The sequence below is a fragment of the Rhinopithecus roxellana genome, chromosome 13, assembly GCF_007565055.1.
Source record: "Rhinopithecus roxellana isolate Shanxi Qingling chromosome 13, ASM756505v1, whole genome shotgun sequence".
In the NCBI taxonomy this organism is placed as follows: domain Eukaryota; kingdom Metazoa; phylum Chordata; class Mammalia; order Primates; family Cercopithecidae; genus Rhinopithecus; species Rhinopithecus roxellana.
The window spans coordinates 45794029-46075848 of NC_044561.1; the positions used below are offsets into that span (position 1 = coordinate 45794029).

Here is a 281820-nt window from a genome sequence, read left to right on the forward strand (position 1 = left end):
ATTGATAATTCTTGAGAGCATATCACCAATAAGGAAAATGAATAGTGGTGGCCAGGCATGGTGGCTCATGCCTGTAATCCCAGCACTTTGGGGGACCAAGGTGAGAGAGTCACTTAAGCCCAGGAGTTCAAGTCCAGACTGGGCAAAGTAATGAGACCCCATCTGTGATGGTTAATACTGAGTGTCCCAAAGTACTGATCCCGGGTGTGTCTGTGAGCGTGTTGCCAAAGGAGATTAGCACTGGAGTCAGTGGACTGGGGAAGGCGGACCCACCCTCAATCTGGGTGGGCACCATCTAATCAGCTGCCAGCATGGCTGGAATAGAAAGCAGGCAGAAAAATGTAAAAAGATGAGACTGGCCTAGCCTCCCAGCCTACATCTTTCTCCCGTGTGGATGCTTCCTGCCCTCGGACATCGGACTCTTTACGTTCTTCAGTTTTGGACTCAGACTGGCTCTCCTTGCTCCTCAGTTTGCAAACAGCCTACTGTGGGACCTTGTGATCGTGTGAGTTAATACTTAATAAACTCCCCTTTATATATCTCTCTCTACAAAAATAAAAAATTAGCCAGCTGAAGTGATGTACACCTGTGGTCCCAGCTATTCAGAAGGCTGGGGTGGGAGGATCACTTGAGCCCTGGAGGTCGAGGCTGCAGTGAGCTGTGATTGCAACACTGCACTCCAGCCTGGGAGATAGAATGAGACCTTGTCTCTTAAAAAAATAAAATAAAATAAAATAAACAGTAGTGAGACATTTCAGGCCATTTAAAAATTTGAAATTATGGTCTTTAATATTCATTAAAAACTAGGTCATGCTTTCTTGTTTCCACCTCTACCCCAACGGAAAAAGAGAAAATACAGTGAAAAAGAGGTTTAAACTTAGTTTTTCTTCAGGTTGAGCTGTAGTGTGACTTTCAGTCAGAAATGGGTTATACTGTGGCCAGGCGTGGTGGCTCATGCCTGTAATCTCAGCACTGTGGGAGGCTGAGGTGGGCTGATCACTTGAGGTCAGGAGTTCAAGACCAGCCCTGGCAACATGACAAAACCCTGTCTCTACTGAAAATGCAAAATTAGCCAGGTGTGGTGGTGGGCGCCTGTAGTCGCAGCTACTCGGGAGGCTGAGGCAGGAGACACTTGAACTTGGGAGGTGGAGGTTGCAGTGAGCTGAGATCACGCTACTGCACTTCAGCCTGGGTGACAGAGCAAGACTGTGTCTCAAAAAAAAAGTAGGGGGGAGGTGCTTACATCGGAGAGTGTTTTTGTTTCTGCCTTCAAAGGTCATGCCAGGAGAAGATATATATATATATATATTTTTGAGACAGAGTCTCGCTCTGTTGCCCAGGCTGCAGTGCAGTGGCACGATCTCAGCTCACTGCAAGCTCCGCCTCCTGGGTTCACGCCATTCTCCTGCCTCAGCCTCCCGAGTAGCTCGGACTACAAGCATCCGGCACCAAGCCTGGCTAATTTTTTGTGTATTTTATTTTATTTATTTTATTTTATTTTATTTTATTTTATTTTTGAGACGGAGTCTCGCTCTGTCGCCCAGGCTGGAGTGCAGTGGCACAATCTCAGCTCACCACAAGCTCTGCGTCCTGGGTTCATGCCATTTTCCTGCCTCAGCCTCCTGAGTAGCTGGGACCACAGGCGCCCGCCACCACAACCACCTATTTTTTTGTATTTTTAGTATAGACGGGGTTTCACTGTGTTAGCCAGGATGGTCTCGATCTCTTGACCTTGTGATCTGCCCACCTCGGCCTCCCAAAGTGCTGGGATTACAGGCATGAGCCACCGCGCCCGGCCTTTTTTTTTTTCTTCTTCTTCTTTTGAGACGGAGTCTCGCTCTGTCACCCAGGCTGGAGTGCAGTGATGCGATCTCAGCTCACTGCAAGCTCTGCCTCCCGGGTTCACACCATTCTCCTGCCTCAGCCTCCCAAGTAGCTGGTATTATAGGCATAAGCCACCACGCCCAGCCCCAGAAGAGATTTTTTTTTTTTTTTTTTTGAGACAGAGTCTCGCTCTGTTGCCCGGGCTGGAGTGCAGTGGCCGGATCTCAGCTCACTGCAAGCTCCGCCTCCCGGGTTTATGCCATTCTCCTGCCTCAGCCTCCCGAGTAGCTCGGACTCCAAGCATCCACCACCACGCCTGGCTAATTTTTTGTGTATTTTATTTTATTTTATTTATTTATTTTATTTTATTTTATTTTATTTTTGAGATGGAGTCTCGCTCTGTCGCCCAGGCTGGAGTGCAGTGGCACAATCTCAGCTCACTGCAAGCTCCACGTCCTGGGTTCATGCCATTCTCCTGCCTCAGCCTCCTGAGTAGCTGGGACCACAGGCGCCCGCCACCACAACCACCTATTTTTTTGTATTTTTAGTATAGACGGGGTTTCACTGTGTTAGCCAGGATGGTCTCGATCTCCTGACCTTGTGATCTGCCCGCCTCGGCCTCCCAAAGTGCTAGGATTACAGGCATGAGCCACCACGCCCGGCTATTTTTTTTTTTCTTCTTCTTTTGAGACGGAGTCTCGCTCTGTCACCCAGGCTGGAGTGCAGTGATGCGATCTCAGCTCACTGCAAGCTCTGCCTCCCGGGTTCACACCATTCTCCTGCCTCAGCCTCCCAAGTAGCTGGTATTATAGGCATAAGCCACCACGCCCAGCCCGAGAAGAGATTTTTTTTTTTTTTTTTTTTTTTGAGACGGAGTCTCGCTCTGTCGCCCGGGCTGGAGTGCAGTGGCCGGATCTCAGCTCACTGCAAGCTCCGCCTCCCGGGTTTATGCCATTCTCCTGCCTCAGCCTCCCGAGTAGCTGGGACTACAGGCGCCGCCACCTCGCCCGGCTGGTTTTTTGTATTTTTTAGTAGAGACAGGGTTTCACCGTGTTGGCCAGGATGGTCTCGATCTCCTGACCTCGTGATCCGCCCGTCTCGGCCTCCCAAAGTGCTGGGATTACAGGCTTGAGCCACCGCGCCCGGCCGAGAAGAGATTTTTTTAAGTCACTTTACTGTATTTCCAAATCTTAGTCTTCCATTTTTAGAGGCCACCTGCCATGTCCTTTCCGTCTGAAGCCTGGCATCTCGAGCCTGGTGTGAAGGTGCGATCTCTAATGAACTTCACCCTCCTAGTGCAGCTTAGTCCCTCTGACCCTGTTCTCCGCAGCGGGGTGTGACATGCCCGCTGTGCCCCTGACATACCCACTGTGCGCGTGACATACCCACTGTGTGTGTGCGACATACCCACTGTGCGTGTGACATACCCACTGTGCGCAAGACATATCCACTGTGCGCGAGACATACCCACTGTGCACCTGACACCCACTGTGCGCGCGACATACCCACTGTGTGCACGTGACATACCCACTGTGTGCATGCGACATACCTACTGTGTGCGAGTCATACCCACTGTGTGTGCGACACACCCACTGTGTGCGCGTGACGTACCCACTGTGTGCGTGACATACCCACTGTGCATGTGACATACCCACTGTGCGCAAGACATACCCACTGTGCACCTGACACCCACTGTGTGCGCGACATATTCACTGTGCGCGCAACATACCCACTGTGCGTGCAACATACCCACTGTGCGCGAGTCATACCCACTGTGTGCGTGCAACATACCCACTGTGTGCGTGCGACATACCCACTGTGCATGCGACATACCCACTGTGTGCGAGATATACACGCTGTGCGCGACATGCCCGCTGTGCACCACATACCTGCTGTGCGCGTGACATATCCACTGTGCGTGTGACATATCCACTGTGCGCACGACATACCCACTGTGTGAGACATACCCACTGTGTGTACGACATACCCACTGTGCGTGACATACCTGCTGTGTGCGAGATATACCCGCTGTGTGCTGTGTGTGCGACATACCCACTGTGCGCGAGATAGACCCACTGTGCGCATGAGATACCCACTGTGCGTGACATACCCGCTGTGTGCGAGACATACTCACTGCGTGAGTGCAGGGCCTCTTCTGTTTCATGCTTGTCCCCCAGAAAGTCATGTCCGCTGGAACCTCAGAATGTGGCCTTAATTTGGAAAATGGGTCTTTTCAGACATGGTTAGTTAACATGAGGTCATGCTAGATTAAGGCAGACCTAAGTCTGCTGACTGGCATCCTCATAGTAAGAGGAGAGGCTGACCGGGCGTGGTTGCTTATGCCTGTAATCCCATCATTTTGGGGAGACTGAGGCAGGCAGATCACATGAGTTCAGGAGTTCGAGATCAGCCTGGCCAACATGGTGAAGTCCCATCTCTACTAAAAACACAAAAATCAGCCAGAAATTGCTTGAATCCTGAAGGTGGAGGTTGCAGTGAGCCGAGATCATGCCACTGCACTCCAGCCTGGGCAACAGAGTGAAACTCTGTCTCAACAACAGCAACAAAAACAACAACAAAGGAAAAAAAAGGAGAGGCCACAGAGACGGGAAGAACTCTTGTGAAGACAGACACAGGGAGGGGCCACGAGAAGATGGAGACAGAGTCTGGGGAGATGAGGCCGGGAGCACTGGGACCCGCCAGAAGCTGGAGGCGGCAGGAAGGACCCTCCCCTGGAGCCTTCAGAGGGAACGTGTTTCTGCGGACGCCTTGGTCTCGGCCTTCTGGCCTCCAGAGCTGTGAGAGAGTCAACTTCTGTCATTTAAAGCCACAGGAAATGGACATGTCTTCCTTGTATGTCGCACAGTATATATTTTCTTTTTTCAGGTGGGGAGACAGGGTCTTGCCCTGTTGCTTAGGCTGGAGTGCAATGGCATGATCTCAGCTCACTGCAGCCTGGAGCTCCCGGCCTAAAGCAATTCTCCCACCTCAGTCCCCATCCCCTCCCACCCAGTGGTTGAGACTACAGGCACACACCCACCAAACTCGGCTACTTTTTGTATTTTTTTTGGAGAGACAGGGTTTTGCCATGTTGTCCAGGCCAATATATATTTTCCAGCACAGACACAAAATTCTGTGCTGGAAAAGACCTGTATTCCTGCCTGTAGACTCCACGATTGTTAACAGTTTGCCTTAGTTGCTTATCTGCATACACATGTGCGTGTAGTGATTTACTTTTTTGCAGAATGAACTGCAGACATCATGACACGTCACCTTTACCAAAGAATTCAACAGTTATTTCTAAAATTAAAGAACAGTTTTCTGCTTCAGGGGATGGCAAACTATGGTCCTAGGCCAAATCCAGCCACCCCCTGGGTTTAAAAATAAAGTTTCAAGCCCAGAGTGGTGGCGCCCGTGGTCCCAGCTCCTCCGGAGGCTGAGGCTGGAGGATCCCTGGAGACCGCGAGGCTGAGGCTGTCGTGAGCCGAGATCGCGCAACTGCCCTCCAGCCTGGGCGACAGAGCGAGACCCTGTATCAGGATAAAAATACAAGTGGGCTTATGAATAAAATAAGATTAAAACACAACAGATCTCTGCCTCACAACCCCGGCCAACCGCAGCCCCAGCGAGGCGCAGGCGCAGGCGCGCGCTCGACGGTTCCGCGCGTGCGCACAGGAAGGGAGCGCGCCCCCTCGGCAGCCTCCGGGGGTTGCAGTTGCGCGGCTCGGCCACTGTGCGGCGGTGACGTGCGCCTGGGAGGTGTCGCGGGCTGTGACGTCACGCCGCGCGCCGGGACCAGGAGGAGGCGGGCGCGGGCGGCGCGTGCTCTGTGTGCTGGGTACCAGGAGACCGCGAGACAGGGGGTCTCGGCCGCCGCCGTCATGGTTTCGCGGTTGCAGCTCCCGCCTGAGATCCAGCTGGCTCAGCGCCTGGCGGGGAATGAGCAGGTGACCCGGGACCGGGCGGTGAGGAAGCTCCGGAAATACATCGTCGCCAGGACTCAGCGGGCCGCAGGTTGGTGGGGGTGTGGGCGGCTGGCGTCTCGGGGTCCGGCTGGGCTGGGGCGGGTGTGGGCGGTGGCGGCCGGGGCTGGGGGCCCTCAGAGTCCTATGGAACCTCCACGTGGCCGGGCAGGCGGGGCCCATGGGCTTGTTCCTGCTGCTACGGGTCCGCGGTCCCCGCGGCCGCTTTGCCTCGTGGTGCGGTGACTTCTGGTCCCTCTGCGAGGACGCTCCTCCCCAGCCCCCTGACACCTTTCGTAGCCAGACGTCCCCTCCCTCAAGTAGACCATGTACTCCTGCTGCCCTGCTGTTCAGGCACCCAGTATTTTTCCCTCGTGGCAGCATTTCCCGCTGTTAGCAGTTTTCTGTTTGCGTAATTATTGGGTTGTTTTCCGAGTTCCACTCAGGGTATCTCTCTGAGGGCCGAGAATCTACTTCTTGTTCGTGGTACCTGGTGGTTCTCCGAGCGTGGTCTCCCATCAGCAGTAGCATCCCCTGGACATTTGTTAGAAATGCAGATTCTGGCCGGGCGCGGTGGCTCAAGCCTGTAATCCCAGCACTTTGGGAGCCCAAGACGGGCGGATCACGAGGTCAGGAGATCGAGACCCTCCTGGCTAACACAGTGAAACCCCGTCTCTACTAAAAAATACAAAAAACTAGCCGGGCGTGGAGGCGGGCGCCTGTAGTCCCAGCTACTCGGGAGGCTGAGGCAGGAGAATGGCATAAACCCGGGAGGCGGAGCTTGCAGTGAGCTGAGATCCGGCCACTACACTCCAGCCTGGGCGACAGAGCGAGACTCCGTCTCAAAAAAAAAAAAAAAAGAAATGCAGATTCTATGCCCGGTGCAGTGGCCCAAGCTGGTAATCCCAGCCACTCGGGATGCCGAGGTGGGAGGGTCGCAAGAGCCCAGGAATCCAGCCTGGGCAACATAGCAAGACTCCATTTCCATTACAAAAGAAAAGAAAGAAATGCAAGTTGTAGGGTCCTAGCCCGGCCAAATCAGGACTAGCATCTGCTTTATGAAGCTGTTCGAGTGATACCGCTCCCCACACTCAGCTTGAGAACCACTGCTGCAGGAACAGCTTGCCAGACATAGGACTTAAGTGAATGTCAACTGAGTAATGTTTTAAATTAAACTTTTTTTTTTATTTTTCTGAGTGAGACAGACCTCACTGTCATCCAGGGTGGAGGAGTGCTTTGGCACCATTATGGCTCACGGCAGCCTCTACCTCCCAGGCTCAAGTGAGCCTCCCATCTCAGCCTCCCCAGTAACTGGGACTACGGGAGCGCTGTGCCACCAGGCCAGCTAAGTTTAGTATTTTTTGTACAAATTGGGGTATTCCTATGTTGCCCAGGCTGGTCTTGAACTCCTGGCTTCAAGTGATCCCTCCTCAGCACTCAATTCCAAAGTGCTGGGAGTACAAGCATGAGCCACTGCACCTGGCCTGAGTAATTTCTGTTTCTCTCCCTAGCTAGTCTGAATGCCTGAGTTCACTTTCTTCTTTTTAATATTTGAGATATATTACAGAAAAGTGCAGAAACGCTCAGTGTAATGCTGGATGAATTATCGCCAACAGATTATCCTGTGTGGCCAGTGATCAGTTTGGGAAACAGTGGAGGTTTGCAATTTTGAATTTCCAAAATGGAGTACGGTGCCTGATACCTTGTAGATTCTCAGTCAGTTTTACTGAGTGCGTGAAGTGGCAGTTACCTGGAGGAGCCGTACAGCCATAGGCACAGCAGGTTCTGGGTTAGGATTGTTTGAAGGGGAGGGCCAGATTTTGCCCCCCAGTTGCCTTTACAGTAAGTGGGACTTTGGTCTCGTTCAGGCAGTCACGTTTCTGTGGCTTCCTTCCTGGCACTGGAAGGTGCGGGGTTCATTTGGTCCAAATGTTGCTGTTTTGCTGCAGGTGGTTTTACTCACGACGAGCTGCTGAAGGTGTGGAAAGGACTGTTCTATTGCATGTGGATGCAGGACAAGCCGCTCCTCCAGGTGAGTGGAGTGAGCAGCAGAGAAGGTGCAGAAGCAGCAGGGGAGGATGGATGGGCATCTGGTCGACCCAGTTTTTTTCTTTCTTTTTTTTTTTTTAAGACGGAGTTTCACTCTTGTTGCCCAGACTGGAGTGCAGTGGCGCAATCTCAGCTCACTGCAACCTCCGCCTTCCGGTTTCAAGCAATTCTCCTGCCTCAGCCTCCCGAGTAGCTGGGATTATAGGTGCCCGCCACCATGCCCCGCTAATTTTTTGTATTTTTAGTAGAGACGGAGTTTCATCATGTTGGCCAGGCTGGTCTTGAACTCCTGACCTCGTGATCCGTCCGCCTTGGCCTCCCAAAGTGCTGGGATTACAGGTGTGAGCCACCGTGCCCAGCCTAGTCCACCCAGTTTTAATATGGCCAGAGACCGTGGGAAGGTTGTATAGCCTTGATGCTTGGTTCTGCATGGCTGGTGGGTGTGGGCCTTTGGTTCGGCGAGTCTTACACTTGCTGAGGTCGTTGATGTGATTGACTGAGTCATGCACCATAGCCGCACTGGCATATGGGTGAAAACTGGGTTTTGTGTTTGTCCTGGGTTGCAAACAACTGCTGAAATAGTGGAAACCAAGGGGCAGAATTCAAGTCTCCTGAGACAAGGACTTCTCCTGCTAGTCTTTTTCAAACATTGTTTCTCAGATTGTGACTTTTGTGCTCTCCTTCAGAATCTCGTGGGTGGTGAGGATACTTAGTTAAATTCAAGGGGAGGCTATGAAATGTCTCTTTTTTTTTTTTTTTTTTTTTTTTTTCTCTGAGGCAGAGTCTTGCTCTGTCACCCAGCCTGGAGTGCAGTGGCCAGATCTCAGCTCACTGCAAGCTCCGCCTCCCGGGTTCACGCCATTCTTCTGCCTCAGCCTCCCGAGTAGCTGGGACTACAGGCGCCCGCCACTTCGCCCGGCTAGTTTTTTGTATTTTTTAGTAGAGACGGGGTTTCACCGTGTTAGCCAGGATGGTCTTGATCTCCTGACCTCGTGATCCGCCCGTCTCGGCCTCCCAAAGTGCTGGGATTACAGGCTTGAGCCACCGCGCCCGGCCTGAAATGTCTCTTAGCAAGTGCCCTGGGCCATGCGTGGTGCAGTGATGTAGGTAGATAGCGAATGATCTATGGGGTCTCGGAGCCCTCCTCCTCCTGATGGTTAGGGGGCTGTGAGTCCCAAGGCTCCCTCCTGCTCTCCCACGTCCCTCTTTAACCATGACTCTGTGGCTTTAGCACAGCCCGTCAGGAGGGCAGTGCCTGCCGTGGTTGTGTGAGAGGCTGTTGACCCTGGATGTAGAGGGGTCTTTTGCAGCAGGGGTGAAACCTCCAGTCCACTGAGCTGAGACCCCCTGGAAGCCGACTCTGTGATGAGTGAGTGAGTGGGTGGTTGTGTGTGTCATTGTGAGAGCCTGGTGCTTTAGTGGCTGAGGGCGTTTTTGTTGTTTCCTGCACAGGAAGAATTAGGAAGGACCATTTCCCAGCTCGTTCATGCTTTTCAGACCACGGAGGCGCGTGAGTATGCTCTGCCATAGTTGGGTACATTTGTAGACGTCAGAACCTCTGAGCATCAGAGCCACCAGACACGGGAGGGTTCGTGTTCTCAAATCCAGAGTAAGGAATGCCTAAGAGCGAGAGAGCGCCAGCTGGTGTCTGTGGGTGCTTAGCATGTGTGAAATGCTGGTGTAAGTGTCCAACATGGATTAGCTCATTTACCCAAAACGCTCATTTTGAGTCTAATGGGCTAATATCTTACATTTTAAAAATAAAATGAAAAGCCAGGGTAATATCACCACGAGATTTGACTGGATTCCGCCTGATGATCGTGAGGCTCCTGCAGTTGATTTTCTAACTCCTCTGTTCTCTGGTGACCAGAGTTGAGAAGTTCTTACCCTACCTGTCTGTGGGACTCACTTGAAGAGCCTCTAAAAATTCTGATGTCCAGATCCTGGTCCAGCAAAACCCAGTTCTAGGGGTAGGGCCTGGGCATCAGCGTTTTATTTATTATTTATAATATGTAAAGAAAGGTTCCTCCGTGTTCTCACCTCACTTCCCAGAGTGGCTTCGTGCTCCTCAGTCGTTCTCTTCTGGCTTATTCCTCCTCCAGAGCACCTGTTCCTTCAGGCCTTCTGGCAGACCATGAATCGTGAGTGGACGGGCATCGACAGGCTGCGCCTGGATAAGTTCTACATGGTGAGGCAGCCGCCAGGGCGCCGGCAGGCGGGGGCAGCGTGGGTCTCAGTGCCCGGCCCAGCAGAGACAGGCAGCACCTGGGCAGGGAGGCGACCTGAGGCAGTGCGACCCTGAAGCCGGGGTGGGAGGTGGAGCCGAGGCTCTGGGCGGTCCCTGCCCAGGGCTCTGCAGCATTGTCGGTCTCTGAGGGTCATTGAATGGCGAGGAATCCGACCCCTAAAACACCACACAAACTTTTGGTTCAGAGAAGGAAAGTGACGATTGCCCTCCTGGGGAGAGTCGGCGGTGACACTGTTGTTACTTTGCCAAGGAGTCCATGAGTTTGGAGGCGCAGACTCCAGAGCTGTGGTCGGGCCCTCGTGGGAGCCCTGGAGTGCCTGCAAGGCTGGGATGGCTGGGTCACAGTGCGGGACTTCCTTTCCCTCCTCCCGCATTGCACCCCCATTCAGGGTGCTGATTTGCCCTGAGAATGCTGGGGAACACTGGGGTTTAGAAGTGCAGCGTGTTGCTGCCCGGACCTGCTTCTCTCCTTCCCTGCTTCCCTCTTGTTGAACCGTGAGGTCTCGTTACTGAGGTGGTGGTCATTGTAACCTTAGAGCAGATCTGAGATATAGGGACATTGTCACTTGTAGGAGTCAGTCACCCAATGGGAACGCTGAAAGGGGCCATGTCTGGGCCTCACTGAGGATAGATGTTGATCCGCCATTCTGGCTTCAGTGTCCCGCTCCGATTCGGGCCAGGGCTGTACGGACAGTGTACGTACCAGTGATTCTAGAATTGGAGACCAGGGTGGGAAGAACCTGGAGCTCAAGGAGGAAGGAGGCTCCAGGGCAGGCCAGGAGCCTGGCCACGCGCTTGACAGAGTGCAGACTCTTAGGGACAGCAGGGCTCTGCAGGGAGGCCACCCCACGGGTTTGCTGAGATGCAGCTGCTGGGTGCTTGGATGGATGCGTTCTGCTTTCCATGGCTCGTTTCCGGGCCCCTTGTGTGACTGAGTCTGGCAGCACAGCCTTGTGTCAGGGCCGGCCTCAGTGGCACTGCAGGGTGGCGTGGGGGATAGGCCTCCCGTGTCTGCAAGAACAGTGTCCTGGCTGCTGGGCTGTGCTCTTGTCATCGGGGCTCCTGGGGGTCTGCGTGTCCTCTGCTGCTATTGACTGCGGCTCAGACCTCACTGTGGGCGTGTAGGCGTGCTGGGTCAGTAGCCTAAAGTGGGGACAACTATAGAAGGGTGTTGAGTCCCATGGAGGGAAATAGCATTGGGGGGCAGATCTGGAGCTTCATTCACGGGTGAGGCTTGGCGGGAGCGCCCTCACTGCGTAGCGGACCGCAGAGGAGGTGAGCTGTGTTCTCCCACTGGGGAGAGCCTGGTGAGGAACAGCCGTGTTTCAGACCCGGTTTTGCGGAGGGCTCCACTGCCCGTGGGGGTAGCTGTGCCTCTTTTCTGGTTCTCCCTTATGAATCAAGGACTGTCTGTTTCAACCCCGGTTTATGGACTGGAGTCATAGGACTGTCCCCTGTTCCCTCCCACCCCCTGTGTGCCTGCTTCCAGCCAGCTGGGGCCTTGGAGCTGGGGAGAGGCGCGTTCTCAGCCCGGGGTTCTGAAGGCTTGGTGTTGTATCCTCCAGCGTCTGTCTGTCGGCAGCTCTGGGGGCCAGCTGTGTGCCTGGGGCCAGCAGAGGTGACCGCGGGTGTGGCTTTATCCTGCCGCGGCTCATGGTGCATGGGGAAGGGTGGTCTGGTGAAGCAGGGCCGGGCTTCTGCTAACACGAACCTCCTTCTGTGTCTAAGCTCATGAGGATGGTCCTGAACGAGTCCTTGAAGGTTCTGAAGATGCGAGGCTGGGAAGAAAGGTGGGTGCGCGGCGGGCCTGCTGTGGGGGGATGCTGCTCTCAGGGACCACAGTCATGTGTTTGTCGTTGGATTCTTTGTCATAAGGAGATATCAGCCTTTACATTAAAGCGTGCCCCTAGTTGTGCTTAGAGATAAGATATTTTTTAAAGTAAAAATTAGTTTGTGTATTTGTGGAAATGATGCCATTTATCCTCAGGCTTGGAGGCCAGTTCTCACTGGGAGTCAGGAGGGAGTTTTTTAATGAAAGGGTGTCCAGCTGAGGAGCTTCTTAGAAAAACACGGCATGTTCCGCTCCGTTAGCAATGCTTTTTGTTTTTTTGAAATAGGTCTCACTGTTGCCTAGGCTGGAGTGCAGTGGCGTGATCTTGGCTCAACTACAGCCTTGACCTGGGCTCAAGTGATCCTCCTGCCTCAGCCGCCCAGCTGGCTGGGACTGCAGATGTGCATCGCAGGCCCACGTAATTTTTATATTTTCGGTAGAGATTAGTTCTGTCCTGTTGCCCAGGCTGGTCTCAAACTCTTGGGCTCAAGCAGTCTGCCTGCCTAGGCCTCCCAAAGTTGTAAGCAATTTTAATTGCTCCTAATTCTAAAATTATGTAAATTGGCCCGGCGCGGTGGCTCACGCCTGTAATCCCAGCATTTTGGGAGGCCGAGGCAGGCAGATCACTAGGTCAAGAGATCAAAACTATCCTGGCCACCACAGTGAAACCCTGTCTCTACTAAAAATACAAAAATTAGATAAATACATAAAAAAGAACCAGCAGGCTGGTTATGGTGGGGCGAGGGGATCGCTTGAGCCCAGGAGTTTGAGGCTGCAGTGCTCCATGACTGAGCCACTGCACTGTAGCCTAGAGTGAGATTCTGGGTTTTGTCTTGTTTTGTTTTTTTAAAAAAAGAGGCTGGGCGCGGTGGCTCAAGCCTGTAATCCCAGCACTTTGGGAGGCCGAGACGGGCGGATCACAAGGTCAGGAGATCGAGACCATCCTGGCTAACACGGTGAAACCCCGTCTCTACTAAAAAATACAAAAAACTAGCCGGGCGAAGTGGCGGGCGCCTGTAGTCCCAGCTACTCGGGAGGCTGAGGCGGGAGAATGGCGCAAACCCGGGAGGCGGAGCTTGCAGTGAGCTGAGATCCGGCCACTGCACTCCAGTCCGGGCGACAGAGCGAGACTTCGCCTCAAAAAAAAAATAAAAATAAAAATAAATAAATAAATAAATAAATAAATGGTAAAGGGATGATTTTTGTTAACTATTTTTGGCTTATTACTCCAAGAGTATTTTTCCTCCCTGTAACTGAGAGTTCAGTACCGGAATCATTTGGAAGACCGTGGTGGCTTCTCTCAGTGCCCGGGGTCCCAGTGCTGACAGTGGGGTCCACTTTTCCTGCCCTCTTGGATCTGCTGCAGGCATAGCCGGGCTGTCATTAATATCCGTGGCATTGTCCCTGGCCTGGAAGTCGGTCCCTTGCACCTGTGTGTCTTCCTCTTGGTCTCAGCACCTGTTCTTGCCTCTGTCTCCTTTTTCCTGAGCCTTAGAGAGCATCACTTCTCCTTTCCATCACCAGTGATTCTCCAGCCTTGCTGGGGAGCTTCCTAAATCACACAGGTCACAAATCCGAGTTAGGCAGTGCGTTACTGAGCACCCCAGGAGGTCCAGATGCGTCTAGATGCTACAGGTTATTCTCTGGGGCTGTCTAGTCTTCAGATCTGGGCCTGTGAGGCCATCATACCTGCCTGCCAGGGAGAGCTCTGGTGCACATCACAGATGGCATGTGCCGTGCAGCAGGGCCTGGGAAGCCAGAAGGTGGCTCATGGTCCTGGGCCTCTTTCTGGGCCTCCACTTTCCTTTCTGTGTCTGTGCTGTCCTGACGTGTCTTTCCCCAGCGGTACCCAGTGGAGACAGTGGAGAGGAACACCAGGCAAGATGTCTGGTCTCAGCCAAGACTTTCTCTCTGGTAGCAGTTTTGAGGACAGAGGGAAGGCCTATCTGAATGTTTACATGTGTTGCGTTTTGCAGCTGACATGCAAACTCAGGCCATATGTTCTGGTGCTGGTGATGGTCACTTAACTCTCTGATTGCAAGACTGCTTTGTGCTGGAATAGCCCCAGGATTGTTGGTCTTCACCTGAATGGAGTTTGGGCCGGCCTGTTTGCAGACAGTGGTGCCTGCCCGCACTTAGGTTTCCATCCGAGCGTGTAACCGCCGGAGAGTGGGGGCACGGCTGTCTTGGGGCTTGCCGAGGCTGCCTGTCATATTTGCTTTTCCTTTCCTCAGACAGATCGAGGAGCTGCTAGAGCTGCTGACGAGCGAGATCCTGCACCCCAGCAGCCAGGCCCCCCACGGGGTGAAGAGCCACTTCATTGAGATCTTCCTGGAGGAGCTGACCAAAGTGGGCGCTGAGGAGGTGAGGCTGGGCTCCGACGGGGCGGTGGAGCTGGGCATTTGTGGACGAGGGACTGAGCTCCGCTGGCTTTCCCCATAGCTTACGGCAGACCAGAACCTGAAGTTCATCGACCCCTTCTGCAGAATCGCCGCCCGGACCAAGGAGTAAGTGGTGGGCGACCTGGTTGGACCCGACTCCTTCACTGAGTTCTTCCGTGGGGCTGCCGTTTTGGGGGGCTGCTCCCTCCAGGGAAGAATCTGTCGCAGAGTGGCCGCTGGCCATGCGGGTGGGTGGGGGGTGGAGGGGAGGCCGCAGGGCAGTCAGCAGCTTCTGCTTGGGAATCCAGCATAACGGGCCTGCTCGCTGGCCTCTGCCCTGCCCCTCAGTTCCCTGGTTTTGAACAACATCACTCGAGGCATCTTTGAGACGATCGTGGAGCAGGCCCCACTTGCCATTGAAGACCTCCTGAATGAACTGGACGCACAGGATGGGGAGGTGGTGTCAGACAGTGAGGAGTCCTCCGAGGGCAGTGAGCGTGGAGATGCGCTGTCCCAGAAGAGGTCTGAAAAGCCGCCTGCAGGTGGGGGTGACGGCACGCCCGGCTCCTCCTTGGGGCCTGTCCTGGGCCGAGCCAGTGTGGTCTCCTGCTGGGTTGCTCCCACCAGCTTCCGCCTGGTCCCCTTGTCTCTGCCGCTCCCCACAGTCCATCCTCAGCATAGAAGCCAGAGTGACCTCTGTGGGCACCAAGCACACGTGTCGTTTCCCCTCAAGCCCCCCAGCCTCTGGTGTGCCCCACGCCCTCTCCAGACCCCTGGGCTCCGCAGTCTAACCCAGCACGCCTCTGGCTCAGTTGGCCCCCTGGACTCGTTCCTGCCTTGGTGCTGAATCTTCCTGTCCCTCCCACCATCTGTCCACCGTCACTCTCTGGGGCTGGACTCTTTCAGCCTCCTGGCCTCTCCCAGACCTGCAGGCAGTCCTCCCCATGGCGTCACTCTGTGGCACGGGATGTGAACCACTTGCTCCTCATGTTCCTCGTTCCTGGCCCGTCTTGCCAGAGGACAGCAAGCTCTGTCCATACTGACCGTGGCAGGGTTCAGGCCTGAGACCTCAGGGCACCTGGCTGCTGGGGAGTAGACCCACTCCTCACTGCCTGCCAGAGGCCTCTGGGGGCAGCCGCGGGGTCCAGCCTGGCCCGTTTCTGGTTCGATGCTGCCCTCGTTGTCCGAGCCTGCTGGGTGGTCTGAGCTGTGAGTGTGGCATCCTGGTGGTGTGGAGGGTGTGTCTTCGACCATGCCCAGGACCCCCGTGTGCCCTGACTCAGTGCTGTGGCTGCTGTGCCCCTTGGCTTACTCATCAGAAGACCCCCTCCCCACCGCCCCCAGCACTTGGCCCGGCCACCCTATGCGTGTCTCCCTGGTTCCTGCCTTGCCCTTCTCTCTCAGTAGCCGAGGCTCCTGGCAGGTCCTCCAGTGCCTGCTGCTGGCCCCTGGCTGCCACCTGCAGAGCAGACCCTTGTCACATGCTGCCCCACAGCTGCCTGTTGCCCAGAAACCTCTCTTCTGCAGACAGTGCCGTCAAAGCCCCAGATGCCCAGCCTAGCTTGAGCGCCTGACTGAAACGTCAACTCCCACAGCTTCTGTTCCAGGCCACCTTGAGGCTGGACTGAGCTACCCTCCTCACTTCCGGAACTTTTGACATGGACTTTGTTGCCCGAGATACCAGCTTGTAGTCAGCCACTCAGGGCTGTGTAGGCACCTGTGCCCTGGGATGTCTTTTTTCCTTTCCAGGCCTGGGGTGGCACCTCTTGTCCTGTCCATACGAGATTGGAGGTCACGTGGCACCTAGTATCTGCCTTGAGCTGCGGGCCTATGCCCACGCTCTGACCAGGGTGCACGGAGCGGGCTCTCCGTTCCTGGGTGTTTGGGGCTGGCACACGTTGGGAACAGGTCTTTGAGTTCACGGGGTCCCTTTTGTTCCAGGCTCTGTCTGCAGGGCTGAACCTGAGGCTGGTGAGCAGACAGGTGACGACAGGGACAGTGGTGGCCCTGTCCTCCAGGTGGGTGCCCTGGGCTCGTGGCTGCACCCTCAGCCTTTGCCCTGCTTTGCTGCCACTGGCCCTGGAAGAGGGAGGAGGGGGGCGTTAGGAGGGAGGATGGCAGCCGTTGGCATGAAGAGTCACCCAGACGGGTTAGCTTTGAAGGCGGGATGGGTGCTCCGACCCTGCCCCCTGCAGGCGAGTGGGGTCATTAAGAGTGGGGCTGGGGCCTGGGATGGTGGGCTCAGAGGCAGACCTGCATTGTCCAGGGCTGGCCTCACCTCACACTGGCCTCTTGCCTCACGCATGGGCAGCCCCCCAGATTTCCTGCAGCCCCTTCGTTGGGGTGCTGGGCTGGAATGAAATGGCGTGTGCCAAGCGGCTGGCCTGTGGGTCCCAGCAAGGAGTCCACTCAGCCAGTGGGGTCTGACTTCAGGCAAATTGGAAACTGAAATGTTTTAAGTTTTAAATATGATTATGTGCAGACTTAATAAAATATGGCCTTCTTGGGTTAAAATCAATCAAATTAACTTACTTTATTCGTGCTTGTCTGTGTGTGGCTCCTAGAGTTGTAAAGCTGCAGGCAGGCTCCTGGCAGGTGTGTGCCCTGCAGTGTGCATCTCGCAGAGTGTGCCCGGCAGTGTGTGCCCCACAGTGCGCCGCAGCATGTGTGGTGCCCGCTGTGCTGTAGAGTGGCGGGGCTGCAGGACCCTCTGAGGGTGGGCTGTGTTCTTGTGAGCCGAGTGAAGAACCTGCAAGTGAAGACCAAGTGCCCTCTGGGTCTCAGGGGTTCCACGTTCTCGGAGCATGCAGAGAGGGTGACTGACCTTGGCTCTGTGACGTCTGTCTTTTGACACAGTTTGACTACGAGGCAGTTGCTAACAGACTGTTTGAAATGGCCAGCCGCCAGAGCACCCCGTCTCAGAACAGGAAGCGTCTCTACAAAGTGGTCCGGAAGTGGGTGTCTGAGGGTCTGCGTCTGCCCTGCTGCCCTTGGAGCCGCCCTTTCCTCCTCAGATCGGGGTGCCTTCGCTTTGCCCTGGTCCTTCCGCAGCCCCTGGGGTGGTCCCCGCTAGGACCCTGAGACCCCTGCACAGCCCCTGGGGTTCCCCGGCTAGGACCCTGAGACCCCTGCACAGCCCCTGGGGTTCCCCGCTAGGACCCTGAGACCCCTGCACAGCCCCTGGGGTTCCCCGCTAGGACCCTGAGACCCCTGCACAGCCCCTGGGGTGGTACCCGCTAGGACCCTGAGACCCCTGCACAGCCCCTGGGGTTCCCCGGCTGGGACCCTGCAGCCCCTCTAGCTGGAGCTTCCTCCTGCGGAAGTCGCAGCCGTGGTAAGTGGCCATCTGTCTTGCTCTTTCAGGCTGCAGGACCTGGCAGGAGGTGAGGACCGGCCGGGCACTGACAGTGGCACCGCCTTGGAGGTGGAGCTCCATCCTCCTGGGAGTGGATTGCTTCCAGGGGCCTCATAGCACGTGGAGTCTCTCTGCAGAGAGGCCTGGTGGTGTTTCTGGGGGACAGGGAGGCAGGGCTCAGGGTTCCACAGCTCTCGTTTTTATGGGTTTTGCTGAGTGATTCTCAGACTTGAGTGTCCATTGGAGTCCCCCAGAGCCTGAGAGACGGTGCCGGCCACAGGGGCTCCCAAGCACTGACAGCGGTGCTGCTGCTGGTCTGTTGTGCAGCACACGTCTGTTTCTGGCAGCGTGTGGTGGATGGAACTGGCATAGGTTATCGGAAGGAGCGTTTCCTAGGGGGGTTGATGGTAAGAGATGTAAGCGTTTCCCCCGGTGCTTAAGAAAAGTTTCAGAGCTGCAGCTCAGTTGGAAGGATTTCATAGGGGATGCCTGCGTGTCCCTCCGGCTCCAGAATCAGCACTTCTTGTCTTGTGTTAAGCTCCTCTCTCCGAGCACCACACCCCCTGCATCCACCAGCCGGCGTGTCATGAGTTCTAGTCCAGGGTTTGTTTTCTTTTTTTAGTTTTTGAGACAGTGTCTCGCTCTGTTGCCCAGGATGGAGAGCAGTGGTGTGATTACAGCTCACTGCAGCCTGGATCTGGGCACAAGCGATCCTCCCACCTCAGCCTCCCAGTCGCTTGGACCACAGGCGCGTGCCACACGCCGGCTAATTGTTTTAGTTTTTGTAGAGACAGGGTTTCGCTGTGTTGCCAGGCTGGTAGTGTGGGGTTTTTAGGACAGCGTGCACCAGTGAGGTGCATGAGGTTCGTGTGTGTCTGGCAGGTTTTGATGCCCAAAGTTCCCTTGTGCCGCCAGCATAGGCATTTTTAGGCTGTAGACTTTGGTGTATAGGTTGAGTGTTTCTAATCTGAAACCCCAAATCCAAAATGCTGCCAAGTCCAAAACTGAGTGCTGACGGGAAGCTCCAGGGAAATGCTCATCGGAACGTTTTGGATTTGGGATTTTCAGATTAGGGATGTTGAACTAGTGAATATGACAGCAGACATTCCAAAACAGTCTGACATCCAAAGCACTGCTGGTCCCAAGCATGTCGGTTCATGGATACCCTACCTGTGTCCTAGATGCTCCAGGAACTGGCTTTTCCAAATGGACTTGGGTCTGAGCTGGTTCATTTCAGCTGTGTTGGTGGCACTGAACACATTGCCCCTGGGTATTACAGCAGGGCACTTTCTCACACACATTGTCGGGAGGTGGTGCTGGCTGGGGCCTGCTGGAAGCAGCGAGCCTCAAACCAAAAGCCCCCATACCCCCAGAGCCCCCTGACTTCTGCCCTGGTTCTCAGGCATCTTCCCTGAGGACGAGATCCCGGAGAAGGCCTGCAGGCGTCTGCTTGAAGGGAGGCGGCAGAAGAAGACGAAGAAGCAGAAGCGTCTGCTCAGGTTGCAGCGCGAGAGAGGTAGGACTAGCTGGTGTGTTAGTCATGGAGCTGGCGTCCTCACCTGCTTGCTTGTCCCTGGGATGGGGGTCACCTACAGTGTCTACCCCTGAAGCATGAGTGCCGAGTCCTCCATCCTGGGTACCTGCTATCCACATGTCCCAGAAATGCCCTGTCCTCGGCATCCCTCCTGTAGATCTCTCCTCGCCACCCCTATCTGCCATCCTTGTCTGCAGCTCCCCCGAGCTGTGTGCGCTGCCCTCCCTCCCGATGTGGAGACGATCCTCCTGGCTGGGCTGCCTCCTCCCATGCCTCTGTCTTAGATCCAAGCCCTGTCCCCTCCTCTCCCGCACCCTCAGAGATTCCTGAACCTCTCCACTTCTGTCCTTGATTTCAGGGCCTGTCTTCTCTCTTGGGCCTCTGGCCACACGAGTGTGGTTGGCATGTGTCACCCTCATCAGGGGCAACCCAGGGCCTGGAGCTGCCTACCTGCAGTGGAGGGGGTTGAGCACAGTGCCGGGCAGGGCACGGGGCCCATGGCAGGAATAGGGTGCATAGGAGGGAGACAGTGGCTTTGCCCCACACTGGGAAGCCTTCCCTGTTACTCTCTCCATGCTAAACCGGCCCTAGGGCCTAGGGATTCACCCCTTCCCTTGCCCAGAGCCCCGTGCCACTGAGGCCCATCTGTCTCATTTCCCATGGGGCAGTGGCCTCTCTGCCGCCGGCCCTTGGCCTGGTTCCTGCACCCGTACCAGATACCGTCTGTGTGGCTCTCTGTGTGCAGCAAGTTTTGTGAACACTGTCGGCCCTGGCGTTCAGGGCCTGGCACTGCCCAGCATCCTTCTTCCGCCTCCCCTTCTACCTTGAGCCCAGTCCTGCCTACTCTGTGCCTTTGCTCCCGGGTCTCGCATCCCTGTCCTACGCCGGTCCTCCCGAGGTCAGCCCTCGCTGGGGTCCCGGGCCGTGTGGGTAGAGCTTGGCCCCCACACTGGACACGGGATGCGTCTGGCTGGCTGGCGTGGCTGTGTTGTCCTCCCAGGTCCATGGTGCCGGCGTCCTCAGCCCGAGCTGAGTGAGTGGAAGGAGCCCATGCTGGCATTCTCTGGCTCATGGGGTCTTGCTGTTTTGTCAGGGAAAGGTGAGAAGGAACCCCCGAGCCTGGGCATGGAGAGGAAGAGGAGCAAGAGGAGGGGTGTGGGGGCCGACCCCAAGGCGCGGGCAGAGGCTAGTGAGCAGCCAGGCACAGCTGAGCGGGCCCTGCTCCGAGATCAGCCCAGGGGCCGTGGCCAGAGAGGAGCTCGCCAGAGAAGGAGGACACCCAGGCAGCCGGCCGGTGCCCGAGCAAAGGCAGCCAATGTCCAGGAGCCGGAGAAGAAGAAGAAACGCGGGGAGTGACGTGGCCGGGCCCAGGACAGGCTGACTGGGCTGTTCTTGGACTCAGGACCGCAGCTCCAGAACTCCCGTGCCAGGCAGGAGGGAAGGGCGGCACTGGAGAGGTGGGCCCGTCGTTAGGGGCCAGCGTCCCAGGAGCTGGACTTTTCCCAGAGCCTCCGCCTGTGGCTGTGATGACCTTGGGTCAAAAGGTCAAAGTCTGAAGACCGAAACTCCACCTGCAGCAGGACTGGCCGCCCCCGCTGTGGGGGTTCAGAAAATAAAATGCCGCGCGGCCCTTGCCGGGGAAGCGTCGCTTCTGGTGTGTCCTGCGGACGTGTGGGAGGTGGCAGCCGCCAGCCTCTGAGCAGTGTGGTGGTTTATATTCATGTTTGTGGAGAAATCTTGTAAGACATTTCTCCTTTCACAGAGCCACCCAGCTGTTAACAGGGCTGTCTGGACGGGGCTTTTTGCTTCCCCCTAGTCTGGGGTCGAGTTGTACAGTGAATTCAGCTCCAGTAAGGCCCGGATTGTCCAGGGTGAGCGTGTGTGATGGGAAGGCCTAACTCCTGCAAGGGGCTCGTCCCTGGAGGCAGGAGCGCACCTGCCATCCTGGGTACCCGTGGGTCCGCAGGCTGTGCGCCCCATCCCCTCCGCCAGGTCACACTCCTCATCCTCCCTGTCCCTCTCCCCTGCACGCCTGCAGGAGCCTGTGAGGGAGGTGGCAAGTCCCCACTGTGGCGATGGAGACCTGTCAGTAGCCCAGGGCTAGCCACCTGCTCGGAACAAGGGTGCATCTGCCGCCAGCGCTGTGGCCACAGCCTGCATAGGTGACAAGGGGCTACTGTGTTGGGTGTTAGGTTTTGCCCGCTTCTTCTGTTCCATGGGTGCCCAGCCAGCCAGGCCGTGTGGGGTCCAGCTAGAGGCCTGGGCTTGGAGTGGACCTGGGACCAGGAAGGACCTCCAGGCTGTGGCTGGCATTGTGCAGACCCTGAACTGCACCTGGTTCTGTAAAACCCTGCTGTATTCGAGTGTCCCCCGACCCCGGGGAGGTGGCACCTGGTGACACCTTCAGTCCCACTCAGCTGGGCGGCTGGGGCAGGCTAAGGATGCAGCTGGGGCTAAGGAGAAGGCAGGCTAGGGACGCTATTTTAGGGAATTAGAGTTTTTTCCCCGAAGTAACATAAAAAGACAAGCGTGGCCCGGCACAGTGGCTCACGCCTGTAACCCTAGCACTTTGGGAGGCCAAGGTGGCCGGATCACCTGAGGTCGGGAGTTTGAGACCAGCCCGACCAACATAGAGAAACCCCATCTCTACTAAAAATACAAAATTAACCGGGCGTGGTGGCACATGCCTGTAATCCCAACTACTTGGGAGGCTGAGGCAGGAGAATCGCTTGAGCCTGGGAGGCAGAGGTTGTGGTGAGCCAAGATCGTGTCACTGCACTGCAGCCTGGACAACGAGAGTGAAACTCTGTCTCAAAAAAAAAAGACAAGCCTTTTGTCTAACATAAATGGCTGGTGGCAAGCGCCAGGCCTGGGCAGTGTCCCCTGGGCCCAGGCAGTGTTCCTTGGGCCTGGTCTCTTCACCCCCAGCAGGGCCTGTCGGGAGGTCTGTGGAAGGGAACGGGGTACATAATAATGCTTTGTTGTTTTTGTTGAAGTTTCTTTGGTCAAAAGCTAAGGAAACACCCATGCTAACAGAAGTTTCTGGAAAAAAGCAAATGAGTCATGTCGAATTGCAGTTGTGAAACCAGAAGCCACAGTGACTTTGGATCTTTCACGAGTGTGTTCACAGGGAGAGGCTTTTCACGGCTGCGCTGGCACCGCCGTGCTCTGGCTGTTTCCAGGCCATGCTGGGTACACATTCCCCATCTTCAGAATGGTTTTAAATAACCGCATTGTGTTTATGACATGAATTACTGAATTCCTCTCCTATTGGTGGTCTCTTATTTTTAAATTTTTTATTTTTTATTTATTTATTTATTTTTTTGAGACGGAGTCTCGCTCTGTCGCCCAGGCTGGAGTGCTGTGGCCGGATCTCAGCTCACTGCAAGCTCTGCCTCCCGGGTTTACGCCATTCTCCTGCCTCAGCCTCCCGAGTAGCTGGGACTACAGGTGCCCGCCACCTCGCCCGGCTAGTTTTTTGTATTTTTTTAGTAGAGACGGGATTTCACCGTGTTAGTCAGGATCATCTCGATCTCCTGACCTCGTGATCCGCCCGCCTCGGCCTCCCAAAGTGCTAGGATTACAGGCTTGAGCCACTGCACCCGGCCTATTTTTTTATTTTTGAGACAGTTTCGAGTCGAGTTTTTTTTTTTTTTTCTTTGAGACCAAGTTGGTGTTATATTTCCCCACATAAATGGTAGTTCCAGCTACTCAGGGGGCCAAGGTGGGAGAAGCGCCTGCACCCAGGAGAGAATCACTGAGAGGTATTTCACATAGAATACAGTTTGCCCAATTGAAGTGTATAATTTGAGTTTTCAGCATATTCAGAATTGTACAGCCATCACCACAGTCAACTTTAGACCATTTTCAGCCCAAAAGAAACTGGGTATGCCTCAGCCATCACCTGTCCGTCTCCCCACCACCCGCACGGATCCGCCCAGCCTCAGGTTCGGAACCATGTCTGTTCCGGCTATGTTGTGTTGTGGGATCACACAGCACGTGGCCTTTTGCATCTGGCTGTTTCCACACAGCAGTGTGGTTCCAGGGCTCATCCACACCGTGGCTTCCTTCCTTGTGGCTGAGTGGCATCCCATGGTACAGACGGAGTGCATTGCGTCTGCCCGTTTGTCTACTGATGGACATTTGGGGTGTTTCCGCCTTTGGCCGTCTTGAGTCACACTGCGGCATAAGGATGAGTTTTCAGGGAACGGATGCTTTCATTCATCTGGGGCAGATGCCTAGGAGTGTTACGGCTGGGTCTTGTGCTACCCGTCTCTAGTCACTTGAAGAACTACTTTCCAGATTTTTCTACAGTGGCTGCATGTGTTGAGTTGAGCCTCGGGGATGGGATCCTGTCTGGGTGTTCTGCTACGGTGAGGCTGATGGCACCCCAAGAGGTGACTTCTCAGGACACTTGGCCCAGCCATTCTTGAGTTTGTGACCAGGACAGGAAACGCCTATGGTTCCACTCACCGGTGTGGAGTGGGAATAACAGCACAGGGCTGGGATGAGGATGATGTTGCTTTTTCCTGGAAAAACAATCTCTCAACCTTACAGAAACGTTGCAGATACAGAGAGCATTTCTCCCCCGAGCCTTTTGAGAGCATATCCTGACTTAGCGCCCCAGCACCCTGGATACTTTGGGGCACATTTCCTCCTACAGAGACAGTCCCTTAACCACAGCACAGCCGTCACGTAGCGAACTAGAGCTGGGTGTGGTGGCACGTGCCTGCAGTCCCAGCTGCCCTGGAGGCCAAGGTGGGAGGATCGCTTGGGTCCATGAATTTTTGAGTCCAGCCTGGGCAACATCAAGACCCTGTCTCAAACCACAAAAAATCAGGGAATTAGCATGGATCCCTCACTGCGTCCAGCCCTCGAACCCTCAGTCCTTAGTTGTCTCAGTGAAGTCCTTTACAGCCCCAGGGCCCTGTTCAGATTCTCTCATTTCTCTGAAGAGCTCTGGCTCCTGTGAGGGGAGGGTGGTGTTTAGAAGCCGATCCGGCTGGGCCCTTACTAGTCAGATCTCCTTGTTCATAGACACGCTCAGCTGGCAGAGCTGGGGCAGTGTGTGCACAGCGCGTGCCTGTTCTCTACCTGTCCCTCCAGCCCACCCACCAGCCACTCTCCATCTGTCTAGACTCAGGTCTCCAGAAAAAAACAGAACAGCGAATGGGGTGTGTGTCTGTCCGCTCCAGCTGCCGGAACAAAATAGTAGGGACTGTGCAGCTTAGGCCTGGGAAGGTGAATTTCCATTCTGGAGGATTCTGAGGGTGTGTCGGCAGGGGTGCTTTTTCCTGGGCCCCCTCCTTGGCTTATCTTAATCAATGGCCACCTTCTCACGGTGTCCTGACCTCTCTCTTTTTTTTTTTTTTTTTTTGGAGAAAAAGTCTTGCTGTGTTGCCCAGGCTGGAGTGCAGTGCCATGATCTCAGCTCACTGCAACCTCTACCTCCTAGGTTCAAGCGATTCTCCTGCCTCAGCCCCTGAGTACCTGGGATTACAGGCGTGTGCCACCATGCCTGGCTAATTTTTGTATTTTTAGTAGAGATGGGGTTTCACTGTGTTGGTCAGGCTGGTCTCGAATTCTTGACGTCATGATTCGCCTACCTCGGCCTCCCAAAGTGCTGGGATTACAGATGTGAGCCGCTGCGCCCGGCGATCCTGATCTCTCTTCTTAAAAGGACGTCATTTAACCCTAATGACCTCCCGAGAGGCCACATCTCCAGTCACACTGGGCGTTAGGGCTTCAACGTGTGCGTGTGGAGGGGACAGTCCTGTCCGTAGCAGGCGCACGTGTGTGGTGGCGGTGGGGGGAGTGCCCTGTTTATTGTGAGGAGTCGTCGGCTCATACGACTGGGGCTGGCAGTTGGGAATTCTGCAGGGCAGGCGGCCAGCTGGAGACCCCGGGAGGTCCTCACGGGAGGGGACCCCGGTTGCTTAAGGCCTTGGCCACGCGGACTGGATGAGGCCCTCTCTGCAGAGGCCCCCCTGCTTTCCTCAGTCTGCCGATTCAAATCAGCCTCATCCTGGAAACACCCTCAGGAACATCGAGGAGCTCTGCCCGAAGCTGGGGACCGGGACCGGCCGCAGCGCTGGCCGCTCACTGTCTTACCTGCTGCCCGTGCCTGCCCCACTCGTGTTAGGAGTTGAGCTCTGGGAGGGGCGGTGCCTCCAGCTGTGAGACACCGGGGTGTATTCTAGGGTTTCCCTTCTGTGTTTGAACCTCCTTCGCGAAGGAACTCGGCTTCCATTACCCCCAATACTCATTTCACGCAGAACCGAGGCCAGGCGTGGGTGCTGCGCCCCTTCCCACGTGGGTGCCCTCCTCACCTTTGGCTCTGCCGGCCTCGCAGGAACCCTCTTGCCTGGTCACCTGCTTTCACACCCTGGTTCCTGTGCGGCTCTGACACCAGGACACCCACTCCTCACCCAGCCTGGGCCGCCGTGGCCCCCCTCCCCCACGGCACAGCTCTACCCTTGGCCCCATCTGAGGCTCCCGAGGGAGCTTGAGGGAGCTCACAGGTGCCTGGTGAGCAGGGGTCTCCTGGATGCTCCTCTTCCAAGCTCAGAGGCAGGACCTGGCAAGAGGCAGCACCCCACCTCCCCATTCGAAGCCCACAAAGAGGAAGAAAAGAAACTTCGTGACTCACCCATCACGGAGACCCGAAGCCATCCCGAGAGGTGTGGCCACGTGAGCCACAACCCTCACGCTGGGTGCGGGCGAGGGTCTTCCAGGGAACCTAAGCCTTTTTAAGGAACAACTTCAAGATGTAATTCATGCTGCGTTCAGTTTCCTGTTGTGGGTGCACAATCGGGCGGCTGTGCACCGCAGCACAGTTCATCTTAGCGCCTCTCAGCGCCCCACAGAGTGAGTCCCCACGCAGGGCCCCCTTTACCTGGAGGTGACTCCGGGGAGGGGCCCGTGGACTTGCAGGGTGGTGAGGCGAGTGTGTGCATGTACGGCTTCCTCCAGCAGCGAAACGGTCTAGAACAAACATGCTGTGTCCTTGCTGACTTCAGAGCTTCAGTAGCAACCCACGCCACAGCTTCACAGTTGACAGTTGTCACAGGCTCTGCTCGGAGGTGACATTCTGGGGACTGAGCTGCAGCTCTGGAGTTACTTAGAGGGGCCGTCTCCGGGCGGCCCCCTGCTTTTCTTCCTTGCCTTGGTACCAGTAGATGGAGACCCCAGCTGCAGTCCTGCCAGCCCACAGTGGCTTACATGCCAAAGGCTCTTCCCAGCAGGCTCTCGGCCAGCCTGGGTCGCCAGAGGTGCCCATTTTCCTGCCTGGCATGGCTGAGCAGAGCCAAGAAACAGCCTTGAACCACAAGACCTCTCCCTCAGCCAGAATGTTCTCTGCATGAGCTGCTCATGCTCAAATATGATCGTGACCTGTAACTTCTCCCGGTAGGCCCTGCGGGAAGCAGAGGCATTGCACGGGCGAGGGAGGTAAGCAGGGAGCAGCCCCCGTGAGGGTGGGCCCTGCAGCTGCGGCAGGGGAGGGGCTGAGGGGTGGATGGGAAGTCAGGCAGCGCCCTGGGTGCTGTGGGGCTGTTCACGCAGGAGTGTGACCTGGCCAGGCAATTTTGGACCCACTGTCTGGCCGTGGGATCGAGGGTGGGTTTGGGTACAGTTCTGCCAGCAGCCCTGGGATTGGAACATCGACCCATGTCTCCCAGAACTTCCACAGTTGCATATACTATCTTACAAAGATAGACGGGTAATGGGGACTGTCCCCCTCATTAGCCCAGAAGTTCCCCTGAAGGGCATGGGACCCCATGCGGTGACTGTTGAGGCCTGGACGGTGGTGGTGGATGAAGAGGCCTGGTTTGCAGTGTGTGTGGTGCTGTGGTCTACCAGAAGAGGGCCCAGGAGTGGACATCATGTGCCCAGCCCCCAGCCCGCGTGGTAAGGAGCCAGCCCCACAGCCACAGCCTGGAGTCTGAAAGGGAACATCTGCATCTCTGATGGGAACCTTTTCCCCAAATGGACTCTTCTACTGTGAAGAGAACAGCCAGCACCGAGGTGAGCTGCTCAGAGATTATCCCTCCAGGCATCACTTAGCTGTGCACATGCCTGGTTTTGTTTCCTGAACCAGATTCAGCCGGAAGGAGCTGCCGCAGACTGCCTCGGAGACTTCCTGTGGGGGCCGTCTCCCCAACGCGCGGCCTCTCCCCCATGTGGCATCTCCCCTATGTGACCTCTCCCCCTCGTGGCCTCTCCCCCGTGTGGCATCACCTGTGGGTTCTCACTGCCTGGAGCCCTGACCCCCTACTGTGGGGAGGATTGGCCGTTGGGTTCTGGGTTCCACAGTCCACAGAGGGCAGCCTGGCCCTCTCTGTGCCTCCCCCAGGGATGTTGCCTCTCCTTTGTCCCCTTGTGTCACCTCCCCTGTCACCTGCCCTCTAGGACCTGCATGGCTGCAGTCCCACTGGCTGCCTCTGGGGGGTGCCCATGGCCCTGGAATGGGCTTGGGGGAGACTACGCTGCCCAGGGCCTCTCCAACCCTTCCTCCAGGCCTCTTGCTTGACCCCTTCTTGCTGCCCTGTGTGACCCAGGATCCCTTTGGGCGAGGGCCTTGTTCTCTCCCTGAGTGGAGCCTCTGCAGGTGCTTCGCGAAGGCTGGCACCCACCTCTACCTGTGTGCCACGGCCTGGGATGGACCCTGCAGCCGTGGCCCTCCTGGCACTGTCCCTACCCTGTGCCCTGGCCGGTGTGCAGTAGGGACAGGCACCCTGGGGTCCTTGGAGGCTCAGCCTCCTCAGCCCTCACCCCCGAGACCCCACTGTGGCCCCTGTGTCCACGCAGGGCTCATCTCAAGCCTGACCAGAGGTGGGAGGGGGCAGAGGGGGCCACATAGGAGCCTCTACCAGCCTCTTCCTCACCATGGAGTGGGGGCACTTCCGTCCCACGGGGTCTCAGGCTTGCGGGCTCCGCCCAGCTGCCCAGGCCCCAGAGGGCACTTCTGACCCTTCTCTTTGGGGTCTGCCTGGGGGGCTCCAGGCCACTCGCTCCACCCTGTCCTTCTCCTGGAGCCTCCAAGCGCCTCAATTCTGACTGTGGGGAAAACAGAACTCTGGGAAGAAACCTCACGGCTGTGGGCAGGGGAGGGCAGCCGGGAGCCCCAGCTATCCCACAGGGCCATTGGGTGAAGGCAGAGCCTGGGGGGAAAGTCAGACCCGCGCATGGGCCCCGTCCTGTTGGTGCCGGCGTCCCTGAGTGAGCCGCCGCCTGCCGCCCCCTGGAAAAAGAGGCAGCTTGGAGAAGCAGCTTCAAGCTTTGGAGTCCCGCCCAGCTGCTAGCAGCCCCTGGGTCGTGGTGCGAAGGGGAAGTGTGGGGGCTTGAGGAGGAGAGAGAGAGGAGTGTGCCCAGGGCCCCCGAGGGCCCGTCTGGAGGCGTGTGGGGTGAGGCAGTGCTGGCTGTGCCCCTGTCTGAGATGGGCAGAGGGAAGGCACCTGGAGCTGAGCTGGGGTCCGCAGGCCAGTCCCTCACTGTTCTGGGGTTTGGTTTCCTCACCTGCACAAAGGGCGGGTCCTGCGCTCTCCGGAGGCCACACGGGCCTCCCTGGGGCACTGAGTCTGTCTTATTTCTGGAAACTGAGGCACAGGAGGACGTTGATAACCGGCCTCCCGCTGTCTTCTTTCCCAGGGGTGCAGCTCGTCCGTCCCCAGGGTTTCAGATTTGCCCAGCACGTTGCAACGACTGCCTGGCACTCAGCTTGCCCGGTGCCGCCTGGCCCCGCAGCCTTTCCCAGGCCTCACAAGGGTGGCACCGATGGGGAAACTCCATCTGCAGGGGCGTCACCCCCGAGAGATGTGTCTGCCCCATGCCACGCTCCCTCGACAGTCACATGGGTCCCGGGAGGGCACATGTGACTCTTCCCAGGGTTGCAGCATTGGGGTGTGCCAGCCTGGCCCCGTGGGTGCGGAGTGCTGTGGACCCCTCGGTCCTCCCGACCTCGTTTCCCTTTGACATAGAAGTCTGCATGGCATGAATTCCAGTGACAACAGGCCGGGCCAGGCTCCCTGCGCCCCTGGTACCGCTGCCCAGGGCCGGTCTCTGCAGTCACCCTCCTTCCTTCCTGGTGGCTCCTCCCTCTCTCCCTCCTTTGTTCTTCCTTCTTTTCCTGCCTAAATGTTTATCCAGTTCCTCCTGTGTTAAACATGCGTGCTGTGCAACAAATTACCTTGAGCTTGGTGACTTCACCACCGCTGCATGTCGGCACCCAGCCGTACATGAGGGTTCAGGAGGTATGGCTGGGCCCGCCCAGGGTTCCCAGGCTGAAGCGGGTGCTGGGGCTGCCAGGCACTGGAGGCTGGGCCTCTCCCACACTCCCTGGCTGTTGGGAGGGTGCATTCTTTTTTCTTCCATGTCTTCTAGAGGGTGCACTCTTGGCTGTAGGCCTCCCGTTTCTCTCATGGGCTATTCTTGGGGTTCCCTCAGATCCTGGAGGTACCCACAGCCCCCTTCCCTAAGGCTTCCCCACCCCCACACTTTGCTGCTTCAGTGCCAGCAGGAGAAATTCTCCCTCATCAGCTTCCTCGGAGAAGGGCTCACCTGGTCAGGTCAGGCCCCACGCTCGGGTGGGCACAGTAGGGCGCACTCCGTGATGCACCCAGAACCCGCCCCCACAGCCCCCGAGTCCTGGCCGCTGGCCGCAGCCCTGCACCCCTCTCAGAGCTTGAACCAGGGGCAGCGCAGTGGCAGCCCCTTGCCTCTTCTGTCCTTGGAAAACTCTGCTCTGGGCAGTTTGGCGGAGAGTGAGAGGATTTGAAAATGTTGGTATGTGGCGGGAGCTGGCACAGACTCCCTGGACGCCCAGACCATCCACCCTGGTGCCACAGTACCTGATCCCCATGGCCAAGGCATTGGCGAGCAAGGCAGGGGCAGGGGAGGGGCGTTCCGGGTCCTCCCTCCTTGCCTTGACCTTCATCCCAGGTGACCCAGCAAGGCCCTGACCCCTGCCCCTGCTCTGCCTCACAGTCAGGCTTCCATGTTCATCCTCATCCTCAGCTGAAGCCATGTCTCACACGGTCCCCCCTGGGCCCCCCTGTCGCCCTCAGGGCGCTTGAGGGCAGGGCCAGGCCGGACCAAGTGTGGGGCCTGGCCAGGGGCAGGTGGGTAACGGAATGAGTATATAGGGCTGATGGTGCCGTGGCCTGTCTGCTGCCTGGTCTGTCCTAGGGCCGGTGGCCCTGTCCCTAGGGTGTGGGACACAGGTCCCGTTCCCCGGGGAAGTGAAGGGCTCAGGCAGTCCCGTCCCCTCCCCTAGGGTGTGCCTGGGTAGCTCCTGGGCTGGCTGACTTGGAGCCAGCCTGAGTGCAGGTTTTGAGTCTGAGCACCAGGTCTTCACCCTGCCCCTGGAAGCCCTTGGGCACCTCCTGCTTTGTGCCACTTGCCCTGGGGTCTGTCCCTTCCTTGGACAGATAACAGTGTCCTACTTTTTTTTTTTTTTTTTTGAGACAGAGTCTCTCTCTGTCACCCAGGCTGGAGTGTTTTTTTTTTTTTTTTTGCGATGATGGACTCTCACCCAGTCTGTCACCCAGGCTGGAGTGCAATCGTCCGATCTCGGCTCACTGCAACCTCTGCCTCCCAGGTTCAAGCGATTCTCCTGCCTCAGCCTCCTGCGTAGCTGGGATTACAGGCATGCACCACCATGCCCGGCTAATTTTTGTAGTTTTAGTAGAGACAGGGTTTCACCACGTTGGCCAGGCTGGTTTTGAACTCCTGACCTCATGATCCGCCCGCCTTGGCCTCCCAAAGTGCTGGGATTACAGGTGTGAGCCACTGCGCCTGGCCCATAATGTCCTGCTCTTGCCCAAAGGCTCTGAGCCATTCGGGTCCCCTGGACATGGAGAAGCCACAGCCCGGTGCCACCTGTCCTTTCTCTCTGCTACTCACAGAGGCCGAGGTCTGCACACCCATGGCTGTCCCAGGCTGCCCACCCGGAGCTGCCTTGTCACCGGCCAGGCTGTTTCTCAGCCCTGCGGTTCCCAAGGAAACGGCTTCCAGGCTGGCCCGGACGAAGTTCACTTTTCTCCCAACTGAAATGAGGCTTAATTGAATCCAGCCTCCGCTCCCCGCACCTCCACATCCTGAGTTTCTGCTCCGGCTCTCTCAGCCTGGGTCAGGTTGGGTGGATGATGACACTGTGTTCTGGCCTTCGGGTTTAGGTCGGAGTTGCTGGGGCCTGTGTGAGGTGATCACGGCGCTCTGTGGAGAGGGAGGGAGCCGCAGGTGAGCCCTGGAGCACGAACTGCCTGGAGTTGGGCTGGCTGGGGCAGGAGGGCTGTCTTTTGGGCACCCTTCCAACCCATCAGTCAGCCGTGGGCTGCCCTTCCATTGAGATGCAGGGCAAACCTTGATGAGGTTGTTCATGGTGTGTGTGTGTGAGGTGTGAGCCACTGCACCTGGCCCATAGTGTCCTACTCTTGCCTCTCACCTCAGGCAAGGGTCCCCAGCACCCAGGCTCAGCCTGTTTTAGAGGAGGGAAGGAAGCAGGAAGACTACACAAAGCCCCCAGTGAGTGCAGTGGAGAAAACAGAGCAAGGTGAAGGATCGGCCCTGTGGAGGGCGAGTGTGTGGTCAGGGAGGGCTCCTTTGGGCAAATATTTCACAGAGGCAAAGCCGGGAGCCAAGTGGATATTTGGGGCAGAGTGGGGTCGGCGACCGGAGTAGCCAGTGCCAAGGCCCTGCAGGGGTGCACCTGTGTGTAGACCAATGAGGGGGCTGTGGCTGCAGGGGAAAGGTGGGCGGGGCAGGGGGACGGCGCCGGAGAGAACAAGTGGCCCCATTCTTCAGACCCTTGTGTGAGTTTGCTCTGATGGCTGTGACAAAGGACCTTAGGCTGGGTCTTCAGCAACCCACACAGATTCTCCCGCAGTCCCGGAGGCTGGGGCCTGCGGCCAGGGTGCGGTAGGGCTGGTTCCTGAGGCCTCTCTCCTGGGCGGCCGCCCGCCACCTCCTCCCTGTGTCCTCACAGGCTGTCCTCCCGTGTGTCTGTGCCCTTGTTGCTTCTTACAAAAACACAGGCAGGTTGGGTGCGGTCCACGCAAATAGCCTTATTTTAACTTAAAAAAATTGTTTTTATGTTCTGGCTTCTCAATAATTTTTTTTTTTAATTAAGGTATTTGTGACACAAAGATCATATATTTAAGATACAATTTGCTGATTTATGACCTATTTTTAACCTAATCGCCTCTTTTTTTTTTTTGAGACGAAGTCTTGCTCTGTCGCCCAGGCTGGAGTGCAGTGGCGTGATCTCAGCTCACTGCAAGCTCCACCTCCCGAGTTCATGCCATTCTCCTGCCTCAGCCTCCCAAGCAGCTGGGACTACCTGTGCCCACCACCATGCCTGGCTTTTTGTATTTTTTAGTAGAGATGGGGTTTCACCATGTTAGCCAGGATGGTCTCGATCTCCTGACTTCGTGATTTGCCCGCCTCAGCCTCCCAAAGTGCTGGGATTACAGGCGTGAGCCACTGCGCCCAACCGCCTGGCCTCTCTTGTTGAAAAGAAGTGACCAACACATTTTATGAGATAATGTAATCTCAACACCAGACAAATGAGGACATTACCAGAAAGGATAAGTACTGGTCAATCTTAATTATTAGAAAAATATTTTTGAAAACAGCAAAGAAAATAACAGCAAAATTCATCAAGCAATGGATTTTGTCCCAGGAACTCAGGTTTAGTAAAACATTACAAAAGGTACCCAGATAATCATAGCTGATACTCAGTAAAATTCAACAAAGCAATGACCTCAACAGGAGAAAAATTTTCTTTCAAAAATCTACAGAAAACGCTTGATGGCAAAAAATAATAATAATTTTTTTTTTTCAAGAGATGGGGTCTTGCGCCAGGCATGGTGGCTCACGCCTGTAATCCCAGCACTTTGGGAGACCGACGTGGGTGGATCACAAGGTCAGGAGATCGAGACCATCCTGGCTAACATGGTGAAACCCCGTCTTCACTAAACATAAAAAAAATTAGCCAGGCGTGGTGGCGGGCGCTTGTAGTCCCAGCTACTCAGGAGGCTGAGGCAGGAGAATGGAGTGAACCTGGGAGGCAGAGGTTGCAGTGAGCCGAGATCGTGCCACTGCATTCCAGCCTGGGAGACAGAGAAAGACTCCATCTCAAAAAAAAAAAAAAAAAAAAAAAAAAAAAGATGGGGTCTTGCTGTGTTGCCAAGTGATCCTCCTGCCTCAGCTTCCGAGTAGCTGGGATCACAGGCGTGAGCCCCTGTGCCCAGCTCAGAGGGGCTTCTTGTAAGTTAGGAGGAAGCCCAGGCCTTCCCTCCAGATGTGGTTGAGCTGGAGCTCGCTGGAGCTGGGGGAGAGAAAAAGGAAAGAAAGGAGAAGGGCACCCCAGAGAAGGCGCCTCTGTCCCACCCGTAGCGGACGTGTGAGCCACCACGCCTGGCCCCTCAATTTCTAAGAACACCACTCATTTGTAAAACAGACTTTGTTTTTTATTTTTGCTTTAATGATGCATTCGTCTGCTGTTCTCTGAACAGTGACTGCCTGCTGGGCTCCTCGCTGGGTGCTGGGGATGCCCCTGGAGCCCCCAGCAACAGGAGAAGGGAGGGGAGGGGCTGCGGGGCCGCCAGAGGAGGTAGTGGCGCTGGAAGTAGGAGAGTGGCCACACATGTTGTCTGGGGACTGCAGGAGGGTAGGGGGCTGACGCATGGGTGCAACCTGGGTAGACATGACCGGGACAGAGGAAGGATGCAGCGGCTACGTAACTGACACCGGGGCCAGGGCAGCCTGGGCGCTGAGAGCAGAGGAGCCCACGATGCCCTGGCCGGGCTTGGACACTGCCAGTGGGGAACAGAGGTGGTCCCACCCGGGCCAGCAGGAGACGTAGGAGTGTCCCAGTTTTCCCGGCACAGGCTCCTGGTGACCAGCAGGGACCCTGTCCCCACCTGGCACTGAGTTACCACAGCCCCAAGCTCTGGTTGTTGGATAAACCCTTGTTCATGGTGAGCTGTCTTCAGCGGCGAGCTCTGGGGCGAGAGAAGGCTGCAGTCAGGGACACGGGAAAATGTCATTTCAGAGAGGCAGCTCAGAGGCTGAGAAATGGGCTTCTAGAACCTCACACTAACGTGCCTAAAGGAGGAGCAGGCATGGATCCCAAAGGTGCGTGTGTCCAGGCCTCCCTTGGCGGTCCCAGGCCTGCTGACCTCGGTGTCCAGGTTGGCAGGGGCTGGCAGGTTGTGGTTCCCGCCGACACGGTGATGCTGCCTGCCCCAAGGCAAAGGGTGTCCTGGCGGGGGCCTGAGAGCATCTTCCGGAGGAGTTCCTGCCCAGCACCACTTCCTCTCGGCTGGTCTCTCTGTTTTTAGGCTGCTTTGAGCAGAATAAGCTCTTTTGTTACAAGAACAGGAGCGTGGAAAGCAGGTACGGACCAATGACTCATCCTAACCGCAGGAGTTTACACAGTAAGGACCCAAGCAGAAGCCCAGGACCCTGGCCCTCAGACCCACCGCCCCGCGGGACCCCGGGCTCAGACCCACCGCCCCGTGGGACCCCAGGCCTCAGACCCACCGCCCCGCGGGACCCCGGGCTCAGGCCCAGGTGGCTTTGGCTGCTCATCTTCAAGGCCCCAAAGCTCCTATTTCTACTCCTTTTTATTTTTATTTATTTTTGAGACAGGATCTCACTCTGTGGCCCAGGCTGGGCCCAGTCCCAGGTGTGATTATAGCTCACTGCAGCCTCGACCTCCCCGGCTCAGGTGATCTTCCCTCCTCGGCCTACCGAGCAGCTGGAACCCCAGGCGCAGCCACGGTATACCGGCCTCTGTTCTCTTCCATACACGACGGAAGCAGCCGGGAGTGACACCTGCCCAAGTCCTCGTAGGTCTCCTCAGGTCCTGTCAGGTCATCAGGGCCGAGATCGGCTGAGGGTCGGGTGTTCACAGGCTGATTTCAGGCTGGGCCTGCTGACCACAGGGCCTGGGAGTAAACCCCATGTCCCTGAGACCTCTTCCCTGGTCTCCATCCTGTCCCCAGGTAACTTGGCCTCTGCTTCATCTTGGATAAACTGTGACCCCAGAGGTCATAAAAAAAACCCTGCCCCTGGGAGGTTCTCGTCCCATTTCAACTCCTTTTCTAATTCGGTGATGAGTCAGCAAACCTGAGCCTGGGGTGGCCGTGCAGACAGGTCCCCGGCCAAAGGCCCTGGGTCTTCCAGCAGCTCTTGTTGTCACCGGGACCCAGCTTGCTCCCAAGGTTCCCGAGAGCGGTGGGGCTGTCCCCCATACCCAGGTCCCATCGGCGAGGCCGGGGGCTCCTCTCCCCTCACTGGCGGACGGGGAAGCCAGGCTCGCCTTCCCTCTGGGTCCTCGATTCTCGCTGGATCAACAGTGTCGCAAGTCAGACTCCTTAAAACTGCTTTCCAAGGGAACCCAAAATATCTGTTTCTAGAAGTGTTGGCAGTCAAGAGCTGGAGATGACTCACAGCCCAGCCAGCGTCTCCTCTTCCGCACCCACGCTGCTGGGTCTATTTCTAGACAGCTTGGTTGTGTGCAGAGTTCAGAGAACCTGGATCTTCCAGCGTCTTGTCTTCACTGGAATGTTCCATCAGTGGTTCTGTCCAGAGTATCTGGCACGCTGTTTGCAGCCACTCCCCTGAAGCTCAGAGGCAATGATGAGCTCTCCCAGTGACCAAAGACAAAGTCACTTATGTTCCACAGCATTGCCCCTTGCATTGATAGATGCTTAATTGCATCGTGGAGGTTTTCTGAGGCAGGCAGTTGGAGTATGGAAGTGGTCATCGTGGAAGCCACACTCGCGTTTGTGCTGTTTTCAGGAGGCCTTCATCCCAAGCCCTGCACCCCACCCTGGCCACAGTGCCTAGCATCGCCCCCATCCCTGGGACAGGAAGCCAAGGGCCAGAGTAGCCCCTGCCTGTGAGCAGTGAGGGGCTGTGCAGTGCTTTCATTCAATCCATCCCCGTTTTCTTATCAAGAAAGTGAGGATGAGAATGCCTCAAAATCACAATGCTTACCTTTTGAGGAGTAAGAGATGACACACGAGCAGGTTGTACCCAGCAGGCACTCCATGTGTGCAGGGATCAGTGTGCACACAGCAGGCACTCCATGTGTGCAGAGATCAGTGTGCACCCAGCAGGCACTACATGTGTGCAGGGATCAGTGTGCACACAGCAGGCACTCCATGTGTGCAGGGATCAGTGTGCACACAGCAGGCACTCCATGTGTACAGGTCCCTCCTCCTTCTGGACGTTTATTGAGCGCCTCCCTGACAGTGCCCTGCGTTCGCTGCAGGCGTTGTGCCCACTGAGAAGAGGCCCCTGGATCGAGTCCGGGTGGGCGCGGCTCCACCTCTCCCAGCTGCGGACCAGGAAGAGCCTCTCAGGCTGCTCTTCAGGGCCATGTGGAGCTGAGGTTGGTGCCACTGTCTGATGGCCCGATGGCTGCAGACTGCCGGCTATGTCTAAATCCATGAAAGTCCTAAATGAGCTAACAAACTCTTCGTGAGATCTTTTCTGTCCTCATCCTGGACACGCGTATTTCCACGAAGACCCGGAAGGCCTGCTAGAACTTGGAAACGGGCCGCCCCGAGTTGGGTTTTGGAAGGTGGTGTCGGGAGCTCTTGCCTCAACCCCAGCCTGCAGCCTCCTCTTCCCAGCCGGGACCCTCCCGACACCACCACAGCCCTCAGCAAATAGCTGTCCTTGGCTGCCTCTCGGGCTCGGGCCTGGGGTGGTGCCCTTGGAAGAAGGACCCAGGAGAGGCTCATGCAGACCCCGGAGGCCGGCTGGGGGTCTTTGGGCAGAGAAATCTCCATCCAGGGCCCTGGAATGTGGTCTAGAAGGTGAGGGTGGGGCACTCTGGGCAGACGTTCCCTGGGCCCTGCGACCGCCCTGCCCTCTGGGTTGGAGGAGGCTGGGTGCCTCCCACAGCCTGGGTCTCCCGGCCCCACCACGGGGAGATCAGCTCAGCAAAGGCACACACAGTGCTGAGCCTCCTGGTCCCCAGAGCTTCACCCGGAGGTTAGGGCAGAACTTCATCAGGAACTAGGGGTTCAGCCTTCTCCATCCCTCTCCCATCCTGCCCTGGGAGAGGCTGTCCCCAGGCCCAGGGGTTTCTTTGGCTTCTTGGCACGGTTCTCAGGGGCACCAGCAGTGAGCTGCCCACGGTGCTCAGTGGTGCCCAGCGGGAAGGTGGCCCCTGCCCCCCACTGGCTCACCTGGCCACAGTGAGATGACCCCATGCAGGATCCCGCACCAGCTCAGCTTGCTGAGAACCCGGCCACGGCAGGTGTCAAATATGGTAACCCGAGAATACAGGAATTTCAACAGCCCTGGACACAGGGACAGCATGATCCAGCGCCCAGCGCCAGGTCTGCTGTGATGGCACGGCCAGGATGGCGGGTCCCACACATTCCCACTCGTGTGGAAGGGCTGCACTACTTAGAAGAGGAGGGTTTTATCACAGTAGCTAGCGCTGAGGGACTGCAGTGTGACCGCCATCCCTTATCTTGTTTGCTCACTGCATGCACCTGCACAGACCCTCCCGCCCCGCCGTGGACACACCGAGGAAGGGGCGTGGGGAGGCTGGAGGAGACAGGAGCCCTCCCAGCACACCCCTCCCCTGGCACAGGGCTGCATTTGCCCTCAGCCCCCAACTTATGGCTGCACAGAGCGGCAGAACTGGGGGTGCTGAGGTCCAGGGTTGGGAGGGGCTTAAAGCCTGAGAGGAGAAGAGAAGGAGAAGCAGCAAATTAGCACAAGGTGGCCCAGGATGGGGACCAGGAAGTGACCATGTGAGGTGGCTGTGTCCATCCATTGCGAGGGTCAGACCGGTGGGCCGGATCCTGAGCTGCCCTCTGGAGAAGGCAGCCCTCCAGGCCTAGGCATCCCTGAGCTTCCCTGGGGGAGCAGTAGCAGCTGGGAAGCCTGTCCCATGGGAGGGACATCACGGGGCCCTTGAGCCGAGAGAGATGCATCTGGGTGTGGGGGGTATGGGGTGGGGTCTTGGTTGAGCAGCAGTTCAGGGAGGGCTGCAGCAAGCTCAGCTGGTACCAGCTACTCGGGAGGCTGAGACAGAAGAATGGCTTGAGCTCGGGAGGCAGAGGTTGCAGTGAGCCAAGATTGCATCATCGCACTCCAGCCTGGGTGACAGAGCAGGACTCCGTCTCAAAAAAAAAAAAAAAAAAAAATTACAGTGATTGGCTAAGTGTGGTGACTCATGGCTGTAATTCTACACTTTGGGAGGCAAGGCGGACAGATCGCTTGATCCCAGGAGTTCGAGACCAGCCTGGGCATCATAGCGAAACCCCATTTCTACCAAAAAAAAAAAACAAAATTAGGCATGTGTGGTGGCATTCATCTGTGGTCCCAGCTACTCTGGAGGCTTAGGTGTAAGGATGGCTTGAGCCTGGGAGGCAGAGGTTGCAGTGAGCTGAGATAGTACCACTGCATTCCAGCCTGGGCATGACAGAGCCAGACCGTGTCTCAATTTAAAACATTATAAAAAACAAAACAAAAAAATGCAGTGATGACTGGGCGTGGTGGCTTATGCCTGTATTCCCAGCACTTTGGGAGGCTGAGGTGGGCGGATCATTTGAGGTCAGGAGTTTGAGACCAGCCTGGCCAACATGGTGAAATCCCGTCACTACTAAAAATACAAAAATTAGCTGGGTATGGTGGTGCATGCCTGTAATCCCAGCTACTTGGGAGACTGAGGCAGGCAGATCATTTGAGCCCAGGAGTTCAAGACCAGCCTGGGCAAATGGCAAGACCTCAACTCTACAAAAAATATAAAAATTAGGTCAGGTGCCATGGCTGGCTGGCCACGGTGGCTTACGCCTGTAATCCCAGCCCTTTGGGAGGCCGAGGTGGGCGGATCACCTGAAGTCTGGCATTCGAGACCAGCCTGGCCAACATGGTGAAACCCTGTCTCTACTAAAAATACAAAAATTAGCCGGGCATGGTGGCTCACGCCTATAATCCTAGCTACTTGGGAGGCGGAGGCAAGAGGCTCACTTGAACCTGGGAGGCGGAGCTTGCAGTGAGCCGAGATCACACCACTGCACTCCAGTCTGGGCCACAGAGTGAGACTCTGTCTCAAAAAAAAAAAAAGAGGAGAAAGAAAGGACATAGCAAGAACCATAAAAGAAAATTGGATCCCAGCACTTTGGGAGGCCGAGACGGGCGGATCACGAGGTCAGGAGATCGAGACCATCCTGGCTAACACGGTGAAACCCCGTCTCTACTAAAAAATACAAAAAACTAGCCGGGCGAGGTGGCGGGCGCCTGTAGTCCCAGCTACTCGGGAGGCTGAGGCAGGAGAATGGCGTAAACCCGGGAGGCGGAGCTTGCAGTGAGCTGAGATCCGGCCACTGCACTCCAGTCCGGGCGACAGAGCGAGACTCCGCCTCAAAAAAAAAAAAAAAAAAAAAAAAAAGAAAATTGGATATATTGGACTTCATCAAAATTGAAAAGTTCTGCTTATTAAAAGACATCATTACGAAATAAATAGGTGAGTCATAGACTGAGAGAAAAATATTTATAAAATGCACATTTGTCAATAAAAAGAAAAGGCAACGAAAAATGGGCAAACAACCTGAACAGGCACGTCACAAAAGATGACACACAGATGGCCAATAAGCACACGAAAAAGTACTTGACGTCATCAGACATTGAGGAAATACAAGTTAAAACCACGTGAGATACGTCGTCAGAAAGGCTGAAGCTAGAGCGATGGGGTGTTTAGCTGTGGTGTGGGCCCCGGAGCCCCTCCTGCACACTGCGGGTGGGTGTGTAAATGGTACAATCCCTTTGGTACGAGATCTGGTAGTTTCTTGTAAAACTAAATATACAACTACCCTATAACCTGGAAACTGCTCTATCGAATTTTTATGGAGAGGCCAGGCGTGGTGGCGTGTGCCTGGAATCCCAGGCTTGAGGCAGGAGAATCGCCTGAACCCAGGAGGTGGAGGTTGCAGTGAGCCGAGATCACACCACTGCACACCAGCCTGGGCGGAAGAGCAAGACCTTGTCTCTTAAAAAACAAAAAATCTGCCCGGGCGCGGTGGCTCACGCCTGTAATCCCAGCACTTTGGGAGGCCGAGGCGGGCAGATCACGAGGTCAGGAGATCGAGACCATCCTGGTTAACACGGTGAAACCCCATCTCTACTGGAAATACAAAAAATTAGCTGGGCGTAATGGCGGGCGCCTGTGGTCCCAGCTATTTGGGAGGCTGAGGCAGGAGAATGGCTTGAACCCGGGAGGTGGAGCCTGCAGTGAGCTGAGATGGTGCCACTGCACTCCAGCCTGGGCGAAAGAGTGAGACTCCGTCTCAGAAAAAAAAAAATCTCGAGGAACATCTTAGTCTTGCCATGAAAATAGTTCTGACCTCCCAGACCCCCAGGGCATCAAATGAGTCCACACAGGAGAACCCCGCACCCCGTGGCCTCTACACGGACAGGCTCAATCAAGCGAAGTTATCACCCCACTTCTACTCAAACAGGAACATTCTCCCACAAAGCCACAGTGCTGGCACCGCACTAAGGAAATTCACAGCGGTGTCTTTCTGTTGGAGCCCGAGATCCAGTTCACACTCAGGCTCCCAGCTGTGCCAGCGTGTCACATGCAGTGTTTTTCCAAACCAGCGCTGAGACTCATGCTGTCCTTGGCCACGGGTTTCTTGTCCCTGTTGTGGCAGAAGCCCCCAGCCCTCCCCACTTTTCCCTCTCCGTGGCGGTTTGAGGACACTGACTCAGGAGAGAAGGCACACCCCGGGCACATCACTGAACAGCCCTCCCCAGTGTTCCTGAAACAGGCAGTGCTGTCTACAGCAGCTGTCTACAGCAGGAGAGGAGAAGCCACCTGGCTGCCGGCTTCCATCTCGGATTTCGTGCTGCTTTGGGTGATGGACATGGACAGGGAACCACCCCAGTGTGGGCGGTGCGCATGACCCTCAGGCAACATGAGACACAGCTGCTTCCACATGCCAGGAAGGCTGTTAGAAAGTCCTGCATGTCACCCACCCTTGCCGCCAGGAGTCACTTGGTGGTCATTGGGCTGTGACCCCGTGGTGGGATCGGCTTCCCATGGGTGGCCGCCTGCACCAGACTGGTTGGTCACCGCAAACCCACACTGCCTTCCCACGCCAGCTGGTCAGCTCAGGAGCCGGCCTTGCTTCTTGGTGTCCTCATCCACAGCCCTTGTTCATCAGACATGAAGGGAGCTCACCAAGGACCACCCGATGGTGCAGAGTTCTTATCCAGCCACACAACGGCCTGCACGCAGCTGCCCTTCCGGAAATAAAATTTAACTCTAACCTGCCTATGTGTGCACGTACTGTCTTGTTATTAAATGCACCAACATATTGCTTTAATATTTCGATAACTTTTTCATTTTAATTGATTTTCTTTGCAAACAGATGTGTTTTATCTTACGATTTGTCAACATCATTTGGGAAGAAGTCCATAGGGCTCAGCAGATAACCAGGTGGGCCATGGCATAAAAATGTTAAGAACGTGCTTGCTTCAACAATACATGTGCTAAAATTGGAACAATACAGAGAAGATTAGCAAATTAAAAAAAAAAAGGAATTCAGTATCTTCAGGTACGGTGCCTCACGCCTGTAATCCCAGTACTTTGGAAGGCCGAGGTAGAAGGACTGCTTGAGGCCAAGAGGTTGAGACCAGCCTGAACGACATAGGAGACCCGTCTACTGAAAATAAAAAATTAGCTGGGTGTGGTGGTACACGCCTGCAGTTCGAGCTACTTAGGAGGCTGAGGCGGGAGGATCGCTTGAGCCCAGGAATTTGAGGTTGCAGTGAGCTGTGACTGCACCATTGCACTCCAGCCTGGGCAACAGAGCGAGACCTTGTCTCAAAAAACAAAACAAAACAAACCCCAACAACCTTGGTCTGGAGGATTTTGGATCCATCCTGGTCAAAATGTGTGCAGGGTCTTGTGGATGATCTGTGAGTTCACGCTGCCCTCATGTGAGGCCACGGTGTGGGTCATCCCATGGACGGAGACACCAAATGAGCCACGTGGTTGGGGTGGTGACCTTGAGAGCTCTCCTTCATGAGGGTCCTTGGCAGTGAGCAAGTCGCCGGCTCAGCAGCACCGTGGACACGGCTTTCCCACACACCCCCGGGGTTTCGGCAGCCAGTCCTCACCCCCGCCTGAATCAGCCGTTCCCCGAGGGGGCTGGTGTCTGGAGACATTCTCAGTCGGCTGTTCCTGCCATACTTCTTAGCTGGCATTTTCTGTAAGGAGAAGCTGTTCCTTGTTAACTACAAAAGGCTGGGTGACTGGTGATCCCTTTCCTTTCAAAGCCAGTCTTCAGAGGGAGGGATTCGCAGGATGTCACCTCCGGGTGACAAATGACATTTGCTTCTCCTTCCCTCTCTCTTTGGTGTCACTGTGGACTTACAGATTTTTTCTTTTCTTTTCTTTTTTTTTTTTTTTGAGTTGGAGTCTTACTCTGTCACCCAGGCTGGAGTGCGGTGGCACAATCTTGGCTCACGGCAACCTTTGCCTCCCAGGTTCAAGCATTCTCCTGCCTCAGCCTCCCGAGTAGCTGAGATTACAGGCACCCGCCACCTCTCCCGGCTAATGTTTGTATTTTTATTAGAGACGGGGTTTCACCATGTTGGCCGGGCTGGTCTTGAACTCCTAACCTCAGATGATCCACCCGCCTCGGCCTCCCAAAGTGCTGAGATTATAGGCTCAAGCCAGATTTTCATTTAGTAATAGTTTACAATCAAAATAATCCATTGCTCTTTTTAATGTTCCAAATGACCCACACTTGGCCAGTGGGAGCCCCTGGCGGCCCAGCCCTCTACCCTGCCAGGCGTGGGCAAGTGTCCTCACCTCTGGTATGACCAGGTGCCAGGCACACCAGGACCTCCCCTGCCCCACCCTGGAGTCAGCCCCTTCTCCAAAGAGAGCGCCCCACAGCCCTGAGCAGCTGGGCGTGAAATCACAGCCCTCCTGCGGGCACAGAACGCAGCCTCTCTCTGCCTCAAGCTGTCCTGTGTGACTGTTTCTCTCTCTCTCTCATTGACCCTTCCAGGCCCAGGATTTTCGGGGTGCCTAGAGCATACGTGCTTTCCATTTTAAGGCTTATTTTCCCATATGCTGCATGATGTGGCCTCCTCAGGCATCCGAGGCCCTGCCAAGGGTTTCCAACACGTGTCCATAACAAAACACCAGGCCCTTCTCCTCCCTTCACCCTATGCCCCCACAAGTCCATTAGTAAGTCATGCTGGCTCCACCTGGACGATGTTTCCAGCATCTGACCTGCCCTCCAGGCTGCCCTCACCCAGGCCTGCACGCTCCCTGTGCCCACATCCCCAGTGCACATGGCTCCCTGTAGCCCTGCAACTTTGCAGAGAAAGCAACGTTTCTGAGTCCCTCGTCACCAATGAGGCAGCTGGCCTCCTGGGCAGGTGACATGTGAGGCTGGCAGCAGCTCCCAGGGAGTGCCACAGCAGGGACTCCTGAGGTTCCTGAGATTGCTTGAGAGCTGTCACCTTGCTCCTGGCCTTCCTTAGGGTCCCATCCAGCAGCTGCAAGAGCCTTTGAGCACCTGCATCGGAACCTTTCTCCTCGGAACACCCGGAGTGGCTTCCACTCTCTGGGCCAGATCTGAATGATAGCCCCAGACAGCCCTTCCCCACACAGGGTCGGGGGCGGTGGAGATGACCCTTTCCCAGGGCCTCCCTGTGACTGGCAGGAAATGTCAGCAACCACTGCCCACCTTCCCACTCGACTCAGACCTTAGTTTTCCATGATGACTGTTTCAATGATGGTTTATAAATATCAGATGCCAGGTTGTTTTTTTAAAAAGGCGTGTGACAGTTCCTCAAAAGCTTAAACATATGAAACAGAGAGTTGTCATGTGACATAGCAATTCTGCTCCTAGGACAGACCCAGAATACTGAAATCAGGGAGTCAAAGAGATGTTTGCCCCGGGAGGCTCCGAGCGGTGCTCACGATGCCAAAAGGTGGAATCAATCTGGGGTTCCCTGACGAATGGGCAAACTCAGAGTGGCACCTGGTCTACTGAACATATTTTGGCTCCTGTGCGGGCTGCACATTTTGTCAATGGGTGTCTAGCACTGCACTCCAGCCTGGGCAATACAGCAAGGCTCTGTCTCAAAACAAACAAACAAAAAAGCAGTGCCCAGAACAGGGAGGTGCGATGGAATTGCTGTGGCAGGCCCTTAGACACACATGAAGTGCAGTGATGTTGTTTCAGGGTGGAATATGCTAAGTTGAAGGTGTGCATTGTATCACTCGGTAGACAGGGAGTTCCCAGGGGGACAGGGAGAGGAGAGAAAGTCATTCGAGGTCAGCAAGCTTGCCCCCACCGTGGACACTGGCTGGGCTAAAGGAGAGGAGCCTGCAGAGGGCCCAGCGGGTCTGGGGGTGAGGAGGTGTCTCTACTGGGTGCACCCCCATCTCACTTCCTCCCTTCTGCAAGGCTGGGGGTCCACACACTGTTTCTATGGTTTTCATGGCCGCCCTCCACATTCCATCTGGCGATGGGCTGAGGAGTCTTAAGTGGGCCAGCGCCTCCCCGCCCTGCAGAGGAGCCTGCGCACACCCAGGAGTGCCCGTCGCCTCCCCGCCCTGCAGAGGAGCCTGCGCACACCCAGGAGCGCCCGTCGCCTCCCCGCCCTGCAGAGGAGCCTGCCCTCCCCGCCCTGCGGAGGAGCCTGCACACACCCAGGAGCGCCTGTCACCTCCTAGCCTGCCTGGGTGCTATCTGGTGCCATCGTCTACCGTGGCATTGGGTTCTCGGGGCGCAGCAGGAGGGTCTCAGAGCTCAGAGCTTGTGCCTGCCAGGGCCGTGTCTCTCAAGGCGCCCATGGCAGTCAGCCCTTCCTGTTGTGGCTTCCATGTGGCCAGGCTGAGTCCCCAAGTCTCATCCAGAGCGGGGACTGGCGCAGCCGCCCCGCTCACGATCTTTCCCCTCAATGAGCAGCTTTGGTGAATCATCTCTGAAAAGACAGCTGAATTATTTAAAGCAAGCGCATCCATGAGAGGGAACTGCTTGCTGGGGCTGCAGGCCTTGCTGTGAGCTGTTCACCAGGAGGGAGCTGGCTGTGCAGGGGCTATGAAGGCTGCAGGTGTGAAGGTGGAGTGGTTACTGGGCAGGGGCACAGTGTGACCCGCCTGGGCAGAGGGCCCTGGCCTGTCTCAGAGGTGAGCTCACAGGTCTGGAAATGGTCTGAATAGAAAGGATCAGTCTCCGGAGGAAAGCGTCCTCTTCCTATTACCAGAACCCTGTGCGCTTTTTATTGATATTTCACTGGATTACAAATGTTGAAAATGTTGCAAAATGAACATCCTGGTGACTCTAGTGTTTCCTGACCCTCACAAACCTCTGCGGATGCTGTCGGATTGGACCCCAAACCACAGCGGGGCTGCGGTAGAGGAACTGCGGGAAAAGCAGGTTTCCTATAAGGAAAGACAAGAGGAAGCTCACTCTCCACACCGAGACCACTGGGCGTGGTGGTCGGGGAGCCCTTGGGGGAGCCGTAATGGGGCGTGGAGACCTGCTCCATTGTGACCCTGACCAGGGCTGGGCCTGGCTCTGACTACAGGGCGGGCAGTGATGCCATCTGTCTACTGCAGATGAGAACACTGGGACCCCCTGGAGCTTGTTTCAAGAACGACTCCCTAGCCGGATGTTTGCAGTGGGAGGAGAGGAAGGGAGTGCCCGGCTGTGTCTTCTTCATCTCCCTGAACGCAGGAGGGGGCAGCCTGGCTGCAGGCCTGACCCCTGTGGGGAAAGAACACCCGGTGAAAAACTGTTCTCTGACTGATGTGACAATAAAAATGAATGGCAGGTCCTTCTCACACTGCATGTGAAAAGAAGGCCCTGGACGTGCCACTGCTTGGCTCCAGCGCCCTGGCTTGTTCGGAGCAAGCTGTGGGCCACAGGGAGCCCCTCGAGGATCTGCTGGCTTCATGCTCTGAGCGCCAAGGTGGGGACGGGGTCTTCCTCAGCATCTTCAGGAAGGAAACAAGCACTGCCTTTCCTTGTGGACCAAGTTCCAGGCCCTGCCCCTCCCTGAAGGGCAAGGGGCATTGGGGGACAAGAGATGGACCTCCTGGGGACACATCCTTTCCCAGGCCAGCCTGAGAGCCAGAGTTTGATTTTATTAAGGGAGTCAGAAGGGCATCCGTACAGACAGACCTTCATGGGACCACTATGGCCCAGACACCATGGCTACAGGCCACCCCCAAGAAGAGGGCAGGGTCAGGAGGCACAGGGACTCCAGCCCTCCAGACACAGCAGTCCCGGCCATCTCCTCACCCTGGTCCCTCACCCCAGCCCCACAGGATGACCATCACTGGCCACACAGAACTGAGGAGCTAGGACCCCACCAGGGCCAAACCCTGACAGGGAGGGTCACCAGACATCAAAATGAGAGGGAGATGGGGAGAGAGAGAAAGAGGCAGTGGGGAGGAGAGAGAGATGTCTTGGAATTTCATACTATTCAATGTTCAAAAATCAAGCATCAGGGAGAGCCGATTTCGGAATGTCAGACTAAGGCCCCCTCCAAATCTGTTTCTCCATAAAAGCAGTGAGAATACTGGCAAAAATTGTAACAGTGAACTTTTTCAGAGCTTTGGAAATTCACCAAAGGGTTGCAACCCTCTGAGGAGCATCTCTACTAAAAAATACCACAAATTAGCCAGGCGTGGTAGCAGTCACCTGTAGTCCCAGCTGCTCGGGAGGCTGAGGCAGGAGAATGGCGTGAACCTGGGAGCCAGAGCTTGAGCCAAGATTGTGCCACCGCACTCCAGCCTGGGCAGCAGAGCGAGACTCCGTCTCAAAAAACAAACAAAAAACAAAACAAAACAAAAAAACAGCTGAATCTCATTGGAACAATGAGTGTTGGGGCATTTTAGCTGTCACTGTTTCTATTCCCCCCACCCACCCCTGTAGCGGCCTTGAAAACCAGACTCCTGGCACCCACTGGCAGACTTAGGGTGGGTTTAGAGCTCCCAGAAGCCCCGTCCCCTGATAAGTCACTATTTGACCCATCTGGCTGCTTCCTAGAAACACCCCGCCCCCAACACCACCACCCCTTGAAGGGCTTGTCTTTATTGACCTGACTCAGACCTTATTTATTCGGAACAGCTTTTTCCCTGGGATGATTGTTGAGAACCGTCCGTGGAAACTGCTTAGCATCACAGCTGCCTAGCTGGTGTTACCAGGAGGGTCAAACAAGAAGACCAAAACCTTAAAAGGAAAAGCTGGGGAATGGGATGTCCACAGGGGTTTGAAAGGCCGACCTGTTCCTGGGAATCTAGAAATTAGAAATCACTAATAGAAGAAAATTTGGGAAATCCACAAATATGTGGCAGTTAAGTAAACATACTCCTAAATCACTGATGAATCACAGAGGAAATCACAAAATAAATTAGAAAATACTTTGAGATGAATGAAAATAAAACCAGAACATACCAAGATTTATGGAATGCAGAAATGAAGTGGTTGGAGGAAAATTTATGGCTGCAAACACCTGCATTAATAAAGAAGAAGGAAAAACAATGAGATACCACTACATGTCCATTAGAACGGTGAAAATCCAAAGCACTGACAACACCAAATGCTGGTGAGGACGTGGAGCCACAGGAACGCCCACTCATTGCTGGTGGGAATGCAAAATGGTGCAGCCATTTTGGCTGGAAGACAGTTTGGCAGCATCTTACAAAAGTCAACATGCCCCTTCCACAGGACCCGGCATCCACACTCTTCAGTATTTACCCAAATGAGCTGAAAACTTACATCCACATGAAAACCTGCACACAGGACTGGATGTAGTGGCTCACACCTGTAATCTCAGCACATTGGGAGGCCAAGGTGGGAGGATCGCTTGAGCCCAGGAGTTGAAGACTAGCCTGTGCAATAAAACAAGATCCCATTTCTACAAAAATTTTTAAAAGTTACCCAAGTGTGGTGACACACACCTGTGGTCCCAGCTACTCAGGAGGTTGAGGTGGGAGGAGGATGGCTCGAGGCCAGGAGTTCAACGCTACAGTGAACTATGATCACACCACTGCATGCCAGCCTGGGCGACAGAGAAAGACCCTGTCTACCAAACAAAAACCTACACCTGGATATTTATAGCAGCTTTATTCATAACTTCCAAAACTTGGAAGCAACCAAGATGTCCTTCAGTATGTGAATGGATAAATAAACGGCGATGCATCCAGACAGCGTCCAGACTATTATTCAGCACTGAGAAGAAATGAGCTGTGAACTGTGAAAAGATGTGGAGGAACTTTAGATGTGTATTGCCAGGTGACAGAAGCAGTCTGAAAATCCTGCCTATTAGGTGATTCTGTACGGGAGGAAAAGCCGTACCTTTATCCTCTTGGGGTCTTCGGCTGGTCTGGGAATCCAACTGACCTAAGTCAGATTAACAGGAGAAAAGCAGGGCTGGGCGCGGTGGCTCACACCTGTAATCCCAGCACTTTGGGAGGCCGAGGTGGGCGGATCACTTGAAGTCAGGAGTTCAAGACCAGCCTGGCCAATATGGTGAAACTCCGTCTCTACTAAAAATACAAAAATTAGCCAGGTATGGTGGCAGGCGCCTGTAGTCCCAGCTACTTGGGAGGCTGAGGCAGGAGAATCACTTGAACCTGGGAGGCAGAGGTTGCAGTGAGCCGAGATTGTGCCACTGCACTCCAGCCTGGCAACAGAATGAGACTCCATCTCAAAAACAAACAAACAAACAACACAGGAGAAAAGCAGATTTTGTTTTACAGGTACATGGAAGTCCGCACAAGAAGATGAAGACCCAAAGCCACACCTAAATGTCTATAGATTAGGTTGAGCAAAGAGAGGAACTTGTGGAAAAGTCACTAAAGGAAGACAAGAATTATTTTAACAAGATCTGTTTGTACAGATTTCTCTCTGCCTCGAATCCCCATCTCTGGTGATAAAACTGTTTCTTTCCTCCTGGTGTAGGGAACTGGGCTCTTACATGGGAATTTAATCTACTTTCAGGAAGAAAAGCGGGGGGTCTAAGAGTACTTCTTGCAGCTACTTTTATTTTTAGTGCCTTCAGCTAAAATAATTCTGATGCCATAGTGGCAGGTTTTGGCTGGTATGTTCCCTTCAATTCCGACTATATGATGTCTGGAAAAGACAAAACCGTGAGGACAGGAAAAAGATCAGCGTTCGCTCGGGCAGGAGGAGGGAGGCATGAATAAGGAGAGCACAGAGGACTTTTAGGGCCATAGAATACTCTGCATGGTACTGTACTGATGGATCCATGCCACATGCATGTGTGAAAACCCACAGAATGTACAACACAGGTAGGCTGGGCGCAGTGGCTCACGCCAGTAATCCCAGCGTTGTGGGAGGCCGGGTGGATGACCTGAGGTCAGGAGTTTGAGACCAGCCTGGCCAACAGGATGAAACCCCATCTCTATTAAAAATACGAAAATTAGTTAGGTGTGGTGGTGGGCGTCTGTAATCCCAGCTACTCGGGAGGCTGAGGCCGGAGAATCACTTGAACACGGGAGGCGGAGGTTGCAGTGAGCTGAGATCACACCACTGCACTCCAGCCTGGGTGACAGAGTGAGACTCCATCTCTAATTAATAATAATAATAATAATAATGCTAAGGACAGTCGTGTATGAGTTTCTGTGGGAACACGTTTTCATTTCTTTGGGGGCTTTACCTAGCAGTGGAACTGTGGGTCACACAGTAACTCTATGTTGAACTTTTGGAGAGACTGCTGCCCTGCTTCCGGAAGTGTTTGCACCATGCTGCATTCCTATGAGCGTCCCCTTCAGTGCTCTCTGTGGCCTGCCTGTTTTACTATAAGCATCTGAGTGGGTGTGAAGTAATGATTCATCGTAGTTTTGATTTGCGTTGCCTTAAGCTGACTGGTGTTGACCGTTTCTTCATGTGGTGCTGGTGGGAGTGTCTTTTATTGTAATACATTAGTGTCTAATGTATTATAATTAGTGTATAATGAGCAGTGAGGAAGGGCGGAGGCCACTTTGGTTGCCATCTTGGTCTCGGTGGGTTTTGGTGGGTGTCTTTATTTCTTTATCAGGAGGGTCTTTGTGACCTGTGTCCTGTGGTACCAGTCCTGCTGACCTCCTACCTCATCCTGCGGCTCAGAATGCCTGGCCTCCAGGGAATGCAGCAGCCCAGCAGGTCTCAGCCTCGTTTTACCCAGCCCCAATTCAAGAAGGAGTTGCTCTGGTTCAAATGCCTCTGACAGTAGCAGGAGCTGAAGATTATTGGGGCTATTAGGGCAACTGACCACAGCTAGGAAATGGCAGGGCCTGAGGGCCGTGGAGCTGACACCTGAGTGCGGGGAGGGGGCAGTTATCTGGAAGGCCGCTTTTGAGGAAAGGTGCTATGAGTGCCCCCACTAGCACATCTGATGGGGGACAGGGCCACAGGAGGATGGCAGGAACGTGGCTGCCGGAGCTTCAGCCAGAGAGGAAACAGGAACTCCGGGAGGGGCTGGACCTGTGGGCTCTGTCCAGCATCCTGGAACAGACGTAGCAAGGAAGGAAGGGTGTGGCAGGGGTTGAGGTGCCGCCCAGAGCAGCAGTGTTTGGGAGGGCACGCCCACCTGTTCGGGAGCAGACACTTTAGAGGCACTTAATAAACGCTAGCCCCTGTTTTATTTATGATGATAGTCAATGTGAAAGGAAAATAAACCTTGGGACCCCAAAATTACTAAGTTATTTATACTGAAAGGAAAAGTCAAGCAGGGAACTGCTTAGGGCCAACCTGCCTCCCATTCTATTCAAAGTCATCCCTCTGCTCACTGAGATAAGTGCATATCTGATTGCTTCCTTTGAAAAGGCTAATCAGAAACTCAAAAGAATGCAACCATTGGCAGGGCGTGGTGGCTCACGCCTATAATCCCAGCACTTTGGGAGGCCGAGGCAGGCAGATCACTTGAGGTCAGGAGTTCAAGACTAGCCTGGCCAACATGGTGAAACCCCGTCTCTACTAAAAATACAAAAATTAGCCGGGCATGAAGGTGGGCAACAAGCACCCGTAATCCCAGCTACTTGGGAGCCTGAGGCAGGAGAATCACTTGAACCCAGGAGGCAGAGGTTGCAGTGAGCTGAGACCACACCACTGCACTCCAGCCTGGGTAACAGAGGGAGACCGTCTCAAAACAAAACAAAACAGAACAACAACAAAAAACCAGAATACAACCATTTGTCTCTTACCTACCTGTGACTTGGAAGGCCTCTCCCCACTTCAAGTTGTCCTCTTTCCAGACCAAACCAATGTCCTTTGCATCAGTCCATTTTCAGATTGCTATAAAGACAACATGCCCAAGACTGGGTCATTTAGAAATAAAAGAGGTTTCATTGACTCATGGTTCTGTAGGGCTGGGGAGACCTCAGGAAACTTACAAATCGTGGTGGAAGGGGAAGCGGCATGTCTTACATAGTGGCAGGCAAGAGACTGGTGAGCAAAGGGGGAAGAGCCTTTGATAAAACTATCAGATCTCATGAGAACCTCCTCACTATCACAAGGACAGCAGGGTGGAACCCCGGGACCCAATCACCTCCCACCAGGTCTTGACTTAAACGTGTGGGGATATGGGAATCGCCATTCAAGATGAGATTTGGGTGGGGACACAAAGCCAAACCATTCAAGATGAGATTTGGGTGGGGACACAAAGCCTAACCATATCAATGTCTTACATATATTGATCAATGTCTCGTGCCTCCCTAAAATGTATGAAACTAAGCTGTGTGCTGACCACCTTGGGCACAGGTCTCCAGGTCCTCCTGAGGCTGTGTCACAGATGTGCACCCTTAACTTTGGAAAAAATAAACTTCCTAAATTGACTGAGACTTGTCTCAGATATTCGGGGTTCACATCAAAGACCAGGGCAAATGCCTAGTCATGAGCATGGGTACATGGAAAGAGATGGGGACAGGCCACACATGAGCAAAGCCAGCTGGGGCCCCATAAGCATCGGAAGAGGGTGAGGCCCCACCTCATGAGCAGACTCTGTACTCACTGGTCCAGGGGGCTGTTGGAGGTGCAGGCAGTTGGCATTGGCAGCCAGGCCACAGGGGAATCGTGCACATCTGAACTGAACCCTCCTCAGGACAGACGTTTTCAAATTTCACTTAAACCACGACCTCTTCATTATACAGGTTATAAAATACACTGTTGCCAGGTTGGCTGTGAAATGGCTTGCCTCTCAGCAGGCTGCTTGCTGTGTGTATTAATCAGAGTTCAATTACAGACCGTCTGGCGTTTGTGCGTGTCCCAGCTGGGCTGGTGTGTGCTGTGACAATGGTCCACGCCTGGGGGTCTGTCTACTGGATCTCCAAGGAGAAAGCTTCCTTCATGGACGGCACAACCATTTCCACGCACACAACCCTGGCGGGGGGAGCTGGAGTTTGCCCAAGTCCCTCAGCAATCACAGTGATAGGTGCTTCACATTTGTTTCTCATTTTAGCCTCACGACAACTCTGCTGTCAATTCTGTTTCCAAGTCTCTTCAGAGGTCAAACAAGGCTGGGAAGCTGAGTGACCTGGCAGGGACCTGACCATTGCAGGGAGGGGGCTGTGGACGGAGCCAGAGGCTTCCAAAGAGATGGGAAAGCATCCAGTTTGCAGACCAGGAATCAGCACATCTGGAACCATGAGGTAGGGAGGAGCTTTGAGATCATCCAGGGGGGCCTCCTACCTGCGGGGGACTTCCACTCCTGTTGCCTCCCAAGCAGCTCTCTGCTCAAAGTCTCTGTGTGAGCAAGGGTCCCTGACAGCTTAACTGGGGTGGGGGGAAGGATGAGCTGCCCTTCCTATTTAATTTTAATTTTTTTTTTTTTTTGAGACAGAGTTTTGCTCTTGTTGCCCAGGCTGGATTGCAGTGGTGCAATCTCGTCTCACTGCAACCTCCGACTCCCGGGTTCAAGCAATTCTCCTGCCTCAGCCTCCCAAGTAGATGGGATTACAGGCATTTGTCACCATGCCCAGCTACTCTTGTATTTTTAGTAGAGACGGGGATTTCTCAATGTTGGCCGTCCCGACCTCTGGTGATCTGCCCCCCTCAGCCTCGCAAAGTACTGGGATTACAAGCATAAGCCACCGCACCTGGCCTATTTTAATTTTATTTTTTTGTGAGACAGGATCTCACTCTGTCACCCAGGTTGGAGTGTGGTGGCACCATCGGGGTTGCAGCCTCAGCCTCCCCAGGCTCAAGTGGTTCTCCCACCTCAGCTTCCCGGGTAGCTGGGACTATAGGTTCACGCTACCATGCCTGGCTAATGTTTCTATTTTTTGTAGAAACAGGATCTCGCCATGTTACCCAGGGTAGTCTCGAATTCCTGGACTCACGCAATCCTGCCACTCTGCCTCCCACAGTGCTGAGATTACAGGTGTGAGCCACCATATCTGGCCTGCCCCTCCTATTTTGTTCCAATTATTTATGAGGGGTTGTGCAAAGACGCTCTCCAGCTGAAGAGACTGAGCCTGTACTCCCTGCAGCTGTGTAACCTCAGGCAAGTTTGTCTCGAAGGTGCTTCCGCTGCACAGGTATAGCATGCAGTGAACGGAGGCTATCGTCATGATGACGACGATGGTGCTGATGGTGCTTTGCCCTGATTCTGATTGGCTGGGTCGGTGAAGGGCTGGGGCGCTTCCTCCTGAACATGATTCAATAAACCGCCTCAGAGAAACACTCCTGCACCTCACAATGTTCCCCCTCGTGCTCTTGTCTTCTCTTTCCTACCAGATTCCAAATTCCCTTCCCAAGAGGTGGCATGAACCTGTGAGTCCCAGCTGCCACCAACAGAGAAGTGAGCGAGCTGTGTCCTTCATCGATCCGGCCAGTCAGCACCTCCGTCTCTCCACGCAGGCCAGGCGGCTCCCGATGCAGCACTTCCTCCTGGCAGCCTGGCAGCTTTGCATCTGTAAGGCGTATATTACTGTAGAGTGACTTTCAGCATTACATAAGTCAGTCGTGTGTATTGCAGAAAGAGAGAGAGGAAAACAGAACGCTGAGCGTTCGGGTGGGTTTGCCTACCCCGGATTTACGTGTCGAAGCCCCAACCCCCAGCACTGCGAAGGGGACTGTGTTGGAGATGAAGTCCAAACAGAGGTGATTACAGTAAAATGAGGTCACTAGGGTGGGCCCTGATTGGACTTACAAGTGTCCTTGTAAGAAGAGCAGATGAGGACACACAGACACGCACAGAGGGACGGCCCTGTGGGGATACAGAGAGGAGATGGCGTCTACATGCCAAGGAGAGGCCTCAGAGGAACCAGCCCTGCCGATGCCTTGATCTTGGGCGTCCAGCCCCCAGGATGTGAGAGGATCCGTGTCTGTGGCTGAGATCCTGCACCCTGTGTTCTGTGCACAGCAGCCCAGGAGGCAAATCCAGCACATCAGCAAGGCTGAGAACACGCTTGTCTTTGTGGCTCCTATTGCCAGAAGCCACCACACAAGCAAGGGACTGCAGTCTCCCTGCTGTCAGGAGTTTGCTCCATGTCTGTCCTTGCAGACAGCACCTCCATTGTGGAGCCTTCCAGGAGACGGGCGCTGCTTAGGCTGGGCGCACAGCAGGGCCAAGGCAGGGCAGGGCTCCTGTATCAGGGCCCGGGTGGGGTTGCCAGGTACAGCCCTGTCAGGGAAAGGCCTCCAAGGAGGTGGATTTGTAGAGGAGAGACTCAGGGACAGAATTTCAGAGAAACCTGTCGGTGGCTTTCCCCAGATTCACCTGATCCACGCAGAGACCTGGGAGGCCAGCTGGGCAGCACCCACCACCACTTTTGACCATGCAGGAAGCAGAGACTCTGAACAAGACAATCTGCCCTCAGCAGAACCCCCAGAGGGTCCGGACAAGACAATCTGCCCCCAGCAGAACCCTGACAGTGACGGCACGCACACAGACTCCTCCAGCATGGCCACCCCCTCCCAGCAAGGCCATGTCCAAAGGCAGGGGGTGCCTGTGGTGGCAGAGAACCCATGCCTCCTGCCCCTCACTGCACCACGCTCAGGAGGCACCAGGGACTGAGCCCTTCCAGCCCTGGCGAAAAAGAGGAACAAAACCACACTAATTTTACAAGACCGGGTTCAGTCTGTGGCCTGTCCTGACACTGAAGGATGGGCTTATTTTTTAGTGTAATGACAGGACCAGGGACGTTAGGAAATTAGCCAGATAAGAACTGAAACTGAGGGAAAGGCCCTGAAGTTCCTCCTCTAGTGTTTCCAAGAAGAGAAGCTCGGCTTGTGTTTAGCAGCCTCTGTGGTGCCTTCCTCCGCGGTGGCCCCAGGCAGGAGGGGTGTGGTCTGAGTGCCCTTATCTAACGCTCTCTTTTCTCCCAGAAATAACTCTTCTGTTACTCCCAGTTCTAAATTTTTTTTTTTAAGATAGTGTCTCTTTCTGTCACCCAGGCTGGAGGGCAGTGGCGCGATCTCATCTCATCTCGTTGCAACTTCCACCTCCTGGGTTCAAGCGATTCTCCCACTTCAGCCTCCTGAGTAGCTGGGATTTCAAGCACCCGCCACCAAGCCCGGCGAAGTTTTGTATTTTCGTAGAGATGGGATTTCATCATGTTAGCCAGGCTGGTCTGGAACTCCTGACCTCAAATGATCTGCCCACCTCAGCTAGGATTACAGGCGTGAGTCACTGTGCCCAGCCTTGAAATTTGTTTGGGTGGGGGGTGCACAGAGAGGAAGTTTCTTTGGTGAATGCTGATGGCAAACATCATCCAAGAGAGACGAGATGGGAAAGGTGCTACCACCAGAGGCCTGAGGGAGCCTCAGGCTAGACACGTAATGTCACCCAGGGAAAGGCCCGGGCTCTGGGAGGCTGGGAAGACCCTCAGCCATTCAGCACCCTGCAGACGAGCACTTCAGAGTCGAGGCGACCATTGCTGTCCTCATGCCCTGCCACCAGCATCTCTCCTCTTCCTCTGTCATCTTCTCACCCAGTGAGACAAGAACGTGCCGGATTTCTGCACCCGTGATGGTGCATTTCCTTCCTCGTCAAATACCTGAAGTCTTTCCACACAATCCTCATAGGTGCCCCGGTCCGCGTTCCTGGCCACCGTCCGCAGCATGGGCAGGAAGTGCTCAAAGTCCAGCACCTCCACGTTCACCTCATACTCTCGGGGTTCCCCAGGACCTCGAGCGCCTCGGCGTTGGTGGGGTTCTGGCTCAGGGCCCTCATCACGTCCCCACAGGGGCTGGAAGGACCTTGCCATCACCTGTTCAGTCAAACAGCCGGAAGGCAGCCTTGAACTCTGCACTGGTCCTCGGTGAAGTCGCACGTCTTGACTGCTCAGCTTTGTGGGATCTCTCCCTGCAGTAATAGCTCAGTGAAATATTTTATAATCGCGATCTATGTCTACGCTTAAATCGCGCTGCCTAAAGCACTGAATACCCTTCTGAGAAAACTTCGCTTCATGCTAACTCGCTGGGCTTTTTTCTGGAAGACTTCCTTGGCCCCACCAGCATCAGTACTTGAGCTGCTCCTTTCCCTGTTTCCCAGGCATTAGGTGGTAAATCGGATCTGTGAGCTGTTGGGTTCTCCTGCACGCCTTTAAAATACCAAATCGCGGGGCGCGGTGGCTCACGCCTGTCATCCCAGCACTGTGGGAGGCTGAGGCGGGTGGATCACCTGAGGTCAGGAGTTCGGGACCAGCCTGGCCAACGTGGTGAGACCCCATCTTTATTAAAACTACAAAAATTAGCCAGGCGTGATGGTGGGCACCTGTAATCCCAGCTACTTAGGAGGCTGAGGCAGGAGAATCGTTTGAACCCGGGAGGTGGAGATTGCAGTGAGCCGAGATCCTGCCACTGCACTGCAGCGTGGGTGACAAGAGCAAAACTCTGTCTCAAGAAGAAAGGAAGAAAGGAAGAAAGAGAGAAAGAAGGAAGGAAGGAAGGAAGGAAGGAAGGAAGGAAGGAAGGAAGGAAGGAAGGAAGGAAAAAGAGGAGGAAGGAAGGAAGGAAAGAAGGAAGGAAGGAAGGAAGGAAGGAAGGAAGGAAGGAAGGAAAAAGAGGAGGAAGGAAGGAAGGAAGGAAGGAAACAAATTTGTCAGGCTTGGTGGCCCATGCCTGTAATCCCAGCACTTTGGGAGGTCGAGGTGGGCAGATCACCTGAGGTCAGGAGTTCGAGACCAGCCTGGCCAACTTGGTGAAACCTCATCTCTACTAAAAACACAATATTAGCTGGGGGTGAGGACACACTCCTGTAATCCTAGCTACTCAGGAGGCTGAGGCAGGAGAATCGCTTGAATCTGGGAGGCAGAGGTTGTAGCGAGCTGACATTGCGCCATTGCACTCCAGCCTGGGCAACAAGAGCAAAACTCTGTTTTAAACAACAACAAAAACAACAAAATAACAAAAACAAAAAACAACAACAAAAACCCCCAAATCTGTTGGGAAGCTAAAGTGGGAGGATCACTTGAGCCCAGGAGTTCAAAAACAGCCTAGCAACATAGTGAGACCCTGTCTCTACCGAAAAAAAGACAATTTAGCTGAGCATGGTAGCTCACAACTGTAGTCTTAGCTACTGGGGAGGCTGAGGCAGGAGGATCACTTGAGCCCAGGAGGTCGAGGCTGCAGTGAGCAGCACTGCAGAGTGCAGTGATCACACCAATGCACTCTAGGGTGAGTGATAGAGTAAGATCCTGTCTCAAAACAAATAAACTCAAAATTTGAACAGGTGATTTTTTTTTTTTTTTTTGATTCGCAGTCTCGCTCTGTCGCCCAGGCTGGAGTGCAGTGGCACGATCTTGGCTCACTGCAAGCTCCGCCTCCCGGTTCGCGCCATGCTCCTGCCTCAGCCTCCTGAGTAGCTGGGACTCCAGGCACCTGCCACCATGCCTGGCCAATTTTTTGTATTTTTAGTAGAGATGGGGTTTCGCCATGTTAGTCAGGATGGTCTCTATCTCCCGACCTCGTGATCTGCCCGTCTCAGCCTCCCAAAGTGCTGGGATTACAGGCGTGAGCCACTGCGCCTGGCTGTGAATTTTTAGAAATTGTATGCATGTTTTGTTTTGTTTTGTTTTTTCCCAGAGTGCAATTTGAAAAAATATTTGTGTAAAAGAGAGACACTAAAGTTTTTGCTTGCTCGTGTGTGCATGGCGCGTGTCCTGGTGTGCAGGCGTCTGGGAGGAAAGGAGGCCTTCCTTTGAGAGATGACATTACCCCGTGGTTTCTAAGGGGGAAACGCATCACTGGGGAGTTGAAGCGGGTCTGTCCCCTTCCCTGTGTCCGGGGCCTGCTCAGGGCAGTGGTTCCTGCCTTCATGAGAAGGCTTTCGTGAATTTAAGGGGCCGGTGGTCCTCAGTTTGGAAACAGGCCTGCAGAGTAGGGTGTGGGTCCCAGGAGGTGCTCTGGTCAAAGCCGCATTTCTAAGCAAGGGGGAGGCTGAGGTCTCCTTTGCAGTCCCCTGTGTCACGTAGGCCTCCGGGCGGTGGACACTCAGTGGGGTTTGGGTGCACGGGGCATGCGGGGCATCGTAACTCCTGTGAAAGACACCAGAGGGGAGTGGGACTGGCAGGCGAGCCTCAGACCCAGGCCCCAAGCAAAGGCTGGTGGCCAGGAGCATGGGGCGCCATAGCCCGCCTGCTCGGACTGGCTGGGGTGCCTGAAGAGGGCAGCCTCGGCCTGCATCCCAACAGCCTCCACTTGGTCTCTCTCTGTCTCTGCTCCTTCCTCAGCCGGGACCTTGGAGCTCCTCAGACTCTGACACTTGCTGAGAGGGTGCGAAGTGTGGACCACAGCTCGCAGCTCTCACCTGCCGGGGCCCCGCACTGGGCTTTGCAGGTCCGCAATCTCCACCACGCAGCTGCTGCGCAGTGCAGTTACTGTTGCCCCACTTTGCAGGAGGAGATAAGGTCTGGACTCACAGGCAGGGCTGCTACTCTGTGCAGACACTTCCCCACCTGCTGGCGCTGGCCTGCTCTTGTGACCTTGACCTCCAGGCTGATGAGGCCAGGGTCCTCTCGGAGTCGCTCTCTACTCTCTGCTGACCCCTGGGATGGGGGATGGATGTGTTACAGGAAACGGGTCCGGATCCAGACGCCAAGAGGGGGTTCTTGGAGCTTGCACAAGAAATAATTCAGGGCAAGTCCGTAAAGTGAAAGCAAGTTTATTAGGAAAATAAAGGAATTAAGAATGGCTACTCCATAGACAGAGCGGCCCCAGGGCTGCTGGTCGCTCATTTTTATGGTTATTTCTTGATGATATGCTAAACAAGGGGTGGATTATTCATGCCTCCCTTTTTTAGACCAATAGGGTAACTTCCTGATGTTGCCCTGGCGTTTGTAAACTGTCATGGCGCTGGCGGGAGTGTAGCAATGAGGACGGTCAGAGGTCACTCTCGTCTCCATCTTGGTTTTGGTGGGTTTTATCCAGCTTCTTCCCTGCAACCTGTTTTATCAGCAAGTTCTTTATGACATGTATTTGTGCCGACCTCCTATCTCGTCCTGTGACTTACAATGCCTTACCTGTCTGGGAATGCAGCCCAGTAGGTCTCAGCCTTTTTACTCAGCCCCTGTTCAAGATGGAGTTGCTCTGGTTCAAACGCCGCTGACAGACGGCAACCATCTCATCTGACTCAGCGCCTCCAGACTGAACTGTTTCTCAAGAATCATTTCCAGGGGCGAGGTCTTAGGGCACCCAGGGTTTCCAATCTCTTTGCTGTGAAAGATCTTGTTTATGATTTTTGCCTCTGTAGAAGTCTATGTTTAAAAAATAATGTGTCTCCTAGGAAAAAAAATGCTTTTGTTTGCAGTGTTTTCCTATTACATATAACCAAAAATAGTTAACGTCCATTCAGCAGAGATTAGCGTCCACACGCTGGTGTTCGTGTATTTACACAAAGTTATTATCTCTCGTTTTGGTAAACTTTTACATCTGAGACAAACATAGAGTTGTCTTTGGGCTTTTAAGAATTCCTGAGTTACCCCGAGGGCCCCTGGCTCTCCTGGCATCCTCTTGGAGATCAGGGAAGTCTGGGTGGGAACCTCCTCATTTTACAAAAAAAGAAACTAAGACCAAATGGGTAACGTCCTCCTTTAAGGTCACAGGCTGGCGCCGAGCCTTGGCTCTCAGCTCCCCTGGCAGTCGCGTGACTCAGCACCCAACCCCAGCTGCTCCAGGGCCCTCCTTGCTGCCAGCCACTGCCTGTCCTCTCCCCTGACCTGCCTTGAGCCGGACTGGGCCCCCTGGGCCTTGGGCGGGGCTGGATGGGAAAGTTTTCCAGTGAGGCCCCCTCAGAACTGGAAAGCCTCCTTCTGGGTGTGGAGGTGGGCGTCAATCTGCCATTTGGCCCTGGGATCACCTCTGTGGCTCAGTTTGCTTATCTGTGAGGCCAGATGTCGGCAAGTTCAGGCTGAGAATTAAAGCCAATAATGAAGAGGGAACCCCTTTCCCAGGGCCTGGCTCATACGCACCGTGGACAATAAATGCCAAAAAGGCTGGGCACGGTGGCTTACACCTGTAATCTCAGCACTCGGGGAGGTGGAAGTGGGTGGATTACTTGAGGTCAGGAGTTCGAGACCAGCCTGGCCAACATGGTGAAACCCCATCACTACTGAAAATACAAAGATTAGCCAGGGGTGGTGGCGGGCGCCTGTAATCCCAGCTACTCGGGAGGCTGAATGAGGCAGGAGAATCACTGGAACCCAGGATGTGCAGTGAGCCAAGATCGTGCCACTGCACTCCAACCTGGGCAACAGAGCAAGTCTCTGTCTCAAACAAACAAATAAAAAAACTACTTTTCCTCTTTTCATTCTTTGCAAAAATCCCCTCTCTGGACAAATACTTCTCAAGGTCAGAATCTCCCTTTGCCCCGTTTTTCATTGAGGAGGCTGAGGATCTGAGTCTCTTTTTTGTTTTTTGAGATCAGTTTCACTCTGTTGCCCACGCAGGAGTACAATGGCATGATCTTGGCTCACCACGAGTCTCTCTTTCTTTTTTTTGAGACGGAGTCTCGCTCTGTCGCCCGGGCTGGAGTGCAGTGGCCGGATCTCAGCGCACTGCAAGCTCCGCCTCCCGGGTTCACGCCATTCTCCTGCCTCAGCCTCCCGAGTAGCTGGGACTACAGGCACCCGCCACCTCGCCCGGCTAGTTTTTGTATTTTTAGTAGAGACGGGGTTTCACCGTGTTAGTCAGGATGGTCTTGATCTCCTGACCTCGTGATCCGCCCGTCTCGGCCTCCCAAAGTGCTGGGATTGATTACAGGCTTGAGCCACCGCGCCCGGCCACGAGTCTCTTTCTTAACAACTAACCCCATGACCGGGTCAGGAGAAGATGCTGTGCTGTGACTGCATCAGGGCCTAGAGCTGGGCTGCCTGCCTCTGCTGCCCCGTGTGCTGGCGGATAAGGTAGAGAGGTTTGTTATGCCTCGGTTTCCTTAAAGGTAAAATGGGGTGTCAATCATCTCTACCTTGTGGCCTGGTTTTGGTTAGTGAACTAATCTACGCACATAACAAGGGCTCAATAAAGGTTAGTGATGACGTTTCCTGCCAATCCGAGCACCTGTGTGCTGGAACCCTGTAAACAGTTAAGGGTGGGTGGCCGACTTCCAGCTCCCTTTAAATGTTTCTCTGAGTGTCTGCACACCTGCGGTTCTCCAGGGGCTCGGCTTGGATCTCAGTGATCACAGATTCTAATGAAGAAAGGGTCTGTCTCTGTCATCCAGGCTGGAGTGCAGGGGGCACGTGCATGGCTCACTGCAGCCTCGACTCCCACCTAGGCCTCCTGAGTAGCTGAGACTACAGGTGTGCTCTACCACACCCAGCTTATTTTAATTTTAATTTTGTTGCCCAGGCTGGTCTGTCGGTGAAGTTTTACACCACTGAGACAAACATAATATTTGGGGCTGATCTAAAAGCTCAAAGTGAGGCTGAAGGAACCATCCAAGATTTCAATGAAGAGGTACATCATAATTCGTTTTTAATAAGTATGCAGAGCTGGGCGACTCATGCCTGTAATCCCGGCATTTCGGGAGGCCAAGGTGGGAGGATCGTTGAAGCCAGGAGTCTGAGAACAGCCTGGGTAACAGAGTGAGACGCCATCTCTACTAAACAAAAAATAAATAACTAGCTGGGCGTGGCGGTGCATGCTTATAGCCCTAGCTATTTGAGAGGCTGAGGTGGGAGGATCCCTTGAGGGGTCCTGCAGTGGGCTATGATCATACCACTGCACTCCTAGCCTGGCTAACAGGGGGACACCCTTTTTCTAATAATAATAATAATAATAATAAATTATAAAATTTATGAATTATAAAATGTATGCTCATGATAAATCCAAACATTACTATCTAACATACATAGAAATTTTATTGTAATAAAATTTATTTACCCCTGCCCATTCAGTATCATATCTTCAAAGAGCTTTCTGGACTTGTATCTGACTATATTGTTTTCTGTTTTTTTTGTTTGTTTTTTTTGAGCAGAGTCTCGCTTTATTGCCCAGGCCAGAGTGCAATGGCTAGATCTCAGCTCACTGCAACCTCTGCCTCCCAGGTTCAAACAATTCTTCTGTCTCAGCCTCCTGAGTAACTAGGATTACAAGAGAGCACCACCACGCCCTGCTAATTTTTGTATCTTGTTTTAGCAGAGGTGGAGTTTCACCGTGTTGGTCAGGCTGGTCTGGAACCCCTGACCTCAAGTGATCAGCCCACCTTGGCTTCCCAAAGTGCTGGGATTACAGGTGTGAGCCACATTATCCGGCCTTTTTTTTTTTTTTTTTTTTTTTGAGATGGAGTCTCACTTTGTCACCCAGGTTGGAGTGCAGTGGCACAATCTTGGCTCACTGCAACCTCTGCCTCCTGGGTTCAAGCAATTCTCTGCCTTCGCCTCCCGAGTAGTTGGGATTACAGGTGCCTGTCATCACGCCAAGCTAATTTTTTTTGTATTTTTAGTAGATACGGGGTTTCACCATCTTGGCCAGTCTGGTCTTGAACTCCTGACCTCATGATCCACCCGCCTCGGCCACCCAAAGTGCTGGGATTACAGACAGGTGTGAGCCACTGCGCCCGGCCATTTTTTTCTTTGTTTTAAATAAAGCACATCATTGTATATTCATTGCTCTGCACTATTTTTATTTTTTAATTTAACAGATCTTGGAGACTATATCCTATCAGCGTATGCAGAATTATCACATTAAAACTTTAGAAAAATGTTTTAAATTAAAAATGCCAAATGAATGTTCTAGAGTTTATTTAACCAAGTGTCTGGTTGTTTTCAGGCTTCCTGTGATTATAGGTGGAGCTGTAAGTCATCAAGTCCCTGTATCCACACATCCCGCAGGTGCCTGTGGGGATTTATCTGCGGCACAGATTACCCAAAGTGACAAGAGGGGTGAGAGGTTTTACAAACGGTGAATTCCACGAGCTTTGCAAAGCTTAACTCCTTTTTCTAGAACAAGGGAACTGTGAGTAGGACAGGTGCACGGTACTTTCATTTTATTTTAGTCTAAGTATTTTCCGAAATAATTTGAGGAGGCTTAAAGGGAGGTGCAGGCTGCGTGCGGGGGCTCATGCTTGTAACCTCAGCGCTTTGGGAGGAGGAGGTGGGAGAATCACTTGAGCTCAGGAGTTCGAGATCAGCCTGGGCAACACCGTGAGACCCCCATTTCTACAAAAAAAAATTTTGTTTAAATTAGTCAGACATGGTGGTGTGTGCCTGTGGTCCCAGCTACTTGGGAGGCTGAGGTGGGAGGATCGCCTGAGCCCTGGAGCTCAAGGCTTCAGTGAGCTATGATTGTACCACTGCACTCCAGGCTGGGCGACACAGCAAGACCCTGTCTCAATAATAAAAATAAAAGGAAAAAAAGGGGCACAGTAGACACTACCAGTACTTGGTATTTAAAATGGTTTTCAAATGAAGCCCACCCAAGCTCAGCAAGTCCAGCCTGGGCCTGAGGACCTGAGCAGGCGCCAGGTCACACGAGGTACCGGGTGCAGGAGGCGGGTCCCGCAGCGGCCCCTGCCCTGACAGCTGCACCTGCGCGGCCTCCCCGGGCGGGTCCTGGGATCTGCCGCTGGCCAGGTGCAGGGGACGGGGCGCAGGAACCGCTGTCCTGGGGCTGAGCGGCCCCGCGGTCCGGAGGGGACGGCGTCAGCACCCGCGTGGGTTCTCCAGGCAGCTCCGGGGCGACCCCCACCCCCGCCAGGGTCAAGTGTCGATACGATGTTGCCAGCCGGGTGCCAACTATGAATAAGTCCAAGGGCGCAGCGCGTGGCCGAAACGCGATCCTTCCGCGGAGCCGCTGCTCGCGGGGCCGTCCTCACCGAGCCCGCCGCGCGGCGACCCCTGACGGCCACCCTAAGGCCCGGCCGACGGGGGGCGGAGCTCGCGCCCGAAACTTCCCGGCGCCCGCAGGAGACCCTGGCCGGGGAGATGCCGGGGCCCAGGCAGAGCTCGGAGGCCCCTCCCGGCCCCACCCCGCGCCCCGACCCCCTCTGCCCCCGACGCCGTCCGTGGGAGCCCTCGCGGGACCCCAGCCCGGTCCTTCGCCACCTCCCCCCGTTCAGTCCCGACCTCTCTGATCCCCGCGCCCCCGGCCCCGGCCCGCCGCACCCCTCCCCCCCGTCCCCAGCCCCGTCCGTTACCGGATCCCACCCGGGCTCCGCACCGGCCCCGCCGGCGCCCCCGGCCCACACCGCTCTCCGCGCGCGCGTCCCCCCGTGACCCCCGCTTCCTCCCCCGTGTCCCCCCGCGCGTCCCCCCCGCGTGTCCCTCGGCCGCCCCGCGCGCGCCGGCGGAACTGTGGGATCGCCGCGCACAGGAAGTGGCGGCGGCGGCGCGGCCGAGGGCGGAGGGCGGCGGGATGGGGGCCGGGGGCGGCGGGCGCCGCACTCGCTGAGGCCCCGACGCAGGGCCGGGCCGGGCCCAGGGCCGAGGAGCGCAGCGGCCGGAGCGGGGCCGCGGAGGCGACGCGGGGGACGCCCGCGCCACGAGCAGGTGGCGGCGGCTGCAGGTGAGTGTCGAGGCCCCCGCCCGAGGTCGGGCCGCCCCCCACATCCCCCACCCCCCGCCGCCGCCCGAGGTCGCCCTCCCGCCGCCGGAGGTCGCCCCTGTCCCCGTCGCCCGACCTCGGGCCGCCCGGGGCCCCGCGCCGCAATGGGCCGGCCGCGCTCCGCAGGGCGCGGGGCCTGGGAAGCCGCGGGGCCGGGAGGGGTCTGGGCCCGGGTCCTGTGCGTCCCCCGCAACCCGGGCCTCCCCGGCGGTCTGGTCCGGCGCGAGGCCCCGGCCACTTCCCGCAGCAGCCTCGGTGGCGCTGGGCCCGGCGGGAGGCCCGGGGGTTCGGGGCGCCCGGGAGGGGCCCGGGCTGGGGCTGAGGGAGGGCGAGTGGGTTCCCGCGGGGACGTCCCCTCCCTTCGTCCTGGACTCTGCTCCGGGACCCGCCCGGCTCCCCCGTGGACAGGACACGCCCGCCGCCTGGTTTCGGGGCGCGGCGGACCCGGGACCCCCCAGGGGCCTCCTCCTTGCGCGCCCAGACCGTGGGGGCAGTTTCACTTTTTGCCGCTCCGCGCGGGGAGGCCTACGGGGTCCTGGGTTGACTGTGCGTCCGGCCCGGAGACTGGCGGCGCGTTTGCACCGGGCGGGTCACGGGATGGGGTCAGTCCGGGAACCAGAGCTCTGGGGGCGAAAACCCACCCCGGCCACCCCAGGACTCTTGGAACAGTGGGCCCCAAGTACTTAGCAAAGGAGGGTTATTAGTATTTGAAGCTAGTTGAAAATGGTGCAGGTTTTTTTTTTTTTTTTTTTTTTTTTTAACTTTGAGAGAAGTTTAGTGACATGGGGAAAATGCTTTTATAAATGGCTTCCCAGACCTTTTTTTTTTAAAGCACAATTTTAAAAACCTTGTCTAAGAGAATACTTGAGCAGTTGGGTTCTTTTTCTTGGGAAACATGATCTTAGAAGGAAAGATGTGGGCTGTTGGCCTCCAGACAGAGGGTGATGAGCGTGCGGCTCCCATTAAAAATGAAAGCCAACGCCGAGAACAGAGTGCACGGCTCCTGCTGGGGGCTGGGAGGTGGGGCGGGCCCGGGCTGCTGGAGGGACCCAGGATCCTGCAGCTTTTAAATTACAGGCGCGGCTTCTCCGACTCGCTTAGGAATTGCTGATCTTCGTCTTAGTGTAAAAGCTTCAGAAGGGTCTCCAGGGGATGCTGGGCACTCTCTTAATTTGGTTGCTTCTTTGCTGCTCCCCCTGCTGCTCCCCCTTTCCAACTAGTCCCCCTCCTCCGCAGAGTTCGGCGTTAGCCTGTCCCTGTTACAACGCTCTTCTTGTATCCATTTCTGGTTACTCTTCGGTATCTTCTTGAGGACATTGTCTAAAAAGCAGCTACATGCCATTGACATTCAGACCGAACAGGGCCCCTTGGCCTTGGAAGGTTAGGGGCCTTAAATGTTCTGAAGCTGACTTCATGGAGTGGCCGCCCTCTGTGGTCACCCTACCTGTGTGTGGCCCTGTCCTGGCATATCTGCCAGGGGAACGCGCTGCAGCAGCCTGAAGACTGCTGGGTTAAAGGCAGTGTGGCCGGGTGGGAAGGTCCCCAGGGGTGTGGATTCTACAAAAGGCCTTCCTGGAGGGCGGGTGCTGCCCCGCCCCAGTGCAGACTACGCGCCGGGGAGCTACGCCCTGCGCCTGCACGCGCGTCTGTGTGCCAGGGCTGGGAAAGCAAACTGAACGTAATGGTTTTATTTTGGAAATTAGAAAAAGAACATTCACCAAAGTAATCTGTTCCGGGCCGTAGACACGTGACTGATGCACAACCCTCCCATCCCCTCCGCACTTTGACCTCCTAAACAAATGGTCTGACAAAACAGGGCTTGAGTTACTTGCCCGAGGTTATGTCACGAAACGGAAACGGACTTGAGGCTTACATCCTTGGAACTCCCACCTCCACTGACCAGTCCGGGTGCTGAAATTCCGCGGATGCTATCCCTGGTCAAATCAGAGGTAGGTGGGAAATGTTGAAATTCTCCTAAACAGGGAAGGGGAAGATCAGAATGTGTGTTTGAGAAGAGCCTGATTTCCTGGATTCCTTTGGCGGAGGGGTGTCCTTAACTCGCCCAGTCACATTTACCCTCTTCATCGACCTTTCACCCCGCTTAGGCTCTCACAGTGCAGACCCCAGGCCGAAGCCCCTAGTGCTTGGCACTGAAGAGCCAGTGCAGGCCCCTTGTCACCATCAAAACCCACCTCTGGTAAATGGCTTCTGCTTCCACATTTTCCCTCCCTCTTTGGCCTTGTCAAAAACTCTGGTGATTTCCCTGTTACAAGCTCTCGCTGGTGGACTGGTAGTTCTAGAGCACAGCATGGGATGTGATTGGCTACATTTGACTGTTTCCTTTTTAATGACTTGTTTAATGTGAGATCTTTAGCTACTCCATCTCATTGCAAGATTTTTGTTACAGTAAAGTTGGACTGAGTTTTCTAAAGACAGTTGCTCAGAAATTCCATGGGAATTTACTTTTGGTTAACCGAAGAGTGTTTGGGGTTTTAAAAAGGTCGTTTCAAGTGGTAAAGTAACATGACAATGAGTCGTCTGTCCTTCCTAAAACCACTTCATGATGATTTCAAGATGAATTCTAAGCTACCAGTTTCCAAGTGCTGCATTTTAGGCAAATGCATTAGTGGTTCACCTTCTGACAGGCTTTCATGTAGTCATTTCGAAGTGGTCGTGTTTTGATTTTCTTTGTCAAAGTGCAGGAGATGTCACTCTAATAACCTTGGGACAGTGTCTGCGTTTAGTTTTGGAGGCGGGAAGGCCGAGTCGATGGTGAAAGTTGGCGTTAGTTCTTTCTGCAGGGCCAAAGTCTACCTGGCCATTAGGCTACATGGATGCTGGGGTTAAATTGGCCACGTCTTTTCCCAAGCCTAGGTAGGATTGCAGATAGGATATGTTTTAAATGTTACTGGTGGTGAATTGAAAGCAACACAAGTATCCTTCAGTGCGTGACAGGCAGAAATCTCCCTCCTGGCTGGCGTGCCCTGTGTCACTTAGGACTCAAAGTGGAGCTGGGTGCCCTTGGTGGGACAGTGTGCCTGCAGCCCAGAGGCCTGTCCCCAGTGACTGGGAAGGCCATGCATCATTGATGGAGATGGTCTCGATTCCTTTCCGAAAGCGGGTAAGGAATGAAATGCATAGTAAATAACAATAATGATAAATTGTAAAATGAGCAGTAGTAACAAGCTGTATAAGGAAATACCTGTCCTGAGATCGATTACTCACCCCTGACTGTCTGCCCTCCTGGTTCTCAGCCAGGTGCCGGGAGCTGAGTACCAGTGCTGCAAGTACCAAGCAGCCTTGGTGACTCTTGTTCTCTTCTTCATGTCCTACTTGCTGACCTGACATTGAGTCTGTCACCTGCTTACCTTATTATTTTATAAGCTCCTCTATACCCCTGTAAAGAGAGTGGTTTTACCCCATCACACAGAAACTGACAGAGACACTGACATGGGAAACTGAATGGGGAAGCCTGGCCAGCATCTCAGCTTGGGCAAATCTAGAATTAAACAAAGGTCTGATAGAATCCACAGCTGTTATTCTTTCCACCAAACCACCTTGACGCTCGTAAGATCCAATAGATGAAAATCTACATTTCTGAAACAGAGACTAAGTCATTGGCTTCACGTATACGTAGCATACATTTAAACGCTTTTCACTTGTAGAAGGGCCATACTTGCTGGACTGGGGGCTCTGAAATCTCCATCTGAATTGATAGACACAGATACAGGCTGGATATGGTATGGAATCAAGAAGAAAATTAATTCAATTGACGTAAATTCATCTACGCTGAGCTTTTTATGGTACACTTGGTGGGAGTAGAATGAAGAGCTGTTTATTGACTCCTCGTGTGAAGAATGTGCTGATGATTGGGTTAAGCTTTTCTTTGATTGATTTCTGATTTAGGCCCTTGTCCTAGTCTAATTGGAGTGATTGATTGAGTGAACAAATGTGCATTTTATTAGGTAGCTACACATAATCTTTGCATTGAGAAATTAATCAGTTGTTATACTTTGTAAAATATGGTGTAATAGCATTGATTTTTGCTCAAATAGACAGAAGTCAGATTGTTAGAGGAAGACCGCGTCAATTTGGGTTGCGCGGTTATCAGTTTGGGGAGGAGGTGCCAAGATGAGATGCGGAGTGCAGGGAGAAACCCTGCAGAGGATGGTTGGGGAGCACCCAGACCTCCAGGCAGCTCTGACCCCCGTGAGAGGAGGCGGGAAGGAGCAGGGCTGGAGAGGAGGAGCCTCAGACTCAGCCCTGAGTTAGGTACAGCCAGCCCAGTGCCAAGTGGACCCCCAGGGTGGCCCTGCATGAGTACCCCCTTTGGTCGTTACCCCTGAAGGAGTCCCAAAGGTGTCTCAGCAAGGAGGCTGTGGCTCACCTGCCTCCTCACCTGTCACCTTGAAGCTACTCTCTCTGGCAGAGCTCCATGGCAGCCTCAGAGACAAAGTTTAGGGACTTAAAATTTTATGCATTTATTTTAGAGATGGGGCCTTACTGTGTTGCCCAGGGTGAACTCAAACTCCTGGGCTCAAGCGATCCTCCCACCTTGGCCTCCCAAGTGTCTGGGACTATAGGTGCTGCCACCACGCCTGACTAAGTTCAGTGACTTTTGATAATCCACAAAAACAAAAGGAACAGTAAAGACAGTCCCAACTGTGACTCACTATGTGGCATGGGCGGGCGGGATTTTGGATTAGTTTTAGAAAGCGAACCACAGCCATCCTCCGTGGACTCCCTGCCGTGGCTGGCAGTGAGCTGGTTCAGGGAGGCGAAGTGCTGGTGGGCTGGGAATTTTCAAATGCACTCCAGCGATCAGAACACACGTGTTTCAGTGCACACAGGTTGTTTTCAGTTTTCTAAATCAGGAGCTTATTACTACGACTAAAGTTCTAGCACATTGCTTAGAAAATATGTTTGTCATGCAGTTCAGTTCCAGCTCCAGGCTGGCGTTGCATTTTCCTGGAGCCCCAAAGCCTTTATAACTTTTATTTCTTTTCTTTAAATGTTAGTGAATTATTGGGGCCCTGTGCGGTGGTTCACACCTATAATGCCAGCACTTTGGGAGGCCGAGGCGGGTGGATCACTTGAGGTCAGGGGTTCAAGACCAGCCTGGCCAACGTGATGAAACCCCATCTCTACTAAAAAAAAAAAAAAAAAAAAATATTAGCCAGGTGTGGTGGCGCATGCATAGGTCCCAGCTACTCAGGACGCTGAGGAAGGAGAATCCCTTGAACCTGGGAGGTGGACTTTGCAGTGAGCTGAGAGCGTGCCACTGCACTCCAGCCTGGGCGACAGAGCCAGACTTCATCTCAGTAAATGAATAAATATATAAATAAAGCTATACAGGAAAATCGTAAACACAGATTCTGGCAGGGTCCAGCCAGAAAGGTAAGTGAGAATGCAGACATGAGGCCTAGGAAGGGGTGGCGGTGGTGAATATGAGTGAGAAACTGAGGCCTCTTCCATGGGGTCTGGCTCACCTGACCACCCGCCACTGACCCCCAGCTGAGCAGGGCTAGGTGGGTGTAGGACTGGAGTGACTCCATCATTAGTCTTCCGAGAGAAGCCAGATATCTGGAGTTTTATATGCAATGTATTTATTTTTAACAAACTGCACATGCCAAATTACAAATGTTGCCACCTGAATTCAGCTGGGGCTACTATTTTTACAGCCTCTGGGCTACAGTATTTGTTTATTTCTTGAAACAAAGTAACTGAACTAATTAAATGAGGACAAAATGGGCACTTCCAAAACGCAGGAAGAGAGGGGAAAAATCCCAAGAATTTATGTGCAGATGAAACCAAAAGAATCATTGCCTGTGTCTCAGGGATGCCTGCTGGAAACAGCATTCTCTGATGATGCTTAGAGGAAAGGAGAAGATGGTACTAAGAGAATAACATCAATTGGAAAACAAAGTAACTCCACAGTGTCTTAAAGTAACTCCACCTGTCTTTAAGTGCCTACAGGAGACCCTCCCATAAGATCTATGCAAAGATAAAGCCTGCAAAAAAATAATGTTTTCAGAATGCATCCATACAGTTACCAGAAGCACTTCTAATCTTGACCTGTTTCTATGGAATGTTCTGTGTCCGTGTTTCTGGGCACACGTGGGTAGCCCTCTAATGTCCTGCATGCTTACCTCTGAGTGGGCTGTGTCCCAGAATGACATCAAGTCGCACAGCCACCAGCAATGTGTGAGGTTGATCCACATACTCGTTAGCACTCGGCATTGCTGTTGATTTTTGCAAAGATAGTCGATGCAAACTGTTGTGCAATTGTGGTCTTTCTTTACGCCTTCCTGCTGGATGAAATTGAGCATCTTGTGTATTTATGAGTCATGGGTGTCCTTCTCTGTGAAATGCCTGTTCATGTGCTTCATCCATTTTTCTTCTGGGTTATGTTTTTTTCTCACCTATTCCTTGTATATAGTTTCCATATTATATATTTCCTTATAGATTCGGGATGTTCATCTTTGGTTGTAATGTGTGCATTATATACTTTTCCCAGTTGAGTTTTATCTTTGTACTGTTTTTGTTTTGGTGAAAAGATAGTTTAATGTAATGTGTAATTTTATCCATCCTTCTTTTCTAGGTAGTGCCTTTTGCATGTTACTTTTAAGTTCTTCCCAATTCTTGGGTCACAGATTTATTCTGTATTATTATTATTTTGAGATGGAGTCTTGCTCTGTTGCCCAGGCTGGAATGCAGTGGCACGATCTCGGCTCACTGCAAGCTTCGCCTCCCGGGTTCACACCATTCTCCTGCCTCAGCCTCCCGAGTAGCTGGGACTACAGGCACCCGCCACTATGCCCGGCTAATTTTTTGTATTTTTTAGTAGAGATGGGGTTTCACCATGTTAGCCAGGATGGTCTCGATCTCCTGACCTCGTGATCCGCCCACCTCGGCCTCCCAAAGTGCTGGGATTACAGGCGTGAGCCACCGTGCCTGGCCTGTATTCTGTATTTTTTTGTAAAAGTTGTAAAGTTTGCTTTCTCTGATTAAGCACTTTATCCCTCTGGAGTTGGCTGTGCAGGTCTTCCTAGGTGTCTTGATAAAACGCTGTGGTATTCCACATTCCGCCTGACACTCTGTGCTCACATTTATTCCCAGGTGCTCTTATTATTGTTCTTGCTTTTGTAAATGGTGTTTTTTTGTTTGTTTGTTTTTGAGACAGAATCTTGCTCTGTTGCTCAGGCTGGAGTGCAGGGGCAGAATCTCAATTCACTGCAACTCTGCCTCCTGGGTTCAAGTGATTTTCCTGCTTCAGCCTCCCGACTAGCTGGGATTACAGGTATGTGCCACCATGCCCGGCTAATTTTTGTATTTTTAGTAGAGACAGGTTTTCACCATGTTGGCTAGGCTGGTCTCCAACTCCTGACCTCAAGTGATCTGCCCACCTTGGCCTCCCAAAGTGTTGGAATTACAGGCATGAGCCACCATGCCCGGCCGTAAGTGATGTTTTTTATTTTTATTGATTTCTGATTCTTTGCTGGTGTTCTGTAGAAAAGCAGTTGGCTTTTGGGTATTGATTTCATAGCTGATCACCTTGCCATTGCTTAAAATTTGTAGATTTTGGGGATTTTCTCAGTAGACATTCATGTCATGTGGGAATGGTGAAGACTCTGTTTCTTCCTTGTATCTTTCATATTTTTCCTTCCTGTTTTGCTGCCTGGACCAGGCCCTGGGCAGGGCTGGATGGAAGCGTGACAGGCCCTCCTTGTCCTGTTCCTGATTTTAGGGAAATGCTTCTGCCGTGTTGCCTTCTGGTGTGGGTACAAACAGTGGCCACTTAGTTCCGAATCGTCCCACTCTGCCTCCTCGAAGCAGAGGAGGCCTGGTGTGAGAAATACAAATGAAGTGACCCAAAAGCCAGGAGCTGGAGAGATGGAAGGGTCCACTGTCACGGGTCACCAGGGAGACACAGAAACAAAACCACAGAGAGCCGTGGCCTCCCCCCTGCTGGGATGGCGAAACTTAGAAGACCGTGGGGACAAGTGCTGGAGAAGATGTGGGGGCAGATGGAGCACTGGTGCCAGCATGGCTGCTCTAGAGAATGGCAGGAGCTGCAAGGAGATGGCATTGAGTGTGGGGTGCACCTGCCATCTGCTTCCCAGGGGACATGCTAAGGTGTTCATAGCGGCATATGTGTTAGAGTCAGACTCTGGGAGCTCTCTCAGTGCCTGTCTCCAAATAAAATGAAAAATAACCTCGTGCTACATTCACCATGGAAAGGGGAAGGAAGTAGATCCTCCAGGCAGCAACATGTGTGCGCCTCTGGAGGATAATGCTGGGAGGAAGGAGTGAGCCACAGAAGCGTGCACGGCGCCAGACTCCATCAAGATAAAGCACGTGCACCAGCAAAACCCACGTGCCGTGAGGACTCAGGCTCTAGTGCCTGGAAGGAGAACACAGGGGGCTTCTGCATCTTCCGCCTCCCGCGTTCAAGCGATTCTCCTTCAGCCTCCCGAGTAGCTGGGATTACAGGCGCGCACCACCACACCTGGCTAATTTTTGCATTTTCTTTTTTTTTTTTTTTTTTTTGAGACGGAGTCTCGCTCTGTCACCCAAGCTGGAGTGCAGTGGCCAGATCTCAGCTCACTGCAAGCTCCGCCTCCCGGGTTCACGCCATTCTCCTGCCTCAGCCTCCTGAGTAGCTGGGACTACAGGCGCCGCCACCTCGCCCAGCTAGTTTTTTTTTTTTTTTTTGTAGTTTTTAGTAGAGACGGGGTTTCACCGTGTTAGCCAGGATGATCTGGATCTCCTGACCTTGTGATCCGCCCGTCTTGGCCTTCCCAAGTGCTGGGATTACAGGCTTGAGCCACTGCGCTCGCCCAATTTTTGCATTTTCAATAGAGACAGGGTTTCACCATGTTGGCCAGGCTGGTCTCAAACTCCTGACCTCAGGTGATCCTCCCACCTCGGCCTCCTAAAATGCTGGGATTACAGGCATGAGCCTCTGTGCCCCGCCCAAGTTATCAGTTTCTTAATACAAAGGACAGAATATTTTCTTAATTTTTAGATCTCTACTATATCTGACAGTAAATCACCCTTTTCATTCCTAAAATGGTTTTACCTTTCTTTTCTAGACTCATCTCACAGAGGCTCATCTATTTTACTCGTGTTCACAAAGAACCAGCTGTTAGTCTTGCTGATTTTCTCCACTGTGTCTTTGTTTCAGTATCATTAATTTCTGCTTTCATTGTCAGGATTTCCTTCTACACTCTTTGGGTTTATTCTGGCATTCTCTTTCTAGGTTGCTGAATTGAAACATTTTCTTTTTTTATTTTCTTTAAGGTTAGGTTCTTAATTTTCAACTTTCTGTCATAAGTATTTTGCTATTTTTTTTTGAGACAGAGTCTCCCTCTGTCACCCAGGCTGGAGTGCAGTGGCGTGATCTCCGCTCACTGCAACCTCCGCCTGTCAGATTCAGGTGGTTCTCCTGCCTCAGCCTCCTGAGTAGGTGGGATTACAAGCATGTGCCACCATGCCTGGCTAACTTTTGTATTTTTAGTAGAGACAGGGTTTCACCATGTTGGCCAGGCTGGTCTTGAATTCCTGACCTCAGACAGGGTTTGGGTTTCACCATGTTGGCCAGGCTGGTCTTGAACTCCGCCTTGGCCTCCCAAAGTGCTGGGATTACAGGCATGAACCACCGCGCCCGGCCCTGTCATAAGCATTTAAGGCTTTGTAGCTTTCCTACTTAGTTCTGCTGTACTGTCGTTTTGTTTGTTTTGATATGTAGTATTTTCATTGTTCAGCATTTTACAATTTTATTATTCTTCCATGACCCATGAATGCTTTTATGTCCAAAGGCATTGAGGATTTTAGGTTGTGTTTTTATTATGATATCAGCTGAAAGGCTCATGGGCAGAGGATGTAGTCTGTATAGCACTGAGTCTCTGGCATTTCTTTAAGGATTGAATTCTCTTGTGTATCTTCTGACTTATAAAGTTGCTGTTAGGAAGTCAGCTGTCATTTCGAGTGTCCTTCCTGTGTCAGTAGTAGGCTTTTTGTCTGGCTGCTTTTATAGTCTCTTTATTTCTGGTGTTTTTCAACTTCACTGTGGTCTTTCTAGCATGGGTTTCTTTTTATTTATCCTATTTTGGATTCATTGTACTTCCTGAAGATAAAGTATCATGTCTTTCAGCAATTCTGGAAAAATTTCAGCCATTATTTTGTTGAATATAGTTATTCTGCAGTGTCCAATAGGGATTGGTTCCAGAACCCAACACGGTTACCAAAATCAGTGGATGCTTAATTTCCTGATATAAAACGTTGTTGTATTTGTATATAACCTGTGCACATCCTCTCATATATATATATATATATTTTTTTTGATATGGAGCCTCGCTCAGTCGTCCAAGCTGGAGTGCAGTGGCACAATCTTAGCTCACTGTAACCTCCGCCTCCCAGGTTCAAGCAATTCTCAAGCCTCAGCCTCCCAAGTAGCTGGAATTATAGGCACCGACCACCACGCCCGGCTAATTTTTGTGTTTTTAGTAGAGACGGGGTTTCACTATGTTGGCCAGGCTGGTCTTGAGCTCTGACTTCGTGATCTGCCCACCTCGGCCTCCCTCCCATGTATTTTTAAATCATCTTTAAATTATTTATAATATCTAATACAATGCCTATATATAACTTCATTAATGTGGATTTAACATAGTAGAGAGTAGAAAATTTGAGTTTTGCTTTTTGGAATTTTCCCCCCCAAATATCTTTGATCCATGGTCAAATCCGCAAATGTGGAACCCTAGATATGAAGGGTTAACCATAGAGCATCTGCCTTATGCTTGGCTTTCTCGTACCATCCTCCCAGCCACTTAAATTCTCGTTCATGTTTTTACCTTTCAGTCTTTTCATGCTTCATTCCAGGTTATTTCTTCAGCTCTGTTTTCCAGTTTAGCAACTCTATCTTCATCTCCATCCACCGTGCCATATGTATATATATATATATGTGTATATATATATATATTTTATATATTATAATTATATATATATATAATTATTATTTTTGAGATGGAGTCTTGCTCTGTCACCCAGGCTGGAGTGCAGTGGTGCGATCTCGGCTCACTGTAACCTCTGCCTCCTGGGTTCAAGTGATTCTCCTGCCTCAGCTTCATGAATAGCTGGGATTACAGGTGCCCACCACCATGCCTGGCTAATTTTTGTATTTTTTATTTATTTATTTATTTATTTATTTATTTATTTATTTATTTATTTATTTTTATTATACTTTAAGTTCTAGGGTACATGTGCATAACGTGCAGGATTGTTACATATGTATATTTGTGCCATGTTGGTGTGCTGCACCCATCAACTCGTCAGCACCCATCAATTCATCATTTATATCATGTATAACTCCCCAATGCAATCCCTCCCCCCTCCCCCCTCCCCATGATAGGCCCCAGTGTGTGATGTTCCCCTTCCCGAGTCCAAGTGATCTCATTGTTCAGTTCCCACCTATGAGTGAGAACATGCGGTGTTTGGTTTTCTGTTCTTGTGATAGTTTGCTAAGAATGATGGTTTCCAGCTGCATCCATGTCCCTACAAAGGACGCAAACTCATCCTTTTTTATGGCTGCATAGTATTCCATGGTGTATATGTGCCACATTTTCTTAATCCAGTCTGTCACAGATGGACATTTGGGTTGATTCCAAGTCTTTGCTATTGTGAATAGTGCCGCAATAAACATACGTGTGCATGTGTCTTTTTTTTTTTTTTTTTTTTTTTGAGACGGAGTCTCGCTCTGTCGCCCAGGCTGGAGTGCAGTGGCCGGATCTCAGCTCACTGCAAGCTCCGCCTCCCGAGTTCACGCCATTCTCCTGCCTCAGCCTCCCGAGTAGCTGGGACTACAGGCGCGCGCCACCACGCCCGGCTAGTTTTTTGTATTTTTAGCAGAGACGGGGTTTCACCGTGTTAACCAGGATGGTCTCGATCTCCTGACCTCGTGATCCGCCCGTCTCGGCCTCCCAAAGTGCTGGGATTACAGGCTTGAGCCACCGCGCCCGGCCTGTGCATGTGTCTTTGTAGTAGAATAATTTATAATCCTTTGGGTATATACCCAGTAGTGGGATTGCTGGGTCATATGGTACATCTAGTTCTAGATCCTTGAGGAATTGCCGTACTGTTTTCCATAATGGTTGAACTAGTTTACAATCCCACCAACAGTGTAAAAGTGTTCCTATTTCTCCACATCCTCTCCAACAACTGTTGTTTCCTGATTTTTTAATGATTGCCATTCTAACTGGTGTGAGATGGTATCTCATTGTGGTTTTGATTTGCATTTCTCTGATGGCCAGTGATGATGAGCATTTTTTCATGTGTCTGTTAATTTTTGTATTTTTAGTAGAGATGGGTTTCACCCATTTGGCCAGGCTGGTCTCAAACTCCTGACCTCAGGTGATCCACCCAGCTTGGCCTCGCAAAGTGCTGGGATTACAGGCGTGAGCCACCGTGCCTGGCTGAAATAGTGCTATTCTTGAGATCTGGCCTCTGTGCTATTAATATTTAACCCATATTGTTCTTCTTCTTTTTCTTTTCTTTTTTTTGGTAGAGATGGGGTCTTGCTATGTTGCTAGGGCTGGTCTTGAACTCCTAGGGTCAAGTGATCCTCTCACCTCAGCCTCCCAAGTGCTGGGATTACAGGCACCACGCCCAGCCTAACCTGTTCTTTTAATTTACATTTTTTAAATGATTATATTTTTCATTCCTGAAAGTTCTCTTTGTTTCTTTCCAAGTTTGCCTCTCCTCTTGTTTGGTATTCTTTTCCTTACATTTATTTTTATTTTCTCTTTATGTCTAAACATACTTATTTTCTCTACTGTAACTGATAATACCAAAGGATAACAGTATTAACAAATACTAAAATTTGAATTTTTTGAGGGTTGGACTCTGCTGCTTGTTCTGCTGCCTCTTGCTCACCGAGGTTTGCCTGCCACACACTTTGTGATTTTGGATTGTGGGCTCATTTCACGTGGGCTTTGTCTGTAGATTCCTGCAAGACTTGAAGGGAGCAAAGCCTCCCTGGAGAAGCCCTGCTCCTGCCAGGAGTCCAGGAATGGGACTGATCTCGAATTACTTTAGGCTCATTTCCTGGGCTCACAAAAGGGATGTCTAAAGATGTAATTGACTTAGATGGAAAGTGATCATATAGCAGAAATCTGAGATTGAAGAACTTGCTGATGGTGTAGGTGGAACTACATCAATCCTGATGAATGAAACCATAATGACAGTAGAAGGAGTGTCACAGATTAGATATACCAAAATGACCCGACTCTCTGAGGGGAAATTTTATCTAACTCTAAAACTGCCTGGTGGAGGACAACGTGTAATTTCCAGGGTGTTTAAAGTTGGGAAGCCTCCCCGCTGAGTACATCATTATCAAATGCTTTTCACCAGTTTTGTTGTTGGTGTTGTTGTTTTTTGAGGCAAAGTCTCATTCTGTAGCCCAAGCTGGAGTGCAGTGGCAGGATCTCGGCTCACTGCAACCTCCGCCTCCAGGGCTCAAGTGATTCTTGTGCCTCAGTCTCCTGAGTAGCTGGGACTACAGTGCGTGCCACCACACCCAGCTAATTTTTTGTATTTTAGTAGAGACAGGGTTTGACCATGTTACCCAGGGTGGTCTCGAACTCCTGAGCTCAGGCGATCCACCCCCCTTGGTCTCCCAGAGTGCTGGGATTACAGGTGTGAGCCACCATGCCCAGCCCACCAGTTTTAACAATTGCAAAATGTGACTCAGATTTTGTCCTTATAAACTTAACTTTTTGTTAACTTCCCTGTCACCCATCCCACCTGAGATGCTTTCTGCTACTTTACTAGGTTGCCATTTCTTTTTTTTTTTTTTCTGAGACAGAGTCTGGCTCTGTTGACCAGGCTGGAGTGCAGTGGCGTGATCTCGGCTAACTGCAAGCTCTGCCTCCCGGGTTAATGTCATTCTCCTGCCTCAGCCTCCTGAGTAACTGGGACTACAGGCGCCTGCCATCACTCCTGGCTAATTTTTTTTGTATTTTTAGTAGAGACGGGGTTTCACTGTGTTAGCCAGGATGGTCTCAATCTCCTTACCTCGTGATCCGCCCACGTCGGCCTCCCAACGTGCTGGGATTACAGGTGTGAACCACCGCGCCTGGCCTAGGTTGCCCTTTCAACTGGCTTTCTTCAGATGACTTTTATTTGGTAACTGAAGAACCGCTGTACATATACATGGCATATGCCAGTAATAGTTAAAGGGCATGTCAGGTTTCAAAAGTAGAAAATAAATGTGAAGAAAAAGACTAGGAAGCACCTGAAATGGTGCTATTCTTTTTTTTTTTTTTTTTTTTGAGATTCGCTCTTGTTGCCCAGTCTGGAGTGCAATGGCACCATGTCAGCTCACCACAACCTCTGCCTCCCAGGTTCAAGCGATTCTCCTGCTTCGGCCTCCTGAGTAGCCGAGATTACAGGCATGTGCCACCATGCCCTGCTAATTTTTTGTATTTTTAATAGAGACGGGATTTCTCCATGTTGGTCAGGCTGGCCTTGAACTCCCGACCTCAGGTGATCCGCCCGCCTTGGCCTCCCAAAGTGCTGAGATTACAGGCGTGAGCCACTGCGCCTGGCTGAAAGGGTGCTATTCTTGAGATCTGGCTGAGGATATCTTCCCAGCAGGCCCACTCCCATCCGTTCTTCTGGTACCACCATCTTGTCTGCTCTGTCTTCTGTCTCCACTGGTGTCCAGGACAGAAACCCGGGCCCTATATATGACCCCCTTCCTCCATCTCCTTCACCCCCTTCTCCTTGACCCTCATGATTCCTCCTGCCCACCCCCCGCCCCACCGCCAGCCTCATCTTCGACCGGGTCTGCCCGTGACCTTGCGTGAGGGTCGCTCCAGTTCAGCTCCCATCACACTTGTTCCCCGCAGCACGAGAGGCAGTGTTTCGGTAGCCCCGCACTTTCCCCGCCACTGCCTGCTCAGCCCCCCGTGACGACGCCTGCTGATGCACCCCCACCCCGTCTTCAAGCTGCCCCACTGGTCACACTCTGCCTGGGACCTTAGCCTGCCTGGAACACTCTTTCTCCTTTTGCCGGTGACTTGGACCTGGATGTCACTTTGCTGAGGTGGCCTGCTCCTATCCCGAGTGTGAGTTAGATAAACACACTCTTAACACACAACAGACTCACGCTGTGGCTCTGTCTCTGTGGCCTGCCCGCTTCAGTTCACGTTGCACTGCTCGCCTTCCCAGTTGTCTCCTTGTCTGTGCTGCCTCAGCAGTTTGTGAGGCAGCACATGTGAAAATGCGTTGTCGATGGCACAGTGGCACGTGGAACTGCTGTGCCATGTGCGTGTCGGGGCAGCCATGTTGTGTGTGGCTGCGTGCATTCTGAGTCCTGGCTGGGCCACCCGGGGAGGATGGCACTTAGGGGAGAGTGACTGCAATCAATGAGCGCCCCCGTTGAAAAGCAGAGCAATCTAGAAGCAACAGCCTGAGCTCTGCACCTTTGTCCTGAGCTGGCCTGACGACCTCCCGGCACCTGGTACTCTTGGTTCCCGTGAGCTCCCATGTCCCCGCATCCTGGTGTGTGGGCCTCTCCCTACGCTCCTGGGGTGGAGCTGAGAAGACGTGGGTTCTGCCCATTTCTGTTACTGTTTATTCTTGAAGAACAGGGTAGCATGACCCCAGGGCGGAGGACGCAGCCCTGCATCTCTTGTGTCCCCGGGCATCTCGGGAGTGCTGTGGAAACTCAGGGTGTGGACTTAAGCTTTGACATCAGTTGGCACCGGCCCTCTGCACCCGTGAGACTGGTGTGTGTCTGTGGCCTCCCAGGCTGGCGCTGCGTTCCTGGACCAGCATCCGATTCCCCTGCTGCTGAATCACTTCATGGCTCAGCATAGCTGAGGGCAGCATCTGTTATCCCCTAGAGCCCGAGATCTGGGAGTGGCAGGGGCGGCCGCCGTTCCTGTGGAACACACCGGAGAGGCATCTGCAGGGGCTGGGTGGGGCTCCTGGTTAGCCTGTTCTTGTCTTGTTCTGGTGCCACTTTCTCAGGTATGCAAGGGCTGCCTTTGTGAGTCACTGGCGGGAAGATGGGAAAGGGCCTCTGCAGGTCTCTACAGACAGGAGCTCAGCTTTGATCTTGAGTGCCGGGGACCGTCCAGCTTCACTGGCAGGGATTCTGACGACTCAGAGATGGTAGCTGCCCATTTCCCCGTGGTATTGCCACTGAGTGTGGGGATGGGTCACAGCTATGTCTGTGGCCTTTTGCAAATCAACTTCAGAATTTGCAATCACATTTATGGTAGGATAGATTCATTTCACAATGATTTTGCCAATTACCCTTGTTATTTCCACTAACATATATCTCCCTAAAGTGGAAACAAGGACACGTCTAGAGACAGGTGCTGGACGTCTCCTGCTTACTGGCATTAAGTGGGCAGGCGGCTTATTTCTGAGTGTTGGTCCCTGGACGTTTCCAATCAACTGTGTTTGACATGGTGGTGAATTGAACACATGACAGGTGGCAGTATGTTAACTGTTTGTAGCAAGGTAGATTTGGTTTGAGGCTGGTGGTTTGATTACAAGTTGGTCTTTCTTAATGCCGGGGAGGGGGAAGAGAGAGAGAATGAGAGAGAGAGAGAATGAATGAGAATAAATGTAAGAGCTTTTTTTGGAAGAAAAGAAAATTGAGAAGGAAGTGATAGTAATTACTAATAGTTTTTACTTTGTCACTTATGTATTTATTTCCAGCAAGGGATCAGTTTTTTCTCCTTCCAAATTTTGTGCAAGAAAAAGAAAACTGGAAGTATTTAATAACTTTGTCATAATTTTTATTTTGTGTCTTGTGATTACATTGTATTTTGGGGAGTGGGTCAACTTTTTCTTAAATTAAGAAATACTTTATATGAAAACACATACATAAAGTATTGAACCCCTGCACCTGCCTCAAGTGGAGAAATTAATCACTATAAATACTTTAGAAGGCAAAGGGTTGGTGAAGCTAAAAACTTCTAAAATTCTTAACATGCAAACAGAAAAGGGATGTGGGAAGGATGTCGCCCTCAGAGAACCTGTCATATCTCAGCCTGTGCTGTCTGGGGCAGACAGCATGAGCCACAAAGCCGACAGAGGCATGCTGGAAACATGGCTGGTGGGAACTGAGATATGCTCTTGGCGTGAAATGCACGCCAATCTCAGAGGCTTAATATGAAAGAGAATGTAAGTGATCTCATTCATATTCTTCTATATTGGTTACATGTAGAAATGATAATATTTTGGATATACTGACTTAAATAAAATGTATTATTAATTTTTTTTTTAGACGGAGTTTTGCTGTGTCACCCAGGCTGGAGTGCAATGGCACGATCTTGGCCCACTGCAACCTCTGCCTCCCAGGTTCAAGTGATTCTCCTGTCTCAGCCTCCTGAGTACCTGGGATTACAGGCACCTGCCACCACGCCCAGCTAATTTTTGTATTTTTAATAGAGACAGGGTTTCATCATAATGGTCAGGCTGGTCTCGAACTCCTGACCTCAGGTGATCTACCTGCCTTGGCCTCCCAAAGTGCTGGGATTACAGGTATGAGCCACCATGCCGGGCCTATTAAAAATATTTTTTTGCCAATTTCTGTTTACTTTTGAATGTGGCCTCTAGCCATGTGAAGTTGCACACAGCCTGGCATTTGCAGCTCACGTGTGTTTGCCATGCTGGCATGGTCCAGCGTCTAAGCCGCTGCAGGGGCAGAGCCTTGTACCTTGGGTGAGTCCCTCACGTGGGGGCCCTGTGCCCAGGGCTGAGGGAGTGGTCAGTCTCAGCCTGTCATTCTCTGCCCTGCTGGGCCCCACATCTCCTTTGCGTAATGGAGGTAATGCAGGAAAATGCTTAGAGCAGGGTCTGGCGAATGTGTTATTAATGCTTCATGTTATTAATAAAGCATTGTGATGTCTCTTTTGCAGTATGGAAATAGATTTCATAGATTGCACCCAGGATTTCAGATTGACACGTATTTCCATCTGGAAACTCTTGCAGGCGTCTGCACTGGGAGATAAAGTGGTCCCTGTTGGCTCAAGCTGCAGTGAGAGGGTGGTGGGGGTAGACTCAGTCCCTTGCTGGGGTTGGCCAAGGCAGGCTTTCTCTTCCTCCCTGAGGTGTGTGTTATGGGAGGTTTCATTCCTGGAAAATCCAGTGTCTGTGAAACCAAGGTACATGGCATTTGCATCAGAGTTGGAGTCAGCTCTCAGCCTGGAGGGCAGGTGTCTGGTAAGACCCGTGAAGGGTGCAATTTTAGCCCCCTCTCTAAGAACCAGCAGTGCCTTCCATCACTGCCACAGCAAACACCCCTCCACGAGTCTCACCGGATGTGTCAGAGGGTCCTTGGTTCTCCTCCAGCTACGGGTGCCCTGGTCTTGGGGGGTGGTGCTGGCCTCTTGAGGTGGTACCCCTGGGTGGGCTTAAGGAGGTAGCTGCCCAGCTCTGCCTGTTGCCTCCATCCTCAAGGGCCTGGGGGCAACTGCTGGCCACCGAGCAGTGTCCAGTGTCATCGCCCCTCGCTTGTCCTGTGGGGCCACCCATGAGATGCAGGATTCTTGGTTAGCCCCAACACCAGGTCCACACCTCCACACAGGCCTGGAAGGCAGGAGAGAGCAACCGTTCTCCTCCTTTATTTGTGAGTTATCAGCACCTAGAAACTTAAGAGGGCAAATACTGAATTGCCGGAGACTGTGAAGCTGTGGTACACACGGAGTTGCACTTCCCTTCCTGGCTGGGACGCTGGCCTGCGGCGCCTCCTGCCGGGATCACTCTACTGCGCGTGCTCCGCGGCCACCGTGAGGCTGACCTGCCTCAGACACCCTCCTCCTTGAGCCTCAAGGGCCTCATGGCCTGGACCTCCATGATCAGCTGGAGGAGCCCGGAATCCATGGTGAGGTAGCCTCCTGCCCACTCTGGGACCCCAGGGAGAGGGCCTGTCCTCGCTGAGCCTCCGAGGCCGGTTCTGAGCGTCTTGGACAACATTTTCTCTCCTGTTTATAAGCAGGGACTCCTTGCATAAATGAGATGAGAAAAACCCCTGCAGATGACATAGCTTGGGCCCTGGGCCCCTGGGAGCCGTTTCTGTTCCTTGTCACTCAGCCCAACCAGTCCTTGAGTTTTTCCCCAGAGTGTCCTCAATAAGGAACAGTGAGCCCGAGTATTTTCTTCTGGTCAGTATTCTGGCGGGTTGGTTGTTGTTTTTGTTGTTGTTGTTGTTGTTGTTTGTTTGTTTGTTTGTTTTGAGACAGAGTCTCGCTCTGTCGCCCGGGCTGGAGTGCAGTGGCTGGATCTCAGCTCACTGCAAGCTCCGCCTCCCGGGTTTACGCCATTCTCCTGCCTCAGCCTCCCGAGTAGCTGGGACTACAGGCGCCCGCCACCTCGCCCGGCTAGTTTTTTGTATTTTTTAGTAGAGACGGGGTTTCACCATGTTAGCCAGGAGGGTCTCGATCTCCTGACCTCGTGATCCGCCCGTCTCGGCCTCCCAAAGTGCTGGGATGACAGGCTTGAGCCACCGCGCCAGGCCTTGTTTTTGTTTTTGTTTTTTTTTCTTTTTGAGACGCAGTTTCACTCTGTTGCCCAGGCTGGAGTGCAGTGGCACGATCTCGGCTCACTGCAGCCTCTGCCTCCTGGGTTCAAGCGATTCTCCTGCCTCAGCCTCCCGAGTAGCTGGGTTTGCAGGTACACACTGCCACACCTGCCTAATTTTTGTATTTTTAGTAGAGACAGGGTTTCGCCATGTTGGCCAGGCTGGTCTCGAACTTCTGACCTCAAAGAGTCTACCTGCCTCGGCCTCCCAAAGTGCTGGGGCTGGGATTACAGGTGTGAGCCACTGTGCCCGGCTAATTTTGTGTTTTTAGTAGAGAGACGGGGTTTCTCCATGTTGGTCAGGCTGGTCTCGAACTCCTGAGCTCAGGTAATCCGCTTGCCTCGGCCTCCCAAAGTGCTAGGATTACAGGCGTGAGCCACCGTGCCCAGCCAGTGTTCTGGTCTGTTTGCGATGGGTGTAAGAATCTCTCTCTTTAAAGAGGTACATCTGGCCAGGTGGTTACCTCTGTCACCAGAGATGAGTCACCCTGTCTCAGCGCGCAGAGCTTCCTGGACTTCCCCAGATAGTCCTCAGGGCTGGGGGCCTGTCACAGGTGTAGCCCCGCCACTCCCTTTGACGTCATTCTCCTCTCCCCTTCCCCCTCCTTCCCCCTCCTCCTTCCCCCTCCTCCCTCCCCCTCCTTCCCCCTCCTTCCTTCTTCTCCTTCTCCCTCCTCCTTCCCCCTCCTCCTTCCCCCTTCTTCCCCCTCCTTCCTCCTCCTCATTCCCCCTCCTCCTTCCCCCTCCTCCTTCCCCCTCCTTCCCCCTCCTTCCTCCTCCTCCTTCCCCCTCCTCCTTCCCCCTCCTCCTTCCCCCTCCTCCTTCCCCCTCCTCCTTCCCCCTCCTCCTTCCCCTCCTCCTTCCCCCTCCTCCTTCCCCCTCCTCCTTCCCCCTCCTCCCCCCTCCTCCTTCCCCCTCCTTCCCCCTCCTCCTTCCCCTTCCTTCCCCCTCCTCCTTCCGCCTCCTCCTCCCCCCTCCTCCTTCCCTCATGCTGAGGGCATTTGGCCTCATAGATAAGTGGTTTCTAATGAGCTTACTGGTTTCCAGTGGTGGGTGGGGAGTGACTCTGGGCTTTCCGTGCTGCCTCTTCAGCCTTGTCCCTGTTTTCTGCTGTGTGGAGCTCGGCCCTTTCCTAATCCGAAGGAGCCACACAGTCCCTTCCTGTGCTGCCTCTGGTTTCGCCCAGCTGGCTGTGCTGTTGCGGGATGTGGGGCCCAGCCTCCTGCTCCTTCAGAGGCCCGGGGCAGGTGGAGCTGGGGTGTCCTGGTGCTGGGTGCTAGGTGGCCTGGTGCTGGGTGCTGGGTAGCCTGGTGCTGGGTGCCCTAGTGCTGGATGCTGTGTGCCCAGGCACTGGATGCTGGGGTGGCCTAGTGCTGGGTGCTGGGTGGCCTGGTGCTGGGTGCTGGGGTGGCCTGGTGCTGGGTGCTGGATGGCCTGATGCTGGATGCTGGGTGGCCTGGTGCTGGGTGCCCAGGCGCTGGGTGCTGGGTGGCCTGGTGCTGGGTGCTGGGTGCAGAGGCAGGGCTATCTGTGGGTCTACCCTTGGGTGTGGGGCGAGCCGGGTCAGCTTTGCAAAGCACACATTGGGCTGCTGCTTGTGTAATTGTCTCCTTGTCTCTGCTGTCTCCCTTCTCCCCTCACCTGGGATAGCTCGGAGTTAACAGTGATGCCTTTGTTTTTTGTCAAAAGCATCATACTCATGCCCCGTGGCATTCTCTTTAAGGGAAGTGCTGGTTTTACTAAAGATGTGCTTCAGTACAGTGACATGCGGTGCTGAGCAAGGCAGGGAACTGGCGCCTGACCTGTCTACACTGGCCGGCTGTCCTCCCGTGACCCTGCGGCTAGACCTCAAATGGCGTCCGCAACTCCCTCAGCCAACTGTGGCCCCTCTGGTAGTGTGGAACTCGCAGAGGCTGGGTGCAGGAGGCCTGGGCCTGGGCCGGATGGGTTCCCTGCACAGCTGCTTTTGTGTCATTGATGCAGACGCAGAGACTCACTTCTCTGCTTCCTGTGTTCCTAGTTGGTCTCCAGTTCTTGAACAAATAACTTTCAATTGCAATTTTTTTCTCTACTTATGATTGCCAGTTTTTGTTTGTTTGTTTTTTGTTTTTTGAGACAGAGTTGCATTGTGTCGCCCATGCTAGAGTGCAGTGGTGCAGTCTCAGCTCATTGCAACATCCACCTCCTGGGTTCAAGCAGTTCTCCTGTCTCAGCCTCCCAAGTAGCTGGGATGCGCCACCACGCCCAGCTAATTTTTTATATTTTTAGTAGAGATGGGGTTTCACCATGTTGGTCAGGCTGGTCTGAAACTCCTGACCTCAAGTGATCCACCTGCCTTGGCCTCCTAAAGCGCAGAGATTACAGGCGTGAGCCACCCGCGCCCAGCGCCAGTTTCTTATATAAGCTCATTTGGAGGAAGAAAAGGGCCTGTTGTTTGATGACTCTGTGGCCCCAGGCCCAGCCTGGAGTGTACAGCCGGAGTTCGTTGCACAGGCGAGGGGAGCTACAGGTGAAGGTGTGCAGGTGCACAGGGCTCCTGTGGGCGAGGGCACCATGGCTCAGGGACGTGTGAGCAGTATTTTCAGGAGCACTGAGGAGCGGGCCAGTGCTGGCAAGGGGGTTCCTTGGCAGCAGCTGACAGGAGGGAAGGTTGCCAGGTCAGGGGCTCCAAATACAGGTAGGGGTTTTTGCAAAGCTGGCACAGTGACATGGCAACCGTGATGCCACAGGAAGCCAAAGCCTGCAAAGGGCACAGCTGGGTGGATGCAGCACCTGTGGCCAGAGACTGGTGGCTAAGCATGGAGGTGCCTGGTGAGGAGACTGGCAGGGCTTGGAGCTGATGGTTAGGGGAGGGAGGAGCCAATATCACCTCTGCTCCTCCTGGCAGTCCCCCTGCTGTATTGTCAAATATTAGGTCTTTATACTAGGTCTTTTTTTATTTAAAAAAAATTTTTTAAGATGGAGTCTTGCTTTGTCGCCCAGACTGAAGTGCAGTGGCACGATCTCGGCTCACTGCAACCTCTGCCTCCCGGGTTCAAGTGATTCTCATGCATCAGTCTCCCGAATAGCTGGGATTCCAGCTGTATGCTATCACGCCTGGCAATGTTTTTGTATTATTAGTAGAGATGGAGTTTCACCATGTTGGCCAGGCTGGTCTCAAACTCCTGACCTCAAGTGATCCACCTGCCTCGGCCTCCAAAACTACTAGGATTACAGGCATGAGCCATTACACCTGGCCAAATACTAGGTCTTATTCATTCTTTCTAACTAATTTTTGTACCCATTAACCTCCCTCTACCCCCATATCCTTCCCAGCCTTCTCTTCTCTATCTTCATGAGTTCAGTTGTTTTGATTTTTAGATCCCACAAATAAGTGGGAACATGTTATACTTATCATTCTGTGCCTGGCTTATTTCACTTAATATAATGAGCTGCAGTTCCATCCATGTTGTTGCAAATGACAGAATCTCATTCTTGTTTATGGCTTAACAGTATTCCATTGTGTGTGAGAACCACGTTTTCTTTTTTTTTGAGACGGAGTCTTGCTCTGTTGCCCAGGCTGGAGTGCAGTGACGCGATCTCGGCTCACTGCCAGCTCCGCCTCCTGGTTCACGTCATTCTCCTGCCTCAGCCTCCTGAGTAGCTGGGACTACAGGTGCCCGCCACCATGCCCAGCTAATTTTTTTTGTATGTTAGTAGAGATGGGATTTCACCGTGTTAGCCAGGATGATCTCAGTCTCCTGACCTCGTAATCCACCCGTCTCAGCCTCCCAAAGTGCTGGGATTACAGGCGTGAGCCACGGCGCCCGGCCAAGAGAACCACATTTTCTTTATCAGTCCGCCTCTTGGTGGACATGTGGGTTGCCTTCAAATCTTGGCTCTTGTGAACAGTGCTAAACAAACATGGAAGTGCAGGTATCTCTGATATACTGATTTCCTTTCTTTTGGGTGTATACCTAAGAGTTAGATAGCTGGGTCACATGGTGGCTCTATTTTCAGTTTTCTGAGGAACTTCCATACTGCTTTCAGTAGTGGTTGTACTAACTCACATTCCCACCCACAGTGGTTTTCTGGAGATTTCAGAGTGCAGAAACTGGTTAAACGTGGGTACTCCAGAGCAAGCCTGCTAACCAGGTCAGGGCTTAGCTCCTGCTCTGGTTTTGCAGGTGAAGTCGTACTGGCTGTCACTCCATTGCCTGCTTGGTGCCTGTGGCCGCTGTTGAGCTGTAACGGCCCCAAGCCTGAAATATTCACCATCTTCCCACCCAGAAGCAGTCGCCGGCCTCTGTTCTGGATGAAAAGACCCCAAAGAAACAACCAAATGTATCCCAGGAACCTGGTTTAGAGTCCAGGTTGAAACACCAACTCTCTAAGTGTTTCTGGGACAGCTGGGAAAATGTGAATGTAGGTTGACTAATAGATGATATTAGGGACTAAAGGTTAATTTTCTTAGTGTGTTAATTTTATTGTGGTGATGAAGAAGGATGCCTTACTCTTAGCAGAGACACACTGAAATATTTAGGTATGAAGTGCTATGATGTCTGGAAGTAATGCTCAGATGGTTGAGGAATAAAAGCACACACAAACACACATACACACACACAGCTGCACTCTCCTCAAATGTTAATTCTAATATAGGTAGTTGTATACAGAGTTTGTTTTATTTTTTATTTAGAGACAGAATTTTGTTCTGTCACCCAGGCTGGATTGTAGTGGCATGATCTTAGCTCACCACAACCTCCGCCTCTCAGACTCAAGTGATTCTCCTGCCTCAGCCTCCCATCTAGCTGGGACTATGGGCACCCGCCACCACACCTGCTGACTTTTGCATTTTTAGTAGAGACTGGGTTTCGCCATGTTGGCCAGGCTGGTCTCGAGCTCCTGAGCTCAAGTGAACTCCTGCCTCAGCCTCCCAAAGTGCTGGGATAACAGGCGTGAGCCACCGCGCCCGGCCAAACTTTTCATTTAAAAAGTTGGAGAAAGCATCATGGTTTTAGTTTTTTGTTTGTTTATTTTTGAGACAGGATCTCACTCTTGCAAGCATATTGGAGTGCAGTGGCACAATCACAGCTCCCTGCAGCCTCAACCTCCTAGGCTCAAACGATCCTTTCACCTCAGCCTCCCGGTAGCTGGCACTACAGGTGCACACCACCACGCCCAGCTAATTTTTAAATTTTTTGTAGAGATGGGGTCTCAATATATTGCCCAGGCTGGTCTCAAAATCCTGGGCTCAAGCAATCCTCCTGTCTCAGCTTTCCAAAATGTTGGAGTGACAGGCTTGCATCACTGCACCCAGATTGGTTTTACTTTTTAACATTTGTAAGGCTTTACTCTACCTGGAATTGGTTTTTGTGTGGGATATATATATATATATATATATATGAAAGCAAATGTATGCTGGGCTTAACACCTAGGTGATGGGATGATCTGTGCAGCAAACCACCATGCCACACGGTTACCTATGGAACAAACCTGCACGTCCTGCACACGTGCCCCAGAACTTAAAATAAAAGTTGAAGAAAAAAAGAAAGAAACCTTAGCAAGGTAGCTAGATAAATGGTAAGATCATATATATTCTTATATATCAGCAACTAACAGGTAGAAAATGAATTATTTAAATACCAGTTACAGTAGCATCCAAAATACAAAGTACCAGGAACACATTAAACAGAACATGGACCGGGCGTGGCAGCTCACGCCTGTAATCCCAGCACTTTGGGAGGCCAAGGCGGGCGGATCACGAGGTCAGGAGTTCGAAACCAGCTTGGCCAACATGGTGAAACCTCATCTCTACTAAAAATATAAAAATTAGCCTGGCATGGTGGCACGCGCCTGTAATCTCAGCTACTCAGGAGGCTGGGGTGGGAGGATGGCTTGAGCCCAGGAGGCGGAGATTGCAGTGAGCTTAGATTGCACCATTGCACTCCAGCCTGAGAGACAGAGTGAGACCTTGTCTCAAAAAAACAAAGTTTCTTATTGATTTTAAAAATATATCTGTAGGTTATTTCAGGTTTTTAAACATTTCTTTAACTTTTAGATTTTGAAGTGCACAGTCATGTCATCTGTGAAAAATGACAGATTTTTTCCTTTTCAGTCCTTAGATTTCTATTGACTTTTCTTGCCATCCTGTGCTGGCTGGCATCTCCAACAGGCATGGGGCTGAGGTGATGAAGGCATTTTGGCGACAGAGGGTCCTGACCAAAGGGAAGCCTTCCTTGTTACACTGCTAAGTGAAGTGGTTGTTGTGGGTTTTTTTGTTTTTTTTTTATTCTTTATCATGTTGAGAACGTTTCCCTCCATTTCGCATTTGCCAGGAGGTTCTGATTTGTGTTTTTAATCACAGTCATGATTGGATGTTGCCAATTACAATGATCATGTGGCTTTCCCCTTTTGATTTGTTAAAATGTCACGTTAAAATGTCCCTGCATTCCTGGAATAAACCCAACTTAGCCATGATCTTTTTCATAAATTACTAGATTAGTTAACTAATACAGGCACATCTCAGTGATATTGTGGGTTCTGTTCCGTACTTCGGCAATAAAATAAATGTCACAATAAAGTGAGGCACACACATTTTTTGGTTTCCCAGTGCATATAGAAGTTATGTTTATGCTGTCTACGCCATGCCACCCTGAACGTGCCCGATCTCATCAGAAGTTACGTTTCTGCTGTACTGTAGTCTGTTAAGTGTGCAGTAGCATTGTGTCTAAAAAAACACATGCCTTAATTAAAAAATACTTGATTGCTAAAAAATGCTAATGATCACCTGAGCCTTCAGTGAGTCTTCGTGTTTTTGCTGGTAGACGGGTCTGCTTCAATGTGGATGGCTGCTGAGCACTCGGGGGTGGTTGCTGAAATGGGGTGGCCATTGCAATTTCCTAAAATAGGACATTGTGGATCTGTGTCCCTGTCTGAATCACAGCTGAACTGTAATCCCCAGTGTTGGCGGTGGGGCCTGGTGGGAGGTGATTGGATCCTGGAGGTGGGTTCTCGTAGTTTAACACCATCCCCCCTAGTACTGTCCCTGTGATAAAGTTGTCATGAGATCTGGTTGTTTAAAAGTGTATAGCCCCTCCCGCTCTGTCTTCCTCCTGCACTGGCCATGTGAGATGCGTCTGCTTCCCGCTTTGCCTTCCATTGTGATGGTAGACTTCCTGAGGTGTTCCCGAAACCGAGCAGATGCTACCATGCTTCCGAAACAGCGTGGAGAATTGTGAGCCAGTTCAACCTCCTTTCTTTATAAATTACCCAGTCTCATTTTTTTCTTAAAGATAGGGTCTTGTTCTGTCATCCAGGCTGGAGTGCAGTGATGTGATCTCTGCTCACTGTAGCCTTGACCTCATGGGCTCAAGTGATCCTCCCACCTCAGCCTCCCAAGTAGCTGGGACCACAGGTGTGAGCCACCACGCCTGGCTAATTTTTGCATTTTTTGTAGAGATGGGCTTTCACCACCCTGCCCAGGCTGGACTTGAACTCCCAGGCTTGAGCCATCCGCCCGTCTTGGCCTCCCAAAGTGCTGGGATTACAGGTGTGAGCCACTGTGCCCAGCCAGGTATTTTTTTTTCTCATCGTTCCCAACCAGGTATTTCTTTTTTTCTTTCTCTCTCTCTTTTTTTTTTTTTTTGAGACAGAGTCTCACTCTCTTGCCCAGGTTGGAGAGCAATGGGAAATCTCAGCTCACTGCAACCTCTACCTCCCAGGTTCAAGTGATTCTCCTGTCTCAGCCTCCCGAGTAGCTGGGACTACAGGTGCCCGCCACCACGCCTGGATAATTTTTGTATTTTTAGTAGAGATGGGGTTTCGCCATGTTGGACAGGCCAATCCTGAACTCCTGACCTCAGGTGATCCACCTGCCTCGGCCTCCCAAAGTACTGGGATTACAGGTGTGAACCATAATGTCTGGCCAGCCAGGTATTTGTTAATAGCAGTGTGAGAACAGACTAATACGGACAGCAATGAAGCTTGCCGTATGGATGGACTCTTTTTTTTCACAACTTTTCTCTGTAGCACGTGATGCTGTTTGATAGCATTTTACCCACAGGAGCACTTCTTTCCAAATTGGAGTCACTTCCCTCAAACCCTGCACCTGTTTTATCAACCAAGTTTATGTAACATTCTGAATCTTTGTTATTTCCACAATGTTCACAGCGTCTTCACTAGGAGTAGATTCTACCTCAAGAAACCATTTGCTTTGCTCACCGATAAGAAGCAACTCCTTACCCGTTCGAGTTTGATCATGAGGTGGCAATGATTCGGTCACATCTGCAGACTCCACTAATAATTCTAGTTCTCTCGCTGTTTCCACCACTTCTCCAGTGACTTCTTCCCCTGAAGTCTTGAACTCCTCAAAGTCATCCATGTGCCTTGGAATCAGCTTCCTCTAAACTCCTATTAATATTGATATTTTGATGCCCTCCCACGAATCATGCATCTTCTTAATGGCATCTAGAATGGTGAATCCTTTCCAGAAGTTTACTTTGCCCAGATCCATCAGAGGAATCACTATCCATGGCAGCTGTATTCCCATACAGTGTATTTTATAATAACAAGGCTTGGCCGTATAAATTACTCCACGACTGGGCGTGGTGGCTCATGCCTGTAATCCCAGCACTTTGTGAGGCCGAGGCGGGTGGATCACCTGAGGTCAGGAGTTTGAGACCAGCGCGGTCAATGTGATGAAATCCCGTCTCTACTGAAAATACAAAAATTACCCAGGCGTGGTGGTGCGTGCCTGTAAGCCCAGCTACTCAGGAGGCTGAGGCAGGAGCATTGCTTGAATCTGGGAGGCAGAGGTTGCAGTGAGCTGAGATCATGCTACTGCACTCCAGTCTGGGCAACAAGAATGAAACTCTGTCTCAAAACAACAACAACAACAACAATTTATTCCTCGATCCATGGGCTGCAGGGTGAATGTTGTGTTACCAGGCATGAAAGCAACATTCATCTCCTTGTGTATCTCCCCCAGAGCTCTTGGGTGACCAGGTGCATTGACAATGAGCAGTAATTTTTTGAAAGGAATCTTTTTCCTGAGCAGTAGGCCTCAACAGTGAGCTTAAAATATTCAGTAAACCATGCTGTAAACAGGTATGCTGTCATCCAGGCTTTGTTGTCCCATTTCTAGAGCACAGGCGAAAGTAGACTTAGCATCATTCTTAAGGGCTATAGGATTTTCAGAATAGTAAATGAGCATTGGTTTCCACTTAAAGTTACCAGCTGTGTTAGCCCCTAACGAGAAAGGCAGCCTGTCCCTTAAAGCTTTGAAGCCAGACATTGACTTCTCTCTAGTTGTGAAAGTCCTAGATGGCATCTTTCTCCAGTATCAGGCTGTTTTGTCTACATCAATAATCTGTTGAGTGGTCATGGTGGCTCATGCCTGTAATCCCAGCACTTTGAGGGGCTTGAGGTGAGCGTATTGCTTGAATCCAGAAGTTCAAGTCAAGACCGAGCTGGGCAACACGACAAAATCCTGTCTCCACAATACCCCCACACCCCCACCCAAAATTAGCCAGGCCTGGTGGCTGGTGCCTGTCATCTCAGCCTCTTCGGAGGCTGCCTTGGGAGGATTGCTTGAGCCTAGGAGGCAGAGGTTGCAGTGAGCTGAGATTGTGCCAGCGTACTCCAGCCTAGGTAACAGAGTGAGACCCTGTCTCAAAGGAAAAGAAGAAAAAGAAAATCTATTTTTGAGTGTAGCCACCTTGTCATCAGTGATCTTAGCTCCAACTTCAGATGACTTGCTGCAGCTTCTCCGTGGGCACCTGCTGCTTCACTTATGGTTTTAAGTGATGAAGATGGCTTCTTTTCTTAAATCTCCTGAGCCAGCCTCTGCTAGCTTCCAACTTTTTCTCTGCAGCTTCCTCACCTCTCTCTCTCAACCTTCATAGAATTGAAGCGAGTAAGGGCCTTGCTAGGCACTAGGCTTTGGTTTAAGGGAATATTGAGGCTGGTTTGATCTTCTATCTGGACCACTCAAACTTTCTCCATATCAGCAATAAGGCTATTTCATTTTCTTTTTTTTTTTTTTGAGACGGAGTCTCGCTCTGTCGCCCAGGCTGGAGTGCAGTGGCTGGATCTCAGCTCACTGCAAGCTCCGCCTCCTGGGTTTACGCCATTCTCCTGCCTCAGCCTCCCGAGTAGCTGGGACTACAGGCGCCGGCCACCTCGCCCGGCTAGTTTTTTTTTTGTATTTTTTAGTAGAGACGGGGTTTCACCGTGTTAGCCACGATGGTCTCAATCTCCTGACCTCTTGATCCACCCGTCTCGGCCTCCCAAAGTGCTGGGATTACAGGCTTGAGCCACCGTGCCCGGCCTCATTTTCTTATCATTTGTGTGTTTAGTTGAGTAGCACTTTTAATTTCCTCCAAGAACTTTTTCTTTGCATTAATCACTTGGCCAACTGTTCGGCACAAGAGGCCCAGTTTTTGGCCTATCTCGGCTTTCAGCACACCTTCCTCAGCAGGCTTAGTCACTTCTAGCTTTTCATGTAAAGTGAGAACCGTGCAACTCATCCTTTTACTTGGACACTTACAGGCCATCAGAGGGTTATTAAGTGGCCTCATTTCAACACTGCTGTGTAACAGGGAATAGGGAAGCTGGGGCAGAGGGAGAGAGATGGGAATAGCCCATCTCGGCGGAGCAGTTCAGAACATGCACGACCTTTATCCACTCAGTTCCTCCTCTGATAGCAGCCCGGTTCACAGCACTGAAAAAAATTACGGTAGGAACATCAAAGATCACTGACCACAGATCACTGTGACAGGTATAATAATCATGAAAAAGTTTGAACGATTGCAAAAGTTACCAAAATGTGCCACAGACGCCGAAAGTGAGCCCTGGCTGTTAGAAAGACGCGGCTGATAGACTTGCTGGATTCAGGGCTGCCACGAACCTTCACGCTGCAAAGACTCAGTGTCTGGAAGTGCACTGAAGCCAGGCACAGTGAACAAGCTTCCTTCCGGCTTCTGGCATTCATGATCTGAGTAAGACTGCTCTGTAATTATCCTTTGCATCCTGTTTTTGTCAGGTTTTGGCAAAAAGATTATAGTAGCTTCAAGATGCACTGAGCGGGGCCAGGTATGTCTTTTTTTTTTTTTCTTTTTTTTTTGCTTCTCTAAAAGAGTTTATGGACGATTGGAATCCCTACACCAAGAGTGTAGGATCTCACTGGTGAAACCGTTCTGAACTCAGTGTGATCATTTTTTTGGTGGTAGATGTTTGACTTCTGTTTCAGTTTTGTAACGATTATGGTATTCTTTGGGTTTTCTTTTTTCTTTTTTTGGTAACAGCTTTGTGGAGATATAGTTCACCCACTGTATGACTCACCCATTTCGAGGGGTTAAGTGTGATAGTTTAATATATTCACATACTTTGTAAAGGTCAATGTGGTATAAATTGGCATATCTGTCACCTTAAGTATTTGTCTTGTCTTTAAGCTTAAAACATTCAAATTCTTCTCCGCTATCTATTTTGAAATATACAGTAGATTATTGTAAACTGTAGTCACCGTACTGATCTGTAAACACCGCGTCTTATTTCTAGGTCTTGCTTCTTTCATCCAGTGTTTATCTGTACCCACTAATCAGCCTCTCTTCCTCTCCGCCTCTGATTGATTCTTGAGGATATTTTTGTCCGTTATCGTTCTCAGGAATTTGTCTGTTTAAGTTTACATTTTTAAGTTCATTGCTATAAAGAGGCATCAGTAGCCTCTGATTTTAAAAGACCTGAAGCGCTGGACCCTGTTCCCCCGTCTTTCCTGACCTGATTCGCGCCTCCTCTCTTCTTATCATCAACTCCCTTGATAAAACTCTGGATTTTATTGATCTTTTCAGGGAACCAACTTTGTGGCTTTTTGTATGTTTTCTATCTTATTAATTTCTGAGTTTTAGATTGTTTTGTTCCTTCTTCTAAATTTGTTTTCCTAATTTTTTGAGAGACATCTTGTGTCATTTGTTTTCAGCATTTTATTTATTTATTTATTTGTTTGTTTGTTTGTTTGTTTATTTTTTGAGACAGAGTCTTGCTGTGTCCCCCAGTCTGGAGTGCAGTGGCGTAGTCTCGGCTCACTACAACCTCCACCTCCGGGGTTCAAGCGATTCTCCTGCCTCAGCCTCTCATGGAGCTGGGACTACAAGTGCATGCCACCACGCCCAGCTAATTTTTTGTATTTTTTTAATAGAGACAGAGTTTCCCCATGTTGCCCAGGCTGGTCTCCAACTCCTGGGCTCAGGCAATCCACCCGCCTTGGCCTCCCAAAGTGCTAGGATTACAAGTGTGAGCTACTGCACCCGGCCCATTATCAGCATTTTAAAATGTTCTAATGCAGTCCACACTTCAGGTTGCTGTTCCCCTTAGGAACTATTGAGGCTACATCATGCAGCCTATATGTTGTGACATGAATTTCTTTTTTTTACTGTTTTGTTCAACATATTTTTGAATTCCTGTTTTGAATTTTTTGACAGTTGATCACTTTAAAAAAAATTTTTTTTTTGAGTCATAGTCTCTGTCAGCCAGGCTGGAGTGCAGTGGTACGATCTTCACTCACTGCAACATAAACCTCTCAGGTTCAAGTGATTCTCCTGCCTCAGCTTCCCAAGTAGCTGGGATTACAAGCGCCTGCCACCGCGCCTGGCTAATTTTTCTGTTTTTTTGACACAGAGTCTCACTTTGTTGCCTAGGCTGGAGTGCAATGGCACAATCTCGGCTCACTGCAACCTCCACCTCCCTGGTTTGAGTGGTTCTTCTGCCTCAGCCTCCCAAGTAGCTGGGATTACAGGCACCTGCTACCATGCCTGGCTAATTTTTTGTATTTTTAGCAGAGATAGGGTTTCACTATATTGGCCAGGCTGGTCTCGAACTCCAGACCTCAGGTGATCCACCCGCGTTAGCCTCCCAAAGTGCTGAGATTATAGGCATAAGCCACTGCGCCCGGCCTAATTTTTGTATTTTTAGTAGAGATGGGGTTTCACCATGCTGGCCAGGCTGGTCTCGAACTCCTGAGCTCGAGTGATCCACCACCTTGGCTTCCCAAAGTGTTGGGATTACAGGTGTGAGCCACCATGCCCGGCCATGATAACTGTTTTTAACTTCTGAACATGCTAGGATTTTTGCAGGTAACTTTTTGTTACTTTTTTCCCCTAGTTTAAGTGTCTTTGGGGTGAAGGAATCTGCTCTGCTTGATCTGTCTTCTGAAACTTGTTAGGGCTTGCCTTATGGCTCAGCACATGGTCAGATTTTAAAATGTTCTGTGTCTTTGAACAGATTCTAGTTCTGTAGGGGTAGGGGCAGCGTTGTGTGTGGATTCATTGAATGAAGTTTATTCATCGTGTTGTTCAAATCTTCTATACCAAGGGTCAGCAAGCTATAGCCCATAGGCTTAGCCTGGCTAGCTACCTGCTTTTGTGAAGTTTTATTGAATCACAGTCATACCCATTTGTTTATGTCTTGCCTACAGCTGTTTTTGCATTGTGGATTTGCCTATTTTTTCTTGCAGTTGTATCAAGTTTTGCTTTATATACTTGAGAGCTATGTTATTAGGTGATAAAAAGTTAAAATTTTATATCTTCCTTATGAATGAAGTGACCATTACTGTGAAATGATCTTCTTAACTTTGTAATGCTTTCTGCCTTTCAGACTTTGTCTGGAATTAATATAGTGGCACCACCTGCCTTTTGTTTACTGTTTGCTTTGCATGTCTCTTATTTTTTTTTTTAATTTTTCTGTGTCTTTAAGTCTTAAATGTATCTTTTGTAGACAGTGTATGGATTGGAGGATTTTTTTTTTTTAATTGAAGTTTGACAGTCCTTTTTTTTAAGTCTGATAACTAAAAAAATTTAACTGGATCATTTATTTGGTTTACTTTAAAGGTAGCTACAGATATTTGTGTTTAAATATACCATCTTATATTGTGCTGATTTCTTGGTCTGTGCTGATTTTTTTCCTTTCCTTCTCCTTTCTTGCTCTTTTTTGAGTCAACTATCGATTCTTTCATTTTCTGCCCTCCACCAGTTTGGATGTTACAGACTGTTCCTTTTTTTTTTTTTTTTTTTTTGAGATGGAGTCTTGTTGTGTCGCCCATGCTGCAGTGCAGTGGTGCGATTGATCTTGGCTCACTGCAAGCTCAGCCTCCCGGGTTCACGCCATTCTCCTGCCTCAGCCTCCCGAGTAGCTGGGACTACAGTTGCCCGCCACCTCGCCCAGCTAATTTTTTGTGTTTTTAGTAGAGACGGGGTTTCACTGTGTTAGCCAGGATGGTCTCGATCTCCTGACCTCGTGATCCGCCTGCCTCGGCCTCCCAAAGTGCTGGGATTACAGGCGTGAGCCACCGCGCCCGGCCGACTCTGTTCTTTTATTGGTTTCCCCACAAGCACAACATTCTTATTAAACAAATCTGCAGTTAACCTGTACCTTTTACACTTGGGAATATCCGAGGACCTGCGAGCATCCTTACCTTTATTCATGCCCTTTACAACTAATAGGCTGTATATTTAAATTCTTTTTTTCTTTCCCCCAAGACGGAGTCTTGCTCTGTCGCCCAGGCTGGAGTGTAGTGGCACAATCTTGGCTCACTGCAGCCTCTGCCTCCTGGGTTCAAGCAGTTCTCCTGCCTCAGTCTCCCAAGTAGCTGGTATTACAGGTACCCGCCATTATGCCCAGCTAATTTTTGTATTTTTAGTAGAGATGGGGTTTCTCTATGTTGGCCAGGCTGGTCTTGAACTCCTGACCTCAGGTGATCAGCCCACCTTGGCATCCCAAAGTGCTAGGATTACAGGCGTGAGCCACCACGCCCGGCCTGTGTATTCAAATTCTTTTTTACTTTTGAATATCACAAAACATTGCTGGATTATTACTTTTTTTTGTTGTTTTTCTATAGCTAACGGGGTTTTGCCATGTTGTCCATGCTGGTCTTGAACTCCTGAACTCAAGTGATCCTTGTGCCTTGGCGTCCCAAAGTGCTCGGATTACAGGCGTGAGCCACTGTGCCTGGCCTGATTACATTTTGTGTTAGATTTGCACACACTTGCCGCTTTCTTTGCCTTTATGTTTGGCATCTCAGACTTCCCATCTGGGATCACTTTTTCTCCTTGAAGTGCACGTACGTGAGAAATTCCTCTAGTCAGAGTGTGCCGGTGGTGAAGCCACCCCTTTTGCGTTTGTCTGGAAGTGCTGGTTTCTCCTGCTCCTTGGGGGCGTGCTTGCTGGCTGCAGAGCTCTCAGTTGGCGGGTGATGTTCTTTCAGAACTTTGATGTCAGCCTGTTCTTGGCCTCGGCATCTTTTTGTGTGAAGAAATCCATGTCAGGACGTCTCTCCTTTGAAGGTAATCTCCCTTTTTTCTCAGGTTGCGTCTACACTTGGGAATGTAACATTGAAAGCAACATTGAAAATGAAAAACTTTTGTGCTTCAAAGGACACCATCAAGAAAGTGAAAGGATGACCACAGGAAGGAGGAAGATGTTTATAAATCACAGATCTGGCTGGGGATGTGCATCCAGAGCCTCTAAAGGTCTCTTAGAAGCCTGAGTGACTCGTGACCGAACCCCCGGGACCCCCTTGCCCTTACCGAGTGCGTTGGGAAGGGCTGGCAGACGGGGAGGAGGGAGCCCTGCTGCTTGGGCTGGCCGCAGTGAGCAGCAGCAATGCTGTGGTTCTGGTTCTTGCCTTCCTGCCCTGTGCAGAGCACCCCTCCCCATCTGCTCCCTGCCACTGAGAATTACTGGTCCCCCGGGAAGACTTCCTTGTGTGCACAGTGGCTGCCTTGGCCCCGGTTCTCTTGGGTGTTGAGAGGAGCCTGGGAGAACCCGTGGCTGGGAGTGGTGGAGATGGGCAACCCAGTGCTGGTGATGCTCTTGACCTGCCTAGGTCAAGAAGAAACTGGGAAGAGGCCATGAACAGAGGAGGAGTGTCTCAGGTGCTGTCAGCACATGGTCTGCCTTTGGAGCACTGCCTTCTTTCTGCTGATTAACTGCAGGCTTGCCTTCCAGTTTAATGTGAGCAGGCAGATAGTGCTGCTATTGCATTCTGACATAGAAAATGAACTTTGAATGAGATGCCTTCATTGAGAGTGAATGATCTGGAGGTAGAAAGAAAAAGGCAAATGCTTTTGTTCTCTTCGAGAGTTGGCTGTCAAGCTGGCTCTGCAAGTCAGGCCCTCTGCAGCTGAGGTTCCACTTTAGACCTAGGTCAGTGTCTTGGAGAGGGAACACCTGCTAGGTCCATCGGAGAAGCCCATTCAGGATGAGCGAAAACTTGGATTTAAAAACGCAAGATTCCGGCTTGCACTTCTAGCCATGATGGAAGATCCAGGGCAAATTTCACAGCCTCCCTTAATCAACCAGAAGATCAAACAAAAGTGCATGAAGCCAGAGGCCTCAGACACTGGCGGCAGGCTGTGTGGACGGTGACCGGAGAGGGGCATAAGGGAGTGCGGCCTCAGTAGCCCAGCTTGTCACCTGTGGAGTCTCCAGTCTGCAGGGCAGGGAGGGGAACCAGGACCTGGTGGAGACAGAGTGTGGAGATAAGGGGCTCCAGGAAGGCTGGAATGTGCAAAGAAAAATATGGGAGAAGAGGGAGTTCCATAACGAAACAGCTTTGGAGAGCTGAGGGGAGGGGCTTCCAGTCTTTGAGAGCTGACCACAGGTGGCGTGTGGATGCTGCCTGGGTGAGGGAAAGGGGCATGGGAGAGCAGGGGTGGCACCGTCCCCGAGTTCACAGGGTGGGGTCTGTGTGCTCAGTGGTCAGAGGGAGAGACTCACCACCCAAGTTTGTCCTACAAAGGTGTGCTCAGGACTCACCAAGCAGAGCTTACGAGCGCGATCCAAAAGGATCAAACTGGTTCTAGGTTGACTGCTCCTGGAACAAAGCCCAGAGATGCAGGACAGTAGCAAACCCAGCGTCCGGCGCCAAGTTCATAGGCACCAAGCGCACACTGCCCTGCAGCCAAGCAAAAGTGACTGCCATACAGAAAACCCAGAAGAAGAGGAAAATCAACGGTTGGAAACATCCAGGCTAGACACTGTAGCTGCCACCTGCAATCCCAGCACTTTGGGAGGCTGAGGCAGGAGGATCACTTGAGCCCAGGAGTTCAAGACCAGCCTGGGCCACATAGCAAGACCCTGTCTCTAAAAAGATATGTGTCCTTTTGTTTGTTTAAAAAAATAATTAGCTGAGCATAGTGGTGTGCACCTGTAGTTCCAGCTACTCAAAGGCAGAGGCAGGAGGATCCCTTGAGCCTGGAGTTTGAGGCTGCAGTGAGCTATGATTATGCCACTGCCCTCTAGCCTAGGCAACAGAGTGAAACTCTGTTAAAAAAAAAAAGAAGAGAAAAGCGAAGGGAAGGGAACGGTGTCTATCCAGGTGATAGAGCTAGCACACAAGGATGTTAAGATGGCGTTAATAAGTATGTTCCACGTGTTCAATGTCAGGGAATATATGATAAAAATAAAGAAAAAATGGAAGATGTAAATAGAAGACCCAGGGCCAGATGTCATGGCTCACGCCTGTAATCCCAGCACTTTGGGAGGCTGAGGTGTGAGGATTGTTTGAGCTCAAGAGATCAAGACCACCCTAGACAACCCCATCTGTACAGAAAAGTACAAACATTAACTGGGCGTGGTGGTGCATACCTGTGGTCTCAGCTCTTAGGAAGCTGAGGTAGGGGGATGGCTTGAGCCCAGCAAGGTTGAGGCTGCAGCGAGCCATGATCATACCATTGCACTCCAGCCTGGGTGACAGCGTGGGACTGTCTCAAAAAGAAAAAAGACCCAAATATATCTTCTAAAAATGAAAAATATGCTGAATGGGATTCATGGGAGATTAGATATCGCAGAGGAAAAGATCAGTGTACTTGAAGACGCAGCACTGTGTCAAATGACACACAAAGACAGACAAAAAAATGAACAGAGCATCCGTGGGACCATATCGAGCAGAGTCACGTACGCAACTGATTTCCAGAAAAGAGGCGCATGTGGTAGAAAATACCTGAGGACGATAGTGGCTGGATCTGATGAAAACTCATTCAGAAGAAGCTCAACAAATCTCAGACAGAAGAAACATGAAGACGTTCACCCCAGGACACACACACCATCATCCAGTTGCTGAGAATCCTAAAAGTAGACAGAGGCAAACGCTATCACGTACAGAGGAACAAAGACTAAAGTGAGAGCCGGCTTCTGATCAGAAACCATGCGATTTGAAGACAGTGGAGGAATGCCTTTCAAACACCGGAAGACAATATTGGACACCTATCTACAAAAACAATGGCCCTTTACCCTACTTTATGCTATATTTAAAAATTAACTCGGCCGGGCGCGGTGGCTCAAGCCTGTAATCCCAGCACTTTGGGAGGCTGAGACGGGCGGATCACGAGGTCAGGAGATCGAGACCATCCTGGCTAACCCGGTGAAACCCCGTCTCTACTAAAAAATACAAAAAACTAGCCGGGCGAGGTGGCGGGCGCCTGTAGTCCCAGCTACTCGGGAGGCTGAGGCAGGAGAATGGTGTGAACCTGGGAGGCGGAGCTTGCAGTGAGCGGAGATCCGGCCACAGCACTCCAGCCTGGGTGACAGAGCGAGACTCTGTCTCAAAAAAAAAAAAAAAAAAAGTTGGCCGGGCGCGGTGGCTCAAGCCTGTAATCCCAGCACTTTGGGAGGCCGAGACGGGCGGATCACAAGGTCAGGAGATCGAGACCATCCTGGCTAACATGGTGAAACCCCGTCTCTACTAAAAAATACAAAAAACTAGCCAGGCGAGGTGGTGGGCGCCTATAGTCCCAGCTACTTGGGAGGCTGAGGCAGGAGAATGGCGTAAACCCAGGAGGCGGAGCTTGCAGTGAGCGGAGATCCAGCCACTGCACTCCAGCCTGGGTGACAGAGCAAGACTCCGTCTCAAAAAAAAAAAAAAAAAAAAAAAAGTTAACTCAAAATGGATCATAGACCTAAATGTGAAAGCTAGAACTGTGAGATTAATACAAGAAAATATGTGATGTATACACTGTCTTTGTCAGTTTGGGCTGCTGTAAAAAAAATTAACACCAACTGGCTGGCTTAAGTAACCGACATTTATTTCTCACAGTTCTGGGGGCTGGAAGTCCGAGGTCGAGGTGCCTGTAGGTTTGGTGCCTGGTGAGGGCCTCTTCCTGGTTGTGCCCTCATATGGCGGAGAGACAGGAAGCAGCTGACTTGTGTCTTTTGGCATAATGGCACCAATCCCATTTTTGAGGCTCCTCCCTCTTGGCCTAATCCCCTGCCAATGGCCCTGTCTCCAAATTTTCATCACATTAGCAGGGAGGATTTCAATGTATGAGTTTGGACCAGGCATGGGGACTCATACCTGTAATTCCAGCACTTTGGGACAGCGAGGCGGGCGGATCACTTGAGTTCAAGAGTTCAAGATCAGCCTAGGCAACATAGTGAAATGCTGTCTCTACAAAAAATTAAAAAAAAAAAATTATCTGGGCATAGTGGCACACACCTGTAGTCCCAGCTACTTGAGAGGCTGAAGTGGGAGAATCACTTGAGCCCAGAAGACTGAGGCTGCAGTGAGTCGTGATTGTACCACGGTGACTCCAGCCTGGGTGACAGAGCGAGATCCTGTCTCAAAAAAACAGGAATTTGTGGCTGGGGATACAAACATTCGGTCCATAGTGTCTGTAGTGGAATATTATCCAGCCTTAAATGTGAATGACATTCCGACACCTGCCACCAAGTGGGTGAGCCTTGAGGACATTATGTTAAGTGAAATAAGCCAGTCACATAAGGACAAATGTGTATGATTCCGCTTATATGAGGTCCCTAGAGTGGTTAACTCAGAGACAGAAAGTGGGATGGTGGGTGCCAGGGGCTGGGGGGGATGGTGTTTAATGGGGACAGTATTTCTGCTTGGGAAGATGGGAAAGTTCTGGAAATGGACAGGGGTGATGGTTGCACAGCAGTGGGAATGGACATAAAGCCCCTGAACCATGCACCTAAAAATGATGAATTTTATGTTATGTATATTTCACCACAATGTAACACAAATGAGCAAACATGGGCTTTTTCCTGGTTGCGGGCAGGCAGGCTAATGGTCTGCCGGGGGTGGCTGGGCTGGACTTTGGAGGAGCCCAGGGCTGTGGCTGGCAGGGCTTTGGGGAGCAGCGGGAGTGCATGTAAGGCTGGTGTAGCTGTTGCAGGAGCTGTGGCATCTGGAGGGGCCCGCGGTGGCTCCACCTTTCCAAGAGCCTGCAGGTGGCTTCCCCGTGTCCTTCCTGGGGCGTGACCTCTGGCGGCTCCGGGACTGTTCATTGATGAGCCATCTGTTGGGCCTCCTGGCCAGGCAGTGGGAAGCAGTGCAACAGCAACGCCCTGAATGGCCTTGACCCTGATGTTTAAGTTACGGAGTGTTGGATCAGGAGAGGATGTTAATGCGTGCTTGTCAGTCTCCCTGGCACGCAGCCTTTCAGGTTTTGAAGTGGCCACACGTATTTGGTCACACGGCGTCTCTCCAGTCCTACGCAAGCACGTTGACATGTGTGCCTTTCACTTTCAGGCTTGTCCAGCCGGAAGCCCTGAGGGCAGCTGTTCCCACTGGCTCTGCTGACCTTGTGCCTTGGTAAGTGGGCAGTGAGGCCGCCTGACACAGGGCGCCGTGTGTGTGTGTGTGTGTGTGTGTGTGTGTGTCCAGTGTTGGGGTCAGTGTTGGACCTTGATACCTTGTTGATTAATTTTTCTTAAAGGGTATATATTTTAACCTTTGCTTGTGACCAACAGAATATTTATTATGGTCTCTTCTCATTTGTCCAAAACCCAGATGGGTAAAGTTCAGGTAACTTTGTTCTCTTCCTGCGAGGGGTGAGCTGAGCTCAAAGGGGCTAAGCTACAAATGCCGCTGGGCTGAGGCGCCTACCAGGGCACAGAGGACATGGGGGTCACCTCACAGGGCTGCCCCGGCTCTGTTAGCAGCCCAGGAAGTCCATCTCTCTCCTGGAGACCAACTGGGAGCCATCTGTGGGATGGGGCAGACCGGTGGCCTGGGGACGGCTGCACGATCCCCGTGGGGAGCCCAGCTGGCTATTGCTGGAGGGTGCCCTGCTCCTGGGGGTCGGTGCCCTGCTCCTGGGGGCCGCTGTCCTCAGGAAGCCCTGGGTTTGGTCGAGAGCAGGGAATTGCCTGGCCGTTGGGTCACTGGGTGGGCCCGGGGATGGGCAGCTCCTCCTGTGCTCCTGTGGCCCGTCCTCATAGGGCCCCTGCCCGCTGCTCCGTGTGTTCCGCCCCCATTCCCAGGCCCGCTGCTGCGGCTGATGAGGCTGCAGGTCCCTTCCAGGTGGGCCTGGACCCTGTGTCCTTCTCCCTCCGTGGCTGCTTTCGACCTGGGAGGCGTCTCTTCTCCAGATACTGTCGGCAGAGATCAAATCCCATCCCTGATGTTCTGAGGCTTCCAGGTGTAACTCACAGGCCCAGTTCTGGGTAGGCAGGTGACTTAGCCTCCTGCGTCCCAGTCACAACCCAGGGTGTGTTGACAGCTGCCATTTGATGAAAACAAACACGAGCAGGATTGACGTGGCCAGCGCCAAGCTCAGGCTTTCGGAGATGCAGTCACGGCTGACCTCGAACAGCACTGCTGACCGTCTGAGCTGGGTGCTGAATGCCTCCTTAGTTTTCAAATTAAAATGACTGCATTTAGTGTCTCTTTTTATTTTTTATTATTTATTTATTTTGAGACAGTCTGGCTCTGTCGCCCAGGCTGGAGTGCAGTGGAACGATCTCAGCCCACTGCCACCTCCGCTTCCCGGGTTCAAATGAGTCTCCTGCCTCAGTCCCCCGAGTAGCTGGGTCTATAGGCGCCCGCTACCACGCCCGGCTAATTTTTGTGTTTTTAGTAGAGACAGGGTTTCACCATGTCGGCCAGGATGGTCTCTATTGCTTGACCTTGTGATCCACCCGCCTTGGCCTCCCCAAGTGCTGGGATTACAGGCTTGAGCCACCGTGCCCGGCCTAGTGTGTCTTTAGGATTGTTTTATTAAGATTGCTTACTTGATAGCAGATACTATAAAGATACTAACGATATTGTAAAGACACAGTGGCAGCTCCCAGCTGACCGGCACTCTGAGCTCTCCTCTCTAACATTCTGAATTCACAAAAGTTGACTTGCTGGGTTTGCTTATTGTTGATTTAATACTTTGCCTGTGGTTTAAACTGTTAAATTGTTGCAAATTGCTATTCTGTGCAAAAGAAACTTCAACTGTCTTGCGCGCCCCCCCCCCCAGGTTCAGCTCTCAGGGCGTTCCTGGCATTCCCACTCCTCTGCGTGTCCTTTGGCTATTGTTGGACTGTACTCAGGGCTGAGAGGAGGGCGTGGGGCTTCCGCCGTGGCCACAGGGCTGTGGGAAGGCCACCAGCAAGGGCTGGGGGGCCAGGGGGCTTCCAGTCTGTCAGGTGCAGGATGTGGCGCACGTGGGCTTGTGCTGTGGACGAGGTTTTGCTTCTAGGGGAGAAACTGGCCGAGGTGCACCAGGCGTCAGCAGACCTCTCCCAGAAGGAGGAAATTTCGAGAAGATGAAGGTGGAAATCAGTTTGATCTCCTTGGTCCCCTTTCTGGGGACAGGGAATCACGGTTCTGTAACCACCGAGGTCTGGGGAAAAGAATGGGAAGAAGGACAGGTTGGAAACATTGTGTCTTTTGGGGCTAGTAATGGCTGCAGAACAACCCAAATCAGATTTACAACCAAGCTTCCAGGATGAGTAACTTGACATTCACAAAACTGGATGACTGTCAGTGGTGGCGCCGCATGTATCACTTTTGGGAGGGAGGAGAGATTGCAGAACTAAACAGCCCCCTGCCCAAGCTGGTGAGTATTAACATCGAAATCTGTAGCAAAACATTTGCCCATGACTTGCACCAGTACCTCTCGAAAGGTGCCCAAATATCTAACAAACATCTGAAAAGGCAACTTCATTGGTTATCAGATAAATGAACATTTAAAACCAGAAATGTTGTATCACTCCACAGTCAGTGGATTGGCTAAAACCAAAGAGACAGATAAGGCCAGAGTTGGTGAGGAGGTGGGATGGGGTGCGATGGGGTGCGATGGGACGCTCGTTCCTCATGGTGACTGTGACTTGACCTCTTTTTGGAAAACTTGGGTGATATCTTCCAAAGCGGAGCAAACCCATGGCTTGTGACCCAGCCGCTCTGCTCTGGAGCGTGAACCCACAGCCAGGCCCAAGGGCGTCACCGGTTGGTTCCATGTTCATCAGACCCGTGTGCCCTGCAGTGGTGGACTGGGTGAATACACTACCGTGTGCTTGCCCAGGGGAGCAGCATGGAATGAGGTGTGTGGAGACAGCCCCGCTCCGCCTGGACGAGCCAACAGGCACATGCTGGATGGAAGAAGCGCAGTGGGTCAGCACATGTGCAAGGCCCACATGCCTGCAGCGCAGTGACAGGTAGACCTAGCAGGGGGAGCGGGAGGGGCAGTTGCCCTGGCAGGAGGCAAAGGAGGCCTGGGGGGCTTCAGGGGCTGGCGAGGGTCCCTTCCCTTCCCTTCCCTCCCCTCCCCTCCCCTCTCCCCTCCCCTCCCCTCCCCTCCCTCCCCTCTCCCCTCCCCTCCCCTCCCCTCCCCTCTCCCCTCCCCTCTCCCCTCCCCTCTCCCCTCCCCTCTCCCCTCCCCTCTCCCCTCCCCTCCCCTCCCCTCTCCCCTCCCCTCTCCCCTCCCCTCCCCTCCCCTCTCCCCTCCCCCTCCCCTCCCCTCCCCTCCCCTCCCCTCTCCCCTCCCCTCTCCCCCTCCCCTCCCCTCTCCCCCTCCCCTCCCCTCTCCCCTCCCCTCCCCTCTCCCCTCTCCCCCTCCCCCCTCCCCTCCCTTCCTTTCCCTTTTTTTTTTGAGACGGAGTCTCACTCTGACTCCCAGGCTGGAGTGCAGTGGTGCGATCTCAGCTCACTTCAGCTTTGAGCGCCTCTGGGCTGAAGGGATCCTCCTGCCTCAGCCTCCCGGTAGCTGGGACCACGGGCATGTGCCACCACACCTGGCTAACTTTTTTATTTTTTGTAGAGACCGGGTTTCGCCATGTTGCCTAGGCTGGTCTTGAACTCCTGGGCTCAAGTGATCTGCTTGCCTTGGCCTCCCAAAGTAGTTGGGATTCGTTTCTTGACCTGGGTGCTGCTGGTCAGAGTGGATCCTCTCTGGAATTTCATCCAGCCACACGCTGAAGATTTATGTACTTCTCTGTATCTGTTACACTTTAACAAAAAGTTTTCTATAAAACCGTGCCATACCTGGCGTGGTGGCTCACGCCTGTAATCCCAGCACTTCGGGAGGCCAAGGCGGGCGGATCACGAGGTCAGAAGATCGAGACCATCCTGGCTAACACAGTGAAACCCCGTCTCTACTAAAAATACAAATAATTAGCTGGGCGTGGTGGCGGGCGCCTGTAGTCCCAGCTACTGGGGACGCTGAGGCAGGAGAATGGCGGGAACCCGGGAGGCGGAGCTTGCAGTAAGCCGAGATCGCGCCACTGCACTCCAGCCTGGGCGACAGAGCGAGACTCCGTCTCAAAAAATGACAGAAAAAAAAAAACAAAACCGTGCCACATAAGCTTCGTTAGAGCTTGCGTTTTCAGTTTCATCTGAATTCCTCCGTGAAAAATATGAGCTTCTACAAAACAGCAGACTCAAAAAGCAACAACAACCAAACCCCCAAACCCAGCCGACCGGTACCACGTTAAAGCCACATGTTTGTCGATTCCCCTGCCGGGTGTTTGCACGCCCTCTCCGTCGCCGTCGCACGGCTCGGTGTGCTGGAGACCCCGGGGGACAGAGCAGTGCCCACCCACGTGGACGCATGCTCCCATAATAGCAGAGCAAAGGGATGACAGTCTTCGGAGGAGGCTGCTGGCCCAGGCACTCCAGGGGCACTTTCACATTCCATGTGCGGGAAGACCTGAGCACTTCAGAGCCTAAATTACGTGGGAAAAATGTGCGTGTGTCCCAAAGCTGGAGTGAGATTTCCAAGGCGTGTATGAGGCACTTGGCAAGCTTCATTTGTGCCCTGAAGCACAAAATACCAGGGCTTGGGGTGAATTTGGTGACATCCAGAGCTGGCAGCCTTATTGGGGCTGGTCACCCCCAGCCCTGAGGACTGCGGGGAAGGAATGCCTGTCCTAAGTGGAACCAGCCAAGTTCACACGCTGCCTGCTAGCCTGACCCGTGCGTTGAACCCTGGCCCTTCTTCTTTTTTTTTTTTTTTGAGACAGAGTCTCGCTCTGTCGCCCGGGCTGGAGTGCAGTGGCCGGATCTCAGCTCACTGCAAGCTCCGCCTCCCGGGTTTACGCCATTCTCCTGCCTCAGCCTCCCAAGTAGCTGGGACTACAGGCGCCCGCCACCTCGCCCGGCTAGTTTTTTGTATTTTTTTAGTAGAGATGGGGTTTCACCATGTTAGCCAGGATGGTCTCGATCTCCTGACCTCGTGATCCACCCGTCTCGGCCTCCCAAAGTGCTGGGATTACAGGCTTGAGCCACCGCACCCGGCCCCCTTTCTCGATCAGAGAGGAAGAGTCTCGATCAGGGGGAGCACACGGGCTGGGAGCTTGTGGAGCCCGGTGTGTGACTTGCTGCATGATTCACAGCAAGGCATTTGCTTTCCTCGGCCTTGGTGACCCGTCTGGGAAGTGGGCACAGGAGCCCAGCTCTTGCATAGATAGCAGGTGAGGGCATGGGGTGGGGGGAGTGGAGCCAGGGCTCGTGGGGGCAGCACTAGAAGGATGAGAAGGGACCTGTGGCCTCCAGCTCCAGGTTCAGGACTGAAACGCCAGTAGATCCTAAAACCTTTGGGTTCTTTAAGAAAAGGCTAATTGCCGAGGACACTTGCTGACGAGGGCAAGGATCAAAGCCCGTGCTGCGTCAGCGTGGTGGCCTGCCAGCTCCAGGCTGCAAAAGTCCCTCGTCATTTCATTTCCTTCCATCCCTGTGGAGCGAACCCTGTTGTTTGCATTTTTCGGATGAGGATACAGGCTCAGGCTCAGCTCACATGGCCCCTGGATGCCCGTCTGTGCCCCGAGGTGGGCCTGTGTCTTCTGCTCCCGGGTCCTCACGTGCCCCCGTCACAGCCACCCCTGCCCTGGAGAGGGAGGCCGCTGGGAAAAAGCCCGAGAGTGGCCGGGCCTCAGCTCAACGGGACTTCATTCGTGGGTTTTAATTTTTACTTACTATTTTTTTTTCTTTGTACAACAAACATTGTCTGATAAGGGACTTCACTCTTCCAACTTCAAGAAAGGCTCCTCTCGGTCTGGGTGCTGCAAGGGCCCCATTGGGCCGATCCGGTGACGTCACTTGGGGTGGCTTCCTCGGAAGCTGCAGGCCCCTCGGTCCACGGCCCCGTCACGGCAGGCAGTGGACTGGCCGGCGGTGGGCCACTCATTTTTCATACACATTTTAAGAGGATTTTAAAGTGTTCTTGAGTCTTTCTTGGATAACAAAAGGTATCCGGATGGTGCCGTTCTGTCATGTTTGTCTCAGGTCTCATCTCTCCTCACTCTGCCCTCGTTGTGGGAGAGCCTGGCTCCCAGGCCTGCAGGCTGACCGTGGGTCTCTGAGAAGCCACTGGGTGGGACTTTGTTCTCTGCTGCAGGGGGAAGCTGTAAGGGAGCACCGGGCCCCTGTCCTGAGCATTAGTCCACCGTTCTGCAGGGTCTATCTGAACGCTAGCCTGGTGGGGAGGGGGGCCCAGGCCTCATCGTGGAGAGGGTGGGGGTGAGGAGTAAGCCCCCAGGTGGCACATTGCAGCCCCCAGGGCATCCTGGGCTAAGAGTTTAGGAGACCTAGGATGCATCCTGGGGAAGTGAGGCAGGTGTGTGGTGTCTTGTTCTTTCTGGGTTAAAACCCACAGCATGACCTGTGGCTGGGATCCTCCCGTTTGTGAGTTCTCAAGCGAGGGGAGCCTGAAGGGTGTGACTCACACCTGTCTCAGGAACACGGAGGACAGAGGCGGATGGACATGGCCTCCCTCTGTGCTCCCGGCCTGTTTCTGGGGAATGCCGTGTTCAGCCCTGACAGCAGCCAAAGGTTTGTGCCAGTCTGGTCCTGCGCCCATGAGAGGTGCTGGGCTGCAGAGATTGGTGGCAGATGCCCTGGAGGAGGGGAGTGGAGCCACAGGTGTCTCCCAGTGGCTGTGGCCGCACATGTTGCCAGCAGCAGTCTAGGGTCCTAACACAGTGAGTGAAGGACAGGTGGAGGGGAAGGCTGAGGAGGGCCGGCCTGGCCTCTGGAAGCAAGTGTGCTATATGCCCATGGGGAACTGGAGGTGGTGGGTGTTCCAGGTCACTGTCACTGTGCAGTTCTTACACCTTTGCTGTGCGTTGGAGGAGGAATTATCTTTGTGCTCTAAAGTGTGATATATATGAGGGGAGAGCAAAGGGCTCAGACTTTGATCTGCCAAGCTGTGTCTCGTGAAGTCAGGTATTCTGCAAGGGAAGCTTCTTTCTTAAGAAACAAATCAGTGTTCAGGACAAGGCTGTACTGTTCCAGCCACTGCAGAGACAGAGGGTTGGAGGTTAATGTGCACACAAGTTAATTTTCCATTTGATATTTACATTTTCATTATAAAAGTAATACATGCTTATGAAATTTAAACACAGAGCCAAATCTAATGAATAATTAAAGTTGCATTCTTCACTCCATCCCAAATCCCACTCTTTTTCCTGGAGGGAACCACTATAAGTGGTTTGTGGTTTATCCTTCTAGAGTTTATAAAAAGTACATGTAAGAACATACATACACACACAGGGTTTCCAAAAATGCACCTACGTGTCATGACATCTCTCTGCAAAACCTGATTTTAATTTATCTTGGGAAACTTGCACTACACATAGATCTACTTCATTTAAAGAAATACTTCCTTTTTTATGTATGTTCTAAAGAGGTACCTATAGACACACATGTATGCATTATGTCTGTGTGATGGTTTCGGAGCAGTTACCTGATCATCAGTCTCCTAGAACCAGTCTGCCTTAAAGACTTGAACTGTGTTTGTGCGATTTGGAAAGTGTCCTAGAACTGCGCTCTTATATTGAGGGACTGGGCAGGGTCAGAAGCAGCCTGTCCAGGCCAACACAGTGAGGCCTGTCCAGGAAGATTTCAACACTGGCCCTCACAGCTCCCCGGTCTCTGGGTGACCCCGCCTGGCCCAGATGCCGCCTCGCTGGAAGGTGGACTTTGCCTCCTGCCTGCTCTTTCTGTCTGTCTATCTGGTGCTGTTCATAAGTTCATCAAGGTGGCAAGGAGGCCCTAGGTGCTCCGTGGCCTGGGCTGCAGACTCCTTTTCCACTGTGGAGCCGCTATGCTCTGGAACGTCCTGCACGGGGTTCCTCCTGTTGGAACACAGGTAAAGGGTTCTATGCATGCACATTTCTGCGTGTTTTATTGGCCGGGTCACCTGTGTTCATGAGCTAGCAGCTCCTCTGCAGTCGTCTGAAGTGCAGGGCAGCAGACACGAGGGCGGTGACTTTCGTCTGACCATGCCTGGTCACAAGGCTGCTGTGTGCCTGTGGGTGTGTCTTCTCTCAGACACTGCCTGCCTGGCACGCCCTTACCTCTTGGTGAATGTGATTCAAAGCAGAGGCTGCCCCTGGAGCTGCCAGGCCGGGCCCCAGCATGTCTTGCTGTGCTGGTTTGGCTTTAGGTCAGGGGGTCCTGGTGGAGCTCTATGGACTCATGGGCGTGATGGCGCTGGGAGCCCAGAGGTATCTTAGTCGTCCTCACAGGCTCGGCTTGGGTGTTGCTGTAAGTGTTCTCACCACTTCCATGTGGATTGGAATGGGGAGGCATGTCCATGGCAACACGCGGGCCCGAACTGGATGGGACCACTGTGTGCCTTCAGTCCAGCCTGCCAGAGTGGCAGAGGATGATGCCGGGGCCACAGGGCAAGCCTGGCATTCGAGTAAAAGGTGGGGCACATGTGAGTCGCATCTCCTTTTTATTGTGGCCTTGTCTCCCTTCCTCTTCCCTCCCAAGTGAGGATGAATTTCTCCTGAGGAAGGCTGGCCATGGCGCAGACCAGGCGAGGATGGCAGGCAGCCCCTGTGGGCACCAGGGGTGCTCTGGCCGTGGCCAGGAACTTGTGGATTTTCCGCGCAGATGATCGTGTCATGTACAAATGATGAAAACTTGCTTTATTCTTTCCAATCTTTAATTCTCTCCTTTACTCGTCCTATGCCAGTGGCTGCAGGAAGTGCCCTGAGGAACAGGGCCTCGTGCCTACGTCTTTCTTAATCAGTGGTACATGGCCATGGACTTCAGCATCTGCTTTTCCTGAGTCTAAATGCAAATCATCCTGTTGCTTTTCTCCTTTTATCACTTAGTGTCAATAGTCCTGTTAATTGGTTTTCCATAGTAAACCATTCCTGTGTCCTAGGATAAACCAAATATGGTCATGATATTTTGGTAAAGTCCTGGCTGGAGTCAGTTTGCAAATGTATATATATATATGTATTTTTTGAGACAGAGTCTCGCTCTGTCGCCCAGGCTGGAGTGCAGTGGCCAGATCTCAGCTCACTGCAAGCTCCGCCTCCTGGGTTTACGCCATTCTCTCGCCTCAGCCTCCCGAGTAGCTGGGACTACAGGCACCTGCCACCTTGCCCGGCTAGTTTTTTGTATTTTTTAGTAGAGACGGGGTTTCACCGTGTTAGCCAGGATGGTCTCGATCTCCCGACCTCGTGATCCGCCCATCTCGGCCTCCCAAAGTGCTGGGATTACAGGCTTGAGCCACCGCGCCCGGCCTTGCAAATGTATATTTACTGTGGGTATTCCATCGCTGGGCATGCATGAGGCTGGCCTTTAACTACAGGGCGCTCTGCCTTGTCCCTGATGTTGGCTGCGGTGCCTTTGGTGTTTGCCCAGCGAGTGAAATGCTCACTGGCCTGTGAATGAGCACCTCACTGAAAGTTCAGTGAGTGTGTGCTCATAGGGGAGGCAGACATTGAATTCGTGTAATATTTTGTACTGGCCCCTGCTTTGCTGAGTGTTTTCATTGGGAAGCCAGGGTTGAATGTTGTTGTGTTGCCTGTCAAGCCTTCTTGTTAAGGAATCAGATGAACTTTGTTAGTCAGTTTCCTCATAGCAAACCATCCTTGCATTCCTGGAACAGATCCCCATGGTCATCGTGTGTGTGTTGACTTTCTAATGCGCTGTTAGCCCTGTTTGCTAAATTTTAAAGACATTTTTGCATTTGTAGTCATATGAAGAGCAGTGATTCTCAAACTTATGGGCTCTTTCACTCTTAAAAAATTACTGAGGGCCTGGTGTGGTGGCTCAGGCCTATAATCCCAGCACTTTGGGAGGCCGAGGTGGGCGGGTCACTTGAGCTCAGAAGTTTGAGACCGGCAACATGGTAAAACCCCGTCTCTATAAAAAATACAAAAATTAACCAGGCATGGTGGCACATGCCTCTAGTACCAGCTACTTGGGAGGCTGAGACGGGAGGATCACCTAAGCCCCAGGAGTGGAGGTTGCAGTGAGCTGAGATCACCCCACTGCACCCCAGCCTGGGTGACAGAGCAAGACCCTGTCTCAAAAAAAAAAATTATTGAGGACCCCAAAGAGATTTTGCTTTTGAGTTGCAACCATTGTGGTCCTTAACTGGGGTGACTCCCCTTGTCCTCTGGCGGACATTTGGCGATGGCAGGAGATATTTTTGGTTGGCAGCTGCTGGGAGACAGTCACTCCTGCATCAAATGCACAAAGACCAGGGAGGCTGCTGAATCCCGCAGAGCACAGCCGGCCCCAGCAGAGTTATCCCATCCAAAATGCCAGGAGTACTGAGGTCAAGAGACCTCTAATATGGTGTTGATAGACACTAGTTAAGAAATTAATAGTAAGAGCATTTAAAAATATTTAATAATTCATTTCAAAGCCCAATGCATACAAAAAATATTTTTTTCCTGTGTCCTGGGATAAACCAGCTTTTGTAAGGAAAACCCATAGTTTCCAAAATTAGTAAGGACAGTGGCCCTGTTTTCTATTTTTATCTGTCTCTTTGATGTCTGACCTCAGCAGCCACAGCTGACATCTCTCTGCCTCTGCAGGCAGCCTGTTGTGCTGTGTCGTGGTTGAGGCTCATAAAGAAAATTATGCTGCACAAGGCTATGAGCTTGTGAAGAAGGCTCTCAGAACCCCCCTGCCTGCGAGGTCTGGGGCCCCCCTGGGTTCCTCACGCCTCAATTTGAGACGGTGATTTAGACACATTTCCTTCTTCCCTTCCCTCTCACCCTTTCTCCTTGTGAATTTTATGTCACTGTTGCTTCATTAAAGGGATTGGGACATCTTCCTTCTTTATGTTCTGGGGAAGTTTAATTAATGTTAAAATAGTCTATTCTTATAGGATTTGTAGAATTCACTTGTGAAATCATCTGCCTTTGGTATTTTTGTTAGAGGTAAATTTTTAAAAACTGTTTAGTAGATATTTTAATTATTTTAATTTTACAATTTTTTTAAAATACAAGATTCCATGTAGAGGTTTTTTTTTTTTTTTTTTTTTTTTTTCAGAGATGAAATCTCACTTTCTTGCCCAGGCTGGAGTACAGTGGTGTGATCTTGGCTCACTGCAGCCTCGAACTCTTGGGCTCAAGCAGTCCTCCCGCCTCAGCCTCCCAAGTGGCTGGTGTGCCCCACCACGCCCAGCTAATTTGTAAATTTTTTGTAGGGATGGGGGTCTTTCTGTGTTGCCCAGGCTGGTTTCAAACTCCTGGTCTCAAGTGATCCTCACAGCTCGGCCTCCCAAAGCACTGGTATCACAGGCCTGAGCCACCATGCCCAGTACTCAGATATTTTAATTCTGTAAAAACAGGTCAGCTGGGCATGGTGGCTCACGCCTGTAATCCCAGCACTTTGGGAGGCCGAAGCAGGTGGATCACGAGGTCAGGAGATCAAGACCATCCTGGCTAACACAGTGAAACCCTGTCTCTGCTAAAAATACAAAACAATTAGCTGGGCGTGGTGGCAGGTGCCTATAGTCCCAGCTACTCGGGAGGCTGAGGCAAGAGAATGGCGTGAATCCGGGAGGCGGAGCTTGCAGTGAGCCGAGATTGCACCATTGCACTCCAGCCTGGGTGATAGAGCGAGACTCCGTTTCAAAAAAAAAAAAAAAAAAAAAAAAAAAAATTCAATTTAGCTATTAAGATTAAAAAAATTTTTTTTCCTTTTATATTTATTAATTCCTTCAGTTACTTTGTAATTTTCAGCTTTTTAAGTTGGAGGCTTCATTCTCTTATTGTCTTGCTTTCATTTCTAAAGATTTAAAGTAATTGATGGGTTAAAGTTTCCTCTAAAGCACTGCTTTAGTTTTATTAGTATGGTTTGTGAAAATTCTTCAGTTTTTTTTTTGAGACGGAGTCTCCTTCTGTACCCAGGCTGGAGTGCAGTGGTGCGATCTCCGCTCACTGCAAGCTCCACCTCCCGGGTTCACGCCATTCTCCTGGCTCAGCCTCCCGAGTTGCTGGGACTACAGGTGCCTGCCACTACGCCCAGCTAATTTTTTGTATTTTTTTTAGTAGAGACAAGGTTTCACTGTGTTAGCCAGGATGGTCTCGATCTCCTGACCTCGTGATCCGCCCGCCTCAGTCTCCCAGAGTGCTGGGATTATAGGCGTGAGCCCCGTGCCCAGCCTTAAATTTCAATATAGAAAAGCCTGTTTTCTGATTTTGTTACTAATTTCTGGGGAATATTGTTTGTATTTTAATTATTACTTGGTATTGGTTGAGAATTTCTTTGCTGCTTCATATGTGGGTGCTGTTTGTGAATATTTCCATGGGATATTGAAAACAGAAAGGTGTGTTCTCTCTTGTCAAGTACAGAATTGCCTCTTTCTCCTTATGCGCTGCTTCTTTAACTTTGTTGTTTATGTGTCTGATAGCCTTGTGTGCTTATTTCTTGCCCGCGTGTTCTTTCTCGGGTTGGAAGGGACATGCGTGTCTCCTGCCTTCACGTGCTGAGGTGGGTTTCTGTGGCATCCCCTGAATTTCTGCTTAATGAAGTGTGTCGGGTTATTTGGTATGAATATATCGAATGACTGTATCTGCTCTAAGCATTTTAGTTTTAGCATTATATTCCTGATTTGTCTCATTTATTTATTTGGCCTGATACTGTCTAATATCATGATATTGGACCCTTTTTTTTTTGCATTTTCCCAGTATATATTTATTTCAAGTATTTTTAGCTCTGCTGAATTTCTCTGTTTTAGGTCTTTCTCTTCTATCTGCAGAGTTGAGGTTTGTTTTAAACTAGTGCGAATGTTGTCCTTTTAGTAGGTGATTGGAATCTTTTTGTATCGGTAGGTATGACTGGTGTTTGGACCAGGGCTATGGTCATTTTGTGTATATTAGGGAGTTGCAGATAAAATACGTGCATATTCGCGCACACACATCACAGATGCCTGCATCTCCCCGTGTGTGGTTTCTGCTCGCGCACGCGCATCACAGATGCCTGCATCTCCCCATGTGTGGTTTCTGCTCCCGCACGCACATCACAGATGCCTGCATCTCCCCGTGTGTGGTTTCTGCTCGCGCACGCGCATCACAGATGCCTGCATCTTCCCGTGTGTGGTTTCTGCTCTTGGCCTTTCTGGGTTTTTGTTTCACTTCCGTCGAGTTTTTCGTGGTGTTGAGCTGGTAGTTGGGAAAGTTGGAGTCTTGTTTGTGGCTGCCTCATGCTCATGTCCGTATCTAAGATCCTCAGGCTGCTCCTTTTTGGGTAACGTCTGTTGCTTCTCTAGGAAGAGTGACAGTGGCAGAGCATGTGGTCCCTTGCCCCTGTCCCAGAGCCAAGCTGTTCCCTCTCCCCACTCCCAGGCACCCGGTGACCTGCGGGCAAGTGAGGGGGCCTACTCTGCCCTGGCCTGCCCCACTGCCCCATTTGCTGGGTTGTCCTCAAAGCACACAGTAAACACCCCCCACCCCCACCCTCATCACCCCACACACATACCGCTGTCAGCCTTTTTGGTCTGTCACCTCCATCCAGGGCACATCTGCCGCTCTGGGGTCTGTGAGCCTGTTGTGGGTGCAGTCCCGCCGCTGCCCTGCGCTGCCGTGGCTCCCCTCCCTCCGGGTCTCTGCTGAGCCCTCCAGGCCCCCAGGTCTGCCGTCTGGTTGCAGGTGTTTTATAGAGTGTGCAACTTTATGCTCCCACCCCAGTCGTCTCCACGTTGGCGTCTGTCTGTGTCCTCCCTGCCTTTAAGTTCTGCCTCTCTGTGACAGAGTTTCAGTTTCTGTGACCAAAACACAGGTTTAGTCGCCTGCCGCTGGCAGAGTCCAATTAACAGGAGCAGGTCGGGTATGAAGAAAGTGACTTTATTCCAAAGCTAGCTTAGGGGAAGTGGTAAAGGCTCCTGCCTTGAGGGTACCACTTTGCTTTTGGAGCAGAAAGTGGGCACATTTAAAGTAAGGGTGGGCATGTGTGGCACACAGGGGAGGAGGCAGGCAGGTGGGGGTCCACGTAACTCCTTTCGCTGCCTTATCTACCGGGTGGTCGAGTTGCCGTCTTCACAGGCAGAACGGTGTTGTGGGTGTTGTAGGGGTTGTGGGGGTTGTAGGGGTTGCAGGGGTTGTGGGTGTTGGGGTTGTGGGTGTTTTGGGTGTTGTAGGGGTTGTGGAGGTTGTGGGTGTTGTAGGGGTTGTAGGGGTTGCAGGGGTTGTGGGTGTTGTGGGTGTTGTAGGGGTTATGGGTGTTGTAGGGGTTGTGGGTGTTGGGGTTGTGGGTGTTGCGGGGGTTGTGGGTGTTGTAGAGGTTGTGGGTGTTGTGTGTGTTGGGGATGTGGGTGTTGTAGAGGTTGTGGGTGTTGTGGGGGTTGTAGGGGTTGTAGGGGGTGTGGGTGTTGTGGGTGTTGTGGGTGTTGGGTTTGGGGTTGGGGTTATGGGTGTGGGGTTGTAGGTGTTGTAGGGGTTGTGGGTGTTGGGGGGTTGTGGGTATTGGGGTTGTGGGGGTTGTGGGTGTTGTAGGGGTTGTAGGGGTTGTGGGTGTTGGGGTTGTGGGTGTTGTAGGGGTTGTGGGTGTTGTAGGGGTTGTAGGGGTTGTGGGTGTTGTGGGGTTTGTGGGTGTTGTAGGGGTTGTGGGGGTTGTAGGGGTTGTGGGTGTTATGGGGGTTGTGGGGGTTGTAGGGGTTGTGGGTGTTATGGGGGTTGGGGTTGTGGGGGTTGTAGGGGTTGTGGGGGTTGTGGGTGTGGGGTTGTAGGTGTTGTAGGGGTTGTGGGGGTTGTGGGTGTTGTAGGGGTTGTGGGGGTTATAGGGGTTGTGGGTGTTATGGGGGTTGTGGGTGTTGTGGGGGTTGTAGGGGTTGTGGGGGTTGTGGGTGTGGGGTTGTAGGAGTTGTAGGTGTTGTGGGGGTTGTGGGTGTTGTAGGGGTTGTGGGTATCGTAGGGATTGTGGTTGTTGTGGGTGTTGTCGGGGTTGTCACCCAGGCTGGAGTGCAGTGGTATGATCTTGGCTCACTGCAACCTCCGTCTCCCAGGTTCCAGTGATTCTCCTGCCTCAGGCTCCTGAGTAGCTGGAATTACACGTGTGAGCCACAACGCCCAGCTAATTTTTGTATTTTTAGTAGAGACAGGGTTTCACCATGTTAGCCAGGCTGGTCTTGAACTCCTGACCTCAAGCCATCTGCACGCCTCAGCCTCCCAAAGTGCTGGGATTACAGATGTGAGTCATCCCACCTGGCCGACAGCTCAGTTTTTAAATGCTGTTTATACTTGTGATTACTTATGTGTTTAACTTTCTTGTTTTTTTTTTTTTCTTTTTTGTCTTGAGTTTACTTTACCATCACCATCATTATTATTTAACATTCTTTTCCTTCATTTTCCTGCCTGCTGTGGGACTGGGTGAAGTTTGTTTTTATTTCCCGTTCCTCCTATTGCAGAAGTCACACATCTGTCAATCATTTACATTCTTGGAGCATTGTCCTTAAATGTTAGGATGCATGCTTGACGTCACAAAAGTTTACCGGTGTCTCTATTTTCTTTTTTAAAAAATTTCAATAGTGTACGGGGTACAGGTGGATTTTGGTTATGCAGACGAGTTCTTTAGTGGTGAATTCTGAGATTTTAGTGCACCTGTCACCCAAGCAGTATACACTGGACCCACTATAGAGTCTTTATCCCTCACCCCTTCCCAATTTCCCTGCCCATTATGTTTTAGCCCCCAGTTATAAGTGAGAACAGAGTTTTTAGTTTTCTGTTCCTGAGTTACTTCACTTAGAATAATGGCCTCCAGCTCCATCCAAGTTGCAGCAAAACATTATTTTGTCCCTTTTGATGGCTGAGTAGTATTCCGTGGTGCGTATGGACCACGTGTTCTTTATTCACTCTTCAGTCCATGGCCACTTAGGTTGGTTCTGTATCCTTGCAGTTGCAAATCGTCTTGCTGCAAACATGCGTGTGTCTTCTTCCTCTCATGGCTTCTTTTCCTCTGGGTAGACACCCAGGAGTGAGATTGCTGGATCGAATGGTGGATCTACTTTTAGTTCTTTAAGGAATCTCCACGCTGTTTCCGTAGTGGTTGTACTAATTTACAATTGTAGAGGTGTTCCCTGTTCCCCACATCCATGCCAACAAAAATTATGGAACGCTTCACGAATTTGCTGGTCGTCCTTCTGCAGGAGCCACGCTCATCTCCTCTGCCTCGCTCCGGTTTTAGCACATGTACGGCTGACGCAAGCATGGGTGTCTCTGTTTTCTTCCCAAATAGTGTAAAGATCTTGAAGCGGGGACTTTGGTTCCGTGGTGTTTTCAAACCGGCTTTCCTGGTGCGTGGGTGCCATGCGGGCGTCTGCATCTCCACGCTCGGAGTCCCCGGGGGGTCTCCAGACAGGATCCCGGGTGTCACCTGAAACTTGGAGAAGGGACAGGAGTGCACTGCAGGCGGGGGTGCGACCACGTTTACATCCCTCCCAGAGTGCGCGGCTGCGTCTTTTTAATCCATTTCTCCCCCCACTGCATGCTGGGGCATTCATCTTGTCTCCAGCCCTGAGTGTGTGTGTGTGAGATTGTGTGTGTGAGGGTGTGTGTAAAGCATGAATGTGTCAGTGTGAGAACGTGGGAGTGTGTGTGTGTGTGTAAAGCGTGAATGTGTCAGCGTGAGAGTGTGTGTGAGAGATTGTGAGTGTGTGTGAGGGTGTGTGTAAAGCGTGAATGTGTCAGTGTGAGAGTGTGTGAGTGTGTGTGAGGGTGTGAGTGTTGAATGTGTGTGTGTGACTCAGGGCTGAGAGGAGAGAGCCCACTGAGCATGTGATGCTTGGTGAGTGTGATAGTGCGATATCATCAGAAACATACGTTTGGTCTCTGGCCCTAGCTCCGGGCTCGAAGCTCCTACAGCCTTTACTGCTGAGTGTCTTTTTATTTGCTACTAAGGTGACTGCGGCTGAGGCTCCAGGACCGCCTCATGGGGGACTGGTTGCCAGAGCAACCGACCACATGATTAGAGGTTGGAACTCTACCCGTGGACCTCTGAGGAGGGGAGGGACCCGCAGAGGTGGAGAGGATCACCAGTGGCCGGTGATCTGCTCGATCGTGCCTGTGTAATGAGGCCTCTACAGACTCCCTAAAGGACAGGATGTGGGGGGCTTGCAGGCTGCTGAGCATAGGGAGGTTCCTGGAGGGTGGAGCCCTGGGGAGGGCACACCTGCTCCGAGCTCCCTGCCCCATACCTCGCCCTGTGCATCTCTTCATCTGTGTGTATTCTTTGTAACATCCTTTATAAAAACCAGTAAATATGTCTCCCTGAGTTCTGTGAGCTGCTCTGGCAAATTAATTGAACCTGAGAAGGGGTCATTGGAAACCCACCCTGTCGCTGGTTGGTCAGAAGCACTGGACGCTCCTGTGCCCTGGGCACCCCAGGCCTCGCCCTGTGCCCCTCTCCGCCCGGCTGTCCATCCGGATCCTTCGTCACACCCTTTATAATAAACCAGCAGACAGTGTTTCCCAGAGTTCTGCGAGCCATCCTAGCAAATGGTCAGACTCGAGGAGGGCACCGTGGGAACCCCAGCTTCCGGCCGGGTGGTCAGGAGCACAGGTCACAAGCTAGGATCAGCGTCCTGACCCGGTGGTCAGGAGCACAGGTCACAAGTGGGGCAGTCTCGAGGGCGAGCCCCGGCACCGTGGGATTTTCTGATGCTGAAATCCCCACCTGTTGAGGTGAGCAGAGCGTTCTGTGTTGAGTGTTGGACGTGGGGACAGAAGGAAAGAAGAATTTGTTTACCGCGGGTGAGACTCTGGGCTGCACCAAGTAATGAGCAACTGGAGCGCTTGTTAGTTGTGCGGTGCCTTCGACAGTCACTTCCCTTGGTCCACGATAAAAAGCCAGGGTTTCATGGTGGTTCTTTTGTTAATCAGTAATGAGCTCCATGTTGCTGATTCTCTGAGCTCTTTTTTTTTTTTTTTTTCCTGGGGATAAAGCATTAATTACTTTGTTAACAAGATGCTAACTTCCTGACAGCCTCCCACCCCAAGCTGGGTGTCTGGGGAGGGTGGGCCTGTCTCCCCCACCAAGGTATGGGGTGAGTGTGGAGAGGACGTTTCACAGCTCCCCGGGGGTCACCGTCAATGTGAGTGTTGGGACATTCTTTTCCTGCTTTCTCTGTCTCTTGATGCTAAACCTTTGTGAAGGTTTAGCAAATACTCGATAGATTGTTGTGAGAATGTAGGCTTCCTTATTTGGGGGAGATTTTTTATAATGGAAAAAGTTTCCTTTTTTGGATGTTGAAATCCTTGATTGCATCACCGAGGTGGAAAGAGATGAGGCTGGTATAAGGAGGAGGGTTTGAGGCTGGTGCCAGTCAGATGTGTGGACAGGAGGTGCCTGTGGGAGGAGCTGGGCTGCTTCTGCTCTGGGGCAGCCACTCACTGTTGTCCATGCAAGAAAACACCAAAATAGCAGTGCCTTGTCGTTTTTCTTTTTTCTTTTTCTTTTTTTTTTTTTGTGAGACGGAGTCTCGCTCTGTCGCCCAGGCTGGAGTGCAGTGGCCGGATCTCAGCTCACTGCAAGCTCCGCCTCCCGGGTTTACGCCATTCTCCTGCCTCAGCCTCCGGAGTAGCTGGGACTACAGGCACCCACCACCTCGCCCGGCTAGTTTTTTGTATTTTTAGTAGAGACGGGGTTTCACTGTGTTAGCCAGGATGGTCTCGATCTCCTGACCTTGTGATCCGCCCGTCTCGGCCTCCCAAAGTGCTGGGATTACAGGCTTGAGCCACCGTGCCCGGCCGTCTTGTCTTTTTTCAAAAGTCAGGTTGCTTGCAAGGAACTCTGCCATTTTGTGCTTTGAGAAAGAAAATTCTCTTGAGTACAGACGTGCCTGGGCCGGTGTTTCTGTGGCCGCTTGTGGCCCGCTGGGTCTCTGGGCTAGGATTTCTGTGGCCTCCTGTGGCTCTCTGGGTTTCTGGGCCGGGGTTTCTGTGGCCTCCTGTGGCCCGCTGGGTCTCTGGGCTGGGATTTCTGTGGCCGCTTGTGGTCCGCTGGGTCTCTGGGCCAGGATTTCCGTGGCCTCCTGCGGCTCGCTGGGTCTCTGGGTTTCTGGGCTGGGGTTTCTGTGGACGCTTGTGGCCCACTGGGTCTCTGGGCCGCGGTTTCCGTGGCCTCCTGCGGCCCACTGGGTCTCTGGGCCGGGGTTTCCATGGCCTCCTGCGGCCCGCTGGGTCTCTGGGCTGGGGTTTCCGTGGCCTCGTGCGGCCCGCTGGGTCTCTGGTCCTGGACTTGGTGCTGCCCTCCTCTGTGGTGTGAGTCTCTGGAGCTGGGTGCTGGAGACTCCTCAGGGCTCCTCTGGGAAGGGCTCCTGCTCCTCCTCTCCTCTGCTCTGCTCCCGCAGCCAGGCCCAGTGGTGTAGGGGCAGGCAGCGCTAGCTTCTGCAGTGGTGGGGTCACAGAGAGGGGTTTAATGAGTTGCACACACCATCCAGGGCCTGTCACAGGCTGGACCCCCATCCTGCACTTGGGGATGGGGATGAGTCACCCGAGGGCCTTGGTGCATGTGGAGGCCCAGGCTCGTGGGGGAGTCGCGCAGAGCACGTGTGTGATGCATTTATCAGGGCCCTTCTCAGCCTGGGGACAATGAGTGGATGTGACGGAGGAGGCCCCTGTTCTTGTGGGGGTGGTGAGGCGAGGATGGTGAACACGTCAGTGAACAGGAAGCACGAGGGGAAGCGTGCGAAGGAGTGTGGGAGCCAAGACCCTGGGCCGAGCTAGGCGGGGACCTGCTTCGTTCCTTGGAGGAGGCTGCTGGCCTGGGATCCTCCTTAACCCCACCCTCGAGGCAGGCGGTGCGTAGAGGAGAGTGTCCCTGGAAGAGAGACCTGCATGGCAGGGGGCACAGAGACACGGGGCATAGGTTCCCCCCCGGCACAGGCTGTGACCCGTGACCAAAGGCTGAAGGCTGGGCTGGAGCCACCTGCTCTGTGGGAAACAACAGTGTGCCCTGGGCTTCAGTGGGGTCTCCCAGCTCAGGGGCTGTGACTCAGGAACTACGTGCCAGGCAGGGCACTCTGTCAGCGTCAGGGCTGCTGTGAGGATTGGCTGCATTTCTTCCCTGTGTGATGTGACTGGCTGCCCAGTGGTGGTGGCAGAGCCGGCGTGGGGTCTGGGCATGGGGCGCCTGTCGCCAGCGGGGCAGGCTCTGGAGTGTGAGCATCTGTTCTGTGTCAGGGGTCCCTGTTTCTTTCTCCCCACACGCACACAGGGGTTAGACTTTGTGAAGGGTGTGCTTCCCAAAGAAAACCAGCTGCAGGTGTCTGCGCTGGCACAAGGAGAACAAACCCAGACAGCACTGGGTTCATTCCCAGAGGGGATGGAATCCAGGCCAGGCGCGCCTTGAGGCTCGCAGCCTCGGGGACCTGTGCCCACCAGCACACCACCAGTGCAGGGCTCCTTGTGCTGCAGGAGGGTACACTGGCATGAAGTAGGGGGTGGGGGGAACCACCCTTGGCGGGGCACTCCATGTACCTCCAGATCCATGCACTTGGGGACCGGGTAATACCTCAGGAAGCAGCCTGCGCGGATGTCAGGATCCATAGTTTAATACTTGTTAGTTTGTCCCCTGTGAAAAGGACAAAAAGATTTTCTCCCTACTCCACTCTCATGCTCGACAGAGAACACTTCTGCAGTGAGATGCGTGGGTGTTACCCCACCCCAAGCAGTTCTCCAGGGCACCTGGCTGGGCGCCCCCAATTCCACTGAGTTCCGATGCGTCAGATTCCCCAGGGCCAGGGCTTAGTCCCACGAGACTGCCCCACTGTCAGATGCCAATCCCAGACCCATGACCTGTGGCTGGAGGCTGGGGTTCCCATGATGCCCTCGAGTTTGATCACTTGCCAGGATGGCTCGCAGAACTCAGGGAAACACTGGCTGTGTCTGCTGGCTTCTTGTAGAGGGTGTTACGAAGGATCCGATGGACAGCCAAGGGAAAACGGGTGCCGAGTGAGGCCTGGGGGATCCTGGGTGCCAGGGCTTCTGTCCCTGGGGAGCTGGGGTCCACAGGCCTCCCAGCGTGTGGGTGAGTTCACCAACCCTGAAGCCCATTGTACAAGAGTTTTGAGGGAGCCTGGTCTCCAGCCCTGTCCTTCCTGGAGGATGGCAGGGAGACAGGGAGTGCTGTCGAGGGCCCTGCAAGTCACCTGTCACTCAGGTGGGATAGAAAGGGCTTGTTAGGAGTAGCAGTAGACGCTCCCGTCCTGTAGGAAATGTAAGGTTTTAAGAACTTTGTACAAGAACCAAATAGAACAAAAGATGCTCCTGTCACCCTTTCAGCTCAGGAAATGACAAGGAATTTATAAGCTTTGTGTCAGGAATCAGGGACTAAGACCAACAAATACCTGTTTCTTCTCACACAGCTCCCTAGGCCCGCACCCGTGAGGCGCAGGCTCTGCCTTTGCAAGCACTTTCACGAATAGCAGATCTGTCTTCCTCCTGTTAACAGTCAGGCGGTCAGGGTGGGGGCCACCGCCCCGCCATGTCCCAGAGACCCTGGCCTCCTCCGACTGCGTGCTCAGGCCCCGGCTTCTGTCCTAGCTGCGGCTCGCCGGTCTCCAGATGGCTGCCTTGCCCCGGCTGTTTCATCTGCATTCCAGGCAGGAAAGTGGAGAAGGGCATACCTCGGCTTTTCCTTTTAAAGACTCTCCCTGAGCCCCACCCCACTGCAGGGGGCCTGGGCTGTCACCCTGTGGGCTGAGTCCAGGGCTGACATGTTGGAGAGGTGTGTGGGAGGGTGCGTTTTGGGATGGCAGCCAGAGCCTCCTGTGACTTGGCAGAGTGGTCAGGATTTCAAGTCCTGTGTGTCTTTGACCTTTTACCTGAGCTGTGTAAGAAGAGGCATTTTCTTATTTCTTTGTCTTTCCTCACTGCACTTCAGCCAGGGAGCCGACAAGTGGTCGTTCGACTTCTGACTTGGCCTCTTTTGTAGGTGTGGGGCCTGATCATGTCCTCGTGGTCAGTCTCTCTGTGATGATGAGAATGGGAAGACGGCCACGGCGCCCACCCTGGCAGGACTCTCTCCCCTTGCTGGCGCTGGTCCAGCTGCTGTGGGCGGCTGTAGGCACTGTCCTGGGCCTTCCTGTGGTTGCTCCCAGCCACGCTGCTGGCTGCTTCAGCCATCCTGGCTTGCAGAGACTCTGGGTCATGTGGGGAGGAGGGCAGAGTCCTCCCCCCTCCTCGGGCAACAGAGGATCCAGCAAGATTCCTTCCTCCCCACTCTGCCCTGCCCCTCCCAGCCTGGGCAGGCAGATAAAAATCAGGGCCCCACACTTCTGCCACCTCGTGCCGTTCACACACTCCAGCCAGGGACCTGCCCCTTGGGTCCAACAAGGTAAGGCCAGCGGGGCTGCCTCTGAGCAAAACTCTCTGTCTTCTCCGGTTGACTTTGAGGCACCCGAGTCATTGTGGGTAGACAACAGGGGGAGGGAGAATGGGAGCTTGGGGTCCTGGTCTCAGACCTCATACTGTCTCCAAGTCCGTGCCGTCTGGGCTGGACTCTTCCTCAGCCCCAGGCCCAGCGCCTCCAGCTCCGCTCTGTCCCCTCAGGGGGCATTGACCCTTGTAGCCCTGTGGCTTGTTGCCCCTGCACCCCGTAACCCTGGGTCGACTCGAGCACCTCTGACGTTCGCGCATCTGACCTGCTCCTGTCTCCAGCGCCCACATTCCCACACAGAGCTCTGTCAGGGCTTGCCACAGCAGGACTCCAGAGTCCACTCCGCCTCCTCCATCAGGGCAGGCCAAGCCTTGTCCGCTGCAAATGTCTTGGGAGTAACAAACCCAGAGCTGGCCTCTCTGGTGTGGTGGCCGCCGGCTCCATGTAGCTGCCTGCCCAGGAGAAGTGGCGAGGCCCACGTGTGAGGCCCTGAGAGCTGGAAATATGTACTGGATTTCAGTGTCCAATGGAGAAGTCCGTGATATTTTGGATATGTTGGGTTAGGTAAAACACATCATTAAAGTTAATTCCACCTTTCTCTGTGTTTTACTGTGGCCACTGGAACATTCACTGGCACGGTGGCTGCGGCTCTGCCTTCCCCTGCTGGGTCAGCACCACGGTAGAGGTCATCTGTAGCCTTTTGCCTGAGACACAGATGCCTGCTTGGGACATGGACTCCAGCCCCGCAGCCCTGTCCTCCGGCAGCGGTGAAGTCTGGAGCGTTCTTGAGTAACGTACTGGTGGCGAGGGGGTCCTGAGCCTTCACTCCCCCATCCTTGGCTGCACAAGCTGTTTCTCTGGGGCCCACATCAGGTAACGTGTAGGACAGCGGGGGCGGTCCAGCAGGGAGGGCTTGTGTGCGTCTGTGTGGCAGGACTGGGGGTGATTTTATCTGGGCTCCCCTGGGGTGGTCCAGCATTGGCTCAGGCGTTTCATTCTCCCAGAGAACAGGCAGCTTCAGGGGCCACGTGTGCACCAGAGGAACCCCCAGCCCCCACCGCGCATTCCTAGGTTTTGATGCTGCAGCATTTAAGAAAAGAGCTCTATGTCGTGCTGCTGGGGTAGCTTCTGTGAGCTGCGCAGGCTTTATTTATTTATTTATTTATTTTTAAATAAAAATGAAGGCCTGGCACAGTGGCTCATGCCATTAACCCCAGCACTTTGGGAGGCCGAGGTGGGCGGATCACGAGGTCAGGAGTTCAAGAAGACCAGCCTGGCCAACCTGGCAAAACCCCGTCTCTACTAAAAATACAAAAAAATTAGCTGGGCGTGGTGGTGTGTGTCTGTGATCCCAGCTACGTGGGAGGCTGAGGCAGGAGAATCGCTTGAACCCGGGAGGTGGAGGTTGCTGTGAGCTGAGATTGCACCATTGCAGTCCAGTCTAGGTGACAGAGGAAGACTGTGTCTCAAAGAAAAAAAAAAAACAGATTTTGCCATGTTGCCCAGGCTCGTCTCAAACTCCTGGTCTGCCTGCCTCAGCCTCCCAAAGTGCTGGGATTACAGGTATGAGCCACCAGCCAACACCAGATTTTAACAGTGGTCAGTCCTGGGGATGGAGACGGGGTGAGGGCTGAGCGTTCCCTTCTGACTGTGTACCTCATTTTGGTTTAAAATTTCTACAGCAAGGTGTATTACTCTCTTTTATAAAATACTATTAATTTATAAAATCTTGTGTTTTTAATTTTTGTGGTATATACATAGTAGGTATATATATTTCTAAATTTACAAAATCATTTAAAAAAAAAACCCACAGCCGGGCGCGGTGGCTCAAGCCTGTAATCCCAGCGCTTTGGGAGGCCGAGACGGGCGGATCACGAGGTCAGAAGATCGAGACCATCCTGGCTAACATGGTGAAACCCCGTCTCTACTAAAAAATACAAAAAACTAGCCGGGTGAGGTGGCGGGCGCCTGTAGTCCCAGCTACTCGGGAGGCTGAGGCAGGAGAATGGCGTAAACCCGGGAGGCGGAGCTTGCAGTGAGCTGAGATCCGGCCACTGCACTCCAGCCCGGGCGACAGAGCGAGACTCCGTCTCAAAAAAAAAAAAAAAAAAAAAAAAAAAAAAAAACCCACAGAGTTCAAAAGTTGGAGTGTTTTTTTTTGCTTGAAATGTTTTATTGCAGCTGAAGGACTAGGTGGGTCTGTCTTCCCCAGGCTGTGAGGCTGTCCGGGCTGGTGCTCCAGGTGGATCGGAGGACTGAGTTTTTGTTTCTTCCCAATCCATTGAGATCTGATTTTAGAAGTTAGCGAAAGGAAGCTCCGCCTCACGTGCCCAGCGCCTCTCTGCTCTTCCTGTCTTAAATCGCTGCAGGCTTCTTTCCAGCTAGAGGCTCAAGTGCTCTCAGCTGATGGGAAACCTCCTTTCCAGTGAAGATGTGAGATAAGCACTTTGGTTGGGTTGTGATCCTTGGCTCCTGTCTATGGGAGCAGTGACTTTATGGTGAGTTGGCCTGGGTTTGAGTCCTGATTCTGCTACTGATTTGCTGTGTGGCTTTGGGCAAGTTGCTGAACCTCTCTGTGCCTCGGTCTCCTCATCTGTAAGGCGTAAGGGCTGCCGTGAGGAGCGAATGTGCGGGGCCACAGAGCTCTCAGGTTGGGCCTGGCCTGCAGAGGGGCCTGGTGAGGGCGACCGACATCCCTGGGAGCAGGCACCCCAGCTCAAGTTAGAACGCCTTGCCCCAAATTCTGGAACTCTTCCTGTTGGTATTTGGGGAGAACGCACACTCCCTCTCCAAGGAGCTGGGCGTTGCGTCCTGGCAGGGTTGATGTGGCGCCTGCTGCCCTGTGCCCTGGGAAGCTGAACCAGCTGGATGCGGCTCCTGGACGCAGCAGAAATGGAATAACCACTCGGCCCACCGGAAGCTGTGATCCTTGCCGGATGAGGAAGGCTCTTCTGCACAATAAGAAGGAATGATTTCGGGCAGGCCAAGGGCACGCTGGTTTCAACTCCAGCCACAGGGGCCCTCTTCTCCGGGGCCTCCAGGCGTACCCCTGTCCTGAGTTTGACACGGTCACTGTTTTGAAAATGCCTGCTGAGAAACGCTGACACAGCGTTAAGGAATATACACACAGGCAAGGTGGCAAGCCGAATTCTGTTTCCCCACTCCCCTCACCCCGAGGGAGGGAGTGAAATAGGGTAAGGTTCATCAAGAGATTGTGCAAACCAGCGTGGGCAGCACTCTGGAGGGGTCAGTGCCTCCCGCGTGGGGACAGAGGCCTCTGCTTCTCCCGACCTGTAGGCTGCAGTGATCCGTGCAGTTCACTGCTCTGTCTTAAGGTTTGACTTAGGTTTTAAGTGTTTTTACTCAGAGCAAGCTGATACATGTGCATTTTAAGAATCGTGATAATTGTTCCAACAGATGTCACGTCTGAAACTACATCTTGTTTAGAAATCACTTTCCATGTAGGAGTTTTCCTTCTGGGATGCATTTCAAGCTGGGGCACTCGTTACTGGAAACGTCATCAGATTTACTGAGGAGGGTGTGTTTGCGTGTGTTTGGCTACCTACGGATACTACAGATACAGCGCTAATTTTGTTTCACAATGAGCTGAAATGTATCCCCAAGCCAATCCTCTTTTTTGCCCTACGGAGCTTGTGCCTTGGTCCCGCCCTAGGTGGCTCCGACAGGTTCCTCAGCTGTGTGTACCCACCACCCCCACCTTGTCTGCATGTGACTGTGATTGTCTTTAGGAGGCCACACAATTCAGGAAGCAGAGCGTGCCGCCCTGGCCAGACATACCACATTTTGAAAACTCCGTGCGTTCTCGTTATTTCAGTGTGAGGTGCCTAAGTGGCAGGGCCCCAATGGCCAGTCCCCCGTGACCCTCAGAAGGAGGCCGCTGCTCCTGTAGCAGGTGCCTCGTGCAGGCGGGGGTCTTTGTGTGCCCACCTTTCACGGAAGCAGGGCGTGTACAACCGTGCGGCAGTGGCAGCATAAGACGGTTCCGACGGGCTCCAGAGCACAGGAGACGGGCCTGGCTCTGGGTCACACGCGGGCTGTGTGTGCTTTGTTTGGTTTGCATAGTACCCGCGCCCTGTCCCTGTGTGGACTGGAAGGACACCCTGTCAGTCACTCCCTGCCATCACCACACACTCCTGGAGCCTCTGCCACCACAGCCCGCGCTGACCCCGAGCGAGTCAAAGCCAGGAGCCTTCCCACGGTGGGACTTCTATTTTTATTTGTGTCCTCATTTGTTTATTGAAAGATGTGAAGGGCAAGTGGGGTTGGCACGCAGAACAAGACGGTGCCGCCTGCTGGCCATGGCAAAGCCGCCTCCCCCGGGCGCCACTGTCCTGGGCAAGGCCTGGTCCCTGCGGAACTGAACGTGGCCTGCCAGAGCCAGTGTGTGTGGCAGGACAGGGGACACCTGCAGGGGCTTGGCCTGTGGACGCTGCTCCTCCCTGGGATGGAGGGAGAAGGCGCGGCCCGCTTTCCTCAGGTGGAAGCGTGGGCAGGATGGGCAGCAGGGGCTGTGGGGCCCCCGAATGCTGGGCCTTGACCCTCCCTGTTGAGGTCCCGCCCCTGTCACTGGCCCGGGGACAGCTCCTGCCTGGCTGAGCATGAGCTAAATCCAGATAAACGGGTTGGTGAGGTGGCGCTCCCAGCGGGCTCCCAGCGTCTCATTAACCTCATAAATGCAGCGGACGCTGTCTGGGCTGCAGGTGACAGACGCGTTCTCTGGAGCACTGACAGCCCAGGCGACAGCCCAGCCGTGCCGGAGAGAGAGGACTTGAGTGTCTGTCCTCCTGGAACCCAGGGTGCCGGGTCCTGGTGGTTCTGTGTGCGTCGTCCAGCCATGTTTTCAGGTTCAGGAAGTCACGAATCACAGTGTTTGAAGAAAGTGGGGAATAGTTGTCAACCGTCACTCCACAGAGAGTCTGAGGCAGAGAGAAGTCAGGTTCCCCTTCCAGGGTACCCTGCCCCTGGGGACGCAGTCATGGGAGGTCTTGGGGCAGAGCCGCTGTGCAGTGGGGTGGGAGGCTCAGGTACCAACACCCGTGCAGCCCGGTTCCCCGTCCTGGGCCTGCCAGTGACTTTGTGGTCCTGGGCAGGATTATTTTCAGAGGCAGTGGAGCTAGCGGGGCAGAGCTGTGCTGAGTGCTGAGGGATCATTTGTGTAAAGCACCTGCCACTGAGTGTGACCTCAGGGTTGCCTGTGCGACCTCAGCGTGGCCCATAGGACCTCGCCGTGGTGTCTCAGCAACATCATCTTTCTTACTGTCCCTGTTCTCTGGGCCTCTCTCAGACCTTGGGGGCACCAAGCTCTGCTCAGTGAACTCAGAGGCTACAACCCCTGATTGTGGGTGTCCACAGTGGGCAGGCCTGGGGGGGTGAGGGTGGGTGGGTGTTTCTGCTGGGATGAGGGGAAGGCGGGGATGAGGTGGGGGTGCACACCTGGGCTGAGGGGGCAGAGGGAAGCAGGGCTTGCTGGTACATTCCCAGGGGGCCTTTCTAGGGGCCAGCTTCCCCACCCTGGGGCAGCAGGAGGCGTCTCCTCATGGTGGTCGCGGTGGCTTACGGCAGGCTGGCGTGCGGTCCTCAAGCTGCTGGTGACAAATGCAAGGGGCCTGCTGCCCTGTCCCCTCGGGTGGATGCCACCTCCTTCCTGCATGTTCCTGTTCCACATTACAGATTGTTTTTATGGGCCCCCTACGTGAGATCCTGGGGCAGGGGCTGTGGGGGCTCTAGAGTTGGGGTGAACGCACGTCTGAGGCTTGTCAGGGACTCAGCGTGGGGCCCTGGGGTGGATTTGCTGTTGCCTTTTCTCGACGGCCCCATGACTGGATGGCCCAGCTGCTCTGCAGGTCGGTTTTCTTGTCCAGACCCGGGGTCGGGGCAGACACTGGATGAGGCGGAGTGTCAGCGAGGGAAATAGAGACCTTTTAGAAATGGTGTCAGTTGGCCGGGCGCGGTGGCTCAAGCCTGTAATCCCAGCACTTTGGGAGGCCGAGACGGGCGGATCACGAGGTCAGGAGATCAAGACCATCCTGGCTAACACAGTGAAACCCCGTCTCTACTAAAAAATACAAAAAATGAGCCAGACGAGGTGGCGGGCGCCTGTCATCCCAGCTACTCGGGAGGCTGAGGCAGGAGAATGGCGTGAACCCGGGAAGCGGAGCTTGCAGTGAGCTGAGATCGCGCCACTGCACTCCAGCCTGGGTGACAGAGGGAGACTCTGTCTCAAAAAAAAAAAAAAAAAGAAAAGAAATGGTGTCAGTGACACCTGCGTGTTGGTCCTCCCATGTTCCCCGCGTCTGGTGCTAGTGACCTCCCACTGCTGGGGTGAGGGGAGGTTAATCACACCTGGAGTTTCGATCAGCCACTTGTGTGAGAAAGGGATTGAGGAATCTTCATGCGGTTTATCTGAAGAAAGATTTCATTGACATCCTAAAAACATGCTATTTTATGTTGCGGCTCTGAGGAGGCCTCCAGGAAATTGCATCAACAGACACTCGGTTCTTCTCTTGTAATATTTTTGTATAAATCATTAAGTTTTCAGGTCCAGGGAAATAATCTGGAGATTTTGTATTCCTATGACATTTGCTTGGGTAATATGTTCAAATGAGCTTTATTCTTCTTAACCTTAAAAAACAAACGCAGAGGTAAAAACTGAAGAGCCACATGGAAATAGGACACCACATTGGCCACGTTAGCGGGACTCCCAGGCAGAGAACTGCCACATGCTTTGGCTTTGATTGACGCTGAGCGTCCCCAGCCCACCAGCACCGTCGTCAGGAGTCAGACAGTGTAGCTCCCATTCCTCAGAAACACCACTGGAAGGGGATTTTGGCAAAGGTCTTATACCAAAATCCATTTTTTCAAAATAAGTAAAACCGTAATTCTGAACATTCTAGGTTTGCTCTAAAGAGCATGGTGAAAAGCTCCAACTACCTCAGTGTTCCATACAGGTCGAGGTTTTGTTTCGGTTCTGCTTTTTACCTGAAGAGGATCTCGTGTGTGTGTGTGTCTGTCTGTCTGTCCATCTACCTACCTACCTACCTGTCATCTATCTATAATTGACAAAATATAATTGTGTATATTTATGGAGTACCATGTGATCTGTGTGTACATTGTAGAAAGATTAATTAAGCTAATTAACATGTCGATCAGCTCACCCACATCGTTTTTTTGTGGTGTGGATGTTAAAAATCTATTCTTTTCCCGATTTTGAAATATGATATGTTATTGTTAACGGGTTGCTACACGGCACGACTGATTACGAACACGTCCCTCCAGTCTAACTGAAACTGTTCCCTTTGATCAGCACCTCCCTTGCCCATCCTTGCACAAGCCCCCAGCCCCTGGTAACCACCGTGCTCCTCTCAGTTCCAGCGAGATCTCTGTTTCTGATTCCTCGTCTGAGTGAGGTCATGCAGGATTTGTCGTTTTGTGGCTGGCTGATTATCCACTTAGTGTCATGTCTACCAGGTTTGTCTGTGATGTTGTCAGTGACAGGACTTCCTTCTTCCTTATGGCTGAATAATAACACTGTGACCACCACATGCTCGCTATCCATTCATCTGTTGGTGGGCACCTGGGCTGCCTCCATTGTGCGGCTGTTGCGGGTGGTGCTGCAGTGAACGAGGGCGTGCAGGTGTCTCTTTGACACACTGGATTCAGTTCCTTTAGATACATTACCAGAAGGGGAATTGCTGGACCTTATGGTAGTTCCTTTTGTTTTCTGAGACAGAGTCTCGCTGTGTCACCCAGGCTGGAGTGCAGTGGCGCAGTCTTGGCTCACTGCAACCTCTGCCTCTTGGGTTCAAGCGATTCTCTTGCTTCAGCCTCCCAAGTAGCTGGGATTACATTTGCCCGCCACCATGTCTGGCTGATTTTGTATTTTTAGTAGATATGGGGTTTCACCATGTTGACCAGGCTGGTCTCAAACTCCTGGCCTCAAGTGATCCCACCCACCGTGGCCTCCCAAAGTGCTGGGATTACAGGCGTGAGCCACCACACCTGGCCGGTAGTTCCTTTTTTGACTTTTGGAGGCTCCTCCAGACGGTTTGTGTAGCGGCCACTGATTGACCCTCTCTCTCCTCCACAGTGTGCCAGGTCCCCTTTCTCTGCGTTCTCATCAACACCTGTTACATTCTTCTTTTTGATAATAGCCATCTGAACGGCATGAGACGACACCTCCCTGTGGCTTCAATTTGCTTCTCCCTGATGGTTAGTAACGCCCAACAGCTCTTCGTTAACCTGCTGGCCGTCGGCGTGGCTCCTTCTGAGGCACAGCCGTTCGGGTCTGTTGTCATTTGCTTTCTTGCTAGTGAGTCTGAGCCCCTTTACCCCGTGGATGCTGGGCCTTCATCGGGCATGTGGTCTGCAGGGTTTTCTCTCACTTGAGGGTCGTCTCTTTACCCTGTCTCTCCCTTTGTCATGCAGAAGCTATTTAGTCTGCTGCAATCCCAGTGGTCTGTGTTTGCTTTCGTCATGTATTTTTTTAAAGCTCTGCCGTCTGTTTTCTCCATGGGGAAAGGGTTGGGAGTATCGATGATGTCATCACTCTCCTGGCTGCTTCTTGGTATTTTCCATGCCCAGCATTGTTCTCAGTGCACCCCGGGGGTCTTTGGCTCTCCACAGCCTGCTGGCGTCCGTGTGTTGTTATTCTTTATGTATTTCTTTATGGTTGAGGAAACTGTATGGTTGAGGCACAGCTTGGAAGCAGTTGAGCGCTGGGTTAGACTCCAGTAGTCTCGGCATGTAGCAGCGAGTGCGGGAGGGGCAGCACATGGGAAGGGTGAGGGGAGAGTCAGGGGAGAAGGATGCCACATACCAGATACCCAGAGGCCCCGGCGGCCTTCATCCAAGCACAGGCCCAAGCACCAGCTGCCAGAGCCAGAGGACGGCGCTCCCACGCCTGCCGCAAGCCTCACGTGGAGAGTGGATGGTGGCATCGAAACGCCAGAGGGTTAGAACTAAGTAGCCGGGCAGGGTCTGTGGGTGCAAGAGAGGAGGCCCTTGGTCTGGAACAGCCAGGGGGCCCCATGTGCTGGCCCGGTGTGGGCCGGCCGCGCCTGGTGTGCTGCTTCCTTTCTCAGTCGTGACTGGCTGCTGTACCAGGGCAGAGGCAATGGAGCAGGTGTCTGCCCCACATTGCTCATCACTGGTGGTTTGGGTGATGAGGTTTTGAGACTTGAATGCTGGAGAACAGGCACACGTGGGCGCATGGCACACCAGCCCCCCAAGCACCAGCCCCCCACCCCAGCACCAGCCCCCCGAGCACCAGCCCCCCCCCCCCCGCTGAGCACTAGCTCCCCACCCCAGCACCAGGCCCTGAGCACCAACTCCCCTGCCGAGCACCAGCCCCCACCGCTGAGCACCAGCTCCCATATGCCAGCCCCGAGCACCAGCTCCCACACGCCAGCCCTCTCACCGCATTGTGCCTGTCCCCACCTCCCAAGGGTGGAAGGAGGGGCCTCCAGGCCTTGCCTTCCTTTGCTGTGCCCATGCTCAGGGATGGTGACTTCATAAGAGGCCATAGAGGCTCCGCAAGTCCCCAGGCCGTCGGCTACCTGGCCCTGGCCTGCGTGGCAGCGCAACCTCATTGGTAGAGTCAGGAGGCTGGGCCTCCACTAGGAGCTTATATGGTCAGCATGGCTTAGGTGTCAGAGAGAGGAAAGGACCTGGAAGAAAAGAACTATTTCCTTTAGGCCCTGCAGGGTAACCGGAAGGTAAGACTAGGAGGTGTGCGGCGATGGTGGGGCAGAGGAGGGGACAGCGGAAACGTGTGGATGGGTGGGCTCACGCCCTGGTCGTGAGCAGAATGACATTCAGGTAGTTGGGAGCATGAGGAGGCCACATGCCTGTGGTGGAGGAACCACAGCACAGAGCAAGCCACACCGTGCCACCCACGTGCTGCCATATCACAGCACATGCCACTCACACGCCACCCACGCCACTCACACATCACCCACACGCCACCCACATGCCACCCATGCCACTCACATGCCACCCACGCCAGCCACACGCCACTCAAGCCACTCACACGCTACCCACACCACTCACACGCCACCCACACGCCACTCACATGCCACTCACGTCACCCACACCACTCACATGCCACTCACATGCCATTCACATGCCACCCACACTACCCCTGCCACTCATGCCACACATGCCACTCACCACCCACGCCACTCACATGCCACCCACGCCACTCACACCACCCACGCCACTCACACGCCACCCACGCCACTCACACGCCAATCACATGCCATGCACAGAACCAGTGTGGAGGCTGGATAGAGGGGCTTCTCACCTGAGAGCATGAGGAAGCAGTGGGGAGCACCTGCCAATTCTGGAGAGCTCAGCAAAGTCATGAAAGTGCCGTGCCGTGCTAGCATGCTTTGCTGTGCGGGCATTGGTTGGTGTCACACACTGGGCCATGTGGTGGCCTTGAGTGGCGAGGGAGCCGGAGGCAGGCTCGGGACACACCACAAAAGCAAGTGTAAGAGCTGGGATCCCCAGGGGCAGCGCCCTCCAGTAGCAGCACCCAGATCCTACCTCCCTCCAGCCCCAGGGAGGCTGAGCCAGGGTCCCCAGCTGAGAGTGCCCCCAAGCGCCTGGCCCTGGCAGGCATGAAGCCGTTCAGGAGGAGGGCAGGGCCAGCATAGCCCACAATGACCCCACAGTTTTTACAGTGAGAAGTGGCCTTAAAGGTCAATTGACATCCAGAAGCGGCCTGCAGGGCGGCCTCTGCACTCAGTACTGGGCACCGGCGCCTCCGTGGAGCTTGGAGAGACCTGAGGCCGGGCCCACAGATGCTCACCGCTCGGTAGGGGCGTTCTGGGGCCTCAGGCTGGGTCTGCCTGACATCTGGGGAGTCTGTTATTCAGACATGGAAAGGGAGTGACTCTCCCAGGAAGGCATTTTTTTTTTCCTTATCACGAGAAAGACAGTGACCCAGGCGTGGGGCAGGAAGGACAGCCTTGCTTCTCAGGCTCCGACAACCTGCCTTCATGTCACAGGCGGCCACGGAGGAGCTCAGCCTCAGGCCCACAGCACCTCTGCTACTCTGGAAATTAAGGAGTGGAGAAGCCTCAGCCAGGGCTCGGGGCTTGGGGCAATGCCCCGGCTCTCCAAGTGCGTTAAGCACACAGATCGTGCCAGGCTTTTTCCCTGATGGCGGCTCGAGTTGGAAGCCAGAGTGTTGAACGGTAGCAGAGCCCGCCCAGCTGTTCCTAAGCCAGGTCTAGGCCCCACTGCGGGTCACACTGAATGCTCACATGCTGTGGCCCTGGCCCTGGCTCCCACACCTGCAGCTCGGGCGCCCCTGGGACAGCCAGTGGGGTCAATCCGCTCACTTCAAAGAGGGGGAGCCAAGGCCAGAGAGGTCAGGTGACCTGCTGGGACCCCAGCTCTGCAGCCCAAGGAGGCCAGGACGGAAGCAAAAGCAGAGAGAGGGGAGGACCGTGCGGCCCCAGCCCATTGTGTCTGACGTCATGCCGCCTGGCACCAGGCCTCCAACCCCAGCCGGGTTCCTGAGCCTCCCCTAGCAGTGGCGAGCACGGCATTGTCTACCGGGGGCTGTGGACTTTCTGTGGGCACACCAGCAGCATTCATCTGTCTGAGAGTGGACTCCTGTCCTCCGTGGGGCCAGTGCCTCTGCCCTCCTGGCACACGGCCACAGTGCCTCCCTCTGGAAGAATGGCCTGGGAATCAAAGCTGTAAGTTTTAGTTGTCTCCTCATGTACAAGGATTTTCTCCAGCAGAGGAAGACACAGTGAGAATCAGGTGGCACGCCGGGAAGGCCTGTGTTCAAAGACCTGCTTGTGAATGAGCTCTGCCCCTATAACAGTTCTGTTCTATCACAGCTGAAGAGCTCACCCGACTGAGACTTCAGATACCTTGGCAAAAACAAGACATCCTTTCCTTTGCTTGACCGCAGCTCTTGGATGGAGGTGCGGAGGCCTAGTGCTTCTGAGTGGAGCCATGCCTGGCGCCAGCCTGGCTGTCCAGCGTCAGCTCCGCCTGGAGTGGCTCTCAGGCCTCTGTGCCTCAGCAAAAAGGGCTTCCCTGTGTATCTGCAACTGCACAGCCTGTTTCCTTGCCCTAAAATGAGCTAAAATCTTCATGATGTGAACACACTTTTTTCCTCTTTCTAAAAAAAAAAAAAAAAAAAAAAGGACATATTTAGAGTAGGCTGTGGGTCCCTGGGATGCTGGTTCCCCCAAGCATTTTTCTCTAATAGAAATCTTTGGTTTTGGTTTTGGAAGGAATTCTCCATTCACATGCTGTTCTGAATGGTAGCCATGTTTGCTTTAAGATAAAACAACACCCCCGCCTGCAAACCTGAGTGGGGCTGGCCCTCCTGGGTGGGGGAACGTTGACCCTGTGGCTTTCCTTGGCCCTGGAGAAAACTGAGGCTTGCTGTTATCACAGGGGTACCCATGGGTGACTTTTGGGTTTGGGGAAATGCAAAGCATGTAGATAAGAAGTTGGTGCCTAGATATGTGTGAGTCCCAAAGGCCCACTTGATGGGGCGCTGATGGATGAGCTGAAAGGAGCAGAATCTGCCTTGAGCTGACCTAGGCTTCCCGCTCCTCCGTGCTGGCCTGTACTTGGTGTGGCGGAGGCACGCAAGGCCCCTGGCTATCTCTGTTCCTCCTCTGGGCCACCCTCTGGGTTGCTTTCCACTGTAGGCCTGTCTCCTTGAGGTGACATTGTGGCTGCCTCTGCACCAGCCATCACATCTTGATACAGTGAAGTCTGATGTCAGGAAAAGGGAGTTTTTTGTTTTGTTTTGTTTTTCTGGAGACAGGGTCTCCCTCTGTCACTAAGGCTTAAGTGCAGTGGTGCAATTGTGGCTTACTGCAGCCTTGAACTCCTGTGTTCAAGTGATCTTCCTGCCTCCGAAAGTGCTGAGATGACAGGCATGAGCCACCATGCCTGGACAGGAAAAGAGAAATTTCTTTTTGCAACCTTTTGTCGGGGGCTGAAATCTTTCTGGAAGCTCTGAAAGACTCCTCTCTCTCTCATTAACTACCTCTAAGGCAGTCATTAGGGTGCATCCCATGAAACCAGACGACTTCTGCATAGCCATTGCCTTCCATACCTCAGGCAGGGTCTTGTTAGAAGAAGTGCTATCGGGGAAACCCACCCCTGATATTTAACATGGGTTCTTTTCTGTTTCCCTATGTGTCAGCTGGTCTGAGAAATAAAGGGAAAGAGTACAAAAGAGAGAAATTTTAAAGCTGAGTGTCCAGGGGAGACATCGCATGTCGGCAGGTTCCGTGATGCCCCCTGAGCCGTAAAACCAGCAAGTTTTTATTAGCAATTTTCAAAAGGGAGGGAGTGCACAAACAGGGTGTGGGTCACAGAGATCACATGCTTCAAGGACGACAAAAGATCACAAGGCAGGAGGTCAGGGCGAGATCACAAGGTCAGAGCGAACGTAGAATCACTAGTGAACTTCCACGTCCAGCTGTGCACGCATTGTCATTGATAAACAGGTTCAAGAGCAGAGAACCGGTCTGACTAGGATTTGCCAGGCTGGAATTTCCTAATCCTAGCAAGCCTGGGGGTGCTGCGGGAGACTGGGGCATGTTTCATCCCTATCTACATCTGCATAAAGGCAGTTACTCCCCGAGCGGCCACTCAGAGGCCTTCTCTGGGAATGCGTTCTTTTCCCAGGGCTGTTAATTATTAATGTTCCTTACTGGGGAAAGAATTCAGCGATATTTATCTTACCCGTTTTCGGTAATAAGAGAAATATGACTCTGTTCCGCCTGGCCCACAGACAGTCAGGCTTTAAAGTTATCTCCCTTGTTCCCTGAAAATCGCTGTTATCCTGTTCTTAAGGTGCCTAGACTTCATATTGTTCAAGCACACATGCTCTACAAACAATTTGTGCAGTTAACGCAATCATCACAGGGTCCTGAGGCGACATACGTCCTCCCCAGCTTATGAAAATGACGGGATTAAGAGATTAAAGTAAAGACAGGCATAGGAAATCACAAGATTGGGGAAGTGATAAATGTCCGTGAAATCTTCACAATTTATGTTCAGAGATTGCAGTCAAGACAGGCGTAAGAAATCATAAAAGTATTAATTTGGGGAACTAATAAATGTCCATGAAATCTTCACAATTTATGTTCTTCTGCCGCGGCTTCAGTTGGTCCCTCCGTTCAGGGTTCCTGACTTCCCGCAACAAAGTGCCAGGCAGAGATTGTGTGGGCAGCCAGTCGTTTTTGCATATTTTGGTGTGACTGTGCAGGCACTGCTGGACTAAGGAAGTTAGAGGGAGGAGGAAGCAGCTCTCGCATTCGCTGTTGCCTGGCGGGAGGGCTGTGATTCTCCTCCCTCCCCCACTTTCTGCCTCTCTCTCTCTCTCTCTCTCTCTCTCTCTCTCTCTCTCTCTCTCTCTCTCTCTCTCTCTCTCTCTCACACACACACACACACACACACACACACACACACACACACGTTCTCTTGGGTTTCTTGGGCTGCTAACAGGATTGAATGTCTTGGTTCCCTGGTGTGCATTCACACTAGAGAGCTAAGTTAGTGAACATTGCTCACTGGGATAGAAGGAACGTACTGAGGATTAGAAGTCAGAATTCTTGAATCTGCAAATCTTTTTTTTTTTTTTTTTGAGACAGAGTCTTGCTCTTGTTGCCCAGGCTGGAGTGCTCACTGTAACCTCGGTCTCCCTGGTTCAAGCGATTCTCCTGCCTCAGCCTCCCGAGTAGCTGGGATTACAGGCATGCTAATTTTTTTGTATTTTTAATAGAGACGGGGTTTCACCATGTTGGCTAGGCTGGTCTCTAACGCCTGACCTCAGGTGATCCACCCGCCTCAGCCTCCCAAACTGCTGGGATTACAGGTGTGAGCCACCTCACCCAGCCTGCAAATCTTCTATTTTGTTTAGACACTAACTCCAGTCCTATAAATAGTCATCCAATATTTCCAATATTTCCAGTAAATGGTGCGGCTCATATCAATCAGCCTGGTTTCCTTACCGTTTTTGTTATGTTGCTGTGTAATGAGTTACCCACAAACTTAGCAGTGAAAACAACAGACATCTATTATCTCACACAGCTGAGGGTCAGGAATCCAGGAGTGGCTTAGCGGGTGATTCTGGGTGTCACATGGAGTCACATGGGGTCGATGTGTTGGCCGGGGGTGCAGTCACCTGAAGCCTTGTGAGGGGGAAGGAGGGGCTCCCCCAGGCCTGGGAAGGGTGTGGCTGCCCATCGCGCTCTCTCCTCCACCAGGTTCACAGAAGTAAAAGCTGAGCATGTCAGGACTGAGCTGGGCGAACGGTTCCCACCTCTCAGTCCACAGCTTCCCACAGAGCACGAAGGGGCCGCACCAGGTCTGGGATGGGGCTGCGACCAGGCTGGGGGAGCGTCCTGGGCAAACTCTGCTGGTGACAGGTTCTTTGCGTCTGGTACCATGGGAGACGCACGAGCAGTGACTTTCACTTTATCCCACTGAGGCCTTGTGACCCTGAGCGAGAGTGCATTGGCCAGCACTCCTGGGGCTCTCCCTTAGTAACACCCCACCCCGTCCCCGTGTGCTGTCGAGGGCCTCCAGGGGCCCCCCTCAGTAACACCCCACCCCCGTCCCCGTGTGCTGTCGAGGGCCTCCAGGGGCCCCCCTTAGTGACACCCCACCCCTGTCCCCGTGTGCTGTCGAGGGCCTCCAGGGGCCCCCCTTAGTGACACCCCACCCCTGTCCCCGTGTGCTGTCGAGGGCCTCCAGGGGCCCCCCTTAGTAACACCCCACCCCTGTCCCCGTGTGCTGTCGAGGGCCTCCAGGGGCCCCCCTTAGTAACACCCCACCCCTGTCCCCGTTTGCTGTCGAGGGCCTCCAGGGGTCCCCCTTAGTAACACCCCAACCCTGTCCCCGTGTGCTGTCGAGGGCCTCCTGCCCCCCCAGGAGGTTTCCCAGGGCAACGCTCTTGTCCCTGGGTCCTTTGATCTCATCTCCCTAGTTTAGCCTTTGAACTCCTTCATTTCAGATTGGTAGGTTTCAGGCTGGTGAGACGTGGAGGGATGTGCCTGACTTCCTGGAGGATGAGATCGGCCCACCCCACAGCTCTTCCAGCATGGGGGCCCCGACCATGGGACCCGGAGCACCACCGTGTAGCAAACCTTGCTGCAGTTTGGAGCGAGTTTCGCGGGCGCCTGGCCTGTGCGGCAGGCTGGGTGGCTGTTCTCTGCTGAGCCCCACATGCAGGGTGTTTGCCTCTCTCTTGGAGACCTTTTAGGGATCTTTCTAGCCCATGGCTGAGCACAGGGTCAGCCTCACCGACTCGCCCCCAGCCTGGCTCCTGGGCACACTGGTGTTGTGGGGAGGAAGATGTGGGTGCTCTTAGGTCCCCGGTCCCAGGGGTCCGTGCTGGGCGGGGCTCGCTGACCTGCATCCTGGCTGGCCCTGTGACTCTGCCTGTTTACAGTGAGCAGCTCCCGGCTGAAAGCTGCTTATTGGATTAGCCGGTGCCCCAACGGCAGAGCCCGCAGCCGTGCACAGGAGGAGGAACCCATGTGTATGTCCCGCTTCCGCGTGCTCCTGGGGTCCCTTGAGTTGGTTCCTGTGGCTGGAAGGACAGTGCTCACCACGCAGGGGGCACCCGGGGGTGCCCGGCACCCACTTCCTGCTGAGCAGATGCTTTGGGTGGCCACGGCCCCTGCCAAGCCTGGGCAGCTCAGGCCAGCTCCTAATCCCTCCGCTTGAACTCGGCTCCTCACCCTTCGGCCAGGCTGACACCTGCTCCCTGCAGGCCCTTCTCACCGGCCTCAGGCAGCACAGGACCAAGGGCTGAAGATGCTGAGCAGCTACCCGGCCTGCCTCTTCTCAGGGATCTGTGTGGCCCTGCTGGCGGTGGCTTTGGCCTATTACTTCTACTGGTGAGCGAGGCCGGGGCCTGGGGGCCTGGACCATCCTGGGGGCTTTTACTGTGTGCTCCCCTCCTCTTCCAGCTCTGGACCATTCTCCATGTGTCAACAAACCCTGCCTAGCCCTTTGCAGGGGAACTCCTGGGAGGTAGGGAAGCAGGGAATGGCAGGAGCTCATTCTGATCCCACCTGGGGTCCTTGGGCGGCTCTCCCATCCTTCTGCAAAGGGTTTTTTGTTTGGAACATTCCTGAAGGAGCTCAGAGGTTTCATACCGTCTGGGTGGTGTTCGTAGATGCCTGGCATGTCCTGGGAAGGACGAGTGCCTGATGCATGGGCACTGACTCCCGTTGCCTCCCGAGGCAGGTGCTGTAGCGGTGGCTGATTTACATCGTGATCTGCACCCTGAGCAGAAAATGCGTCGTTCCCATCAAAGTGGCATTGCTGTGTCACACCCATTGCCTGATGGGCTGGTTTATGGTGATCGCGGGCGATTTCCCGGCTGCCCTTGACCAGAGTCCCTGCCGGCTCTAACTGCAGAAGCTGAGAATCAGCAGGCATCACAGATCACAGATCACGCTGGCCTAGGGTTTCAGAGCCTTGGTCCCAGCCCCGCTGTGTCTCCAGGCTGGGATTAGATGGGGTGTTTGTGCTCCGGGCCTCCAGTGCTCATTGGTAAAACGGGACCCTGATGCCGCCTGCCCTGTTTCTGCAGAGGGTCAAAGGGCACAGGATGCATGTCAGTCTCTGTCCGTGGGATGTGTGATGATGGTACCATGTGGTGCAGGGGGCAGCTGGAGGGACCCAAAACCCTGAGTCTGGGTGCCGACTTTATTTTCCAGAGCCGGAGAACAGGGGTGATTTCCTAGGAAGAGACCACAGCTCCCCTGGAGGTTCCACTCTAGACTGTGTTTGTTTTTCTTGGTGCACACTTGGCCAGGAGCTGTTTCTCTCTGATCTGGAAGCTTTCTCTTCTATAGATCCGATTAATGCACTTCCATTGCTGACGGCGGGGAGGGTCACTGCAGGTAGCGCAGGCAGGAGGCTGCCCAGTCTTCCCCACTACTCAGTTTATGTGAAAACAATTGATACTGTTTACAAAGAGGTTTACCCAGAGCCAAAAGACAAAATCCTAAGGCTGAAGCAGGAGGATCCCTTGAGCTCAGGAGGTCGAGGCCACAGTGAGCTGCACCACTGCACTCCAGCCTGGGCAACAGAGCGAGACCCTGTCTCTAAAAAACAAACAGAACGTAAGGGTGGAATTTAGGAGACGAATTAGCCCGGGAACTGGGGCCTCTGAGAGTCTGAGCAAGGGGGCGGTCATTGGTGAGCGGTGAGGGTTCCCAAGCCCCAGGAGCAACCACTCACTCATCCTCAACCTGGGGCCACCGCGAGTGTGACGGGGGCCACGTACACAGGGCAGGCTGGTCCCGGTGAGCGGGCAACTCTGGCAGCTTCCACGGGCTGTTCCCGGCACCCGGGCGGAGGCAGGGTATCAAGTCATTGCTTGGGATTCAGGGCTGAGCTGTGCAGTTTTGCAAATGCTCACAATGATGGAAGACCTGTTACGTGCTGGAAAAAGAGCGCCTCTCTCTGGGAAAAGTGCGGCCTTGCGCCTGAGCAGCTGCTAGTAATTGGCTTATGCCAAGCCTCTCAGCTTCAGCCTGCTGACCAGGTGGCAGGGGACTGGCTGGGCCACCTCCTCGCCCACAGCATTTCCAAGGACGCGCATTTCTCATTTGCCGTCAGGTCTTCAGTAAGTCACCTGTGGAATGCGAGGCGTGGTGGCCTGCGCCGTGGCAGCGTACCCACAGGTACCATTTAGTTGCCCTTGCAGTGCGACCTGGGAGCTTCCGGAACCTGTGGGCTTGTGAGGTCCCTGTTGATCCCATTTGACCTGGAGGGCCACAGAGGTGATTTGGCTTTTTTGTGGAGACAGAGATGTTGAGCCTCACGGTGGGTGCTGGACCCATAATAGGGGCGATTCTGCATAGGTGGCACCACGGGTCCTGGGAGGCCTTGCCAGCCCCCTCCCAGAGCAGGAAGGAGGGCTGGCCACCACATGGTCTCCACTCGCCAGGAGCCTGGGAGTCTGGCTGCCCACCCTACATTCACCACACGTGCCCAGGCACCAGGCGACGGACAGCAGGGAGCCCGTGATGCCAGCTCTTCCTGGAGACGCCTGCCCCCGCGGTGGCCATTGGTGTCCAGTGTGTGACTTTCTGAGCATGGGATTCTGGACCAAGAACCCTCTGTGCTTGGTGCACAGTGAGAAGAACGGCTTCTCGTTCATCTTCTGAGACCTGCTCTTAATGGGCAGCAGGGGCTCCGAATGCTGAGAAAACCCCACAGGTGGCAGCTGTGTGCCCGGCCCTGCAGCCATGCCTGCCAGCGGTCACCCTAGGGTGCAGCAGTCACCCTGGGCTGCTGTGGTCAGGTGGGGTCTTCTCTTTAGTCCCCTTCGGCGGCTCACTTGGCAGGAGAAGAGTGGCGGGGCGGTGCCATTGCCTCATCTGGACTCAGGGAGACCTGGCAGGACCTCTGTTCTGTCTCCCATCACCTGTGTTTTATAAAGAAGAAAAGCCGTCCTGGCAGCCCTTGCAGCCCCTTGCCTGTTGGAGATGGAGGAAGATAGGCCGCGGGGCCCCGTTCATCTGGTATTTCCACAGTGGAGGGAGGGAGGCCCGCTCCCCAGGGCCAGGTGGCCAGGGTGTGTGGTCACCCTGGGACATTATTTTCTTTTTTTCTTTATTTTTGGGATGGAGTCTTGCTCTGTTGCCCAGGCTAGAGTACAGTGGTGTGATCTCAGCTCACTGCAAGCTCTGCCTCCTGGGTTCATGCTATTCTCCTGCCTCAGCCTCCTGAGTAGCTGGGACTACAGGCACCCACCACCACACCCGGCTAATTTTTTGTATTTTTAATAGACAACATTATTTTTAATAGAAACAGGGTTTCACTGTGTTGGCCGGGATAATCTCAATCTGACCTCATGATTCACCCACCTCAGCCTCCCAAAGTGCTGGGATTACAGGCGTGAGCCACTGCGCCCGGCCAGGACATCATTTTCTACTTGTAAACCAGAAACCTTCTTCCTCCCTCCTGCCCTCCCATAGGATTTTATTGATCGCCTACTGTATACCAGGCACTGGCTAAGCCCTGCCCGCACAGTGGTGAGCAGGCAGTCCCCACCCTCCTGGGGCTCAATTTCCCAGAACCCTCAAGAGAAAGCCAGTCCTCAGGTGTCAGCAAGTTTCACGTTCGTTTGGCTTCGGCTTCGGCCATTCCTGCCTCCAGGCCACGCTGAGAGTCTGCTGGGGCGCCTTGGTTCCCTGCGCCCATCCTGCCAGGCCTCAGCTGCCACCGCCTGCATCCCGGAGGAAGGGGGCTGCAGCTGCATCCCCGGGAGGTTGGAGTCGGGGTGGGGCAGGCCTCATGCTGTTGGTGCAGGATGGGCCATAGCAGTAGAGGCAGCTTATTGCCACATCAGGAGAGGCCGGAGCGTTTACAGCAAGGCCAGAAGCCTGCGCTGTGTTTAAAATCAGGGTGAGAGGGAGACAGGGAGGGAGTGTTCCACTGCCTGAACCACTTTCCCGCCACGGGCGTCTTTCACCTGGAGTGGGGGGCGAGTGCCTGGGCCTGGTGGCGGCAGCTTCAGGAGGGTTCTGGGAGGCTGCCTCAGGAAGCAGGGGTCCTGGCGGAGCGGGGCGTTCTCCTGGGCCCCCTGAGGACAGCAGCATCCACTTCAGGTGCTGCCTCTCTAAGGAGCCACACCTCCCTCTCGGGTCAAGTATGAAAACGAGCCGTAGCATCACGTGTACCAGGGTCCCAGCATTTCACCCACGTGGCAGAATCTGCCCCAAATGTCACAACCCTCCCCCACTCGGAAATGCAGGCTGAATGGAGACCCCGGCCCTTGCCGCTCTGGAGCGATGGCTATTTCAGGCTCCAGGAGGCTGCCGAGTGGTTCCCGGGCTGGCCCTGCATTGCGGCTGGGCAGGGGCCACATGTCCCTCCCCCTGGGCCCTGGTTGCCTGGAATCTGGAGCAGAGAGAGAGAGGGAAGGCAACAGCGTGGCCTGTACATTCCTGCCTGCGGGTGCTGGCCTGGCTGTCCCTGGGTGCTCCCTGTGGACTCCAGGGCCCTCTTTCCTGGAGAGGAGGCCACGGGAGTAGGCGCGGGCAGATCCGGGTGGCCAGCAAGGCCGCTCCTCCTCCTAAGTGGCACTGATTGACAGGTGAGAAAGATGGAGGCTTGTTCCCCAGAAAAGCACAGAAAACCAGGCTTGTTCCTCAGACAGGAGACGGATGTGCCAGGAGGCAGGAAGGGGGACGGCTGCGCTCAGCCTCTGTGCAGTGGGATTATTAGTGACAAATTCCAGAACAAAACTTGGGTTTCATCTCAGCTTTCTGGGGATTTGGGGAAAGCAGAAGAAAAGAGGAAGCCCAGGAGGGGGTCAATACACCGTGTCAGGAAATGAGGAGAAGCTCAGATGTGCAGTGTCAGCGCTCTTCCATGAGTCACCTCTTACCTCTAGAACAGCGAGTACAGGAGGCGTCCAGGTGCGTCCACATGCCCTCAAGGGCTCCCCTCCCCAGCCCGCCTGGAGGCACCATCACTGACTCAGCTCCGGTAGGCAAGGGTCCCTCAGGGTCCACCACTGGGATTGACGCCAAATCAGGCCCTTTCTCAGAAGTCCAGAGGGCAGGCAGAGCCGCAGCCACAGTTTGGAGGCATCTGCTGGGCTAGCGCAAGTTTTAATGGCACCTGTGACAAGGTGGGGCAGCGTGGGTGGCCCTGCGGGTGGTGGTTTGCATATGCGCACGTCCAGCCAGCTCTGTTTTCCAGGCTGGGGACTATGGTGACAGGAAGTAAAAAACCTGCGGTTTGGCCTACCGGGTGCCGGGGTTGTCCTGGGGTCGCACCTCAGCTACCAGGCTTGGGGGTTCTGTGGGATTCCAGGGGAGACCCACAGCCCATCGCACACCTGACAGCCATCACCCTAAAGAAAATTCGGCTGAATTCTGTGCACTGGGGACAGTCTTCATTACACATTTCATTTCACTTCACGTTTTATTGGTCTGAGTAATGGTTTAGAAACCATCTTTTACTTCAGAATGTTTGTGCAGCTGAGGTTTTCTAAGTTTATATCCGGACAGGGCGCCGTAATGATCGACGACAGCCGAGGTGCAGGGAACCCTGATTCTGTGGCTCAGGACAGGTCTGGCCTTTCTGAGCCCCGTCCCCGCAGAGAGCCCCCTTCCCAGGCACCCGTGTCTCGGGTCGCCGCTGGCCCTGTGAGGTGACACTCCGCAGCTCTTGCGCTGTGCTGCCAAGGTGGCTGTTCTGAAATACACTCTGTTTATTGCATCTTGAATCAATGCATTTTTTCAAATCTGTGGCTCAGGGTGCCTGTTGAATGACAGATGTGGCATTTGAATCTGTAAATAATGAGTACACCTTTAAGGTCCATACACTCTGTTTAAAACCTTGTGGAATGCCTACATCATCTCAGGTTTGCACAGAAGCAAGGCTTTGTCAGGACTCATCCCCAGGCAGCCCTGTGGGCACCTGGTAGGGGCTGGACGGGGGTCACAAGGAGAAGCCAGCAGGAGGGTGGGCCCTCCACCTCGTCCCCGCAGGACTCCCCGCTCTCCCCAGACACACTCAGCCTCCACCGGGACTCAGGGGTTCCAGCCAAGCTCCTCTTACCAACCATGCCCTGTGACTGCCTCAGGGACAGAAAGGCTCAGTCCCATCCCCCTGCAGGCCCCGTCTCTCCCCAGCTCAGTCCCATCCCCCTGCAGGCCCCATCTCTCCCCAGCTTCCAGTTGGCTGTCCTGCAACCTCAGGTCTCTGATGGGATGAAGCAAAGTCGAGAACTTATGGTTTGTTTGGCTTTATTCTTGTGAGAGTGGGAGTGACAGACTCTCTACATCCCCAGCAGCAACCAGAATTTCACCTCCTACAAAGCTTGGTAAATTACAAAATATAATGAAAAGTGCATGAGGCCACGCGCGGTGGCTCACACCTATAATCCCAGGACTTTGGGAGGCCAAGGTGGGTGGGTCACCTGAGGTCAGGAGTTTGAGACCAGCCTGGCCAACATGGCAAAAACCCTTCTCTACTAAAGATACAAAAATTAGTCAGGAGTGGTAGCCTGCGCCTATAATCCCACCTACTCGGGAGGCTGAGGCAGGAGAATCACTTGAATCCAGGAGGCAGAGGTTGCAGTGAGCTGAGATCACGCCACTGCACTCCAGCCTGAGGACAGAGCAAGACTCAGTGTTTTAAAAAAAAAGTGCATGAGGCATTGATGACCAGTTTAATGAGCAAGTATGCAGCAAATGTCCGTCTGTTTCTGTAGAGTAAAAGTTGTTATTATAATGCATAGTTCCTTGTAAGAAAATTATGTCCAGGTCAACTTAGTTGTGACTGTTTTATGTGTGCGTGCATGTGCATGTGCATGTGTGTGTCTACAAGGGCGTGTGTGTGTTTTGGAGTGTGGTCCCCACAAATCTGCCCCTACCCTTGGAAAATGCTCTTCTGCCCTGGCACATGGCCGTGCCCTGATGTAGGAAGCGCCTGCTATGCCCTGCAGGCCGGCAGACTTGTCACAAGTCTATTGTGTAGTCATCAGGCCCTGGGAGCTTTCCACATCCCTCCACCTCCCACCAACATCACCACTCTCAGGCCAGTGAGACCGTCACAGCACCCCAGAGAAGACAAATTCTGGAGCTCAGAGAGCTGGGGTAGGTAATGGCAGGGTAGGAGGCTGGAGGTCCTTAGCCAGCAGCTTTCCCACCCCGGGCCTCCAGCACCCCCATCCTCCCCTCGTCCTGCCCAGCTCCACCCTCCTCCCTGCCCTCTTCCTGCCAGGGTTTGCAGTTTACACTGGCAGTGATGCAGTGGCAAGCACAACTTGGGGAAATAACTCTGGGATCCTGGTCTTTAGTTCCCATTCCCGGTGAGACAGGACCTGGGGGGAGCTTCTCGCCCTCTTCGGAAGTGGCCTGGGGGTCTGGGGCTGCCGATCCAGCCCAGAGCTGCAACCGGGAGAACGTGCGACTGTGTGGGTCTCATAAGAGACCTACCAGGGCTGCCAGGCGGAGCTTCTGTTTGGCCTCTGCCTGCTGAAACGATGCCCCCAGCATCTCCAGTGAGGCCTGGAAACATCGCAGTCTCCCCTTCACTGACTCCAAAGTCACTTCCATCTCGGGCCCATCCAGCGTCTGTCGGGGCCTTGATTCTGAGACGAGACGGTTTCCTGAAGTGCTCCGTGGACTCTCTTTCAGGAGTGCCGTTGTTCTCTCAGGAACTTTAAACGGAGGTGGCACGTAACGAGTGTGGACTAAGAAGCCATATGCTGCTGTTGCTTTTTTTTTTTTTTTTTTTGAGATGGAGTTTCAACAAAAACCACCTCCCGGGTTCAAGTGATTCTCTTGCCTCAGCCTTCCGAGTGGCTGGGATTATAGGCGCCTGCTACCACACCCGGCTAATTTTTTGTATTTTTAGTAGAGATGGGGTTTCACCATGTTGGCCAGGCTGGTCTCAAGCTCCTGACCTCAAGTGATCTGCCAACCTTGGCCTCCCAAAGTGCTGGGATTACAGGCATCAGCCACCATGCCCGGCCTGTGCTGGCTGTTTCTCACAAATGTATGTATGTTGAATATGAGCCATTCGCTTAGAAAGCATTGATCAAGCATTTGTGTTCTATGCCAGGCCTACGTGAGTAAGAGTCATAGCTATCGATGTAAGGTGTGTTTTTGGTCAAAGGTAACAGAGATAGTGATTTGAACACTGTTACCTCTTGTCTTCCCCGCCTCTTGAAGAGGGCATCTGCTGGTGTGACCTCAGCTGCTCCCCAGACCCTTAAGGGGACCTGGGACCTTCCACCTTCTACCACCAGTGTTAGTCTTCTGTCCTTCTACCAACAGTGTTGGTCTTCTGTCCTCACGCCTATGGGCTTCACGCTCCCATAGTGGCTCCTGTATCTTCAGACACTGCCTCCTCACTGAGGGAGGGAAGAACAACAAAGGGGATGACCAGAGGTATTTGTTTCTTGTCTTAGGAAAGCAAAAGCCTCCCTTAAAGCCCCTACAGACTTCTCCCTGGCTGGACCCAGGGCGCATGCCCATCCCCATCCCATCCCATCCCTGGATCACTTGCTCAAAGAGGGGATGGGATTACCTTTATGGCTTAGATCTGGGCTGGGCTTCCCTCCCATATTCAAGTGTGTGCGCTGCCATAATAGCAGGAGGTTCTGTTACCAGCAAAGGGGGTGGTGGCAGGTAACCCACGGTGATTTGCATGTTGCAAAAGGCAGGGTTCTGTTGTCCAGAATTGGAGGAGTTGTTTTAGGTGTGTCATATAATTGTGCCTTTAAATCCATTGGTTGAGAAAATAGGCAATGCTAAAAGATTCTCATGAACCTGGCAGTGGTTTTAAGTTAATTTTGTATTTTATTTATTTTATCAGTATCTAAATACAGTAGAAATACAAATATAATAGAAATGGAATGGATCATGTGAGATGTGTGTTGTTGACTAACCTGTAGTCAGTGCTTAGTGCACATGGGATCCAAGTCCCCAAACAGTAGCTCCAGGTGCGGAGGTGCTCTAGACAGCTGCTCCTAGTCAGTGGAGCATCGACTCTTTAGTCTCAATTGTTGGTCTGCATGTCTGCTGATGAGCCAGTACTGTGCTATTTTAATTATTGAGGTTTTCTAGATGTTGTAATACATTTTAAGGCTATTTTCCTGTTTTTTTTTTTTTTCATGATTTTCCTGGCTTTTCTTTCCTGTTTAGTTTTCCAAATGAACTACAGAATCAGCATGTCTAGTTCTGGGGCTGGGGGGAAGCTTCTGCTATTTTAATTAGGATTCAATTATATATTTAAATTTATCATTTATGTATTACTATCTAACAAACCACCTCAAAATGTATCAATTTGAAACAACCGCCATGTGGGGGGCCCTCAATTCTGTGGGTCAGCAATTTGGGTTGGGCTCAGCAACGTGGTTCTTCTGCTGGTTTCCCCTGGGGTCACTGGAGTGGCTGCTGTCAGCTCATGCTGCCTGGAGAACCTCAGGTGGAATGGTCAATTTCTGGTTCATTTCTGCTCCATGTGGGCCCACCTTCTGGCAGGCTGGCCTAAGCCACCACCTCTGATGGCCACAAGGGTCTAAGGGAGTGGCAAGGCTCTAAAGACTGGCTTGGAAATCCTGTGACACCACTCCTACCACATTCTACTGATGGGGTGAGCTCTGAAGCCAGCCTGGGTTCAAAAGGGTGGGGAGTAGACTCTGTGTCTTGACAGGAAGAGCTGCACGTTGCCAAGGGCATGTGTGCAGGGAAGGGATGGTTGCAGCCTGGTCACACGGGGTTTTTCCATTTGTTCAGCTCTGCTTTCGTATCTTTCAAGATGTTCTGTGTTCCTCATAGAGGCTTTATTTCCTCCGAAGCTTGTATTTAGGTATTTTTTCTTTGTTTTTGCGATCTGCACTCTCCTTCAAGATACCTCCTGCTTTTGTGTGTTCCTGTGGAGGTGTGGTCTGCTGGGTCCCTCTCCTTGGCTCCTGAACACACAAGGAGATAACATATCCATGTCCTCCCAAGTTGTAAGCACTTGCGCTGGGCTTCGAACTTACATCCCACTTGCTGTAGAAGGCAGCCCCGCCCCTAAACTTCCAGTTCCCTCCTCTCCCGCCTGCCTGAAAGGCACCAGCCAGGCAGTCTCGGAAGCCGTGTGTTGAATGAAGGTGGTGGAGCCCCCAGAGCCTGGGCCCAGATGACCACATGGGACAGAGCCGCCACTGACCTGGAGCCATTAAGGGAGCAAGAGATAAACTCTGTGATCATCTTGGTCTCTTCTGACTGATTTAGAGGCCACTGCAGTCTGCGTGTTGTATGTTATTCCCATCAGCATCACTATCAACTCTTGTTTCTGTTGCAGTGGATTTGGATTCTTCTGGGTATTGAGGCCACACAGTCGTCTGCACAGACTGACAGTTTCACCTTTTCCTACCAGACTTTTAGGCTCCTGCTAATTCCAAATGCTGATAAGGTTGGGCTGGCAACGATTTCATATTTTTCAGGCTTATGAAAAGATAAGGTGGTCTCTATAAGTGAATTTACCCAAGAACTGAAGTTTGCCCTTTAAACCTCAAAATAGGATTGTGTTTGTTTCATCTAAAATTTTACTTGAATGCTTAGTAGTACCTTTGCTGCTCACCAGATTTCTCAGATAGTGTGGTGACTATGACACTGCCCTCTCTCAGCATTCTGGCAAGGTCAGTGTGGGCCACGGTCGCCACATTGTGTGCTCACACGTGATGTCATTGAGAGCCTACAACCATGCCCCCGGTGCTCAGTGGCCTCCAAGGGGCCTCATGTACTGGGCTCATTTCTGCCCCAGGTGGTGCTGTCAGCAGCATGACTACCTTCTGCAAGCCCCTCATCCCCATTCCCCAGCCCGCACTTCCAATGAGCTGTGGGCCAGGAAACCAGCCCGTCACACTTGTCTATGCTGCATTTAAAGTGGGAAGAAGGAGGACCCAATGCGGGGCCCGAAAAGTCCACCGTGAGTGAAGTCTCTTTCCTTATGGGACACCTAGGCCGGTTACTCAGAAAGTGTGTCTGGTTTATTTCCGGGTTCTTGGCGGTGTTCTGAATAGTAAGCATTGCCACCTAAATGAAGACCCTTTGAGATATCGCTGTGTCTCTACTGTTCCTAATGGTGGACTTTCTCCTCTAGCATCTCCTGATGGTACAGTGGAGCTTTTCCCAGCACACCGAGAGCCAGGGCTCACCGCGGTCCCCTCCTGTGCAGCCGGCACACAAGGCCCTCCCGTGCCACCACCTCCCAGGGGCCAAGTCTGCTCGGCCCACTACACCAGAGCACTTGGGTGTGGGGTGGGTGGGACAGAGAAGGAGAAGGGGGGAAGGAGGGAGCTGACAGCTGTTTCTCAGTTCGCCATTATGGACTTGGATTTGGATCACTGAAATCCATATGGAACTAAAAAGTTATCTTTATCCCACAATTCAAAACTCCCGTCTAGAGCATCAGAGATGATGTACTTTTGGCATCCTGAAATGTCTTTCTCCTCCACCAACTTCTGTCTGCTGAGAGCTAGCCTTTCTTTCGGAAGGGCGGCTCGGGCAGGGCAAAGGGAGGCTTCCAGGGTTTGGGAGCGTCTGCTGATCCCAGGATAGTTGTTAGTAGTGACCCCTTTTTCCTAGACCCCAGGACCCAAGGATAGCAGGTCCCACCCCAGCTCTGCCCAGCTCCTGCCCCTGCACAGAGCAGGACGCCGGTTGGGGTGGGCATTCTGTGGCATTTTGGGAAGATGGTGCTGTATTTCGGAGGCAGTGCCATCTCCTCTGGGGGATTTCGGTGCTGGTGGCAGAGGCGTGAAAGGCTCACGGATAGAGGAACTGGTGTTGACCCCTCATAGAAACGAAGTCACCATCCTGTGTGTGCAGAGAAAACCAGGGACTCCTCTGCTCAGAAGGAAGAAATGGCGGGGCCTGGCGGGCCTGGCAGCGGCGTGGAGGTGGTGGGCTTGGAACTGTAGTTTCCATTCCATAAAAAGGCGTCATCGGAAAGGTTGGGGTTTTTGGCAAAGAAGGGGGGTCCCTGGGGAGACTGCGTGTGGGTGAGAGCTTCTGCCTGGCCGGTTCTGGAGGAAGAGGGTCACAGGGACCAGCGACGGGAGGAGGGTCACATGCTGCGGCGAAGGACCTGGGACTGCGGTGGGGTGGGCTGGATGGTGGAACACGGGGATGGGCCTGTACCTCTCCAGCTACGGATCTGGGATGAGGCAGCCTGTGAGTGCGCTTGGGCTGTGTGACAGCACCAGAGGCGGGGCTGCAGCTGCAGGCCTTTGTCCTCCTGTGGTCCTGGAGGCTGCACGTCCAAAAGTCAAGGATTCCTTCCAAGACTTCTCACCTGGGCTCTGACTGCACACAGTCTCCCCTTTTCATAAGGATACTGGTCACGTGGAATCAGGGCCCATCCTAATGATACCATTTTAAGAGCCCTTTCTCCAAATAAGGTCACATTTCGAGGACCTGGATGTTACCTTTGTGGAAGGAACTCAGTTCACCCTAACAAAAGGTGACAGAGTTGGGTGTGGGCGTGTGGGGCTGGGCTCTGATTGGCAAGCAGTGCTCTGCCCCTGCCCAGACAGAGGCAGCCTCGTCCCTCACCTTTGCTCCCCTGATCTAAGAAGGTGCAGACCCTGGTAGCTTGTGCAGGGGCCATGACAAAACCCAAGAAGCAGCCGTCACACCCCAGGACTGAGATGCGCTGACGCCAGGCTTCCGGGCGACCTAAACCTGTTGTTTAATGAAGGGACTCAGAAGCAGCTCAGTGTCCTCGGCATCTTGGTGGTGTCTGAGCAGCCGTGGAAAGTGCCATGGGGACTGGAGAGGCCCAGTGTCCCACCTCCCAGCTAAGGCATCCAACCCCAGACATCAGATGGAGCCCCAGAGGTCCACGGACCCCTGGAGGTCCCACCCTGTGTGGCTCTTCTCTCCCAGGCGTTCTCCAAGGGCCCTGGGGTGCTGGGGGCCTGCCCGGGCTGCCTGCTGCAGTCAGGGTGTCAGTGGTGCCACCATCACCAAGTGAGAGGAGGTTCCGCGTCACTTGCCAAGTGGCTTTTTGTGCCTCCGATGGGATGTGGCAGGAAGCACCCAGTGGCTCTGCCATGCATTCTTGACCAGAAATGTTGAACCTGAGTTAATTGTGAGGAAACGGACAAATGCAGGCTGTGGGGCACGCTGCAGAGAGCTGCCTCAGCCTCTTCAACACCGTCAGGCCAGAATAGGCGGGGAGTGTCTCGGGGAAAGGGGGCAGAGAGACACGCCATCCAAATGTATGTGTGTCCCCACGGGGCCCTGCGTCCCCAAAGCTAGGAAGGTCGTCTGGGGACAGTTGGTGAAATGGGAACAGGGACGGGATGTTTGGCAGTGTTCTGTCGGTGTTCGTTTCTTGGGTGTGCTGATGGTGTCCTAGTGAGCAGGCTGTCCTGATTCGTAGGAGATGTGGACGGACATGGGAGGGAGTGTCATGACGTAGCCCGGGAGACCTTTTTAGCTTAAAGCCTGTGCGTAAGAAATATGCAAGTGAGTTTAGAGGTTCATACATATTTCACTGCAGAATGTTAGTTTAGGGTGATCGATAAAAGACTTTCAACCCTAATGTCAAGCAAAAGAGACTTTTGATATATTCCACAATGATAAAACCCCGTGGAAGAAGGGCAGTGGGAATGCAGATTCCAGGAGCAAATGGAATGAAGCCAGCTGTTCAGAAGAGCTTTTTTTGTGGGGTTTGAAAATTGGTGCCAGTGGTGGCTGTGAAATCATGATGGCGTTTAGGTTCTACTAGCTACATTGGAGAGAAAAAAGCTACGCTTTACAAAGCCAAAATCTACAATATGCCAGACTTTACCCCCCTTGCATATTTAAACTTGGGCTTAAAAATGTAGAAGTTGTCCAGGTGCAGTGGCTCATGCCTGTAATCCCAGTGCTCTGGGAGGCTGAGGCCGGAGGATCACTTGAGCCTAGGAGATCAAGGCTGCGTTGAGCCATGATGGCATCGCTGCCCTCACTACAGCCTAGATGACAGAGCAATATCCTGTCTCTATAAATAAATAAATAAATAATAAAAATCTAGACGTCAACTTCACATTGCCTGGGGATATATAATTTTCTAAGAATCACCTTAATGGGCTCACGAGCAAATGCTTTTGGGGGCCACTGAGTCCAGGCCCCTCCCAATGCTCTCCTGCTCTGCCAGCCCGAAGGACTTTGAAGCTGGAGACGGGGACCCGTGTGGCCGAGCAGGGCACCTTCCTCACCATCACCCTTCTGCAGGGAGGGAGGCAGCCTCTGCCCACTGCCATTGGAGGTTTGCGCAGTCACGTTTATCAAGGAGGTCCAGGTGGGCTGGGTGCGGGGAGGCGGAACAGGGTACCTGCAAGGTCTGTGAGTGAGTCTACACTGCTGGCTGGACAGAGACGTGGGGCGATGGCCCAGGGAAACTGTGTTGGGCATTCTTGCTGGGGCAGGCAGGCGGGAGAGCCCCCTGAGTTCTGCTGGCTGGAATGAAGCAGGTGAACAGCAGATGTTCCTTGGAATGGAGCCTGGTCCACAGTAAGTGATGAAGACATGTGTTTTGACTCCGTATCTAGGACCTCCAGGAGGTAGAGGTTGATGATCCAGCCAGGTGGCCTTCAGCGAGGGAGCACGTCAGAAGGCTGTGGGCCATGCAGACCGCTGGGGGGCACTGTCCCAGGTGTGACCGTGGGCCACAGAGCAGGGTGGTGGACTTGCTGCTAGAATTGGGCTCCAGGGCTGAAGCCAGCCCCTCTGATCTGGCCTTGGCCGGCTCCGTTCACCCTTTCTGAGACTTCCTGCTGCAGAGTGGAGCTGGACCCGAGACGCCAGAGTTCTGGGGGCAGTGAGTGCTGTGTGGCACCTGGGCCAGGAGAAACGCGTGCCAGAGGGCAGGCGTGGGCTCTCCAGAGAGTCTGTGTAGACTTTCTAGCCCAGAGGTTCAGGTGATGGACCAGGGACTGGCCGCTTTGTGACCCCGAGGATGGTTGATAAGTGGATTCTCGAGGGGAAGCTGCGTCCACACAGAGGCTGGGACGTGCATGTGTGTCATGGCTCTGTCTGGCCCCCAGAGGCTGGGTGCTGGCTGCCTGTCAGCAGGGAGCATATCACCGTGGCACGTCCATGCCTTGGAGGTCACTCGGCAGCCACGGGTGCGCCCCTGGGTGCTGTCCCGGGCCGTCTCAGAAGCACTGCGCTGGACCGGCTGGGCCAGATGCCATGGGATTCTGTGTTTGTGAACCTCTAGAAAAGGTAAATTAACCGATGAAGCTGGAAAGCTGATCCGCGTTGTAGTGCTGGGTGGGGAAGGACGTGGTTGGAAATGTTCCCTGTTGCAGTGTGGTGGGGTCACAGGTGGCTCAGCTTGTCAACACCCATCACACTATGCACGGAGTAGCAAGCCCATCCGAGTCGTGTGTGAACTATCCCTGGATGAAGTTCCCTTTTTTTGAGACGGAGTTTCACTCTTGTCACCCAGGCTGGAGTGCAGTGGTGTGATCTCAGCTCACTGCAACCTCCACCTCCCAGGTCCAAGCGATTTTCCTGCCTCAGACTCCTGAGTAGCTGGGATTACAGTCACCCGCCACCACACCCGGTAAATTTTTGTATGTTTAGCAGAGACGGGGTTTCACCGTGTTGGCCATGCTGGTCTCCAACTCTTGACCTCGAGTGATCCCCTGCCTCAGCCTCCCAAAGTGCTGGGATTACAGATGTGAGCCACCGCACCCGGCTGAGAATCTGATTTTTAAAAATAAACTTTGTGACTGGGCGCGGTGGCTCATGCCTGTAATCCCAGCACTTTGGGAGGTCAAGTTGGGCAGATCACCTCAGGTCAGGAGTTTGAGACCAGCCTGGCCAACATGGCAAAACCTCGTCTCTACTAAATATACAAAAATTTGCTGGACATGGCAGTGCATACCTGTGGTCCCAGCCACTCGGGAGGCTGAGGCACGAGAATTGCCTGAACCTAGGAGGCAGCAGTGAGCCGAGATGGTGCCACAGCACTCTAACCTGGGCAACAGTGTGAGAATCTGTCTCAAAAAAAAAAAAAAAGGTCAGATTCTTGTACTTTGCGCCCTAGCAATGGAATCAGCGCAGGTCTGCGGTGGAGCCCGGGCATCTGCTGCCTAGAGCATCACAGCTGATGTGCCGGCCCTCAAGCGGGCTTCTCGGGACCCTGGTTCTTCTGGGCCAGTGTGGAGTGATGTGTACCCCTGGGTGAGGACCACCTGGTCTCCTGGGGCTCTGCTCTGTGCCAAGTGGGGGCCAGGTGATGGACTGCAGGGCGGCCCCCACCCTGTGAAACTCAAGGTCTGGTTGAGTACATCATCTCTAGCTCAAGAAAGGCGTTCTGAGACAGCAAGCCTGGTCCGCCCCACGTGTCTGAGGCTCTGCTCTCAGGGGCCTCTGCCCATCCTGGGGGGCTGCAGTGTGTCTGGGTGAGCACTGACTTCTGAGCCTCGCTGCCTGCACTGGCTCTACCGCTGACTCCCTGTGTGGCCCCACATGATGCACTAAGCCTCTCTGTGCTCCTGTTTGCTCACCTGTCAACTGGGGCAGTGATGGCGTCCCGCTGGGGTTGTCTGAGTCTGGGAATGCGTGAAAGGTGTTCGACGCAGACCGTGGAACAAGTTAAGCCCCTAAAAAGTGTTTTTGTTGCCCCCTTGTCTTTCCTGTCCTTTCTCTGTGGGGTCATAATTTCCTGTTGCCGCTTTAATGAATGAGCCCACAGCGTGGTGGCATAAAACAGTAAAACTCCTTGACCCCACAGTGTGTGGAGTCAGCAGTTCAGAAGCGACTTAGCTGAGTGCCCTGGGGTTGCAGGTGAGCTGATGCCAGGGCTGGGCTCATCTGAAGGTTTGACCAGGGCCAGAGGGCCTGCCTCCCAGGCGGCCCCCTCAGGGGCATGAGGTCAGCCCCTTCCGCACAGGCAGGACCTGCCGCTCACACATCCTTGTGATGTGGCCATCCTGGGAGCAGAGCCAGGCAGAAACTGCCCTTTCTGTGACCCAGCCTTGACAATCACATAGCACATTTCTGCAAGGCTGTTCATCAGATGCAGTGACCAAGTCCCGGCCACAGTCAGAAAGGGAAGGAGGACCCCCTCCATCTTTTGTGGGGAGGGGCGGAAGCGTTTCGGGCCCATTTCTAAACCATGACCAGAGCTCTTGTCCCCACGGTGTCTGGGGAGCCAAGGGCCCAGTGTCCGGGAGAGGTGACTTTTAATGCTCCAGATTGAGAACGTCCAAGGGTGGTGGGAGCGACACTGGCATCGGTGGCCCCTGAGTGCCCTTCAGGCAGCGCCTGTAAATCCCTGAGAGGCAGAGGCCGGGGGCCTGCATGGAGGGCGCTCCATGGAGTCAGGACAGTGGGTTTCCCGGGTGGTTGGGGTGGGCGTCCATGGAGAGCCTTGCTCTGGGTGTAAGAATGGCCGCAGTGGGGGCAGCCGGTGGCGTGGAACGGGGGCCGCCCTGGGAATGTGGAGGGCCAGCTGGTGCCACTCCAGAGCCTGCGCCTGTGCCCGCCATGGGAGTGCACTCGGTGCCCTTCCAGAGGGCCAAGTCAGGGGCTGGCAGCACCGCCAGCCTGACTGCCAGGGCTTCCACCTCCACGCGGGGGCCGCGGGTTTCCCGCTTCACGCAGGGGTCGCCGGTTTCCCCCTCCACGCGGAGGTCTCGGATTTCCCCCTCCACCGCGGGAGCCGCCGGTTTCCCCCTCCACCTGGGGGCCGCGGGTTTCCTCTTCCACGCGGGGGTCACGGGGCCGCTCAGTAGCAGTGCTGCTGAGAGTGGGGGCTGCCAGCTTCCCCGCTGAAACTGCGAGACGTGCGTAGAAGGAAAGGGGGAGCCGGTGGAGCCCCTGGGGAGTCGCTGCTTTCCTGCGGGAAACCAGAACAGAAATCTTTCAAGCTTAAAATACGCACACGAGCGTGGGAGTGAAAAGCATGGATCCCTACACCGAGGGGTTCGCGAGGCCTCCTGGCTCTGTTTGCAGAGATTTATTGTGCAGTTTGGATCCTTTAAATGAGATACTAAATCAAATAAAAATTGTGGTGCCTTCACCTTGAGTTAATCACTCTCAATATTTGGGTGTGTTTCTTCTAGTCTTCGTTTTTCTTTCTGGTTTGCATGGAAGAGTGTGTGTGTGTGTGAGCGTGGCATGTTTATGCCTGTGGTGCGTGTTGTGTGAGACTGTGGTGCATATGAGTGTGCATGGGGTGGGGGGATGTGTTGCAGTGTGTGGTGTGTGGTACAATGTGTGTGTGTCGTGTGTGTGGTTTGCAGTGTAGCATGTGTGTGACGTGTGTGGTTTGCAGTGTGCTGTGTTTGTAGTGTGTGGTTTGTGGTGTATGTGGCGTGTATGTGGTTTATGGTGTGGTGTGATATATATAGTGTGTGTGTGGTGTGTGTGGCATGTTTGCGGTGTGTGGCGTGTGTGGGGTTTGTGGTGTGTGTGGCGTGTGTGTGGTTTGCAGTGCGCTGTGGTGTGGTGTGTGTGGGGGTTGCGGTGCACTGTGTTGTGTGGCGTGTGTGGGGTTTGTGGTTGTGGTATATGGGGTTTGTGATGTGTGTGGTGTGTGGGGTTTACAGTGTGCTGTTGTGTGTGGCATGTGTGGTTTGTGGTGTGGTGTGTATGGTTTGCGGTGCACTGTGGTATGTGGTGTGTGTGGGGTTTGGGTGCGCTGTTGTGGTGTGTGGTGTGTGTGTGTGGTTTGCGGTGCGCTGTGGTGTGTGGCGTGTGTGTGGTTTGTGGTGTGGTGTGTGGGGTTTGCAGTACGGTGTGTGTGGTTTGCGGTGCGCTGTGGTGTGTGGTGTGTGTGTGGTTTGCAGTGTGCTGTGTTGTGTGGTGTGTGGGGTTTGCGGTGTGCTGTGCAGCATGTGTGTATGAGCGTGAGGCATGTGAAGGGTGTGCAGTGAGCAGTACCCCAGTGTTCCCGTGAGGGTGTAGGCGTGGCCACCCTGACACTGTCCCTGTCCCTGTCTTTGCAGGACGGCTGTCCTCAGTGAGGGGCCGTGCACCCGCTCCTGAGCAGCGCCATGGGCCTGCTGGCCTTCCTGAAGACCCAGTTCGTGCTGCACCTGCTGGTCGGCTTCGTCTTCGTGGTGAGCGGTCTGGTCATCAACTTCGTCCAGCTGTGCACGCTGGCGCTCTGGCCGGTCAGCAAGCAGCTCTACCGCCGCCTCAACTGCCGCCTCGCCTACTCACTCTGGAGCCGTGAGTGTCTGCTGGGCCAGTCCCCACCACCTGGGGCTTCCGTGGGGGTGGCGTGGGACCATGGACGGGGCAGCCGTGGGCTCTCAGGCCGCAAGTGAGGGCTGTACGGGAGGCGCTGAGGCCATCTGGCTGGCAGGCTGTGGGAGGGCCACCTCTTTTCCTTAGCTTGAGCTGTGTGATGTGCCAGTCTGACCATTCTGACCCACAGCAATGGCAGCTTCCCACGGTTTACCAGAGCATATGGGGATCTTTAAACAAACAAAAGTAAAGAGAGAGTTGAGTTCTGTTCACCCGTTACCAAGCTCCAACAGCTCCCTACACGACCCCTCGTGTGTCCTGCTCACACTGCACCAACACCAGAGCATGCTGAAGTGTATTTCAGCATGCATCCCTGAAAGAAAAGGCATCCTACCTCCCTGCACATCAAACACATGTGTAGCTGTGTGTCTGTCCGTATGTGCTTCTGTGGGTGTGTGTGTATTTATACATAGAGAAACCAGTCTTCACCTGTCACGTGGACAGAGACTCAGAGGCTTGGTGACAACACTCACCGTGGACAGGTAACTGCTCACGCCAGGTGTGGTGGGGATGTGAACAGCCATATCTCTGGAGGGTGGTTTGGCAGTAGCTGTCAACAGTTTAAGTGGTTGCAATCTTCAACTCAGCAATTCCACAGAGTAACATGCAACCTACAGAGATATGTGCAAAAGTGTGCACCTGGACAGGTGTTCTCATTTTATCACAGGTATCCTCATTATTGTATTATTTTTATATTAGTACAAAACTAGCAGCAACCTAAGCACCTGTCACTGGAGACTGACTATGCTGCACCCATACAGGGACTCTCTGCGGCCATCATGGAGAGCCTTCAGCTTACACGTCCAGTTTTAAGTGAAAAAGGAAGTATACAACAAAGTCCATAGTATGCGATGATTCATTTTGTTTCTTAAGAAAGGGCACTGTGTGTGTGGTGTGTACATGTGTAGAAAAATCCCAGAAGGGGCCAGGCGCGCTGGCTCACGCCTGTAATCCCAGCACTTTGAGAGGCCGAGGCAGGTGGATCACCTGAGGTCAGGAGTTCGAGACCAGCCTGGGCAACATGGTGAAACCCCATCTCTACTAAAAATACAAAAAATTAATCCCAGCACTTTGGGAGGCTGAGACGGGTGGATCACAAGGTCAGGAGCTCGAGACCATTCTGGCTACATAGTGAAACCCCGTCTGTACTAAAAATAAAAAAATAATGAGTCGGGCGTGGTGGTGGGTGCCTGTAGTCCCAGCTACTCGGGAGGCTGAGGCAGAAGAGTGGCATGAACCTGGGAAGCAGAGCTTGCAGTGAGCCGAGATCATGCCACTGCACTACAGCCTGGGTGACAGAGCAAGACTCTGTCTCAATAATAATAATAATAATAATTAATTAATTAATTTTTAAAAATTAGCTGAGCATGGTGGCGCACGCCTGTCATCCCAGCTACTCGAGAGGCTGAGGCAGGAGGACTGCTTGAACCTGGGAGGTGGAGGTTGCAGTGAGCTGAGATCACACCAGCCTGAGCAACAGAGCAGGACTCTGTCTTAAAAAAAAAAAAAAAAAAAATCTCAGAAGGATGCCCGAGAAAATTGCGTGGTGCTGATATCTAGGGACTGGGGAAAGGAGGGGTTTCTTACGTTTTATTTCACACTCTCATGCTGTTTCCATGTTTTTGCATGAGTGCCTGTATACTTTGTTTCATATGGGAAAGGGTGAGCCCAGCTGTAAACACTTTGTCTCATATGGGAAACCCTGGGTCTCAGATATACTATGTTTCTATGGGAGACAGTGAGCGCATGTACACTTTGTCTCATATGGGAAATGGTGGGCCTGTAACCTTGTCTCCATGATCTCCTTTCAATTCTGGAGCTGGTAGCACTGCTGAAAAGGCTGTTTATGTCAGCTAACTTTTTTTTTTTTTTTTGAGACGGAGTCTCGCTCTGTCACCCAGGCTGAAGTGCAGTGGCCGGATCTCAGCTCACTGCAAGCTCTGCCTCCTGGGTTCACGCCATTCTCCTGCCTCAGCCTCCTGAGTAGCTGGGACTACAGGCACCTACCACCACGCCTGGCTAATTTTTTTTGTATTTTTAGTAGAGATGGGATTTCACCATGTTAGCCAGGATGGTCTCGATCTCCTGACCTCGTGATCCACCCACCTCGGCCTCCCAAAGTGCTGGGATTACAGGCATGAGCCACCATGCCCAGCCTATGTCAGCTAACTTTCTATGCCTGGGACATTCCACTGTCTGCAGAAAGACTAGTGACCCAGCCCTTAGACCAGCTTGTCTTACATGTATTATACCGGCCGGGCGCGGTGGCTCAAGCCTGTAATCCCAGCACTTTGGGAAGCCGAGGTGGGTGGATCACGAGTTCAGGAGATCAAGGCCATCCTGGCTAACACGGCGAAACCCCATCTCTACTAAAAATACAAAAAATTAGCCGGGGATGGTAGCAGGTGCCTGTGGTCCCAGCTACTCGGGAGGCTGAGGCAGGAGAATGGCGTGAACCCAGGAGGAGGAGCTTGCAGTGAGCCGAGATCGCGCCACTGCACTCCAGCCTGGGCAATGGAGCGAGATCCTGTCTGAAAAAAAGAAATAATAAAAAATAAAAATAAAAATAAATGTGTTATAGCTTCAGTTCCTGATTTTTTTGTTTGTTTTTTTAAATAAAAGGCTGCTTTTTTTGGGGGAAGGAAGAATTGGAAATCCTATAATATAAAATATACAAATGAGTTATTCATAAGTATAACTGGATAAGATGAGTACATACAAAAAGGGCAGATATTAACTAATGAAAACTAAATTACAGACTCTTACTTTCTAGCAGTATTCTGAAGCTAAAATACACAAAACAGCTAAATCCTGGATGAAACTGGCTTTTTAATGCATTTCTGGGCTCACAGTAAGGAAACAAAAACCTCTTAACTCCACCCTTCCACCAAATCCCTTTAGCAAAAACCAGGGTGTGTGTGCGAAAATGGAACGTCAGCACTGCCTTTGAGGAGTCTAACCCTTGGGCAGCTGTAACAGAGGGAGCTGAAGCTAAACCAGGACTCTTGAGCAAGGGCATGAGACAAGCTAGGTTAACACCGTGGGTTTCAGCAGAGGCAAACGAAAGTACACTCTGGGGAAAGTCTCTCATTTAGGCCTGAAGAATCCCACAGATTAAGAAAAATTAAATAGGAATTCATAATCAGGAATGACAATGTAAAGAGCAGATGTAGACCAAAGACCACCCAATGTACCCTGACTTGAAAAAGAACCAAGTAGAACTGCTATCAATGAAAACTGTAGATATTTTAAAGCAAAAACTTACGGATGGATTTTGTATCAGATTAGACACAAGTAATGAGAGAATGGGTACACCAGACATCAATGTGAAGAAATCATCCATTGACTGCAAAGGAGATGAAAAATGTGAAATAGGACTGAAAATATACAAGGACAGCATGAGAAGCTTCATAAAATAGGGCTTTGGCCCCCGCCCCCAAAGGAGAGAACAGGAGAAGCCGCATAGGAAGAGAGGATGCCTGAGGACCTCCTGAACTGAGGAAGGTACAGTTCTGCAGATACAGGGAGCACATGTACACCAAGCAGGGCAAATGCACAGAAATCCACACCTAGGCAGACCCTGGGGCATCACAGACCATCAGAGACAAGGAGGAGCCCGGCACAGTGGCTCACGCCTCTAATCCCAGCACTCTGGGAAGCTGAGGCGGGAGGATCACTTGAGGTCAGGAGTTTGAGACCAGCCTGGCCAACATGGTGAAACCCTGTCTCTACTAAAAATACAAAAATTAGCTGAGCCTGGTGGCACGTGTCTAATCACAGCTACTTGGGCAGCTGAGGCAGGAGAATCGCTTGAACATGGATGGTGGAGGTTGCAGTGAGCCAAGATTGCATCACTGCACTCCAGCCTGGGTGACAGTGAGACTCTGTCTCAAAAAAAAAAAAAAGGAGGAGGTCCTCAAATCCCCAGAGAGGAAAGCTGGAGAACCACACTAGGCGGTCAGCAGTGAGGCCGACAGCAGATTTCTCACGGCAGGCAGCAGTGGTGGGAGACGGTGGAAGGTCCTCAGTGTGCTGGAAAATGGTCAACCTAGCACTTTGTGTCATTCAGGAGTACAAATGAAATGAAAAGTGGTACACTCCAAAAAAATAAGAGCTTTTACTGCCCATAGATCTTCACTTAAATATTTTTTAAGGATGTGTTTCAGTAAGAACAAAAATTATAAAAGTAGGGTTTAATTTTCTTTTTTTTTTTTTTTGAGATGGAGTCTTGCTCTGTTACCCAGGCGGGAGTGCAGTGGCCGGATCTCAGCTCACTGCAAGCTCCGCCTCCCGGGTTCACGCCATTCTCCTGCCTCAGCCTCCCGAGTAGCTGGGACTACAGGCGCCCGCCAGGTCGCCCGGCTAGTTTTTTGTATTTTTAGTAGAGACGGGGTTTCACCATGTTAGCCAGGATGGTCTTGATCTCCTGACCTCGTGATCCACCCGTCTCGGCCTCCCAAAGTGCTGGGATTACAGGCTTGAGCCACCGCGCCCGGCCAAAAGTTTAATTTTCAAGAAAGAATGGTAGCCAAAGAAATTAGGAGGTGGATGAATCTAAACCCTATGTAAAATAAAAACTATGCCTGGTTGGGTGTGGTGGCTCACGCTTCTAATTCCAGTACTTTGGGAGGCCGAGGCAGGTGGATCACCTGAGGTCAGGAGTTCAAGACCAGCCTGGTCAACACGGTGAAACCCCATCTCTATTAAAAATATGAAAATTAGCCTGGCATGGTGGGGGCACCTATTATCCCAGCTACTTGGGAGGCAGAGGCAGGAGAATCACTTGAACCTGGGAGGTGGAGGTTGCAGTGAGCTGAGATTGCACCACTGCACTCCACCTTGGGTGACAGAGCGAGACTCTGTCTCAAAAAAATAAAATAAATAAACAAACAACGATGCCCAAATTGTGAGGTTGGAGAAAGGCAGGTCTGAAACAGTGGGCAGCATAGCCCAGGTATCAGGACCAGAGTATCAAGGTGAGGATTCACGTTCTGTGTTTGTCAGGAAGCGCATTCAGATTTTGTGTGTGTGTGTGTGTGTGAGGTGGAATATTGATCTGTTGCCCAGGCTGGAGTGCAGTGGTGCAATCTCAGCTCACTGCAACCTCCACTTCCCAAGTTCTAGAAATTCTCTTGCCTCAGCCTCCTGAGTAGCTGGGATTACAGGTGCCCGCCACCACACTCAGCTAATTTTTTTTTTTTTTTTTTTTTTTTTTTTTTTTGTATTTTTATTAGAGACGGTGTTTCACCATGTTGCCCAGGCTGGTCTCAAACTCCTGACCTCGGGTGATCCACCTGCCTCGGCCTCCCAAAGTGCTGGGATTACAGGCGTGAGCGCCCAGCGCAGGTTCAGATTTTAATGGTAACTTTGTTAAGTATAGGATAGGAAAAAAGAGAGATCAAACATAACTTCCAAAGTATTTGAAAAAGATGCAGAAAGAAAAAGCAAATCTCTTTTTTTTTTTTTTTTTTGAAGGAAAATTTGTATTTTAATTATTTTTATGTACAGAAAACTCAACAGTGTACATTTAACCCAGCTTAGTGGCAAGTTCTTTAGCCTTTGCCTTTTCCAGCTTGGCGATACGAGCCACAGACTTGGGACCCAGGACATTGCCGCCCCAGTGACGGCGGATCTCATCGTATCTGTCGTTGTAATTGGTCCTGATAGCTTCCACCAGCTTAGCCAAAGCGCCTTTGTCTTCCGAGTTCACCTGTGTGAAGGCGACAGTGGTGCAGGTCTTCCTGTGGACTAGACGACCCAGTCTGGCCTTCCCCTTGATAATGCAGTAAGGGACCCCCATTTTACAACACAGGGCAGGCAAGAAGACAACCAGCTCGATGGGATCCACGTCGTGTGCAATCACGACCAGCTGAGCTTTCTTGTTCTCCACCAAGGTGGTGACGGTGTTAACTCCTGCTCGAAGGACAGGTGGTCTCTTAGTGGGGACATCCCCTTTGCCAGCAGCTTTCTTCTCGGCCCGGGCCAACAGCCTCTGCTTCTTCTCTTGCTTTGTCTCTGGTCTGTACTTGTGGGCCAGCTTAAGCAGCTGAGTAGCTGTTTGGCGGTCCAGGGCCTGGGTGAACTGGTTAATAGCAGGAGGCACTTTCAGCCGCTTACAGAGGATGGCTCTCTGCCGCTGCAACCTGATATAGCGAGGTCATTTCACAAAGCGGGTGAGGTCTCTTTTGGGCTGGATGTCCTGTCCAATGCCAAAATTCTTAGGTCTTTTCTCAAACAGGGGATTCACCACTTTCTTGGCCTCCTGCTTTTTCACGACAGCAGGGGCCGGAGCCACCTTCTTTCCCGTGGCCTTCTTTCCTTTCGGCATCTTGGGCGGCGGGAGGAGAAAGAAAGAAAAGGGAATTCGCAAATCTCTTTTTTTAATGCAAGAAAATAGAAAGTAGAAAAAAAAGCATTAAAATAAGGAATATTGAGGTATACATTAAGAAGATCAATATAAAATTCCCAGATATTTGGAATGACCACAAATACACAAGAAAAGCACCTCAGTAAAAACAAAAATAATCGGCCTCTTGGCCGGGCGCGGTGGCTCAAGCCTGTAATCCCAGCACTTTGGGAGGCCGAGACGGGTGGATCACGAGGTCAGGAGATCGAGACCATCCTGGCTAACACAGTGAAACCCCGTCTCTACTAAAAATACAAAAAACTAGCCGGGCGAGGTGGTGGGCGCCTGTAGTCCCAGCTACTCGGGAGGCTGAGACAGGAGAATGGTGTAAACCCGGGAGGCGGAGCTTGCAGTGAGCTGAGATCCGGCCACTGCACTCCAGCCTGGGCGACAGCGAGACTCCGTCTCAAAAAAAAAAAAAACATCATCATCATCATCATCATCATCATCATCGGCCTCTCCGTCTGCTGGGCTTGCGTGGGTGTGTGAATTCCCTCTATGACTTGTTGGATTTGGGATTTTCTCCACTTAGATTTATTTCCATGAATACGTTTGTGGAAGCCCTTCTCCAGTCAGAGCTATGTGGAAGCTTTTTCCAGTTCAGTGGCGTATGGTGAGAGCAGACATCACAGTGGCTTTGTGGATGTTTGTTTTTGAGACAGGGTCTTGCTCTGTTGCTCAGGCTGGCGTGCAGTGGTGTGATCTTGGCTCACTGCAAACTCCGCCTCCTGGGCTCAAGCGGTCCTCCCACCTCAGCCTCCTGAGTAGCTGAGACCACAGGTGTCCACCACCATGCCCAGTTAATTTCGTATTTTTTGTAGAGACAGGGTTTTGCCAGGTTGCCCAGCCTGGTCTGGACCTCCTAGGCTCCTGTGATCCTCCTGCCTCAGCCTGCTGGGCTGCTGGGATTACAGGCGTGAGCCACCACACCAGCCACAGTGTTTTTTAATGACCCTGAACCACTGTTTTATTTTCTTCATTCCTATTCTCGTTCTTTAATGCCGGGTACCTTCTTGCTGCCCATTTTGAACTCACTACCAGTGTCTCTGCTGTCATCCGACCTGCAGAGCTATAGGTGCTGTGGCGAAGGGTGCAGGTTTGGAGCCGTTTAAACAGCCTGGCCCAGGCTCCTCTCTCCCTGTGGACCTTGGTCAGGGCTTCAGTCTCTAAACCTCAACTTTCTTATCTGCAGAGCACAGACAAAACCACCTGCCTTTGAGCTGTATTATAAAGCCTAAATCAACACGCACAGCAGGTGCACAGCAACGCGTGATAAATATTCTTGGGTGAATTTTAGGTTTTTTGTTTGTTTGTTTGTTGTCTTTGTTGTTGTTGTTGTTTTTTGAGACACTCTGTTGCTCTGGCTGGAGTGCAGTGGTGCCATCCTGGCTCACTGCAACCTCCATCTTCTGAGGTTCAGGTGATTGTCATGCCCCAGTCCCCCGAGTAGCTGGGATTACAGGTGCCTGCCACCACACCCAGCTAATTTTTGTATTTGTAAGTAGAGATGGGCTTTTGCCATGCTGCTGCAGCTGGTCTTAAATTCCTGGCCTTGAGTGATCCTCCTGTCTTGGCCTCCCAAAGTGCTGGGATTACAGGTTTGAGCCACTGCACCCAGCCAGAATTTTAGATGTTTTAAAATCAGTGGTTGAAAAATGGGCTACAGCTGGCTTACTCATTGTGCTTTAGGGAAGCATATATTTGAGTGAAGGAAATGATGAAAGGAATTTCACGTCAGGCCCAGGAGCCACCCACCCTGCAAGACAGTTTACAGATGCCTACTCTGACAGCTGTCTGCTATTAGCCAGCATCGGCCGAGGGGTCCTGAGATCTGCTGAAGGCTGCCCTCGCATGCTAACGGCAAGGGAAAAGGGCAACCTGCCCCTGGGCTTGCCACAGGTGACCTTTGGATGGGACCATTCTCCAGACAGCACAGCTTGTCCACTCATGGGGCGTGTGCCTGTGTCTGGCTGGCTGTGTGGGCTCTCGTTCAGTTCATTCCTCCTCTCCAGCCCTCACTGGGCTTGACCCTAAAGGCAGAGGTCTCGAGCACTTGCCAGGGGCGAGCCAGTGGTGGGGGCGCCCCCGCCAGGCCAGGCCTGCGGTGGGGCTTGGTTAGCAGGTATTCTCCCCACACGCAGGACTTCCTCCCGCCCACTGCCTCTGCCCACAGGTGACCTTTCTCTTCTAAAGGAATTGGGGTACCTTGGTGCCCCCACAAACCCTGAGTTCCCTCTCTCCTTTCTGCGTCCTTTCTGCGTGCCTGCGTGTGCACACAGCGTCGTGACCGCAGGGAAGACACTTCCCTGCGCCTGCACGCTGTCTGCAGGCGTCTCTGGCCATCCTGGGCTGAGCTGTGTGATCTCGGGTAGCGGCCCCTTGTTCACCCGTACAGGATGTCTTTGGAATTGGTCTCTAGTGTCCTTTATAAACAACTGGTATAAAAGAAGCCCAGGACGATGGCCTCGCAGAGAGCCCACACTTCAGAGCTGGGCTGGTGTCCAGCGCAAGAAGCCTGCGGCCGTCCTGACCCGGAAGCCGCGTCCTGGTTCTGTGAGGCCATCCTTCCCAGACGACTGGCTGGGGGGCACGAGACTCTGGCGGCCGGCAACACGCCCACCTGCTTGGCCTCCCTCTTGTCCTTCCCTGCACGGCCCTCTGAACGGGACTCACTCCCTCTGAGGCCTGCGTGTGACAAAGATGTGTGGTTCTCACCATGGAACTCTTCAGCCCTGATGTTCTCCTGAAGGGGAATGAGGGCGTCCTGGAGTCCCCATGAGGAGACAGACAATGCCATGTTCCCAGCGTCCCCAGAGCCCTCACAGGCGCGCAGGTCTCCTGCCTGCAAACAGAGTTCCCAGCCACGGGCCCCCCCGCCCCACACTCCTGGGAAGCGCGTCTTCAGCCCACGGGGCCAGAGCCAGGGGAAGGGACCGAGGGAGGAGGCTCCAAGACCCCCTGGGTGGGCGGGGGACAGGCACTCAAAGCAGGGACTGGCACTCTTCACATGCCAGCACCCACAGGGTCAGGTGCGCCCTGCTGTCTCTGGGGGCCCTGCAGGCCTCTGGCTGCCTGCCCAGCAGTAAGCCTCGTAGAGCACTCCCAGTCAGCCTTCCTGGGGGTGGGCTAGACCTCATATGACCTTTTTTAGAATATGGAAAACCAGTGTAACCCCAAAGCAAGTTTTAGGAGAAAGTGTAATTCCTATTACTCTCATCTATAATTCCATTCCGCTCAGCGCTTTGCATTCTCTCCCACTGTCTGTTCTGCGGACATGAGTGGTTGTATTCTGCTTCCTAATCATCTAGCAACATTTTTCATCTTTCTGCGCCTCTCGGGGGTGTGGCTGTGCAGTACTCAGCCACACCAAGGTACACGTGAGCATCGTAATTAGGCATAAAGTTCAGTGTCTCTGTGCAGAGTGGCAATTCTCCCCCTTTCTGCTGCTACCTTCTGTCTGTCTCCTCCCAACAGTTGCTTAGAGAAGGTCGTTGTAATTTCATAAAACATACTCAATGTAAGTCATCAAAACTCAGGTTGAGCGGAGACTTCTGCTCTGGATGAAAATAGTGTAGGTGTCTCCTGCGGGCGCTCCCTGACCATCCCAGGAGGAGGGGTCCCACCGGTGCCGACGCCCTCCCTCTGTCCACAGAGCTGGTCATGCTGCTGGAGTGGTGGTCCTGCACGGAGTGCACGCTGTTCACGGACCAGGCCACGGTAGAGCGCTTCGGGAAGGAGCACGCAGTCATCATCCTCAACCACAACTTCGAGATCGACTTCCTCTGTGGGTGGACCATGTGTGAGCGCTTCGGAGTGCTGGGGGTGAGCGGGGACCCGGGGAGGGCTGGGGGTGAGCCGGGGGAGGGGTCCCTGGAAGGCTGGGGGTGAGCAAGGGGGGTCCCGGGAGGGCTGGGGCTGAGTGGGGTGGGGTGGTCCTGGGGTAGGGCTAAGGGTGAGCGGGGGGGGGGTCCTGGGAGGGCTGGGGGCGAGTGGGGGGTGGTGTCCTGGGGAGTGCTGGGGGTGAGCGGGGACCCGGGGAGGGCTGGGGCTGAGCGGGGTGGGGTGGTCCCAGGGTAGGGCTAAGGGTGAGTGACGGGGGGGTCCCAGGGAGGGCTGGGGGTGAGCAGGGGTCCTGGGGAGGGCTGGGGGTGAGCGAGGGTCCTGGGGAGGGCTGGGGTGAGCAGAGGGGACCCAGGAGGGCTGGGGGTGAGCGGGGTAGGGGGTCCCGGGGAGGGCTGGGGGTGAGCGGGGAAGTCCCAGAGAGAGGCTAGGGTGAGCCATGGGGGTCTCAGGGGAGTTGCTGAGAGTGGCAGGGGTCCCAGGGAGGAGCTAGGGGAGTAGGGGGGTGCCAGGGGTGAGCAGGAGGGCCCTGCGGGGGGAGGTACTGGGTGGAGCAGTGGGGGTCCCAGCAGAGGAGCTGGGGGAGCCTTGGGGTTCCCAGGGAAAGGGCTGGGGGAGCAGAGGAGTCCCTGGGGAGGTGCTGGAGAGGCCCCCAGGGTCCGAGTCCCTGGGTGTTCCTCCTGGGGCGTCTCTTTGAGCTGGGCAGTGGTGCCTGGCTGCTTGGGGGGCCCTGGCCCGCGGGGCCTCAGCTGTCCCCAAGCTGTGCCCTCCTTTCTCATCATGGCCTTCGCCTTTGAGATGACCCCACCTGCATCCCCGCAGAACCACTTCCATTAGCTAAGCTGCCTCGGATGAAACCTAGACTACTCCCCGATGCTGGCAGAGGAATTTCGTTGCAGTCAAAGCCCCTGTGTGAGGCAGCACCCCCAGGCCACCCCCAGGAAGCCTGGTACCCTCTGCATCCGGCTCACCCACCCTCCCTGAGGGCCCTCCCAGCCAAGCCTGAGCCTCAGTTTCCTCATTTCTGGGGCGGCCCCCTCACTCTCAGAAGCCAAGTCCTCATTCACAAGAGACCCCCTGAGCCCCAAAGCCGTGACTCCTAGAGCAACACCACGCAGGAGCTGGGTGCGCCGGGAGCCTGGCCAAGCCCCTGGCCTCTGTCTGATGCTGAAGTGCCAGGTGCCCCTCCTTCTCCTCCCTCCAGAGCTCCAAGGTCCTCGCTAAGAAGGAGCTGCTCTACGTGCCCCTCATCGGCTGGACGTGGTACTTTCTGGAGATCGTGTTCTGCAAGCGGAAGTGGGAGGAGGACCGGGACACAGTCATCGAAGGGCTGAGGCGCCTGTCCGACTACCCTGAGTACATGTGGGTGAGTAAGCGGAGCGGCCTGACACCCTGCGTGCCGGGAGGTGGCCACGCCCACTCCTGACGCGCCACTGCCCCCGTCCCAGGCTGGGAAACCCCAGGAGAGCCTCTGCACACGGGCACTGTTTCCGTGGGGCCAGAGCTCCCCATCCGAGCTGCAGGCGTGGAGGCTTCTCTTGGGCAACCTCCCTGCTGTTCGCCGCAATCCCAGCTCTGACCAGGCCATCCTAAGGGGACCTGGTGGGGGAGGGGCAGGGCAGGGTGCCCCCAGCGAGCCCCGGCTGTGCCTGCCCTGCTCAGTGTGCGTCCCCATCCCTTTTTCTGTCCCTTTTTCCTGGTCTGTATTGGAGAATGGGCTGCCTGTGCTCTTAGCATTTCTGGGTTTTTTGTTTGTTTGTTTTGGTTTTTTTTTTTTTTTTTTTTGGTTTTGTGGTTTGTTTTGTTTTAAAATGGAGTCTTGCTCTGTCACCCAGGTTGGAATTCTGTGGCGCAATCTCGGGTCACTGCAACCTCCACCTCCCAGGTTTAAGCGATTCTCCTGTCTCAGCCTCCCAAATAGCTGAGATTACAGGTGCACACCACCACACCTGGCTAATTTTTTTGTATTTTTACTAGAGATGGGGTTTCACAGTGTTGGCCAGGCTGCTCTCAAACTCCTGACCTCAGGTGATCCACCCACCTCGACCTCCCAAAGTGCTGGGATTATAGGCGTGAGCCACCTTGCCAGCCTGCTGTTATCATTTCTTTTTTTTTTTATTTTGAGATGGAGTCTTACTCTGTTGCCCAGACTAGAGTGCAGTGGCATGATCTCAGCTCACCGCAACCTCTGCCTCACAGGTTCCAGCAGTTCTCCTCCCTCAGCCCCCGTGCTGGGATTACAGGCGCACACCACCACGACCAGCTAATTTTTGTATTTTAGGAGAGATGGGGTTTCACCATGTTGGCCAGGCTGGTCTCGAACGCCTGACCTCATGATCCATCTGCCTTGGCCTCCCAAAGTGCTGGGATTATAGGCTTGAGCTACCATGCCTGGCCTGCTGTTAACATTTCTAACTCATGCTGTGGCAAGTGGATGAAACCCCCTCGGTTTTCACACTGATCAGAGGCTGCTGCCCTGACACACCTTCATGTCTCACTTCTTTCTGGAAAGTTCTTTCTGGAGATCTCTCCTGCATGAGTGAACGTGTGTGATTGGAGCGCAGACTCTGGCCCTAGAATAAAAGAACCTTTCAGTCCTAACCCATGCTGCTCGCTAAAGCAAGATTTCCACAAATTCAGCCACAACCTTTGCTACCTGTCAGAGAGGCAGGTGTGGCCTGGACATGCGCCTGCCCCAGCTGCTCTGTAGAGTGACCCTCTGTCTCCGTGTCGATCCTAGTTTCTCCTGTACTGCGAGGGGACGCGCTTCACAGAGACCAAGCACCGCGTCAGCATGGAGGTGGCGGCTGCTAAGGGGCTTCCCGTCCTCAAGTACCACCTGCTGCCGCGGACCAAGGGCTTCACCACCGCGGTCAAGTGCCTCCGGGGGACAGGTAGGCTCCAGACTGCCCGAGCCGGGGCCACTGCTGTGCTCACGGAAAATAGTGATTTCTTAAAAAAATAAAAATAAAAAAAAGAATAGTGCATTCCATGTGAAACACAGGAGAGTGAAAGTGAGAAAGGAATCAAGTGAGGGGGTTGGTGCCACAAGGTTCCTGCGTCAGGTTTTGAGGTGATAAAATGCTGATTCATGAGAAACAATTAAAATAATAAAAAATACATAATGTTAAACCTTATGAAGGGGAAATAATCATTATTATATCCTATTAATCCAAAAGGAGTCGAAATAGAAGAAAGGGACAAAGAACAGAAAACAGCCAGACAGCAGGGGTCAGACATCAGAGGCCAGACAGCAGGGTCCAGACAGCAGAGGCCAGACAGCAGGGGTCAGACAGCAGGGGTCAGACAGCAGGGGCCAGACAGCAGAGGCCAGACAGCAGGGGTCAGACAGCAGGGGTCAGACAGCAGGGTCCAGACAGCAGAGGCCAGACAGCAGGGGTCAGACAGCAGGGGTCAGACAGCAGGGTCCAGACAGCAGAGGCCAGACAGCAGGGGTCAGACAGCAGGGGCCAGACAGCAGGGGTCAGACAGCAGGGTCCAGACAGCAGGGTCCAGACAGCAAGGTCCAGATAGCAGAGGCCAGACAGCAGGGGCCAGACAGCAGAGGCCAGACAGCAGGGTCCAGACAGCAGAGGCCAGACAGCAGGGGTCAGACAGCAGGGGTCAGACAGCAGGGTCCAGACAGCAGGGTCCAGACAGCAGAGGCCAGACAGCAGGGGTCAGACAGCAGGGGCCAGACAGCAGGGGTCAGACAGCAGGGTCCAGACAGCAGGGTCCAGACAGCAAGGTCCAGATAGCAGAGGCCAGACAGCAGGGGCCAGACAGCAGAGGCCAGACAGCAGGGTCCAGACAGCAGAGGCCAGACAGCAGGGGTCAGACAGCAGGGGTCAGACAGCAGGGGCCAGACAGCAGGGGTCAGACAGCAGGGGCCAGACAGCAAGGTCCAGACAGCAGGGGCCAGACAGCAGGGTCCAGATAGCCGGGTCCAGACAGCAAGGTCCAGATAGCAGAGGCCAGACAGCAGAGGCCAGACAACAAGGTCCAGACAGCAGAGGCCAGACAACAAGGTCCAGACAGCAGAGGCCAGATAGCAAGGTCCAGACAGCAGAGGCCAGATAGCAGAGGCTAGAAAGCAGGGGCCAGACAGCAAGGTCCCGCTCACAGCGTCAGTACCTGTGGGAAACGTCAGCCACTAAGTGCCCTCCCCAGCAGAGGAGAACGAGGCAAAAAGAGGGGGAAAGAAAACTCGGAGAAGGGGTCCCGGTGTGTTCTCCCCAGGACGGGGCCAGGCCCCTCGCATGTTCTCTCCAGGATAGGCTGGGTCCCAGGTGGAACCTGCATTTCCCTCTGGCAGTGACCATGCAGCCGCCTGGGTTGGGTCACCCACCCTCCCGTCTCCTCCCACAGTCGCAGCTGTCTATGACGTAACCCTGAACTTCAGAGGAAACAAGAACCCGTCTCTGCTGGGGATCCTCTACGGGAAGAAGTACGAGGCGGACATGTGCGTGAGGTGAGGCCGAACCCTGTGACTCTTGGGCCACCCCCCATACCTTCCTGAGTTTGCACTGGGCAGAGGCCGGGAGGGCGGCTGGATCCAGGCCCCATGTCCCACAGTCCCACGGGGTGGAACTCACACGGAAGGCCCGTCTGCAGCCCTGCCCCACTAAACAGACACAGGAGAGGCCCTGCAGGACTCGTCTGGGGCTCGGGATGCAGGCCACAGAGAGGACACAGAGACACGGGGGATGCGTGGGGAGACTCACTGTTGCCCATGGTGTATTTCGTTCCTTTGGGGACATCGTTGACCTGGCATTGGGGGCCACCTCCATCCTCTCCTTCTGCCTTCTTTTTTTTTTTTTTTTTTTTTTTTTGAGACGGAGTCTTGCTCTGCCGCCCAGGCTGGAGTGCAGTGGCCGGATCTCAGCTCACTGCAAGCTCCGCCTCCCGGGTTCACGCCATTCTCCTGTCTCAGCCTCCCGAGTAGCTGGGACTACAGGCGCCCGCCTCGTCGCCCGGCTAGTTTTTTGTATTTTTTAGTAGAGACGGGGTTTCACCGTATTAGCCAGGATGGTCTCGATCTCCTGACCTCGTGATCCGCCCGTCTCGGCCTCCCAAAGTGCTGGGATTACAGGCTTGAGCCACCGCGCCCGGCCCCTTCTGCCTTCTTGGGAAGCCCCCTGCAGTTCCCTCTGTAAGATGCTCTGTCCCTTCCCAGGCCTGATCTCAAACCCCACTGGGCTCCATAAGTCTCCTGGGGCCCGCAGTCACACGACCTGGGGGGCATATGGTGCTGACTTCTCACCCAGGGGTGAAACCCAGGCGGGTCTCTTGGTGGGTAGGATGGGACTCCCTGCAGAGCCTCTGGCCTGAAGCAGCACTGGTGATGGGAGTGGCTTTCTGCTGGCCCTGGCGATGGCAGCCCCAGCACACGAGGGACCATAGTGTCTGAAGGAGACAGTGGTGAAGGGAGAGGAAGAACCTGTTTGAATTTTTTTTTTTTTTTTTTTTTTTGGAGACGGAGTTTCACCCTGTCACCCAGGCTGGAGTGCAGTGGCTCAATCTTGACTCACTGCAACCTCCGCCTCCCCAGTTCAAGCGATTCTCCTGCCTCAGCCTCCTGAGTAGCTGGGATTACAGGTGCCCGCCACCACGCCCGGCTAATTTCATATTTTTTTAGTAGAGACAGGGTTTTACCATATTGTCCAGGCTGGACTCGAACTCCTGACCTCAGGTGATCTGCCCACCTCGGCCTCCCAAAGTGCTGGGATTATAGGCGTGAGCCACCATGTTGGGCCAAAGAGCCTTTTTTAAACCCCATCTTGAGAGTTGGGGCTTCCGTGCTATGGGCGCCAGTCCTGTCCCAGTGAAATAAGACGGGAGTGGTGTGTCCAGACCCCAGGAGGAGCCTGGGGCTTGCTCTGCAGGGTTCTAGCAGCTTTCCTCAGGGCAGCGTCTTTCGCCACAGTCAGGGCTGTGGGTGCCGCCACTGAGCCATTGCTGCCCTTGGACTCTCCAAGCTTCTCTGGCTTACATAGAGGAGAAAATCCACCCAGAAATCCTATTGACTTAAAGCACAGGTTGAGGTTGTGACCTTAATTCCAGCATAAATCATTTCAGGCAGACTTTTGAGGCACGAAGAAACAGCGCTGGATGGCCCTTGTTGAGCTTGTCAGTCTCTGGTTTCATTCAAGTGTGTGCAGAAAGGCAAGGCCCTCCTTGCACTGTAAAGCTGCACAGAGCTGTCACTATATGCGTTTCCATATTTGCAGTCCAACCACAACCTACTGGGTGTGTGTCCTGGTCAGCCTAGCCTGCCCGTGGTGGCTACAGGCCCTCTACATTCTAATTGCGAGAACCTGAGCACGTACAAATTAAACAAAGCAAAACACACCACCAGCCAGTTCTTCTGGCCACACTCTAGGAGGTTTCCAGGAAGGGTTTGTGAACATAAACACAAGCCAGGTAACACTCCCTTCTGAAGTTCAAGGACTGGCTGATTAGAGGCGGAGGCGCTGTTCTCCTGACCCGGGGTGAGTGGGACCACGAGCGGAGAGTTTCCTCCCTTATGTGCCTAAAACTCCTGGGAGGGAGCTCTGAGCCACTGTGGACCGTGGAGACTGCAGTGACTGACTGGGGCCCTGGACGGTCCAGATGGCAGGCTGGGACAGGACATGAGGTGGGATGATAGCAGCCGGTGCCCTTGTGCCGGATCCTGGCCACAGCTGGCCTCAGTCGTCTTCACGAGAGGAGCCCTTGAGGCACATCTCGCTCTCATCCTTGGGTGGTTAGTGGTGGTCCAAGGCTGGGCAGTCAGAGTAGCTGCCCAAGGTCAGCCCTGGCCATGGAGGAGCCAGGCCGCCTGCCAAGCCACACAGCGCCTCCACCTCGGGTGCCACGCAGCTCCCCACGGAGAGATTCCTCATCCGCCATCCTCCCTGCCGCTGCCTTTATTTTGCCCAATCATATTTTAATACATACTCGCTTTGAACTTCTAAGGCTTCAGCTATTCAGGTCACTGACCGGTTCGCTGTTGGAGGAGCAGCAGTGTCCCCGCGTGCCCCTGTGGCCATGCCATCATAGCGCCAGGCTCTGCACCGCATGGGGCTGGTCCTCCTTCCTCCTGCATGGGTGGTGATGCCCGGGGCCACAGGGAAGCAGGGCCAGTGTATGCAGGATGGCTGCAGGGCTCTTCTCTCCCCAGGGCTGGCCTCTGGGCTGAGGGCCTTCAAGGGGCTTGAGTCAGCTCCAGGAGGCAGATGCTCAGGGTGACACCCTGGGGTGCAGAAAAAAGTAGAATTTTTATTTATCTTTACTTTTTATCTTATTTTTTAATTCTTATGTTTATATATTTCATAATGTATATAACAGAGATACAGTAAAACCCGTATGTGGGGTATGTGTGTGTGTGTTCTTGTGGGATGTGTATGTGTGGTGTGTATTATGTATGTGGTATATGTGATGTGCACATGGTGTGTTATGTGTGCATGTGTAGTGTATGTGTGTGCATTATGTGTAAATTATGTGTGTTGTGTGTGTTGTGTATGGGTGTGGTACGTGCAGTGTAGTGTGTATATATATACGTGTGTATAAATTATATGTGTGTAGTATGTGTGTAAAAATTTGTGTATTCGTGTGGGGTGGTGTATGTGGGAGTGTGTATAGCATGGTGTGTGTATATGTGTATGGCATGTGTGATGTGTGTGTAGTGTGCATAAAATGTGTGTGTGGGGCCTATGGTGTGTGTAAATTTTGTGTGTGTGGTGTGTGTGTTGAACTATGTAGTATGTGTGTATAAATTATAAATGCATGTGTGTGCAAAATGTGTGGATTTGGTGGGTATGTGTGGTATAATGTGTAATGTGTGTGTATAAATTATATGTGTGTGGTGTGTGTGTATATAAATGTATGTAAAGGTGGTGTGTGGTGTGTGGTATGTGTATATGAATCATATGTGGGGGTGGTGTGTATAAATTATAAATGTGCATGTGTGTGTGTGGTGTGTGCGGTGTGTGTATATGAATCGTATGTGGGGGGTGGTGTGTGTGGTGTGGTGTGTATAAATTAGGTGTGTTTGATGTGTGTGGTGTGGTGTGTATGACGTGGGGCTGTGTGTGTCAGGAACCAGTCAGCCAGCGTAGGCCTCTGGGCAGGCCCCTCCTCTCACTGTAGGCAGAGGAGCCTCTGCGCCTCGGTTGTTCCTGAAATGGTGTCTGTGGCAAATCCTCCCCACGCCAGTTGAACCTGGGGCCGACGTTAAGCTGTTTTGGTTCACCGGGACGTAATGTTGTCTTCACGGCCATCTGCTCACCAGCGTGCGGCCGAGCCTTGTGAACCCTGCATATGTGCTGGTGTGTGCTGTATGCTGTTGTATACTGGCGTTTGCTGATGCATGTGGTGTGTGCTCGCATGTAGTGTGTGGGGTATGTGCTGGCATGTGCCGGTGTGTGCACCGGTATGTAGTGTGTGCTGGCAGGTGGTGTGTGTTGAGGGGTGGTGTGTGGCATGTGCTTGCATGTAGCATGTGGGGTATGTGCTGGCATGTGCCGGTGTGTGCACCGGTGTGTAGTGTGTCCTGGCAGGTGGTGTGTGTTGAGGGGTGGTGTGTGGTGTGTGCTCGCGTGTGGCATGTGGGGTATGTGCCAGTGTGTGCACCGGTGTGTAGTGTGTCCTGGCAGGTGGTGTGTGTTGAGGGGTGGTGTGTGGCGTGTGCTTGCGTGTGGGGTATGTGCTGGCAGGTGATGTGTGTTGAGGGGTGGTGTGTGGCATGTGCTCGCGTGTGGGGTATGTGCTGGCAGGTGATGTGTGTTGAGGGGTGGTGTGTGGCGTGTGCTCGTGTGTGGCGTGTGGGGTATGTGCTGGCATGTGCCAGTGTGTGCACCGGTGTGTAGTGTGTCCTGGCAGGTGGTGTGTGTTGAGGGGTGGTGTGTGGCGTGTGCTCGCGTGTGGCGTGTGGGGTATGTGCTGGCATGTGCCAGTGTGTGCACCGGTGTGTAGTGTGTCCTGGCAGGTGGTGTGTGTTGAGGGGTGGTGTGTGGCGTGTGCTCGCGTGTGGCGTGTGGGGTATGTGCTGGCATGTGCCAGTGTGTGCACCGGTGTGTAGTGTGTCCTGGCAGGTAGTGTGTTGAGGGGTGGCGTGTGCTCGCGTGTGGCGTGTGGGGTATGTGCTGGCATGTGCCGGTGTGTGCACCGGTGTGTAGTGTGTGCTGGCAGGTGGTGTGTGTTGAGGGGTGGTGTGTGGTGTGTGCTCGCGTGTGGCATGTGGGGTATGTGCCAGTGTGTGCACCGGTGTGTAGTGTGTCCTGGCAGGTGGTGTGTGTTGAGGGGTGGTGTGTGGCGTGTGCTTGCGTGTGGGGTATGTGCTGGCAGGTGATGTGTGTTGAGGGGTGGTGTGTGGCATGTGCTCGCGTGTGGGGTATGTGCTGGCAGGTGATGTGTGTTGAGGGGTGGTGTGTGGCGTGTGCTCGTGTGTGGCGTGTGGGGTATGTGCTGGCATGTGCCAGTGTGTGCACCGGTGTGTAGTGTGTCCTGGCAGGTGGTGTGTGTTGAGGGGTGGTGTGTGGCGTGTGCTCGTGTGTGGCGTGTGGGGTATGTGCTGGCATGTGCCAGTGTGTGCACCGGTGTGTAGTGTGTCCTGGCAGGTGGTGTGTGTTGAGGGGTGGTGTGTGGCGTGTGCTCGCGTGTGGCGTGTGGGGTATGTGCTGGCATGTGCCAGTGTGTGCACCGGTGTGTAGTGTGTCCTGGCAGGTAGTGTGTTGAGGGGTGGCGTGTGCTCGCGTGTGGCGTGTGGGGTATGTGCTGGCATGTGCCGGTGTGTGCACCGGTGTGTAGTGTGTGCTGGCAGGTGGTGTGTGTTGAGGGGTGGTGTGTGGTGGGTGCTGGTGTGTGGCGTGTGCTGGCGTGTGCTTGTGTTGTAACGAGACTCAGCTTTCACTTCTGATGGGCTGAGGATCCATAGGTGGAATCCCCATACACCGAAGCTTCGGGTTCCTCGGTTTCTAGACTGAAGTGTGAGGCGCGTGACCTTGGAGCGTGGAGACCTGCCCGGCTGTGGAACCCTCGCGGGTGGGCCCCGCAGCTGGAGCCACGTCTTTCCCGCTCTGAGGTGCGCCGTCGCCCCCTCCTGGGCGCTGGGAGGCACTGCGGTTGCCTGTGGACGGCAGGTTCCTTCCTGTTTGTCTTTTTATTTTTATATATTTTTATTTTTATTTATTTATTTTTTTGGCTTACAGCGCAGCGATTTGCTTCTCCCTCATAAAGGTCCACGATAAGCCGAGACAGTGCTCGGGGCAGCCCAGTTGTCCCCGCGTGATGGCGTCGGGCCGCCCTTCCTTAGCAAGGTGACTCCCGCAGCCGCAGCAGGGAAGAGGCAGCATCGGGCACCCGCTGAGATGCTCCCTTACGGAAGCGACTTGTGGGAGGCAGGGATATGTGTTTTTCTTTTCCTTTTTTTTTTAAGAGAAAACCACATTTTATTTTTGTTAATGTTAAAGTTATTTTTCAATACAATTTTATATAGAAAATGATTTTTTTTTTTTTTTTTTTTTTTAGATGGAGCCTCGCTCTGTCACCCAGGGTGGAGTGCAGTGGTACAATTTCGTCTACTGCAACCTCCGCCTCCTGGTCCAAGCAATTCTCCTGCCTCAGCTGCTCAAGGAGCTGGGATTACAGGCGCATTCCACCTCGTCTGACTACTTTTTGTAGTCTTAGTAGAGATGGGGTTTCACCATGTTGGTCAGGCTGGTCTCGAATTCCTGACCTCGTTATCTGCCTGCCTCGGCCTCCCAAAGTGCTGGGATTACAGGAGTGAGCCACCGCGCACGGCCGAAAATGAATTTAATTTTAATCAGTTTGACTATAAGGCAAGATTTTCTGAATATCTTATAACTTTCAGAATTGTTTTGAATGAAAGAATACATTCATGTTCTAAGAAAACTCGACTCTTCAGATACATGAGCCACATTATGTTCTCATATCAGTGTGTTTTAAATTTTATTGCTTAATTCATATAAACAGCCTGTTTATATAAATCAGTAGCCTGAATAGCCTGTTTTGAATAGTAGCCAACTTGTTCGGATGTGTGTTTTTCTTAACTGCCCAGAGGGAAGGGAGAACTGGGCACCAGTGAAAACAGGTCACGCCTACCTAAAGTCTTGCTGTGTGGCTCAGTGACGGGTGCCGTGGACGTGGCAGCCCCTAAGTCCCGGCTCCCGTACATACAGTATCGCTGTTTCCTTAGAATCACTGCTGTAGGCCGGGCGTGGTGGCTCACGCCTGTAATCCCAGCACTTTGGGAGGCCGAGACGGGCGGATCACGAGGTCAGGAGATCAAGACCATCCTGGCTAACACGGTGAAACCCTGTCTCTACTAAAAAAGTACAAAAAACTAGCCGGGCGAGGTGGCGGGCGCCTGTAGTCCCAGCTACTCGGGAGGCTGAGGCAGGAGAATGGCGTAAACCCGGGAGGCGGAGCTTGCAGTGAGCTGAGATCCGGCCACTGCACTCCAGCCTGGGCGGCAGAGCAAGACTCCGTCTCAAAAAAAAAAAAAAAAAAAAAAAGAAAGAATCACTGCTGTAATCCTAGCTGGCGAACTTGGTGTTCTTATTCAATTTTAAAAGATTTTAATATATCATATGTGAGTGGCTTACCCCATCTACTTACTCAAATTCCAACTGACTTTCAAAATAAGAGCTGTGACATGTTACTTATTTAAAATTTTCCAATTAGATTTATCAGGTAGTGACCCTGCTTATCTTACCAAGTAGACATGTCAACTTGTGGGCTGCTAATCCACTTGGTAGATTAGGTATGTAAATAAATTAGTGTCCAAACTGAAATCAGCTATTTCTTAATTGAGATTAAAATGTCTACATTTTTAATACTTTTCATATTTGAAGCAAGTGGATTTCGTTTGTGAAATAATCTTCTTTGCCTTATGAAAGACACTCTCAGTCATGACTGACTCCAAAGACTGAACATACCACGAAAGACCAGAACTCTCAGAAGCTCACACATGACTGCCCTTCTCATGGGACCAGAGGCGTGGCCTGCCCGGTTAAATCACTCACAGGCACCCTGGGGTTATGCTGCCGCCATCCCTGCACAGAAGGCCACCTTGTGGCCTCTCGCCGCCATGCCAGGCTGACTGTGTACTCAGGGCGAATGCCTGAAGAGAGGCTCATTTGATGTTTGTTTTTAGAAATTGAGAATGAGAGGGTGGGCGCGGTGGCTCACGCTTGTAATCCCAACACTTTGGGAGGCCGAGGCGGGCGGATCACGAGATCAAGAGATCGAGACCACCCTGGTCAACATGGTGAAACCCCATCTCTACTAAAAATATACAAAAAAGTAGCCGGGCGAGGTGGCGGGCGCCTGTAGTCCCAGCTACTCGGGAGGCTGAGGCAGGAGAATGGCGTAAACCCGGGAGGCGGAGCTTGTAGTGAGCTGAGATCCGGCCACTTCACTCCAGCCTGGCGACAGAGCAAGACTTCATTAAAAAAAAAAAATCGTGGGATGTGATAGAACGAGTGGGGCCCACAGGCCACCCTGGCGCATGCCATGTCCCCTGTGCCCTCTTTCTAGTGTGAACTCGTGATGATTCACCCTACCTTGAACCTTCTTCATAAAACAGGAGATTTCCTCTGGAAGAGATCCCGCTGGATGAAAAGGAGGCAGCTCAGTGGCTTCATAAACTGTACCAGGAGAAGGTAAGCAGGCTGTGCTCTCGCTCAGGGTCCTGGTCTCCTGAAGAGGCTGTGGAAGGGGCGCTGGCGAGCAGGCAGGTGACACGTGGGAACTCCTTGGGAGACAGGAGTGCCACCCAGGTCCCAAATACTCCTGATCCTTCTTTGATTTCTTCTTCTTCTTTCTGGTTTTTTTTTCTTTTTTCTGAGACAGGGTCTCACTTTGTCACCCAGGCTGGAGTGCAGTGGTGCGATCCTGGCTCACTGCTGCCTTGACCTCCTGGGCTCAAGCGATTCTCCTGCCTCAGCCTCCTGGGTAGCTGGAGCTACAGGTGCGAGCCACCATGTTCAGCTAATGATTCAAACAATTTCTTTTTGTAGAAATGAGGTCCCACTATGTTTCCAGGTTGGTACTGAACTCTTGGGCTCAAGCAATCTTTCCGCCTCAGCCTCCCAAAGTACTGGGATTACAGGCAGGAGCCACCACACCTGGGCCCTTTTTCTTAATGTTTGAGAAGTTAACAAACTACAGACAAGTATGAAGGGTAACATGATGCCTGTATAACTAGGGCTGGTAACATTTGGTCACATTTGTTTCATTTTCTTATATAAAAGAAATTACAGGTATGTAACCAACATAGACGGTCACTAGACTCCTTGTGCAATAGAAACAAATTAGGGATGTTAGAAGATTATTTTGAAAACCACACTCAGTCCTTCTTTCTTTCCCCCACGGCTTGCTCAGCCCAACTTTCCCTTTGTTTTATACACACAAATGCGTGGGGCATTCGCTTTCCACTGTTGGCCCTGTGGGAGAGGAGATAACCAGGAAATCCTCCCAGGATGTAAAAAATATTGTAAATGCATTGATGGGCTCTCAAAGTAAGGGAAATCGACCGGGCACTATAGCTCACGCCTGTAATCCCAGCACTTTGGGAGGCCGAGGCAGGCAGATCACCTGAGGTCAGGAGTTCAAGACCAGTCTGACCAACATGGTGAAACCCCGTCTCCACTAAAAACACCAAATTAGCCAGGCGTGGAGGCGCGTGCCTCTAATCCCAGTTACTTGAGATGCTGAGGCAGGAGAATCGCTTGAACCCGGGAGGCGGAGGTCGCAGGAGCCAGGATCGTCCCATTGCACTCCAGCCTAGTCAACAGAGTGAGACTCTGTCCCCCCCAAAAAAAAGGAAAAAGAAAATAAGGGAAATCTCCTGGGACTGAAAAGGGATGTGGGGCTGAAACAGGACCCTGGGCCTGGGGGCCAGCAGCGCCATGTCTGGCTGGTGCTTTCTGCCTGCCCCATCCTCTGAAGTCTCGAGCTGTGATGCCTACATGGAAACAGAAGATAAAGATTTCCCCTCATTTAAGGCAGGACGTTAGAACCGAAAACCCCACATGATGCTGGGACACTCTGAGAATCGGGCCCTCAGAAAGGTTCAACTGAAGAGGAAAATTACCTCCCAGCACAGAGAAATGGCCTTGAAACTTGCCTTTCTCCTGTTGGGCTCAAGAAAGTCTGCCCTGGGAATTCATAATTACAGGCCTGCCCTCCAACAGGCTTGAGGTTTGAATTTATACAAACAGCATAGTTCAGGAAGCACACAGCCAGAAGGTGTGTGCCGGGATACTCGGAGACATTCCAGAGGCAGGGAGCTGGGTGCTCAGGGGTGGCCAGGACACGATGACACCTGCCTCCGCACAGACACAGTGTGTGGCTGCCAGGGGGCACCCCAATCCCAGTTTCCAGCAGGAAGCTGAGAATCGTGAAGAGATCAGCTAGTAAAAATAAAATCTCTTGAAGCCAGTGAGCTCAGTGTCAACAGTCTCCAACCGCCTTTAAAAGAGAGAGGGTCGGCCAGGTACGGTGGCTCACACCTGTAATCCCAGCACTTTGGGAGGCCGAAGTGGGTGGATCACGAGGTCAGGAGTTCGAGACAAGCCTGGCCAACCTGGTGAAACCCTGTCTCCACTAAAAATACAAAAATTAGCCGGGCGTGGTGGTACGCACCTGTAATCCCAGCTACTCAGGAGGCTGAGGTGGGAGAATCACTTGAACCTGGGAGGCAGAGGTTGCAGTGAGCTGAGATCACACAACTACACTCCAGCCTGGCAACAGAGTGAAGCTCCGTCTCAAAAAAAAAAAGAGAGGGTTGATGGTCCCCTTCACTACTTCCCAATCATCCTAGAGTCCCACAGGCTGCCCCGCCCATGGGCAGTGGCTGCAGAGTGTCTGCTCTGTCAGGCATGGTGATTTCCACCAGGGCTAGAACCTCCTGCAGGTGGCCCTGGCCGGGCTCCTCTCTCCTCCCAGCTCTTCATTAGCCTCCTTTTCCAGGCCAGGAAACCGAGTTACGGGAGGTTAAGGAACTTTTCGTGGGCCGTGCAGCTGAGATTGCGGGATGCGGGGATTTGCGTCCAGGCCGCAGGACACACAGGCCACACCTGCCATCCCCACGGACTCTGCCTCGTGCGAGGTGTGGGATGTGGTGGGTGGCCTGGGCTGTGCCGGGCAGGCAGACTCTGGTATTCACAACGTTGCTTTCTTGACCAAATATTCTCCTGGGCGACTTCCTCAATCAAAGGGTTGATACGCTTGTGAGCTCTTGATGCACGCTATCAGAGATTCTCCAAAAACGTAAAGCCAGCTTCGCCTCCCACCTGCAGCTTCTGTGATTTGTCCTCTTAAGTGATGTGGCGCTTTTTTTAGGTTGAGTCATTTTTCATTGCCAACAATTTTCTCCTGCAGTGAAATAATAGCTTGTAAAAAAGCCTCACGCTTCCTTTCTCTGTTGACTCTTCCAGGACGCGCTCCAGGAGATGTATAATCAGAAGGGTATGTTTCCAGGGGAGCAGTTTAAGCCTGCTCGGAGGCCGTGGACCCTCCTGAACTTCCTGTCCTGGGCCACCATTCTCCTGTCTCCCCTCTTCAGTTTTGTCTTGGGCGTCTTTGCCAGCGGATCACCTCTCCTGATCCTGACATTCTTGGGGTTTGTGGGAGCAGGTAATGGACACTGTCGCTAACAGCTCACACTCTGACGGGCCTCACAGTATTGGCCACAGGGTCCAGGACCCGGTGACTCATCACAGTGGCCATGGGAGGCGGGGGCCTGGCTGTTATGGACCCTGGAGCCAGGATCCCCACGGCCTGCAGGCCTCAGAGCCTGAATTCTTGCGAGCTGAGGGTCGCCTCAGAGAGCCGAACGGCTGCCACCCTAGCGCCATCCCCACTGCAGCCCCACTGGCCGGTGCCCTTGAGGATGCTGACGAGAGGGACCCCAGTCCCCCTGTCTGCTTTTGGGCTCTTAGGGGGTCAGGCTGGGATGGCCATTCAGGAGCTTTAAGCAGGACATCATCATTCAGCTCCTCCCTGTTGACCCCAGCGACTTCCCCACTGTGTGCCCACCCCAAGCACGATGCTGAGCCCACCACAACTTGTCAGCTAGCCTGGGGCCGAACACACACCCAGCCTGTCTCTGTAGTGAACTCGGGAGCCCACCCACTCCCCGTAATCGAGGGGTCTCCGTCCACGGAGACGCAGTCCGTGTGCATCGCCCTGTGAGCTGACTCCCCGGGCCCGGCCCCTGGGTCAGCTCCTCCCCTGCTCCCACCTTTCCCCTGCCAGGGGCCTTGGGGGAAGGGATCCCCAGAGCAGTGACTGCCATCAGCCTCTCCCATTGGACTGCATGATGACTTGAGGTCACCCACAGAGGACAGGATGTGACCTGGTTACATCTGAGGGTCCTGCTTGTCCACTTCTGCCACCTGTTGGGTTTGCAAGGCTGAGCTGTTAGAGTACCCTGAAGCCCTTCTACTCCCACCAGCCAAAGACCCAGAGGGGCAGGCAAGGGGAGGTCCACGTGTCCACCTGCCTCGGACCCAGCGGGTCAGAAGATGTGCCCCCACCCCTGCCTGAGCAGGCCATGGCCTGAGGGCTCTTTCCCCGCAGGCCACACCGACTCTCTGACAGCAGACGCCACTGGGTGTGGGGCAGAGGGAGAGGGTCTGGGGCAGAGGAAGGAAGCCCCCGTAACACGTTTTACAGCAAAAAGGCAAAGTCATCCGACTCACCTCTTCTCTCTCTCTCCTGTCTCGAAAGCTTCCTTTGGAGTTCGCAGACTGATAGGAGTAACTGAGATAGAAAAAGGCTCCAGCTACGGAAACCAAGAGTTTAAGAAAAAGGAATAATTAATGGCTGTGACTGAACACATGTGGCCTGATGGTGGTATCCAGTTAACTCAATTAAAACCAGAGCAACACACAGAGTGGAGGAAAAGACAATTAGAAACTATTTTTCTTATTAACTGGTGACTAATATTAACAAAACTTGAGCCAAGAGTAAAGAATTCAGAAGGCCTGCCAGATGAAGTCTTCAGCCTCCCACAGCGCAGGGTCCCAGCATCTCCGAGTGCACCCGTGGGAGGTGGATCCGGGCGGAGAGGCCTCCCGCGGACGCCATCTCTCCAGAACTCCGCTTCCATGAGGGAGCCTTTGGCTGCTTTCTCTCCTTAAACGTAGATCAAATTTTTTGTTTTTTAATCAGTTATTTTGGGAACTTAACCTGGCCCTTCACCTCTTCTGCACCTCCCGCCCCTCCAGAAACTGTCTCATAATGAATTTCTGCTGTCCTTCTGGGAGTGGACGGCCGGGTCCCGTTCCCTGGGGAGCTCGCCTGGCTCAGCACCTTGGCTCCCAGTGGGGGCCCCGTGGAGAGCGCCCGTAGCGATAAGCACACCGGCACGAACGTCAGGTCGATTCCTCGAAGTCGGAGCCCTCACTCTGCCCTGTCCTGGGGCTGGCTGAGGGCGAACGCCCCACCTTCCTTTCCAGAGCCCTGTCTGCCCTAGCTCCTATTTGACCCTGTGTGTAAATACGTACATGTTTTTAAAGTGGATGGACCCCGAGAACTCCGTGAAATGCAGAGTTCTCCATGCACCTAAAGCTCCTCTGTCCCTCTCATGGCTGTCAGACCCTGGTCCCTCCACACTGGGTGCTGGGGAGGGAGGACCCTCGGGGCTACCGCGCGCCCCCCCATCCCACAGATCAGGAGCCAAGGAGGGAGGACAGGGCAGCCTGTGGGACTCTAGGATGCTTCGGAAGAAGCGAGGGCACCGTCAACCCTCTGTTTTTTAAAGGTAGTTGGAGACTGTTAACGCTGAGCTCATTGGCTTCTAGAGATTTTATTTTTACTGGTTGATCTCCTGGTGGTTTTTAACTTCCTGCTGGAAACTAGAGGTGGGGCCCCCACCCCCCAGCCTCGCACTGTGTCCTTGGGGAGGACCTGCCCCCATCCTGGCTGGCATCACTGTGGCCCGGCCACCCCTGAGCACCCAGCTCCCTGCCTCCTGGACGTCTCTGAGAGTCCAGGCAGAGCAGAGGGCAACGCTCGGCTGGACGTGCTGGCTCCCTCGGCCTCGCAGCGAGCCCCTGGCCCACGCCGAGCGAGGGAAGCTTCTACAGCATGTCCACTCCCCTGGCGTGGCCGGGTGGAGCCCCTGGGGCAGCGGCAGTGGTAGAAAGCTCAGCTCGGTCGCGGTACCACCAGCCCACCTGCATCTGGCTTTCAGCTTGCTTGTTCTAAGTCACACCCCCTCATCTTTTTAGCAAGGGAAGAAACAAAAATGGATGTTATCTCTGACATGTGGTAACCAGCATTCTGAACAGAGGTAGGTTGAGTTTTCTAGGGGAAAACAAATGGGGAAAAGAGGCATGAAGAAAAGTAAACCGAGAACGTAGTTAGGCATCAGGCCTAAGTGTCCTGGGGAGATGGGATGGGGATGGCAGCGTTCTGCATGACAGAGGCACTGCCGGGCCCCCGGTCTGTGGGGGCTGTGCTCTCGGGGCGTGTGCGGGATGCCAGCTGCGCACACCTGCTCAGAGCACGGCTCCTCACGGGGGTGAAGGGGCAGACCAAGGAAACCAGACGAGACCAAGGAAACCAGACGAGACATGCTTGCAGACACTGTCGCTTTGGAAATGTGCTTCCCTACCTCTGAAATCTCATCCCTCCACCTGCCCACTCAGGCAGCTGTGCTGTGAGCAGGGCGTGCACTCCCCTGGCTGAGCACCCCGGAGATTCTCCTGTACCTTCCTCATGCTGCACACTGCTCATCCGTCTCCGTGTGTGTTTAGATCACGCCATCCACTGACTCACTAACACCTGCAGAATCTTAAAGGAGAAAAGCTGAGGGGCACGACCATGCGCATATGTGACCTGGAAAATGCAAATTTAGATCTTTTATGACTTAATTAATAGTTACTGTTTCCCATAGAAGTTCCCTCCCTTTGAAAGTAATATATAATGTATAAATTCTGCACTGAGTCATGGCGGAGCTGGGCAGCCCCTAGGTTAGAGTGGAGATGGAGGCCCAGGCCCAGGGGTCACACCTCATCTGGTTTCCTTCCCATCTCACGGCTTAGCTTGTGCTTCTCAACACCAAGCCTTTAAGAGCAATAAAAACTACACCATGAATGTTTGGGGTTTTTTTTTTTTTTTTGGAAGAGGGTGGATTTTGCTTTTCATCCACTTCAGAAGGAAAAGGGGAGGAGAGCTCCTTTCCATTTTTAAATTAAATTCATAAATCCCAGAGTAGTCTTTTTTTTTCTTTTTCCTTTACACTGTACTTCTGAGCTGAATTCAGTTAATGTTATGTCCAAATTCAGGCTGAGTGTTAAGGCTGAAGCAACTCGGTAGCCCACAGTCTGTGCTGGCCGCTGTCGGGGTGAGGCAGATGCTGGGCCTGGCATCACTGATGCCCTCCGCACCTGGTCCTCGAGCCAGGCTGAGGACAGGAAGGGCGCTGCTGGCCTGTAGCTCCTGTTGCCCACCCGGAGCCAGGCTCCCCACTGGAGGCTTCCAGCCGAGAGGACCAAGGCCCACCCTTGGGCGTCTGGCAGGCCAAGCTCCCAGCCCGGGCTGTGGTCTCCTGGGGACGCCGCTGGCCTGACTCTCATCTTAGGTCCAGGTGTCAGGGGGTCTCCTGCCCATCTTCCCAAGGATGCCATTGCTGTCTTCATCATCTTCCCCCGTGTGAGACACTGGTTGTCCGGTACGCGGTGACGGTGTACCAGATGCACACCCTATGTGAGGTGCTTTCAGGTCCCTGTCCTCAGGAAGCGCAGAGTCCGGTGGAAGAGATGAGGGCTCAACAAATCACTAAATACACAAAACAACAATGTAAGCAGCACTTTCTTTTTAAAAAAACAAAAAAACAAAAAACAGGTCCTTTTGATCAATTTTGAGTCTCTGCCTCGTCTGTCCCGACTCCCTTTCGTGCACCACGGCATGAGAATCTTTCCTCACGCTGTTAAGGTATTGCTGAGCATTGACACTGACCTCAAGGAAAAGCAGTGGTTGGACCCAGCCGTGTGTGGCACTCATGTGCGATTCAGTAGCTGTTGCCGGGCTGTCCATGCCTGTTGTGGCTACCAATTGGGGTCCGATTGGGGGTGAAGAATAAGTAACTTTCTGCATGCTTTGTCTCTATCTGAGACACTTATACAACAAGCCGAGTATAATCTCTCCAGCCCTGCAGATTTTCACCTGACTTGTTAACCCCCCCGCGTAGACTCCCGCTGCAGGCCTCTGGCCTGAGGCTCACTGCATGTAGCCCCGGCGTACAGCACTAGTGCCCCACAGCGCTGTGCTTCTAACCCCTTCTGCGCTGCACCTAGGCTCAGGGTTCAAACGGCCAGCCCGAAACGCCTACCTGCCTTCTTTCTGGAAACAGCATGTCCCCGGCCGTGTGCCTGCCCCTTTCTCTACTGAACTAGTCCCCAAACCAAAGGCAAGCCCTCTCCGGCCCGGGAGGCGGAGGTGGGGGGGGTGGGGCCGGCCACACCCCTGACTCCGTCCTGGCTCTGCCCCATACCCCTGCCGTGGGGCCGACCCGGGGGATGCAGACATCCAGCTCCGTATTCCTGCCTTTCGGGGCCAGGATGCAAAAACGGTTTTTGCGTAAAAGATGTCACACTGATCTGCTCGAGTGGGGTGGACACATGAATTAAGTTTTATCATGAACACTCGCTGCTTGTTAATTCAGGGATAATGGTGGCATTCTTACAAAGTGCTCGGGAAACAGAATGACAGGAACACTTGTAGGGAGCCCAGGAAGTTACCAGAGACATTGGTGTCAGTCGGCCCAGGCAACAGCAGCGTACGCTTTTCAAAGATCATTGAGTTGTCTTAGAATTGGAAGCTGTGTAATGACGATGTCACCTGGAGTTCTTTTCCATTTCTTAACTTTTTGTTGCACAAGTATTTGGACAGAAGTCGAACTGTGAATGAGATACTGAAATGCACTAAATTGTATTAAATTAAACTGGAGTTACTTGATACAATGAAGAAATGCATCTGATCTACTTGTATTTATTGTCTCAGAATTGTACGTTGTGACAATCAAATGTTACTTGCCTAAATGCCAGGAAATTCAACTGGCTTCTTAATCACCAAGATCGCCAGCAAGTACTGTAACTGTAAATGAAAATCTCTCTCTCTCTGGAAAACTCACACAAACCATTGACCTGAGTGCACATGACAGCCACTGGCTTCTTTTTCTATAATTGAAAATCTGCCATCGCTGACTGTTGGCCAGTTTCAAAGGGACCCATTGTATACAGGGTGCAAATGTATTATATGGATGTTTCCTTTTGTACGCTTCATTTTTACAAGTTTTGCTACTCACAAGCTTTATGTAGTGGAGGATAGAGGTATTTTTGGTCTTTAGAAGCTTGTTGGGGTGAGGGCTGCTAACTTACTCTTCAAAGGCCTGTGTCCCGAAGGCCTGGCTGCGTTTGCCGTGCTGTGCGAGGACCTGTGTACACAGGCAGGTGTGCACCTGCCCAAGCGCGAGTAGCTCTTGTGTACTGGTGAAATGCTGCGGGCATCTGTTTATTCAATTTGCTGCTGTGAAAGAGAGGGATAAAAAACCACAATATAAGAGAAAGCGACTCCGTGCCTCCTTCTGTTTCTTTGTTTGCAGTCTGCATAGATGTCTCCAAGGGGAAACCAGGGCCACCAGGCACTCCTGTCCCATGGGGCCACCCACCTGCACAGCCCACTCCCACGGGCTCTGTTTCCTTGGAGGCCATCCTGCCGATGGCACTTTTCAAGGCCCTCCATTCCCTACAAGTTGCTTTCTGGAAGGGAAAATTGAAAAGGAGAGAGGTCACCTGGCAAAAACGCAAGGGAAGATCAGGCAGTCCACAAAATATGCGAAATGATCCGATGATGTCCAGAAAAGGGTTTTCCTAAGTGGCATGTACACATCCAAAAGAACCTTTTTTTTTTTTTTGTAAAAACAGATTCTTCTGTGGAGAAAACCAAGGAACCTCTTTCTCTTCTTTATTAAAAAGCAAAACAAAAACTCTCGTTAGAACCAAAAGATATTCCAGGTTCTCGTTTCGTGTCTTCTAAAAATAAGCTAAGCTGAAGAGTCTGGGTGTCCACGTGCTCCTGGGAACGGCCCTGGCAACCTTGGTGACATGCTGTCTTCTCCGGGGCTGTCTCCTTCCCCGATGGCATCGGTGAGGGTGACTGGTCCGTGCTGGTGCTTAGCCCAGTTCCTGAGAAGCTGGGAAGGCCTGGCTCAAAGTCCCGCGTCCAGATGCCATTTGTTTTTTAAAAACATATCCTGAATTCAGAGCACACAGAATTTTGCATGACGATCTGTTGTTTTCTTGGGAGATGAAAGCAAACTGCCTGGTGCCACTTGGTATGGGGATGTCGTGGGCAGGTCAGGCCTGGCCCTCTAACAAGAGGCACTGACTTGCCTGAACCCCACTTCGCCTGTTTGAACACCAGTGCTTAGGGGCACTAGGGGGCAGCCATGCAGACCCCTGCGGACTTCATCACCCTGAGCATCACAGGCATCCGGCTCACCCAGGAGAGGGGCCAAGGTTAACCGTGAGGCCCGTTGCCTGTCTTTATTGGCCCAGATCCCACCTCCGCTTCACCCAGAAGCTCAGTATGTAGGAGTCAGCCCTTGCCACCTGACATTCTGGGACATGTGAGTGTGCACATGCGCATGCACACACCGTGTGTGTGGGACATTCATAGCCGCACACATGGCGCATGCACACACCGTGTGTGTGGGACATTCATAGCCGCACACATGCGCATGCACACACCATGTGTGTGGGACATTCATAGCCGCACGCATGCACACATGTACGCACGTCCCAGCACACACATGGGCACGCCTGAAGAGTAAGGGGCAGCGTGAGGAAGTGGGCTTGGGGAACCATCCTCTTCGTGTCTCTTCTTTTTTGTTTGTTTTTGAGATGGAGTTTCGCTCTGTCACCCAGGCTGTGGAGTGCAATGGTGCGATCTTGGCTCACCATAACCTCCGCCTCCCGGGTTCAAGCAATTCTGCTGCCTCAGCCTCCCAAGTAGCTGGGATTACAGGCGCCCACCACCACCAGGCCCGGCTAATTATGTATTTTTAGTAGAGACAAGGTTTCTCCATGTCGGTCAGGCTGGCCTCGAACTCCTGACCTCAGGTGATCCACCTGCCTCGGCCTCCCCAAGTGCTGGGATTACACGTGTGAGCCACCGCACCCGGCCCTCTTCATGTTCCTTCTGAGCATGATGCCTGAGAACCCGGAATTGTCCAGGTGGCTCACACAGCAGCAGGGTTCATGGAGAGAAAGCCCCTCGTGAAGAAAGTGCTCCCAGGGCTAAGGAACCTGACGAAGAAATCAAACAGTCCTGTGAAGTCTTAGTAAGTTGGCAACGTGGCCCGAGCTTTGCTTTGCTGTTGGATGTGAGCTCTTCCGCTGCAGGCGGCCTGCACCTGGGCTGGGCAGGAACAAGTCCAACCGCAGGTACTCTGGACGTGAGCCTTGATCATCCCACATGTGGCCAGGAGGCCTCTGAGGGTGCACGTGCACACACACATGCACACACAGACACACGTGCAGGTACACCGGCAGGTGCTTGCCCTGCTGCTGAACCCCTGGGGGAGGGACAAGCCCAGTCACAGGGGCAGGCACCAGAGGACAAGGCCACAGAGGGCTCCGGGCGGCTTCAGCTGCTGCTCTGCAGTCGGTCCCAGCCTCCCAGCACTTGCCAGGTGGAGCCACTCCGAAGTCTTAGGATCCAGGGATGGGAAATGCCAGCAAGGTCATGCCGTCCAAACGCCCATCACATGTGAGAGCTCCCTTCACAGCTGCTGGCGCAGCCTCTGCTTAAACCCAGCTAGATCCCAGCATGCTTCTACTGTCTCAATCGGCCCATTCTGTTGATCACAGATGGGCAGAAGTGTGTTTCCATGGGACAGTGTGTTACAGGGGGAGGCTTGGATTTGGGGGCCTGGAGGCCTCTAGATGAAAACCCAAAACTCACTCCTTAGGACCTGTGTGTCCCAGGCCAAGAAGGTTCTTAACCTCCATGCCCTTCCGTGTTCTCGCCTGTAAGATGGGGACGGTTGTCAGGACGATTAGCGTACATCCTGAGCTTAGGCTGTGACAGGTGCTGAGCAAGTGGCTGCTGTCCTGGCAGACCTGAGGGCACCCCTGGCCTGCGTCTGTCCTGGGCCCTGCCTGTGCCAGCCTGGAGGGGAGGGGCTGTGGCAGTAGCCTTTGCTTCCTCTCCCCTTGGAACCTTTCATGAGCCCCCAGGGGCTCCTCCTCCCCATGATTCATCTTTTCCTGTCACTTCTTAAACCCTTTGTGTCTGGGCGCGGTGGTTCACACCTGTAATCCCAGCACTTTGGGAGGCCAAGGCAGGAGGATCACTTGAACCTAGGAGTTCAAATTTTTTTTTTTTTTTTTTTGAGACAAGGTCTCCCTCTGTCACCCAGGCTGGAGTGCAGTGGTGTGATCTTGGCTCACTGCAAGCTCTGCCTCCCGAGTTCCCGCCATTCTCCCGCCTCAGCCTCCTGAGCAGCTGGGACTACAGGTGCACGCCACCATGCCCAGCTAATTTTTTGTATTTTTAGTAAAGACAGGGTTTCACCGTGTTAGCCAGGATGGTCTCGATCTCCTGACCTCGTGATCTGCCCGCCTCGGCCTCCCAAAGTGCTGGGATTACAGGCATGAGCCACGGTGCCCGGCCAATTAAAAAATAGATATATTTTGGTAGGGCACAGTGGCTCACACCTGCAATCCCAGCACTTTGGGAGGCGGAGTTGGGAGGATCACTTGAGCTCAGGAGTTCGAGACCAACTCAGGCAACATGGTGAGACCCCCCTCATCTCTACTCAAAGTACAAAAATTAGCCAGGCATGGTGGCGGGAGCCTGTAATTCCAGCTACTCAGGAGGCTGAGGCAGGAGAATCGCTTGAACCTGGGAGGTGGAGGTTGCAGTAAGTTGAGATTGCACTCCAGCCTGGACCTCAGAATGATACACCATCTCAAAAATAAATAAATAAAAATTAAATATTATATGTATATAAAATAGCCAGGCATAATGGTGCATGCCTATGGTCCCAGCTACTTGGGAGACTGAGGTGGGAGGATTACTTGAACCCAGGGGGCGGAATTTGCAGTGAGCCAAGATTGTGCCACTGCACTCCAACCTGGGTGAAAGAGCAAGATCCTGTCTCAAAAACAAACAAAAAATCAGCCAGGTGTGGTGGTGCGCACCTGTGGTCCCATCTACTTGGGAGGCCGCACCCGTGGCCCCATCTACTTGGGAGGCCGCACCCGTGGCCCCATCTACTTGGGAGGCCGCGCCCGTGGCCCCATCTACTTGGGAGGCCGCGCCCGTGGCCCCATCTACTTGGGAGGCCGCGCCCGTGGTCCCATCTACTTGGGAGGCTGCGCCTGTGGTCCCATCTACTTGAGAGGCTGAGATGGCAGGATCACTTGAGCCCAGAAGGCTGAGGCTGCAGTGAGCCAAGATTGTGCCACTGCACTCCAGCCCGGGCAACACAGTGAAATTCTCTCTCAAAAAAACACAAAAACACCCCTCCTTGCTGGACTGGGCCTCCCTTGCGGGTGCGGGTGCAGGTGCAGTTCATCCCTCAGCACCTCTGAGGTGCGTGCCCCGCCCCCGTGTCCCTCCACACTGCTGTGCTAATGCTGCTCTTGTGCAAAGTTGATAGCACAGGGCATGTGGACCGACGTCATCCCCCTCCGTCAGGGCACACAAGGAGGGTGGGCTCCTGACTGACCTCAGCAGGACTGTGCCCACCAGAGCAATACACCCAAAGCCTCTGGCTGCAGCTCCTCAGACCAGTGGGAGGTCATTAGACCCACAGGAGCAGCACGTGTCTCCAGGAAGTGGGATGGGACCGTGTTGCCAGAAAAGCAGATGGGCAAAGGCAGACAAGTCCAAGGTGTTCAGAGCTGGCCGGAGAGCAGGGAGGCGGGGAACATGGCAGCTGCAGAGCTCTCCCAGGGGGAGTCCGCGTGTGGTGGGAGGGACCCGGGACCCAGCCTGGTTTTCATGTGTGGGGCCCACAAAGACCTCGAGCTGCCTTCCGGAAGGATTGTCATGCAGGGCAGGGTGCGTAAGCAGACGAGCTGCTCTGTGCCAGGGGAGCAAGCCCCAAGGGAGCAGTGCCAGCTTGTGCTCCTCTGCCCATGCAGCAGGCAGTGGATTCTGCACCCGGGATGCCTGGGACGCCCACAGGCCTTGGCCAGGCTCGGCTTGTGGAGTGCAGAGTGAGGGCTGGTGGAGCTTCCCGGGCACTTGGAGCCAGGGAGTGTGTGCAGAGGCAAGGGAGGTCCTTGGAGACAAGCAAATGCTAAATGATCTGAAACTGGGATTGGAGATAGGGCAGGGGAGAGTCGGCTCTAGACAAGTATGTCCAGCCTGTTTGCAAAACCCCTGCAAGATCTAAGGACATCCAGGGAACAGACATCATGAGTGTGGGGTTCGGCTCCCATGTGCCACTTGTCATGGAGGGACTTGAAGCCCTGACCTATACCAGAGGTCAGAGGACCTAGAAGGACCCACGTCTTGTCTGTCCTGGGCGCCTGCAGAGCTGGGTGGGCTTTGCCCGCAGTGTGTCTGGGAAGGAGCTGCAGAGCTGGGTGGGCCTTGCCCGCAGTGTGTCTGGGAAGGAGCTGCAGAGCTGGGTGGGCCTTGCCCGCAGTGTGTCTGGGAAGGAGCTGCAGAGCTGGGTGGGCCTTGCCCGCAGTGTGTCTGGGAAGGAGCTGCAGAGCTGGGTGGGCCTTGCCCGCAGTGTGTCTGGGAAGGAGCTGCAGAGCTGGGTGGGCCTTGCCCGCAGTGTGTCTGGGAAGGAGCTGCAGAGCTGGGTGGGCCTTGCCCGCAGTGTGTCTGGGAAGGAGCTGCAGAGCTGGGTGGGCCTTGCCCGCAGTGTGTCTGGGAAGGGGCTGCAGAGCTGGGTGGGCCTTGCCCGCAGTGTGTCTGGGAAGGGGCTGCAGAGCTGGGTGGGCCTTGCCCGCAGTGTGTCTGGGAAGGGGCTGCAGAGCTGGGTGGGCCTTGCCCGCAGTGTGTCTGGGAAGGGGCTGTACACCTGTCCCTATGGCTTCCCTTCAGCTTCTCTGCAATTCTCAGTCACCCATCAGGACCAGAAGGAATTCTAGAGCATAATTTCCCCTCAAGCAAACAGAATCTCACTCTGTCTCCCAGGCTGGAGTGCAGTGCCATGATCTCGGCGCCCTGCAACCTCCACCTCTTGGGTTCAAGCGATTCTTCTGCCTCAGCCTCCCAAGTAGCTAGGATTACAGGCATGCACCACCATGCCCAGGTAGTTTTTTTATTTTTAGTACAGACAGGGTTTCACCATGTTGGCCAGGCTGGTCTCGAACTCCTGACCCCTCAGGTGATCCACCCACCTTGGCCTCCCAAAGTGTTGGGATTACAGGTGTGGTCACCATGCCTGGCTCAAGCAGCCTTTAAATGCATCACTTTCCGCCCCCAAAATTCCAACTCACTCAGCTGTGATTACATGGTCAGTTCCACCTGCCCAGGACTTTGTAAGAAACCTGACCCCTCAGGCTGGCCCAAAGCCATTGGATCTGCCCTCTCTCCAGAACAAACAGGAAGGTGGCCGACACCTCCAGTGGCTTCACGGCGGAACTTGTGCAATCGCAGGATGCAGCCTTGGATGGCTGAAGAGAGCAGAGCAGCTGTGAACGGTCTATGCCATGTCTCCTGCTCAAACCCTTTTCTGCTGCTCCCAACCAGAAAATAAGGGTGGAGACAGCCTGCACCCCTCCTTTGCCAGTGAAAGATCTGGAGGGGAGGCGTGGGGTCTCTGGGGGCCAGGGGGGCGGGCATGACGATGCTGGTGCCTATCTCTCTGGGGCATGCCACCCCCTTTGGACTTCATTGTCCCTACTGTGTCACCACGGGCCCTGCCACGCCCTGCCTCTGAGTGTGTGGGGTCTGTACCTGCCTCGCCCCAGCTGGCCGCTTTCTCCAGCGTCCTCGGAGCAAGGGAGCAAGGGAGGAATGCTTCCTGGAGCAGAAGTGGCCACAGTGACGCTAGGTCAGCAGATGGCCGCAGAGGCCTGGGCAGTGACCGGTCGGAGAACAAGGCCTGACGTGTTCCCGGGCAGGTTTCCATGGGGTCTCAGCGGTGACCATGCATGGAGGAGAAGCGTGCCTTCCTGGCCCCGCAGTGTGGATTCCTGGTGCCTCTAAGGTCTGCTGACAGTGGAGCTGCACCCCGGTGAGCACGGCCCGGGGTGGGGTTGGGGGGTGGCCCTTCACATTCCCTGCCCTCTGTGACGGAAACTCACTGTTATTATCCTAAACTCTGTTTCTGCTTAGAATTTGGGGCAAGTTGCTCTGAAATAACCCTTCCCTTGTCCTTGGCATGAGAGGACTCTGTCCTCGGGGCACAATCATGTAGAAATAGGTCATCCTGAAGGTCCCCCCAGGAGATTCCTGAGAGGAAGGAGGGAACCTGCTGTGAGCCGCCTGGGTCATTCCTCCTGCATGTCCCCTCCCAGACCCAGCCTGCGCTGGAGACTGGTCTGAGGTCAAAGGCAGCGCCTTCTTCAGAAAACGGCCACAGCTGGGAGTCAGGCCTCCCATCCCCTCCAAGACAGCTGGGCTCCCTGGGGCTGTGGGAAGGAGGGGCGTGGGGAGGTGACCAGCGGTTTCTGGTCCTGTGTGCCCAGCACCTATCAGGCCACAGAGCCTCGCCCTGACGCTTCCCCTGCCCACCAGCACGCGAAGGGAGCAGGAAGGGACGTCCACCAGAGGCTTTGCCCTCAGTGGGGGAAGGAAGCAATGTCACTCCATCTTCTGGTCTGAGGCCTTTTTCCTCTTCAGGGAGGGCCCGTCCACACCCCCCTGAGGTGGCTCCTCCATCTCTCCCACCCGTGCAGGTGGGGCCTGCAGGCTGCAGAGTCAGACCTGGGGGAAAATCCTGACTTCAAAGTCATTTCTCAGCCTCCTCGTCAGAAAATGAAACGCAAACCAAGAGCTTCCCAGAAGGCTGAGGGAAAGGAGCTGGGCTCCCATCCGACAGCTCACTGGGCCATAAGCACAACCTGGGGAAAAGCCACCGCCCTGCCCTGGGGGTCTCCAGGGTACCTGGGCCAGAAGCCTGCAGTGGGGGCCGGAGAATGAAGGCCTGGGCAGCGGTTCACGAGGAGACCTTGGACGGGAGCTTGTCCCTCCCTTTCTGCAGCAACCACTAAGAAAGGAGCAGAGGGACTGGGCACAGTGGCTCACACCTGTAATCCCAGCACTTTTGGAGGCTGAGGCAGGAGGATCTCCTGAGGCCAGGAGTTCAAGAACAGCCTGGGCAACATGGTGAAACCCTGTCTCTACAAAAATAAAAAAATTAGGCAGGGTGCAGTGGCTGAAGCCTGTAATCCCAGCACTTTGGGAGGCCGAGGCGGGCAGATCACGAGGTCAGGAGATCGAGACCGTCCTGGCTAACACGGTGAAACCCCGTCTCTACTAAAAGATACAAAAAACCAGCTGGGTGAGGTGGCGGGCGCCTGTAGTCCCAGCTACTCGGGAGGCTGACGCAGGAGAATGGCGTAAACCTGGGAGGCGGAGCTCGCAGTGAGCTGAGAGCCAGCCACTGCACTCCAGCCTGGGCAACAGAGCGAGACTCCATCTCAAAAAAAAAAAAAAAAAAAAAAAAAATTAAAAAAGAAAATAAATAAAAATTTTAAAATTGGCTCGGCGTGGTGCCTCACACCTGTAATCCCAGCACTTTGGGAGGCTGAGGCAGGTGGATTACCTGAGGTTGGGAGTTCAAGACCAGCCTGACCAACATGGAGAAACCCTGTCTCTACTAAAAACACAAAATTAGCCAGGCGTAGTGGCACATGCCTGTAATCCCAGCTACTCAGCAGGCTGAGGCAGAAGAATCGCTTGAACCTGGGAGGTGGAGGTTGCGGTGAGCCGAGATAGCGCCACTGCACTTCAGCCTGGGCAACAAGAGCGAAACTCTGTCTCAAAAAAAAAAAAAAAAAAAAACCTGGCATGGTTGTGCACACCTGTAGTCCCAGCTACTCGGGAGGATGAAGTGCGAGGATTGCTTGAGCCCAGAAGTTCAAGGCTGCAGTGAGCCACAAATGTGCCACTGCACCCCAGCCCAGACAATGGAGTGAAACCCTGTCTTAAAATAAGAACAACGACAATAATAAAAAGGAACAGAGATAAAGCCACACGGTGCTTTCTGAATGCCGCGTCCCAGGACTACGTACATAACTGTGAGTGATCTTCAAAACTCCCAACAGCAGCCCACACGCTACACGATGAGGAAGCCGGGGACCAGACCAACGACACTGACCATGCCCAAGCCGTCCAGCTAGTTCAGAGTCAAGTGGAAATAACCAGGGTGGGAGCACAGAGAGCCACATCCCAGTGGCACCAGATCCTGGCGTGGGACAGCTGGGTGCTTTGAGAACTGCCGTTCGTTCACAGGGCTTTGCAGCTGAGCTCAGAACTTGATCTTGACTTTGATGGACGGAAGGAATGTGAGTGCCTGGGGTAAAAGCGTATTGTCACGTAGGCCACAGGATTCACGTGGGTAGAGACCCCTGGGCAGCAAGGAGCAGCCCCCAGCCCAAGTTAAGGTGTGGAAACAGTGAGCTGGGCGTGCCACCCTCGTGTGCCATCGTCAAAACCCAGTAAGTGCTCCCTCCTGACCTCAAGTGATCCACTCGCCTCGGCCTCCTAAAATGTTGGGATTACAGGCGTGAGCCACCACACTCAGCAGGTTTCCAGTTTTTTGATGTAGGCGTTTATTAACTTACCTCTTTTGTTTTTTTTTTTTTTAGAGACGGAGTCTCCCTTTGTCACCCAGGCTGGAGTGCAGTGGTGCAATCTCAGCTCACTGCAAGCTCCGCCTCCTGGGTTCACACCATTCTCCTGCCTCAGCCCCCCGAGTAGCTGGGATTACAGGCACCCGCCACCATGCCCGGCTAATTTTTTGTAATTTTAGTAGAGACGGGGTTTACACCATGTTAACCAGGATGGTCTCAATCTCCTGACCTTGTGATCCGCCCACTTCGGCCTCCCAAAATGCTGGGATTACAGGTGTGAGCCACTGCACCCAGCCCTAACTTACCTCTTAATGCTTCTACTGTGTCCCATAGGTTTTGACACATTATGTTTCTATTTTCATTTGTTTCAAGGAATTTAACATTTTTAAAACTTTTTTCATTTTTAAAAATATGGATCACTTCATGAGTTTGCACATCACCCTTGTGCAGGGGTCATGCTAATCTTCTCTGTATCATTTCAACTTTAGTATATTGCCGTGGTTTGCCACAGTTACTAAGGGACTGGACTGAAAGAAGGGGACCAATATGCAGAAATGAAAACTTAAAAGTAACTATTTGAAAGGAAGGGGCCTGGGGAAGAAGATGAGCACTCCCAACTTCTGGTGAGCAAGGGCAGCCCCTGAGCTTCCACAGCCCTTCATATTTATCGGGTAGAATGAGCAGGGAGGAGGAAGTAATGATTGGTCAGCTGCTTAACTGATCACGGGTTCATATTATTACTAACTGGCTTCAGCTGTGTCCTGTAGATAATCACAAGAAACACCTGTGCCTGGGTCGTGACTACCCTCAGTATTCCTTGGGGGTGGCAGAAGCAGTTTGTCAGTTCACCAGTTTGCCAACATTTTGCTTTTATGAGAACAGTTTGCTGTTTACACACATAGCCTCCAGTGGTATACTGAGTTGATCATGACCCTCAGTCTTTCGGCCTGCAACAGCATCTGTGTTGCCAAAGTGAGTATGGAATTTTTAATTTTCATTCTTAATCTCTTCCTTCATCCACTGGTCATTTAGGAGCATGTTGTTTAATTTCCATGTATTTGTAGAGTTTCAAATGTTCCTCTTGTTATTGCTTTCTAGTTTTGTTGCACTGTGGTCAGATAAGATATCCGGTATGATTTTGATTTTTAAAACATTGCAGAGACGTGTTTTGTGTCTTAACATATTGTCAATCCTGGAGAATGTTCCATGTGCTAATGAAAAGAATGTATTTTTCAGCTGTTGAGTGAAATGTTCTGTAAAGGTCTGTCAGGTCCATTTCGTCTACGGTGTAGTTTCATTCCAGTGTTTCTTTGTTAATCTTCTATCTAGATCATCTTTTTAATGCTGAAAGACGGGTGTTAAAGTCCAACTATTATTCAATTGGGGTCTATCTCTCCCTTTAGATCTATTAATAATATTTGCTTTATATATCTGAGTACCCTGGTGTTGGGTGCATATCTAAGTGTTATATTCCCTTGCCAAATTAACCCCCTAATTATTATACAGAGTCTTTGTCTCTTTTTACAGCTTTTTTTTTTTTTTTTTTTTTTTTTTGATACGGAGTCTCGCTCTGTCGCCCGGGCTGGAGTGCAGTGGCCGGATCTCAGCTCACTGCAAGCTCCGCCTCCCGGGTTCATGCCATTCTCCTGCCTCAGCCTCCCGAGTAGCTGGGACTACAGGCGCCCGCCACCTCGCCCGGCTAGTTTTTTTGTATTTTTTAAGTAGAGACGGGGTTTCACCGTGTTAGCCAGGATGGTCTCGATCTCCTGACCTTGTGATCCGCCCGTCTCGGCCTCCCAAAGTGCTGGGATTATAGGCTTGAGCCACCGAGCCCAGCCACAGCTTTTTACTTGAAGTCTGTTTTGTCTAATATAAGTACAGTTACTCCTGCTCACTTTTGGTTTCCGTTTTTGTGGAATATTTTTTTCCATCCCTTCACTTTCAGCCTCTATGTTTCTTTACATGCGAGATGAGTTTCTTGTAGGCAGTGTATAGTTGGGTCTTTTTAAAAATCCATTCATGCCAGGTGCAGTGGTTCCTGCCTGTAATTCCAGCACTTTGGGGGGCTGAGGAGGGATGATTGCTTGAGCTCAGGAGTTCAAGACCAGCCTGGACAACACAGGGAGACCCCATCTCTACAAAAACACTTAAGAAATTAGCTAGGTGTGGTGGTGCATGCCTGTGACCACAGCTAATTGGGAGGCTGAGGAGGGAGCATCACTTGGGCCTGGGAGGTTGAGGGTGCAGTGATCCGTGATCATGCCATTGCACTCCAGCTTGGGTGAAAGAGTGAGATCCTATCTTGAATGAATGAATGAATGAATGAATGAATGAATGAATAAATACATTCAGCCAGTCGATATCTTTCAAATGGGGGAATTTAATCCATTTACATTTAGGGTTATTATTGATAGGTAAGGATTTACTCCTATCATGTTTTTGATGTTTTCAGATTATTTTCTATATCCTTGATTCCTTCCTCTCTTTTGGTTTATCTTTGTGATTGGCTGGTTTTCTGTAGAGATAAGTTTCTATTTCTTTTTCTTTATCCTTTCTACCAGTGACTTTAATAGTTTCATGTTTTCACAACAGTTGTCATTTTTTTCACTTCCAGATGTAAGATCTTGAGCATTTCTTGTAAGGCTGGTCTAGTGGTGATGAATTTTCTTAGTTTGTGCTTGTCTGTGAAATATTTTATTTCTCCTTCATTTCTGAATAATTGCTTTGCTGAGTATATTTTCTTAGCTGACAGTTTTTTTTTTTTTTTTTCTTTTAGTACTTTGAGCATATCATCCCATTCTTTCCTGGCCTGTAAGGTTTCTGCTAAGAAATGTGTTGTTAGTTTAAGGGGGAGTTCCCTTATATGTGACTTGCTGCTTTTCTCTTGCTGCTCTTATAATTCTTTGTCTTTGACTTTTGACACTCTTACTGTAATGTGCCTCAGAAAGAATCTGTTTTAGGGCTGGGTGCGGTGGCTCATGCCTGTAATCCCAGCACTTTGGGAGGCCGAGGCAGGCAGATCCCGAGGTCAGGAGATGGAGACCATTCTGGCTAACACAGCAAAACCCCGTCTCTACTAAAAAGACAAAAAATTAGCCGGGCGTGGTGGTGGGCGCCCGTAGTCCCAGCTACTCAGGAGACTGAGGCAGGAGAATGGCGGGAACCCAGGAGGCGGAGGTTGCAGTGAGCCGAGATCATGCCACTGCACTCCAGCCTGGGTCACAGACTGGGAGACTCCGTCTTAAAAAAAAAAAAAAAAAGAAAGAATCTGTTTTAGTTTAATCTATTCGGGATTTTTTTTTTTTTTTTTTCAGCTTCTTGGACCTGAATGTCCATCTCTCTTCCAAGACTTGGGGAGTTTTCAACTTTATTTCATTAAATCTTCTCTTCACCTTTTAGAATGCCCATAATGCAAATATTTGTTCATTTAATGGTGTCCCATAAACTCTGTAGGGTTTATTTTGTTTTTTTGATCTGCCTGTGTTATTTCTTTTTTTTTTTTTTTTGAGACAGAGTCTCACTCTGTTGCCCAGGCCGGAGTGCAAGTGGCGCGATCTCGGCTCACTGCAAACTCTGCCACCTCCCGGGTTCATGCCATTCTCCTGCTTCAGCCTCCCTAGAAGCTGGGACTACAGGCACCCGCCACCACACCCAGCTAATTTTTTTGTATTTTTAGTAGAGACGGGGTTTCACTGTGTTCACCAGGATGGTCTCGATCTCCTGACCTCATGATCCGCCTGCCTCGGCCTCCCAAAGTGCTGGGATTACAGGCGTGAGCCACTGCGCCCAGCCCTGCCTGTGTTATTTCAAATGGTCTATCTTCAAGATCAGAAATTCTTTCTTTTGCTTGTTCTAGTCTATTGTCAGAGCTCTCAATTGTTTTTTAAATTTCATTCATTGAATTCTTCAGCTGTAAGATTTCTGTTTGGTTCTTTTTATGATATCTATATCTTCATTGCATTTCTCATTCAGAGCATGAATTATTTTCCATATTTTGTTGAATTGCCTATGTGTATTCTCTTGTATCTCACAGAGTTTCCTTAAGCTTATTATTTTGAATTCTTTTTCCAGCATTTCATATATTTCTTTATGATTGGACTCTGATACTGGAGAATTACCTGTGTTCCTTTGAACCCGGGAGGCAGAGGTTGCACTGAGCCGAGAGGGCGTTGCTGCCCTCCAGCCTGGGTGACAGAGTGAGGCTCTGTCTCAAAAAAAAAAAAAAAAAAAAAAAAAATACACACACACACACACACATATTTATTTATATGGAACTAAAAGAACTCAACAGCAAGGAGCTGGGCACGGTGGCTCACACCTGTAATCCCAGCACTTTGGGAGGCCGAGGCAGGTGAATCACAAGGTCAGGAGATCGAGACCATCCTGGCTAACACGGTGAAACCCCGTCTCTACTAAAAAAATTAACCGGGCTAATTTTTTCTTGCTTTTTCATGTTTGATGTGTCCCTGCATTGATTTCTATGCATCTGGTGGAAAACTCGCCTCTTCCGGTTTTATGGAGTAGGTTTCATAGGGCAAGACTAATTTCTATGAATGGGTTTTGGGGTGTCACTATGGTGGGGGTACATTCGCCTTGGTTCTAGGTGGACACAATGTAGTCTCCACGTAGTTTCTTCAACTGTAATCCAGGCTAATGACACTGGTGAGTGTCTCAGTGGCCTAGGCTAAGAGACGTGGTGGAGGCAGTGTCATGGCTTTGCCATTGCTGGACCATTTCTCAGGTCTTGGGTACGTGTGTGCATCAGGGGTCAACCAACTTGGGGCTGGGGTAGTGGCTGTGGGACTGTTACTCTGGCTGGCAGCCTGTGCACACAGTTGCTCAGCTGGCCTGGGGGCATGCCTGCCAGCAGCGGTTGGTGGGGCTGTTTCCCAGGCCCAGGACTCAGGCACACAGCTGTCTGGCCAGCCTGGGGCAGGGGGTGCATTTGCCAGAGGGGAACCATGGGGCTGGTTCTTAGGTCCAGGATGTGGTTACACAGCTTCTCAGTGGCCTGGCCTAGGTGTGTGTCTTCTGGGGGCCACTCACAGGGTTGTTTCTCAGGCCTAGGATGTCACTGCAGAGTTTCTTGGCTGGTACTAGTGTGTTTTTTCTGGGGGTGGTCCACGTGGCTGCTTCTCAGGCCTGGGATGAGAGGGCAACGCTATTTGGCAGGTCCAGGGACATGTCTGCTGGGGGCAGCCTGTGGGGCTGTTTCTTGGCCCGGGACATGGGTGCGCAGCTCCTCAGTCAGCCTGGGGATATGTCTGCCAGGGGTGGCCCTCAGCTGTTTCTCAGGCCCTTGTTGTGGGCACAGAGCTGTTGGGCAGGCCAGGGGCTTATCTGTAGGGGCTGGGGCACCCAGGACTTGGGCCAGGGCACATAGCCTCTCCACTGGCCCAGGAGTGTGTCAGGCTGCTCAGAAGCTCAGGGGCCTCTCCTGCTTGAGGGAGGGCATGCAGCAGTCTGGCTGGCCCGAGGGTGGGTTCGTCCTGGGTGCATTTGCCAGATTGTTCCTCCAGGTGGAAGAGAAAGCGATGGGAGCTGGTTTCTCTTCTGTGTAGGAGCAGAGTCACCGCCGAGACTTGGCCCAGGCTCCACAGAGCTGGGGTTGTGACATTCAGCCCCTGGTGCAGGCGTGGTGGAATGGAGATGGAGCCCCAGGGCTGGAGAGGGGCAGTGGCTTCTGGCACACAGAGCAGGTGCACTGCAGAGGCGGCTCCGGTCTCAAATGGCTCTGAGCTGTAGCAGTTTAGCTCACGGTGTATGCGTGTAGGGGAGGTGGGAAGTGTGCACCTTGTGTTCCTAGACCAGGGCAGTGCTGCTGTGTGACTTCTCGGCAGCTCTCCATGCTGAGCTCGGGGCTTGCAAGGACCGTGGGATGCTCCTGTTGTAAGGACGGTAGGTGTTGGCGGTGGCAGTGGGGGCTGATGAGGATCTTCTGCTTAACTTTGCCCCACAAGGGGGTGCCCTCCGGACTTCCAGCAGATTCAGTCCAGGTGGAGGAGATGGGGCTGCAGGGCCAGGCGCCTCGACACTGCCCTTCAATTTGATGGGCTTCCAATCACCAGAGGTGTGTCTCTGCTCCCTGCTGCACTACAGCACTCTCCCTCTGACACTCCCGTCAAATCTCAGCTCTTTATTTGTTGTCCTTTCTTGTGGAGGACAAGTGCCAGGGGTCTCTAGTCAGCCACCTTGATGACATTATGCTCTGTGGTTTTAATTTGAATTTTCCTGCAATGCAAATAATTAGTGATGCTTAGTGTTGAGTGTTTTTTTTATATACCTGTTGGTCATCTGCATGTCTTCTTTTGAGAAATGGCTATTCCTTTTGCCCATTTTTAAGACTGGGTTGTTTTCTTGCTGTTGAGTTCTTTTTTTTGTTTTTGTTTTTGAGATGGACTCTCACTCTGTCGCCCAGGCTGCAGTGCAGCGGCACAATCTCGGCTTACCACAAGCTCTGCCTAATGGGTTCATGTCATTCTCCTGCCTCAGCCTCCTGAGTAGCTGGGACTACAGGTGCCTGCCACCATGCCCAGCTAATTCTTTTAGTAGAGCTGGGGTTTCACCGTGTTAGCCAGGATGGTCTTGATCTCCTGACCTTGTGATCTGCCTGCCTCGGCCTCCCAAAGTGCTGGGATTACAGGTGTGAGCCACCGCACCTGGCCCCTTGCTGTTGAGTTCTTTCAGTTCCATATAAATAAATAAATATATGTATATATATTTATATATATACATATATTTATACCTATATACATATACATATAATATATATAAATATATATTATAAATAAAATATATACATTTTTTGAGACAGAGCCTCACTCTGTCACACAGGCTGGAGGGCAGCAACACCATCTCGGCTCACTGCAACCTCCGCCTCCCGGGTTCAAGCGATTCTCCTGCCTCAGCCTCCCAAGTAGCTGGGACTACAGGCGCCTGCCACGATGCCAGGCTAATTTTTTTGTATTTTTGGTAGAGACAGGGTTTCACTATGTTGGCCAGGCTGGTCTCGAACTCCTGACCTCAGGTGATCCACCTGCCTTGGCCTCCCAAAGTGCTGGGACTATAGGCGTGAGCCACTGTACCCGGCCTCTTATGTATTTTGGATATTAACTCCTTATCGGATGCATGGTTTGCAAGTATTTTCTCCTATTTTGCAGGTTTTTCTCTTCACTCTGTCGATTGTCTCCTTTGCTGTGCAGAAGCCTTTTAGTTGGATGTAATCCCATTTGTCTATTTTTGCTTTTGTTTCCTGTGCTTTTGGGTCATATCCAAAAATAAATCATTGCTCAGAACACTGTCATGGAGTCTTTCCCTGTGTTTTCTTCTAGTGGTTTCACATGTTCGGGTCTTGTGTTGAGGCTTTAATCCATTTTGAGTTGAATTTTGTATATGGTATGAGATAAGGGTCCAATTTCATTCTGCATGTGGATATCCAGGTTCCCTGGCACTAATTGTTAGAGATACTGTTCTTTTTCTGAGTAGTGAACACACTCCTATCATTCAGACATTGTAGCCATCCAGTCCAGTGCACAAGGAGAGGCCTCAGTCTCCCCCAGCCCTGTCTGCCTGTGTCCTCCACCCACTCCTCCTTGTAGCTTGGCTGGTGCAGTGCCCATGATACCTACTCTGAGTGGCAGGCGGTCTGTCTCAGCTGGTCAATTGCTGCGTTATACTGGCCAGCAAGTATTGTAAGTCTTACCCCTGCTTGTAGATAAATATTTGTATTGGTGTATGTTTCCAGTAATTTTTTTTTTCTGAGAAAGGGTCTTACTCTGTTGCCCAGGCAGAAGTGCAGTGGTCAACCTTTGCTCACTGCAGCCTCAACTTGTTGGGCTTAAGCAGTCCTCCCATCTCAGCCTCCCCAGTGACTGGGATCACAGATGCGTGCCACCACACTGGCTAACTTATTTTTTGGTAGACATGGGGTCTCTCTATGTTGTCCAGGCTGGTCTCAAACTCCTGGCCTCAAATGATCCTCCTGCCTTGGCCTCCTAAAGTGCTGAGACTACAGGTATGAGCCACTGCACCTGGCCTTATTCTTTCTTTTAAAAAACTGGACATGCTTGGCTGGGTGGCTCTCTGGAAGCTTCCTTGGCATCTTAGTGTATGTCAGTGTTTAGAAATGTTCCACTGCCATGTGGCGCTGCACCCCCATTGCTGGGTCAGGAGTGCGTCCCTCATCCACCTTATTGCTGATGCTGTTGGTGTCTTGAAGGGTTTATTTTTTCTGCTCATGCTGGGTCAGACTAAGAGAGGGAAAAACCTCCTATTACTAGCAGGTGTTGGCCTCTCCCTCTCCTGACATGAGAATGCATCTGAAATAAAGACTACCTCTTTCTCCCATGCCTGAAAAGGGCCTAAACGCTCCGGCTGAAGTTGCCAGGAGGTCAGCACCTCTTCCTTTCCCCTGCATTCTGCAGATTGCCCCTCCCCACTGCCTCTGGTTGAATGTGTCTGTGCAAACCTCTGTAGTGATCTCTGCAAAGGGAGGAGGGGAGGGAGGCCGGGACTGAGCCCAGGGCAGAGGTGGGAGCTGGGCCTTGGGGAGCCTCCCTTGGGGCCAGGCAGTGGCAAGAGCTATGTGGAAAAAAGCAAGTCCCTTTACTCAGAAAACCCACTGTTGCCCCTCCACCAGCCTGGGTCAGGACAGGACAGATGGGCCTTGGCAAGCCTCCCACGGACACCACGCCAGCCTCACCCAACAGCAGTCAGCCATATTAGGTCTGCAGCTCACAGCCCATCCTGCCAGGGACAGTTGGAAGACTGCCTGGAGGGAGGCCTTTGGTTCCCAACAAAGCTGGGCTGAGGCCACGGGACCCCCCTGCAGACCCTTCATCCTCAGACTTGTTTCCACATTTATTTAAAGGATGCAGGGAGGAGCTGGTTTTCTATTAAGAACAATTAAGTACTCTTCATGTTCAAAACAGAACACTTATTACTTGCAATTTTCTGAGCCAGCTAAGTTTCCAGCCAGTGTATTAAACATGTAACCTTTAGGTAATGAGATATGAACTCTTGATTTCAGTACCAGGCCGTTGATGCATCTCTCCTAGAATTCCAGCAGCCGTCGGGACCCCTATAAGGGCTGGGGGCTGGACGACAGAGGTGCAGGAGAGACGCGTCCATCACAGAGCAGTCTGCCTTCGAGGCAGAGAGTGTGCATGGACTGGGGTGCAGGTGGTTTATTTGGGCCTAGAGAGAGGGGGAAGGGAGTGGGGATGGTGGGGTGGAGAGGACAGGGGGTGAGACAGGGACTGTCACTGAACTGGTTCCTGCCAGGGGTTTGACCTGGCCAGGGCTGTGAACAAAGCACCTCTGAGCAGAGGGAGGTTTGCATGACTACCCGCCTACCCCAGGGTGGCCATCGTGGAGAGAGGGCCTGCTGGTGTCCATTTTCCAACACTTCCTGGCTGAGCCTGTTTCTGAGCCCACGGAGAAGGTTCTAGGCCTGGGGCAGAAAAGTAGGGCCCCCAACTAGTCTCGGAGGAGGGACCCTAACAGTGTCTGGTGCCACCCAGCTGCAGCTGAAATCGGACTGAGCTGAAGGCATGTGGCCTGGGGCACCCGATGCATCTGTTAGGGTCTGAGTGCACCAGGGAGGGCAGTTCTCTTGTCACCACTCAGGCCACTGTGGTTGGACAATTTCCCATTGTACCAGTTATGTAGGAAGAGATGTAGACATCGGGCTAGCTGACACCACCTTCCAGGTTATTCGAGTGATGTTTTGGAGGTTGGCTTACTGGCAGCTCAGCTCTCAACCAGCTCTTGCCACCTTATTCTGTGCATGTTACTCGATGTTAGGTGTGCCAGGGGTTGGCATGAGAGGCATTGGCTTCTGCCACCTGGGCAGAGGGCGGCTCCCTGATCCCTGAGAACATCAAGGAAAAGGTGGGGTACAGACGAGGGCCTCCAGCGGAGTGGCTCCTCCTACCCCAGTCCCAAATCCCACCGTGTAGGGACACAATTGGGGGACATGAGGCCAAGGCACACACAGGCCTCTTGGGGAGTGACCTCTGCTTGGAGAGGGAGCATGAGAATCCAGGCTGTCAGGAAGCCAAGAAAGATGCAACTGAGTTAAAAATAGGAGCACGAGGCAGAGTGTTTGGAGCAGCCGTCCACAGCGCCAGGCTTGATTCCATCAGCGCTACTTATTTACATCACGCTATGCAGCCTCAAACCTGGGAAGGGCGTATTGTTTCTGCACAAGCTCACGTGGGAGCAGGTTCTTTCTGAAGACACCACACAGTGACAGCAGCAGTTGACAGTGTGCCACGCACAAGACTGAGATTCAGCAAGAGGAGAGGGGCCAGGCTGAAGGCCGGGCACGCCCTCACTGTGCCGGGAACCTGCCATTTCCTCTTGTATAAAATGGCTTGATAGCTGCAGTCCTGGCAACCGTGTTCCGGGCGTCGCCAAGCCCCAGTGGGCCTGATCCCTAAACAGCTATGGGGCGAGCCCTGGGCCTCTGTCTGTCTCTCCTCTCATCTGTGACATGGAGCTAGGATACCTCCTCCCAGTCTTTTTGTAGGCACTAAAATAATCCAAGGCTGGGTGACGGTGGCTCACGCCTGTAATCCCAGCATTTTGGGAGGCTGAGGAGGGAGGATCACTTGAGATCAGGAGTTCGAGACCAGCCTGGCCAACATGGTGAAACCCCATCTCTACTAAAAATACAAAAATTAGCCAGGCGTGATGGGGGTGCCTGTAATCCCAGCTACTTGGGAGGCTGAGGCAGGGGAATTGCTTGAACCTGGGAGGCAGAGGTTGCAGTGAGCTGAGATTGCACCATTGCACTCCAGCCTGGGCGACAGAGCCAGACTCTGTCTCAAAAAAAAATAAATACATAACATAAAAAAAATAAATAAATCCAGGTGTGTTGATTGCATAGAATACATGTTTTAAAGGGGGGAAATTCTATCATAATCCCTGCTTTCAGATGAGATAACAGACGCAGGAGACATGAAGAGTAATTGAGAATCCATGTGGCCCTGTGCCAGAATCTGCTGCCTAACCACATTGTGGCCCCACTTTTTGCAAACAGGTAAGCTCCTTATGGACCGAGTGGGCTGGGTGTGGTGGCATGAGCCTGTTATCCCAGCACTGTGGGAGGCCAAGGCGGGAGGATCACTTGAGCCACAGGAGATGGAGGCTGCAGCGAGCTATGAATGTACCACTGCCCTCCAGAGTCGGTGACAGAGCAACTCTGTCTCAAAAATAGAACAAAACAAAACAAAAACAAAACAAAACAAAAAACAGTGGAAAATGCAAATGTGTAGTAAAACGGGGAAGAAGCTGCTGAGTCTGTGACCCAGACACTGCCACTAACACTGTTTTGATGAATTTCCTTCCAGTCTCTTTTGTAATGATACTGGGGTGGAGATTTTTGCTTTTATGTAGCTGTTACTATATCACATCACCTTTTTTTTTTTTTTTTTTTTGACAGGGTCTTGCTCTGTTGCCCAGGATGGAGTTCAGTGGTACACTCTAGGCTCACTGCAGCCTCTACCTTCCAGGCTCAGGATCCTCCCACCTCAGCCTCCCGAGTAGCTGGGACCACAGCTGTAGCCACCACACCCAGCCAATTTTTGTATTTTTTGTAGAGACAGGGTCTTGCTCTGTGGCCCAGGCTGGTCTCAAACTCCTGGGCTCAAGTGATCCTCCCACCTTGGCCTCCCAAAGTGCTGGGATTACAGGTGTGAGCTACCAGGCCTGGCCTTCACTTTCAAGATTTTTATCAATTGATGTTTTAAGTATTTCCCAGATTATCGTAAGCCCCTTTAAAAAGTGTTTATAGATGGAGAGGGTCCAAGTGCAGTTCTGTTACGTGGATATACTGTGTAGTGCTGAGGTCTGGGCTTCTAGTGCACCTGTCACCCACGTAGCGAACATAGTGCTCAACAAGCAATTCTAAAAACATTCAGAAGCCCTTTCTAAACACCGTGTTGACAGTGACACGACAGCTCATCAAATGGACGAAGCCTGGTTTATGTGACACAGACTGCGCCTGTGGTCCCAGCTAACAGCTGTCGACATGCAGGTTGTGTCTAGTTGTTGCGATGCTGCAACGTGTGTTTTTATTCATAAAGGTTTGGGAGAGATTCTGCTTCCTCAAAGAACTCTAGAAGTAGAATTGCTGGTTCAAAGGATGAAAGGTTGGAACTGCTTTTTAAAAAACCAACACCTAGGCCGGGCGTGGTGGCTCAAGCCTATAATCCCAGCACTTTGGGAGGCCGAGATGGGCGGATCACGAGGTCAGGAGATCGAGACCATCCTGGCTAACACGGTGAAACCCTGTCTCTACTAAAAAAATACAAAAAACTAGCCGGGCGAGGTGGTGGGCGCCTGTAGTCCCAGTTACTCGGGAGGCTGAGGCAGGAGAATGGCGGGAACCCGGGAGGCGGAGCTTGCAGTGAGCTGAGATCCGGCCACTGCACTCCAGCCTGGGCGACAGAGCGAGACTCCATCTCAAAAAAAAAAAAAAAAAAAAAAAAAACCGACACCTGGCCGGGAGCAGTGGCTCACGCCTGTAATCCCAGCACTCTGAAAGGCCGAGGCAGGCAGATCACTTCAGACCGGGAGTTCAAGACCAGGCTGGCCGACATGGGGAATCCCTGTCTACTGAAAATACAAAAATTAGCCAGGTGTGGTGGTGCATGCCTGTAATCCCAGCTACTTGGGAGGCTGAGGCAGGAGAATCGCTTCAACCCGAGAGGCGGAGGGTGCAGCGAGCAGAGATCATGCCTCTGCAGTCCAGCCTGGCGACAGAGGGAGACTCCGTCTCAAAAACCAACCAACCAACAAACAAACAAAGGTGGCATCTTAGAGAATCTCCCACCAAGCCCTGGAGGCAGTATTTTCCCTTTGTTGGACTATTTGCTCACCTGGGATATTTATGGAGAGATTGGTTAAATGGACGGATGAAAATGCACATAAAAAAATATCCGCACCAAGGTGTTGGGCTCACACCTGTCATCCCAGCACTTTGGGCTGAGGTGCGAGGACTGCTTGAGCTCAGGAGTTCAAGACCAGCCTGGGCAACATGGTGAGACCCCATCTCTACAAAAAAATACAAAAATTAACTGAGTGTGGTTGTTGTGCCTGTAATCCCAGCTACTGAGGAGGATGAGGTAGGAGAATCTCTTGAATCCAGGAAGCGGAGGTTGCAGTGAGCTGAGATCGCACCACTGCAGTTCAGCCTGGACAACAGTGAGACCCTGTCTCAAAAAAACCCCACAAAAACCAAAAACTATACCAGGTTCAGGCCTGGCTCTCCCTGCACCTGGAGCGGCTTCTAGAATACGTGGTGAGTGCAAGAGGAGGAAGTGCTCGGTGAAACACTGAAAGCCACACACAGTGTGAAAACTCACATGTGATTACTTTGAAGTCACTTGGCTTTCTATGAAAAATGTGAGGCTGGGCGCAGTGGCTCACGCCTGTAATCTCTGCACTTTGGAAGGCCGAGGCGGGCAGATCACCTGAGGTCAGGAGTTCAAGACTAGCCTGGCCAACATGGTGAAACCCCATCTCTACTAAAAATACAAAAAATTATCCGGGCGTGGTGGTGGGCGCCTGTAATCTCAGCTACTCAGGAGGGTGAGGCAGGAGAATTGCTTGAACCCAGGAGATGGAGGTTGCAGTGAGCCGAGATCATGCCACTGCACTCCAGTCTGGGCGGGAGGGTGAGGGACTGTGTCTCAAAAAGAAAAATTTTGAGATGATAATGGATTGACATGCAGTGTAAGAAATAATCCAGGAGGTCCTGGGCACCTTTACTGAGTTTCCCTGGTGGTGATGTTTCGTGACACTGGATCACAGTGTCACAGCCAGGTATTGGCATGGACACAGTCCAGATCCAGAACATTCTGTTTATGCAGGAGCTGCTCTGTTGTCCTTTTCTTTCTTTTTTTTTTTTCTGAGACGGAGTCTCGCTCTGTCGCCCAGGCTGGAGTGCAGTGGCCGGATCTCGGCTCACCGCAAGCTCCGCCTCCCGAGTTCACGCCATTCTCCTGCCTCAGCCTCCTGAGTAGCTGGGACTACAGGCGCCCGCCACCTCGCCTGGCTAATTTTTTGTATTTTTTAGTAGAAACGGGGTTTCACCATGTTAGCCAGGATGGTCTCGATCTCCTGACCTCGTGATCCGCCCGTCTCCACCTCCCAAAGTGCTGGGATTACAGGCGGAAGCCACCGCGCCCGGCCTGTTGCTCTTTTCTAGCCACACCCTCCTCCCTCCTTACCCCACACCCTGGTGTCCCCTGGCAAACACTTGTCTGTTCTCCATTTCTATAATTTTGTTATTTCAAGAATGTTGTATAGATGCAACTGCACAGCGTGTAACCTTTTGGGATTGAAGGGGCTTTTCTTTTGTTTTTGAGACAAGGTCTCTCTATTGCCCAGGCTGGAGTGCAGTGGCTCAATCACAGCTCACTGCAACCTCAGCCGACCTGGCTCAAACAATCCTCCCACCTCAGCCTCCCAAGTAGTTGGGACTACAGGCACATGCCACCAGGCCCAGCTAGTTTTTGTATTTTTTGTAGAGACGAGGATCTCCCTATGTTGCTCAGGCTGTTCTTGAACTCCGGGTTCAAGTGATCCTCCTGCCTCAGCCTCCCACAGTGCTGGGATTCCAAGCGTGAGCCCCCGCGCCTAGCCTGGAAGGTTTTCACTCAGCACCTTTCTCTGGAGGTTCCTCCAGACCTTTGTGGGGATCGTTTGTTCCTTTCCGCTGCTGAGTAGTATTCTGGGTGTGGATGGACCACACTGTTTGACGATTCAGCGGCTGAAGGACGTCTGGATTGTGTCCGGTTCTGGGCAGCTTGCTGTGAACATTCACTGACTGGCCCTTCCTTTTGCCTTCTGTGCAGAGGGCCCGAGTAGTCCCTCTGGTTAGATAAGGCAGACACAATGTCCCAATACATAATTTAACAGGCTCTTTGCAGCCTGGAGAGGATGTAATGGGTTACCAGGAAAAACCATTTGAGTTCAAGTTCCAGCAACTTTTCAAAAATAACGAAACAAAACAATAAAACACCGCAAATGCTGTCTCATGAAAAAGGGTACTCAAAAAAAGAATGAACATCGATTCACAGGAATAGCATCATTTCACCATGATTCATTAAAAGAAAGTGCCAAACCAGTGTTTGTGCTGAATTCAGGCATTTTCTAAATTCCCAAGTGGAAAAAAAAAAATCTCTTATAGGTCTGCTCAGAGGAAAAATAGCCTAGCAGTCCACTTACTGCCCACGCACCAAGGGCTGCCTGGACCAGAGCCGGTGGGGTTGGAGGTGGGGACTCTGCCTTTGCCTCCCTCCCTCCAGAAGGAACACTCCCTGATGTGGGAGCCCGTCCAGCCGCACAACACTGTGTCCACGTCTTCGGGAAGGGGAAGGGCTAGTGTCTGTCTTCTCAGAGCAGCTGGACCCAGTTCTCTGTGAGAACAGAACAAAGACATAGGTATTCCTTGGCTTGGAGTCTACACTTGGTATTGTCCAGGTTTTTATTTTTTTATTTTTTGAGACAGAGTCTTGCTCTGTTCCCCAGGCTGGAGTGCAGTGGGGCAATCTCGGTTCACTGCAACCTCTGCCTTCTGGGTTAAAGCGATTCTCCTCCTTCAGCCTCCCAAGTAGCTGGGATTACAGGTGCACGCCACCACGCCTGGCTAATTTTTTGTGTTTTTAGCAGAGACGGGGGTTTTACCATGTTGGCCAGGCTGGTCTCGAACTCCTGACCTTGTGATCTGCCCACCTTGGCCTCCCAAAGCGCTGGGATTACAGGTATGAGCCACTGCGCCCGGCCTCATCAGGGTTTTTAATTATAAACTTCAATTTTAGCGATTTGAGTACATGTGAAGTGGCATCTCATTTTCATTTTAACTTGCATTTCCCTGATGTCTCATGAGCGCTGAGCGTCTTTTCCTGACATAACTGGTCCTTTCTGTCTTTGATTCTTCTGTTGTTCTTTCCCTGCCTTCTTTTGGATTAGTCAGATATTTTCTATTATTTCATTCTCTTTTCTTTGTTGGCTTCTTAGCCAAACCTCTTTTGTTCATGTTTTCCCTAGTGCTCTTCTCTAGGGCATTGACTATGTATGCCTCACACACCAAATTTAACGTAGGGCCAGTATTGTATCATCTCAGTCTTCCATCTTCATACGTAACCCTTCGCATCTTGCACCTCACACCTGCAGTTCCACACTTCACCAGTGTGCAGAGCTTATCAGTGGATGGCCTCTCTCTACCCATCCTTCACGCTGTCCTCACCTTTCACTTCCACACACACTGTAGAACTATCACAAACTATTGTTTGTTTTAAACAGTTAGTGGTCTCTTAAATAAATTACGAGAAAGGCCAGGTGCAGTGGCTCATGCCTGTAATCCCAGCACTTTGGGAGGCTGAGGTGGGCAGATCACCTAAGGTCAGGAGTTCAAGATCAGCCTGGGCAATATAGTGAGACCCCCCCCACCCCCAACACCATCTCTACAAAAAATAAAAAAATTAGCTGGTGTGGTGGTACGTGCCTGTGGCCCCAGCTACTTGGGAGGCTATAGTGGGAGGACGGCTTGAAGCCAGAAGACTGAGGCTACAGTGAGCCGTGACTATGCCACTGCATGCCAGCCTGGGCGACAGAGCAAGACCCCCCAATTTTTTTTCTCTACCTGTTTCACCAGTTTGAGTATGAGATACCTGCATGCAATTGTCTTTGTATGGGTTCTCTTCAGGTTTTGCTGAATTTCTTGATCTGTAAATCAGTATTTTTCACGTGTTTGGATTTAAAGTCATTATTTTGCAAAAATGTTTCCTTCCTAGACTCACACTCTCCCTCTGGAGCTCCTATCACACATGCTTTTGGTCATTTCATACTGTCCCATAGGTCTCTGAGGTTCTCTCCACTTTTCTTCAACTTTTTTCTCTTCTTCAGATTAAATAATTTCTATTCATCTGTCTTCAAGATCCCCAATTCCTGTTTTCTCCAATCTGTTAATCCAATTCAGTGAAATTTTCATTTGTTATTGTACTTTTCAATTCTAGACTTTTCTTTTGATTCTTTTAGATACTTTGTTATTCTGCTGTGAATTTCTGATTCTTTACTCATTAAGACAATATTTTCATTTAATCCTTTGGACATATTATTTTTATTTACTTTGAGGTGGAGTCTTGCTCTGTCACCCAGGCTGGAGTGCAGTGGCACCATCTTGGCTCACCACAACCTCCACCTCCTGGAAAGTGATTCTCCTGCTTCAGCCTCCTGAGTAGCTGGGGCTACAGGTGTGTGCCACCACACCTGGCTAATTTTTGTGTTTTTAGCAGACATGGGGTTTCACCATGTTGGCCAGGCTGATCTCAAACTCCTGGGCTCAAGTGATCCGCCCACCCCGGCCTCCCAAAGTTCTGGGATTATAGGTGTCAGCCACCGTACCCAGCCTCCTTTGGACATATTTATAGCTGCTTTAGAGTCTTTGTAAATACACAATCAGGTTCATTGTAGGGGGATTGGTTTCTGTTAACTGCTTTTTTTTTTCTTAACTATGGTTTACATTTTCCTCTTTCTTTGCATGTTTAGTGATTTTTTTTTTTAGTATATATTCGACACTGATAAATAACAAATGATACAGACTCTGGATGATCTTCCACCGAGAAATCCTGACTTTTGTTCTAATTTGTAGTTCCATTACTTGACTTACCACATTGGGCTATGCAGGGTTAGCTGTAGGCTCTGTTTACTGAGGAATGTCCCAGGTGTTTCCCAGGCGCCTCTTACTTGGCAGGACTTAACCTCTAAACTCTGTCTCTCTTGTGGATCGGGTCAGGGCTTTGCTTTAGACGTTGTTACGGCAGGCCTGGAGTAGTCCTCATTCTAGGGGAGGGATTGGCAACCTCTGGCTCACAAGCCACATCTGTTGATGGCCTGCTTTTGTATAGCACTTAAAGCTGAGAATGGTTTTTGTATTTTTAAAGAGTTGTTAAAAAAAAAAAAAAAAAACAAAAACAAGTGGCTGGGCACAGTGGCTCATGCCTGTAATCCCAGCACTCTGGGAGGCCGAGATGGGTGGATCACAAGGTCAGGAGATCGAGAGCATCCTGGCTAACACGGTGAAACCTCGTCTCTACTAAAAAATACAAAAAACTAGCTGGGCGAGGTGGCGGCGCCTGTAGTGCCAGCTACTTGGGAGGCTGAGGCAGGAGAATGGCGTGAACCCGGGAGGCGGAGCTTGCAGTGAGCCGAGATCGCGCCACTGCACTCCAGTCTGGGTGACAGAGCGAGACTCCGTCTCAAAAAAAAAAAAAAAAAAACAAGTAAAAATATGAAACAAAAACTGTATGTGGCCCACACAACCTAAAATACTTATCTGGGCCCTTTATAGGTCATGTGCTGACCCCCAGGGATGATTCTCAATCTACTGTCTCAGCTGAACATCCTCAGTGTTAATGGCATTAAAAAGGTCTTGACTGGGCACGGTGGCTCATACTTGTCATCCCAGCACTTTGGGAGGCTTAGGCAGGAGGACGGCTTGAGGCCAGGAGTTCAAGACCAGCAACAGAGTGGGTCCCTCTCTCTACAAAAAAAGGAAAAATAAGCCGGGCGTGGTGGCACTCACCTGTGGTCCCAACTACTTGGGAGGCTGAGGTGGGAGGATCACTTGAGCCCAGGAATTCTAGGCTGCACTGAGATATGATCAAACCACTGCACCCCAGCCTGGGTGACAGAGCAAGACTATCTAAAAATAAAACAAAACAGAAAGGCCTTTCCTGCAGCACTGCTGGACTTCCAGTCTTTGTGCCATCCTTAACTCTGTAACAGCTGCTTCCTGGTAAACCCTATGGAGTCGTCCCACACGTGTAGTCCAGCCTAGGCCAAGGACTTTCGGGGAACCCTACACTGACTTCCGGCTCCCCACTTCTGCTAAGTTTCTTCCCCTCCAGTGCCCTGCTTTGCTGGCCTGTCGCTTTAGCTGCCCGGAAGTCTGGTCTCTTACCTCTCACATCATTACAGCGCACCGCACTACACTATGTTCACGCATTTAGCAGCTGTGTTCACACTCAAACTATCTCATGTATATATTTTGTTAAAAAAAAACTTCAGGACTCTCTAAACTTAGGATGCCAAGGGTGAAGTTAAGCCCTGGAGACTGAGTCAGTAGCAAGTTTGCAATTCTGCTTCTTTGATTACAGTTTCATGCTCTTCCTCCTTGTTCTTGAGCGGAACTGTCTTCCTCATTGTTCTTGTTCTGTAAATTAGGGTTCCCCAACCCCCCAGGGCCACAGACAGCTACTAGTCAGGCCACACAAGCAGGAGGTGAGCCTCGGGTCAGTGAGCAAAGCTTCATCTGTATTTACAGCCGCTCCCCATCGCTGGCATTACCGCCTGAGCTCTGCCTCCTGTCAGGTCAGCAGCAGCACTGGATTCTCCTAGGAGGGTGAGTCCTATCGTGAACTGCACATTGGAGGAACTAGGTTGCACGCTCCTTATGAGAATCTAATGCCTGATGATGTGGCCCTGGCTCCCATCATCCCCAGATGTGACCATCTAGTTGCTGGAAAACAAGCTCAGGGCTCCCACTGATTCCACACTATGGGAAGTTGTATTTTATTATATATTACAACATAAAAATAATCAAGTGCACAATAAATGAGATGTGTTTGAATCATCCTGAAACCACCCCAACTATGTCTGCAAAAACTGCCTTCTATGAAACAGGTCCCTGGTGCCAAAAAGGTTGGGGACTGCTGCTGTAAACGACTAAGAGAGCCAGGTCTCCCCCTTTCCATTTGCTGATTTTTGTTACAGATTAGCTATCTGCTTCACTTCCTGTACCCAACTCAGACCTGACAGTAAAAAGACCCCATGACTGTTTCATCTTCAGTGGACCCCAAAAGAAAAAGACCACCTCGACTAATCGGACCGATGTAACTATGCATTAGGCCTTATACAGAAAGATGTTGAAATTGTTAGGCTTCCCGAAACGTTGGCTATAGAAACGACCCCAAATTTCTACGTTTGAGAACAATGACTTCCATTCTTTTTAATGTTTCCCGGGCGGCACATCAAGCTGCGCATTTGACCAAACTCTAGATTCTGACACTTTTGATTATTTTTGGTTGACAATTTTTGTCATTTTATTCGTACATGTTACCTCAAACCCAGTTTATGGCTGGGCATGATGGCTCACGCTTGTAATCCCAACACTTTGGGAGTTTGAGATCAGCCTGGGAAACATAGTGAGACCCCCGACAAAATAAAAGAAAAAAAAAATTAGCTGGGCGTGGTGGCTGGCTGCCCCCGTGGTCCCAGTTACCGGGGGACGGGGGGAAGGGGGGAGGATCGCTGGAGCCTGGAAGGTCGAGGCTGCAGTGAGCCGTGATCCCGCCATCGCACTCCAGCCTGAGCACCTGAGCGAGACCCTGCTCCAAATAAAAAGAAAAAGAAACACCCGCCCCCGCCATTTACGTGCACAAGAAGTCCATATGCAGTTAAGTGTAAGGTTTATTTTGTGGTATTCCGAAAGCTGCCCCGCCGCCTGCCCGTGCAGGCACGGCCGGGGGCCAGGTCCCCACAAAAACCTGCGCGGAGTGAGGGAGACAGGAAGAGCCCAGCGGAAGGCACGCGCCGGGGACACTCTGCGGCGAGGGCCTGCGGGAGCCTCCAGCGCGAGAAGGGGCCCGGGCGCAGGGCAGCGACCGCGCCGCGGGACGCCCGAGCTACCGGGAGAGCGAGGGCAGCGAGACCCGCATCTCCAGTCCGGGAGCATCCAGGCTCGCTCACCGTGCGCGAGGCCCGCCTGCCGAGTCCTGGGCGCAGCTCTGGCGTAGGGCCCCGCGGGGCGCCCACTGCCGAGAGAGGAGGAAGGACGCGTCCCGGGAGCCCCGCCCCGCCTCCCACTTCCCGCCTCCCGGTCCCCGCGCGGCCTGCCCGGGCGCCCTTCCGTCGAAGGCCAGGCGCCTCGAAGGCCCGCCCCGTGAAGCCTCGCGCGCCCCGGAAGTGGTCATGCCGCGGCGCCGAGGCCGGAAGTGGCTGCGGCCGGCGGCAGCGGGCGGCAGAGGAGGTGCGACCGGCTCTGGAGCTGCCTAGCGCGGCCGGGCGGGCGGCGCCGCTCAGGCTCGGGCTCGGGCTGGGCCCGGCGCGGCCTCGGGGCTGCCCATGGGGCGCGGGGGGCCGGGCCGGTGACGCCGGACGCCCATGGACGCCTCTGAGGAGCCGCTGCCGCCGGTGATCTACACCATGGAGAACAAGCCCATCGTCACCTGTGAGTGTCCGGAGGCGGGGAGGGCGCGGCGGTCGTTGGGCGGGCACGGGCCCCGGCCGTCATGCACCCGGCGCCCCCAGACCTTCAGTCCCCGGCGCGCTCCGGGCTGGGCCGCTTCCTGGAGGTGTGACCGGGGCTGCGGCTGAGGCGGGGCCCTCCGACTTTTCGGTGACGCCCTCTGACCTTCCCGCCGGGCGACCTCTGACCCCTGGGGGCGCCCTGCGAGCCGGCTGCAGTTGGAGCCAGTGGAACCCGGCGGACTCTGCCTGGGACTGGCGCGCTCCGGCGTCGAGGGTGAGGAGAGGGGGCTGCTGCGGCTCCGTCCCGCCCCCGTTGAGCCGCGCACTCGGGACCTGGGGGCCCCGGGCTTTTCCGCCGGGCGGTTTTCCTTGCGGGCCCCCTTTCCCCGATTCTAGGGAAGTCCTTCGGGGCTCGCAGAGTTGCAAGCGTTGGTGAAGCAGGAACAGTTTGTTGCGGGGTGAAGCGTCAGGCAGAGCCGCCAGGACTGCTTTGCCTCCTTGACGCTTCCCTGCCGCGCACTCAAACCATTTTACGGATGAGAAAGCCGAGGCTCGGGCGCTTATGCAAGCAGCTCCCCATGAACGGCCTCCCGCTCGAGTCTACACTAGGGACACCCGGTGCCTCTTGGGTGTCCTGTCCTCCCCCCACCCCTCCTTTAATGCATACACAAAGGAACTATTTTTCTGTTAGAGGAAAAATATTCGCTAAATTTTACAAGTGTGACTCCAGAGTTAAATACGGTTAAGAACAGTGAGCCTATGAAATGTTGGCTGGCTTTTTGGTGACTTGCAGAGAGCTGTTTCAAACTATTACGATTTTTGACCTTTGACAGTATTCTGTATTTTCATGCATGTGTGCAGTTAGTTTTTTTCTAATTGCCTTTCATGCTTTGAAAGGAAGCACTCCTTATTGCAAAATCTGGGTGCCAAGGCCACAGTAGACTGTATGTCGTGAGAACTCCTGTTTCCTTCTCGCTCTGTCAGTGGGGATGCACCTGCTATGTTCCTTCCTGTTAGATCCCTGAGAAACTGTATATGTAAGGTTGAATTTTGTTGCTTCAGCTTTAGATGATAGACTTCTTTCTTTCCTTCCTTTTGCTTTATTTTTTTCTCTTCCCCTCTCCCTCTTTTTTTTCTACAGAGACCTAGACGAGATAATAGACTTTTCTTAGGGAAGTGGACTGTGTCTCATTTAAAATTGGAGACTTGCATAGTTCAGCAGTAGCTGTCTTTTTTCCTTCCCAGAGTGTTTGTGAACTGGAGGTCTTTCATACTAAGTTTCACTGTCTTCCAAATGTTGAACGTTTTTCTCCTGAAGTGCTGTGCACATTGTGAGTGCTGGATACTTATTAATTGCCTGTATGGACATCCACGCATCTAATTATATCTTCTACCTCCCAGCTTGCTTACATTTCAATAGCAATATGTATTTATAGGCATTATGTAAATACATTTCTGAGGAGAAAGTTCCTAAGTTCTATTAGATTCGACCGTAACTAAAGGGGTAAAATTTGTTATCTCGATAGTCAGTGTTGGAGATATTTAATGTTTAGTTTTGTACCTGCGTGCATCAGGGACAGCTAAAGGATGCAGTTTTCTTTCTTACAGATTTATTGGATTGTCATCTTGGTGGAGGTTTTTTTCCTGTGTTTTGAGCAGCAGAGTGAATGGTTTTTTGTGTTTTTTTTCTTATTCTTTGAGTTGGAGTCTTGCTCTGTCACCCAGGCTGGAGTGCAGTGGCGTGATCTTGGCTCACTGCAACCTCTGCCTCCTGGGTTCAAGTGATTCTCCTGCCTCGGCCTCCCGAGTAGGTGGGATTACAGGCGCACGCGGCCACGCCCAACTGAGTTTTTTTTTTTTTTTTTCCCCAGTAGAGACAGAGTTTCACCATGTTGGTCAGGCGGGTGTTGAACTCCTGGCCTTGGGTTATCCACCTGCTCAGCCTCCCAAAGTGCTGGGATTACAGGTGTGAGCCACCACCCTCGGCCTCCAGCAGCATAGTGAGTGTTAATCTCTGCGCGGATACTACACTGTCTTAGAAGGTGCAAACTGTCATTCATTGGAGTCTCAGAAGAGAAAGGGGCTTCGGTAGACTTTCAAAGTTAACTTGAAAAATGATCACTTTAAACGTGAAGGTTTTTTTTGAAAAAGCTGACTTCATATTTCACACTTGAAATTATGTTGTGGTATATCTGGGACTGAAGCTTTAGGAAGCACTTGGCCTGGTTTCACTTCATACCTTCATCTTGCTCCCGTCTTTCAGCTATACATGTTTTGAAAGAAGGTAGTATAAACAGTTGCTTTCAAGAAATCCACCCAGAGGCTAATTAACTCTTAACTTTTTATTATTATATACATAGTTCTCTGAGCAACATTTTTGTTTTCAAAAACATTTTTAATTTTTTTTTTTTGAGACGAAGTCTCGTTGCCGAGGCTGGAGTGCAGTGATGTGATCGCGGTTCACTGCAAGCTCCGCCTCCCGGGTTCACGCCTTTCTCCTGCCTCAGCCTCCCAAGTAGCCGGAACTACGAGCCCCCACCACCACGCCCGGCTACTTTTTTGTATTTTTAGTAGACACGGGGTTTCACCGTGTTAGCCAGGATGGTCTTGATCTGCTGACCTCATGATCCGCCCGCCTCGGCCTCCCAAAGTGCTGGGATTACAGGCGTGAGCCACTGCGCCTGGCCAAAAATCTTTTTAATTCTCACTTGAAATGTTACTACCTCAGATCTGTTCATTTTAAAATGAAAGTAGAGTTTATGCATGTTGTTGAATTTTTTTTTTTTATAGAATGTCTAATATTTTACTTCAGTGAAAATGCATTCTGCTTAGACCTTTCTGGGAAGAATATAGAATGTAACTGGTTCAGGTGAATTTAAAAACTGTTTATAGGTAGGGATAGAAGAATGAAAAGTTCCCAAAGATTAAGGGTAACTAGATTAGATTATTACTTTAAAACCTAGCTGATTATTTTGCTTCATTTTATTATTATTGTTTTTAGAGATGGGGTCTCGCTCTTTCACCTAGGCTGGAATGCAGTGGCATGGTCATAGCCAACTGCAGCCTTGCTGGGCTCAAGTGGTCCCCTCCCTTAGCCTGCCAGTAGGCAGCACTACAGGTAGGACCCACCTCACCGGCCTGAATTATTTTAATAACATTTTGAAGCTCTCCAAATGGCTTTTTTTTTCCTTCCTGGGACAGAGTCTTGTTCTGTTCCCCAGACTGGAGAGCAGTGGTGTGATACTGGCTCACTGCAGCCTCTTCCTCCCAGGTTCAGTCGATTCTCCTGCCTTGGCCTCCTAATGAGCTGGGACTACAGGGGCACACCACCAAGTCCAGCTAATATTTGTATTTTAATAGAGATACGGTTTCACCATGTTGGCCAGGCAGGTCTTGAACTCCTGACCTCCTGTGATCTGCCCGCCTTGTCCTCCCAAAGTGCTGGGATTACAGGCATGCGCCACTGCATCTGGCCTTAAATATTTTAGTAGACTTTAGCCGTGACTAAACCTCCTGCTCCTGTGAAGAGGGACTACCTCAGCAGAGGCCTTCTTAAACTCAGGGCTAGTTAAAGCTTGTAAATACGGAAGCGTGTATGTGAAATGTGCGGGGATGGGAGCTGAACAGTTAGTGGAATTAATGCTTTGACTGAATCATAGCAGTGGGAAAACCTGTAGTATAATTTATTAATCATGAAAAATGCCTGGCGAAACTGAAACATCCAGCAGATTCATTTGGTCTAAATTTAAATTTTAGCGTAGATTTTTTTTCAGCCACAGGGTCAGTTTTCTGTTTTGAAATAAGGACTTGGGTTTCTGGCCCAAGGGTGTATGAGGAAAGACATGTTCCTTTTCCAGCTATCTCATTCAGTTAGTGACAAAGTTAATGTAATTCCAGTGATTTGTGGCTTTGCTTTGTTGACTGTCATCATATCTACAATAGCACATACCTGTTATTACCTTGGAATTGAATAGTATCTGAACAATAATAGTGCCCTCTCTCTAGATAATCTGTTTTCACTAGTCACATCTATTGCCTGTTTCTTTTTTCTGACTCTCTGTGTTTGGGGTTCCAGGTCCGATATTAGAAACTTTTAAAGGGGAAAACAGGCAACAGAGATGAGCAGATTTGTAGAGCTTCGTATCTGGTTGGACTTTGGGATTTTCCCCTGTAGGTTAAAGTTTTTAAATTTGCACATTGAAATTTTCTACTAAACCTGAAAGTGTGGTGCTTGTGATTTAACTACCACCAGTTTTACTACCAGAAAAGTCACTTGAAATGTCTGTTTAAATGGGTGAACATATTATAAATGCAGATCTTGTTCCATGTTGAATTCTCAAGGCAATGTTGAACCAAAGCTTGAAAAGTAGGAGGAACATTCTCCTTAGGAAACCTCAGTTGTCACATAGAGTATATATTTGGAGGCAGGGACTAAAGGCACTAACAAATGTGCTTACTATGTCATTTCTACCCGAGCATGGTTAAAAAACCATTCCATCTTGTATGCATGACCTCGGTTCTTGCATACTTTCACAGACCCTCAGCTGTGAAACGGGTAGAGTACCAACCTCATCGGGTTGAGAAGGGGTGTGTAAAGCACTCAGGAGAGTGTCAGGATTATATCAGTGTGCAAAAAAAGTTACTAAGGAGAGATTCCTCAATTTTCTCTATTCACAATGCTTTTAGTGTCTCAGTAATTTTTTTCATGGCACCTCTAGACTAAAAGGAATACTTAAAAATTCCATTTATTAAGTAGTTAGGTTCCAGTAATTTATTAAATATTATGTACTCACAGGGGCTGTTTGAAAAAAATATATACATTAGTTGGAAGAAAAAAATATTTTCATCATTCTTCCTAACCACAGCAGTGTGCTACGGGAGGGCAGGCCCGGCAGCAGCTCTGTGGCGCCTCTCACTTGGGGGTCGGATTGGATGCTGCTGCTCCCTTAGATTTTTTTTTTTTTTTGTCCTTTTTGGTGGCACTTGCTTTTCATCAGAGCAGCCACCCTGTTTTGCGATGATAATGATGTCATTGAAAGAAGTGGAGCTCTGATCTGATGTTGACTCTGTGAATTCCTTATGTGGGGTTCCTACACCACAAACATTGCTGTTTCCTCATGAATTTGAAATATCTCTTGGTGCCCCTCTGACTGCGTAGTGTGTGGGAAGTCTAGATACACGGTTAGGGAACCCGTGCTGTTAGTGTTATTAGCCCAACTCCAGGGTGGATTTGAACTGATACTTTAGAAGTGAAAAGCTTCCTTTCTTTTCAGCTCACGTGCCTAGTTTTCTACAAGATGTGTTTCTGAAGAGTTTATAGTAAGTTCTGGCTTATGCAAATGAAATGGAAAGGTCTGATTTTTTTTTTTTTTTTTCTTAAGTGCTGATGAATCTCTGAAATAATCAAGTATGATGCAGCTTAGGCAACATAGGGAATTCCTGTGTCTACAAAAATAAAAATAAAAAAGTTAACCAGGTGTGGTGGTGTGCGCCTGTACTTCCAGCTACTTGGGAGGCTGAAGTGGGAGGATCGCTTGGACCTGGGAGGTCGAGGCTGCAGTGATCTGTGATTGTACCTCACACTGCAACCTGGGTGACAGAGCAAGATCTGGTCTCAAAAAAAAAAAGGCTGGGCGCAGTGACTCACGCCCGTAATCCCAGCACTTTGGGAGGCCAAGGTGGGCGGATTGCGTTGCAAGGTCAAGAGATTGAGACCATCCTGGCCAACATGGTGAAACCCCATCTATACTAAAAATACAAACATTAGCTGGGCGTTGTGGCGGGTGCCTATAGTCCCAGCTACTTGGGAGGCTGAGGCAGGAGAATCGCTTGAACCTGGGAAGTGGAGGTTGCAGTGAGCCGAGATCATGCCTCTAGCCTGGCGACGGAGTGAGACTCCATCTCAAAAAAAAAAAAAAAAGTATGACGGGCATAACACGTGAGCCAGTCTTTCCTTAGAGAGTTTTTACTGTGCTTCCACCAGAGGCCTGCCAGCTGACAGTGTGATTGTGTGGCTCACCCTGGCTGAAAGCTGGTTATATCTTTTAGTGGAAATACAAGTAACTGACTTGAGGATTTTTTGTCTTAGAAAAGCGTGTTGCCAGTTGAGAGAGTGTCTTCACTGGAGTCGCATGCTTTAGTGTGTAAGTGTGTGGTCTCAGAAGGTCGCACACTGATCTCCAAGCACTGAACTTCCCACCCCCGTGCTCCACCTCTGGATCCGGTGGCTTTAGATCTAGAGTTACAGACCAGCAATGGCAGAAGACTGCAGGGTCTTTTTTTTTTTTTTAAGACGTGGTCTCACTCTGTCACCCAGGCTGGAGTGCAGTGGCATGATCTTGGCTCACCATGGCCTTGACTTCCTGGGGTGAGGTGATTCTCCCGCCTCAACCTCCTGAGTAGCTGCTTGTGCGCCACCATGCCCAGTTAATTGTTTGTATTTTTAGTAGAGATGGGGTTTCACCATGTTGCCCAGGCAGGTCTTGAACTCCTGGACTCAAGTGATCCGCCCTCCTTGGCCTCCCAAAGTGCTGGGATTACAGGCATAAGCCACTGCGCCCAGACAGCTGCAGGGTCTTAAAACAGTCAAAACATTCCCGCCTCAGTGCCTGCCTCTGTGGTTGAGTTTGCCTCAGAGCCCCCTTTGGCTTCCTCTCCTGTGTCTCACCTTCTGTCTTTCTTCCTCAAATCTTTCCTCTATCTGCTCTTAACATCAATTTCAAATATAGTCACAGTATTTTGGCCTTAGAGAATATTTGTTTTTAAATTAAAAGTCGATAACCTTGGAGTCATTTGTGACTCCTTTTTTCTCTCACAACTGACATTATCTTTGAAATCTATCTAGAATCCAGCTATATATAGGGCCTGCCTGGATAATCTGGGATCATCACATCTTGAGCTCCTGAACTTAATTAAGTCTGCAAAGACCCCTTTCCCGAATAAGATGACATTCACAGGTTTTGAGGGTTAGGACGTCGTGGGGCGCCATGCCACCTGCTGCACCAGTCTGTGTTAGCTACCAAGCGCGCAGTGGCCGGCATCCACCAAGCGTCTGTGGTTTTAGATAGCCGTGTCTGTCTGTGGAGGTTTGTCCTTCCTGTACTCCTGACCAAGGGAATGTTATCTTGACATTTTGGGCTTTGGAGTTCTAGATGTGGATACAAGGTGGGGTGACCCCTGAGAAAAAGTCCAACCTCTTCTGTACTCTCTCTCTTATGTGGCTTTTTGGACATTTTTACCTGGCGTTTCATTTCTGAATGTTATTTTAGGCCTGTGTTTGCAAATTTTTTTTTTCTTTTTAAACAGTGACCAGGGACCATTGTATTGACATTTTTCTTATTTTTAACTGAGATCTGTTAGCAGTTTGAAGCCATTGTATACATTTCAGAGTTAGCTGGGCGTGGCAGTGCATACCTCTAGTCCTAGCTGCTTGGGAGACAGGCCAGAGGATCGCTTGAGCCCAGGAATTTGAGGGTGTGGTGAGCAATGTTTGTGCCACTTCACTCCAGTCTGGGCAACAGGGTGAGACCCTGTCTCAAAAAAAAAAAAAAACAACAAAAAAAACAATTTCAGGGTTGAAATTTGTCAGTGGGTTGAAATGACAGTGCCATTTGTCGGCACTGTCAGTTCACCTAGACCAGTCAGCAAGCTCTAAACATCCAGGTTGATGAGAAGGGCCGACAGAAGTCGTTTTGAAGTTGAGGAGCTGAGGGCTGGTGTTGCTGTGACTGGCCATGATCTGTGTAACTGTTTAGTAGCACAGCTTGGACCAGTATTAGCATGTCTGATGACTCCTGCTTTACCGAGGACTCAGGGAGGCAGACACCATCTGTTCACATGGAAGCAGGGAGGTTTGTCCCTAAAATTATGCCTCTGAGAAAGCCTTTGCCATATAATTAAATAAAAATGTCACTTTAGCATTCTAAGAATTGAGTAAGTCAACTATACACTAGAAATTTTTAGCATAGTCTTACTCATTCCAAAATTAAATTCCTATTCTGAGAACTTGATACCCAGCACTGTCTTTGCTTCTCCTGTAGTCTGTTGTATCCTTTGGGGATCCTGGGTGGTCTAGCGTGGAGTATGGAGGAGTTGGGCTGTTTTCGTCGGTGAGCAGACATTACAGAGCACGTGTTACATGCCTGTTACTGCTGAAGGTGATTGGGTTATGTCAGAGAGCAAAGATCCCAACCCTTTGAGAGTTTACGTTCTAGCAAGAAGAGATAGATGGACAATAGACAAATTATGTTAGGTGACAAGTGCTGTGGAAAAAAGAAAAGGATAAGGGAAACGGAAGAGCTGTAACATTTCACATATTTTATTAGAAAAGTTTGCAATATGTATAAAAGTAGACAGAATATTATGAACAGATCCTACAAACCTTTCACCCGACTTGAACAGTTAGGTGAATTGCCCAGTCTTGCTTCTCTATACCCCTCATTCTCCGCAGTCTTATATTACTTTGAAGCAAATCTCAGACATGTAATTTATCCACAAATGGATGTTATGGACTGAACATTTGTATCCCTTCCTACACACTGAAGCCCTGACTCCCAGTGTGCTAAGAATAGGAGTTGGGCCTTTGAGAAGTACCAGGGTTAGATTAGGTTCAGGAGGGTGGGCCCTTTATTATGGGATTAGATGAGGAAGAGTGAGAGGACACCTCCCGCTTGAAACAGGGAAAGACCGCCTGAGGATAACAACGAGGAAGTGGCTGGCTGCAGTCTGTGACACAGGCCTCCCCAGAAACTGAATCTACTGACATCTTGATCTCGGGCTTCTTGGCCTACAGAGCTATGAGAAAATACATTGCAATTTATTTTTTTCTTTCATAGGGTTTTTCAGAGAAAAAAAAATCTGTTTTCTAAGCCACCCAGTCTATGGCATTTTTTTTGTTTTTTAAAATTCTTTTATTTCTTTTTTTTTTCTCTTTCATGGTATTTTTTAATTCCACCTAAAACATTTCTTTCTTTCTTTTTTTTGTTTTTGAGATGGAGTTTTGCTCTTGTTGCCCAGGCTGGAGTGCAGTGGCACAATTTTGGCTGACTGCAACCTCCACCTCTTGGGTTCAAGCAACTCTCCTGCCTCAGCTTCCCAAGTGGCTGGGATTACAGGCACACGCCACCACGCCTGGCTAATTTTTTTTTTTTTTTAGATAGAGTTTCACTTTTGTTGCCCAGGCTGGAGTGCAGTGGCGCAATCTCGGCTCACCGCAGCATCCGCCTCCCAGGTTCGAGCAGTTCTCCTGCCTCAGCCTCCCGAGTAGCTGGGATTACAGGCATGTGCCACCACGCCCAGCTAATTTTTATTTTTTTTACAAAGATGGGGTTTGTTAGTAGAGATGGGGTTTCTCTATGTTGGTCAGGCTGGTCTCGAACCAGGTGATCCACCTTTGCCTCCCATAGTGCTGGGATTACAGGTGTGAGCCACGATGCCCGGCCCTAAAATGTTTCTTTTTTTTTTTTTGAGACGGAGTCTCGCTCTGTCGCCCAAGCTGGAGTGCAGTGGCCGGATCTCAGCTCACTGCAAGCTCCGCCTCCCGGGTTCATGCCATTCTCCTGCCTCAGCCTCCTGAGTAGCTGGGACTACAGGCGCCCGCCACCTCGCCCGGCTAGTTTTTTGTATTTTTTAGTAGAGACGGGGTTTCACCGTGTTAGCCAGGATGGTCTCGATCTCCTGACCTTGTGATCCGCCCGCCTCGGCCTCCCAAAGTGCTGGGATTACAGGCTTGAGCCACCGCGTCCGGCCAAAATGTTTCTTAATACCAAATATTCAGTGTTTAAGTTTCCAGTGCGTCTTAAATGTCTATTTTTAAAACTGTTTGAATTAGTATCCAAATGCGGTTTTTAGATAAATCCTTTACGTCTCCTAAAATCTCTGTGTTCCCTCTGTCTCTTGTTTTTTCTTTATAACTTGATGAACCTGGCTCGTTCGTCCCGAAGAGGACCCACTGCCTAGACTTTGGTAGTTGGAGCTGGAGGCTGGGTCAGCTTCAGGCTGGATTTTTTGTTTAGACAGGTCTGTTTCACGAGTGGTGGTGGTCTTCCAGCAGGTACGTGATGTCTGATTGCCTCTCCTTTTGGAAATTGGCAACCATTTATTTTCACATCACTAATTCCCTAAAGTTTGCAAAATGGTGATATTCTCATTTCCCTGTTTCTTTTTCACTTATTAGCTGAACTATTTCTGTGAAAAATGCATGTGTGTACACATATGTGCACACATGTACATGCATACATTTACAGTCATTGGTTACCCAGTGGTACAGTGAGGCATTATATACTCGATTCTTTCCCTTTATGTAACCATTTTCTTTTTTTTTTTTTTTTTTGAGATGGAGTCTCGCTCTGTCGCCCAGGCTGGAGTGCAGTGGCCGGATCTCAGCTCACTGCAAGCTCCGCCTCCCGGGTTTATGCCATTCTCCTGCCTCAGCCTCCCGAGTAGCTGGGACTATAGGCGCCGCCACCTCGCCCGGCTAGTTTTTTTGTATTTTTAGTAGAGACGGGGTTTCACCGTGTTAGCCAGGATGGTCTCGATCTCCTGACCTCGTGATCCGCCCGCCTCGGCCTCCCAAAGTGCTGGGATGACAGGCGTGAGCCCCCGCGCCCGGCCCCTGTGTAACCATTTTCAAAGCGAGTTGGTTCGCTGGCGCCCTTCAGAGGGGATCAGTTGGCATGCTTTGTGGCTCGTTCATTGCGGCTGTGAACTTAATCATTACTCACACACTTGGTGTGTTTCAGTCCATTGCACTGTTGCCTCATTGGCGAGCAGGTTGCTCTCCCTTTGGCCAGGGAGAGTCTCATTTCATGTTGGGGTCTAAGATGGAGGCGTCTTTGTCAGATTCTCTCCTATCTAGCATGACAAGATGTTCTGGGCTCGTTTTGTACATTTAATGCCTGATCTGCGCTTAGCAATCGTCAGGGAGCCCTGATTCCTTTTAGTGAAAAATAGTGTTTCAAAACCATAGTCTGCAAGCTTAGGCTCCTAGTTGCTGTGAGGCCTTTTCAATGGACAGAGCTAGGAATAGCTGTAGGAATTTTTGTTTTTTGTTTTTGTTTTGAGACAGGCTCTTACTCTGTTGCCCATGCTGTAGTGCAATGGCACGTTCTCGGCTCGCTTCAACCTCTGCCTCCCGGATTCAAGAGATTCTTGTGCCTCAAATTCCCAAGTAGTGAGTAGCTGGGATTACAGATGCATGCCACCGTATCTGGCTAATTTTTATATTTTTAGTAGAGACAGGGTCTCACCGTGTTGGCCAAGCTGGTCTCAAATTCCCGACCTCAGGTGATCCACCCACCTTGGCCTCCCAAAGCATTGGGATTACAGGTGTGAGCCACACTGCACTGGCCTAGGAATTGTTCTTTGTTTGTTTTTTGTATTTTTAAGATAAAATACATCATAAGTTCACTCTTTTTGGTGAAAACTCAGAGCTGCGGGGTTTTAATTAACAGCTCCGTCCTCTGTGTTTTCTGTTTTCCATACTGAAAATCCTAATTCTTATGGGTACTTGAGGAGGCTAGAGTTAGAGGTTCCCTAGCTCATGCTGTTTCAGTCACCTGGAGGGCTTGTGGACCCACAGATGGCCGGGTGCATTCCCCATTTCTGAATGAACAGGTCTGGGTGGGGCCTGAGAATGAGCATGTCTAACAAATGCCCGGGTGGGGCCTGAGAATGAGCATGTCTAACAAATGCCTGGGTGGTGCCGATGCTGCAGGGCCAGGGGCCCCTGAATAGAGCGTCACGCGATTGCTCAGTTGCCTTCAGTTGCTTTATCCCTCACTACACAGTCTCTGCGTAACACTATTAACTCCACCATCAACAACAGGACTAGTGATGGACTAGGACTAGAAGCGTTTTTGACCGTTCTTACTGGCATCTGGATGTATCCCACAAGGAATGAACTGTCAAATTACTGTAGTTATAAAGTTACTTGTCATAGCTCCTCTCTGAGATTATACCACTAAATGTATACGTATACATTTAAGTTCACTTGTTTTATTTTTCCTGATTATTTTGAGGGAAAACTTTTAAAAAATCTAATTGCTTTATAATTATATAAAATACTTACTTCCAAAATTAAATCTACAAAATGAGGTCTGTTTAAAGAAGTCTTGTGTACGTTCTGTCCTCTCCATGCTAACTCCTCCGTTCCTGAGTACTCCATCACAGTTTTCATGGTTTTCCTTCCACATGAAAAACATTTGTATTTCCCTTTCTTAGCTTAGACATTGACAGCTGCGCACACTGTCCCACGTTACTTTCCCCCGGACTCCACTCCACGCTAGGAGTATGTTGAGATTGTTCTCATTCCTTCTGGCCGTGTAGAGTCCGTGATGTAGATGTTGTGTGGTTTACTCTTCCAGTCCCCTCTTGGTGGAATTTAAGTTGTTTTGTCTTTTACTGTTTCCAGTCGTTGTGCACAGGTAGCCTGTCTGTGGCCTTTCCGATGGGCCTGCTGGGACGGAGCCCTGCAGGGCGGGTTGCTGGGCTGAGGTCGATGGTTATGTCACTGTGCTGATGCTGCCTGAGTTCCCTCCTGAACGCTTGCACCGTTGGGAAGCTGCCTGTAGCCTCACAGAGAAGCCAGCCTTGAACAAAGGCTGTGGGGAAGGGGAAGTCTGGGGGAAGACCAGTTTGGGAGCCCTTCTGTCTAAAGCCTTAAGGCGTTAGGGTGCCAGGAGCAGGAGTGTTTCTTTCTGACTTGTAAATACAGTACTGTGGTTCAAACTGCGACGGTAACGCTGTGTTTCTTTTAGAAAATTGCACACTGTTAAAGGCTGATTCCTCAGTATTCTTATATTCAGCTGCATTTATCCAGTCTTTTTGTTTTTAAACTCTTGAATTTTAAGTTTGCTCTCCGAGGGCCAGAGAAAGCAACTTGTTTCCTTGATTAGAAGAGTTCATTCAACTTCTTAACATGCTTGGCCGGTGTGTTCTTGTCTTCTAAGTTAAAAAGACTTTGGGATTTTCTGTCTTTTGACTAGTCTTGATGTGTAGTAGTTCCTTTTCTGCAAATTTCCACAGTAGCAAACTTGATGAACACTAATGTATGGGTTTTCCTTTGATCCCACCTACAGTGGGTAGTATTTTCATATGACTGGGTGCTGGGAGAGAGCAGCAGAGGGCAGGGGTGTGTGTGTGTGTGTGTCAGAGGGAAGGTAGAGACCACAGGAAGGACCCGGAGGAGAGCCAGGCCAAATGGGTGTAACGTTAAGCCAGTGATGAAATGACGAGGTGTACCGACTACTTCTTTAAACTTGGCCTTTAAACTTGGAGGTGCAGAATTGTGGGAGGGTTCATTTGCTCTACTTCTCAAATATGTGTCTTCTAATGAAGGGAGGACCGTGTCTGTGCTAGAAATCTGGAGTCAGTTGCGAGTCCTCTTAGGGGATGACTCAACCTTGCTTTCTACCTAGAGAATCTGGATAACATCTGGATCCTTTTTTCTGCTTTCTCGTTGACCTTCACTCCCTGCCCCCACCCCGGACTGCAAAGGCCTTTCACAGAGAGATACTTTGGGAAGAGCACTGGGGAGGCTTCCATACCCATGATTATGAATTTGATGTTAGTTTTCGCCATGAAAGAGCTCCCAATCTGAAGCATTAATTTTCATTACTGCCTCGACATTATACACGAATTATAGCAAATCTACTTTATGCATTATTGAACAGGCTGAGATGACTTCCCAGTTCGTAACCTTGGATATTTTTATCATCCATTTGAAAGCCCGTTTTACCGAAAGCCATTGAGGAGAAATTAATGTATGGTCTATGGGCAAGCACATGCATTCTTAGGCTTGAAGACAGTGCCCTCTCTGATCTGTTGTTTTCAAACATCAACTGCATAATAGTGGATTGCAGCTTTCCTTTGTTAATAGGCTTAAAGAATCATCATTTCTGCAAAATTTTCTATAAAGCAAATCTTAGATAAATTATACATTTCCTTTGACTTTTTTATTCAAAAATAGAAACGTAGAAACTTGCTTGGAGAGGCCTTAAAATGAGTTCATCTCTTGTCCTAGTCCAGCCACTCCACTGCTTTTAGTCGCAACTGGGAGATGACCCAGCCCCTGGTTGAGGCCCCTAGCTGTGGGACACTTTCTGTCATTCGTCACCCACCTCCACCCTCAGGTTTTTCTCTCTTAGGCCATAGCGCTTCTTGGGTTGAGTTAAATCCATTTCTCTGTCTTTCCCACCCGTTAGTGCTCTGAGACCTACGAAGCCCTACAGAATAAAGCCGGCCTTTTAAAATAAGACAGCCCCTTAGATGGCTGAGGACAGTGTCTTGTTAACAGGTTGAAACACTCTAAATGTCTCCAACAATTTAAGATAAAGTGAGATGTATTTTATTAGAAAACCTACTGTTCCTTTTACCAAGATTATACTAAAGAATTTGAAGAAAAATTGTCCTGTATCAGAGTATCAACAAATATTCAGACTTTTTATGTCAAGTTTTTTTTTTCCCCAACATAAATCTCCAAATAAAAGTATTAGCCTTGAAAATGTATCCTGTCAGGTATTTAGGAAAGCCACAAACTGATTGAACATTGTTTTTCTTTGCCACTCTCTCATGGTTGTAACTTTGGGATCCTTTTATACTTTCGTATGGGTAAGACCATCATGGCTTTGCACATTCAAGATTGGTTCAGTAAAAAACAGATGACAGAAATGTTCACCCTGTCTGCAGAAGGCCTTTTGGAACCCGTATTTTCAGCCAACCATTGTTAAAACAACTGCTGCAGAATAAGTAGTAAACTGGTTAGAATTAAGAAGGTGGGAAGGAGCACAGGGCAGTATGGAGTCCCAAGCTAAGCTCCCTGGGTTCGAATCCCAGCCTTGGCGCTTATTTGCTTGATGTTGGGCCAGTTAGGGCAGTTCTTGATGCCTTGGTTTCCACATGAAGGTTCAGAGAGTGAGTATGCGTGAGGTGGCTGGGGCATACCATGCCCACCGTGCTGTCTAGAGGGACAGTGAACAGGCGGCCCTTCTCTTGACTGTTACCTAGCAGCTTTTCTGGGACCCTAATGTGATGGTATTAGGAGGTGGGGCCTTTGGGAGGTGGTTAGGTCATGTGAGTGGAGTCCCCACAAAAGGGATTAGTGCCCTTGTGAAAAAAAGGGCCCCAGAGATCCCCCACGTGAAGGCACAGCAAGGTACTCAATGTGCTGAAGCCCTGAGCTCAGACTTACAGCCTCCAGAAATGATGAATAAATTTCTGCTGTTTATAAGCCATCCTAGTTTATTGTATGTTGCTATGGCAGCCTGAACAGACTCAGACATTGAATTTATTGAAACGCTACCTGTTATAAATCACTGAAGTCATCTTTTTTTTTTTTTTTTTTTTGAGACAAAGTCTCGTTCTGTTGCCCAGGCTGGAGTGCAGTGGTGCGATCTCGGCTCACTGCAAGCTCCGCCTCCTGGGTTCATGCCGTTTTCCTGCCTCAGCCTCCTAAGCAGGTGGGACCACAGGCGCCCGCCACCACGCCTGGCTGATTTTTTTGTACTTTTAGTAGAGACGGGGTTTCACCGTGTTAGCCAGGATGGTCTCGATCTCCTGACCTCGTGATCCGCCCGTCTCGGCCTCCCAAAGTGCTGGGATTACAGGCTTGAGCCACCGCGTCCGGCCCTGAAGACCTCATTTTAACTGAACTACCTTAGCAAATTTGAAGACTTTATCCTCACATGGTTATATTCTAAGGTACTGGATTTTTTTTTTTTTTTTTTTTTTTGAGACAGAGTCTCGCTCTGTCGCCCAGGCTGGAGTGCAGTGGCCGGATTTCAGCTCACTGCAAGCTCCGCCTCCTGGGTTTAAGCCATTCTCCTGCCTCAGCCTCCCGAGTAGCTGGGGCTACAGGCGCCCGCCACCTCGCCCGGCTAGTTTTTTGTAATTTTTAGTAGAGACGAGGTATCACCGTGTTAGCCAGGAGGGTCTTGATCTCCTGACCTCGTGATCCGCCCGTCTCGGCCTCCCAAAGTGCTGGGATTACAGGCTTGAGCCACCGCGCCTGGTCAGGTACTGGATTTTAGGGCTTCAACAGGTAGATTTTTGTGGGACACAGTTCAGCCCATAACAGGTACTGAGGTCAGATGGTCACAGGTCAGATCCCTACTTACGTCAGGTGACACTTTTGCCACTGTTAGATGTGCTGATTGACTGGTCATCTTCCAGGTGAACACAGGTTAGAGAGTTAGTCCGTGATGGAATGCGAGAGACATTGCTACTTGGTAGTCTCCATTTAGACGAGTCCTACTGTACAGCAAGGTTCCCCAGGAGAAGAGCTTGGAGCAGGTGTTGGAGGCAGTTCCTCTTTTACTCTGTACGGATGTTATTTGTATAATTATGTGAAGTTACTGTATTGCAAGGACAGAGTGTGAGAGAGAGAGAGAGAGAGAGAGAGAGAGTGATTGTGTGTGTGTGTGTGTGTGTGTGTGTGTAGTTTTATATAGAAAACCAAGTGGAAGAGAAGAAAGCTTCCGTTTAGCTGGCTTACTTTCCACTTAGCAAAGAGTAATGATTTTTATATATTAATCTTGGAACTGTTTAACAAGACAACAGAAATTGGCAAAGTTAAGAAACCAGAGGCTAAAGATTTTCTTCTTTTATTGATTTCTTTTATTTATTTATTTATTTTTGAGATGGAGTTTTGCTCTTGCTGCCCAGGCTGGAGTGCAATGGCGCAGTCTTGGCTCACCTCAACCTCCGCCTCCTGGTTCAAGCGAGTCTCCTGCCTCAGCCTCCCAAGTAGCTGGGATTACAGGCATGCGCCACCACGCCTGGCTAATTTTGTATTTTTTTAGTAGAGGCAAGGTTTCTCCATGTTGGTCACGCTGGTCTCAAACTCCCGACCTCAGGTGATCCGCCTGCCTCAGCCTCCCAAAATGCTGGGATTACAGGTGTGAGCCATCACGCCCGACCTCTTTGATTGATTTCCGAGATGACTACCAAATAAATGAACAAGATGAAAAGTCATAACTTCAAACAAACATTGTTTTTGTGTTATCAAAATGTAGTAATAGTCCCTTTGTAACCACCGTGTGCCGTGCCGTGTTTGAGGTGACTGACGTGTGGTCTCATGTAATCCTCAGCAGAGCTCCTCTGGCTGAGCTCTTCCCATTTTCCCATTGCCCATGTCCCCGTGGCACAGGAAGGTTAAATCGTCTCCCCAGGTGTAGTCAGCTGGTCAGTGATGAAACTGAGATGGGGACCGGGCAGTGAGGTTCCCAGCACCCTGCCCACTCACCGTGCCATCTGCTCAGAAATGTCATTACCCTTCCTCAGTGACTTGACATTATTATATGAGTTTCAGGAGGTTTTTTATTTTTAGGCTTTTGATAGCAAAATAAGCAGATGTGTTAATGGCACACATCAATTCCCAATGATTTCTTAAAGATCGATATAAAAGCAATTTGGAAAATGGTTTGCTGAAGTAAAAAGGATCCTCTGAGTATAAGAATTTTAGTCATCTATATTAAAAGGTTCTTTTTTCGCTTAAGTGTAATTCAGTTATCTCATCATTTTATGAGAACAAAATGAATTTTTCATTTACATTAAAGCAAAGATAAAAGAGCTGAATTAACACTGAGCGTGCAGTGTAAAGTCAGCCGCAGCCAGATTCCTGACTCGTGTCTGCCACTGTCAGCTCTGTGCACTGAACACGTTGACCCTCAAAGCTGACTTTCCTCGTCCATGAATGTGGGTCATGTTTGTGCCTTTCCTCCCAGGAGTTATGGGGAGGACAGAATGAGAGGGTGCCTGGCAGGTGCCTTGTGTAATACTCGCACATGGGGAGCCACCTATAAATTTTAGCTTCTCCTGGCATTTGGTTGAACAGTGAGTTGATTTTGGTGAAGTTTTGGTTTCTTTTTCTCCATGAATTTTGGCTGTCTGGGAGAAAGTGGGGGCTATAGAACACAGCAAAACTGGGTGAGGTGGAGCCGGCTCCCTCTCCTTAGCTTTGTGTCCTTGGGGCGAGTTCGTCACCTTCTCTGACCCCATTTTCCTCGTGGGGAAAATCACACCCACTCCATGGAGGTGTCATGAGGGTTCAGCTTCATCACATCTGTCTGTGCTGGGTTTTCCTGAGGCTCATTCTGTAGAGGCACAGGTACAGAAGAGTCTTGGGATATTGTTTCATTAAACATAAAATTACCTAAAAACACCAATTTATTAAGCTCTAGAGCCCATTTTGCATGTATTCACCTAAAAATATGGTAACTGAATTTCTTTTTTCCCTTCATAGGTGCTGGAGATCAGAATTTATTTACCTCTGTTTATCCAACGCTCTCTCAGCAGCTTCCAAGAGAACCGATGGAATGGAGAAGGTATGTTGTGTATTTTTTGACTGTATCCCTCTCTTCATTTTTTAAAATGAACTACATGTTTTTAAATAAGTGTATGTTGTTTAAACATTTATGTGAACAAGTGAAGCAGCACAAGTTAAAAGCCTCAGTTCTAAAGAAACAGTGACCTCATATAATCTATGGGTCTTATTCTTTATGGAATACGATGGTTTTCTTTTTTTCTTTCTTTCTTTCTTTTTTTTTTTTTTTTTTTTTTGAGACAGAGTCTTGTTCTGTTGCCCAGGCTGGAGTGCAGTAGCACGATCTTGGCTCACTGCAACCTCCGCCTCCCGGGTTCAAGCAATTCTTCTGCCTCAGCCTCCCGAGTAGCTGGGATTACAGGTGTGCGCTACCATACCTGGCTAATTTTTGTATTTTTAGTAGAGACAGGTTTTGCCATGTTGGCTGGACTGGTGTCGAACTCCGGACCTCAGCTGACCCGCCCTCCTCAGCCTCCCGAGGTGCTGGGATTATAGGCGTGAGCCACGGTGCCCAGACTACAATGGTTTTCTTAACGAGACATTGGAAAGTAGAAACAAGACAATTTTTTTGAGTTAAAGACTCACTTTTATAGGAATGATGTGCGATTCTTCATGGTTAACCAGAACGTCTTAAAGGCACAGGCATTTTGCAAAGGCGACATGTCCTCACTTAGACTCTACTTTAAAGCAGAAGAGGCTGGGCGCGGTGGCTCATGCCTATAGTCCCAGCACTTTGGGAGGCCGAGGTGGGCGGATCACGAGGTCAGGAGATCGAGACCATCCTGGCTAACACGGTAAAACCCCGTCTCTACTAAAAATACAAAAAATTAGCCGGGCGTTGTGGTGGGCTCCTGTAGTCCCAGCTACTGGGGCGGCTGAGGCAGGAGAATGGTGTGAACCCAGGAGGCGGGGCTTGCAGTGAGCTGAGATTGTGCCACTGCACTCCAGCCTGGGCGACAGAGCGAAACTCCGTCTCAAAAAAAAAAAAAAAAGTAGAAGAAGAACTGGGCTGTATCAGCCGTCCTACAAGACCCTCCCTCTACCCTGGCTCCCGTGCGTTTTCCTTAAGGACAAGAAGGTAAACAGAAAGATGGTGTTTAAAACTTAGGAACGAGGTTAGATCAGCCATCGCAGGCTCTGTCGCATGTTTATAGTTAGTCATCTGGTGACATACTCATAGGAAATCACTGGCTGGGAATCCTCTTTTTGGAAAACTTATTTCTGGTAAGACCAGATGTTATTTGTAAAAAATGTTTGGATTTTATCTTGTAACATAGGTAATCTAATTTTAACCAGGGTATATAGAATTTCCTGTTATTTGTGTTTATGTAATTCTGATTCTCACAGCATTATTCCTTTCTGACCACCAGTTTGTGGCTTAGTAACATGAGGGATTAAGGTGGCTTTCTGGAGATGACTTACCAGGTGAATACAGTCTAATTTCTGTGCTGATTGTAATGTCTCACAAGATATGCATTTAGTTGCTAATATTTAATAGAAAGAGTGTACCGAGTGTTAGAGAAAAACTGCTTAACATGTGAGGAGGCCCAGTGCTGTGAAAGAGAGAAAATAGTTTAGCAAATGGAGTAATCTGTAAGGGCATTCTGATAGATAAAGGGAAAAAAAAGTGTGTCCATGAAACAAGATAATTTTGAGAGAAAAATTAAATAGAGAAATTATATAGGTCCGGTGGTGGCCCATGCCTGTCATCCAAACGCTTTAGGAGGATCGAGTGGGAGGATCGCTTGAGCCCAGGAGTTCAAGACCAGCCTGAGCAACATAGTGAAACTCTGTCTCTGTAAAGAAGAAACAAGATTAGCTGGACGTGGTGGTGCACACCTGTAGTCCTAGCCACTTGGGAGGCTGAGGTGAGAGGATCACTTGAGCCCAGGAGCTGGAGGCTACAGAGAGCTAAGATTGCACCACTGCCCTCCAGCCTGGGTGACAGAGCAAGACTCTGGCTCAAAAATAAACAAATAAAAAGAAACTGCGTAGATTTAATATTTGTATTCATCGCTTCCCCTTTCTGAAGCTCCACTAAATGGACTACATAAATACTAAACAAATAAATGGACTAAAAAAAAATTGACCAAACAAATGCTAAACAAATAACCCTACATAAAGAACTAAAAAGGCGGACGTGCATAAAGACAGAGAAAGGAGGAGGCAGCAGAGGCAGGGGGATGTGGCTATGTTTTTGGGAGAAAGAGAAACAGGTGGAGGAATTGGGAGAGAAAGCTGAGGAAGTTTGTGTCTTGTGGCTCCTTGAGAGGGGGGGGATTTCTGACAAGGGACAAAGTGCCAGATCTTGGAAGGCCTGGGTGAAAGCAGGGCTGGGGTTGGGAGTTGGCAGAGGTGTGGACAGGGACACTTAGACTCAGGGTCCCCACTCCTGTTTGTAGTGAAGTGATTGCTGTCATTACCCACCCCTCAGGAACCTGGAAAGCCTTTCTGTGAACAGAAGAGCTCCAGACCGTTGGATCTGAAGCACTGCAGAAGGCAAGGGAGAAGGGCCGTTGTAAAACCAGCCGGCCTAGGTTCTGAACAGGGCACAGTTCCGCTCTGGGAACCCTGCAGCCGGATCCATGCTTCCTGAGCAAGAGAATAAAGAACTTATCTCAGGAAAATTGTATGGCCCAGGGAAAAGACTACATTTTTCAGAAACGACCTTGAAATTTAGGAAAGAAATGTGTTACCTTAGGGAAGATACGTCCACCTGAAACCTCAGGATGTGTCTTTATTGGAATAAGGGTCTTCGCAGATATAGTTAAGATAAGGACTTCAATGTGAGATCATTTTCAATTAGGGTAGACCCTAAATCCAATGACAAGTGTCCTTATAAGAGGCAGAAAAGAAGACACAGGGGGAGAAGACCTTGTGAAGATGGAGGTAGAGATTAGAGTGATGCGGCCATGAGCCAAAGAATGCTGAGGATGCCAGCAGCCACCAGAAGCTGGGAGAGAGGCAAGCAACCTCCCGCTGCAGCCAGAGGGAACCAAGCCCACCCACACCTTGATTTCAACTTTTGGGCCTCATGAAATATGCAAGAGTAAGCTAAGCCTCCAGGTTTGTGGTAGTTTGTGACAACAGCCCTGGAAACTCATGCAGGAAGGCAGGTTGAGAAGGATGGGGTAGGTACTTGCTGTAGTTTGAATGTCTCCCCCAAAGATTCTTGCCACGGAAACTTAATTTCTGCCCTCGTGAGTGGACTAATGTTGCTGTCACGGGAGTGGGCTCCTTATCATCTGGGTGGCTTTGTTATCAAAATGAGCTTTCTTTGGCTCTCTGGCTCTTGCCCTGTCACCATGGGATGCCCTCTGCCATGTTTTGACATAGCAAGAAGGCCCTCACCAGATGTTGGCACCTTGATCTTGGACTTCGCAGCCTCCAGAACTGTGAGCGCAATAACCTTCTGTTGCTTGTAATTTACCCAACCTGTGATATTCTGTTACAGCAGCGGGAAACAGACCAAGACATGGATGTGTGTGTATTGGTGGGCGGTGAAGGGGAAGAGAGGGAGAGAGAGAAAAGCTTTTCAGTACTCTTTGTATTGAAGTACTTATCTCAGCCCAGCACAGTGGCTCATACCTATAATCCCAGCACTTTGGGAGGCCAAGGTGGGTAGATCACCTGAGGTTAGGAGTTTAAGACTAGCCTGGCCAACATGGTGAAACCCTGTCTCTTCTAAAATACAAAATTAGCCAGGCGTGGTGGCACACGTCTGTAATCCCAACTACCCGGAGGCTGAGGCAGGAGAATTGCTTGATCGTGGGATGAGGAGATTGCAGTGAGCCGAGATCGCGCCATTGCACTCCAGCCTGGGTGACAAGAGCGAAACTCTGGCTCAAAAAATAAAATAAAAGAAAACAAAATAATTACTTCGATAAAAAGTAGAAATTTGAAATTAATTGATTGGATCTAGGAAATGAAAACAATTGAAATAGAGTTTCCCAGATGCACTGAACAGCTGTGTAGCTGAAAATCAAATCAGTGTGCTGGAAGAACTGAGCTTAGAGACTCCGGATACCATTGCGAAAAGCAGGAGCAGGAGAGCATGGAGAAAAAGCTGGCTCCAGAGGATAAATCCAGGAGCTCCAGGATCCACCTGAGGGGCTTTTCAGAAGGAAAGTGGAAGGAACAGAGGACAGGTAACATTTGAAGAATGGCTGTCAAGATTCTCCCAGAAGGGAGTCGGGATACTGCAGGAGCCTAGTGAATGTCAAGCAGAATGAAGAAAACAAAGCAAACAGAAAATCATGCCAGGGCATCAGAGAGAAACGGAAGAAGAACCAAGTATACAGTTTCTAACAGAACCACTTACAACGCAACATAAAATACGTTTACGACGATGGGCGCCTGTAGTCCCAGCTACTTGGGAGGCTGAGACAGGAGGATGGCATGAACCCGGGAGGCGGAGCTTGCAGTGAGCCAAGATCGCATCACTGCACTCCAGCCTGGGCAACTGAGCGAGACTCCGTCTCAAAAAAAAAAAAAAAAAAAAAAAATACATTTACGAGCAGCCTCCCCACAGTCCTGAGGGAAAGTACCCCAGACCCTAGAATTCTTTATCATTCACAGTGTCGTCAAGAGGGAAGACTGTGTCACAGCTTCCCACCCTGAGGGCCTTGCGTGAGCCACAGGTGCTGAGAGGTTTTTCCTCTAGGCCTCCAGGTGGCCGTGTGGGGCCCAGGATGGCCAGGAGTTCCGCTCCATCACTTCTGTGTGCAGAAAACCATTCATGTCTACCCCAGAGTCCCATTCAGATAACATGTTTATTGCTTGTCATGCTATGGAGATAGGTGCACTGAAGTGAATAAAAATATTTTCAGGGCCGGGCACGGTGGCTCAAGCCTGTAATCCCAGCACTTTGGGAGGCCAAGACGGGTGGATCACGAGGTCAGGAGATCGAAACTGTCCTGGCTAACACGGTGAAACCCCGTCTCTACTAAAAAATATGAAAAACTAGCCGGGCGAGGTGGCGGGCGCCTGTAGTCCTAGCTACTGGGGAGGCTGAGGCAGAAGAATGGCGTGAACCCAGGAGGCGGAGCTTGCAGTGAGCTGAGATCTGGCCACTGCACTCCAGCCTGGGCGACAGAGCGAGACTCTATCTCAAAATATATATATATATATATATATATATTTTCAGACATCTGTAAGATCAGAAGCCTTGCCACCCTCTGAATAATTAAAGGATGCATCCCAATATGAAGGCAAATGAACCCAGGGATCCAGGGTGATAGCAGCGTCTGCCAGCAACATGACATGTTTTGCTGAAGTTAAGGTGTCACTTTTTAAAACAATTAAAAATCTAAAATTTCAGATATGTGTTAAGGAGAGCAGAGAGAAGGGGGGATAGACTTTAACTTTAGTCTTTGTAGTAAAACCTTTAGTTACATACTAAGAATTAAAATGTAACCAACGGTAAAATAGAAATAGATAAGACTTTCAAACCAGCAGACAGAAAAGATGGAAAAAGAAAACTTGATTAATCTCCCAAAGGACAAGGAAAAATAGAGCCGGCAAATAGAAAATGCACATACTTGAGCATCAGCATAGTCATGTTAATGATGGTTGGTTTTAAGTTATTAAACACAGCATCCTTAGATTGGATGAGAAACAAAATTCAGCTGTAACATTCAGAAGAGATGCAGCTGCTAGAAGCGAGAAGTACAGGCATGGCACAGAAATCCATGCAGTGTGGTTCACTGTTAGAAGCATTGTTGGGCCGTCACCGAGAGCCTTGGATGAGATGCAGGGGGCGTGTGGGATTTCTTTTCTTTTTTTTTTTTTTTTTTTGAGACGGAGTCTCGCTCTGTTGTCCAGGCTGGAATGCAGTGGCCGGATCTCAGCTCACTGCAAGCTCCGCCTCCCGAGTTTATGCCATTCTCCTGCCTCAGCTTCCCGAGGAGCTGGGACTACAGGCGCCCGCCACCTCGCCCAGCTAGTTTTTTGTATTTTTTAGTAGAGATGGGGTTTCACCGGGTTAGCCAGGATGGTCTGGATCTCCTGACCTCGTAATCCGCCCGTCTCGGCCTCCCAAAGTGCTGGGATTACAGGCTTGAGCCACCACGCCCGGCCCTACGTGTGGGATTTCTTGATGGATTCCTTCTTCTTGGGTTGAGAATAAAATAGAGGTTTGTACTGCTATTTTATTTGTGCTCTGCAAACAAGAATCTCTTATCTTTTCACCAAATAACTTTGTTTCTTGGATAAAATACAAGTTGTTCCAAAAATACGAATGCAACCCTAAAACTTTCATAAGTTAAAACTGCACTTTGGACATTTGGGACACACTTTTCTTCTTTTATGGTGACGTAATTATAGATTCCGTTAGGCTGAAACCCGCTGTTGAGTCTGTAGTGGCCCTGGTTAAATGCAATACGTGGAAGAATGTATCACTGTGCCTGTATCCTTGAGGAAAGTGAAAGATTTTGTGGAAATGGAGCTTTGACCTGTACATGTGAACTGTGTTTAAAATAATTCATAGAATGTGTTTGAGCAGAATAGTACAGTTATGATTTGGGGTTAATATATGTGCTCTGAACTCGTGGCTATGATTACATTGTTTGTTGTTCTGTTTCCCCTCTTCTGATGAATGTTGTTGAGTTGTTTTCTCAGTGACTTCAAACAATTGTTTACAGGTCCTATGGCCGGGCTCCGAAGATGATTCACCTGGAGTCTAACTTTGTTCAATTCAAAGAGGAGCTGCTGCCCAAAGAAGGAAACAAAGCTCTGCTCACGTTCCCCTTCCTCCATATTTACTGGACAGAGTGCTGTGTGAGTACCAGTGAGGGGAGGGGGACGCGCGGTGGGATCGGGTTGAAAATGTTTGAGTCTAGGCTTTGCTGAGGCAGCCGTCATTTTTCAAATTTACCTTTTAACATGCTCTGTTGCCCCTTCATTCCTTGGCCAAGTGTGGGGCTTGCTGTTGCGTGTTTGCGCCCTCATCTGGCGTGCTGTGCTCACCGTGGCCCCAAGCGTGGTTGTGTGCCCGTGTCTCCAGTCTTGTGAGCTGTCTCACTGTGCCCCATGGCTGCCAGCCTTAGTCTGAGCTGTGTTTGATCATGACTTTCAGCTTTGTTTTCATGACCCCCGTGTTCCCATCATGGCTCCGTTGTCCTTGGTCATCTGTTGTTTCTTCTGCTTGTTTGTGACCCCACTGAGGCCAGGACCGTGCCCTTCTCCCTGTGGCCGTGCCTGGGCAGGAGGCGCCCTGTGACTCTCCGTGGAACGAGTGGGCCTCAGCCCTGTGGCCGCCACAGCTTTAACTTGTGTTGTCTAGTTGTGTATTCATGAATCCAGAAAGAACCTTCTCATTCTTGACACACTTCTGTTGTGAACTGACAGAAAATTCTGTGAGGCATTTCTTCCTGTGTATTTTGACTCAAGTAAAGCAAGATTTAGCAGCATAGAAAGTACGTAGATGATTACACACGGTGACATCGTAGCCTAAACCTGAGGCACAGAGGTAGTTGTTAATCAGACAGGAACTGTAAGTCTGCACCTGGTTTCCTCAGACTTCACCTCATACACCCTTTCTCTGCTGACTTTGCTCTGCCTCCTTTCCCAGGGGCTCCACATGGACGGGGCTTGGTTCCTCAGCAGTGAGTGAGGACACACGTGAGGTGTTTTCCACCGGGGAAGCCTGCCCAAGACTCTGTGCCCAGGGTTTTCACCGGGCTGCTCCATAGGCCCCCTCTGCCTGGCATGCCCGAGAAGGACGCTGTCCCTGGCCTGCTGTGCCAGCTCTTCTCTCCATAGCCCCTGGTTGTAATGTTGGATTTGATCACTCCTTCCAGGAGTTGTCCGGTGTCTCCCTGGTGTGATCTATCTCTGGGGAGCCGCTGTGAGACCACTTGAGTGTCCCGCCCCTCACCCAGTGGCAGTTCTTTCCTGAGCCAGTCTTGACTAAGGGTGCTGACCTTTCTACCCACCTCTGTCAGCCCATATCCCCTAGGCTGGGGAGCGTCTGCAGGGCCTTCTGTTCAGGCAGTGGTTAAGAGTCAGTCAGCTTTACTGATGCTCAGGTTGTCCCAGATTTAGCCATCAAGAGTCACTTCAGACTGGCACCTGTGTTCTTTTGAGCACTTTCTAATCATTTGTGGCATGCCAAGATGTTTTAGGTTCTGGGAGCTCATTGCCCTTGTGCTGGATCAGCCGCGTCTCCACAGAGCCCTGGTTCCTCTGGCAGCAGGTGTGCTTGCTGCTGTGGGGGCGTTGCTGCTACTCCACCCTTTTAGCAGACAGAGCTGATAGGGATGTGTCTTAGAAATCATGAACTGGGCCGGGTGCAGTGGCTCACGCTTGTAATCCCCGCACTTTGGGAGGCCAAGGCGGGTGGATCACAAGGTCAGCAGTTTGAGACCAGCCTGGCCAAGATGGTGAAACCCTATCTCTACTAAAAATACAAAAATTAGCCGGGCATGGTGGCACGTGCCTGTAGTCCCAGCTACTCAGGAGTAGGAGGCTGAAGCAGGAGAATTGCTTGAACCCGGGAGGTAGAGGTTGCAGTGAGCCGAGATCGCGCCACTTCACTCCAGCCTGGGAGAGTAAGACTCTGTCTCAAAAGAAAAAAATGAAATCATGAACGGATACTGATGCGTCCAATTTTATAACCTGGAGGGCTCTTTCTTGCCTCTCATTTATTTCTGCTCTCGCCAACATCAACACATTTCTGTATTTGCTCAGTGCTACAACGTGCATAAGATAGTTTCAGAATTGCTACACCCACGCCACAACTAGGAACAAGCCTACTGAGAACAGCTCCAAATTTGCTTGCAACTAAACTGTTCCTTTTGGACAGTATGTATCATAGTGCTTATGAACGTCTCCCTCAGCTTCATCCTTTTCAGGGTTTTCGTAGTTACTCTTGCATGTTTAATTTAGGTATTTTTGTTGTGATCAAAATAAGTTTATAGATTCCCATGTGCAGAACTAACATCTTGATCATGTTGAGACATACTCAAGAGCAAGGGCTGCCTTTCTGTTTGTGCAAGTCTACTTCTGTGTTATACACTTTATTAGAGATTTTAAAAAATTCTCTCTCGTCTTTTAAGACAGGGTCTTGTTCTGTCACTCAGGTCACTGCAGCCTCAACCTCCTGGGCTCAAGTGATTCTCCTACTTCAGCCTCTTGAGTAGTTGAGACTACAGGCATGTGCCACCATGCCCAGCTAATTTTTTTGTATTTTTTGTAGAGAGAGGGTTTTGCCATGTTGGACAGGCTGGTCTTGAATTCCTAGGTTCAAGGGATCCACCTGCCTCCACCTCCCAAAGCTCTGGGATTGCAGGTGTGAGCCATGGTGCCTTACAGGGTCTTGCTCTGTCACCCAGGCTGGAGTGCAGTGGTGTGATCTTGGTTCACTGCAGCCTCCGCCCCTCTAGGCTGATGCCATCCTCCCACCTCAGCCTCCCAAGTAGCTGGGACCACGCCTGGCTTTTAAAATTTTTTTTGGTATTTTTAGTAGAGGCGAGATCTTACCATGTTGCCCAGGCTGATCTCAAACTCCTGGCCCCAAGTGATCCTCCAGCCTCAGTCCCCTGAAGTGATGGGACTACAGATGTGAGGCACTGCCCCGGGCCACTGTAGTTCAATACTGAACTGTATTTGAACTCCTGGTATAAATCCCACTTAGTCATAGTATTATTTTCTTAATGTGGTATTGGAGTCTATTGCTTCAATTTTATTAGGAGTTTTTGCATCTATAATTCACAAGTGGTTGATCGATAACTTTTGTTTTATGCTCTTTTTATGAGGTTTAGGTATTGATGTTCTACGTAATTCATTAAAAGAATTTGGAAGTTTTTACTTACTTTCTGTTTCTGAAGTAATTTATGTAGCACTGGAGCTGCTTGGTCTGTAAGGTTTGATGGAATTTTGGGAAACTAGCTGGGCCAGGTACTTTTTTGTATCTCTTTGATGAAAATTGGTCTGTTTCAGCCATTTGCTAATTTTGATAAACTATATTTTCTTGGAAATTACATATTGCAGTTAGGTTGTAAAATTTATTTTCATTGAGGTATATGAAGTGGTCTTCCTTTACTTTTTTTTTTTTCCTGAGATGGAATTTTGCTCTGCTTGCCCAGGCTGGAGTGCAGTGGTGTGATCCCGGCTCACGGCAACCTCCGCCCCTTGGGTTCAAGCGGTTCTGCTGCCTCCGCCTCCCGAGTAGCTGGGACTGTAGGCGCGCCACTGTGCCCCGCTAATTTTGTAGTTTAGAGACGGGGCTTCTCCGTGTTGGTCAGGCTGGTCTCAAACTCCTGACCTCAGGTGATCTGCCTGCCTCAGCCTCTCAAAGTTCTGGGATTATAGGTGTGAGCCATCATGCCCAGCTTTTTAGACTTTAAAAACGTGCTGTCAGTAGTTATTTTCCCATCATTATTTATTATTATTTTTATGAGATGGACTCTCGCTCTGTCACCCAGGCTGGAGTGCAGTGGCGTATTCTTGACTCACTGCAACTTCTGCCTCCCAGGTCCAAGTGATTCTTTTACCTCAGCCTCCCAGTAGCTGAGGTTACAGGTAGGTGCCCGCCACCACGCCCGGCTCATTTTTGTATTTTTAGTAGGGATGTGGTTTCAGCATGTTGACCAGGCTGGTCTCAAACTCCTGACATCAGGTGATCTCCCAAAGTGCTGGAATTACAGGCATGAACCACGGCGCCCGGCCCCCATCATTATTTCTTATTTTGTATGTTTGTGCTTTCTCTCTTTCTTCCTTGATTAAATTAGCTAGTTTGATTTTTTTTTCCCCTCCAGAGAACTAGGATTTTAATGTATTCATCTGATTTACCGTTAGTCTGTTTTCTACTCAGTTTCTACTTTCATTTTTATTATTTCCTTCTTTTTGTTTTCTCATGGTTTACATTGTTCGTTTTCTAGTTTCTGGGAGTTTGAAATGCATTTATTTTCATTCTTAAATTTTTATTGATATATGTCTTTAAAGTTAGGAATTTTTCTCTGGTTACTACTTTAAATATATCCCATTGTTTTATCATTATTTTTCAGAAATTCTCTATTTTTGATTTGAATTTCCCCTTTCATTAAATAGTTGTTTAACAGAAAGCTTTTTAGTTTACAGAAAAAAAAGAGATAAACAATTTTTTGTTTAGAAATTTCTAGCTTTATTGCATTGTCAGAAAGTGTTTATATTTTTGCTTTACAAAACTTATTTTTTTTTTTTTTTTTTTTTGAGACGGAGTCTCGCTCTGCCGCCCAGGCTGGAGTGCAGTGGCCGGATCTCAGCTCACTGCAAGCTCCGCCTCCTGGGTTCACGCCATTCTCCTGCCTCAGCCTCCCGAGTAGCTGGGACTACAGGCGCCCGCCACCTCGCCCAGCTAGTTTTTTTTGTATTTTTTAGTAGAGACGGGGTTTCACCGTGTTAGCCAGGATGGTCTCGATCTCCTGACCTCGTGATCCGCCCGTCTCGGCCTCCCAAAGTGCTGGGATTACAGGCTTGAGCCACCGCGCCCGGCCTACAAAACTTATTTTTAAAATTTTATGAATTTGACTATTGTGTGACCTAATAAATGATCAGGTTTTTTGGACATTTCAAGTGTGTTTGAGAATGTATTTTCTGTTTCCAGATTATAATGTTAAATGTCCGTAAGACCTGTCTTACTGCTTGTGTTGTTTAGGTCATTTATATTTTAAATTTATTTTGTCCATTTGACCTATCTTTAACCGACAGTGGTTTGGTAAAGTCTTCTGTTAGTCTTAAATTTTGTCCATTTGACCTATCTTTAACCGACAGTGGTATTATAAAGTCTTCTGTTAGTGGCGTGTTTCTGTTTCTCTTGCATCTCCTGTAGTTTCTGTTTTGTGTAGGTGGTTGATGTATTATTTGGTGCTTAGGTGTTTAAAACTTACAATTTTTATGGAGTGACATATGTCATTTACAGAATGCCTTCTGGGTAGTGTATCTTGCTTAGGGAGGCCTTGTGTGTCTGAAGGGAACTAATTTTCTGTATTTTCTTTTAATAATTTTGTAATTTTTGTCTTATATTGGGACCTGTATAACTTCAAATTATTTATATATAATTAGGAGCTGTGGGGGTTGAAGATCTAGTTTTACTGTCTGAATGCATAGCAAATTGGCCTAACACCGTTTCATAATAGTGTGTCTTTTCTCTGCTTACTGGGAATGTCACCTTTATTTTACACCAACATCCTGTATGCACAATATTCTAGACACTTCGGTTCTATTGATCATTGTCTATCCTGTGCTAGAATCAGACTTTTAATTATTATGCTTTTTTTTTTTTTTTTTTTTTTTTTGAGATGGAGTCTTGCCCTTTTCCCAGGCTGGAGTGCAGTGGCTCGATCTTGGCTCACTGCAGCCTTTACCTCTGGGGGTCAAGCGATTCTTCTGTCCCAGTCTCCCGAGTAGCTGGGACTACAGGCGCTCACCACCACCCCCAGCTAATTTTTATATTATTAGTGGAGACGGCGTTTCACCATATTGGCCAGGCTGGTCTCAAACTCCTGACCTCGTGATCCACCCGCTTCGGCATCCCGAAGTGCTGGGATTGCAGGCCCAAGCCACCACTCTCGGCCTATTATACTTTTATAATATGTATCAATAGCTTTCTTTTTTTTTTTTTTTTTTTTTTTTGAGACGGAGTCTCGCTCTATCGCCCAGGCTGGAGTGCAGTGGCCAGATCTCAGCTCACTGCAAGCTCCGCCTCCCGGGTTTACGCCATTCTCCTGCCTCAGCCTCCCGAGTAGCTGGGACTACAGGCGCCCGCCACCTCTCCCGGCTAGTTTTTTGTATTTTTTTTTTTTTTTTTTTGAGACGGAGTCTCGCTCTGTCGCCCAGGCTGGAGTGCAGTGGCCAGATCTCAGCTCACTGCAAGCTCCGCCTCCCGGGTTCACGCCATTCTCCTGCCTCAGCCTCCCGAGTAGCTGGGACTACAGGCGCCCGCCAGGTCGCCCGGCTAGTTTTTTGTATTTTTAGTAGAGACAGGGTTTCACCATGTTAGCCAGGATGGTCTTGATCTCCTGACCTCGTGATCCGCCCGTCTCGGCCTCCCAAAGTGCTGGGATTACAGGCTTGAGCCACCGCGCCCGGCCGTTTTTTGTATTTTTTAGTAGAGACGGGGTTTCACGGTGTTAGCCAGGATGGTCTCAATCTTCTGACCTCGTGATCCACCTGTCTCGGCCTCCCAAAGTGCTGGGATTACAGGCTTGAGCCACCGCGCCCGGCCAGCTTTCTTTTAAAATAAACCTTGTGGCTGTCTACATTTTCCCTTCCATATGTTGAGTGTCCACATTTATTTTCTGAAGATGGCTGTAGCAGCATACCCATCCCACATGCTCCTCTCTGTGTGACAGTGACTTTCCTCTGTTGAAAGGCTGGGCCTATGTTTCCTCCAGTTGAATCTGGGTGGGCCTCACCCAGACTCACAGTGTGGCAGAAGCAACACTGTGATACTTGAGAGGAAGTCGTAAAAGAGAACGTGCCTTCTGCTGGATTCTCTCGGGATGCTTATTCTTAGATCCCAGCCGCCATGCTGTGAGGAAACCAAGCAGCCCCATGGGAAGGCCACTCGTAAGTGTTCAGCCTGCCCCAGGTGTTCAGCCTGCCCCAGCTGAGTCCCGCTGTGTGTTTTAGCTCCAGCCTCAACATGCCGCCGACACCAGGTGGAGCAGAGACCTTGGTCCCCAGCAAATCCTCTCGAGGTTGTGTATCCATGAGCAAAAGAAAGCTTCACACCACTACAGCTTGGAATGGCCTGTTACTTAGCAGTAGATAACTGGAATATCAGTTGAAAAAGAGAAGGGCGGTGGCATTTTGATTGGGATTGCCTTGAATAAGTTACGCATTTGAGAATAATCAGGGAATGTGGTATGTATGTTTTCCATTCTTTATGACTTTTTTCTGCCCTTATTTTTCGTAAAAGTTTTACATTTTTATTGTTAGCTTTAGCTTTTGTGGCCATTTTGAATGAGACTTTTTTCCCTTAAAATCACATTCTAATAGAGAGCCTTTTTTCTAAATCATGATTATCATCTATTTAAAAAAAGGAGTAAGTTGATAGTAGTTAGGATTTTAGATTTAAAAGTAAAACTCTTTGTTATGTTGAGTAGGTGCTTTAGGATTTATAGAGTACATCTGTAACTTACCATAATTCTTCCTTCAAGTAATATTAATTATATTACTTGATGCATGATGGAAGAGCTTTGTATCATTGACTTCTGTTTTCTCCCTCCCAGACTTTGTTATTGTCATCATACATTTGCTATATGTATTAAAACCCCATAGTACATTGTTACTGTTTTTGTCTTAAGCAGTCAGTTATGCCTTGGAGAGATTAAAATAGAAAAATGTCTTTTTTTTTTTTTTTTTTGAGATGGAGTTTCGCTTGTTGCCCAGGCTGGAGTGCAGTGGTGCCATCTCAGCTCACTGCAACCTCCGCCTCTTGGGTTCAATTGATTCTCCTGCCTCAGCCTCCCAAGTGGCTGGGATTACAGGCATCCGCCACCATGCCTGTCTAACTTTTTGTATTTTTAATAGAGATGGGGTTTCTGCCACGTTGGCCAGGACGTTCTCGAACTCCTGACCGCAGGTGAGCCGCCTGCCTGGGACTCCCTAAAGTGCTGGGATTACAGGTGTGAGTCACTGTGCATATTTACCCACCCAGTTTCCATTTCCATCGCTGTCTCTTCCTTTTCTTTAAAATCTTTTTTTTTTTTTTTTTTTTTTGAGACTGAATCTCATTCTCTTGCCCAGGCTGGAGTGCAGTGGCGCGATCTCGGCTCACTGCAAGCTCTGCCTCCTGGGTTCAAGCGATTCTTCTGCCTCAGCCTCCTGAGTAGCTGGGATTATAGGTGCCCACCACCATGCCCAGCTAATTTTTTTTTGTATTTTTAGTAGAGATAGGGTTTAACTGTGTTGGCCAGGCTGGTCTCGAACTCCTGACCTCGTGATTCACCCACCTTGGCCTCCCAAAGTGCTGAGATTACAGGCATGAGCCACGAGGCCTGGCCAAGAGTTTTTTCTTTTTTTTTTTTTTTTTTGAGACGGAGTCTCGCTCTATCGCCCAGGCTGGAGTGCAGTGGCCGGATCTCAGCTCACTGCAAGCTCCGCCTCCCGGGTTTACGCCATTCTCCTGCCTCAGCCTCCCGAGTAGCTGGGACTACAGGCGCCCGCCACCTCGCCCGGCTAGTTTTTTGTATTTTTTAGTAGAGACGGGGTTTCACGGTGTTAGCCAGGATGGTCTCGATCTCCTGACCTCGTGATCCACCCGTCTCGGCCTCCCAAAGTGCTGGGATTACAGGCTTGAGCCAGAGTTTTTTCTTTATAGTGGTTTTTAACAGTTTGATTACGGTATGCTTTGGTGTAGCTTTCTTCATACTTCTTGTGCTTGGGGTTTGAGGGTTTATTTATTTATTTTTTCTTTTTTGTGCGGGTGGATATGACCTTTATCGAGCTTATCCGCCAGAGTGGAAATAATGTCTGTATAAAACCAGATGTTTGTTACTGTAACTTCTGCATCACAATTAAAATCTGAGCAGTTTTTTAAAAACAGTCAACTCAAGTCAAAACCCACTGCTTCAGAATCAATAGCTTGTTTGAAGCCACAGTAACACTTAAATATGGTTAAGACTTGAATGCAGAAATTTGGTTAGTTGGAAAGCTAATTAAACTTCTAACTTGCTCAGATAGAATTGCAGAAAGGTAAAATTGTGTTTTTCACGGAGATACAGTCCGCTGGAATCACCAACACTGGACAGCTGGTAGAGTGTTTAGAGTCCTGACAAACAAGGAATCCAGGCATCCTTTAGACAGTCTGCTGTCGTCCTTTCTTCCCAGTCAGAGATTTGTGGGGTGTGAGTGACCACCACCAGCAAGTGTAACCTTGACAAGAGAATCCAATTCCTCATCTCCATGAAGAGCAACTTGCAAGCGACGAGGGGTAATACACTTTACCTTTAAGTCTGTTTTTTTTTTGAGATTGAGTTTTCCTCTTGTTGCCCAGGCTGTAGTACAACGGTACGATCTCGGCTCACTGCAACCTCCACCTCCCAGGTTCAAGCGATTCTCCTTCTTCAACCTCCCGAGTAGCTGGGATTATAGGCATGTGCTACTACATCCGGTTAGCTTTGTATTTTTAGTAGACACAGGATTTCTCCAAATTGGTCAGGCTGGTCTTGAACTCCCAACCTCAGGTGATCCTCCCGCCTTAGCCTCCCAAAGTGCTGGGATTACAGGCGTGAGCCACCGCGCCCAGCCACCTTTAAGTCTTTTGATGCATTTCCTGCCAGTTCAAGCCCCTCTGCGGCGAGGTACTCCAGCATGACTGCGTTGTATACAGCGGCAGTCGTGCGCACACGTCCATGACTGGCCATCCTAGATTTCAGGTGTTGATGAATACGACCCACTGGGAACTGCAATACGGCTCTGTGAGCGGGAAACCGCCTTTGTCTTGGCCTTTCCAGAGTCCTTCCCCGCCTTACTGCCAGCCAATTCGAATTCTGCTGAAGCTCAAGCAAGCAAGGCAGAGAAAGGACTGATCAGACCCACGGCAAGATCCCACCACCTACTCCTTTGTTGCACCGTGATTCAAACTGCCTGGGGTTTATAGTTTTGATCTAATTTAGAACAATTTTCTTTTTTTTTTTTTTTTTTTTGTCACCCAGGCTGGAGTGCAGTGACTCCATCTTGTCTCACCACAACCTCTGCCTCCTGGGTTCAAGCGATTCTTGTGCCTCATCCTCCCATGTAGCTCAAAAGTATAGGTGTAAGCCACCACAACCTCTGCCTCCTGGGTTCAAGTGATTCTTGTGCCTCATCCTCCCATGTAGCTCAAAAGTATAGGTGTAAGCCACCATACCTGGCTAATTTTTGTATTTTTAGTAAAAATAGGGTTTTGCTGTGTTGGCTAGGCTAGTCTCGAACTCCTGGCCTTAAGTGATCCCAAAGTGCTGGGATTACAGGCATGAGCCACCGCACGTGGCCTGATGTGGAACATTTTTCGTCATTGTTTCCTCAGATTGTTTTTCTGTTGCTCCCTCTTCTGGGGATTCTGTGTGTATGTGTATGTATGTATGTGTGTGTGTATGTATGTATGTATGTGTGTATGTATGTAGGTATGTATGTGTATATATATATGTGTATAAATGCTACCTGAAGTTCCATAACTCACTGATAATCCGTTGATATTTTTTGTAGCCCTTTTTCTTGGCGTTTCATTTGGGTAATTGCTGCTGCTCTGTCTTCATGTTAACCTTTTCTTCTGCAGTGTCTAATCGGCTCTCGTTCCGCTTAGTATATTTTTCATTTTAGATGTTGAGGTTTTCGTCTCTAAAAGTTCCATATGGGTCTTTTTCTTTTTTTCTTTTTCTTTTTTTTTTTTTTTTGAGACGGAGTCTCGCTCTGTCACCCAAACTGGAGTGCAGTGGCCCGATCTCGGCTCACTGCAAGCTCCGCCTCCCGGGTTCACGCCATTCTCCTGCCTCAGCCTCCCAAGTAGCTGGGACTACAGGCACCCGCCACCTCGCCCGGCTAGTTTTTTGTATTTTTTTTTAGTAGAGACGGGGTTTCACCATGTTAGCCAGGATGGTCTTGATCTCCTGACCTCGTGATCCGCCCGTCTCGGCCTCCCAAAGTGCTGGGATTACAGGCTTGAGCCACCGCGCCCGGCCGAGTCTTTTTCTTAATTATCTTCCATGTGTCTGCTTCACTTCAGTCTACTACCTTCTTCAACATATGAAATAACTAAATGACACTAGTTACTGTAACTCTTTTAATTGCTTTCTGTGTCATTACTGGGGCTATTTCTATTGATTGATTTTTTCTTTTGAGTATAGCTTTATGATTTGATAGGTCTGGAGCAGTGATCAGTCCAGGACAAATTATTCCTCACAGCCGAGGCAAGACGGTCTTGAGTTCCTCTGGTTTTCCAGACTGGCCTGTGGGGACAGCCCTGTTCCCTTCCCTGTGTGACTGCCAAGCATGGGTGCCTCTGTTCGTGTCTGCGGGTTCTGTTCCGGCGATGGGTGGTTCCTGCACGCACTTACTCGTCAGTTCCCTGTGGAATACTCGAGGGCCCTGTGCCGGTCTACAGGACTCGTGTCCCTCTCCTCTCCCAACACAGCCCTAGGAAGTCTAGCTGTCTCGATCTCTCTGGCCTTGGCTCTGTGTCCTCCACTCAGGGAGTCTGCCGGCTTCCCCTCTGTAACCCCTGCCCTCCCCACTCTCTGGTCGGCACCCTGGGGGCTTGCTGGGCTTGTTTCCCATCTCTAAGGGTTGAGGGGAGAAATCATTGTCCTTTGTTCCTTGGGGTCCATGGTCTTGAAAACCATTGATTCATGTTTCTTGGTTTTTGGTGGTTTTTTTTTGTTTTTGTTTTTGTTTTTTGAGACAGAGTCTTGCTCTGTCACCCAGGCTGGAGTGCAGTAGTGAGATCTCAGCTCACTGCAGCCTCCACCTCCTGGGTTCAAGCAATTCTCTTGCCTCAGCCTCCCAAGTAGCTGGGATTACAGGTGCCCACTACCACGCCCAGCTAATTTTTGCATTTTTAGTAGAGACGGGGTTTCACCATGTTGGCCAAGCTGTTCTCGAACTCCTGACCTCAAGTGATCTGCCTGCCTCAGCCTCCCAAAGTGCTGGGATTACAGGTGTGAGCCACCGCGCCCACCCTGGTTTTTTTTGATTGGTTCAGGCGGTGGTGTAAATCCAGTCCCTGTCACTTCATCTTGGCTAGAAGCAGTTCACTCATTGATTTCTAGTTTTTGATGGAGTGTAATCTCTTACTATCATAGTATTAGTAATGAACCATTGATGTGCAGATTGTTCTGCATTTGGCTTCTGTACTGATGTGCTGAGAATGTACTGATGCTGTGAGTACTCTCTGGGCTCATCTCCTCCTTTTGCTTCATCTCAGGGCTCAGCCCTGGCTCCTTCCAGTGGGAAATTGCATTTAGAAGTCAGGACCTGGAGCTAGGGGAGAGCTTTGCCGGTGAGCTCTCGGCATGGCTAGAGAACACATGTGTGTACACCCACACGTGTACGTGCACACGTTTACATTTGTATTTCGTGGGTAGCTGCTTATGTATGTACATACATACATGTACACTCGTGAGCCCATTCAAGTCTGGCACTGCAAGGGTGATCCTGGTTTCCTCCCATCTGTGTTTGTAACTCCGTTTTTCACATGGAGGAGCTGGGTGCTGGTTCTCCTCTGTGTTTCTGTTGGGAGTAATCCCTCTGTGAATGACCATCCTTCTGTCACTGCTGCTCTGCTCCCAGCAGGTGGATGGCCGTTCCTGCACTTGCCTGGCACTGTGCCTGGCACAGACTTCCTCCTCACCTCACTTGATCTGCAACACCCTTGTGAGGGCATCCCTGTCTGGGGGATGCCCTTTGTGCCCTGCTTGGCCCCTGTACCCTTATACCCTTATTCCACTGTGCCAGCCCCAGAATCCTTCATCATCTCACTTGGGGCTCACATCTTGTTCTGTACTTCCCTCTTCTGCCACCTGGACACCCTCCTCACTGCTGAGCTCTGGTACCTGGGGCGGCCTGCTGTGCTTGCCCCCTGTGGCCCTGATGCCCTGCCCCTGGCTGCTGCCTCTGTCGTGGAGCTGGAGCCTTCCCCTCTGGCTTGGCTCTTGGGTCCTGCGTGTGTCCCCCCCACTGCTCATGGATTTTCCTGTAGTGACTTTGTTTTCTTTCTCTTCTCTCCTCTCCCTCTCCCTCTCCCTCTCCCTCTCCCTCTCCCCCTCCCCCTCCCCCTCCCCCTCCCCCTCCCCCTCCCCCTCCCCCTCCCCCTCCCCCTCCCCCTCCCCCTCCCCCTCCCCCTCCCCCTCTCCCTCTCCCTCCTTCTCTTCTCTGTTTTTGAGATAGAGTCTTGCCCTGTTGCCCAGGCTGGAGTGCAGTGGCATGATCTGGGCTCACTGCAATCTCCACCTCCCAGTTTCAAACAGTTCTCCTGCCTTAGCCTCTCGGGTAGCTGGGACTATAGGTGCCCGCCACCACGCATGGCTGGTTTTGTATTTTTAGTAGAGACGGGGTTTCACTGTTTGGCCATACTTGGACTTAGTTTTCTTTGAAGCCCCTTAGCTTCACTGGCTCCACTGGTGCTCTTCAGAGTCACAGCGTTGTTTTTATCACATCGTTTTATTTGCTCGCTGGGATGAGTGATAGGCTGGATCTTGCCAACCCGTTTGCCCCAGAATTATGTGGAACTTCTCTGTACTCCCTCTATCCTGCCTCATGCTCTGTGAGCTTTCTTCTGGAGAGTTCCTGCAAATTGACTGAGCACATCTGCTCTAGTGTCCCCTCGGGATGTGGCAGCCCCTGCCCGGTGTGGACAACCTGGAGCCAGGACTCCTTCTGGGGTGGGGGTGGGGAGGAGTCCAGGTAAAGGGCTCCTGGTGGCCTTGTAAGGGGCAGAGAGTGGATGGCTCACCTGTGACGTGCGGATGGGGGCAGCCGGGTGCTGTGTGTCTCTTCTTGGCGATCACAGGCTCTGGTCCCTCCTAGGTTTTGGTTTTGCTCCAGGCATGGCGCTTTGGGGCTTCCAGCAGAGCGGTTCACCAGTGCTGTAAAATCTGTGCTCCAAGTCCCAGGAGCTGCTGTGCTATGTAAAACGTGCACTAGATAATTAAGTTACTGTCGGATATTTATTTGCAGAAAATTGAGTTTACCAGATGGTTTTAACCTCAGTTTTCAAAGTAAAAGATCTTTTCAGATTGTACAATATTTGTAATTTAAATCAGGACGTAGCAGGTTTTAAAATCAGGATACAAATGAGAAGTACTGCCTTTTGGGACTTTCTATTTAGTTAATTAAACCAAAAGAGAGGCTGATTACAAAATTTAGGATTTAAGATTTTTTTTGGAGATGGAGTCTTGCTCTGTCGCCCAGGCTGCAGTGCAGTGGTGCAATCTCAGCTCACTACAACCTCTGCCTCCGCCTCCTGAGTAGCTGGGACTACAGGTGCACACTGCCACACCCTGCTAATCTTTCCATCTTTAGTAGAGACAGGGTTTCACCATGTTGCCCAGGCTGGTCTTGAACTCCTGAGCTCAGGCAATCTGCCCACCTTGGCCTCCCAAAGTGCTAGGATTACAGGTGTGAGCCACCATGCCCAGCCAGAATTTAAGATTTAACTCACTTGTGGATATTCTGATTGGCTTCTCTCTGCATGTTATTCAAGAGTGACTTGAAAGTCCAGAGGAATTAGGGCAGGACAGTGAGGAACTAGCAAAAGAGGAGGAAGTAGTGATTTAGATGGTAGCTGTGAGTTACTGTTTGCAGATATTTTCAGTGCCTAACTTGGAAATGAATTAAGTATCTTGGTTTTAGATTTTCTAAATCTAAATGGAGTTGGACTCTTCTGAGAAGATTTATGGAATAGAAGGGCAAGGATAAGTGGCAGCAGGCAAAGTGTTTTCCTGGTTCTTTATAGAAGAGAACCAAGCTGAAGGCCTTGGCATGTATGTGGGAAGGACCCTTTCTCTGGCAGGCTCATGCTTGGGCGTCTGCTTGAGAAGCAGGATTGATTTCTGGGGTGGCGCGGCTCCCTGCTGCCTGTTGGGGAGTAGAGCAACATTGCGGAAGCTGCGGGTCGCCTTCTGTCTGGGACCTCACAGCTGTAGCTGCTTGCCTCTGACATGGCCTTCGCAGGCTTCCGGTTGGGGTGGTTCCCGGGGTACAGAGCTCAGAGGCTGAGTTAGAAGCTGGCGGGAGGCTGGCCTGGGGTTCCCGTGGGCAGTCTGGGCTGTGCCATGACTCTTGCCAGGAGACCAAGGCGCGGCCCACAGCAGGATGGCGGTCATGTAGTGCTTGGGTCCAGAGCCGGTGGCCACAGTGGACCTGAGTTTTAAAGCCCTAACTTGCCTAACAGACAGTATTGTTGTAGGCAGCTCACTCACCCTCTGACTCTCAGTCTCTTCATCTGGATCACTGGGACACTCACATCCCTTGGGGTTGTGAGAAGTGGGGATCGTGCATGGCCGTGTGTGACACTGAGTCCGACAGAGCACACCTGCAGGCTTGCTGGGCCACGGGGCTTTTTATTCCATTTAAGTCCCGAGCCTGTCCCGACGCTTCAAAACATTGCGGCCATTGCAGGCTGTTATGAGGCATATTTTGCTGTATAAACTAAAGGGCGTTAGTTAACCTGCTTTCACAGTGACTTGTTTGTTTTTAGGATACTGAAGTGTATAAAGCTACAGTGAAAGATGACCTCACCAAGTGGCAGAATGTTCTGAAGGCTCATAGCTCTGTGGACTGGTTAATAGTGATAGTTGAAAATGATGCCAAGAAAAAAAATAAAACCAACATCCTTCCCCGAACCTCTATTGTGGACAAAATAAGAAATGATTTTTGTAATAAACAGAGTGACAGGTAAGTGTATCTTTAATTTTACCTCATTTGGTTAATACTTGACATGATATGGATTGCTGGCTTCCTGGGTAGTAACAACTATTTACTTAGCAATCTCGAGTGAGCGTCCATGGGGTGCTGTCAAGGAGACCTGGTGCCTGTCCTTGTGGAGTTCCTGTTCAGGCAGGCAAAGAACTCTAAGCAGCCATCTCCCAAGTGTGCTACCTGGGAGAGCAGGTCTTGGACCCATGGTCCTGGGAGGCCTCTTGGTGGGTCCTTTCTGAAGAGTGACAGCAGCAACTCTTGCAGTTCTTCTCTAGAACAAGGGTCCTTAAAGGTTTTTTTTTTTGAAATGATGGCACTTGTGTTTTTTTCTTTACCTTAACACGTACTGAGAAGTTCCTAAGAGCGCAAGTTGTAAAATGCTGACTTAACCCCTTCAGAAACTGTGAAAGGGAATCCTGAAACTTTGGCGGTTAATAGATTTTATGGGCTTTCTCCGCCTTGCCCTGCTCTCTCTCCTGGGGTAGGTCGCTCCCTTTCTCTTCAGTGATGCCGTTGCCAGCTGAGCCAGCCAGCATGTTAACTCCTCGGTAGCTTTATCTCGTAGTTTAGCGCTGGAACTCACCAGGGCCTGGGGATTCAGCGGCGAACCTGGACCCTGCCCTGGTCCAGCAGGTCGTTATAGCCATGGTCACAATGCTTATGGTGGCGAGGGTTCAGATGAAGGACTCCAGAGTACTGTGAGAGCCTACAGCTGGGCACCTGGCCTTCTCTGGGGCCAACGGAGGCTCACTGAGAAAGCAGAGATGGGCTGAGAAATAAAGGATGCGCAGGTGGTATGGGCTGAGAAATAAAGGATGCGCAGGTTACGGTATGGGCTGAGAAATAAAGGATGCGCGGGGAGTATGGACTGAGAAATAAAGGATGTGCGGGAGTATGGGCTGAGAAATAAAGGATGCGCGGTGGGGGGGATAAGGGAGGAGGAGCAGGGGCAGGTGGTGCGAGTGCAGCCTGTAGCCCCAAACAGACGGGGCCCCGCACTGTTCTGTCATGTGACTCTCCATGCCTCAGTGGTAGTTCTTCAGCGGGAGGAGCTATGGGTGGGTGCCTTTTTCATGTTCCACACAGTACTGGATACATAGTAATGTTCAGACTTGCTTTTTTAATGGTTTGAATTAAATAATTAGGTAGTTGAGCTTATGGTTTATCTTAGAGAGGTTTCATTGAATTTGGACTTATGGAAACTTCTTTGTAAGGTGTGTTACTTATAAATTAGTTAACCAAAAGGAATCAGCGTAGCATTTAAGAAGATGCTACATGATTGAATGTCCGTGCCCTCTATGTGGTTCAAGTACTGACATTTTTTGTTCTGAAAAAGAGAGTAGACAGCCATGAAGCCTGGCAGGAGGAGCAGTGTGTTCTGTAGCCCAACGGGAGTGTGGGCCGGCGCTGACGGGGAGACCACTGAGGCAGGGCGAGGAATCAAAACCAAGTGGCCTTGGAGGTTTTTCTTAGTATCACAAAAGAAATCATATTTATTTGGGATTATATTAAGTAAACACATTGGTGCTAATGAGGTCTGTTAGTCTTAACTTGTGAAATGTTCAAATTGTATAATTTTCTCAAAGTACCTATTGATTACTTTTAAGTCTGTGTTTATAATCTTTATCTAATTTCCAATAATATGTTTTTACTGAGCCTATTTAAAACTAACTTGCTTTTTAATGACTGTTTTTTATACATGAAATGTAATTTACTAAAATTTTCAACATTTCATCTTCAGTAGGTTTAAATAGACTTTCTACCGTTTGGTTTTTATTAATTTGCAAAGCCACTTCTTAACAAATCTGTTTTTTTAAATGTAAAGAGTTTGGTGAGATTTTCATAAATTTGAATTTAATAGAGTCTGTATTGACAATTGTTTTGTTTTTTTACTTTTTTTTTGACAATTGTTTTATTATGCAGTATAATTTCTGGCCTTTGAAAATATTGTAACACTTGACCCTTAAGTGGCTTACTGTTTTTTTAACATTAGACTGGTGTTTAATTTTGATTGTGCACACTACATGCTCATTGTAGAATTATTAGAAAAAGGTAATGAGCAAAAAGAAAATGCATATTAACTCTTAGCATTTTGGTATGTATCTTCTCAGACTTTTTTTCTTTATGCATGCATAATACGTGTGTGTATTTTAAGTTAATATAATGTTGTGTGTTGTTTATACTTGCTTTTTTCACTCAATATATGGTAAAGATTTTCCACAAACAATAAATGTATTTCCAGACTCTCGGTGTTAGTGAGTGGATAATATTCCGTAGTATTAATGTGCCATAAGTTATTTGTACATTCTGCTGCTGGGCTTAGGTTATTGCTTGCTTATTGTTACAAACAGCAATATTGTGAACACTTTTCTAGCTCAAATGTTGTGAACATCCTTAATTATTTCAGGATACCTTCCCTAAAGGAAAATTGCTTGGTAACAGATTTTGCGCATTTTTCGGGGTTTTGCTAAGTACGACGCTGGTAGAGACAAGGGTTGACTTGTGATGGTGACTTGCTAAGGCTGCAGCTGGGAGCCCCTTGTTCCACATGTGCCTCCAGCCTCTGCAGTCTGTGTGCCTGGTGGGATCGCACCACTCTCCAACTTGGCCCCACTATCCCTGACTTCATTCGTTTGTTTTGGGCTCTCCTTTTCTGAGTTAACGACTTAGGCTTGATGTGGACTTCTGAAGCATAGTTCTTTTTTACTTAAAAAAAATGGGTGGTGATGTAGAACAGGATCTACTAGAGACAGGACATATCATGACTGTGTATCTGATTGATCTCTGGAAACAGTTACTGTTTTGGTGGTTGGCACTTGTTTAGTTTCTGTTTCCATTCACCCCTGTAGGTGCACAGGAGAATTCGCGTCAGGTCAGGAATAAATGTGGGTAATTATAATCCTTGAGAATGCCTGAAGGATAAACTACCAAGCTCATAGGTTCCAGCAAGCTCCTACTGTGGATAAATACACGTTAGTCCTCTGGGGGACCTTTGGAGTGAGCGGCTCTGGCCCCTTTGTCTTTGAGGGAGGAAAGTGTGCAGGGGGGTGGGTTGAATGGATTTGTAGCCAGCCACCAAGTTTTAAGTTTTCTTCTTGGTTGTGGTTGTTCACATGGTGGAACATGTAGAGTGTATGCTGCTTCACTGATGTATAATTCCATGAATTTAGCCATGCCTCCAAAGGATCTGCTGGGGCACGGAGAAAAGGAACTTAGAGTCAGTTCATTTTGCTACTTTTTGGTAATTCAAGTAAAAGATTTACTAAGGAGAACTGGTGAAGCTCATAGAATCAATGTGTTAAAATTATTTCTGAGTTCAGATTTATGCATTATCTTCCTACGTTAATTACTATTACCAAGGCTAAAGAAATTTACCATTTCCAGCCTATCAAATACATTGCCTTGTCCAAATCTGTTGGGAACTTTGTGTAATTTTGTGTGTTTGACCTTTTTACATCATGGGTTCAGCCTCTTTGTAATTAAACTCTTCTGGCCTGTATGTTAAGCCGTGTTCTAAGCCTTTATTTGTTAAATTGTTTATTAACCCTCCCCTTCAAGAGCTCACAGGCTAGTGGGAGGGATGGAGGTACAGAGAAGGGGAGTGTTTTCCTGTGAGGCCCACAGCTTAGCAGCAGTGTGGGCAGAGCAGTTGGGATGGTGATGGGGGGAGGTTTGTGAAGATGCCACGCCTGGGTGGAAGGAATGTGCTCATGAAGAGAGGAGAGCGGGAGAAGGTCAGCAGGCTTGAGCTGGGAAGCAGAGGAATAAAGTGAGACATCATGGTGTTCGTGTGCCGTGCTGAGAAACCTAAATTTATACTGTCGGTCCCAAGGAACCAAAATGGATTTTGAAGGAGGCAGGGAACTGAGTGAGGCGTGATCACATTATTTTACAGAGAACTCAGAGCTGGGTCTTTGGCTCAGGGCTCATGTAAATCCCTTTCCCCTTTCCAGTTGATTCTGTGGCACACTCTTCTTTGAATTTCTGTAGAACTTACTGCTCATGTTCATGACCAGTTTATGAGGAAGCCTTTTCCTAACCTGGTTTCTTACCGCCTGCCTCATGTTTTTGACTGTTTAAAAAGAAGGAAGAAGCCAGATGCGGTGGCTCATGCCTATAATCCCAGCACTTTGAGAGGCCGAGGCAGGAGGATTGTTTAAGCCCAGGAGTTTAAGACCAACCTGGGCAACGTAGCAAGACCTCATCTTTACAAAAAAATACAAAAATTAGCCAGGCATGGTGGTGTGTGCCTGTGATCCCAGCTACTGGGGAGGATCACTGGAGTCCGGGAGGTGGACGTTGCAGTGAGCCAAGATTGTGCCACTGTACTCCAGCCTGGGCCACAGAGCAAAACTCTGTCTCAAAAAAAAAAAAAAAAAAAGAGGGAGGAGGACGGAACGAAAGTGCCGCTCAGGACAATGGCAGCTGCTGAGCCGTGGCGCTGTGCATGGAGGGCCTTTCCCAGAGAGTCTGTTCATGTCTTTGCAGGTGTGTTGTGCTCTCCGACCCCTTGAAGGACTCTTCTCGAACTCAGGAATCCTGGAATGCCTTCCTGACCAAACTCAGGACATTGCTTCTTATGTCTTTTACCAAAAACCTAGGCAAGTTTGAGGATGACATGAGAACCTTGAGGGAGAAGAGGACTGAGCCAGGCTGGAGCTTTTGTGAATATTTCATGGTTCAGGTACTTGACTCATTACAGAACTAGACAGTTCCCTTCTCTCCCTCCCTCCCTTGTGTCCTCCCTCTTTCCTCCTTTCTTTCTAAGTAAGGCACCTCTCGTGGTAATCTCATTGGCAGAGTTTTTAAAAACAAAAAACCTGGAATATCTTTAGGAGTAGAAAGTCAGGAAGTGCGTGGAAGCAGATGGGGCATGAATAGGACACGCACTGCCCCGTGGAGCATCCAGGGTTCAAAGCTGGAAGAGTTTCAGCAACAGAATAAATAAGGATGGAGTCAGGGTTTAACCCATGGAATAAAATTAATACCCTTGAGTCTGTATCGATAGAAAGAAATCATCGGTTAAATAAATAAATGGAGGAGAAGGGGTCACCTCTGCCATACAGAAGAATTCCACTTCAACCGGAAGGAGAGAAAACAGAAAATCACTTTTAGGCCGATGTCCCAGCAAGAACTGTTGGAGGCAGGATGACTGAGGGATGTCCAGGGTGGTGGGCAAAGGCCTGAGAAGAGGTGGGCTTCCACAGTGTCACGGTGGCTCCCCAAGATGTCTGTCAGCTACCGAGGGAGCAGTAGCCACTCCACAGTGGGGAAACCAGGTACATACCGCCTGAAGGGAATGATAAAGCTGCTTCCGCCTGTGAGAAGTTGTGTCCATCTCATGAAACCCTTGATAAGAGGTGCTGAGGAATACTTAGCATCTTTCCTCTGTAAAAAATGATCATCTCACGGCAGTCATGGAACATATCAAATGAACCCAAGTAGAGGGACATTAGACAGCGTAGCACTACTCTTCAAGGGTGCCACGGCAGTGAAAGACAGACTGAGAAACTGACAGACTGCAGGAGCTGAAGGAAGCAGCAACTCCGGCCTAGTTGGGGGTCAAGGGTGGGGTCTTGGAGCAGAAACAACTACCTCAGTGGAAAAACCACTGAAATTCCAACGAGGGCTATTTAGTTAATAGTATTATACTTAGGTTAATTTTCTGGTTGTGACAGTTGTACCACGGTCATGTTAAGACGGCAGTGTTCAGGAAGCTGAGTGAGGGCTGTATGGAAACTAGATCCTTTTTTTTTCCTCAATATTTCTGTAAGTCTAAGTTCAGAATTTAAAATGAGTAAGGAAGGAAATTCTGACACACACTGCAACATGGATGGAGCTAGAGGACATGATGCTGAGTGAAATAAGGCACAAAGACACATAGGGACAGACTGTGTCTGCTTCTGTGAGGTCCTCTAGTGCTCAGGTTCAGAGACAAGGTGGAATGGGGGGTGCCAGGGGCTGGCGGAGGGAGAATGGGAGTGAGTGTTTAATAGGACAGAGGTTCCGTTTGGGAAGATGAGAAAGTTTGGGATATTGGTTGCACAACAGTGTGAGTGCATTTAACACTACTGAGCTGTACTCTTCTCTCTCTCTCTCTCTTTTTTTTTATGACGGAGTCTTGCTCTGTCACCAAGGGCTGGCGTGTAGTAGTGCGATCTCGGCTCACTGCAACCTCCACCTCCCAGGTTTAAGCGATTCTCCTGCCTCAGCCTCCTGAGTAGCTGGGATTACAGGTCCGCGCCACCATGTCCAGCAAATTTTTGTATTTTTAGTAGAGATGGGGTTTTGCCTTATTGCCCAGGCTGATCTCAAACTCCTGGCCTCAAGTGATCCGCCCGCCTCGGCCTCCCAAACTGCTGGAATTACAAGCGTGAGCCACTGCGCCTGGCCTGAGCTGTACTCTTAAAATTGGTTAAGATGGTCAATTTTATATTACATACATTTTAATCACAATTTAAAAGAAAAACATTAGAGTGCTCAGTCTTGAAAATACTTCACAAAGAAAATGAAGTTCAATGTAACTTCGCAGTTTCTCTTGCAAAACACAGCCTGCCACTGTTTTCAGGGGAAACAGGATACAAAGGAGCGCTCTCAGTTCTCACCTAGTGAGTGGGACCTGGGTGGGCCCTTTGGGGTCTGGGAGTAATGTCCACAAATACATGGGGTGGAACTGGATTCCAAAGACCTAGCCATGTCGGGAGGTTTATGTGCGTGCACATCCTTCTGGTCTTTACTTTTTAATGTGCAGTAATGGAGATGGGAAAGCAATCACTTGTCGCCGTCTCTTTTCATTTTCCCATTCGATAAAGTTACTGAGCACGAACAGGGCCAGGCCCTCCTTGATGCTGGGACGCCGTCACTATACGGTTCTTGTGAGCTTGTGTGACAGTGGAGGAGACACAGGAAAGGAAGTGATGCAGATGCTAGGGCGAGAGAGAGACACGAGGCAGAGATGGTGTGGGGCACTGCGCAGGGGCGGGAGGAGGAAAGGCCTCACTGGGCTGGGGACTTAGCCAGAGCTAAAGGAGGTTGGACAGCAAGCCATGTGGATGTGTAGAGGAAGAGGAAGTGTTCCAGGCCACGGAGCGGGGCAGTGCACAGGCCCCGAGGCAGCTCCCTGCCGTGCCCACGTGAGCAGCAGTGAGGAGGCCTTGGTGGTGGAGCTGAGTGAGGCCAGAGGGGTGGTGCTGGGGGACATAGATTTTGCAGGGCCTGGGGATGCCTTGGAAGGACTTAGGAGTCTCCTGAATGTGGTGAGCAGTTGCTGACTGAAATGGGGAAGACGGCAGGTGGAGCACTTTGTGGGAAAGGTTTGGGGTTCAGGTTTCCGTGTGTAAGCCTGAGCTGTCTGTCAGGTGTCCACGCAAGCGTGCTGTGCTTACCACTGGAGCCAGAGTCGGGTCTGAGCTGGAGTCCTAAATGTGTGTGGTTTTGCTGTGTAGATAGGCTCAATCTCGGAGAGGGAATAGTGAGTGTAGACAGGAAATCCAAGGGCTGAGCCCTGGGGCCTCCAGCAGAGATCCTGGGGGAACAAGAGGAACCAGCCGTCTGACCAGAGGGAGCCAGAGTGAGGGGTGAGGGGAGCAGGTGGCTGGGTCCTGGACAGCAGGAAACATCCCAAGGACAAGGGGTGGCTGGTTATATCCGGTGCTGCCAGTAGGTCAGGGGGGTTTCAGGAGTGACCTTGGCCTTTTCTAGCTTCTTGTGCGTGCGTGAGTGTTGACATGTGTGGTCCTCACACTGACTTTTACTCAGTGGAGTGTAGGCGTTGTTCATAGTGCTGCATGCCTTTCTCTGTTGTAATTTTTAATGGCTACATACTGTTTTTTCAATATGTTGATTTATGTTTTTGTTTTTTTAAAAAACGTATCTTGGGCGAACAGGAGGAGCTTGCCTTTGTTTTCGAGATGCTGCAGCAGTTCGAGGACGCCCTGGTGCAGTATGACGAGCTGGACGCCCTCTTCTCTCAGTATGTGGTCAACTTCGGGGCCGGCGGTGAGTAGTGGCACTTCGGGAACGCATGCTTTTCTTAGTGTGGCTTTCTCCACTTGCAGATAGTCTTGAAGCAGCCATTTATTTACCTCGTGAGTACACATGTTTTGCTGTTGTCTTTATATACATTGTATCAGATATATTCTCATGATTCCTAGAGGAAATGAAATGAGAATTAAGAATTAGTCATTTTCACTTTTAGAAGAATCTTAAGTAACAAAAGTAATAAAAACCAACAGTTTTCCAAGTATAAAATGTCCTTTCCACAACTCAGTGGCCTGCTGGTGATGCTTCGATTTTGTCCCTCGTTAGTCAGAGTGGACGTCCCTTTCCCTTCCATCCAGGGCTTGTCTTTGGAATGCGCCAGTGCTCTTGGCTGTGAGCTTATGTAACACCCTTGGGTGCTCATCGTTCTTTTGCACTTTTAAACAGTATCTTAAGCTGTTTCACAGTTACAGAATCAGCACCGTGAAACCATACACAAGGAGAAACATCGGCCACTGCCCTCAGTGGTTTTCGCTGATGCTTATTTTGATGAAAGTGATACCATGTTACATAGCTGTTTCTCTGTTGCTCCTTTTTCTTACTCACAGCCCGTCGTGGGCGTCTCTCCAGGTTAACAGGTGGGGTTTGGAGCTGTTTTTCTTACAGTTGCTGTATTCCTGGCTCGATTCTACTCCCTGGTGTTGGACGTTGGGTTCTTTTCTGCTTCTTGCCACCACAAGCAGTGCTGTAGTGGGCATCTTTGCCAGGTTCCTTTTTGAGAACCCTTGTCACCATGTGTGAAGGAAGGAGTAATTTCAAGGAGCCCCGGTGTCAGCTGGAGAACCTGGAGGGAGGTGAAGTGTGGGGATGGTCAGCTCTAGCTGTGGGCACTGTCCTCACTCTGGAAATCATCAGTGGCGCCAATGGCTACCGGCTCATAGTGAAGATCGAGTCTGATCTCAGTCTCCTGAGATGCCAGTATAGACATAGAACCAAAGCAAAGTGTTTACTCAGTAAAAAAAAAAAAAAGAAGAGGTAAAACTCTATTTCTTATATTTTATGCAGGTGTGAGCCACCATGCCCGGTCTTAGGTGCCCATATTATACATATATATCTATTATTTATTTTTGAGACAGTGTCTCACTCTGTCCCCCAGGCTGGAGGGCAGTGGTGCAATCTTGGCCCACTGCAACCTCTGCCTCCCGGATTCAAGCGATTTTCGTGCCTCAGCCTCCTGAGTAGCTGGGATTACAGGCACATGCCACCATGCCTGGTTAATTTTTATATTTTTAGTAGAAACGGGGTTTCACCGTGTTGGCCAGGCCAGTCTCGAACTCCTGGCCTCAAATGATCCTCTTGCCTCGGCCTCCCAAAGTGCTGGGATTACAGTTGTGAGCCACCATGTCCAGTCTATACGTACGTACATACATACACACACACACACACACACACACACACACACACACACACACACACACAATTATTATTATTATTATTTTTTAGATGGAGTCTCACTTTGTTGCCAGGCTGGAGTGCAGTGGTGTGATCTCGGCTCACTGCAACGTCCTCCTCCTGGGTTCAAGCGATTCTCTTGCCTCAGACTCCCGAGTAGCTGGGACTACAGGCACGCACTACCACGCCTAGCTAATTTTTTTATTTTTAGTAGAGACAGGGTTTCACCATGTTAGCCAGGATGGTCTCGATCTCCTTATCTCATGATTCGCCCGCCTCGGCCTCCCGAAGTGCTGGGATTACAGGTGTGAACCACCGCACCCGGCCTATATTTTTAAAATATCTTACATGTTTTTTTTTTTTTTTAATAGATTTATTTAGCAAAAAAATGTTTGAATTTAATAAAGAAATGGCAATAACTGGTACGTCCATAGTTGAAAAAATTAAAATATTTTCACTGAACACCAGATAGTTCTCAGTCTTTTCATGGAGAACTCCTTTGAAAGAATGCCTAGAACTTAATCTGTTTATTTAGGTTTTTAATCAAGAAATCTAAAACTGCCGATCACAGTTTCAAGTTACCATGAGATGACCATGTTAACAACCTTGAGGTCATATCATATGAGCTTGTAAAAGCTGTGTTTAAGCTATACATTCTAACTGAGGGCATTTGTTAGCCTCAGGCAGGCTGGTAATCACAGGTCCATGTGCCTGTGATGCTATATCCACAACACTGAGTAGTAAGTGTCATTTATAAGATAAAGACCATATGGTCCCTGGCAGCAGAATAGGTGCTGGGCAGCTTCAGGGACCAGGCATCTGAATGGATGTCAGTGCCTGTGGGAAGGGAGGGGACTTCAAGGCTGAAATATCTGACATACTTCTTATATTTCACCTAATTTATTTGTTTTTTCTCTCAGTTTTAAAATTTGGGGCAATTTAAAATCCAAAAGTAAGCCTGGACGAAGTTTTGTTGCTGAATAAGGTGGTTCGTTTTTGTTCTTTCATTCAACGAATACTTACTGAGGGGCCACCGTGTGCCAGGCACTGTTCTAAATACAGGGAGAAATCAAACAGAATCCCTTTTTTATGGTGGTTACATGAAGGGGAAACAGGCGCAGAAAAGTAAATCTGTCACTTGCCGTCGTAGTAGTAAGTTTTGGTTGTAGAAAGGGGCTCTGGTGAGGGATGGGGCAGTATGTGCCGTTGGAGCTTAAATAGGGCACTGGAGTGGCCTCTCTGAGGGGGGTGGCACTGGCACCAGAGGCCTGACTGAAATGTGGGAGTGCCCCATGAGAATCCTGGTGGGAGGGGAGCCTAACCAAGGGAACTGCTGGTGCAGGACTGGGCTGGCGGGTCCGCACCACACTGCCGTGTGCTCCAATAGCCCTGAGGATGCTGGTGCAGGACTGGGCCGGCGGGTCCGCACCACACTGCCGTGTGCTCCAATAGCCCTGAGGATGCTGGTGCAGGACTGGGCTGGCGGGTCTCCACCGCACTGCCGTGTGCTCCAACAGCCCTGAGGATGCTGGTGCAGGGCTGGGCTGGCGGGTCTGCACCACACTGCCATGTGCTCCAATAGCCCTGAGGATGCTGGTGCAGGGGCCGGGGTGGGCCAGCACCACACTGCCATGTGCTCCAGCAGCTCTGAGGATGCTGGTTCGGGGTCTGGGCTGGCAGGTCCGCGCCACACTGCTGTGTGCTCCCCGGCTCTGAGAAGCTCCCGTCAGTGAAGGGAGCGTTTAACCATGTCAGGATGCCACGTAGGAATGAACTGGTTATGACACCTGTCTGTTGGAGTGAGAAAAATAGATTCAAAGGTTTTTTTCAATAATGATTGATAGAATTGTTATTATACGTTGTTATGCTTATTTTAAGATCATATTTGAGTCTTAGGGGTATAAGTAAACCTCTGGGAGCCTTGGTGAAATTTGTAAATTAACAAGCAGTCGTTCGTTTTTCTTCTGTGCGCTACCAAGTCCTCCCTGTCCCTTCCTCTAGGAGCTTGACTCAGGGAGGTGACGTGGTTGAGTTAGGGAAATAAGGAAGGAATATGTAGTCTAAGGAAGACCAAAAGCACCAGGATGGTCAGAGCAGGCAGCACTCCAGCCCGCAGGTAAAGATAAGGAAGCCCAGCCCCGCTGCAGCCCAAGACTAGAGCCCTCCCTTGGTCTGAGACAGAGCCTGAGCTCCCCTAACCATGTAGCCTGTTGGTCTCTGGGCAGCTTCCTGCCCTGTTCAGCTCCCGCCCATGACTTTCTGGGTATGGTAGGGTGGCGTGCCTTGTTGCCTGGGTCACGTTACCCTCGTCTCGGCTGTCAGTGCTAGGAGCCGAATGGGTGCACATCCCTAGACCACAGGGGGTGGGCAGTGTTCTTAGAACAACTGGTTCTGAAGCTGCCTGTTTGCTCACCATCCTCAGCCTGAGCAGGAAGCTGAAGTACCCGCAATCAGCACCTTTCATGATGTGTGTTTGTTTAGATGGTGCCAACTGGCTGACTTTTTTCTGCCAGCCAGTGAAGAGCTGGAACGGATTGATCCTCCGAAAGCCCATAGATATGGAGAAGCGGGAATCGATCCAGAGGCGAGAAGCCACGCTGTTAGATCTGCGCAGTTACCTGTTCTCTCGCCAGTGCACCTTGCTGCTCTTCCTGCAGAGACCATGGGAGGTGGCCCAGCGCGCCCTAGAGCTGCTGCACAACTGTGTGCAGGAACTGAAGCTCCTAGAAGTGAGTTGGCTCTTTTCCCAGTTTACCCATTTATTGATTGTTCCAGGAGAAATCTCTGAACCTTGAGGTTCCAGGCATTGAACTGTTTGCACTTATGAAAGAGTTTTCTTTTCTGAATGTCTTTTATTTTCAGTATAGTTACTTTTTACATTGATTAATTGCTCAAAAGTAGAACTCTGTTCTCAACATGGTGAGGTTTGTGCCGGTCCAGAGCAAGCCTCTTAGATGAGCTTCTCAGTGGAGCTCACTGGCTGACTGCGGCCTGCGCTACTGCGTGAGCCGTCTCCACGGGGAAGCGTCACTCACCTGAGGGACCTGCAGGTACACATTTATTTTATTTCAGACATTTATTTCATGTAGACATTTATGTTATTTTTCTTTTCAGATAAATAGTTTTGCACATGGCCATGCAGGTAGCAATGTGAGTGACACACAGTAGGCTGTGCCCCATTGATTAGTAGTACGAAGCTTCATGAAAGATATGTCATGTGTGTGTGTGCGCGTGCACTTATTGGGTGTGTGAATGTAGTTAGTAAAACATTTGCCTTTAGAGATGAATTCACCCAAGCACCAAACTCTTACTGTCCGTAGAACCATGGACATTCTAGTGAGGTGGAAGGACTGTAGAGACTGTATCTAGTCTGATGATTCTTGTTTCAGGGTCCTCTTTATCCAGAATAATTCACACACACAAACGAAATGATACTTACGACTTGAGGATTCGTGTACACCCCTGCCACCCATCCCCTGGTTAAGATCTCCTGAGTGAGTGGTCTGATGCTGTTTTGTAAACAAGAAAACAGAGTCTGGAAGTGATTAGGTCTGAAGTAAGCCATTGATGGGGATGCTGTTTCATAATATAGAAACTTATTTTTATGTGCTTGGTTTGAAATAATTTTAAGAGATTTAAATTTAATTCATGAAGATAAATATATTTTAGTTAATTTCCAAAGGAGAAGTTCTTATTTCAGAGCTCAGCTCATTAGCACCTAGCCCAAGTCACGAACTCAGAAACTTAGGAATTTTTATCAAATGATTTTTCTTCGCCTAATGAAGCACATGAGGAAAGGCAGCATTTTCCACCTCGAAATGACGCTCTGAGCTGCCTGTAATTCCCTGGATCGAGAGAGTCTGCTTGGGCTGCTTAGCCCTAACTGCAGGCTGGGGACGGGGCTGTGGGGGACCATGCACTCCTGGAACCGCGCGCTCTGTTCACGTGTGCCTCGGGCTTTCGCCTGATGTTGAGATTTTTGTCTTACTAACCGATTGGGGAAAAAATTGAAGTGTTCAAGTCCAAATGATTCAGACATGACGTCTTCTGAGTGAGACGACCCCAGGAGGGCTGATTGGAAAGAGCTGTTGCCCATTTTGGGACAGGCGTAGGAAACCTCGGAGGATGGCACAGACCCAGTCCCTTTATTGCTGGTCTCCGCCAATTCATGAACACCAGGATTTAAGAATCTCAAGTTGTTTTTCCAGCTTCAGAAGGTTGCCTGGGAATAGCATGACTACCAGCCTGTAGAGGGAGGAGAAAAATCCCCACAGCCAGGCGGGGCCAGTGCAGAGTAGGCTGACCTGCGGTGGGGTGGGGGAGACTGTGCCCTGCAACTGAGGAGGCCACTGCCCCAAGGCAGCTCCACCGGGAGGGAAGCGGGCACCTCCACCCCCCCACCCTTCCCTCTGAACTCCTCCAGGCACTCTGGAAGCTAGAGGCCAGGGAGCCCACTGGTGTGTTACATACAGCTCCCCCAGCAGAGAACAGGGCGGCAGGGTGTGGAAAGCGGATCTGAGAGGCCAAGCAGAGAGGTCCAGTACTGCGTGGAGATGGCAATCCCTTTTCCTCTTCTGGCGCTGCTCGCTAGTGTGCTTGCCGCACCATGGCTGCCCTCCTGTGGGGCATGCGCAGGTGCCGTGGAGGCCTGGAGGAGCAGCGGCATAGTGCGTAGCGCTGCACTCACTCCCCGCAGAGCTGCATGCTCACCTCTTCCCGTGGGCTGTCCTCCTGTGCAGCAGGTTCTTAGGGACTTCCTAGTGGTTCTCTTGAGTTCTGGAATGCCTATGGCCCTTGTGGAAGGAGGTTGAAGTAGGTCTGTTATTACCTTGTGGTTGGAAGGAGAAATGTGTAAGTAATAGAGGGTGTGGGTTCTGGAGTTCCTTGGAGCGTCGGGGTTCACAGGAGCCACACGGGGTCTGTTGGCTCCTCTAGGTGCTCGTCTGCAGGGCCAGGAAGTCACTGAGGTATTTTCAAGGCTTTGTATTGTGTGAGGAGCCTCTTGTCTGTGGTGTATTCTCTGAGCCCTTTGCTTTACTGAATGAAGTTGTTGTCTCCTTGGCCTTCCCTTGAGTGGAAGCTACCCCCATTGCTTTTAGTCACAGCTATTGCACTTCTTTGTGCTGTTGAGTTCTGCGTCTCCAGTGAGAGGAGGTAGCCAAAGCTGAATGCTGGATTTGAGGCAAGGACATGCCACCCACTGATGACTTTCTCACAGTCTCTCAGTCTCTTTCCTTCTAAGAACCCACTTCCTGTTTCCTCACCTCCTTCTGATGCACACAGCTGGCTGTGCCTCCTTACATGCGCTGTGCCTGTCAGATTCCCAGGCCAGAGAGGACAGCCTCCCTTGTCGCTTGTGTTGAAGCGCACACAGTCCTTTTTGCACACTTTGCTCCCAAGTTTGATCAACACTGAGATTCACACTGTTTACTTCGAGGGCTTCACCAGTAACTTCACGTCAGAAGTGTTGCTCTTCCTCTCCCTTTTTCTTTTCTTTTTTTTTCTTTCTTTCTTTTTTTTTTTTTTTTTTTTTTTTGAGATGGAGTCTAACTCTATTGCCCGGGTTGGAGTGCGGTGGTGCAATCTGGGCTCACTGCAGACTCCGTGTCCCAGGTTCACACTCTTCTCCTGCCTCAGCCTCCTAAGTAACTGGGAATACAGGTGCCCACCACCGTGCCTGGCTAATTTTTTGTATTTTTTTTTTTTTTTTAGTAGAGACGGGGTTTCACCGTGTTAGCCAGGATGGTCTCCATCTCCTGACCTCGTGATCCGCCCGCCTCGGCCTCCCAGAGTGCTGGGATTACGGGCATGAGCCACCGCGCCCGGCCTTCTCTCCCTTTTTCTAAATTTTTAAAGTTTTCGGTAGAGATGAGTCTGACTGTGTTGCCTAGGCTGGTCTGGAACTCCTGGGCTCAAGTGGTCCTCCCTGCTCACCTCCCAAAGTGCTGGGATTACAGGTCTGAACCGCCCCTGGCTGTGG

General features: G+C 51.6%; 3 protein-coding genes, 2 non-coding genes and 4 pseudogenes across 11 annotated transcripts in view; 3 read left to right on the forward strand and 6 right to left on the reverse strand.

Moving 5' to 3' along the window:
- The first annotated feature begins 5610 nt into the window (after positions 1 to 5610).
- RRP1 (ribosomal RNA processing 1) lies at positions 5611 to 20826 on the forward strand. The gene is made up of 13 exons (XM_010367923.2): positions 5611 to 5838; positions 7736 to 7818; positions 9288 to 9345; positions 9938 to 10023; positions 11812 to 11873; positions 14149 to 14278; positions 14357 to 14421; positions 14644 to 14837; positions 16237 to 16313; positions 17152 to 17249; positions 17659 to 17678; positions 19053 to 19166; positions 20278 to 20826. Exons 1-13 carry the CDS (start codon positions 5706 to 5708, stop codon positions 20538 to 20540), a joined length of 1383 nt encoding a protein of 460 aa, XP_010366225.1. The 5' UTR covers positions 5611 to 5705; the 3' UTR covers positions 20541 to 20826.
- A 7239-nt stretch (positions 20827 to 28065) lies between these two features.
- LOC104665972 lies at positions 28066 to 29176 on the reverse strand (annotated as a pseudogene).
- A 26851-nt stretch (positions 29177 to 56027) lies between these two features.
- LOC104665973 lies at positions 56028 to 62107 on the reverse strand (annotated as a pseudogene).
- Positions 62108 to 64956: 2849 nt separating this feature from the next.
- Positions 64957 to 195247, forward strand: AGPAT3 (1-acylglycerol-3-phosphate O-acyltransferase 3). Of its 6 annotated transcripts, none has more exons than XM_030914570.1 (10): positions 64957 to 65146; positions 105297 to 105359; positions 163111 to 163336; positions 173473 to 173642; positions 174865 to 175026; positions 176401 to 176554; positions 178029 to 178131; positions 186250 to 186325; positions 189104 to 189302; positions 190398 to 195247. In XM_030914570.1, the coding sequence occupies exons 3-10, from the start codon at positions 163159 to 163161 to the stop codon at positions 190484 to 190486; spliced, it is 1131 nt and encodes a 376-aa protein (XP_030770430.1). In that variant the 5' UTR covers positions 64957 to 65146; positions 105297 to 105359; positions 163111 to 163158; the 3' UTR covers positions 190487 to 195247. The 6 variants fall into 6 exon arrangements, with proteins under 6 accessions (XP_030770430.1, XP_030770434.1, XP_030770433.1 ...); XM_030914574.1 differs by having other exon boundaries at positions 189104 to 189134; XM_030914571.1 differs by lacking the exon at positions 64957 to 65146 and adding an exon at positions 100259 to 100278.
- On the reverse strand, positions 121330 to 121432 carry LOC115893018. The gene has a single exon (XR_004052978.1). It is a non-coding gene; the product is annotated as a U6 spliceosomal RNA (small nuclear RNA).
- Positions 168885 to 169771, reverse strand: LOC104665959 (annotated as a pseudogene). Its single transcript, XR_748484.2, has one exon. The product of XR_748484.2 is annotated as a 60S ribosomal protein L7a pseudogene (transcript).
- Positions 195248 to 204853: 9606 nt separating the features above from the next.
- On the reverse strand, positions 204854 to 204958 carry LOC115892980. The gene has a single exon (XR_004052945.1). It is a non-coding gene; the product is annotated as a U6 spliceosomal RNA (small nuclear RNA).
- A 20494-nt stretch (positions 204959 to 225452) lies between these two features.
- The window catches only part of LOC115892920 (trafficking protein particle complex subunit 10-like), a 62727-nt gene continuing 6359 nt past the window's right edge, over positions 225453 to 281820 (forward strand). The window contains exons 1-7 of the mRNA XM_030915678.1: positions 225453 to 225689; positions 243948 to 244029; positions 250670 to 250805; positions 266188 to 266384; positions 270897 to 271092; positions 274295 to 274406; positions 278322 to 278569. Of these exons, the coding sequence (XP_030771538.1) occupies positions 225623 to 225689; positions 243948 to 244029; positions 250670 to 250805; positions 266188 to 266384; positions 270897 to 271092; positions 274295 to 274406; positions 278322 to 278569 (1038 nt within the window). The 5' untranslated portion in view covers positions 225453 to 225622. The remainder of the gene's footprint in view (positions 225690 to 243947; positions 244030 to 250669; positions 250806 to 266187; positions 266385 to 270896; positions 271093 to 274294; positions 274407 to 278321; positions 278570 to 281820) is intronic.
- On the reverse strand, positions 259810 to 265813 carry LOC115892719 (annotated as a pseudogene).

Excerpts from the sequence above, each read along its gene's own strand:
- AGPAT3 (XM_030914570.1), top strand. The coding sequence starts at position 163,159 with ATGGGCCTGCTGGCCTTCCTGAAGACCCAGTTCGTGCTGCACCTGCTG. Across the intron at positions 173,643-174,864 it reads AGCGCTTCGGAGTGCTGGGG|AGCTCCAAGGTCCTCGCTAA; the intron begins GTGAGCGGGGAC and ends TCCTCCCTCCAG. Across the intron at positions 175,027-176,400 it reads ACTACCCTGAGTACATGTGG|TTTCTCCTGTACTGCGAGGG; the intron begins GTGAGTAAGCGG and ends TGTCGATCCTAG.
- RRP1 (XM_010367923.2), top strand. The coding sequence starts at position 5,706 with ATGGTTTCGCGGTTGCAGCTCCCGCCTGAGATCCAGCTGGCTCAGCGC. Across the intron at positions 11,874-14,148 it reads ATGCGAGGCTGGGAAGAAAG|ACAGATCGAGGAGCTGCTAG; the intron begins GTGGGTGCGCGG and ends TCCTTTCCTCAG. Across the intron at positions 14,838-16,236 it reads GTCTGAAAAGCCGCCTGCAG|GCTCTGTCTGCAGGGCTGAA; the intron begins GTGGGGGTGACG and ends CTTTTGTTCCAG.